Genomic DNA, 287,540 nt, shown 5'->3' on the forward strand with positions numbered 1-287,540 from the left:
TCAAACTGTCTTTTTTAGAACATAGCATTTTGTTAAAAAATTACTGCCTTCACCAAGAGCTCATACCAACGTCAGTTTTTCTTGTTTCCAATCCCCCATTCATTTGATTCTTGTTATAACCACAGCCATGCGAGGCCCACATTGTCCAATTTGAGAAAGTTGCCACTACCGCACTGACTCACAAATAAATCTCTTTAATTTCTTTTCACTATTTTTGCCATCTCCAAATTTGAGGTACATAATGAAATGTTCAGTTGCTAATCTTATTCATGATTTAACCTTGGAGTCCTTTATGCCATTGGCACGTATGAAATAGGATTTTATCAAAAGTGTGTTAAGATCTGTGACAGAATGTAATCTTTATCTCTATATTACAAATGATTTGTAAATCAGAAAAATATAATCCTGCCACAGCTTCCCTTCATCAGAAGATACTTTAATGTTCCATTTTTTTACGTAAAAAGAAAATGTACATAAAAAAAATGGACCATTGTTTTGAAAGTTTAAGCTCATTTAATGCATTTCTATAAAATATATATATATTTTAAATGCCATTTGGATTACATAAAAAATAGATATTATCACTTTGGCTGCTGCAGGTTCATTCACCTCAGTAGATCTACAAACAAAAACAAAAATATGAAAAATGATTCACACTGACATTTAGCATCAGCGTTGAAATGAAAACGTATTATATTTTTTAGAACTGTATTGGTAGCATTTGTATGCATTTTAATGTAGGCCAATAGATAAAACAGGCCATGTGGAGATGTTCATATTGAGTTAAGTTCCTAACTTGTTTGATATGATTAGTACAAATTTGGTCAGGGGACCTCAAATGGGCCCCTGTCCCAAGTTTGGGAACCACTGTCCGAACTTCTGTCTCCTCTGCGTGCTTTGGAGCCTGCCTCTGCGTCACTACTGTCTCTCTTAGTAAAGCAAAGTTAGAGCGTAATTTTGCACCTGCTGAGGTCAGCTCCGTTTAACCTTAGCTTCTTACTTCATCCTTCCAAGTGGCTAATACTAGCCAGAGTCCTTCAAAGTTACTGCAATCGAAGTCTCTGCCGGCAGATAGCAACTTGACGGATAGTGCCTTCAGAAAGTATTCACACCCTTATATTTTCCACATTTTGGTGTTACTATACTTTATTTTGTCATTTTTTAAACCTAGTTGTCCTATGTAGTCATGGCCATACTTGGCATCCCCTTTGGATATGTACTGTAGTGAAGGGTTTAGGAACTCAACTTTAGGTTCCCCCGAACATTTTACGGCCCACAATATTTGCAGTAGGTGAACTCCATCGGTGTCCTTATCTAGCAGCTCACAATCACATGCTGAGCGTGTCAATAACCTACCATCAGAACATTCCACCCGTTGTCTTGGGCCCGCATATCAGGAAATGTACTCCGGAGTCTCGATGTTCCCGTCAGTTGTGTTTTGTTTACTACTGCATCAAGGTTATGCCATGCAGGTCTTTACTGGATGTGTTTATTTATAACCGTTATTTTGTAAGATGCAGCATAGCCTGGTGATGACCCAATAACAAAATACTTCCTGGACACAATGAATCGACACCTAATGAAACATGAATTTTGACAATTAGGCTTTTATTGTTTTACTATGCTTACAGTACACTGCAACCCACCCCCCCCACCCCAAAAAAAATCAACATACAATAGCATTTACACCCACACGCACTCACACCCAACATCAACATACACGCTTTCACACACACGTACACTCTTCAATGTAAACAATGCAGGCTGAGAGAGTGATTAAAAAAGCAAAGTAGTCAGCCATCCACTGTTCCTCCCTCTTCAGCACAGGGCTCGGTCAACCATTTACTTTTCTCTCCCTCTCAGTGCACAGCGGGGAGACCGAAGAGGAACAGAAACTGTAAATCTTTAGGGATCAATGGAAAAACTGCTGTCCTGTCGGGCCATTTGACCAACCATCTCACACACACTGCAGGTGTTGGGAGGTCAGGATACCCATTCATCCAATCCTCAGTCATAGCAACAACACCCTCAACGTCCTTAAAATGTACTGTCTGAAATGTTATATTCTTTGAAGTTATGCGATAGGAAGAGGGGGTAGAGAGAGAAGTAGAGGGAGAGAAGTTAGTGTGAGAGAAGAAAGAAACGCCAAGAATTAGTGTGACATGTTATTTTCCCCTGATCCTCTGCGGTAGAGGAATAAGACCTTGTTTCACTTCCCTTGTATGGGTCAGGATGGAAAATTGATCGTCCGTTACTTAGCAACACTTTCTGGCATCATTCACGACCCTGTCCGTCGTTACATTACCTCTTAGCGCGTACAAAGTACAAGGCGTTGGTTTTAGGGTAGTACTTCACGTTCTGCTTCTTGTCCATCAAGCCCCCGAAAATGATGAGCTCACCCCTCCCTTGGACCACTGTGTGGAGGCTCGTCTCGGGGGGACCCGTGACGGCGGCGGGGGTTCCGTTACCGTAAACCCTCCAGGAGACAAGACCGTCCCCTTTGGCTCGGGACACATCCAGTACATACATCTGCATGGGCTTGCAGTTGAGCGACTGGTACAGGGGCTTGCCCACGTTCAGGCTCTGGGGCGGGTGATGGCCAAGCCGCCGTGCGATGGGCGGGATGGTGTGTCCGTCAGCGGCAACCTGTGGTGGGCTGGAGGATGAGGGGGAGGTTCCCGCTGAAGCCCCGCTTCCACTTACTCCTGTAGCAGCCCCTTGAGACAATGGATTTGAGGACGATGGCATGGATGAAGAGGATGGGTTTTTGACAGCCTCCAGGCCCCGTCTCAGGGCAGCAGGGGACACCGCCCCCGGTGGAGTGAGTGGGGAGCCAGGAGCAGGGGGAGGTGTGTGCACTCCATTAGTGCTGAGTACCTCAGCAGAAAGGGGGTGTGTGGCAGAAAGGGTAGATTCCCAGCCGTAGTCCGACGAGACAGGGGGGTGAGAGGGCGGGGAGGCAGCCTGGGCAGGGCTGGTCCTGGGAGAGGGGGACGAGCTGTCGAGTAGTGGATGGAGGGATGGAAGAGGCGGGCTGTCAGGACCCTGGGAGGGGGATGGCTGCTGAGAGGAGCCGGGGCTACCCTCTCTGGCACCCCCTCTGGCCGAGGGACGGGGTCTCAGTGTGCCCCAGCGGCCGTTCACACAGGGGGCTTCCTCAGCGGCCCCCAGGACGACCCCGGCGGCTCCACTCCTCACAGGGGAATAGGAGCGCAGGGAAGGGGGCTCCGTGCCCAAGGGAGCGGGAGAGGCACTGATGGGTGAGGGCCGAGAGTTCAGGCTGGGGCTGAGGGGCGCACGGCCAGAAGGAGCCTGGGAGAACACCACCACACACTGCCCAACCTGGAGAGAGATAGAAAACAATGAAAGGAGGTTGAGTTGAAAGAAGAAATCCCATACACAACATCCCAACAGTGTTCACTGTTGTGAGACCAAGGCAGGATCCGACATTTACGATGGCCCGGGGCCAGTATGTGTCAGGCCAGTGGATCTCATCAGTCATTGGCTGGACCGGGTTAGTAATTTCTCAGCGGATTTTGGTGTTCCATTTCGACATTTACCTGCTACGTCACAGTCTTCCATTGAAGACCACATGTGAAAAAGTGCATCCATTTTTATGAGCAATATGATAGCCCGTTCATTCAACCACACTCCCGAGAGCCAGAACTTCTTGTGGAGTACAAGAGTTGATGCATTCACACTGCACACAGAGTTGAGCAGTCCAAAGTGAAAAGAAGCACTCGTCAATCCGCTCGCTGAGCTTATTTCTTTTAGGGAGAGTGATTACAAACCAGCAACAGGCTGGTTAGTGGCTACTGTTGACAGTCTGCAAGAAGAATGCTACAAAAAGACAAGTATCATTCCTCTTGGCTAGCCTAGAGCAATGTCTCTATTGAAAAGTAGTTGTCTAATGGGTAACCTTCCATTTTTAGATGCAAAACTCTTCTTAATACTTTAGGAAGAAAATGCACTATGCATAAGTCGCGCCGCCATTTCCTGGTTGTTAAAATTATAATAGTTTGCTTAATTTCAGTTTATGTGACAAAACAAGCAAGTACAGTGGAAAGCAGTGGTCACCAACCAGTTGATCGTGACCGACTGGTCGATCTCCTAGGCATTCCTAGTCGATCTCCAAATATTTCTGTAAAAAAGCAACGATAAAGCCTTGGGTTCCTCATTTTTTTTTTTTTGGCTCGTGCTGTTGGCGGTAGGTGCACCTGATTTAACTGCCCTGCGCGCCGGGTCGTCGACGTGTTCCCATTTAGAACCATAGCATATTTCTAATAAGTACAACCTCTGCCTTCCAGATGGGCCCGGGGGAAGCAAATCAAGTGCACTATAGGCCTACCACTGGCCAATCGGATGGCTCAGATTACAGTGCTGTAGTAACGTAGCAGGCGTAAAAGAAAGTTGATACTGTGAGATTTCAGATCTTTTAAAACCACGACTAGAGTGTCAACGAATACAGCAAAGAGCTGCTGTTTTTATGAGCGAGTTCATGTTTAAGGTTTTACTCAGCACTGTCAACACTTTCTATTCAACACTTTTATAAGCCATAAAATGAATGTTCTCCCAACTTCCACCCGCGCTACAACCAGCACTGCAGCTGCAATGAATTAGTAGGAAAGTGTATTGATAGGCTTGCATTGTTATTATTAGCGGCTTGGATCTTTTTATTTATTTTTTATATCGAGGAATATTTCACTTTCTCTGGTCATAGGTGTAACAACATGAATTTGTGCACGAGGCAGAAATAATGCAATGCGAGTTTCACCATCAGCCGGTGTCCCTTTTTGGTCAGTGTCAGAAAGGGAGAGCTGGGGGACGTTGAGAGGCGGACCCAGTCTGCTGCCCTCTCCCTCCGCTGAGACTGACCATCAGATGCAGGCTTCCTCAGCCTGGTAAAAAACTAAGCAAATGATTTCAATGTATGCTCACTCAGCTGTACCTCACAAGTAATACAACAACTGATCTATTACCGGTGTGATCATATAGCCTCGCTCAAATGTTGAAATATAAAAATAAATACAAATGAAATGGTCTGAGAAGAACAACAATGCATTGGAGGGGTGATAATGTTTTGGGCTTATAACCTACGCACAAATCTCATTACTACAGTAATGATTTTAATAGGTGACTGTTGCATAAGCTTATGTTTAAGTCATGTCCCAAAATATTTTTACGGTTGATCTCGGCTTACATTTTGACTCAAAAATTAAAGGTTGGTGACCACTGGTGTAGAAAATCATTGTACCATCAAAACCGCTGTAAAATATATTTACCATAACCAAAAATATTGTATTTTCAGCTGTTAGAAACTCGTGTACAAAACCGAAAGTAAAAGACACAAAATGAAACTTAGACTTGCTTTCAACGACAGACCTATAACCACACATTTCTATGCGAATTTGGTTGGTAGCCCATAAAGTTACAAATTGCAGATTTAAAAGGAAAATACCACTCAAAACCTATCTTTTGGTATTTGTTTCATTTGTCCACTGTTGATATAATTCCAAAATGTTTTGCATGTCAGCAATCAAGTTTTGAAGAACTCTATTTTGAATGTTTTATATCTTGAAAACTTGATTGCTAACATGCAAAACATTTTGGGATTTCAAAGAAGAGAATAATGTCCCACATTGCTAAATTATATTCCACAGCCTTTTAATATATACCATAATGTAGCATTTTAGTAGCTGAAAATATAGAAAGAAAGCATGTCAACCCAGGCCCTGGAGTACCATAATATATTTATAAACTACCCCATATCTGGGACAGTATAAATTCTATTCGGGCCAGTACATTTCTGACCAACATTTTTTTTTAAAAGAACATCAACAAACAAAACAGAAAACATCATACAATGTTATACATGCAGCTCCAGCCCATAAAAACTAAATTCCCAAATAAAAACACAGGTAATGTCAAGATTTGGTCAAGCCTCCCACCCATCCCGTAACCAACTTCTCAAATAGCAGAGGCAGTCATAAAGAAACACCAAAGGGTGAAGGAAAGAGAAAAGTTAGGTCACCCCACCAGTTGGTCCCTTACGGCTTAAGATTCCCTGCCAAAGCCTGCACTGTGGATGGCCTCGCCCTATTACATTTTACTGTTGTGGATTCCAAAGTAACAATATTCTGGAAAACATTCATCCAGTAAAATTCAAGAGCCAGCCCTGATTCCATCATAACTGCAAAAAACTAAGCATTTGCCTTAAGTGTCAAAGATGAGTCGTCATTCAACAGGTGCAGGCAAGGATCTGGGATAAAGTTTACCCTCATCAATCTTGACAGCGACAAGCATATAGCACTTCATAAATCTGTGTATAAAAAGGGGTAGGGAACGTATTGAGAGCCACACATACCCTGCAGGCGGGGTGGCACCACAGCTCTGGGGCTCCATGGTCATCGTTCTCAACCCTCAACTGCTGCCACGTCCAGGGTGGGGCACCCATGTGGAGGAGCCAGGCATCCTTCAGCAGCTAGCAGGGACATGAGAAAGAGAGGGGGGGGGGGGGGCAAAGTCACAACCAGCAAAACATCCACAGAAACAGTTCAACTAGCATAACACCGGTAGGCAGAGTTGCCTGTCCACGGAAAATAGTGCAGACTCCCATTCGAGAACACAGGCACTCACCGCATTAGGGCCTCCACAGCCTCCAAGAATAAGTAGAGTCTCGTTGCCAACCACAATCTGTGAAAGAGGAGAATATACATTTAAAACAGAGAACCACTGACACAAGCCACAAAAAATGTGACTGGTATTCTCTATTAAAAAAAAAATACAGATATTTACAAAAGAATCCGAAATACTGCATGATGGAGGTACAGAAGGGAGAAGGTGGGCGGTGAAAGTGTCATCCTGACCTGAGACTGGCCTCCTCGTGGGTGGGGGGACGGGCCAGAGATGGTTGGCTTGGACCAGGACCACTGCTCCAGATCCAGAACCCACACCTCGTTACTCCTGATCAGGGACCAGTGGAGAGCAGGGGGACACGGTGAGAGAAAACACACAGTGACAGATTCACACACACACAACTTTCAACACTGCAAAACAACTAAACCAGACGGTTTATTAAATTAGATGATTTCCTTTCAAGACATTCACACTACAACCTTCCTACATTGTTTCCTAACACCGCAACGGTTTTAATTCCAAGTGTTTGAACTGATGTGTGTCAGGTTGTGCAATTGTAGCGTCCGGTTTGGCACAGTATGGTAAAAATTAGCAGAAAACTCCAGGTAAAAGCTCCTCAAAGTAGTGACATACATTTGGCGTGCCCCTAGTGACCCTCCAAACACCACCATGGTGCTCCCTATGACAGAGGAAGAGTGACCGGCCATGGGCGGGGGACCGTGGGTCGTCACGATGCAGTTCCACCTGAGAGGGTATAGAAGAGTACGGGGTTAGTTAGATAGGAGGGGGAAAGTGGTAAAACACCAAGCACTGATGGCGAGGTAAGGCTACAGATATAGATATGGGAATAATGGGCCTTAAGACCTTCTACACAGACAGACTTCTCATGCGTAATAACACACTGACTATCCACCTGTATTGAGAGAATGAATTGTAGACAACGTGATAAAGCCACTCATTGGCTTCAAAGGGGCTAATTCATCTACCGTGTCTAGGTTCGCCTCTTCCTCTCACCAGTTTTTGGAAGGGGAGTATGTATGGATCTCATCAAAGAATCTCTCTGGCTGATGCAGTGGGTAGGGGCTGGGGCGAGTCCATCCACCAAACAGCACCAGCAGGTCTTTGTACATCACCAGGGTAGCCCCCGCTTTAGGAGACGGATAGGAGCCTGTGTGGGCAAAAGGAGAAATGAAAGAGCCATACATTCATACATGTTCTATGTCATACATACATGGGTTAGAAGTCCAGTTAAAAATGAGGGGAGGATTTTTTTTTTTTATCACAAAAAAAACAAAACATTTTAGATTAGTTTGTTCGATCATGTGTAAAACACACTGACATCAAAAAAACATTTTTTCCCCTCCTTCACTTCCCTTGTAATAAATAGATACAACAGGCAGCATCCACCCCAGGTGCTTAGGAGTGCTTACCTGAGGTCAAATCAAATCACATTTTATTTGACACTTGCTTCATAAACAACAGGTTTAGACTAACAGTGAAATGCTTACTTACGGGTCCTTACCCCAACAATTAAGAGAGGAAAATACTGACAAATAATAACACGAGGAATAAATACACAATGAGTCACGATAACTTGGCTATATACACAGTTTGTCCGTACCGAGTCGAGGTAATTGAGGTTGATATGTACAGTGGGGCGAAAAAGTATTTAGTCAGCCACCAATTGTGCAAGTTCTCCCACTTAAAAAGATGAGGCCTGTAATTTTCATCATAGGTAGTACACTTCAACAATGACAGACAAAATGAGGGGGAAAAAATCCAGAAAATCATATTGTAGGATTTGTAATGAATTTATTTGCAAATTATGGAGGAAATTATGGTGGAAAATAAGTATTTGGTCACCTACAAACAAGATTTCTGGCTCTCACAGACCTGTAACAACTTCTTTAAGAGGCTTCTCTCCACTTGTTACCTGTATTAATGGCACCTGTTTGAACTTGTTATCAGTATAAAAGACATCTGTCCACACCCTCAAACAGTCACACTCCAAACTCCACTATGGCCAAGACCAAAGAGCTGTCAAAGGACACCAGAAACAAAATTATAGACCTGCACCAAGCTGGGAAGACTGAATCTGCAATAGGTAAGCAGCTTGGTTTGAAGAAATCAACTGTGGGAGCAATTATTAGGAAATGGAAGACATACAAGACCTCTGATAATCTCCCTCGATCTGGGGCTCCGCGCAAGATCTCACCCCGTGGGGTCAAAATGATCACAAGAACGGTGAGCAAAAATCCCAGAACCACACAGGGGGACCTAGTGAATGACCTGCAGAGAGCTGGGACCAAAGTAACAAAGCCTACCATCAGTAAGACACTACGCCGCCAGGGACTCAAATCCTGCAGTGCCAGACGTGTCCCCCTGCTTAAGCCAGTACATGTCCAGGCCCGTCTGAAGTTTGCTAGAGAGCATTTGGATGATCCAGAAGAAGATTGGGAGAATGTCATATGGTCAGATCAAACCAAAATATAACTTTTTGGTAAAAACTCAACTCGTCGTGTTTGGAGGACAAAGAATGCTGAGTTGCATCCAAAGAACACCATACCTACTGTGAAGCATGGGGGTGGAAACATCATGCTTTGGGGCTGTTTTTCTGCAAAGTGACCAGGACGACTGATCCGTGTAAAGGAAAGAATGAATGGGGCCATGTATCGTGAGATTGAGTGAAAACCTCCTTCCATCAGCAAGGGCATTGAAGATGAAACATAGCTGGGTCTTTCAGCATGACAATGATCCCAAACACACCGCCCGGGCAACGAAGGAGTGGCTTCGTATGAAGCATTTCAAGGTCCGGGAGTGGCCTAGCCAGTCTCCAGATCTCAACCCCATAGAAAATCTTTGGAGGGAGTTGAAAGTATGTGTTGCCCAACAACAGCCCCAAAACATCACTGCTCTAGAGGATCTGCATGAAGGAATGGGACAAAATACCAGCAACAGTGTGTGAAAACCTTGTGAAGACTTACAGAAAACATTTGACCTCTGTCATTGCCAACAAAGGATATATAACAAAGTATTGAGATGAACTTTTGTTATTGACCAAATACTTATTGTGCACCATAATTTGCAAATAAATTCATTAAAAATGTGATTTTCTGGATTTTTTTCCTCATTTTGTCTGTCATAGTGTACCTATGATGAAAATTACAGGCCTCTCTCATCTTTTTAAGTGGGAGAACTTGCACAATTGGTGGCTGACTAAATACTTTTTTGCCCCACTGTATATATAGTGTATTTGGAAAGTATTCAGACCCCTTGACTTTTTCCACATTTTGTTACGTTACAGCCTTATTCTAAAATGGATTAAATCAATCTAAACACAATAACCCATAATGACGAAGCAAAAACCGGGCTCTGGCTGGGCCACTTATAGACATTCCGAGACTTGTCCCGAAGCCACTCCTGCCAATCCTATTGGAAGGTGAACCTTCGTCCCTGTCTGAGGTCCTGAGCAGGTTTTCATCAAGAATATCTGTACTTTTCTCCATTCATCTTTCCCTCAATTCTGACTAGTCTCCCAGTCCCTGTTGCTGAAAAACATCCCCACAGCATGATGCTGCCACCACCATGCTTCACTGTAGGGATGGTGCCAGGTTTCCTCCAGACGTGATGCTTGGCATTCAGGCCAAAGGGTTCAATCGTGCTTTCATCAGACCAGAGAATCGTGTTTCTCATTGTCAGAGTCCTTTAGGTGCCTTTTGGCAAACTCCAAGCAGGCTGTCATGTGCCTTTTACTGAGGAGTGGCTTCCGTCTGGCTATGCTACCATAAAGGCCAGATTGGTGGAGTGCTGCAGAAACAGTTGTCCTTCTGGAAGGTTCTCCACTTGAAACTTCACTTGGGGCGGCAGGGTAGCCTAGTGGTTAGAGTGTTGGAATAGTAACCGGAAGGTTGCAAGTTCAACCCCCCCCCCCCCAGCTGTACAAATCTGTTGTTCTGCCCCTGAACAGGCAGTTAACCCACTGTTCCTAGGCCGTCATTGAAAATAAGATTTTTTTATTAACTGACTTGCCTAGATAAATAAAGGTTAAAAAAATTTGAAGGTATTACAGACTGGGTCAGGGAGAGGCATAAAGCATAAATACCAACAGATACAGCAACAGACATAGTGAGCTGAAAAGGACGTTGAGTGTGTACCTGAGGCTAAAGGGCGGATCCACTCCTTACTGTTGAGGTCAAGTCTCCACAGGTCATTGAAGGCAGCATTGCAGCTACTCTGAGTGCAGCCCCCAAACACATACATGGACTGGTTGGAGTCATAGTAGCATGCACCTGCAACACAAACATACATGGTTTGAGTAAGAACTAGTTACACCTTCAACACCATGTCCCTGATACTTATTTTTGAAAAAGCACAGCCTAGTTGATTATCCAGCTTATACCATGGCCATTCAACTAAATTCCACAAAGCCGTGGTGTATACTGACTGTGTGAGAAGCGTTGAGTGATGGGTGTTCCAGGATATGGGTATGTACGACTCTCCCATTGGATGTAGCCATCCTGGACGGCCCGCAGAAAACCATGGTAACACTGATATGCAACACCTGGGGGGGGGGGGGGTTGGAGATGAAGTGAGTGACTCCTACGGTTTTCTATGAACTCATAACCACAATAAAAGCAACATAATAGGTAACACGTTAGTATCTTGTAACTTGTTGTTTTGGGTTGACTCCCAACTGAAAATGGGTCAAAGGTTACTGAAAATGGGATAAAGGTTACTTGCCCTTTTATAAGGTAATAACCACTAGGGTGTCTCAAAATGTAGCATCATGGCATGCTATTGCCTACTTTGGTTTAGTGTGGTTGTGGTGTCGTCAGAAGAGAGATATACCTTTGATGAGGCGGTACCACTGTTTACACACCAGTGCAGCGGTCTTGTGCTCTTGGTAAGGTGAAAGGAAGGACAGGATGTATTCTAGGACTTCCTCTGGTAGCTCCACCATTGTCCTCTCGCCCTCAACTAAGCCCTCTAGGTCCCTCTCTCTTCTGTTGGTCCCCATCTTCTCTTCTTCCTCCTGTGCCAATCCAACAGGCCTTGATCCATCTTCCTCTGTATCCATGGCAACAAAGTATCCATCCTCACTGTCTGAGGAGCGGGACATTCTTTCTTTCTGTAGACAAAGATGGGAGAAGTCACTAAAAAGGTGAGCCCAAAGACTCAAACAAGAATTGTAACTTCCATCAATTCCAACACGTCACGTGTTTTCAGGGTAGCATTCATCAATGACAACAAGGTGCAAATACACATGGCTAATTTAGCTAGCCACTATACAAGGCAAAACAGAGTAAGTTAACTATCTAACTAACTATATAATGTTTTGAGCAGCGAACGTAACGGTAACTGGTCTAGATAGCTAACGGTAGCTAACAAACATTCTTGGATAATTGATAGCTAATTTCTAGCTAGGAGTTCAGCTGGTCGTAGAAAATTAAACACATTTCATTGCCAGGTAGTGCTATGCTAAATTCATGTAACTTGTTTGCGTGATAATTTGTTCACCAAAGTGGTACGGTAGGTGGCACAATACAGTTAGCTGCATCATGTTAGCGTTCACCGATGTGCGCATCCATCCTGGCCCGCCCTTGATAATTAGAATTCCAGTCTATGGTAGGGCATCACATCTGTTAAAACTATGTGGCAAATCATGGACATTTTGCTACCAATCCGTGGGGAACTATGGTAGTTACACATTTCCTGAATCTCGAGATAGTTGGCTAGCTAGTGGGTTACGTTACTAGCTAGCTATATAGCTAGCTAATGTTTGCAGTCAGAAACGAGTGTTTTCTGCCCTATTTCGGTCAGGTTTTCAGGGGCAATATTTCCCTTCCAACCATAACCCCAACAGCTATATTCACCGTAATTCTGCAAGAATTATTTTGCTGGTTTTCTATCTTTTGACGTCTCTCTTCTCATTCCCTTTATCAGCTTCTGCAGTAAATCGCCATACTCCAAGCATTCGCCATCTTCCTCAGTGGCAGCGTCCTTCGCAATGCTGGAGCGCGCACGTAAATCGTGAACGGAGGAAGTAGAAACAAAAGCGGTGGTGAAGAGAATTGTAAAAAAATAGGTATAGGCCCATTGTACTAAAATACCATGACAACCAAACAAAACATATAAATTAAAATGCCTTTATTGTATTGATACCAATGTATTGATCTACACCAAGCTATTATACAACAATCTGATTGTGGACTACAGGAAATGGGGGGCAGCCGGTATCCCATCGACAGGGCTGCAGTGGAGAGGGTCGAGATCTTCAAGTTCATCTGTGTCCACATCACTAAGGACTTAACAACACACCAGCACAGTTTGTGAAGAGGGCTCAACAGCGCCTTTTCTCCCTCAGGAGGCTGAAGAGATTTGTCATATTCCCTCAGATCCTCAAGAACTTCTACAGATGCACCATTGAGAGTGGTGTCTGAGGAAGGCCCGGAAAATTGCCAAAGACCATGCCACCCCAGACATGGACTGTTCTCTCCACTACCGTCTGGCAAGCGGTACCAGAACATCAGGTCTCAGACCAACAGGCTCCGAGACAGTTTCTATCTCCAAGCAGTAAGACTGCTGAACAGCTATTTCCATGGCTGCCCACCCTCACCAACGGACTATCTACACTAACTCTATGCACACTCACAGGTCTCTATCCACATACTCACACACACTTACTTTGACACTCTCCTACACATACACCCCCCCCCCCCCACACACACACACACTATCACACATGCACACACAAATTCACCATATACACTGCTGCTACTATTTATTACTTTCCTGCTGCCTAGTCACTTTTATCCTGCTGCCCAGTCACTTTTACCCCTGCCTATACTTACATAGCTATCTCAACTACCACCATATCCCTGGCACATTGCTATGGTACTTAAGTACTGACCTTGTATATAGTGTAAAATCTTGTTTTACTTATTGTGTTTTTATTATATCTGACCTGGTATTGATTACATGCTCGTTTGAAGATTATATTATGGATGTTTCTATTTCTTTACTTTTAATATGGAACACTGCATTGTTGAGGAAGAATAGCTTGTAAAGTAAAGCATTTCGCTGTACTGTTTACACCAAGTTGGCATACCTAAACTAAAGGTCACTTACAATAACAAAGTTGGGACAAACTAAGTCATATGGAGAGATACGACCTGTAAACGTATAGCTACAATAACCTGTACAACATATAGGTCATCCAATACTCAAATCATTCAACATTGAAGTAGACCACACTTCCAGGTCAGGAATCAATGCGCGTTCCCGATGAACATGTGCAATGTCGATACAGTAGAGGTCGCTGTTGATTCTGTATTTTTTTGTTTTTGACTGCTTGGTTTTCGATTTCGCATCGGCGCAGACATCCAGCTAGCTACAGCGTGTGTTTGTATCGTGAACACTGAGCTCGTGTGTGGGTCTTGGACGCTGTAATATGGAAGATGAAGAGGTTTGCGAAAGCTGGGAGGAAGCTGCAGACAGCGGGGTGAGGAAGAAATGCGATGGAACTTTTGTTTTTAGGACATGAACTGTGTTCAATAGTCAGTGTGTGTGGTTGGCCTGTCAAACATTCAATGCCTTATGAGGGAACTGAAGCGAACAGCCTGTCGCCATGTCGGAGCCTCCGCTAGCTTAGGTTGGATATAGGCCCAAATTGAGCCATTCCAGGGTATCGTAAGTTGCAAAGGCCTGGCCGGGACTACAGATAACGATATGGTTTATTTTTTTTGTATCAGGCGGAAGTGGTAACGTCGTTAACTAGCGGCAAGTTATTGTTATGTAACTAACGTTATTTGGCTAGACGGGTCGTGGAAAGTGTCGCTAGTTAGCTAGCAGTTGTCATTCGGCTAGCAGCTAACGTTAGCTAGGCAACGAAATAATTATTAACGAACCATTTCGACAAACTGGATTGGCTATGTTTAAGCCAGTTAGGTAGTTAACTTAATAACTACACCATTTTGCAACTGTTGTGAAAATGCTTAACACTCAACTCAAATTTCAGCACTGGAATTAAATGTAGATAACTACCAAACGTTAGATCGGCTAGCTAGTGTGCTAAGTCGAATCTTGTTATGCCGAGTCTCCTTTCTTTTAACACATTTTCTCACCAGTGACTTATAACGAAAATGTATTAATTCTGAGTATCTATAGATGTAACGTATTCCTACGTTGAATAATTGAATTAAGAATGAAGAGGGTTTTATTTTTATTTGCCTGTTTACAAGGAAATTGAGAGAAGACTCGAAGCAAAGTTGAAGATAAGCCAGAAAACAAAGTGAGCGAAATAAAATCCAACTGAAAATATCCAAGTAAAGCTATAGCTATACAGCACAACTTATTTCTTGTTTAATACAAACTCTGCCCCCTCCCTCAGGAAATCCTCCATCTGCCCAGGTAGCTCCCCTATACGAACTGCCATGGTTATCCAGGATGAATCTCAACCTGCAGCCCCCCCACCTCAAATCCGAATTCTGAAGCGCCCCTCAAGTAACGGTTCCCTAGGGTCAACTAGTTCATCTAACCGCCCCACCCAGCAGCCGAAGTCACTGGCCCAGCGGGAGGCAGAGTATGCTGAGGCCCGCAGGAGGATTTTGGGTAGTGCTAGTTCTGAAGAAACACCTCAGGACAAACCCAGCCAAGACAGGTTAGACACCTACACTCAATGGTATGGGTTATGTAAACAATCTTATTGTGCTGTTTCTCATCCATTTACATTTCATTGTCTTTCCCCATTAGACCAGTGCGAGTGAGTGCCCAGCCACAGCCAGAACCGGTTCGTCCAAACAATCACCTGATCCGCCAACCCACTGGCCCAGACGGCACCACAGGCTTCCGTCACTGCAGATAGAGTGCAGAAGGGAGAGGGGGATCCATCGTCTCCATGGGGGCATGGTGTGCAGGGGATAAAGGGGGAGGTAGCATAGTGCATGAAGAGCAGAGTGGTGGGATGAAATTGAAAAATGTAGATTAGGACAAACAGAATATATTGGCCCACAGAATGAGATGAAGTATCCCTCCCACCCCTTTCTGCTGACTGTTGGTACGCTCATTGCCTTTCGCCCTCTGCCCTGTCTCCAGTCTGCGCAGAGGGTTGCAGGGAGATGGCAGAGAGGAGCTGAGTGTCAAGTCAGATCTCCTCTCTGTCCCACACTGTGACAAGGGCAGTCCCTCAGGATTCCACACACTGTGATATCTCCCATGATGCACCCTGAGCTGCCCCATGCCCCTCTCCACTGTCCCTCTCCTGCTAAGCACCAGGGTCCTCCTAGGTCCCGGGCATACCTGTCCTCCAGGGAAATGACAGACTGGTTCTGTGGAACTGAAAGGTGGCCAGGGGGAAGTGAGGAAGGAACCTTGCTCTGGGTGTGAGTGTAGGGCCATGGATAGAGCAGGGGAGTGACAAGGTGCCACTTCGTGTTAGCATGTTCAAGCAATAATTCCGAAATCAACATGTAAGCCCCGCCTTCTTTAGTTAGACTGCCTGTGCTGTATCTGTTAATATTCGTCTGTTTTGTTTTTAAGTTATTTCAACAACAAACAAACATTTTACTGTAATTTTATTTTTCTTTGTTTTTTTTGTTTAACATCTGGGCAGTAAACTGAATGGTGAATTTGGGAAGGTTGTTAGATTAATGGTGTCTCTTCTGTTATTGCATCTAGTTTTTTGTCTGTTTTCAAAGTGGGAATGATATAGAAGAAAAAAAGACAGAAAATGTTAGTGAAGCTGAATGTTTTATAGCATCTTATACAGGTAGTCATTGAAAGTAGTAGCCATTTTTGAAACAATACTGTAAGTATATGTTGAGATTAGGAAAAAATAGTTTATGGATGGCCAAAAATTAATCCTGTAAAAATGTCCACACTGCGTGACCTTGTTGCTTCATTTGTGAAGAGAGGGGCCACCGATGACGAGCATGAAGAAGGCCATCGCTTTCTTTTGATTCAGGGTTGTTTGAAGAGGAAGCCATTGGCTGGGAGTGTTTTAAGCAGCACCTCTGTTCTGTCCAGTCTTTCATTCTGTCTCTCCAGGGTTGCCTTACTTGGAGAGAGGAGCACTTGTTCTTTTACGATAAAGACATGCTGGATCAAGGAGAATGACAGAATAACAAACTGAGTTAGATGGAGATTGACATAAAGTTTCAATTTTTTGCTTGGTTAGAAGGCAATGTTATTGTTAAAGAGAGTGCCAAAGTTGAAAGGAAGCCCTTTTATCCCCAGCGAAGGAACATGTCATAGCTCTGTCTATCCAATCTATGTAGTTTTGTAAATGAAATGACAAACTACATCTTGGCTGTTTTAAACCATAGTAAATGTGTTGACTCAAACGCCTTAAATTAGCTTTGGTTTCATATTGGACCCCACAGTAACTGGAGGCACCTCAGGTTAATGCTCTTGGATGCTGAGATTTAAACACCCCCCCCCCCCCCCCTCCTTTAAAAAGAAAAATCTCCTCCCTGTAACCTCCCTTTCTCTAATTTCTGTCAATTGGCCCGCCTTAGATCTCAGGAAAGGTGCTTTTGTTGGCCCATCAGGCAGGTTTTAGTGCTGGAGTGGCCAAAAGCAAAGTCTTTGGTCTGCTCACATGTAATCCCAGTGGTGCAGTGACTGGCTGGAATTGTTGCACAGCCTAATATGTAAAGAAAATCACACCCAGTAACCTTATGTGGGTGTGATTTGGTTCTTATTTGGACTATACCTAGAGTATGTTACATCTGGGCCATTGAAGAGTACTCAATCATCCTTTATCCTTTCTAGGGATCACTGAGCAGAGAGGGCTGGACAGGTGAAAGCAATACGGTGGAGAAACCCAGGTGGATTATAGAAACCCCTGGGTGCGGTTTCCATACCGGTCTTGTCTACATGGATCAGAGAAGGGAGGGAGGGAGGGAGGAGGAGACTAGAGTCTAACCCTGGATTAGTATGATCCTCCTGAACAGGGTTAGGCTCAATTCAGTTTAATTCAGGAAGCGAATTGAAATGTAATGCTTGAATAGAAAATAGCTTTTTTATTTCTGAGGATTTATTCCGTTTGTGAAGTGAATTTGAATTCAAAACCGAATTGACCCCAACGATGCGCTTGATAAGCCTGCGCAATTCCAATAACTCAGCCATCGGATATGGGGCGACAATGAAGAGATGACGCTTTTCTCTTCTGTCATGCGAACACAACCAACAAATCAGCCTGTAAAGTTTTTTTAAAATTCCCTTTAATAAAATAATATTGAAAAGTAAAGTTAAACGCAATTGCAAATATTTTTGTTTGGTGTAGAGTTTTATTTTTCTATTTTGTGAAATGGAAAATGTGCACGTACTTTTAGTCAAATATTAGTGGTTTTACAGATACCAAGCATAGCTGAAACCATAACCTTAAATGGCCCTCTGACTACAGGAAGAATTTCAAATGCATTAATATGACAGAATTTTTGAGCAATCATGTGAATATGATATTCTGCACAACCAACATAAATTGCATTTCAGAAATGCTTAATGCAACCATTGTCCATTTTGGTCAATGCCCAATGAGCTCTTTGTGTGCTTTTGAAGTTATACCTATTGTACAATTATTCATTTTTAAAAACTTTCAGTTAGACTAATGCTTGAAATTATTATTCTAACCTAAACCATAGCAGTAAGAACTCCATATATGGCTAACTTTCTCTCATATTTTATTGAGCTGTTGTAGCTTTAAAATGAGTATGGTGCCAGACATTTCAGATTTCCCCTTGATGTTGTGGAGATATTTAATAGTCCTGTTTAAAAAAAAAACTGTCTTAAACCCCGCATTAAGCACCATTGACATGCATCTTGTGTTCTTACTAACCTGATCTAAAAATGTGTGTGAAGTGTCCTAATGTATATCTCCTTGGAACTGTCATATCATTGAACACTTGTGTCCTTTGTTTGTCTAGCCCAACACACTACAACAGTGGTATTCAAAAACTTTCGGGGGACCCCATTTTTTTCACTGATTTTTCTCACGACCCCAAATCAAATGACACAACGTTCAAATCGGTACATTTCTATTTTTACATCAACAAATAGCCTTCAAGTCGTACCATTTTAAAAATAAAACCAAAAAATACATGAGCTCAAAAGTGTTTTTCAATTATCTTTCTTAAACCCGTTTGTATATTGTCCAATACAAGAATCTGTACTCATATTAATACATTTTACGACCCAACTAGGAGTCATGACCGGGACTTTGGATACCACTGCTCTACAATGTGTGTTCAGGATGTGCTGTCTATTTTGTATGAATAAACTGCAGTAATTAGAGAACATATTCTAAAAGCCATTGGCCTTTTTAGACATGGACAAACATTTTTATTTAGGCAAAAAAGTAACATTTTGAGATGCAAATGTCAATAACATTTAAGTTATAGGTCATATCCATTTGTGTGCTATGTGCAGAAAGGTTAGCGTTTTACTGTGGAAAAATGTCCTCCTACAAGTAAGCGTAATGGGGTAAAGTACTTGTAAAAATACTTTAAAGTACAACTTAAGTTGTTTTTTTGGGGGTATCTGTACTTTACTATTTATATTTTTGATAACTTTTACTCCACTACATTTCTTAAGAAAATAATGTATTTTTTACTTAGTACATTTTCCCTGACACTCAAAAGTACTTGTTACATTTTTAAAGTGTCCAATTCACACTCTTATCAAGAGAACATCCCTGGTCATCCCTACTGCCTCTGATCTGACGGACTCACTAATGCTTAGTTTGTAAATGATTATTTAGTGTGCCCTTGGCTATCCATAAATAAAAATAAGAAAATCGTGCCGTCTGGTTTGCTTAAAGAATTTTAAATTATTATTTTACTTTTGACACTTAAGGATATTTAAAAGCAAATATTTTTACACTTACTCAAATAGTATTTTCTATTAAGGTATCTTTACTTTTTTTTAATGACAATTGGGTACTCATTCCACCACAGTGAGAGTTAGATTTTGCCCCAACCGGTAGTCCTTACAAGTGAAGCATTTTCCACCAAAAAGTCAACAATGTGGTTCTCCTCTGTAATTTCCCTGGTGCTGCTTAGAAGACTTGCTGTCCTGAAGCATTTCACACATGAGGCACTTACAGTGCATTCAGAAAGTATTCAGACACCTTCACCTTTTCCACATTTTATGTTTCAGCCTTATTCTAAAATTGATCAAATCGTTTTCCCCCTCATCAATCAGGATACTTTGTGTGTTCTTACCTGATCACTCAATGGAACTTTCAGCTTACTGACTTCCCTGCTTCGGTCCTTTCTTTGCCCGTGTTCTCTTTGATAAGCATGTTTAGCATCTCAGATCTCTCCAGAGATGTTGGATCGGGTTCAAGTTCGGGCTCTGGCTGGGTCACTCAAGGACTTTCAGAGACTTGTCCCGAAGCCACTCCTGCGTTGTCTTGGCTGTGCGCTTAGGGTTGTTGTCCTGTTGGAAAAGTAAACCTTCTGAGGTCTTGAGCGCTCTGGAGCAGGTTTTCATCAAGGATCTCTCTACTTTGCCCTGTTCATCTTTGCCTCAATCCTGACTAGTCTCCCAGTCCCAGTGCCGCTGAAAAACATCCCCACAGCATGATGCTGCCACCACCATGCTTCACCGTAGGATGGTGCCAAGTTTCCTCTAGATGTGACGCTTGGCATTCAGGCCAAAGAGTTCCATCTTGATTTCATCAGACTAGAGAATCTTGTTTCTCTGGCATTCTGGCAAACTCCAAGTGGGCTGTCATGTGCCTTTTATTAGTCACATGGGCCAAATACAACAGAACTTACAGTGAAATGCTTACTTACAAACCAACAGTGCAGTTAAAACAATACTGAAAGATTAGTGGAATCTGTGTGGGTTGCTGGACAGGTAGGATGACTGACAGTGTCGGTGAACAGGTGGTCACGTGTCAGGTGACAGAGGAATGTATGAGACTGAGGCAGGAATTCCTTTAACCATAAAGTGGTATATTTACTGGTAGTCTGTGCTGCATCACAAAGGAAACAAATAACATGTATACAATCAAATTCATAATCAAAGATCAAATCATAGCAGTCATTAACAATTCACATTACACAATATGTTTCAAGCGTGCGCTCCAAGCCGCGCTCCGCGGTGATAACTATAAACAATAACTGAATGGCCCACTCTCCCGATCACCACAGATCATTCTGATGAAAGGTAAGAGTCGGTGGACTTACGTGGATTCATGGACGCACAGAACTTCTGGATCAGATGGATTTAGGGAAGAGAAAGCAGCGAGATCAGGCGATGGCAATTTCCTCCTTTTATAGAGTTGAGATCTGTAGGACATTTCCACCTGACCTAATTAAAGCGCCCCTGGCCCAGCTGAGTAAATGGCAATTAATTAAAGGAGTATTCCACCAACTCCATGGGCCTTTTCTACAGCCACCCCGGAAATTTGTTAATTTCCACATTCCTCAAAAAGGCTCATTGCTCCCCATCCTCTGTCATCTCAGGGAGAGGAATCAGTCGGGCAACTGGCCGGATATATGTCCGGTTCTTCACCTGGATTTCCACTGATCTAACACGACCATCGGTCCCAGGCATGGTCTTAGTTATACGGCCCACCGGCCAGGAGGCTCGAGGCAGCTGAGGGTCCACCATCATTACTACTTGGCCAGTTTCCAGGCTGGCCATTTCTCTCCGCCATTTCCCTCTGTGCTGTAGACTTGGTAGGTAATCCCGAATGAATCGGGCCCAAAAATGGTCAGCTAAGATTTGGCTGTGTCGCCACCGGCGTCTGCCTACGAGGTTGGTATCAGCATACATGGCTTGAGGAAGTGACGCATCTCGACGTCCCATCAAGAGCATATTCGGTGTAACCGGATCGGGGTCAGCGATGTCTGCAGAGAGATATCCCAAGGGTTTGGAGTTCAGAATCCCTTCCACCTCTATCAGGACAGTCCTCAAGACAGTTTCAGTGACAGTTTGGTCCCCTAGTACGACTCGTAAGGCCGTCTTTACAGATTTGATCTCTCGCTCCCATGTTCCTCCAAAATGAGGAGCGCCTGGAGGGTTAAATTTGAATGAGATTTGTTGGTCCATCAGCTGATCCTGGAGGCTGGGTTCCATGGCTTGGAAGGCTTCCTCTAACCTGGCTTCTCCTGCCTTGAAGTTCGTACCTCTGTCAGCCAGGATCTCGTAGGGTTTCCCCGTCGGGAGATAAACCGCCGTAGGGCCATGAGGAAGGCTTCCGTATCCAAACTCTCCAGTAGGTCCAGGTGGACACATCTGGTTGTCATACACTTGAATAGAATGCCCCAGCGCTTTTCCACACGACGACCTAACTTGATCATCAAGGGGCCGAAGCAATCTACTCCTGTTGACCAGAAGGGTGGTTTAAGGAGGCGCAAGCGAGCAGGGGGTAAATCTGCCATTTTGGGCACCGTAGCTCCGGCCCGCCATCTCTGACATTCTACGCAGGCGTATTGGTGCTTACGAATGGCTCCTCGTCCTCCAATTATCCAGTAATTCCGCCTCATCTCCCCATAGACCCTCTCTGGCCCTGGGTGGAGAAGCCGCTCATCATAACTCTTGATGAGGAGCCTGGTAAGAGGGTGTCTGGAGTCGAGGATAATTGGGTGGATAGCATCTGGGTCCAAAACCTCCGCTTGGCGCAGCCTCCCTCCAACTCTGATCACTCCAAGGATTGGATCATATTCTGGGGCAAGAGAGAGAAGACGGCTGCCCTTAGCCACTTCCCTACCGGCTTTCAGAGCTTTTAACTCCTCAGGGCAGCTAACTGCTTGTGCTTGCTGGAGGAGTAGTGTCTCTGCCGCGAGGGAGGTAGGTATAGAAGCCACCCCATCTGAGGTCTGGTTTGTGGCTGTGATCAGATCCGGCAGTGTTTGGGATTGTGTTAGGTCAGGGAGAGCCGTTGTTGGTTCCGTAGAAATGCTGTAGCATTGGGCAGACTTCCTTAACTCATGAGCTTCAGTCGGTCGCGGAGGGGCCCCAGGCCTGGGGGCTGTCGGCCACTCGTTCTCTGGTTGGGACAAGAATGGTGGTCCCAAGCTCCAGCGATGGGGTTTAGCCCATTCCTTAAGGGTTTTACCTCTAGTAATGTCATCAGCAGGATTGTTCATGCTATCAACATACCTCCAGTCCTGGACTTCTGTTAGGTCTTGGATTTCAGCGATGCGAGTTCCGACGAACACCTTATGCCTGCAGGACTCCGACTTGAGCCAGGTCAATACAGTGGTCGAATCACTCCAGTAGATGACCCGTTGGATTGACAAGGTGAGCTCGGCTCGCAAGGTAGAGGCCAACTGGGCTCCGGAAAGGGCAGCACTGAGTTCCAGCCTAGGCATTGACAACTGCTTCTTGGGTGCGACCCTGGACCTGGCCATGACAAAGGAGACATGGGTGTGGCCTGCCTCCATAAGGTTATGAATCTCTCGGTTATGAACTTCTACAAGCTCAGGATTCTTCACCAGGCGTCGCTCTGTTCCACGCAGTAGTGAGAGTACAGCCCGTGTCGTGGTTGCCAGAGGAGGATGGTTGGGCACCCGTAGCAGTGGGGTTGCATACCTGCCAACGCCATCCATTTCAGTGGTGGTGGTGCTCTTCTCCAGGAGGTCTAATGCATAGGAGTCATTTTTCGAGCGAGTGACCTCCTGTAGCTTCCGGTTGGAGAAGGTGTCCATCTTCCATAGCATCTCAACATTCCGAAGGAGGTCAGTGGCTGCATCTGGATTGCTTCTGGTGAAGAGGACTTGCTGTGACTGTACAGCTTGGGTGGAGAGAAGTAGATGGGATGGACCTTGCACAGCCCAACCCAAGGATGTATGGACAGCAATGGGTCCTCCTTCTGGTCCAGCTCGTATAGGCTCAGTCGGGGTGACGAGATGTGGGTGGTCTGACCCAATCAGGATAAGTGGTGCTACTCTGGCCAGGTTAGGAAGAGGCAATCCTCGTAGATGAGGATATTGTTTCTGTAGAACACTTACCGGGCAGGAGTGCTCTGCGAGATTCAAGCCATCTGCCGTGAAGGCATTGGTGATGTTATAGGCCACGTCCCTGTTTCCTGAAGGTGAAATGCTAAAGGTTACAGCAGAGCCTTTCATTTGGATAACATCATGTCGCACCGTTCTGAGATTAAGGGTCTCGGGGTCCCTTCCAGGTTAAGCTGACGGGTGGCCGCTGTGAGAATGATTGTTCTTTCTGACCCATCATCTAGAACGGCGAATGTATCAATGCTTCTCCCTTCACTTTGCAGAGTGACCTTGACCACCTTCAACATGACCCTTGGAGACCGGTTCTGCTGGTCGAGATACAGCTCCTTTGCAGCTCCTACCATGAGCATACTCTGCTCCTTCTTTGCTTGGGGAAATAGATCATGCAACACGGTGAGATGGATTTCTTCACAGCTGTTGCAGGGTTTCCTCAATGTGCAGGTCTCCACCTTATGGCTACGGGCACACTTGTAGCATCGCTCGCCTGAAGTGATCCAGGCCTTCAATTGAGTTTGAGTGAGCTTTTTTACTCTGGGGCATGAGCCAAGGAAGTGCCCCTTACTATTGCAATATGGGAAGTAAGGCTGGAATTTGATGTTCTTGCTCTTGAGAGGGGTCTTCTTCCCGGGTTCCTCCCCGGCCTCACTATTTAAGTACATGGTAGTGGGATTTGGTCTTTTCTGTCCCTGCTGGCGTTCAAACTCCTTCCTTCCCCCTATGGCTATGGCGGAGATTGTGGCCTGGTGAGCGATGCTCTTCGCCTTTGCCTTCACCTCCAACCATGTGGCCAGGTCTCTGAGAGCATAGGTGCTTCTCGAGCCCTCTTTCAGGATGCCCTTATTCAAACAATGTTCAATGAAACTGTCTCTGAGGTACACTGGAAGTTTGCTAAGAAGCCTGTCCACGTGGGAGCCACATTTTAGCTCGTTCCCGTCTTCTCCTTCAACGGATTGGAGCATAGAGGTCAGGGATTGGACAGCCAGGGAGAATTCTTGGAAGGCAGCATGGTCTCCCATTTTAATTGGAGACGTGTTCAGGATGTTGTTTAGTTCATTCTGGACTAGCTGACGTGGCTCACCATATCTCGCCTTCAGGGCCTGGAGAGCTGTTGTGTATGGTGTTGTGGAGTGCATAAAGGATTGGGCCAGCCTGTATGCACTTGGAAACCGCAAATGATCCATTAGTACTTGGTATTTGTAGCGTTCTGACAGATGACTGTGAATACCCAGTAGACTCTCCAATGCCATCTCCAAAAGGACAAATTCACTCTCCTTTCCATTTTCAAAGTATGGCAGTTTGGGTCTGGGAATTCCATAGGCTGAGGCTACTAGAAGTTTCATAATGTTGGCTCCCTCTTCTGGTTGCGTGAAGGATAAACCCGGGACTTCTGATGAGCCCACTGAGGCCTCATTGGGCCGGTCACCTACTGTCCCAGACCCACCATTTGTGGCAGCCGGAATTGGGTGAGAGCCCTCCGACCTGTTGTTTGAGGACTGGCCTGGCCCTGGATGAAAGGAACGATTTGCCTTGGTTGGTAATTGGCGGAAAGGCGAAGGAGTGATGCTTTGTCCAGATGGAGGAATGCTAACTTGTGTCACTGGCGTTGGCGGAGCGGCCCGTCTCCCGTGCTCCGTGTTGGCTGTTGACCCCGGAGCCTCCGAGGACTGTGTGCCATGCTGTACCAGAGGGGCAGATTGGGAAAGAAAGGCAGACAGTTCAGGTCCATGTGGAGGGGTGGTCAGGTCAACTCCCTGTTCGTTCCTCTCCAGGAAGGATGAGACCATCCGTGCCTCCTCTAATTCCCTTCTGGCTTGACGGTGCCGTCGCTGCTGTGCCAGGTCCTTGGCAATGAATTCCCTTTCCTGTAGAGCTCTACGGGCCTGCACATCCAATTGGTGACATCGTTCGTCAGCCTGTCGTTCCTCCTCAATCTGACGCTCAATTTCCTCCAAAGCTAATAGTTTCATCCTCTCTTGTAGGACAGCGTTCTGTGAATTGCTGAGGGCTAGTGAATGGCGGCTGCCATGGCCACTTCCAAAGGGGTATCCACTGGTCGAACTCCCACTCCGTCTAGAGTGCTTCGACGATTTCCCATTAGTTAAGGGGTGAGCGGAGCCTGCCTCTGGAAGCTGGTCGACCTGTGTAGTGGGAGTTACCTCTTCCATAGGTTCCTCACGTAGACCACTTTCCTGCTCCAAAGCAGTTTCCGGTCCTTGGCTCAGAGGGGATGGTTGATGGCTGAAACATATAGTTGATCCATCAACTCTTTGAGCTCTGGTGGGCTTGCCCTTTGATGTCGGAACCTCGACCACATAGTCCTTAAGATAACCAGGTGCTTGCCTAGTTGAGGATGAAGCCTTTGTTGCTTTAGGCTTAGCTCCTGGATATTTCCTTTGTTCCAAGACCTTTCCCTCAGCTGCTCTCTCCTCCTCTCTTCTTCCTTCCAGTGGAGACAATTCTTCCCTCTCCGCCTCCATTTCCTTTTCACCTGTCTTTGGTTCAGTCATCATCCGGCTCAAAGGACCATTGAAAGATTAGTGGAATCTGTGTGGGTTGCTGGACAGGTAGGATGACTGACAGTGTCGGTGAACAGGTGGTCACGTGTCAGGTGACAGAGGAATGTATGAGACTGAGGCAGGAATTCCTTTAACCATAAAGTGGTATATTTACTGGTAGTCTGTGCTGCATCACAAAGGAAACAAATAACATGTATACAATCAAATTCATAATCAAAGATCAAATCATAGCAGTCATTAACAATTCACATTACACAATATGTTTCAAGCGTGCGCTCCAAGCCGCGCTCCGCGGTGATAACTATAAACAATAACTGAATGGCCCACTCTCCCGATCACCACAGATCATTCTGATGAAAGGTAAGAGTCGGTGGACTTACGTGGATTCATGGACGCACAGAACTTCTGGATCAGATGGATTTAGGGAAGAGAAAGCAGCGAGATCAGGCGATGGCAATTTCCTCCTTTTATAGAGTTGAGATCTGTAGGACATTTCCACCTGACCTAATTAAAGCGCCCCTGGCCCAGCTGAGTAAATGGCAATTAATTAAAGGAGTATTCCACCAACTCCATGGGCCTTTTCTACAAATACAAATAAGAATAAGAAATAAAAGGAGCAGGTAATTAAAGAGCAGCAGTAAAATATCAATAGCGAGACTATATACAGGGGGTTCCGGTACAGAGTTAATGTGCGGGGGTACCAGTTAGTCGAGGTAATTGAGGTAATATGTACATGTTGGTAGAGTTATTAAAGTGACTATGCATAGATAATAACAGGAGTAGCAGCAGCGTAAAAAGAGGGGGTGGGGGGTGGTTGGAAAAGCAAATAGTCTGGGTAGCCATGTGATTAAATGTTCAGGAGTCTTATGGCTTGGGGGTAGAAGCTGTTTAGAAGCCTCTTTGACCTAGACTTGGCGCTCTGGTATCGCTTGCCGTGCGGTACCCTTCCCCAGATCTGTGCCTCAACACAATCCTGTCTTTGAGCGCTACACACAATTTCCAACCTCATGGCTTGGTTTTTGCTCTGACATGTGCTGTCAACTGTGGGACCTTACATAGACAGGTGTGTACCTTTCCAAATCATGTCCAATCAATTGAATTTACCTCAGTTGGTTGTAGAAGCATCTCAAGGCTCCCGAGTGGCGCACCAGTCTAAGGCACTGCATCTCAGTACTAGAGTGACTACAGACCCTGGTTTGATCCTAGGCTGTATCACAACCGGCTGTGATCGGGAGTACTATGGGGCGGTGCATAATTGGCCCAGCGTCATTTAGTTTATTAGGGGAGGGTTTGGCCGCGGTAGGCTGTCATTATAAAATAAGAATTTGTTCTTAACTGACATACCTAGTCAAATAAAGGTTAAATGGAAACAAGATTCACCTGAGCACAATTTTGAGACTCATAGCAAAGGGTCTGAATACTGTAAATGTAAATAAGATATTTTTGTTACATATTTTTGGGGTGTAGATTGATGAGGAAAAAAACTATTTCATCTATTTTAGAATAAAGCTGTAACGTAACAAAATGTGGAAAAAGTCAAGGGGTCTGAATACTTTCTGAATGCATTTGAAAAGTCCTTATATAAAGTCATCATATTTCAACCATAAATCAAAGTTAATGTATAGGACTAAATCAAACTTTATTTAAAGTGCATTTTTGGTTGAGATGGAGATGTGAATATCAATTGTTAATTTGTAGACAAATTGTAATTAAAGTCAGTGGCTCAGATGGAGCTATCCAATCAGTAGATACATTTCCTTTTATTGTTGATATTTGGTTGCATTGTTAACTGAACACAATTCAATATTACTTTTGTAATACAGTAACTAGTCTAAAGTTAAATGCGTTACACATAGAATTTCTTCCCCTTTCCCCATAATCTGCGCAGAAGTGATGTTGATCACTTGCACCATGTACTTTACTGTAATCTCAACTGCAACCCAAGTCATTTGGTTCAGCTATTAGATGAAGCACAATGATAACACATTAATCTGTTGTATAAATAAACAACATTTCTGACATCCCATTTGAACTTTGTTATGCTTTTAAATGGTTGAAAGCTCAGTGATAGACATTTAGGTGACACTTAACTCAAAAATCTGTCATTGTTTTTCCATTGGAATTTGGTTGTGCTTTTAGATGGTTGAAAGCATAGTGATAACACATTGGAAATTCAACTAACTTTTGGCTGTCTTTTTGAGTGGGTGAATATAGGTTGTAATCTCATTGATCAACGTCTCAACTAAATATGACCCAATTATCCATGTTGAAATTATGTGGTGTGTGTGCACAGTATGTCTGCTCAGGGGGAAACTGCTTCAGGGATGCGGAGAGTTAATTTATGTGGGTCTGGGGTGATGTAGAGAATAATATCAGGGAAATAGGCTGACATACGATGTACTCAAATGATAAAATATTTAGATACTGGGTTGATCTTGTGGTCCGAGGCGAAGACTTATGCTCAATAACAATCAAATCCATTAGGGAGAGAGCTATACCCAATAAAGTCTCTCTCTCTCACAAACACACACACACGACGCACACAAACGCATGAGAGATTGCAACAAACCTGTTTTATGTAATTTTATCACGGGTTTGAAATACAAGTCCAGTCGCCTTTGTTGACATTTACTCTCTGTTCAGAAAATGCCTTCCTCCACTGCCCCAAATACGGTATAGCGTATCTCAACGCCACTGTTAATTTCTCAGTAATAAACACATTCAATAACTATATTTGACATTTTCATTGAGTAAATGTCGAGCAGTTCAGTTCATATGCTAGCTAACCCGTACAGATGAAAGGGGAATACAAATCTTAGGTTAAACTGGTAATTATATAACTCTGTTGTAGCTAGCTAACTCTCATTGGCAGCAGAGACATTTCCTTACTTTCACCACAGAGGAAAAGGCAAAGCCACTAAACAGACTAGAAAAGGACTTTTTAAATTTCTCTTGCCCAGGGACCCCCACCCAGACCCCCATCATACGTTAGCAGAAAAAAATCACGTATTGTCTTGTCAGGTGAATGATATTGGCAAGTAGAAGTAATTAGCATTTGAAAAATAATCGATTTGGTAGACATAATTTTGACCTTCCAACAGTTCATTGGAAGAGGAAGTGTAAAACTCTAATATAGTCTATTAGCTAGAAAGGTATTTTGGCGGAGTATAGAAAATGTTGCTGTTGAATAGCACATTTTCTGCAATTCTACACATTTTTCCATTGATCTGAGAATTAGCTGTTTTTAATCTCATTACCAATAATTGTGTTCCTCTGCTCAAACGTTATAACAAAATATATGTAAATGTGCCCTGAATGCCTGGTTTGGGAATTTGTCGAGATTTTGTTAGTTCAGTCAAAAGTTTGGGCACACCTACTCATTCAAGGATTTTTCATTTGAACTATTTTATACATTGTAGAATAATAGTGAAGTCATCAAAACTATGAAATAACTGTAACGGTTGTCTTGGGTGGAAGAAGGAGAGGACCAAAGCCCAGCGTGGTTAGTGTTTATTTTTTTCATAAGAAACTGAACACTTCAAAAATACAAAACAACAAAGTGACAACCAGTTCTAAGACACACAAAGACTGGTAACAACCCACAAAACACAAAGGAAAACAGGCTACCTAAATATGGTTCTCAATCAGGGACAGCTGCCTCTGATTGAGAACCATATCAGGCCAAACACAGAAAATATAGAAAAACTAACATAGACTGCCCACCTGCCCTGACCATACTAAATAAAGACAAAACAAAGGAATAAAGGCCAGAAATGGAGGTGACAAAACCTGCCTGGTGCATCTGGGGGCTGCCACGTGGACCCCACTTCACCACAGTTTTTGTCCGCCTCCTCAGCCCCCAGTGGCCTCTGGTGCGTGGACCCTCGGTGGCACCGGATAGACCGGACCATGCAGGCGCACTGGAGCTCTTGAGCACCGAGCCTGCCCAACCTTACCTGGTTGAATGCTCCCCGTAGCCAGGCCAGTGCGGCGAGGTGGAATAGCCCGCACTGGGCTGTGCTGGCGAACCGGGGACACCATGTGTAAGGCTGGTGCCATGTACGCCGGCACGAGGAGACGCACTGGAGAACAGATGCGTAGAGCCGGCTTCATGGCACCTGGCTCGATGCCCACTCCAGCCCGGCCGATACGAGGAGCTGGAATGTACCGCACCAGGCTATGCACACGCACCAGGGACACAATGCGCTCCACAGCATAACATGGTGCCTGCCCCACACTCCCCGTGTGGCCCCCCCAATACATTTTTGGGGCTGCCTCTCAGGCTTCCTTGCCAGCCGTGTTCCCTAAAAGCGCTGGCTCCCTTTAGCTGCTGCCTCCGCTCTCCTGGCTGCCTCCACCTGTTCCCATGGGAGGCGATCCCTTCCAGCCAGGATCTCCTCCCCTGTGTAGCAACCATTGCCGTCCAGAATGTCCTCCCAGTTCCATTCCCCCTTATAGCGCTGCTCCTGCTGCTGCTGCCTGTTACCACGATGCTTGGTCCTTTTTTGGTGGGTGGTTCTGTAACAGTTGTCTTGGGTGGAAGAAGGAGAGGACCAAAGCGCAGCGTGGTTAGTGTTCATCTTTTTAATAAGAAACTGAACACTTCAAAAATACAAAACAACAAAGTGACAACCGAAACAGTTCTATCTGGTACAGACACGCAAAGACTGAAAATAACCACCCACAAAACACAAAGGAAAACAGGCTACCTAAATATGGTTCTCAATCAGGGACAACGATAGACAGCTGCCTCTGATTGAGAACCATATCAGGCCAAACACAGAAATAGAAAATATAGAAAAACTAACATAGACTGCCCACCCCAACTCACGCCCTGACCATACTAAATAAAGACAAAACAAAGGAATAAAGGTCAGAACGTGACAATAACACATACGTAATCATGTTGTAACCAACAAAGTGTTAAACAAATCAAAATATATTTTATATTTGAGATTCTTCAAAGTAGCCACCATTTGCCTTGATGACAGCTTTGCTCACTTTTGGCATTCTTTCAACCAGCTTCACGAGGAATCCAACAGTCTTGAAGGAGTTCCCACATATGCTGAGCACTTGTTGGCTGCTTTTCTTTCCCTCTGCGGTCTAACTCATCCCACACTTTCTCAATGGGGTTGAGATTGGGTCATTATTGAGGCCAGATCATCTGATGCAGCACTCTCCTTCTTGGTCAAATAGCTCTTACCCAGCCTGTGTAAATGCTTTTATTTTGCTCATCGACCAAGGACACAATGCTGTTTATTCTGCAAATACATACACAACACCGTGTACACTTCAGAACAACTGCAAACCCACCATGCAATCTGAGTGACGTGAAACAGAAAGGAGGTGACTTCAGGAGGTGACTATCCTCATTAGCAGAGAAAGTACAATGCGAACATTAGCTATCCTTTAGCTGGCATAACGCAACGTATAAATTTAGTAAATGTCCATCAAATTGTACATTTTTTTATTTCATTTTTATTTCACCTTTATTTAACCAGGTAGGAAAGTTGAGAACAAGTTCTCATTTACAATTGCAACCTGGCCAAGATAAAGCAAAGCAGTTTGACACACAACAACACAGAGTTACACATGGAGTAAAACAGTCAATAAATAATACAATAGAAAAATAAGTCTATATAAAGGGAGGTGGCGAAGTAAATAAAATATAGCAAGTAAAACACTGGAATGGTAGATTTGCAGTGGAAGAATGTGCATAGATGGGCTATGGTGCAGTAATCTGTGAGCTGCTCTGACAGCTGGTGCTTAAAGCTAGTGAGGGAGATAAGTGTTTCCAGTTTCAGAGATGATTATTATTTTTTTGCCCCTTTTTCTCCCCAATTTTGTGGAATCCAATTGTTGTAGTAGCTACTATCTTGTCTCATCGCTACAACTCCCGTACGGGCTCGGGAGAAACGAAGGTTGAAAGTCATGCGTCCTCCGATACACAACCCAACCAAGCCGCACTGCTTCTTAACACAGCGTGCATACAACCCGGAAGCCAGCAGCACCAATATGTCGTAGGAAACACCGTAAACCTGGCTACCTTGGTTAGCGTGCACTGCGCCCGGCCCGCCACAGGAGTCGCTGGTGCGCGATGAGACAAGGACATCCCTACTGACCAAGCCCCTCCCTAACCCGGACGATGCTAGGCCAATTGTGCGTTACGACAGAGCATGAGCGCGAACCCAGGGACTCTGATGGCACAGCTGGCGCTGCAGTACAGCGCCCTTAACCACTACGGTTGGAACTAAAAATCTAAACTTTGGACTCATCAGACCAAAGGACAGATTTCCACTGGTCTAATGTCCATTGCTCGTGTTTCTTGGCCCAAGGAAGTCTCTTTTTATTATTGGTGTCCTTTAGTAGTGGTTTCTTTGCAGCAATTCAACCATGAAGACCTAATTCACACAGTCTCCTCTGAACAGTTGATGTTGAGATGTGTCTCTTACTTGAACTCTGTGAAGCATTTATTTTGGGCTGCAATCTGAGGTGCAGTTAACTCTAATAAACTTATTTTCTGCTGTAGAGGTAACTCTTGGTCTTCCTTTCCTGTGGTGGTCCTCATGAGAGCCAGTTTCATCATAGCGCTTGATGGTTTTTGCGACTGCATTTGAAAAAACTTTCAAAGTTCTTGAAATTTTCCAGATTGACTGTCCTTCATGTTTTAAAAGTAATGATGGACTGTTGTTTCTCTGCTTATTTGAGCTGTTCTTGCCATAATATGGACTGGTATTTTACCAAATAGGGCTATCGTCTGTATACCCCCCCTACCTTGTCACAACACAACGGATTGGCTCAAATGCATTAAGAAGGAAAGAAATCCCACAAACTAACTTTTTACAACGCACACCTGTTAATTTAAATCCATTCCAGGTGCTCCTTCATGAAGCTGATTGAGAGAATACCAAGAGAGTGCAAAGCTGTCATCAAGGCAAAGGATGGCTACTTTGAAGAATCTCAAATCTCAAATCTATGTTTTATTTCATAGTTTTTATGTCTTCACTATTATTCTACAATGTAGAATATATATATATATATATATATTTATAAAAACCCTGGAATGAGTAGGTGTGTCCAAACTTTTGACAGGCACAGTAGTTCAACATGTTTTCTCCATGCTTCCGGTTGAACTGAAACAGGTTTCCAGCCTGAAAATTAGTGTAACAGTATAACTTTAGACCGTCCCCTCGACCATACCCTTGCAGAGCAAGGGGAACCACTACTTCAAGGTCTCAGAGCAAGTGACGTCACCGATTGAAACGCTATTTAGCGTGCACCACCGCTAACTAGCGAGCTATTTCACATCCGTTACATTAGCACTTAGACGTAGAGCCCTGCAAGGGAATTAATTTTTAAGGCTAAGCCCTATGGTCATGTCCTACCCTACATAGGCCCAATTGCTTCTGCCAAATTTAAGGTCTGGCCTGAAACCAGAAATTATTAGCTCTCTGTCTGTCACTTGCTCCTTGCGTGCAGCTCCTCTGCATGCATCAATAGCAACGGCTCAGCTGGGCTGCTCTGCTCAATGAAGGGACACGAGCGAGCATATAGCTGTTAGCTACTTATCATCGCTCTAATTTAAGGTACAGTATTCTGTGAAATAATCCTTCCTGTTTTATATCTGATTATGTTGAAGCACAATGTTCAAACACAATGTTATGATCTCAGCCAGACATGACTGTACTGCACAGCAGAGCACAAGCAAATGGCTCACCTTCAAAATGTAAATTTAGAGATACCCGAGCCCTGCCTGCACCCTAGTTATTGATGGAAGAACAGGCCCTACCCGGCTCTAACCTAATGTAAAATGTCGAGCTCGGGTCGTCGGGTAGCAGAGCTCTACTTAGATGGCCCGCCTATTAATTTTCTATACAGAAAAAACCCTGCAATTAGCTCCAATGACTGTAATTTCCTCAATTTTCAAATGTTAGTTTGAGATTTTGGCAATGTAGCCATTTATCTACTTCCCCAGAGTCAGAAGAACAGGAACAGCTAGCGTACTACCTGTTCCTGTAGACGTCCAGTCATTGCACTAATGCTAGTTAGCATTGGCTCGTGAAACTTCCTTCTTAGTGAAAGCAGAGACGTAAAAATGGCAACCATGATGGTATTCTCTCATGTTATTTAGAGGTGTAACCAGACCTCACCTTCTTGACCTACCCTCACTTATTAATCCAGTTGACTCTCCAATAGGGAAAATATGTTTCTCCTCCGCTCCCTCAAAACAACAGATCTATCTATACGTGCTTTATTTCAAAGGGATATTGTATCCATTCCTTGTGTCACAAGTTACTGGAATACATTGGTCACTAATATCTGTTGGAAATACATCTGGTTATTACCACACAAATACTTGGTTGTTGACAAGGTTTTCTGACAACATACATGCATTTAAGTTGAAGCTGACTTTGTGGGAGATGCAACTGGCAAATGGCAACCCTGCTCATTTCCCCTGTCTGAGAGATGTGTGTGTGACCAGACCTGATGCGGACATGAAACGGTACAAAGACAAAATTGCAGGACTACTGCGGGAGTTTGAGAAACGTTTTCAGGTATTTGGTGAACTTGAGACAGAATTTTCAGTTTTTCGCTCACCTTTCACAGTTAAAGCTTCTGATCTGCCGGTCGAAATAAGATAATAATTGATAAGATAATTGATTTGCAGTGTGATGCAGATTTGAAGGGCAAATTTGCCTCTGTAGGTCTGGACAGATTTTATCAGTATCTACTACCAGGGTACCCCAAATTAACAGCCCTGGCTGCTAAAATTTTGTGCATGTTTGGGACAACCTACCTTTGTGAACAAATTTTCTCAGTGATGAATATCAATAAAACAAAAATGTGTTCAAGGCTCACAAACAAGCACTTAAATGACATTCTGAAAGTGACAGCTAGACAGGACATGACACCTGGTGTTGATGCACTTGTACAGGCCAAAAGATGCCAAGTTTCAGGTACAAATACAAGTCCAGACTAGACTAACACCTTTAAAATGCTGCCTTAGATACTGTTTGCATTGAAAGAATACAGCTCTGTGAAGATGAATCCTTACTGTGGTGATTTAAAAAATATGCACTTTAATGTTAGTCAGCAGCTTCAAAACAAAAGTTGTGTGATGGAATTCTACTGTTCATACAACTCCATAAATTTTCAGTATGTATTGTATGTGTATGTATGTTTCATGTATGAAGTTTACAGATTTACAGGACAGGCGAACACTTTCTTCATTACACATTTAAAATCACTCTCCTTAGTTTGTAAGGTGTACGCAGGGATTACATTTAGATTTTATATGCGTATGTGTAAGTGGTTTAAAAATTCCTTTCTTTAAAAGTCTCATTTAATCTTAAAGTGCATTACTATATTTTTCAGTACCAATTAAAGTTTTGTGCCTTTGTACAATCAGTGGGATCAGTTGCAATGCATATTTGTGAATGATAAAAGTAAATTGCACATTTGTCTAAGGAAATATGAGGTGTTTCATGAAATGTTTTGTAAAAGGATAGTTCATTAAATTTCAATATTTTCCTAATGTTCTTGTGCTTCTTTACACCAAAACAAAGGAAAGACATGATATTTTGGTTATTTATAGCAGAGTATGGTATAATTTTAATGGTCCGGCCCACTTGACATCTCCCTAGGCCGTATGTGGCCCACGATGCGAAATGAGTTTGACACCCCTGCCCTAGCATATGTTATAATTTTCTATTTGTGTACTTATTTTATGTATACAGACCTTTCTACATTGGTAATATATATATATATATATATATATTTATAAATTTTAAAAAGCGAGACAGTTTTGAGGAATTTACGTCTTTGGTCCACACTCCAGTCCAGCTGGTGGCGGTAATGCAACATGTAATGCAAATGTTGGTTGTCAACTGCCATTTTAAAACCACTGAAGAAGAAGAACTTTGGCATTATCTTCCCCTCTTCCCAATTTGCAAAGGATGGTGGAATATTGACTGGACTAGGATTCCCTTCACAATGTTAAAATTACAACAATTTAACACGTTTCTTACCGACCGCCGTTTCTTACCGACCGCTGTGGAAATATATGGGGCATTTAACAAATCGTTAGCAGAGTACCAGGAAGAACTATCCAGTTCAAAGGAGGAGATTGAACGTCTACAAAGGATGCTAGATTTGGTTTTGGAACCCGAGATAAAGAACAGGTTTGTAACTAGGCAGGGAACTAATTTTACCTACATCTCTACCTAGCCATCTAGATTGTCTAGAAGTTTTTCCCAACGCTTGTTGTAAATATGTCAAATTTAGCCACCCAAAGCCACTGCTAAACAAACAGTTATGTTGTTAGTTGGCTGTTAATTATGATCTGTTTTGAGGAATAGAAATTTACATTTACATTTAAGTCATTTAGCAGACGCTCTTATCCAGAGCGACTTACAAATGGGTGCATTCACCTTATGACATCCAGTGGAACAGCCACTTTACAATAGTGCATCTACATATTTTAAGGGGGGTGAGAAGGATTACTTTATCCTATCCTAGGTATTCCTTAAAGAGGTGGGGTTTCAGGTGTCTCCGGAAGGTGGTGATTTATTCCGCTGTCCTGGCGTCGTGAGGGAGTTTGTTCCACCATTGGGGAGCCAGAGCAGCGAACAGTTTTGACTGGGCTGAGCGGGAACTGTACTTCCTCAGTGGTAGGGAGGCGAGCAGGCCAGAGGTGGATGAACGCAGTGCCCTTATTTGGGTGTAGGGCCTGATCAGAGCCTGGAGGTACTGAGGTGCCGTTCCCCTCACAGCTCCGTAGGCAAGCACCATGGTCTTGTAGCGGATGCGAGCTTCAACTGGAAGCCAGTGGAGAGAGTGGAGGAGCGGGGTGACGTGAGAGAACTTGGGAAGGTTGAACACCAGATGGGCTGCGGCGTTCTGGATGAGTTGTAGGGGTTTAATGGCACAGGCAGGGAGCCCAGCCAACAGCGAGTTGCAGTAATCCAGACGGGAGATGACAAGTGCCTGGATTAGGACCTGTGCCGCTTCCTGTGTGAGGCAGGGTCGTACTCTGCGGATGTTGTAGAGCATGAACCTACAGGAACGGGCCACCGCCTTGATGTTAGTTGAGAACGACAGGGTGTTGTCCAGGATCACGCCAAGGTTCTTAGCGCTCTGGGAGGAGGACACAATGGAGTTGTCAACCGTGATGGCGAGATCATGGAACGGGCAGTCCTTCCCGGGAGGAAGAGCAGCTCCGTCTTGCCGAAGTTCAGCTTGAGGTGGTGATCCGTCATCCACACTGATATGTCTGCCAGACATGCAGAGATGCGATTTGCCACCTGGTCATCAGAAGGGGGAAAGGAGAAGATTAATTGTGTGTCGTCTGCATAGCAATGATAGGAGAGACCATGTGAGGTTATGACAGAGCCAAGTGACTTGGTGTATAGCGAGAATAGGAGAGGGCCTAGAACAGAGCCCTGGGGGACACCAGTGGTGAGAGCGCATGGTGAGGAGACAGATTCTCGCCACGCCACCTGGTAGGAGCGACCTGTCAGGTAGGACGCAATCCAAGCGTGGGCCACGCCGGAGATGCCCAACTCGGAGAGGGTGGAGAGGAGGATCTGATGGTTCACAGTATCGAAGGCAGCCGATAGGTCTAGAAGGATGAGAGCAGAGGAGAGAGAGTTAGCTTTAGCGGTGCGGAGCGCCTCCGTGATACAGAGAAGAGCAGTCTCAGTTGAATGACTAGTCTTGAAACCTGACTGATTTGGATCAAGAAGGTCATTCTGAGAGAGATAGCGGGAGAGCTGACCAAGGACGGCACGTTCAAGAGTTTTGGAGAGAAAAGAAAGAAGGGATACTGGTCTGTAGTTGTTGACATCAGAGGGATCGAGTGTAGGTTTTTTCAGAAGGGGTGCAACTCTCGCTCTCTTGAAGATGGAAGGGACGTAGCCAGCGGTCAGGGATAAGTTGATGAGCGAGGTGAGGTAAGGGAGAAGGTCTCCGGAAATGGTCTGGAGAAGAGAGGAGGGGATAGGGTCAAGCGGGCAGGTTGTTGGGCGGCCGGCCGTCACAAGACGCGAGATTTCATCTGGAGAGAGAGGGGAGAAAGAGGTCAGAGCACAGGTTAGGGCACTGTGAGCTAAACCAGCGGTGTCGTTTGACTTAGCAAACGAGGATCGGATGTCGTCGACCTTCTTTTCAAAATGGTTGACGAAGTCATCTGCAGAGAGGGAGGAGGGGGGGAGGGGGAGGAGGATTCAGGAGGGAGGAGAAGGTGGCAAAGAGCTTCCTAGGGTTAGAGGCAGATGCTTGGAATTTAGAGTGGTAGAAAGTGGCTTTAGCAGCAGAGACAGAGGAGGAAAATGTAGAGAGGAGGGAGTGAAAGGATGCCAGGTCCGCAGGGAGGCGAGTTTTCCTCCATTTCCGCTCGGCTGCCCGGAGCCCTGTTCTGTGAGCTCGCAATGAGTCGTCAAGCCACGGAGCGGGAGGGGAGGACCGAGCCGGCCTGGAAGATAGGGGACATAGAGAGTCAAAGGATGCAGAAAGGGAGGAGAGGAGGGTTGAGGAGGCAGAATCAGGAGATAGGTTGGAGAAGGTTTGAGCAGAGGGAAGAGATGATAGGATGGAAGAGGAGAGAGTAGCGGGGGAGAGAGAGCGAAGGTTGGGACGGCGCGATACCATCCGAGTAGGGGCAGTGTGGGAAGTGTTGGATGAGAGCGAGAGGGAAAAGGATACAAGGTAGTGGTCGGAGACTTGGAGGGGAGTTGCAATGAGGTTAGTGGAAAAACAGCATCTAGTAAAGATGAGGTCGAGCGTATTGCCTGCCTTGTGAGTAGGGGGAAGGTGAGAGGGTGAGGTCAAAAGAGGAGAGGAGTGGAAAGAAGGAGGCAGAGAGGAATGAGTCAAAGGTAGACGTGGGGAGGTTAAAGTCGCCCAGAACTGTGAGAGGTGAGCCATCCTCAGGAAAGGAGCTTATCAAGGCATCAAGCTCATTGATGAACTCTCCGAGGGGACCTGGAGGGCGATAAATGATAAGGATGTTAAGCTTGAAAGGGCTGGTAACTGTGACAGCATGAAATTCAAAGGAGGCGATAGACAGATGGGTAAGGGGAGAAAGAGAGAATGACCACTTGGGAGAGATAAGGATCCCGATGCCACCACCCCGCTGACCAGAAGCTCTCGGGGTGTGCGAGAACACGTGGGCGAACGAAGAGAGAGCAGTAGGAGTAGCAGTGTTATCTGTGGTGATCCATGTTTCTGTCAGTGCCAAGAAGTCGAGGGACTGGAGGGAGGCATAGGCTGAGATGAACTCTGCCTTGTTGGCTGCAGATCGGCAGTTCCAGAGGCTACCGGAGACCTGGAACTCCACGTGGGTCGTGCACGCTGGGATCACCAGATTAGGGTGGCAGCGGCCACGCGGTGTGGAGCGTTTGTATGGTCTGTGCAGAGAGGAGAGAACAGGGATAGACAGACACATAGTTGACAGGCTACAGAAGAGGCTACGCTAATGCAAGGAGATTGGAATGACAAGTGGACTACACGTCTCAAATGTTCAGAAAGTTAATCTTACGTAGCAAGAATCTTATTGACTAAAATTATTAAAATGATACAGTACTGCTGAAGTAGGCTAGCTGGCAGTGGCTGCGTTGTTGACTTTGTAGAAATCTTAGCAAAATTATATGAACAAAACTATGATTGAATTTGTAAACACATTGAATGTTTTCTTATATTCTTTCTACAAGAAGTGGTTTCTCCTGTGCAGATTCAGCAAGAGGGGAGCCCCAGTTTGGGCCAAGACCCAGATCCCACACAGATTAAAAATGAACAGGACCCTGAGCCAACAATGATTAAAGAGGAAGAAGACCTCAGGACCAGTCCGAAAGATCACACACAGATTAAAGAGGAGGAGTTCTGGGTCAGTCAGGGCGGAGACCAACTTCAAGGGCTGGAGTCTGATATAAAAGAGTTCATATTCAACCCTCCCTATATTAAAAGTGACTGTGATCAGGACCCATCTCAACCCTCACACATTTACCAAAGTCAAAATGTAAAGAACATACTCTCTACCTACCAACACAACTGAGCAGATGGAAACAGAAGTGAATGAAGAGAACTACATTGTCTCTCAGCCCTTCTCTGCAGTAAATTGTGCTCTGCTGATGAGACTAGAACAAGAGAAAATGCTTGGGTTGAGAAGGGGGAAACATTGTCAGGGTTAAAGCGGAGTTGTGGAGGCAAAAAATATTGTTGCCATATCTGTTGCAAATGCTTCGCACACAATACTAATCTGAGAATCCATATGACTATTCACACAGGGGGAAAAGCCATATAAGTGCAAAGACTGTGACAAATGCTACAGTGCAAAGGCAGACCTTGTAAGGCATATGAGGAATTGTCATTATTCGGCCAGGGCATGTTCTAGGAGGACATTTTAATCAGGAAACCCATCATACTGTGACAAACAAAGATGCTTTATTAATGTGTGATGACAAGGAGTTGCTGGGAAGATACAGACTGGCCACCCCACATATGCTCTCTCTAATTCTCTCTTTCTTTCTCTCGGAGGACCTGAGCCCTAGGACCATGCCCCAGGACCACCTGACATGATGACTCCTTGCTGTCCCCAGTCCACCTGACCGTGCTGCTACTCCAGTTTCAACTGTTCTGCCTTATTATTATACGACCATGCTGGTCATTTTTGAACATTTGAACATCTTGGCCATGTTCTGTTATAATCTCCACCCGGCACAGCCAGAAGAGGACTGGCCACCCCACATAGCCTGGTTCCTCTCTAGGTTTCTTCCTAGGTTTTGGCCTTTCTAGGGAGTTTTTCCTAGCCACCGTGCTTCTACACCTGCATTGCTTGCTGTTTGGGGTTTTAGGCTGGGTTTCTGTACAGCACTTTGAGATAACAGCTGATGTACGAAGGGCTATATAAATAAAAATTGATTTGAACCCCGCTAAACTTTTTTGGAAATGTCAATTTCACTTTCTCATCCATAAACAGTCAAGTGCAAATACGGTTCAGCTGGTTGTTTGGAAGGACGTCTACCATGGATCACTAAAATAATTATGATCAGGCTCTGTGGCGACCCGTAGTTCAGGGCAGGTGGGGCAGAGACCCACATTTTAAAAACCTCTGACTCCCCATGAGGGAGCGTAATCATCGACTGACACTAGTTAGCATAACGCAACGGACATAAATATTCCTAGAAAATATTCCTATTCATGAAAATCACATGTGAAATATAGAGACACAGCTTAGCCTTTTGTTAATCACCCTGTAATCTCAGACTTTCAAAATATGCTTTCCAGCCAAAGCTAGACAAGCATTTGTGTAAGTTTATCGATAGCCTAGCATAGCATTTTGTCCAGCTAGCAGCAGGTAACTTGGTCACGAAAATCAGAAAAGCAATCAAATTAAATCGTTTACCTTTGAGCTTCGGAAGTTTTCACTCACGAGACTCCCAGTTAGATAGCCAATGTTCCTTTTTTCCAAAAATATTATTTTTGTAGGCGAAATAGCTCAGTTTGTTCTTCACGTTTGGCTGAGAAATCGCCCGGAAATTGCAGTCACGAAAATGCAGAAAAATATTCCAAATTAGCACCATAATATCGACAAAAATATGGCAAACATTGTTTATAATCAATCCTCAAGGTGTTTTTCAAATATCTATTTGATATCCACCGGGACAATTGGTTTTTCAGTAGGACCGATTGGAATAATGACTACCTCTGTATTTTACTCGAGAATCACTGGGAGCCATCAGGTGACCAGTTGCGCAATGTAGCCGCTTACGGGTATTCAACATAAATGCGTAAAACTACGTAACAATGCTGTAGACACCTTGGGGAATACGGAGAAAAAGTAATCTGGTTGATAGCCCATTCACTGCTCAATAGGGACGCATTGGAACGCAACGCTTTCAAAACATGAGGCATTTCCGGATTGGATTTTTCCCAGGCTTTCGCATGCAATATCAGTTCTGTTATACTCACAGACAATATTTTTACAGTTTTGGAAACTTTAAAGTGTTTTCTATCCTACGCTGTCAAGTATATGCATATTCTAGCATCTTGCTCTGACAAAATATCCCGTTTACTATGGGAACATTATTTTTCAAAAAATGAAAATACTGCCCCCTAGTCACAAGGTTTTAAGCTAAAAATTAAAACACATTTTTTTGGGGGGGGGTTGCCTGTTTTTAGCTGTGTAGTGCTAGGGCAAAAGCCAAAACTTGCACCCAAAGGGATCCCCGACTCTGGGAAACACTGGTCCAAAGGACTGTACCTGGTTCGGATTTCAAATAAACATGCCCTGTCTCTTTAAGAACAAGTTAAAACTGTTGTGACTTTACTTTCATTAATCTGATGACTGTTATTTATCTAATCAATGAACTATGTTTAATTGTTACCAATTAAATGAATCATGTAACAATTAACTCATTAGGAATTGGGGCACCACGAGAGTGGTTCCTTAAATCTCCTGGATTAAACTAAAGGTTTTAACTTATTACATTCATAAACCGTCAACGTATAATCATAACCTTGTATCATATCATCATTCTGAACAATCATAACCTCCTGCATATGCTAAAACCCCAGCCGTACTTATGATTCAGTACTGCACAAATTGGTTTAATTATTTATGTACCAGCTAACTAAATGGTAACACAAGATAAACATACACACTTAATACATTAGAAACAGGTCCCTAGCGGACTGACACAATATGGCGGCTTGTTACAAAAAGGATGGGGAGGGACAGGGAGAGAAGGACATAGACATAATACTTTGGTACATTTAGAAACTACTCGCCTGTTTGGAGTAAATAATCATGAATGTATTTACGTGTAAATGCCTTGGTTTTTCGTGTAGTCCTGAACAGAACTACAAAGTTGATTTCCCTTCCATTCGCTCCTAAAGTTGCCTCTTTGAAGATAGGCTAGCCAGCCATGTCGATTGTTCCCATTGAGTGATGAGAGTAGCGTACTTCTGTGATTTTGAGAATAGTAGTAGAATGGTCCCACTTAAGTTCATTTTTCTAGACATTTACTTAGGACATCTATGATTTTCGGAGAGGTGAATATCGGCAGTGATTTTATGGGAGATGAGTATCGTCTCTAACTCGTGTTGAGATTTCATTGTTCAAACCACTTTGAATGTGAGCTGCAGCTCAATGCCTCTCTGGTCTGATATGTTAATTCTTAACACACCATTTTATACAGTTCATTCAAAATGGACGGTTTGTGAGGCTGACATGCTCTCTGACCTCACTCGACGAGCAGTGACTACTCACTTGTACAAAGTTATAGAAACAATTACCTCTTAGTTTCTAAGATCACATCCCTCTCGTAACAAAAACACTCATTTGTCACATTTCATACACAACGTAGAGGATGGAGACTTCGTACATGAAGTGTATATACTTTTCAAGTTACAGTATTTCCTTTATAACATGTTTAATGGCATCACAAAATAACAACCAAAATGACATTATTAATCTTTAGATCGCCGCTGACCATTTCACATGTTCTATGTTAGACATATTGTTCCAGTATTCGCTTTAGAACTTGTTAGTTTCAGAGGAAAACGTATGTGAAACAAAGGCACATTCCGTGCATCAACCGTGCATCACTGATCAAAAGATGTACTACGCGAAGTCATCGCAGGGTAGATTAGTGGTTAGAGTGTTGAACTTGCAACCTTTCGGTTACTAGTCTAAATCCCCGAGCTGACAAGGTACAAATCTGCCATTCTGCCCCTGAACAGGCAGTTAACCCACTGTTCCTAGGCCGTCATTGAAAATAAGAATTAGTTCTTAACTGACTTGCCTAGTTAAATAAAGGTAAAATAAAATAAAAAATCCATTGCCAAGCTGATCTGACCTATTTGGATCCTCACAGGATAGTCATGACAAAACTGTGTCAATTGTGGGGGTGCCATCTTTTTGTGGATCAGAAGTGTCCGGTGCAAGAGAGACCGGTTGAGGTTGCCAGAGTAGAACAAAAGGTGTCATTTGGTGAGGCAGTGAAAAGAGTAGAGGATGATGGGTCAAGGTTGAGTAATATGGCCTTGGCGAATATGGAGTAATATGAATTTGTACTTCAGTAAGGTTGTCTTCTTTGCATTCATTGCCATGGTTATCAACTGTATCGCAGAAATGGTATCACAGAAATAAATGTTGTGGTGGCAGCTGCAGAGAAGTACATAGGTGTATGAGATTTTACTGCTGAAGAGTTACAAGGTGGGTTGAACAAAAGAGTCCCATCCTGCCCGTCCGTTGGCCTGATGTAGAATCAGTTAGGGTCAAAGTAGTGGAATGGGGTAATGTTTTTTGTTATGGTTTAGTGGTCAATAGGTGTAGGTCACAGGAGGTTTGTCACACCTTAATTGGGGAGGATGGGCTCGTGGTAAAGGCTGGAGTTGAATAAGGGGAATGGTATCACACATACATCATACATCAAATACATAGTTTCCATGTAGTTGATGCCATTCCATTTGCTCCGTTCCGGTCATTATTATGAGCCGTCCTCCCTTCAGCAGCCTTCTGTGGTGTAGGGGTTGTTGATGGTGGAATTTGTTCATTTCCCTCTTACTTATAACAAAATGTATCATGATCGACAACACTCCTGCACAGTAGGTGGCGGCATGCACAGACAAAATGTACGATCGCCATTATACCAAAGAAGAAGAAAAACAAGTTGCTTGTCACGTGTGCCTATACATTTTAGAAAGTTTGACAGCAGTTTTACAACATCTGCTGCCTGCCAAAATTCAGTCGAATGTAAACCAGAGGTTCGTCCAAGTACAAGATTGTTGCTTTGGGAGAATATACGTTTTCTTCCAGTAAAGGGAACTTAACGAACAAAACTTCTGAAAATCGAACATGGAATTTATTCAGGTGGGTCGGCTGACACGAGCTAGCCAACGTTAGCTATCTACTGTAATGGTGAAGGTGACAAACATTCGTAAATATGTTTTTGCCAGTTAGCTAGCTAGTTTTGCAAACCCAAATAATTTGATCGAAATAATTCCTGACAACCGTCATGATTCAGATGTTTTGTCTTCGTCTTTTTTACAACTTCAGAAACTGCTTTCGGGATTCAGACTTGACCTGGGACCGTTGAAAGAACCTCTGGGATTTATTCGGGTTCTAGAATGGGTAAGATATCCTTAATTAGATATCTTAACCAAAATATGTGGTGCAATCTATTAATATCTCTCTTGTCTTGAAGCTGGCAAACAAGCACTTTTCACTAGCTAGTCATTATTGGTTAATGTTGCTGGCTTTTCAGTTAACGTTAACGAGCTACCTACTTTTAACATTATTCAGTAGTTGAGCAAGTGTAGGCTGTCTTAAAATATAGCTCTCTGCTAGCTAACGTTGGCGAGCTACAATCTCAAACACCAAAGCTTCGTGCGTAGATCTCATCGGGCAACACCCTTTTCAGCGACTGTCTATTTTGGTTAGCTAGGACTCGTAGCAAGTCGCCCCTTCAAGATGATCTTGCACTTGAGTTTTGGGTTGTTATAGTAAACGTTATGTAAGGCATAATCAACGACTCTGTCTAACTATGCGTTCTATGGAAAATAATGAACGACGTGCAAAGTGTGTTTCACGACCCCGCTTGCGGAGTGGAACTAACCTTACATGGAGTTGCATTATTTTCAAGTGAATGCATAGTACCAAGTTGATGAAACCTTTTATACCATCTCTATAAATTAACACATTTGCTGTGTTAAAATGTATTAAACATCCACAAGTTAGCAAGCAAGTGTACTAAATAGGTAGCTAGACTTGTTTCCTTGGTATCCAAACATACTTGCTAGTTTAGCTAACCAAAACATTAGTTAACTTTCTATTATGAAAATCAATGTAATAAATTACTGTTTTAAATTGGACTTTTGCATTCGAAAGCAATTCAAACAAAGTGTAAGAATTAACTGCAGCCATTGAATTTCTCAGTACCGATATACACACATTTCGTGAATTGGTTACAACTGTTGGTTCTAGTACTGATTGGTTGAAACTGCATTTGACAGTTTCTTTTCCACAAGTTACCACCAGATAAATCTATGATTTTAAAATGCCATTTACTTTGTTCCACCTGTCTGCGCAATCCACTGTCTCATCAGCCCAGCCAGTCAATGTATAAACTTGATCTCCACTATAAAAAGTACCTAGACGTTATCTCACATTTCTTTTAGACTAACATTTTAGTTTTCAAAAGCAGAGATTTGTGTAAACTTTGGTGTCTGCCTCTCTGACATTTGCAACATTGTTTCAATCTTCAAATTCGATATCCAGCAGTCCGGTAGTAATAAACGTGTCGAGAGTCGGGAGGAAACAGACATGCAAGCAGCGTTTCTCAGCCAATCGAAGCCATCAATCAGCTGGCATCATTTTCATATATACAAAGAAATGTCAATTGAAAAAAAAGGTCAAACGAAACAAAGTGCAGCTAGTTTAGTATTTTCAGCTTCAGTTTGACGTGATTGTATTAGCTGTGTTGTTGGCTATCTCCTCTGAACAACAGTCTCCTGACTAGTGAACATTTTCTATGCCAGATGAAATCATGCCTCATTAGTTCATTGTTATGGATGTATCCAAATAAATGTCAACAGAAAACAGCTTATGCAGTTACTGTTATTTTGGCTGCACTGTTTAACATGACTAAGTTAGCTGTATTTGGCTAGCTAGCAAGCAAGGGATAAGAACTTTGCCAGCCAGTATGCAATGGAAAGTTTAGAATGAACAACTGGGTCATGTCCATAGATACAGAAAGTCTCTGACCTCCCTAAAGGCTGTCTCGTTGTTGGTGATCAGGCCTACCACTGTTAATTGTCATGAGCAAACTTAATGATGGTGTTTGAGTCATGCCTGGCCACGCAGTCATGGGTGACAGGGTGTACAGGAGGGGACTAAGCATGCACCCGGGAGGGGCCCCAGTGTTGAGGATCAGCGTGGCAGATGTGTTGTTGCCTACCCTCAACACCTGGGGGTGGCCCGTCAGGAAGGCCAAAATAAGTATTAAAAAATAGTGTGGTATAATTTAATGTCTGAGTGTAGACTGATGCTTTACTACCTATGACCTAGCTAGATCTGGCCTTAGAGTGGTATATTGGTATTTCGATGACCGGAACAAAGTTGTTGCAGATAGTGTCAGCATTATTGTGACCACAAACTGAGAGCTAGAAGGCTAATGGATTCCATACGCAGTGCAAACCCAATTTGCAAGTTCCTCGTGCTCATTAGTAACCAGGGCAACTAGGCACCTGACCTAATTTGTTACCGCCATGAGTACAAGGACATGGAAATTCCACTTATGATATACAGGGCAGGTAGCTACTTATTTCCTAACATGGGCTTGCTTTATGAAATAACTGAATGACGGCTTTTTCACAGTGCTGCCTCCTTGAGCTACATTTCTGTAGAGCACTTTAGTGACTTGATGTGAAGTTCAATGACTCTTGAATGTCCATAGTTTGTCACTAGCTGATTTCTCGGTTTGCTTTAGCTGCTTATACAGCAAAGAATCACCTCCAAGTCAGTATAATTCAACCCAAATCAAACAGATCACAAGTTAAGTTAACTCAAATAATGTTTAAATTTGACCCTAAAAAAATATGCAGGAAATGCCCAGCCCAGCACATTGGAAGGCCGACTTACATATACTGCACTGTGTAAGAGGTATTTAGCTAATTAGCTGATAGTGTGCAATTTCGAGCAGGGATGTTATGTGAAGTTACTTTTTAGAGGTGTAGCCGGCTGGCCAAAGTGAATGTCAGCAGCTGCAACAGAAATAGCTTGGATTCATGAACTTTATAACTTGACTGAGTAGCTGGCTCAGGATACAAGGAGGAGGACCTCTGGTTCTGATCCATGGGCATTCGGTTTTCGGGTTTCTGTATAGGTCCTACTGTATACACATGCATATCTGTTCGAGTGTGTACTCTGTACAGTACTGGTATTGTTTTTGTATGCACTACATTCAGACTGCCGTTACTGCGTGCATGTGCCTGTGCGTTAGGCTAACTGTTGACGGCCGTTAATGTACTGTCTGTGTATGCTTAAGGTGTGTGTGTGTGTTTTAGTAGATCGGCCAGTGACAGAGCCCTGTAGGTAATTAAGACAGACGTTATCTTTTAGGTTGGAGTTTGTATCCAATCCAGGACAAAACCTCTAAGCTTTATGTTAACCAGTAACTTTACCCTCACCCTAAATTAATTAGAAAGGGCTTATGTTCTTTGACCATAATTCCACTCTGGTCCATTCTAGCATTAGTGACTACCCCCCCCCCCCCTCTCCCTTCCCTCTGTCCTGTGCCAGCCAGCAACATGCCGCTTTGGCCAGAGAGGGGAGTGGCCAGTTACCAAGAAATGCACTGTAAATCCTGGCCAACGCTGCAACACAACATTCTCAGAGCGTCAGTGCAGAGGGAGTGGAGGCAGGGTTTACTTTATATACACCAGTGATCCTGGTGCAAAACCATGGCCTGCATACTGCTGCATGGTATGAGGGAAGAAGAGTTCAAATAAGGCAACATGTATCCCTGCTATGTTTTGTGGCTGCTTTATATTTTTGTTCAGTACAAATCATAAAGGGAACATGTAAAGTGTTGGTTTCATGAGCTGAAATAAAAGATCCCAGGAGTGTTCCATATGCACAAAAAGCTTATTTTCACTCCAATTTTGTTTTACAAATTAGTTTACATGCCAAATTAGTTTACGTTTCCCTTTTGCCACAATAATCCATTCAACTGACAGGTGTGGCATATCAAGAAGCAGATTAAACAGCATTATCATTACACAGGTGCACCTTGCGCTAGTGACAATAAAAGGCCACTCTAAAATGTACAGTTTTGTTACACAACACAATGCCACAGAAGTGTTGAGGGGGTGTGCATTTGGCATGGTGACTGCAGGAATGTCCACCAGATCAGTTGCCAGATTATTTAATGTTAATTTCTAGTGATGTGACATTTTTGGCCGATACCAATATCCAATATTTTCCTTGCCCCCCAAAAATGATACCGATATTTAAATTTGTGGCCTTTTAAGCATTCTCGTACAGTTAAATAGTTAACACACATGGACGCAGCGGTCTAAGGTACTGCATCTCAGTGCGAGAAGCGTCACTATACTCCCTGGTTTGAATCCAGGCTGTATCACATCTGGCTGTGATTGGGAGTCCCATAGGGCATCGCACAATTGGCCCAGCATCGTCCGGGCCGTCATTTTAAATCAACATTTGTTCTTAACTGACTTGCATAGCTATATAAAGGTTACACACACACACACTGACAAAGGTTATTTTGTTGGCATTTACATCTCCATTACCAGTAAAACATAATCAAAAACCTATTTCTTTCACTTTATGTGCTGTTTCATTGTTCAGTCGCTTCATTCTCAACCAGGATTTCTATGGAAAGCCGGTTGGGTCTTTGTGTGTCAAAAAAAGAGACGGCAAAGAACACTAACGTGTCAAATAATACTATTTGCCGTGTCAAATAAGCTTGTTGACTAATCAGGAATTGAATATGACTTCATGTCACATAAAACATTTTTTTACGTAGGTATTGCACAGGTGTAATCAATCACTTGTATTTCATATGTCACAACGATTCATCGATGTGTATGCTATGATGCTGGTAAAGTTGACTCTCAGTCCTACAGTGCTGGTCATTAAAATAAAAAGCTATCTAGCTCATGGATGCAAACAATGTTCTTCCCCCAAAACAGAAAAACATGTGTTTCAGTAGCTATAGGTAGCTAGGTAACTATATAGCTAGGTGTCGTTTTAAAATTGCTCTAATTTATAAGACTGTTCTTATTTGATTAATTGTCGGACCCATCTATGTGACGCAAGCCACAATAGTGTACTTTTTGAAGGTTAGCCTTCAAAATAAAAGCATGGCATAACTCGACTATTTGTATTAATTTGCATTTACTTGATTTATATACTTTTTATTTTGAAGGCAAACCGCAAATTATACTATTACGCCGAATCCTTATTGTGTCTAGCTTCCCTGCCCAGTCGAGCCTCACTAGCCAGATGAAGCTAGCTGGCTGCCTAATAACGTTAGCTTTGGGCAACAGGGTTAAGTAGCTGGCTAGCTATTTATTTTCTTGAACTAAAGTTCAATTTTAATTGGCGAACAACAAGTGGCAACCTAGCTAATACTTACAAGGATTCCTAAATCATTGCTAAAAATAGTGAAAATGACTGCAGTTTGTACTGGTCATTGTTTTCAGACTGGTTGTATTGGTGCTAGCTAGGTACCAAGCTAAAGCTAGCTACCCCAGAAATTGCGGTCAAACAAGTGATGCTTTATTACCAACAGGGTATTGTAAACGCATCGCTCGTGGCCGGTGTTTGCTTGTTTGCAGACGTTTTTTTGTACAGCTTTGACAGTGCTACTGTATTTTTTTGACACACAAAGATCCAAACGGCGTTCCATAGTATGCATCGCACTTGGTGGTGTGTGCCGGTGCTTGACCAGTTGGCGAAAACCAACATCACCCACGACAGAGAACGGTTGATTGTCAAGGGCAATGCATTCCATTATCTTGGCTTTAATGGATTTCGCCTTTGAGTTGTGGGCTAAGTTATGAATGATGTGTTGCACGTGGAGCGCAAACTTTTACTTGGCGTCATTAAGTCATGTACCTACGTTTTATAGGTAGCTTTGACATCGGATTTTAACGTCGGCGTAAAACTAGACATTTGGCCAATACTGATGTTGGCATTTTTGGCTAATAACGGCAGATTCCAATATGTTAACCGATATATTGTGCATCACTATTCATTTCTCTACCATAAACCGCCTTCAACATCTTTTTAGAGAATTTGGCAGTACGTCCAACCGCAGATGTGTAACCACGCTACCCCCAAAGACCTCCACATCCAGCTGCATCACCTGTGGGATCGTTTAAAAACTAATTCTGGTTGCCTGGGCCTGGCTCCCCAATGGGTAGGCATATGACCTCCAAGAACCACCCATTGGGGAGCCAGGCCCAGCCAACCAGAATTAGTTTTTAAACGATCCCACAGGTGATGCAGCTGGATGTGGAGGTCCTTGGGGGTAGTGTGGTTACACGTCTGCCCAGTCATGTGAAATCCATAGATTAGGGCCCAAAGATTTTATTTAAATTCACTGATTTCCTCCTATGAGCTGTAACTCAGTAAAATCTTAGAAATTGTTGCATGTTGCGTTTTTATATTTTGTTCAGTCTAGTTTTCCTTTTTTATATAATAAACAAAAACCTACATAGACAAAAACAATAACTTAACATTTGCATACATACATTAACACACTTGCTTCCATCTTATCCACACCTAATGTTCTTTGTAAAGCTTGTCGGACTCTGCCCCATATGGCTTCAAAATGTGATATGTTATTTGTCTGCAAGATTTTTTTCTATATTTAAAAAACCCATTTGAATCTTAAATCTTCTTAACGTTGGGGTATCATTTGACTTCCAGTATTTAAGTAATAGCTTATTCAATATGCCATGACAACGATACAAGCCATACTCTTTGAGGCACCAGCTTGTATAACAAAGGCTTGCTAACTTCCCCATATCCCTTAACTCTCATCTAAACAAACTATATGAATGTACTAGCCTGTGTGCTCCCATTCTCAGTCAGGGAGGTTGGGTGTGTTACTTACTCAGGAAACTGCATAGTGGAGGGTTTATTTGGAGGGTGGCTGAGCTGGGGGATTGTTGGAATGGGGTTTGGTGGGGGTGGTGATATGAAAGCTCAGAAATGTTTTACTGTGCCAAACACCTGAAAGATGAAACCAATTCCCACAAAGTTCCATCGTAGTAGTTTATCACTGAAAAGTTTTCTTCCCTGTTTGGCTCTGCCACTGAAATGACCAGTATTTTACACTTCAGGAACTGTTGTCTTGTGTTGATACTCTGTTGGAAAAGACACTGTCCTTGATTGCAAGTCTATATTGTATCTGTTAGTGACTTCAATATGTCACGGTCCCTGAAAACCTCATGGTTTCTGATGCACCGTTGAACTGTTATGTAAATTGTTTCATTGTGATCATGTGGGAACGTGCCTCAGCCAACTTTGGAGTTGGGACTATATTCAGAACGGGCATTATTCTGAAAAGGATGTTGGGACGTGCTACACGGCCCTATCAGATGTTTTCATTGGAGGAGGGATCTGCTTACAAGCACCTATTCGTTGGAACGCTGCCTCAAGCACCTAACAAGGGAATATGGGTAGAGTTAGTTTAAGCTGAACTACTGTGCACCGTTCTAAGGCCCATGATGTGAACGGCAAAAGTGGTGAGGGAGGAGCGCCCTTCACAATTAGAACCGTAACCTGTGTCCCTCGGTCATGTTGTGATATTAAATATACATAAGTATCAAAAGTAAAAATGTAAAACTTTATAAAGTGCTTATATTAAGCAAACCAGACAGCACAATTTTCTTGTATTTTTTTATGGATAGCCAGACATCATTTACAAATAAAGCATTTGTGTTTCGTGAGTCTGCCAGGTCAGAGGTAGTCGGAATGACCAGGGATGTTCTCTTGATAAGTGAATGGGGAAAAACGGGCCTTTTTGCTCACTCGTGTGAAACTGGCCGGTTTCAAAACGAATGCAATCACTTTTCACCTGATACAAACTCCTCCCACCGGGGAAACCTGGGCCAGATAATTGAATCCCCTCATTGATCAAAGTTTGGGCAGCAACATAATTCTACTCTATGTATAGATAGGCACTCGTTTTTTTTATTTATTAGTCTATGCAATCAGCCCACCAGACAGGTTTATTTCTGTAGTTCCAGAAGGTGTGTTATTCCCAAAGTTTTATTTTTACACCTAGGGGAAGAGGAGTAACTTGGAGAGATGGATACAGAGAGCTATATAGTTTATATCCTTTTGTCTATTACTTGTGTTCGCTAACTGTCACTGCGTTAACCATCTTTATAATGACCAATTCGGCTACTTATTCCCACCCATTATCATAGGAATCCCCTCGCTGCACTCAGTAGCCTCGAAGACCTACCTACTGAGCAGCGATGTCAATTCAATGTCTGTTCCACATTGGGTCAATGTCATTTCATCGAAATGGAGTGGGAAGCGACGTTGATTCAACCAGTGAGCACCAGTGGGTAGTGTGTTTGGAGATGGACTACTACATTGCTGTCATACTGTAAAGAATCACTGATCCTCAAGTCACCTTGCATCTCAGATAACTCCTCATTACAGATCAGCGATTCTGCACCTCGCCTTGCTCAACTTGAGCCCTCAATGCACCCCTAGTCAGTCAGATTCTGCTGTTCGGAGCCAGTCAGTGTTAGTCAGTTCGCTCTCTCAGCACTCACTGAGGGAGTTTCCTGTATGACAAGAGGATGCTGTAGGGGAAGCTGATGTGGTGAGCAGAGTGGGAAAAAGGTCAAGCACAGGGAAACTCTTACTCCGGGGGGGAGATAGTGGTGTATGTTTTAGCTTGCGGATGTGTGCGCCATTCTCCCCACCCCTTAATCTCTCCCCACTACTCAGCTATGAGCAGAGGAAGTGGTTACCAGGGTGGTTGAGGTGAGATCCCCATAGTTCTGCCAAGTCAGGTTTTCAGAATGTTGGCTGGTGATGTGGGCAATGTCGGTGGGCCTCTTCCTGTCAGACCTGAACCCAGTGGGGTGTTCTGCTGGAGTTGGTGTTTTTCTTGCTGAGTCACCAATCCCCACGCTTTATGACAGTTTCTCAGGCCTGTTAACTTTGCTGCAGCAGGAACATCTTACCACTTCAAATGGCTCCACGTCCTGCCCGTTGGAACATTGCTCTCCCTCCTCTTGTTGTAAGTTACAGAACCAGAGCTCAGAACAGCTATGATGGAGATGAGCGTGTGGAGTGCGAGTTAAATATAGCTATATACTGTCTTATGTAGGTTATATTAGGATATGTTTGTGAAGGTGTTAATACAACTGAATGACTAAATCAGGGGAGATTTACGATCACTTTATTGGTCAAGTGTCCAACCAGAATTTGACTTTGTCTTTTAACCCATCCCATCTGAAAAACACTCATATGCACTACTGTTCAGAGGAACGGGTCTAAGTGACCCCAAACGATTACAGGCTCAAAATGGCCAGAAACAAGGACATTCTTCTGAAACTCGTCAGTCTATTCTTGTTCTAAGAAATTAAGGCTATTCCATGTGAGAAAATACCAAGAAACTGAAGATCTCGTACAATGCTGTGTACTACTCGCTTCAGAGAACAGTGCAAACTGACTCTAACCAGAATAGAAAGAGGAGTGGGAGGCCCCGGTCCACAACTGAGCAAGAAGACGAGTACATTTGTGTCTAGTTTGAGAAACAGATGCTTGAAAAGTCCTCAACTGGCAGCTTCGTGAAATTGTACCCTCAAAACACCCGTCTCGACGTCAACAGTGAAGAGGCGACTCCTGGATGATGGTCATCTAGGCAGAGTTGCAAAGAAAGCGCCATATCTCAAACTGGACAATAAAAATAAAGGATTATAAGATGGGGGAAAAAACAGACATTGGACAGAGGAACTCTGCCAAGAAGGTCAGCATCCCGGAGTCGCCTCTTCACTCTTGACGTCGACTGGTGTTTTGCGGGTACTATTTAATGAAGCTGCCAGTTGAGGACTTGAGGCGTCTGTTTCTCAAACTAGACACAATAATGTACTTGTCCTCTTGCTGGTGTAGACTGAACAAGAATAGACTGACGAGTTTCAGAAGAAACTTCTTTGTTTCTGGCCATTTTGAGCCTGTCATTGAACCCACAAATGTTGATGCTCCAGATGCTCAACTAGTCCAAGAAGTTTTATTGCTTCTTCAATCAGAACAGTTTTCAGCTGTGCTAACATAATTGCAAAAGGGTTTTCTAATGATCAATTAGCCTTTTGAAATGAGAAACTTGGATTAGCTTACACAAGGTGCCATTGGAACACAGGAGTGATGGTTGCTGATAATAGGCCTATGTAGATATTCCATTAAAGATCAGCTGTTTCCAGCTACAACAGAAATTTCCGACATTAAGAAAGTCTACACTGTATTTATGATTCAATTTGATGTTATTTTAATGGCTTTTCTTTCAAAAACAATAATATTTTTAAGTGACCCCAACTTTTGAACGGTTGTGTATATTTTTGGAAAGGTGTGGGGGCTACCACACTGCACCCGGGGAGCTGTTGTGGGGGGGGGTGTTTAAGTACCTTGCTCAAAGGAACAACAGTAGGCAATGGCATCTAGGTTTTGATACCAGCAAGAGGAATTGTAAAGGACCTGTCATTCCTTGTCTCTTCCACTCTACCTATCTGAAAACACAGCCTAGGCCTCTGACAACAAGTCATCCTTACAGGAAAGATTTTCTTAGCTGCCCACTCGGGTATGAGAATGATGCGCCCTAGATCAGTGCAGGTTAAGGCAAAGGGATGAGGAAAGGAAGCGACAGGCCATTGAGATGCACCCTGACTCTCCTCTCTCTGTGCAGGTGTTCACCATCTTTGCCTTTGCCACCACGGGGGGTTATTCTGGGGTGACCCAAATCCTTGTGAAATGTGCGGGGGAGGAGACCAAGACCGTAAGGGCAGGGTTCAGCTACCCCTTCAGGTAAAACCTGTTATCCCTCACAGATGGAGCTGCAAATTAACAACATTACTGTAATTGTCTTTCTGTTTTTGTGATTTCTTCTTTTATAATGCCTACCTAATGGTCTTCACAATAAGCCTATTCCTGACAAAAGTTGTGTAAAATCTGCTGAAGGGCCGAGAGATGTGTAGCAAGTAATTCCAAATAGCATTTTCTATTTACTCTTAAGCTGGTTGTGATATGCTTGCATTCACACATGGAAAAAAACAAACCAATCTTCCCACCATCATTTTCTTTGTCTCTGACTCTTGACTCATAAGTGTTTTTGTGGTTGAAATGCATTCGTGCCATGCAGTTGATTTTATAGATTTGGTTTTGTTTCTCAACCGCCTCACTACTCTCTAGGTTGTCTAGCTACGGCCCTTACATGGTGCCCGTGTGTAACAGCAGCGCTGCGAATGCGACCTACCTCCAGGGCGACTACTCCTCCTCAGCCGAGTTCTATGTCAGTGTCGGTGTCTTGGGCTTCCTGTACTGCACCGCCACCCTGGTGCTCTACCTGGGCTACCAGCATGTGTACCGCGAGGGCCGCGGACCCACCTTTGTGAGTCTAAATATACCATAATATCTTGTTTACCACTGGTATGTTAGTTACTGTGTAGTAGACTATTATTACTACTGCAGTATTGTTGTAGAATAGCTGGAGAACCATTTTTATAATAGTTAAGGCGTTAGCCTTATCGTTGTAATGATATTTATGATTGGAAAGCTACCTCTGTCCTCTCCAACATGGTAATATAGTGATGATATAGCCCTGTGTTTCTCCCAGGACCTGTTGGTGACTGCTGCCTTTGCCTTCCTGTGGCTGGTGTCCTCCTCTGCCTGGGGTAAGGGCCTGACTGATGTGAAGTGGGCCACCAACCCAGGACACCTGGTTGAGGCCTGCCAGCCCCAGTGCTTACCTGGAGAGTACCCGTCCATGGGAAAACTCAATGCCTCTGTGGTGAGCAATTTGATATTGTAATACATTTCATTCAGAGTGTTCTGCATTTTATAGCTAATTCTCAATGTGAATGTGCAAGTCGAGCGTGAATGACAGGCCTACAGGTATAGGGTAGCATTTGTAATTCCTTTGTGTCCTGTGTTTTGTCTTTGTTTCGTACTTTTCCTCCTCTGTCAAGATTTCCGGGTTTCTGAACCTCATCCTGTGGGCAGGTAACTGTTGGTTCATCTTTAAGGAGACTCCATTCCACAAAGACTTCAACCCAGCAACCACCATGGAGGGTGGAGTCCCCAGCTCTTAATTGGCACACAGAAGCTCCACCTCTACAGTTCAAACCAATTGCCAAGGTGCTTGGGACTGACAGTGTAACCCTATTAGCAAAGAAACTAAAATGTAGAGCAAAATTTATTTTTTTAACCACCAACAGCACAGGCCCCTTTTCAATGACGAATGTTCGGCTCAAGCTGAGGGATAGTAGTTAGTTGCCCATCTCTAACTTTCAACACAGTGAACCCAGGTTGTTGTTTATCTACTTTTCATAGAATTGGTCAGTTAATATGATTGATTTGCTAGCTGCACTCAACACTACCCCAATTTAGAGTGATCACAACTATTTTTTAAACTTTTTTAAATGGAATTTCCCTTCCAAACTAAGTGCCTTTACTGTACATAAAATGTGTTCAGTTACTGTGAACGTGGCTTGAGTTGAATACTGATAGGGATCTGGGTATTTGTGATATCCAACATGTTTGATTTGGTCGGTTCCTCTAGAACAGGTGCTTTCGATCACATAGGCCTACCACAAAACAGGGCTTGCAGACAACCTACTGTAGCTGAACTGTTCCCTATATTTGATTCATATGAGGATGTTCAGTAATGCTGGGTTGACATACAGTAATTGCCTGTCTGGAGGTCTCCTCCTTTCCCATGAATTTGTTAAAGGAGATGTCAAAGGTCATGTTGAAAGCCCCTGTTCTAGGTTGCCTTTCAGGTCTAAATTTGGCCCTTTCAAATAATTAACAATTTAACTACTGGCCTTTAAGTAACTCCCTAATATTCCACTACTACTGCGTGTTTTGAAACGGACCTCATAGATACATTGATGTTGCGTTTCTGTGTCTGAAAGCGTATTGCTTTGGTGCACTTAACTCGTTAGAGCTGTGTTAGCTACTTGATTGCAGTCGTTACTGATGTACAATGCGTTCCTCTTTGACGTGTGGTATGGCTTTTTTGTCATTATTTTGTTAACCATATGAAAAGTGCCTTGGTAATTTACACCAAATATCAGTATCTGGTTAAGAGAGTACTTACTCTCAAAGAGTAACCAAGTTATTTTGGCTACAGTCAAGTTGATGTAACAAGTTTTTAGTAACGGCTGTCTGTTTTAGTTATTCAAATGGTCAGTGCCTATAGTCCTCGACAGTGCTGGTTGGTGTATGTTTGCTCAACAACCTGCAGAGAAGTGGTATTTTTGTGGATATCTTGGAAAATTTAGCCAAACTTTTTTTAAATTTGTGTATTGTGGAGGTGACCATTCAAACAACTACAACACTAAGTTCCCTATGTATTTGACTCTTCTCAAAAATGTTGTTTGAATGGGATAAGGCAACTTTAGAAAAGTCATTATTTATACTTTTATTTTATTTTTTACCTACATTCATTGGTCAATAAAAATTTAAAATTAAAGCTAATTTATGGCTTCTGTGTGTTAAGAAAAATATATTTAATGCAGCTTCTCTACCAGAGTCATTTTTATACAAACACGGGTCCTAGATTTGCTGCTTTTTATTTGGCACCACTGGACAAGCTAGACTTAATCATGGCGCCGCCAAGTAACAAGTGGCAACATGTAGGTGCCAAAATGTGGTGAATCCTGCTGTATTTTTTGAATAATGCTTCTTTTCCCCCCCTCACTTATTTACATTGGTCCTACATTTAATTTCGGCAATGATTGCGTTTGATGGTTATGTGGGGATGACGTGCAAAGTCTGTCCAGCTCTATGTGAAGTGAATGGAACTTGATTTTTTTTTGTTGCTTTGCACTAACATTTGTAATTAATGTCATTGACTTATGAGTTGTGATTTGAGGGAAATGCAGACATTGTGCAATCCACACAGTGCCGTTCATACCGCCTTGGCCTCTGTAGTTATTTACAAAGGGAAGGTTTTAGTAATATCAGTCATCAAAAGACACTGATCTAGATCATTTGTGCCATTTTAATAGAAATAACCTAGCTTTTTAGGGTAGAAGTCAGACTTGTGGGTCTTCTATATTCTCTAATGGGATTTCTGAAATTTTGACACTGTATTTATTTTGTATTTTGTTCCATGTTTGTACAAAATAAACATCTGTACATCCTCTGTATTGACAACACATTAAAGGATAAGAGAGCTGCAACAACCTCTGTACTGATGTTTGTGTTCACTGCCCTGTAACTGTAATGTTACTACCTATGAAGTAAAACTAAAGTGAATTTTTTTTGCCAGAAGATGGAGCTATTGCATTTCATAACTAAGGTTGCAGTTATTTGTTTGCCCACTAGGTTGCACTGTTTTGAAGAGTCATGCCCAACCCCAAATCCTTATCCCTTTATAAACAATGAACAAAAATATAAATCCAACATGTAAATTGTTCGTGTCATGTGTTGAAATAAAATATCCCAGAATTGTTTTCCATATGCACAAAAGTTTATTTCTCAAGTTTGTGTAGAAATCTGTTTACATCTCTGTAGGTGAGCATTTCTCCTTAGCTGAGATAATCCATCCACCTGACAGGTGTGGCATATTAAGAAGCTGATTTAAAAAAAATCATGATCATTACACAGGTGCACCTTGTGCTGGGGCAGAAAGGCCACTAACATGTGCAGTTTTGTCACGCAACACAATGCCACAGATGTCTCAAGTATTGAGGGAGTGTGTAATTGGCATGCTGAGTGAAGTAATGTCCACTAGAGCTGTTGCCAGGTAAATTAGTATTAGTTTCTATACCATAAGCAGTCTCCGTTGTTTTAAAGAATCTAGCACGAGGTTCAACCTGCCTCAACCGCAGACCATGTGTAACCAGGCCAGCCCAGGACCTCCGCACCCGGCTTCTTCACCTGTGGGATTGTCTGAGACCAGCCACCCGGACAGCTGTTGGAACTGGGTTTGCACAAAAAAAGAATTTCTGCACAAACTCAAACCGTCTCAGGGAATCTCACCTGTGTGCTCGTTGTCTTAACCTGACTGCAGTTTGGCGACCTAACCAACTTGAGTGGTAAATGCTCACCTTTGATGGCCGCTGGCAGGCTGGGGAATTTTTATTTATTTTCATTTCACCTTTATTTAACCAGGTAGGCAAGTTGAGAACAAGTTCTCATTTACAATTGCGACCTGGCCAAGATAAAGCAAAGCAGTTCGACAGATACAGAGTTACACATGGAGTAAAACAAACACAGTCAATAATACAGTGTAAACAAGTCTATATACGACGTGAGCAAATGAGGTGAGATAAGGAAGGTAAAGGCAAAAAAAGGCCATGGTGGCAAAATACAATATAGCAAGTAAAACATTGGAATGGTAGATTTGCAATGGAAGAATGTGCAAAGTTGAAATAAAAATAATGGGGTGCAAAGGAGCAAAATTAATTAATTAAATACAGTAGGGAAAGAGGTTGTTTGGGCTAAATTATAGGTGGGCTATGTACAGGTGCTGTGAGCTGCTCTGACAGTTGGTGCTTAAAGCTAGTGAGGGAGATAAGTGTTTCCAGTTTCAGAGATTTGTGTAGTTCGTTCCAGTCATTGGCAGCAGAGAACTGGAAGGAGAGGCGGCCAAAGAAAGAATTGGTTTTGGGGGTGACTAGAGAGATATACGTGCTGGAGCGTGATCTACAGGTGGGAGATGCTATGGTGACCAGCGAGCTGAGATAAGGGGGGACTTTACCTAGCAGGGTCTTGTAGATGACATGGAGCCAGTGGGTTTGGCGACGAGTATGAAGCGAGGGCCAGCCAACGAGAGCGTACAGGTCGCAATTGTGGGTAGTATATGGGGCTTTGGTGACAAAATGGATTGCACTGTGATAGACTGCATCCAATTTGTTGAGTAGGGTATTGGAGGCTATTTTGTAAATGACATCGCCAAAATCGAGGATTGGTAGGATGGTCAGTTTTACAAGGGTATGTTTGGCAGTATGAGTGAAGGATGCTTTGTTGCGAAATAGGAAGCCAATTCTAGATTTAACTTTGATTGGAGATGTTTGATATGGGTCTGGAAGGAGAGTTTACAGTCTATCCAGACACCTAAGTATTTGTAGTTGTCCACGTATTCTAAGTCAGAGCCGTCCAGAGTAGTGATGTTGGACAGGCGGGAAGGTGCAGGTAGCGATCGGTTGAAGAGCATGCATTTAGTTTGACTTGTATTTAAGAGCAATTGGAGTCCACGGAAGGAGAGTTGTATGGCGTTGAAGCTTGCCTGGAGGGTTGTTAACAGTGTCCAAAGAAGGGCCAGAAGTATACAGAATGGGGAAGTGTGCTCTTCACGGATGAATCCCTTTTTCAACTGTACCAGGCACACCGCTTGTATGGTGTTGTGTGGGCGAGCGGTTTGCTGACATCAACATTGTGAACAGAGTGCCCCGTGGTGGAGGTGCGGTTATGGTATGGGCAGGCAATGAACACAGTTGCATTTATCGATGGCAATTTGAATGCACGGAGATACCGTGACGAGATCCTGAGACATATTGCCGACTCATTTATCCCCCGCCATCACGTTTCAGCATGATGTCGCAAGGATCTGTACACTTCCTTGAACCTAAACATTTGCAAGTTCTTCCATGGCCTGTGAACTCACCAGACAATGTCACCCATTGAGCACGTTTGGGATGCTCTGGATTGACGTGTACGACAGCGTGTTCCAGTTCCCGCCAATATCCAGCAACTTCGCACAGCCATTGAAGAGGAGTCAGATACAATCAACAGCCTGATCAACTCTAAACGAAGGAGGTGTGTCGTGCTGCATGAGGCAAATGGTGGTCACACCAGATACTGACTGGTTTTCTGATCCACGACCCTACCTTTTTTTGACCAACAAATGCATATCTGTATTCCCAGTCATGTGAAATCCATAGATTAGGGCCGAATGTATTTATTTCAATGTACTGACTTCTTTATATGAACTGTAACTCAGTAAAATCTTTGAAATCGTTGCATGTTGTGTTTATATTTTTGTTCAGTGTATGTACATCTAAACTTAAGAAAAAGTTGGATAGATGTAAGCAATGTAACTAAATTGCTATCAGAGGTCAAGGAGGATTTTTGCTTCCACCTATCCGAACCTTCCAGTGTTATAAATGCATCAGAGGGTAGGTTGATAAGGGATTAGGCAGCAGTGGTTGTTTTGTATGTCAGGTTAGGTCAATAGTAATTCTCAATTCCTGGGATGTCCTCCACATTCAGTAAGCCATGCAGATCTGTGGCTGTGAAGCTGATCCTTTGGTGTTGACCCATGCACCAACCCCGCCAAAACACCAACCCAGGTTTTCCTGGTCCCAGCCCCAACACCAGCAACAACACTGGACACGGCACCGACCAACCATAACTGCCACCTTCATCCAGCAGCTCAGACCTCACCCCTTCCCCTTCCCTCCCCAACACAAACACACTGTCAACCACTCCACCAGACCAACCATGACTGACTAACTAACAAATTGATGGACTGTGTGGAAATATTGAGACCACAAATATGAATTAATATGCTGTGAACACTACCTAGTAGCAAACCTGCTTGCTCCAATACCTTGTAATTACAGTAAATAATGTGAAATACAAACCCATCCCCTCAATTAATTTCATCCATCCATTCATTCTGATTACACTAATTGTACTGTAATATTAAATAAAGAATTTTACTTTCCATCTAGATTACTGTCAAATTCATGTTAACCCCTTTACAGTGAACATTACAGTGGTTTTCATAGTGGTCTGCTAATGAGGATATTTGTGTGTAGAGTGTGTGTATGAGTAGGTCACAATAGTATTGACTTCCGGGGTTTAACCTCTCAATGGTATTATGGTATTATGTGTAGGCCAAGTACAGGACAGTACAAGTAAAGAAAGCTCTACTCAAAATGGGAAGCCAGTGAACAACTCTGAAAAGAAACACGTGTGGTCAAATTATATTTTTATCCCTCTACCCTTTCCTTAGCACCTATCTTTTGTGTTCACTGATCTGAAAGGACTGGATTTATGTAGGTAATATAGTGATGCCATATTATATATTGTTTCCAGTGCTTTGGGGTCTGTGAAGGGGATAGCATCTGACTGCGTGCTTTCATCTAGGTGTACCAGTGCCTGGTTATGCAGGAAGATACAGTGTTCCATTGGCAGCATCTGAATGGTCTGAACTTCTGAAGTGGTCTCCTCTGTATCATTTCCTTCACCTGTGCTGATGTGGGAAAACTACCTTGTTCTTTTTTTGGTTTCAGTTTCAAGTTTACTACTGCAGCCCAACAGAGATTGAAATAGGACGTTTCCCATCTTGTCCACAGCATAAACACTCAACACCCAATAGACAGTCAAGTCACCTCCTGCTGTTCGCCAGTTGTTCACTGTAGTTCTCCCCCGCAATGTTTTCGACTCGACTGCTACGTGCGGGAGTTTCGTGAACGCGCACGCATGGACTTCCCATCGCTGTGGTGAACGCGGAATATGACGTAAGTCACTTGCGGGGCAGTGATGATGGCGGTGTGTGAACGCGCAGTAAAAGTAATGGCTGCTCTGGAACGGCGGGTGCCTAGTCTCGATGATTTCGTGGGCCAAAGCTGGAGCGCTTGGGCTGAGAGAGCCGGTGTGACTGCGTCGGAAGGTAAGGGAGCACCTTTGGAATCGGTATTGTCAGATATCAAATCGATTGGCCATTCTGTTGAGGTTTATTTTCGTGGAAACGGGCGGCAGCCATAACCATGTTACCCAAACAAAGACCCTGCTGGGTCCTAGCGCTTGCGGGATAACATGTTGCTCTCTCCCAGGTCCTAGCGGTCGGCGTCTTCTGAAAAAAATAAGTGATAATTGTGTCTATTTGATCCTCATTTTGTCTTTTTATGTACACATACACACACCATGTCCACCAGTTGACAGTATGCACTCATTACAGCGTCACACGCCCAAATAGAACTGTGGCCCTACACAGCGGAAGGCGGCTTGCATTAGTTGTAGGGATGGTTGGGCGAGCAACTTCTTGCCATAGCAAGCTTGGCCGTATTAGCAATGAAGATAATACTGCTAACAGGATGATACAGTCTGATGCTGTTGCCACCATATACATGCTAGTCTAGATTGTTATTTCAGGGCGAATTTCGAACTCTTCTCGATTCATGTTCTTGGAAGAACTGTGGATTCGAGACACAATTCTTAATTTTTTATTTTTTAAAGTTTGTTTCAAGACAATACGTGTCTAAACAGTTACATTAGTGTATATGCACGCGCATTCATTTTCTGGCACCTCTCAAAGTGCTACTCTACTCTCTCCCTAACTTTCTTATCAACCAACAATTATCTCTAACATAATGAACACGATTCCAACAGTAAACACACGTATTAGGTCAAAGATTATGCTCATAGCCTAAATCAAGCACAGCAACAGACAGAGGGGCCAAGTTCACCATGCGAAAGGGAGTCACTTATCCAGCTCGCTATTTTTCTTGAAAATGAACATTTCATACTGAAAGGGAATTCCCATCTATATATCCTGTATGCATTACAGCTTCAATATTTTTGTGATCTGTTGTGCAAGTTACCAGTTGTGAGACAGGAAGTGACGATCAGAACCTGTCTAGTTAACACCAACAAGGGGATTCATCTTAATAATCTGATATGGAGTAACTTGACTGGCAAAGGTGTGCGTCTTCCGTGTTGCTTTCACTTGACCTGCCTTTCAGATCATTGCGGATCAAATGAAGAAGAGGTGATGGAGGAACCACCTTGACTATTGAGATGCGCCCAAAGCCTACTATCCATGCGTTTGTATCCTGTATGCCTTATCCCCTCTGATGAAATTCCCTGACCACTGCACCTCAGTCACAGAGTCTCTGTTTTCAGGCTCTGATGGAGATGACTGCAGCAAGAATGGGAAGAACGCAGCCGAGGCAATGTCTCTTAGGAAGGAAGGTAAGTCTTTATTGGAGTGCATGTTGGTTACATCCTTCATACTCCGGTTTAGATTGACATCGAACCTTACTATCCAGTTCCCCTGGCAACAATGGACACAGCTTCTGCACAGAGTGCGTGTCTCCAGATTTGGCTTCTTCTTCCAGTGCTCCCCTGGGTGTCTTGTCTTAAGAGCTGAATGGGGTGTGGGGTTGGGGGGCTGCTCCCTGCTAGGATCTCTCTCGCAACCAAGCCTGGCAGTCTGCAGCAGCTGTCTGACAGACATTACCGTGTGTACTTGTCAGACTGCATGTGTTTCTCAGGGTGACAGACAATGTGATTTGGGTTGTTCCACCTCAAAAACAGACGATTTCGACAGCTACCATTTCATATTGTTCTGAAATCGTTTTTTGTTTCAAACAAGATTAATGGAACATACATACTTTTTGTATTTTACCCCCTTTTTCTTCCCAATTTCGTGATATCCAATTGCGATCTTGTCTTAACACTGCAACTCCTCAACGGGCTAAGGAGAGGCAAAGGTCCAGTCATGCGTCCTCCGAAACATGACTCGCCAAACCGCGCTTCTTAACACCTGCCCGCTTAACCCGGAAGCCAGCCGCACCAATGTGTCGGAAGAACACCTGTCACAAGGAATCGCTAGGACAAGGACATCCCGGCCGGGGTATTTACACAAGATATACTAAGAATATGTACAGCAGTAGATATATTAGTGAGCGATCTCTAGAATCCAGAATATAGATAAATATGTGGTGTGTGTGTATAAACAGTGTAACAAAAATACAATGTACAGTAGGATAAATATTAGAATGAGCTATGGGATACTGGCTTTAAATACAGTGTGAAACATTAAGTGTCTGGTGGTTCAATGTGACTCTAACATGTGACCGCAGCTGGCTTTGAGTGTGTGGACGTTTGTGTGTTTGTGAGTATGAGGTGTGTGTGATGGCTTGTGTTGCTGCCATACCTGGTCCATGTAAGAATGCTTACAGGGTAAGGAAACCAATGTCATTTTGTAATTTGGGTGAACTATCTCTTTAACAATGAGGGGGGGGGGTCTTTAAAAAATTATCACCTAATAGCAGGAACAGCACCATCAATTGGTCAACCTGGGAAGATCTAGGATGAGACAATAACTTCAATGATTCATTTATTTGAACAGGGAGAAAAAACGGCACCAAATTCACTGAGAATACATTAAATAGGATGAAGAAACAATATTCCAAGCCACAGCTCTCTACTACTTGTCAGACTTAGTGAACTGATACTATATATTGGGGTATGGAGGGTCCGTGGTTTACTTTTGGCCACTTTGGATTCATTTTTCAAATCAAATCGGACTCTATGTAAACAGGAAATAAGAGTAACTATCATTATTGAATCCTCCTGTCTTACTCATTGTTAGTAGAAAGTTTGGTCCAAATTGGATATTAGCAACTATCATTATTGAATATTTTACAAGTCCTATAAATTAAAGTGGCCAATTTGGGTGCAATCAATTAGCTTAATTGTTCAGAGGTCTAATTATATTTCAAGAAAATAATGTTTCCGGAATGCTAATCTTATTTGTTTCTAACAGTAACCATTTCAGAACAATCTGAGATGGTGGGAGTCATGACTTGCTGAAATTACATGGAACGACCCATGTGTGTCTATACCCGCTTTCCCGGTATGTGTGATTTCTCACCTGTTTCTCATTTCACTCTCTCCTAACCTCCTTCAGACATGTCGATCTTCGGCCACTACCCGGGCCAAGATGACTTCTACCTGGTGGTGTGTAGCCACTGTGGCCAGGTGGTCAAGCCCCAGGCTTTTGAGAAGCATTGTGAGAGGAGACATAGCCCCCTGAGTAAGCTGTATGCACGCCTCCGCCCCCACCCTCCAGCCTCCCAGCAGCGACCCCGCCACAGCCACTCCCCATCCTCCACTCACGCAACCTCCTCTTCCTCCTGGGAAGGAAGGGGGCAAGGGTCCGGAGCACCACGAGCAGCCCCCCCATCCCCATCCACACCCCCCCAGTTCAGACATACCAAGCCCCCCAAGGATGTAGTACGGTAAGAGGGATGGGATAGATGACGGGGGATTAAGAGGGGGGATTGGAGGATAGGTTTAGTGGTCCTATTATTTTCCTTTTTTATTTAAAAAAAAGGTGAAAACCATGTTATTGGTACGTTATTGGTAACATTTATTCTGATTTCATTTCCATGTTTTAAACATCTGATCATGTTCTCGCTCTGTTTTTTTGTTGTCCCTTCAGCCACTCCCCCCTAGATAAGAGCCCCCATGGCGGTCACTCTGAGTCGGCTGTGTTTAAGCAGCCTCCACCCCTGGAGCCTCCCCTGAGCTCCCCACTCCCCTCCCTCAGAGACCCACCCTGGCCCCATGGAGACACCCCGCCCGGCCGGCCCTCCAACAGTGAGAGGACACATACCCAGAGGAAGGAGGTCACATTGGCCCCTACCCTCCCTGCCCACCTCCGTGGACCAAGACCCTACAACAAAGTGGCCTCCAGTGAGTCTTTATTTCCTTTCATCTTAGTTCATACAAGTTTGGGTCACTGAGATGCAATGTATTTTTTTAACAGAGATGGGCCTTCCCCTCAGAATCTGTTTTGTTGGGTGAAGAGCTTGTTAAATAGAAGAATGCTAAAATGAAGTGACATCTTCTATTACCAGGCTAGTGATCAGAGAGGAAAGCTCACAGAGCTAGGAAGCTAATTCCGACTGAGTCACAGCCGTTGAGTCTGATTGCTATTAAGACACTCTTCTGTTCCTGTCATCTCCAGGGAGAGAGTGTGATCTCGACAAGCACTGCGGAGTACTAGACCCCGAGAGGAAGAAAGTCTGCACTCGTCTCCTGACCTGCAATGTAAGTTCGCACACTCTGCATATGAAATCTCATCCCCCTCCTCTATCCCAGTGTCCTCTCTTCTTGGCCCAGCATTTTCTTCCTTGCCACCTATAGTATTCCATCCCTCTTCACACCCCCCTTTTCTCTCCTCTCTTTTCCTTCCTCTCCCTGCGTATTCTGTAGCCGGGTGACTGAAGCTTTGGGAAAATCACTTCTGTCCTTACTGCTTTTGACCCAATTATGTTCACTCAACAACAAGAGTCCGTACAGGATGTGAAGTTTGGAGGATTGTGACTTTTCCCATTGTTCCAACTGATTGATTTGTTTGAGGAACTTATCTACATGCGCTGGCTCCTCTATTGTGGGTCCAACTGGCAAGAGATGAAAATTCTTTCCCAATAGAAAGACGGTCAGTGATATGCCAAGAGTAATAACTTGGGTGTTTTCTTTTATCTGTGATTCGGCGACCATAAGAAATGGGAACTGTCGGACACAGATAAGAGACATGTCTAGGTTATTACTCTCCTGTGTTAATTGGAGGAGCTCCAATGATGGCGGTCTCCTTCAAAACTATGAACCCATAGATGACAATATTAATTGCTTTTACATTCATGACGTCACATCAGGCATGTATTTCAAACAAAGGCACTTTAAATGAAAGGGGTGACATGACGTGTAGGCTTAATTGGGCCCTTTTCGTATGATGAGGATGAGTCATTTCTCTCCATTTTGACACTCTTGGTCCTCCTCATGTCTCTCCTATAGTTTACACTTCAGCTATTCATTGCTATGGCAGCATAGTACATTAGTCGTCTAAATATCATGTTTCGTGATTGAGGTGTTGCCATAGTATTTGAAAAAGGAAGGGGTATTTTGTGCATGGTATTGAGGACATTGTGGTATTAAAAATGTCCCCTAGCCCCAGTGGAGTTACAGTGGTGGAGACAAACCTTCCTCCTTATCAAAATCTCTGCTCTGACATGACTAGGGAGGTGAAGGCGAAGTAGTGGAAACCTTTCATCCACCTATGTATTTTTTATGAAATCCAGGCTCTTTTTAAATGCTTTCTACATATCTCTCACATTCTGGTTAAGGCTCTACTTCTGATGCTTTTCTTTCTTTCAAATCACTCCTCTCCTCATAGTTTGTCACTCCTTTCAACAGATTTGCTCAGGCGTATGTTGACTGTATGTGATTTAGGTCATCTCTAGCAGATCCGTTCAAATGCTAATGAATCCCACCTCGTCTCAGACCCATCTGTGGATGTGAGAAGATGGTGATGTGAGAGAACACATTTACCCTAGAATTAGTGAACTAGATTGAAAACGATCGCTACAGACAGTCAGTGGTTATCAGGACTTGGCAGTCATAGGGGACTATAAATTTGATTTGATTTTTAGGGGCTGGGCGCTATAGTGTTTCCTCCAAAACACAAAGGAAAGTTGGACAGCATCTCCCTATATTCACCGCACGAGGACTATTTTTATCATGTCTATTCGCATGGAAAGTATAGGCTTTGAGTCACTTTTGTGTGTAAGAAACTGACGTTTTTAGACAAACGCATAATTGTGTTTAATTGTTTTCCTCCCTGGTCTGTTTCTTTCTCCTGTCCTTAGATTCACTCCATCCACCAGCGGCGGAAGGTTCCTGGTCGGAGTAAAAACTTTGACCAGCTGGTGGCCGAGCTGAAGACTGGGGCCCGGATCCGTGAGCGGGGGTGTCAGACCCAGGATGGGAGCGGCTCGGGTCGGTCCCCCAGCCCAGAGGCCCACGAGGACCCCCCAGAACCCCCCCACTGCAGGAGACCCCTCACCAACAACCCTGCCTTTAGGTAGGGGACTTATGTTATCAGATGTGTTAAAGTAATAGTAAAGGTACTCGTGGTAGATGTGGACAAAATATTAACACTTGTGTGTTCAGTCGGTCCAGGGCGTCTTCAGAAAGCGCTCCAAAGGAGGACAAACCTTGTCAGGAGGAGGGTAGCGCCCCATCACCCCTCACCCAAGGGTGCATCTCAAGCGACGAGAGCGAGGGAGAGGGGCCTGAGGAGCCGTACGAATACCCTTCCTCCTCCTGGCACCCCAAACCAGCCGCGGTAATATTACAGGGTGTCATCAACTACTCCTAGTGGTATTATCAGATGTACACTGGGTGTTCTTTTTGTTTTTTTGTACACCTGTTCTGTCCATGACAGACTGACCAGGTGAACGCTATGATCCATTATTGATGTCACTTGTTAAATCCACTTCAATCAGTGTAGATGAAGGGGAGGAGACCGGTTCAAGAAGGATTTTTAAAGCTGCACTATGCAGAAATCACTCTGCCATTTCCCGACTGCTAAAATTCTAATAGTTCTCTTCATTTCAGTTTGTGACAAAACAGGCGGGTATAGTCTAGAGCAGTGTTTCCCAAATTAGGTCTTGCCCCTCCCTAACCCCCAATAACCAGCTCATCATCAAGTTTTGATTATTTGAATCAGCTGTGTAGGGCTAGGGCAAAAAAACTAAACATGCACCCCGAGGGGGGTCCTGGTGTGGTGAATCATTGCAATGTCTACACCTCTGTGGAATACACTTTCATAACCAAAAATATAGTATTTTCAGCTGTTTGAAGCTGGTGTACAAATCTGAACGTAAAAGACGCCAAAACGAAACAACGGGAAACGTAGAAATTGCGCAAATAAAACCGATCTACTGCTTCTTAGACTGCTTTCAATGAGACTGACGGAGACAAAAGATTTGAAGTCCCTTTGAACAAGGTATGGTAGTGCCAGGTGCACCAGTTTGAGTCTGTTAAGAACTGCGACGCTGCTGGGTTTGTTGCGCTTAACAGTTCCCCGTGTGTATCAAGAATGGTCCTCCACCCAAAGGACATCCCAGCCAACTTGACACAACTGTGGGAAACATTTGAGTCAACATGGGCCAGCATCCCTGTGGAACGCTTTCAACACCTTGTAGAGTCCATACCCCGACGAATTGTGGCTGTTCTGAGGACAAAAGAGGGTGCAATGCAATGGGTGTTCCTAATGTTTGGTATACTCAGTGTATATCACTGGAGTATGGTGACCTTTTCACAGCTGTAAAATACAGAGATGTTGCCAGCACTGACTGTATCAACAGTCCCCTAACCCACCATGTGCTCTGTCTCCTCTCCCTAGGTGTGCTCGTTTGGCAGTCATGAGATGGGTCGTGGTGTGTACACCTTTGACCGACGGCTCCACCACCTGCGGTCAGCACTCAACGCCATGGTGGAGCAGCACATCAGGTCCCACCTCTGGAAGTAAGATTCTTTGTGATGTGTGGCCCTGTGGTAACTTAACAAGGTTTACTGGTGCAGAGGTTTGTCATAAGAGCTACATAGTGCTGTTCGAGCACCATTTTCCTGATTGTTTCCCCTCTGGACAAAGTGTTGCATTGTAGTTTTCTCTATCTAATTGAGGTATTTTCTCTGCAGGAAAATACCTCAAGCTTCAGACCTCCAGTCCCAGAGTCCCTCTGCAAAGAACAACCCCTCTTCCTCCTCCTCGTCCTCTTCCTCCCTGCATTCTAAAGTCAGGACAGGAAGCCACAGCACCCCTTCTCTCAGGCCCCCCTCTTCTTCCTCCCACGAACCAGGAAGGGAGACACGCCTACAAATCCCCTCCCACTCCACAGCCATTAACCAATCAGCAAACTCCAGTGCTAGTGGCAGCCAAATTGTAGCCCCAGCACCCCCTCTTGTCCGTCAGACAGGCCCAGGGCGGCCACCAGGGCCCAGAAGGCCCAAGAACCCAGTAGGGCGACCCAGCAAGCAGCAGCTGAGACTCAGAGAGGAGGCTGCTGCTGCCGCAGCCCTCCATAAGCGCAAAGCCCCGTCACAGGAAGGTGAGCACTGCGGCCCAGACAGGAACTCTATCATCCTCCAGGACCGGGGACGGCCCCCCTCCACTTCCTCTAAGACCACCCCGCCCACTCCTCACAGCCAGACCAATGGTACTCTCTCCCCCAGCAGCAAACCCCGCCCCCAGCCATCCCCCTCGGAGCCCCATTCGCCAGCGGCAGCCTGGGCGTTTAAACGGACACATCCAACCTCTGGACACTCTTCCTCCCCACCCGACCCTCACAGCCGAGGTGGGGACTCAGGACTACACGCGAGGGGGGCGGCGGGGTACGAGCACAGGGGGCTGGGGAAGAAACGCAAGGGGGGCAGCAGTGAACCCTCGCCCCCCTCTAAACTGCACCGCCTTCCCTCCTCCCCTCGCTCCAATTTCTACCCCTGGAAGGACAGTAAGGGGGGGGTGCTGCCTGGTGGGTTGGAGAAGAAAATGGGCACACAGAAGGTGGGTTACTACTTAAGATTATATTAGGAATACGTTATGTGCATTCAGGAAAGTATTCCTTCACTTTTTCTACATTTTGTTACATTATAGCCTTATTCTAAAATGTATTATATATATATATATATATATATATATATATATATATTTTTTTTTTTACCTCCATCTCCACACTACCCCATAATGACAAAGTAAAAACATAATGACAAAAAAAAAGAAATCGCATTTATATAAGTATTAAAATCAAATTGTATTTGTCACATGCCCCGAATACAACAATTGTAGACCTTACAGTGAAAGGCTTACTTACAAGCCCTTAACCAACAATGCACAGCTAAGAAAAATACCTTAAAGAACTGAAATAAAAGTAACAAATAATTAAAGAGCAGTAGTAAAATTAGAAGAGCAAAGCTATATACAGGGGGTACCAGTACAGAGTCAATGTGCGGGGGCACCGGTTAATCATTTACATTTACATTTACATTTAAGTCATTTAGCAGACGCTCTTATCCAGAGCGACTTACAAATTGGTGCATTCACCTTATGACATCCAGTGGAACAGCCACTTTACAATAGTGCATCTACATATTTTAAGGGGGGGGGGGGGTGAGAAGGATTACTTTATCCTATCCTAGGTATTCCTTAAAGAGGTGGGGTTTCAGGTGTCTCCGGAAGGTGGTGATTGACTCCGCTGTCCTGGCGTCGTGAGGGAGTTTGTTCCACCATTGGGGAGCCAGAGCAGCGAACAGTTTTGACTGGGCTGAGCGGGAACTGTACTTCCTCAGTGGTAGGGAGGCGAGCAGGCCAGAGGTGGATGAACGCAGTGCCCTTATTTGGGTGTAGGGCCTGATCAGAGCCTGGAGGTACTGAGGTGCCGTTCCCCTCACAGCTCCGTAGGCAAGCACCATGGTCTTGTAGCGGATGCGAGCTTCAACTGGAAGCCAGTGGAGAGAGCGGAGGAGCGGGGTGACGTTAGAGAACTTGGGAAGGTTGAACACTAGACGGGCTGCAGCGTTCTGGATGAGTTGTAGGGGTTTAATGGCACAGGCAGGGAGCCCAGCCAACAGCGAGTTGCAGTAATCCAGACGGGAGATGACAAGTGCCTGGATTAGGACCTGCGCCGCTTCCTGTGTGAGGCAGGGTCGTACTCTGCGGATGTTGTAGAGCATGAACCTACAGGAACGGGCCACCGCCTTGATGTTAGTTGAGAACGACAGGGTGTTGTCCAGGATCACGCCAAGGTTCTTAGCGCTCTGGGAGGAGGACACAATGGAGTTGTCAACCGTGATGGCGAGATCGAAGTAATATGTACATGTAGGTACGTACAGACCCTTTACTCAGTACTTTGTTGAAGCACCTTTGGCAGCAATTACAGCAGCGATTCTTCTTGGGTGTTATGCTACAAGCTTGGCACACCTGTATTTGGGGAGTTTCTCCCATTTCGTCTTCACAGATCCTCTCAAGCTCTGTCAGGTTGGATGGGGAGCACCACTGCACAGCTATTTTCAGGTCTCTCCAGAGATATTAGATTGGGTTCAAGTCCGGGCTCTGGCTGGGCCACTCAAGGACATTCCAAGACTTGTCCCGAAGCCACTCATGCATTGAGGAGCTCTGTCTGAGAGACTATCGTGTTCCTGGTCACCTCCCTGAGCAAGGCCCTTCTCCCAGGATTGCTCAGATTGGCTGTGCGTCCAGCTCTCGGAAGAGTCTTGGTGGTTCCAAACATCTGCCATTTAAGAATGGAGGCCACTGTGTTCAATGCTACACTGTGTTCAATGCTACAAAAATGTCAATTCCTTCTAACTCATGGCTTGGTTTTTGCTCTGACATGTACTGTTACCTATGGGACGTTATATAGACCGGTTTGTGCCTTTCCAAATCATGTCCAATCAATTGAATTTACCACAGGTGGACTCCACTCAAGTTGTAGAAACATCTCAAGGATGATCAATAGAAACTGGATGCACCTGAGCTAAATTGAGTCTAAGCAAAGGTTCTGAATACTTGTGTAATTAAGGTATTAATGTTATTTTTATACATTTGCAAAAATTTCTAAACCTGTTTTTGCTTTGTCATTATTGGGTGTTGTGTGTAGATTGATCAGGAAACAAATGATTTAATCCATTTTAGAGTAAGGCTGTAACGTAACCAAATGTGTCAAGGGGTCTGAATACTTTCCAGGTGCACTATTTGGTACAAATGATATTAAATTTGTTGTCCCAAGTATTTGTGACTATAAAGCAGCCATTTGACTGTGGTCTTCCTCCTTTCTCCACAGCCAAAACTGCACCATTAAGAGTGCTTGCCTTACAAGCCACTATGAGGGAGACATCACAGGACTTGAGATGTGTGTGTGACTGGATGTTCAAGCCAATGTCGATGTATGCAGGTGGATATGTCTATTGAAGCCTATATGGGAATGAGTATACAGGTGTATGTGGGAGAGAGAGTGCTTAAGACAAATACAGTATGAGCTACGTGTTGTTCAGTTCCTGAGTCGGATGGGCGTGTGTGTGTCTTTGTGAGTATCTTTGTGAGTTTGCAGATGTTGGTGAGTGTGTGCAGGACAAAAGGGACACGTGAATTTCTGTGTGTGAATTTATAAATACCTCAAGACCTTCTGGTTATGCTGCTAAATTAATATGTTGGTTTATAAAAATGGTTTAAAAATATCTTTTACACTTGAAGTTGTGGCTTTTCTTTTGAGGCTGGTTGGTATAGGAAGAAGGGGTCACCAGATATAATTTTTTGCAGCCTTGACATACCAGATCATATACAACCATGTTAGTCTGAGAAATGATATTACTGTTGTATGATGCCAGTATAGAAGTGACATAACAGTAGCCTTCACACCTTTGCATCAAGGTGGGAGAGGGAGCGCTGAGTTAGCCAATTATTGCTCAAAGGACTGCATTCCATGACGCCATGTTCATGAAATTGGAGCAACTCTTTAAAAAAACAACTGGAGTAATAAGTGTTTTGTACAGGGGTTGGATAGAAAAATGTAATGTATTATGAAGGCTATTCATGCGTGTGTCAAATTAGTGCAATATGAGCTCTTGATTCCCTAGCGCCCGTTCCTCGTTGGATAGCAGCTCGTGCTGCTGGGGATATCGCCATTAGATGACTCACTGATTTGACAGCTGACTGGCTCCTCTGTCAGTGACGTTGCTGTTTTTTTTTCCCCCGAAGCCTCTCTAAAATGGGGGGGTTCGATTAATCTCGCCCGTGTAGTCGTGTTTGCACCGTCTGAAAATTCGCATTCCATCTAGAACCGCTCCCGGACGTGAGCTAGGTGCCCCGCGCTGTCAGACGGCTCAAAACAAAAGTGAAATAATTTAGCGGGGCGGCAGGTAGCCTAGTGGTTAGAGCGATCGGTTTGTAACCGAAATGTTGCAAGATCGATTCCCTGAGTTGTCAATGTCGTTCTGCCCCTGAACAAGGCAAGGCCGTCATTGAAAATAAGAATTTGTTCTTCAAATCTAATATATTTATATAGCCCTTTGTACATCAGCTGATATCTTAACTGACTTGCCTAGTTAAGTAACTGTTTTTAAAAAGCACGTGTCGTAACATTCTGTGTTTTCCTATGTTGAAGTGATAGTTTTCATTGTGAAGACTAAAACATTTATTTTATGGAAAATATATAAATTTCTGGCCTATGACCGAGCGGCGCAATTACTGTTCGTCTGTGAGGGCGCTCCTCCCTCACCCTCTTCACATGATTCAACCCGGGCAAGTGTAAAATAACTCCCCCATGTCTCATCCACCAAGAGATTCTATCCAGGAAGTGGAATTGGAGAACCCACCTGATCGACTTGAACCAGTGGTAGTAGGCCTACAGTAAATATTCCAGGTGCGCTGGACAAAAAGTATCAGCTGGTCATTATCTGCGGGATGTTTTGGAACGAAACCTGCCGGCCTGGAATTTGATTTAGTCTACGTAGGTGCGTAACAGTAAAATGCTGCCGTTTTATAATCTCTGTAACAGGAGGGGATTTACTAGCTACAGACTAATCCGTTGAGACCGCACATCCATCGTGTCGTTTTCCTGTGATGTGTTGGTCAACATAGTTTGTGATACGTTTATGAATGTGATGCAATTTGATACATCCTTGCTGCGCAAGAGTCCCGAGCGCGGTCACGGATAGACTGGCGCCAACGGTTCAAGAACATTAACTGGCCCGATTTATATCCAACTGATCTCCATGTATCTGCCACGACGCTCAGCGAACACAGACCATCGATTTATCATTGTACAGTTAGCCCGCACGCTCTCCATTTAGCCGGCCGCGGAGAGATGCGCGCAGATGTGGAGTACAGCCCGGTCGGCGAGGGGCTGGGGATGAGCGAGTTCTGGCTATATGTGTGGATGCGAAGGGTCGCAGTGATCGCTGCGCATGTCATAGCTGTGGGTCTCACTGTACTGATTTCAGTACTATCCCGCCCGGGAACAAGTAAGTTGCCTTCATCTTGTTGACCTGTAAACTATTGACAATGATTTTGGCAATGAGTCCCTTTATCTACTTCCCCAGAGTCAGATGAACTCCTGAATATTATTTTTCATGTCTCTGTAACCAGGTTTTCATTCAACCTTTTTATGCGAGTAAAGTAGCCTACTGTCGGATAAAAAATGTCACGCACGACGGGCCTGATAGAAACAGTACATTTCTAAGACACAATTCAAAATGTCGACAAAAAATACGCAAGACAAGGTGGGATCTTTTTGTGTGTGTAAAATGAATTATGCGAGAAATGGCGGTGGAAACGCTTTTATGCACAAATATTGCTATAATAATCATCATATTGAAGTAACTTGGAGTCACGCGATGACGTGTGGTCCCCCACAAAATATACATTTTTTTTTAGGCCAGGGTTCCCAAACTTTTTCGCTCAGGCCCCCCTTCCAAAATTGGGGAACATCCCCTGCACAATCCAATTGTATTTCTATGGGCACAAGCACTGTTCACACCCCTCTTGTTGGCGGAGAGAACAATTAGCAGGTTTAAAGCTTATTTCCTGCAATTCTACACATATTTGTCATGGGGTGCAGATATTATTTTGCAGTTTTAAAGCAGATTTTGCACGTCTATACATTTTGCTATGTCCAATGTGTATTCATGTGATATGAGTGACTCGAACATTTCTACAAAATCTTTGGACTAAAAAGAACCAAGCTAAAACACGTTATCTGACATGGACTAGTTCATCTCAACATTTCTGAGCAGTTATAAATAGCTATATGGTATGCAATGACTGACATGACAAGAGGCAAACTGATGACACACTACCCAATTTCGAAATTGCACGTTTTGCATTCTGCTACTCCAACTTTCAAGAGTAAATTTAAAGTCTGACTGAGTTGCCCCCCCCCCCCCCCCCCGAAAAAAAACTTTAATTGTACAGATGAAATCAATTATGATGAACTTCACAGAGTGGTGAAAGTGCAATGTGATGAGCTTGATGCTCCTTTCCAATAAATATTGAGGGTATTTATTCAGGTGACATAATTGATGTTTGGTTTGTCGGCCGTTTGACAAATACAAATAATCTCGCTCTTTTGTCTATAATAATCTCATCATGTAGGCCAGTGGTTTTGTTGCCAAAGTACAATCAGGATGTTTTTTTATGCTATATTGATAGTACATGTACCAATTCTATGACAAGGAAACAACAGTCCCACCTTTCCCAATGTCAGTAATTCAATTTTGCCCATATTCTTGATGAAGAATGTTAAACTCACTGGTTTGAGACTACAAAAATCAGCCAAATCCACTAAACAGCGCTGTTAATTACACTACATTGAAAATACTGTGACAGAAGAAAAAGTTCAGATGTTAAATTATGATTAAATATGGGTTCATTATCATTTCTACACACTTTATACCTAGTTGTAGTCATTTAAATTAAAACGGGAGCATTTTTCATTAAAGAAAATACTACTTTTTTACTCAGATACTCATGGCCCATTCAAAACCCACCAGTTGAGAATCGCTGATGTAGGCTATACCTGTATCTGCGACATGTTGGCTAGAGTGCACATGCCAATATCAGAATGGGCACATTAGCTATATAATGCAACATTTTTGGTGACAAAACCATCAGTAGAGATGAAAATGCGACGTAAACCCATTTAACTTGTATTTACAATTCGGTACATGGGGATTTAACTGCAAAGTTATTGTGAAATGCTCTTTATCATCACCCACAGCATTTTATCCACAACAAGTCTGTAGAAAAGGCCCATGGAGTTGGTGGAATACTCCTTTAATTCATTGCCATTTACTCAGCTGGGCCAGGGGCGCTTTAATTAGGTCAGGTGGAAATGTCCTACAGATCTCAACTCCATAAAAGGAGGAAATTGCCATCGCCTGATCTCGCTGCTTTCTCTTCCCACCACACTGCTCCGGTTCATTTGGCGAGATATGGAACGAGATGCAGAGCCCACAATCTATGAATGGCAGGTACTCCCATTTGGCACCACCTGCAGTCCTTGCTGTGCCATATACGCTCTGCAGAGACACGCACGGGAGCATCCAGACAGTGACCCAGAAGTATTGGATTCAGTGGAAAATGCCTTCTATGTGGGTAACTGCTTACAGAGCATCCCATCCACGGCTGAAGCGAAATCACTCCTTGATAAAGTACGGAATCTCCTGTCCAAAGGGGGATTTGAGGTCCAACAGTGGGCTAGTAACAGAGCGGAGGTTATCCAGCACCTCCCGCCACAAGCTAGGTCCAGTAGCAGTGAACTATGGCTAACGCAGTCTGGTGCTAACCCAGAAGAGCCCACTCTAGGACTGAGGTGGAGCTGCATACCGGATACTCTGGGGTATAAGCACCTCATCCCCGAGTACCGAAACCCCCACTCTGCGCACCATCTATCGGACCCTGGCCAGTCAATACGATCCCCTTGGGTATATCCTGCCATACACAACACGGGCCAAAGTCTTAGTCCAGGACCTGTGGCAGACCAAGAGGGACTGGGATGAACCAATCCAGCCGGCTGACCTAGTGGAACGATGGATCTGTTGGGAAACTGAGTTAACGGAGCTCTCTGATGTCCAAATGCCACGATGTTATGTACCATCCTGTGTTGACCAACTGGGATCATGCCTGGAACTGCATGTGTTCTGTGACGCTTCGGAGCGAGCCTATGGGGCGGTTTCCTATCTTAGAGTGGAGGATAAGGCAGGCCACACCCATGTCTCCTTTGTCATGGCCAGGTCCAGGGTCGCACCCAAGAAGCAGTTGTCAATGCCTAGGCTGGAACTCAGTGCTGCCCTTTCCGGAGCCCAGTTGGCCTCTACCTTGCGAGCCGAGCTCACCTTGCCAATCCAAAGGGTCATCTACTGGAGTGATTCGACCACTGTATTGACATGGCTCAAGTCGGAGTCCTGCAGGTATAAGGTGTCTGTCGGGACTCACATTGCGGAAATCCAAGACCTAACAGAAGTCCAGGACTGGAGGTATGTTGATAGCATAAACAATCCTGCTGATGACATTACTAGAGGTAAAACCTCTAACTTAAGGAATTGGCTAAACCCCATCGCTGGAGCTTGGGACCACCATTCTTGTCCCAACCAGAGAACGAGTGGCCGACAGCCCCCAGGCGTGCGGCCCCTCCGCAACCAACTGAAGCTCATGAGTTAAGGAAGTCCGCCCAATGCTACAGCATTTCTACGGAACCAACAGCGGCTCTCCCTGACCTAACACAATCCCAAACACTGCCGGATCTGATCACAGCCACAAACCAGACCTCAGATGGGGTGGCTTCTATACCTACCTCCCTCGCGGCAGAGACACTACTCCTCCAGCAAGCACAAGCAGTTAGCTTCCCTGAGGAGTTAAAAGCTCTGAAAGCCGGTAGGGAAGTGGCTAAGGGCAGCCGTCTTCTCTCTCTTGCCCCAGAATATGATCCAATCCTTGGAGTGATCAGAGTCGGAGGGAGGCTGCGCCAAGCGGAGGTTTTGGACCCAGATGCTATCCACCCAATTATCCTTGACTCCAGACACCCTCTTACCAGGCTCCTCATCAAGAGTTATGATGAGCGGCTTCTCCACCCAGGGCCAGAGAGGGTCGATGGGGAGATGAGGCGGAAGTACTGGATAATTGGAGGACGAGGAGCCATTCGTAAGCACCAATACGCCTGCGTAGAATGTCAGAGATGGCGGGCCGGAGCTACGGTGCCCAAAATGGCAGATTTACCCCCTGCTCGCTTGCGCCTCCTTAAACCACCCTTCTGGTCAACAGGAGTAGATTGCTTTGGCCCCTTGATGATCAAGTTAGGTCGTCGTGTGGAAAAGCGCTGGGGCATTCTATTCAAGTGTTTGACAACCAGATGTGTCCACCTGGACCTACTGGAGAGTTTGGATACGGAAGCCTTCCTCATGGCCCTACGGCGGTTTATCTCCCGACAGGGGAAACCCTACGAGATCCTGGCTGACAGAGGTACGAACTTCAAGGCAGGAGAAGCCAGGTTGGAGGAAGCCTTCCAAGCCATGGAACCCAGCCTCCAGGATCAGCTGATGGACCAACAAATCTCATTCAAATTTAACCCTCCAGGCGCTCCTCATTTTGGAGGAACATGGGAGCGAGAGATCAAATCTGTAAAGACGGCCTTACGAGTCGTGCCCCTGAAAACAGGGGAGAAATAATCACGAGAGTGATACGGTGTTGTATTCTCAAGTCAACATTTAGTTCAATCATTTCACAAAAGTAACACATTACATAACAGAAAACCCATTATACAAATAACACAGCAAAATATCTTATTAACAACACGCATGTTCATTCACAATCGACATAAAATGGCAGCTACTCTCAGTACGACGCTATCCTTCACTTCAACCGAGCAGGGCTAATATTACTCTCTTCAACCTTAACTCTAACTTCCTCAAGACGTTACTAAAACACACCTTAAACACTCTTGACATGTTCGCTAGTTATAACATTTAAATTACTATTTGTATCATCAATAAAGTACCTGAAAACAGGGGAGAAATAATCACGAGAGTGATACGGTGTTGTATTCTCAAGTCAACATTTAGTTCAATGAGAAAAGACCGCGAATTTCCCCAGGAATATGCGTGGAGACCAGAGCAATCGATCTCCGGCTCATAGATTAAGAGCATTTCGTAGATCACAGATTAACACTTTTAGGCACCACAAAATAAAGTAATCAATATAACGTTTACACATTACTCTCACAATTCGTACCCTTTGACAGATTTGAACTTTAACACAATTATATGAATGTTATCAATCTCTATCAACTAATACTGAATGCATCTTTTTAACCTTAGATGTTTTAAGATCCTCACATACTATGAACTTACTAATACTTTTCAACGTATAACAGGCTATGAATATGTCCTTTAACCTGTCACACTCTCCCCGACAAAATAAATGTTGTCCCAACATTACCAACATTGTCTTCTTCAACAGTTCGTATGCACTGGACCTAGAAAATCCTCTTCTGTAAGGTAGTACTTGAGCAGAAGTCACGGGTCACAGTTCAAATATAACTAACAAGTTATATTCACAGTCCATATCTGTTGACCAGCTATATAACATAAGCAGCATTTTCTCATACTATTGATCAACAGTCCATCAATTTGAATGATCTATATGCAGTCTGTAAATTGTCTCTTTTGACAGTCTGTGAAATCTGACAGTAGTCCATGGTCAAACATGTCAACTCTGTAGCCTCATGTTTGCTGAAGCCCATGCATGTAAGGTGGCTGAAAGTAACATTGCTGTAGTGATGGCAGCCATGGAACCAGTCCTGGTGCAGAGTAGACAGGGAACAACTGTGGCTGTATACTGTAGCAGGAAGGGATACCAAGCTGATCATAGGTGATACGTCTTGGAGGGTGTCTCTCTCTTTGTGGCAGCTGGTAGGCTGGTTCCTCAGGTTCAGAAGCATCAGTATATGAAGGAAAGGCACTTGGTGGACGATCATCAGGCAAATTTTCAGCAGGCAGGTCTTTAACTGTTGTTGTCTCCTCCAGCCGCTTTTCAACAAGAGGCTGTGCTGGTAGCGTATCAGGGACTGGCACTGCAACTGTCTGTTTCACTGTTGAGGGCCTGTGTTCCCACTCTCTCGCTGGTTCAGCATTCCTCTCCTCAGGTACTGTAGGAGGTGTGGGAACCTGTAGCGGCTCATGATGAAGGTCATATTCATCCCCACTATCTTCATCAGAATCTAGAGTCTGTGATGCAGGCTGGTGTCTCCTCGTTTTCTGACTTTTGTCCACTTTGGTCATTTCTGGTTGTGTCTCAAAAGGTAAGTGGTCACAAGACATGAGCAGATTTCTGTGCAGGACCCTGGAGCGTCCCCTACCCTTTTCTGATCTCAATTCATAAATCGGCAGGTCCGAACCCATTTGTCTTACCACTGTGTGAATTTTATCTTCCCAATAGTTACGGAGTTTTCCTGGTCCTCCTCTTGGTGTCAGGTTTTTAATCAGAACTCGCTCGCCAGGCTGTAGTACTGAACTCCTAACTTTAGTGTCATAGTACTTCTTACTTCTTTCAGCGGCTTTCTGAGCATTTTCATTTGCAATGGCGTAGGCTTCTTCCATCCCTCGTTTCCAGTTCTCCACGTATTCTCGCTGGTTACTGGAACCTGCCTCTGTGCACAATCCAAAGAGCATATCAACTGGAAGCCTGGGTGATCTCCCAAACAGAAGATAAAATGGTGAATAGCCAGTCACTTCGCAACGGGTGCAGTTATAGGCATAAACCAGTTTGTTCAGAGACTCCTTCCAGTTTGACTTTTGTGTCTCGGTTAGTGTCTTTAACATTTGCAACAATGTTCTGTTCATGCGTTCCGCTTGACCGTTTCCCATCGGGTGATAGGGTGTTGTCCTGGACCCCGCCATGCCACTGAGTTTCTTTAACTGATGGAACAACTGATTTTCAAATTCTCCCCCTTGGTCATGGTGGATGCGGGACGGGAACCCAAACTTCAGGGCAAAATCATTGAAGATGAGATTTGCAGCAGTTTTACCTGACTTTGATGTGGTGGCGTAGGCTTGAGTGAAACGTGTAAAATGATCAACAATCACAAGGATGTACTCATATCCCCCTTTGCATCTGTCGAGATGAAGGAAGTCTATACATACCAGTTCAAATGGCTGTGTTGTCATAATGTTTGTCAGAGGAGCTCTTGTTGCATGGGCTGGCTTTTTCTGCTTGACACAGCTACACCTTTTAGTCACATAGTGCTCGATGTCAGACTGCATATATGGCCAGAAGAAGCGGTCACGTACTAGTGATACAGTGCGGTCAGTACCTTGGTGTCCCATGTTATTGTGCAACTCTTCCATCACTTTACCTTTGTACTGCTCTGGTAGAACTAACTGCTTGCGGGCTGTAGTGATTCTGTACAAAATGCCATCACTGTCTATTGTCAATTTGTCCCATTCTCTGAATAGGCATTTTGTCTTTGGACTGAATTTCTTTTGCTCTTTAACTGGCGGTTTGGAACCCGACAGTTTGAAATTGAGCACAGGACGGATGACTGGATCAGATTCTTGTGCTTCTCTAATCCCATCTTTTGGGATCGAGCTGGTTGTTGCAGTGGTTGTCTCACCTTCAGCTGATACTGACATAGATGCAGCTGAAAATGACCAAGGTACAACAGCCTCTTTCTGTACCTCCACTGCTTGTATCGTGGCGGCGATGGTGTTTGGTGGAAGCTCCTCAGAACATTCTCTCATCAGTGACTCTACATCCAGTGGCATCCTTGACAAAGCATCTGCATCACCGTTCTCTCTGCCTGGCCTGTACTTTATTGTAAAGTGGAAATCAGCCAAGTCTGCAAACCACCTGGAAGTGGTTGCGTTCAGTTTTGCAGTAGACAGAATGTAGCAGAGCGGGTTGTTATCGCTGTATACAGTGAAGGTGGGAGCATAGTACAAATAGTCATGGAACTTATCAGTGATTGCCCATTTTAGAGCTAGAAATTCTAGCTTGCTCGAGTGGTAGTGATAGTTCTTCTCAGCTGCTGTTAAAGTTCGAGAGCCATAAGCAATGACCCTAAGCTTCCCCTCTTGCTTTTGATAAAGAACTGCTCCCAAGCCTTGGTGTGACGCATCAGTGTGTACAACAAATGGCTGAGTGAAATCAGGGAAACCTAAAACTGGTGGGTGAAGCAAACACTCAATCAGCTGTTCAAGTGCCTGTTGATGCTGGTCAGTCCACAGGATTGGCTTGTTTGAGGGCACCACATGACTTACTTTCTTTGTTTTTGTTTTCCGTGGGTGGTCAGGTAATTTCTCTGAATCTGCTTTCAGGAGGTCATACAGGCAGCTGGCACTCCTAGAAAAGTCTTTGATGTACTGTCTGTAGTACGTGAGTAAACCAAGCATTTTTCTGAGCTGGCCCACAGTCTCTGGTCTGATTTCTTTCAATGCTCTTACTGCTTCAAAATCGGCTGGGTCAACTCGGCTGCCCTCTGCAGACACTATTCTGCCCAAATAACGGACCTGGGGTTTAAAGAGATCACACTTACTTGGTTTGAGTTTAATGCCATACTCTCTGAGACGCTGCAAAACTTTTCGCACATCATTCACATGGCTGTTGAATGTTTTACTGAAGACTAGCGTGTCGTCCAGATAAGGAATGCAGATGTTATCCCGGAGCCCTTCCAAACACTCCTCCATACACCGCTGAAAAGCTGCAGGAGCGTTCATGAGGCCGAATGGCATACGTATCCACTCATAGAGTCCCCACGGTGTCACAAATGCTGTCAGTGGTCTGCTTTCTTCAGAGATGAACCCCTGGTGATACGCTTTCCCCTGATCCAGGAATTACCACCTAAACTGTCCATGATGTCTTGGACCCGAGGGATGGGCTGGCGGTCGGGATGTGTCTTTCTGTTCAGATCTCTGTAATCTATACACAACCGGAGGGTCCCGTCCTTCTTACGAACGCACACGACAGGTGAGGAATATGAAGAGTTTGACTTCCTAACCCAGCCCTGGACTATGAGGTCATAAATGTAACCCTTCATCTCCTGATACAGTGGCCTGGGCACTGACATGCATGTGCGCTTTACTGGTTCAGAGTCCTTTAGAGAAATAGTCATTTTCAATCGTTCAATGCAGCCAATGTCATTGTCTGATCTGGAGAAGGAGTGACACTCTTCTCTAAGCATTTGCCTAACAACCTCTCTCTGTTCTTCGGTTAGGTGAGTTAAATCTACTGGTGGATCCCACTGTTCAGTAGCAGTACATGGGGTTCGAACGCTGGTGTGATTCACTGTGGCTGATGTGACAGTTTTTTTCAAAGACTTGGGCAGGTAACACAGTCATAATGGTTTGTACTGTACTGATTATTGTGCGTCCTAGCGGGGCAATGTCGTGGTCAGTGGGGTTAGAGACATCAAGCAGGATAACTGGAAAAACACCTTTACTGACTCTGACTAGTGTGTCAAAGAACTCAAGGTCATCTGGCCACTGCGGGTTCAGGTCTGGCTGGAAAAGCATTGTCATGTCATCTTTGAAAGGCTGGGAAGCTACACGGCACTCAATCTGAATGCTACTGTGTTTTGGTACAGCAACCTTCTCTTTCTTGGTTTTCACTGCGTATTCATCTGTCTGTTCTGCGCTAACAGCCTGTATAAAAGCTCTCACCTTGTTTCTTTTGAGGCTTGGGAAAGCTGTTTTTACTGTACTGTATCGTTTAGTCTTTTCGGTCATTGTCAGGATGTGCTCGATAACATTGAAACCTATGATGGGATGAGATAGGTGACAGCCTTTCATTACCAGCACTGGGATGATCAGTTCCTTTGTTTGGTCAATTTCAGAGGATAGACGAAAAGTTGTTTCAATCCATCCCAGGTACGGCATTTCAGTCCCATTTGCTGCAGTCAACCTTAGATCATCAGCTGAGTCCAGGATTTCTGAAACATCTCTCAGCCTTGCGTTTGGGAGAGATTCCTCTTTCCATCGTTCATCAATGACCGATACCTGAGATCCTGTGTCCCATAGAGCTTGGAGGTGGTGGCGATTCAGGTGACACTCAATAAGGCACTGTCTGCCGACTAGCGAGGTGACCTTACGGGGGTGGTAACCTTGAGCTAGGGATGGTAAGGAGTGGGCATTTTTCTCTGTGCAGGAAAACCTTTCACTGGTAGAGTCAATTTGCAGGTGAGTGCATTTTTTTCTTATGTTTAGTCCAATGTTGGTTTTGACATACTTTGGAACAGTACAGTGTCTCTTTACACGATGAACATTGTTTCAGGTTCTCAAATGACTCTTCTCTGGCACAATTTGCACATTTCTGGGACTTTTTGGTAGCTACGGTTAACACTCGTCCCTCAGCGGTAACCCGTTTCCGTTTAAAGGGGCCTCCCCTGATGGTCTGGCTCCCCAGATTTTACATCCAGCTTAAAAATGTTCTCCACTCCCACATATCGGAAGCAGTGTGTGCAGCGTGCATCTGTTCTGGCCTGCTGGCAGACAAAACACCTCCTTGGAGCTTGAGCAGAGTGGTTGGTATACCGCACATATGTCAGAGTCAAGGCCCGCGGGCCACATCCGGCCCGCGAGAAGGTTTTTTACGGCCCCTGGGATGATCTTGATTTATTATTAGAACCGGCCCGCAGACCGCAGCAAGCCGGCAGCCCGCAGATCTTTTACACGCACCAATACTACATTTCCCACAATGCAACGGTGACGCACCGAGCAGTAGGCTGCTTCATTTCAATATTTATTGGCACAGCAGTTGTCAGCATCACAGTAAAATTAACTTTCAGATACCCATCAAAAATGGCAAAACGGAAGGTGGACACTGAGAACCGGGGGTTTCAAACAAGGTGGGAGTCGGAGTATTTGTTCACGGAGGTAGCTGGAAAACCTGTGTGTCTTCTGTGTGGAGAAAGTGTGGCGGTACTGAAAGAGTATAATCTGAGACGACATTATGAAACGAAACACGCGGACAAAAACAAGAATATGGACATGGAACAAAGGCTACAAAAGGCAGAGGAATTAAAACGAGGCCTCAAATCTCGACAGGCTCTGTTCAAAAAAGCCAAATCACAAGGCCAGGCTGCTGTCAAGGCCAGTTTTATTTTGGCAGAAGAGATCGCTAAATCAGCCCGGCCATTTACGGAGGGGGATTTCATCAAAAACTGCATGATTAAAGTTTGTGACGAAGTTTGCCCAGAAAAAGGCAACTCTTTTTAAATGTGAGTCTGAGCAGAAACACCATTGCCGAGAGAGTAGACCAGTTGTCCATCAATCTAAAAGAGCAGCTTGTGAAAAAGGGAAAAGATTTCATTGCATATTCCTTGGCTGTGGATGAGAGCACCGACATTTCTGACATTGCCCAGTTGTCAATTTTCATCCGCGGAGTGGACTCCAGCCTAAGCGTGACAGAGGAGTTTTTGGCTTTACGTCCTATGCATGGCACAACTACGGGGCATGATTTGTATGAAGAGGTGTCAAGATGTGTAAATGAGATGGAGCTGCCTTGGGAAAAACTCGTGGGTTTGACAACCGACGGAGCACCTGCGATGTGTGGACACAGGAGCGGACTGGTGGGGAAGATACGGGAAAAGATGCAAGAGGAAAACGCGACAGGTGAGCTGACAGCTTATCATTGTATCATACACCAGGAAGCGTTGTGCGGTAAAGCCTTGAAAATGGAGCATGTAATGAGCATCATCACGCGCACAGTTAACTTTATCAGAGCCAAAGGTTTGAATCACCGCCAGTTCAAGGCATTTCTGACGGAGTTAGAAACGGAGCATGGTGATTTGCCTTATCACACAGAGGTGCGATGGCTAAGCCAGGGAAAGGTGCTTCAAAGATGTTTCGAGCTTCGTGAGGAGATTTGTCTGTTCTTGGACAGCAAAGGGAAAGACACAACACAACTCTGAGACGAAATGTTTCTGTGTGAAATGGCTTTTCTGTGTGACATTACGAGTCATCTGAATGCAATGAACTTGCAGCTGCAGGGTCGGGATCGTGTCATCTCTGATATGTACAGTACAGTGAAGGCATTTAAAACCAAACTGACTCTGTGGGAGACGCAGATGCGGAAAGAAAATTTGAGCCACTTTCCCAGCTGCCAGACCATGAAAGAGAAGCTCTCTACCAGTGCGTTCCCGAGCGCACAGTGGGCTGATAAAATAGGTATGCTTGCCGCTGACTTTCGACGCCGATTTGCTGACTTTGAAGCACAAAAAAGCAGGTTGGAACTGCTCGGTAACCCATTTGCTGTTGACGTGGAAAGCTCACCACCAAACCTCCAAATGGAGTTGATTGACCTCCAATGCAATGATGCACTGAGGGCAAAATATGCGGCAGTGGGTGCTGCGGAGTTCGCCCGTTTCCTCCCCGACACAATGCCCCAGCTGCGCATCCAGGCTGCTCAAACGTTGTCTATGTTTGGCAGCACATACCTGTGTGAACAACTGTTTTCTTTGATGAACTTGAACAAAACATCACACAGAAGTTGACTTACTGCTGAACACCTCCACTCAATTCTGAGGATTTCCTCAGCTCAGAGCCTTACCCCGAACATTGATGAACTTGTGGAAAAGATGGGACAACACCAAGTATCACCCTCAACCTCAAACAAGTGAACATTACTGTGCAATCACATATTTAGAGTTTTTACTCAGTTCAAGTTTAAAAGTTAAAGTTTAATATTTGTTTTCACTGCATGTTACTTCTCCTTAAACAAAGTGTTGTTTTTGATTAATAGATTTTTGCACTTTATTTTATTGTATTTCAATCCAATTATATTTTAAAAATATTTCAGTTGAGTGGATGATAGAAAATTGCTATTATTGTTTTTTTCTTTGAAGTAAATTTAGCCCACTTTTGCTAAAATAGAAAATATAGGCTACTGATGGTGCCTTGAATACCGGTTTCTTTCATTTAATGTTCATGTTATGGGGATTTTTATATAAAGGAAATTTGTCTTTTGTGTCTGTTGAAAATTAAAGATTACTGACAGAGCCATAAGAAAATATTGCTTTATTTATCTGATCATATTGGAATATATTTGTTAGGTTTTCAGTAGGTTCAATTAGGTTCACTAGACTATATGCGTCATTTAAAAATTTTTCAATGAACATTCGAACAGTCCGGCCCTCGGCTTGTAGCTAAATTTTTTATTTGGCCCTCCGTCCATTTGACTTTGACACCCCTGGTATACCGGTTAGGTGCATATTGATGCTGTGCAGGGTCAAGTGCTTGGGACCGACTGTAGTTGCTGTAATACTGCTGCTGGGAAACAGGTGGCTGGGGGTCCCTATCTGGCCTCCTAACTGGGGGTGGGGCATAGGCACAAGGCTGTGACTGAAACAGGCTGCTGTAATGTCTCCTTAATCTGAGCAATCTCTGCACTGAGACCTTTTAGAGAAGCTACACCTGTCTTAAAGTCAGCTAACTCTGTTAACAGTTCTGCGGGTATCGTAGCTTTGGCTTCCTTCACAGGACACTTTGCAGATGGCATATCCTCTAACTGGACTACACTTACAGTTGTAGCAGGCTGTGGGGCATTAAACCGCTTTTTGTTTCGTCTTTCTCTCTCATTAGCACAAGCAATGTTAAGCTTCTCTAGCAAAACCTCATCTGATGTTTCGCTCTCGAGCAGGAGAGGCTGCATGTCTATCCTGATACTGTCACTCTGGAGACCCGTAAGGACTGTGTGTAAACACATGCTCTGGACTAGAGCAGGGTCATACTTAAGCCCTGATTCTGACTCCTGGGATGCAAACAGTACTTTTTGCCTCAAATCTAAAACGTGCATCAGGAAGCTTTGAGGGGTCTCCTTGCTATGCTGTGCTTCTGAAGCTAGCTGTTTGTAAAGCTCTGTTGCACTCTTCTCTTGGATGTGGGAACGCAGGATACATCTAAGTGTGGGAAGAGTTAGCTGGGGTTTTACCTTCCAAGTAGCTGCGTAGCTGTGAGCCTGGAGAAATAGCCCTGACTACTGCGTCTACTATTTCTACCTCAGGATATCCTCTGTTAAGTCCATTTTCAATCTGATGGGCAAGGCTGGAAAAAATCAGTTTTTCTTTTTGGCCCGGTTCACCTATCTGACCAGAAATTTTAAACTCTTTGCGCCAGTATGAGCTGGGCTGTGCATTGGGTGAGAGCGGCACGCTCCCCTGAAGATTGGCATGGTGTTGGGGCTGACGCAGAGAATCACTGACTTTGGCTGCAGTAATCTGCTCAGTTCCCGCCCCTTGTTGTGGGGTTACAGTTCTCAGTTCCTCTATTCTGTGATGTGTTCCGGCTGGTTCAATATCATGGTCAACTTGCCCTGTTTTGTTATCTCTGCCACTGATCATCTCCGTCATTTCGTCTCTAAGTAGCAACAATTCCGACATGCCGCCATCTTCTAAATCTGTGACTTCCTCTCTCTCAAGGAACATCATAATGCGAGTCATTAATGCTATGCGGGATTTGTCTTTAACATCTCTTCTCTGTTCGCCTGATATTTCAAGGAAATCACATATCTCTAGTAATTTGTCTTTAGTCAGGGTGTGTAATTCTCCTACTACCTCTTCCTGTAGTTCTTCCAAGGCGCTTGTCATGTTGACAGAACAGGAGGAACTTTTACTGTGCAGGAGTTGACTCTGAATTAGATGGTCCTTACTGTCTCTGATGGTCGATCAATGGCATCAGTTGACACGTACTTAACCACTAACTTCCAACTTCCCCCAAACAGCAACACTTTCCTCACTGCAGCCTGCCTGAGTTGTTATGTGGAGATTTAGCTGGCTCGGAATTCAGCGACCAGGGTGTGGAAACTGGACATCTGAGCAGCAATCTCAGCGGAGCCTCCAAAAATGTTACGCCCCTGAAAACAGGGGAGAAATAATCACGAGAGTGATACGGTGTTGTATTCTCAAGTCAACATTTAGTTCAATCATTTCACAAAAGTAACACATTACATAACAGAAAACCCATTATACAAATAACACAGCAAAATATCTTATTAACAACACGCATGTTCATTCACAATCGACATAAAATGGCAGCTACTCTCAGTACGACGCTATCCTTCACTTCAACCGAGCAGGGCTAATATTACTCTTCAACCTTAACTCTAACTTCCTCAAGACGTTACTAAAACACACCTTAAACACTCTTGACATGTTCGCTAGTTATAACATTTAAATTACTATTTTTATCATCAATAAAGTACCTGAAAACAGGGGAGAAATAATCACGAGAGTGATACGGTGTTGTACAGACATCGCTGACCCCGATCCGGTTACACCGAATATGCTCTTGATGGGACGCCGAGATGCGTCACTTCCTCAAGCCATGTATGCTGATACCAACCTCGTAGGCAGACGCCGGTGGCGACACAGCCAAATCTTAGCTGACCATTTTTGGGCCCGATTCATTCGGGATTACCTACCAAGTCTACAGCACAGAGGGAAATGGAGGAGAGAAATGGCCAGCCTGGAAACTGGCCAAGTAATAATGATGGTGGACCCTCAGCTGCCTCGAGCCTCCTGGCCGGTGGGCCGTATAACTAAGACCATGCCTGGGATCGATGGTCGTGTTAGATCAGTGGAGATCCAAGTGAAGAACCGGACATATATCCGGCCAGTTGCCCGACTGATTCCTCTCCCTGAGATGACAGAGGACGGGGAGCAATGAGCCTTTTTTGAGGAGTGTGGAATTTAACAAATTTCCGGGGTGGCTGTAGAAAAGGCCAATGGAGTTGGTGGAATACTCCTTTAATTCATTGCCATTTACTCAGCTGGGCCAGGGGCGCTTTAATTAGGTCAGGTGGAAATGTCCGACAGATCTCAACTCCATAAAAGGAGGAAATTGCCATCGCCTGATCTCACTGCTTTCTCTTCCTTAACTCCATCTCATCCAGAAGTTCTGTGCGTCCATGAATCCACCACAGACTACCCAGTAAATATACCACTTTATGGTTAAAGGAATTCCTGCCTCAGTCTCATACATTCCTCTGTCACCTGACACGTGACCACCTGTTCACCTTCACTGTCAGTCATCCTACCAGTCCAGCAACCCACACAGATTCCACTAATCTTTCAAGTCAATATGATGGAAACACATCTCTGGTGGGAAAATGTGCATATTGTTTTCATACAGATCTTTGAGGATCGCATGAAAATCTGTCGCCAATCGGATGGAAACCTAGCTTCTCTCCAGTATGAAGGAGGTTGGAGGTAGTTTTGCGAGCCATTGCTAACTAGCATTAGCACAATGACTGGAAGTGATAACCATAGATTTACAGTCATTGCACTACCGCTGGTTTGCATTGTCTCGCTTCATACTGGACACAGAGACATAAAATGGTATCAGACTGGGGAAGTAGATAAAGAGCCTCATTGCCTAAATCCTGAAGTATACTTTTAAGCACAAAACCTGCAGGCCTGGTGAACTGGTGGGTGCATGGTTTTGTTCCAGACCAGCACCTAAGCACCGCAAGCATTGACCAAGTATCAGTTGATCAATTATCAGGTGTCTAATACTGGGCTAGAGCAAAAACCAGCACTGATCCCAAGGACTTGATGACTGCATTAGTAACTTTCAATTGGAATGTTTTGTCCAGTGTGGGCAATCACACAATGTGTCTGTGTTTCAGGTCTATTTTCCTGGCATCCTGTGTGTATGTCTATCGCAGTAAGTTATCCTGATAACATGACACACACACCACAAAATACCATAATATACACAGAACAAAAATATATAAGCAACATGCAAAGTGTTGGTCCCAGTATTTTTCCACACTTGCAAAAAGCTTATTTCTCTTAAATTTTGTGCACAAATGTGTTTAAATCCCTGTTAACATTTCTCATTTGCCAAGATAATCCATCCACCTGACAGGTGTGTCATATAAATGATCTTATTAAACACCATGATCATGACACAGGCACACCTTGTGCTGGGGACAATAAAAGGCCACTCTAAAATGTGCATTTTTGTCACACAACACAATGCTACAGATATCTCAAGTTGGCATGCAGATTGCAGGAATGTCCACCAGAGCTGTTGCCAGAGAATTGAATGTTAATTTATCTACCATAAGCCACCTCCAACGTAGTTTTAGAGAATTTGGCAGTACATCCAACTGCCCTCACAACCATAGACCACATGTATGGCGTCGCGTGGGGGGAGCGGTTTGCCGACACAATTGCATTTTATCGATGGCAATTTGAATGCACAAAAATACCATGACGAGATACTGAGGCCCAATTACAGTGCCTTGCGAAAGTATTCGGCCCCCTTGAACTTTGCGACCTTTTGCCACATTTCAGGCTTCAAACATAAAGATATAAAACTGTATTTTTTTGTGAAGAATCAACAACAAGTGGGACACAATCATGAAGTGGAACGACATTTATTGGATATTTCAAACTTTTTTAACAAATCAAAAACTGAAAAATTGGGCGTGCAAAATTATTCAGCCCCATTTACATTTACATTTACATTACATTTAAGTCATTTAGCAGACGCTCTTATCCAGAGCGACTTACAAATTGGTGCATTCACCTTATGACATCCAGTGGGACAGTCACTTAACAATAGTGCATCTAAAACTTAGGGGGGGTGGGGTGAGAGGGATTACTTAACCTATCCTAGGTATTCCTTAAAGAGGTGGGGTTTCAGGTGTCTCCGGAAGGTGGTGATTGACTCCGCTGTCCTGGCGTCGTGAGGGAGTTTGTTCCACCATTGGGGGGGCCAGGGCAGCGAACAGTTTTGACTGGGCTGAGCGGGAGCTGTACTTCCTCAGTGGTAGGGAGGCGAGCAGGCCAGAGGTGGATGAACGCAGTGCCCTTGTTTGGGTGTAGGGCCTGATCAGAGCCTGGAGGTACTGAGGTGCCGTTCCCCTCACAGCTCCGTAGGCAAGCACCATGGTCTTGTAGCGGATGCGAGCTTCAACTGGAAGCCAGTGGAGTGAACGGAGGAGCGGGGTGACGTGAGAGAACTTGGGAAGGTTGAACACCAGACGGGCTGCGGCGTTCTGGATGAGTTGAAGGGGTTTAATGGCACAGGCAGGGAGCCCAGCCAACAGCGAGTTGCAGTAATCCAGACGGGAGATGACAAGTGCCTGGATTAGGACCTGCGCCGCTTCCTGTGTGAGGCAGGGTCGTACTCTGCGGATGTTGTAGAGCATGAACCTACAGGAACGGGCCACCGCCTTGATGTTAGTAGAGAACGACAGGGTGTTGTCCAGGATCACGCCAAGGTTCTTGGCGCTCTGGGAGGAGGACACAATGGAGTTGTCGACCGTGATGGCGAGATCATGGAACGGGCAGTCCTTCCCCGGGAGGAAGAGCAGCTCCGTCTTGCCGAGGTTCAGCTTGAGGTGGTGATCCGTCATCCACACTGATATGTCTGCCAGACATGCAGAGATGCGATTCGCCACCTGGTCATCAGAAGGGGGAAAGGAGAAGATTAATTGTGTGTCGTCTGCATAGCAATGATAAGAGAGACCATGTGAGGTTATGACAGAGCCAAGTGACTTGGTGTATAGCGAGAATAGGAGAGGGCCAAGAACAGAGCCCTGGGGACACCAGTGGTGAGAGCGCGTGGTGAGGAGACAGATTCTCGCCACGCCACCTGGTAGGAGCGACCTGTCAGGTAGGACGCAATCCAAGCGTGGGCCGCGCCGGAGATGCCCAACTCGGAGAGGGTGGAGAGGAGGATCTGATGGTTCACAGTATCGAAGGCAGCCGATAGATCTAGAAGGATGAGAGCAGAGGAGAGAGAGTTAGCTTTAGCAGTGCGGAGCGCTCCGTGATACAGAGGAGAGCAGTCTCAGTTGAATGACTAGTCTTGAAACCTGACTGATTTGGATCAAGAAGGTCATTCAGAGAGAGATAGCGGGAGAGCTGGCCAAGGACGGCACGTTCAAGAGTTTTGGAGAGAAAAGAAAGAAGGGATACTGGTCTGTAATTGTTGACATCGGAGGGATCGAGTGTAGGTTTTTTCAGAAGGGGTGCAACTCTCGCTCTCTTGAAGACGGAAGGGACGTAGCCAACGGTCAGGGATGAGTTGATGAGCGAGGTGAGGTAAGGGAGAAGGTCTCCGGAAATGGTCTGGAGAAGAGAGGAGGGGATAGGGTCAAGCGGGCAGGTTGTTGGGCGGCCGGCCGTCACAAGACGCGAGATTTCATCTGGAGAGAGAGGGGAGAAAGAGGTCAGAGCACAGGGTAGGGCAGTGTGAGCAGAACCAGCGGTGTCGTTTGACTTAGCAAACGAGGATCGGATGTCGTCGACCTTCTTTTCAAAATGGTTGACGAAGTCATCTGCAGAGAGGGAGGAGGGGGGGGAGGGGGCGGAGGATTCAGGAGGGAGGAGAAGGTGGCAAAGAGCTTCCTAGGGTTAGAGGCAGATGCTTGGAATTTAGCGTGGTAGAAAGTGGCTTTAGCAGCAGAGACAGAGGAGGAAAATGTAGAGAGGAGGGAGTGAAAGGATGCCAGGTCCGCAGGGAGGCGAGTTTTCCTCCATTTCCGCTCGGCTGCCCGGAGCCCTGTTCTGTGAGCTCGCAATGAGTCATCGAGCCACGGAGCGGGAGGGGAGGACCGAGCCGGCCTGGAGGATAGGGGACATAGAGAGTCAAGGGATGCAGAGAGGGAGGAGATGAGGGTTGAGGAGGCAGAATCAGGAGATAGGTGGGAGAAGGTTTGAGCGGAGGGAAGAGATGATAGGATGGAAGAGGAGAGAGTAGCGGGGGAGAGAGAGCGAAGGTTGGGACGGCGCGATACCATCCGAGTAGGGGCAGTGTGGGAGGTGTTGGATGAGAGCGAGAGGGAAAAGGATACAAGGCAGTGGTCGGAGACTTGGAGGGGAGTTGCAGTGAGGTTAGTGGAAGAACAGCATCTAGTAAAGATGAGGTCGAGCGTATTGCCTGCCTTGTGAGTAGGGGGGAAGGTGAGAGGGTGAGGTCAAAAGAGGAGAGGAGTGGAAAGAAGGAGGCAGAGAGGAAAGAGTCAAAGGTAGACGTGGGGAGGTTAAAGTCGCCCAGAACTGTGAGAGGTGAGCCGTCCTCAGGAAAGGAGCTTATCAAGGCATCAAGCTCATTGATGAACTCTCCGAGGGAACCTGGAGGGCGATAAATGATAAGGATGTTAAGCTTGAAAGGGCTAGTAACTGTGACAGCATGGAATTCAAAGGAGGCGATAGACAGATGGGTAAGGGGAGAAAGAGAGAATGACCACTTGGGAGAGATGAGGATCCCGGTGCCACCACCCCGCTGACCAGACGCTCTCGGGGTGTGCGAGAACACGTGGGCGGACGAAGAGAGAGCAGTAGGAGTAGCAGTGTTGTCTGTGGTGATCCATGTTTCCGTCAGTGCCAAGAAGTCGAGGGACTGGAGGGAGGCATAGGCTGAGATGAACTCTGCCTTGTTGACCGCAGATTGGCAGTTCCAGAGGCTACCGGAGACCTGGAACTCCACGTGGGTCGTGCGCGCTGGGACGACCAGAGTAGGGTGGCCGCGGCCACGTGGTGTGGAGCGTTTGTATGGTCTGTGCAGAGAGGAGAGAACAGGGATAAACAGACACATAGTTGACAGGCTACAGAAGAGGCTACGCTAATGCAAAGGAGATTGAATGACAAGTGGACTAAACGTCTCGAATGTTCAGAAAGTTAAGCTACATAGCAAGAATCTTATTGACTAAAATGATTAAAATGATACAGTACTGCTGAAGTAGGCCAGCTGGCAGTGGGTGCGTTGTTGACACTACACTAATCAAGTCGTTCCGTTGAGTGTAATAGTTTCAGCAGTGTTGCTATTCGGGGGCTAGCAGGCTAGCTAGCAGTGTTGTTTACGTTACGTTGCGTTAAAAGAACGACAATAGATGGCTAGCGAACCTAGAAAATCGCTCTAGACTACACAATTATCTTTGATACAAAGACGGCTATGTAGCTAGCTAAGTAGCTAGCTACGATCAAACAAATCAAACCGTTGTACTGTAATGAAATGAAGTGAAAAAGTGATACAACCTGTGAATGCGACCGGGTAGTTGAGTTCTATACAGAAGACGTTGGCTAGCGTTGGCTAGCTGTTGGCTAGCTAGCAGAGTTGGCTAGCTAGCAGAGTCACCTACGTTAAGGACGACAAATAGCTGGCTAGCTAACCTCGGTAAATTAAGATAATCACTCTAAGACTACACACTCTAAACCTAAACAACACAATTATATTGGATACGATGATACGAAGACAGCAAAGACAGCTATGTAGGTAGCTGACACTAAACTAATCAAGTCGTTCAGTTGAGTGTAATAGTAATAGTTTCTCAGTGCAGCTAATCAGTGGACGTTAGCTAGCTGGCTAGTGAAGACTACGTTAGGACGGCGAAATACGATAATTACGCAATTATCTTTGATACAAAGACGGCTATGTAGCTAGCTGAGAAGAAATTGCTAAGATAAGACAAATCAAACCGTTGTGATATAATGAAATATAATGAAAAAGTTATACTACCCGTTGGAGCGACGTGCAGATGCGACCACTCGCTCCAACCGGAACCGGATCCTCTCGGATCTCTTCCTCCAGCCCCCTTAAGTTAATACTTTGTAGCGCCACCTTTTGCTGTGATTACAGCTGTAAGTCTCTTGGGGTATGTCTCTATCAGTTTTGCACATCGAGAGACTGAAATTTTTTCCCATTCCTCCTTGCAAAACAGCTCGAGCTCAGTGAGGTTGGATGGAGAGCATTTGTGAACAGCAGTTTTCAGTTCTTTCCACAGATTCTCGATTGGATTCAGGTCTGGACTTTGACTTGGCCATTCTAACACCTGGATATGTTTATTTTTGAACCATTCCATTGTAGATTTTGCTTTATGTTTTGGATCATTGTCTTGTTGGAAGACAAATCTCTGTCCCAGTCTCAGGACTTTTGCAGACTCCATCAGGTTTTCTTCCAGAATGGTCCTGTATTTACATTTACATTACATTTAAGTCATTTAGCAGACGCTCTTATCCAGAGCGACTTACAAATTGGTGCATTCACCTTATGACATCCAGTGGAACAGTCACTTTACAATAGTGCATCTAAATCTTAAAGGGGGGGGGTGAGAGGGATTACTTATCCTATCCTAGGTATTCCTTAAAGAGGTGGGGTTTCAGGTGTCTCCGGAAGGTGGTGATTGACTCCGCTGTCCTGGCGTCGTGAGGGAGTTTGTTCCACCATTGGGGGCCAGAGCAGCGAACAGTTTTGACTGGGCTTTTTAAACAAGCTCCTTATAAACTGCACAAGCACCAGAAACACTGTTGTTTTGACAAATAGCAATAAATCACTGATATCGGTTAGGTGGGAAATTAGGTTGTACGTGCTGTTGAAACTGACACAAAAAAACACATGGAAATGGGAGATATATTTTACCTCCCTGGTTAGAGGACAACCTGCAGAAGAGGCAGCTACATTTGGGAGTGATGCATTAAATTTAGGGGTCGCGAAACAAGGGAATGCAACACTTATTTGTCATCACTCATCGACATCATGCTAAAGAAAATTGCGAGAGAGGAGAGAGATGAGGTTGCACGTCCTGTTAAAAGCTCAAAAACCACACGGAATCTGGGAGTACATCCCTGGGAGTACATCCCTGGTTAGAGGACAATTTGTAGAAAACAGCACGCCACATTTTGAAGTGTTGCATTTTGATTCAAGTGGGTCACCAACGTGGTAAGTGTAACACAACTCCTAATTGTCCCTAGACTTTCTAAGCAAACAGCTGGAGGCAGGGCTTTCTCCTGTAGATCTCCATTTGAATGGAATGGTCTTCCTATCCATGTGAGAGACGCAGACTCGGTCTCAACCTTTAAGTCTTTACTGAAGACTCATCTCTTCAGTAGGTCATATGATTGAGTGTAGTCTGGCCCAGGAGTGTGAAGGTAAACGGAAAGGCTCTGGAGCAACGAACCGTCCTTGCTGTCTCTGCCTGGCCGGTTCCCCTCTCCCCACTGGGAATCTCTGCCTCTAACCCTATTACAGGGGCTGAGTCACTGGCAAACCGGTGCTCTTTCATGCCGTCCCTAGGAGGGGTGCATCACTTGAGTGGGTTGAGTCACTGACGTGATCTTCCTGTCTGGGTTGGCGCTCCCCCTCTTGGGTTGTGCCGTGGCGGAGATCTTTGTGGGCTTTACTCGGCCTTGTCTCAGGATGGTAAGTTGGTGGTTGAAGATATCCCTCTAGCGGTGTGGGGGCTGTGCTTTGGCAAAGTGGGTGGGGTTATATCCTTCCTGTTTGGCCCCGTCCGGGGTTATCATCGGATGGGGCCACAGTGTCTCCTGACCCCTCCTGTCTCAGCCTCCAGTATTTATGCTGCAGTAGTTTATGTGTCGGGGGGGCTAGGGTCAGTGGCTCCATCCATCTTCCCATCAATTTTAACCATCATGTTTGACAGTGGGGATGGTGTGTTCAGGGTGATGAGCTGTGTTGCTTTTACGTCAAACATAACGTTTTGCATTGTTGCCAAAAAGTTCAATTTTGGTTTCATCTGACCAGAGCACCTTCTTCCACATGTTTGGTGTGTCTCCCAGGTGGCTTGTGGCAAACTTTAAACGACACTTTTTATGGATATCTTTAAGAAATGGCTTTCTTCTTGCCACTCTTCCATAAAGGCCAGATTTGTGCAATATACGACTGATTGTTGTCCTATGGACAGTCTCCCACCTCAGCTGTAGATCTCTGCAGTTCACCCAGAGTGATCATGGGCCTCTTGGCTGCATCTCTGATCAGTCTTCTCCTTGTATGAGCTGAAAGTTTAGAGGGACGGCCAGGTCTTGGTAGATTTGCAGTGGTCTGATACTCCTTCCATTTCAATATTATCGCGTGCACAGTGCTCTTTGGGATGTTTAAAGCTTGGGAAATCTTTTTGTATCCAAATCCGGCTTTAAACTAATTCACAACAGTATCTCGGACCTGCCTGGTGTGTTCCTTGTTCTTCATGATGCTCTCTGCGCTTTTAACGGACCTCTGAGACTATCACAGTGCAGGTGCATTTATACAGAGACTTGATTACACACAGGTGGATTGTATTTATCATCATTAGTCATTTAGGTCAACATTGGATCATTCAGAGATCCTCACTGAACTTCTGGAGAGAGTTTGCTGCACTGAAAGTAAAGGGGCTGAATAATTTTGCATGCCCAATTTTTCAGTTTTTGATTTGTTAAAAAAGTTTAAAATATCCAATAAATGTCGTTCCACTTCATGATTGTGTCCCACTTGTTGTTGATTCTTCACAAAAAAATACAGTTTTATATCTTTATGTTTGAAGCCTGAAATGTGGCAAAAGGTCGCAAAGTTCAAGGGGGCCGAATACTTTCGCAAGGCACTGTATATTTAAGGTATCTGTGACCAACAGCTGCATATCTGTATTCCCAGTCATGTGAAATCCATAGATTAGGGCCTAATGCATTTATTTCCTCATATGAACTGTAACTCAGTAAAATCAATGAACATGTTGCGTTTATAGTTTTGTTCAGTATACTTCTAGTCTTAGGTAAGGTACTGTCACATGCGAGAGATTAAGCTCTACAACCATCTTACCTCTTGCACTACATGTGGGCCCTGCCTTGCCCGCGGCACGCTGTCGGAAAAGGAGAAGCTGCAAATAAATTATACATCCACCCCTCTCTCTCTCTCGCCTCTCCCCCTCTGTTTCTTTAATAATGGGTCAAAGTGTGGAACAGAGATGTGACAGGCAGGTAGCCCTGGGCTGATGACGTAACCAGGTAACTTGACCCAGAGGACTGACTGACTGGAGGAATGTTATAGAGCCGTCTCCAAAAACAGCTTGGAGGTCCTTTGTTGTTGTTTAGTGGGACAATGCTGAGTATAGGTTGCAGATGAGATGCACTGGGCAGAACTGACCCAGCTTTCTAATTCGGCGCAGAAACAATATTTCCCCCACCACAAGAGATTCCTTCTTTCGCTCACTCCCCCCCCCCATTGTGTCTCTGCATTAAAGTCTCATCTTTGCATTATCCTCAGACAGAGTAAACCCTCTGATTGTCCTCTGTCTTCCACCTCTCCTCTTGCGTCTATCAGTACATCCTGTGCCTGACCGAGGGGATCCTCCTCTTCTCTCCCGAGGGGACTCCGTTCTGCTTCAAGGCACGGAAGGGTAAAGTCCGTCTGCACTGGTTCATCCAGGCCCTGGTCATATTGGCTGCAGCCACCGGAGTTGGATTCATGGTTGCCAGCAAGAACGTGTCAGAGCGCCCCCACCTGGCCACCTGGCACAGCCTGCTGGGGGTGGGCACCCTGGCTGCCACCGTCCTCCAGGCCGCCTGCGGTATCTGCCTCCTCTTCCCTAAGCTGCTCAAGCTGTCGCCTCCACGGCTCAAGCTCTACCATGCCACCTGTGGCCTCGTGGTGTACCTGCTGGCGACTGTGACCGTGGTGTCGGCCATGTTTTCTGACTGGTTCCAGGCCACGGTGAAGGGGGTGGTGTGGTACGCCTTCCTGCTGCTGCCGCTGTTCCCAGCCCTGGTGATCATGAACCAAATCACTAACGCCTACCTGCCACGCAAGAAGATCACCACCTGAGACTAAGTTATAGGTTTTCACAGTACAGTAGATTATAGATCATTGTCTCCCAAACCTCTCATGAGTACCCCCAGCCAGTCCACGTATTTGATGTATTCGACAACTAGCACAGCTGATTTAACTAACGAGGGGCTTGATTTATTAGGTGATAATTTCAATCAGCTGTGTTAGTTCTGGAAACCGTCAAATAAGTCGACTGTCTGTGGGTACTCATGAGAGGTTGGGGAAACTGCTATATATACAGATATACGTATCTTGAAAGACTACCACCAGGAACTCAGTCTTACACAAATACAAACATATACTAAGTACTAGTGACGGGATTTAGTTGCATACACACACACATCTAAAAGAAGACCTGGGTGTGACCGTTGAATCCTGATAAACATGTATGGGACCTGCCCTGAAAGGCTACTGAAAGCTGACCTCTGCTGGGACAGAGTGGATGTAACCCTGAAGTCGTCTCCATTCTGTCATCTGTTTCTCCAGAGGCTACTCTGGAGAAGCCTCAATAAGTCTGAGATACTGTATCTGGATGATTTCAGGCAGGGCTGGCCAACCCTGTTCCTGGAGAGCTACAGTCCTGTAGGTGTTCACTCCAACCCTAATCTAGCGCACCTGATTCTAATAATTAGCTGGTTGATAAGCTGAATCCAGTTGGTTACAACTGGGGCTGGAGTGAATTTATAGGAGGGTAGCTCTCCAGGAACAGGGTTGGACAGCCCTGGTTTAAGGGAATCCAGTACCATTGTGTATCAACCTGAGTGTGGTTGTGAGCAGAGCAGCTATGTGAGTGTGTTTTACCAACCCTTTATACGTTTTGTTTTGTGATTCTTTTGTCTTCAGTCAGCCTATATGTTACTGTACATTAGCCATTAACAACACGTTTTTAAAAAGGCTTTTTTTTTTTACCAGTGTTTGATGTCTTGTCCGGAGAAGTGTGTCATTGTCATTGTCACTGTCACTGGAAAATATGAGCTTTCTCTGAATGAAGGTATTCGCTAGAAACCCCTGGCGCACAAAGGCCTATTGGATGTACCAGCACAATGCCTAAACTTCTCCCAGTCTTATTCAGTAGGTAAAAACACTTGAAAGAAATTGTGACCAAATACCAGCATGTTGTTGGGCCATATTTATACTTGATAAAGGGCAAATAAGTCAAACAAAAAGGGAATAATATAGTAAGAGACCATAAAGATTTTTTTGATCTATTAAGTCTTCATATGTATTGCCTGCTGTGGCAGCCACAGGAGTAAGGGAGTTGGTTCCTAATTTTGTTTTATATATAAAATATATATATATGCCATTTAGCAGACGCTTTTATTTTCAGAGCATACCTAGAACTCTATTTTCCTGCTATGCTATAGGTCAAGTTTACCAGCAGCGGCTAAAGTAACTTGGTGTCGGACTAATAAAATGGCCTTTGGTGCCCATGTTGTAAAACACAGTTCCTTGAACTACTCATCTCTTCTCTGCTTCACTTGCTTGTAAAACCATTCCAACGCCCTCCTGTTTTAATAACATCTCTCCTCATTTTAACTAATGCAAGGTTTGTGTTTACTGACTACAATGAGTGACTGAATTGAGTTTCTAAGGTGGTCTTTTTAGTGTGACTATATGCTCTAATAGTTGTCGTTTGAGTTCCGGGAACTGGGCGAATGGACTCACACTGTGTACTTGCAGTTGGAAAATTTCACCTAGTTTTCACTTCTGCGCACCTGTGTTGAGAAGTTGATTTCTTCATTGTTTGTTACGAGCACCTAATAAATGTAACCTATCCTACTAAGGGCTATGACCTTCAAACTCTGTGCTCATTAGAGTAAGAAGTGGCCCCTAACCACTGATACAGGAGAAAATATTTTCTCATCCCCCTATAGGTTAGCATTGATATGGGGTGTAGGGAAATCTGATCCTAGATCTGTGTTTGAGGCAACTTCTACCTTGTGTGTTCATTGGCTGAGCTGAGTATTTTATTAGTGGTCAGTAGTCTAGGATTGTTTTAAAGAGGAACATGCAAGAGATTGTAACTCCTAACAATGTTATTTCCCATTTTATGCTTACTGGACATGACCAAGAACTGTAAAGTTGCAGTGAACCTGCTGATGTGTTGTCTAAATAAAAACCTTGAATCCCATGATTTGTTTGAGGAATCATTATACTTTAGGTAAAGATTATGGATTCTAAAAAGACACCAATCCTGAGGGTTTAGAGGTTACACTTCGTTGCTTAATGTATCAACGTACACACTTTCACATCTCAATATTTACAAATCAAACAGGACACAAAACCAGTGTCCCTTGGTGTAGCATAAGTTAATTTTATTCATACCAAGCTGCCCAATGTTGCTAGGACAGTTCATACTTCACCAGGAAGTAGAAACTAGAGGTTAGGGGTCACTGGCCCTCCCCACAAATGAAAGTGACTGTTCCGTTCAACAAATCCTCCATGCTGACCGCCATCACCTCAGTGCTGGAGTGACCGTCCTCCGTGTCTCCCAGGGCAACATACACCTGCTGGGATTGGTCCACAGATATCACTTGTCCCGCCACGCCAGCGGGGTCCTCCTCTGTCTCAATCACCTGATAGGAGGTATGACATGTCAATCACATTTCACTAACATGCCATAGTTACATTGTATGAGATAAGAGACTAAATACAGGAGCCTAGAGCCCAAAACCACCTGTCATCCAACCCCTACTCCCTTTTTGAGATTGAATAGGTGTAAGTAATATGGTTAAATTACACAAGGGCTCTATTCAATGAGGAGTTAGAGATTCCTCAATAGAAATGGAAAGGACATTTCCGATTGAGCCGACTTAAGCAGTGTTTCCCTTGAATGCAGTCTGCTAAAGCAGGAACATTGCCTTTGAATTTCAATCACGCTGTAAAGCTGAACTTCCGTGATGCAGATTGAATAAAGCCCTTGGTTTATTAGTGATGTAGCGGTCTAAGGCCTTGAACTGCCTTGCCTGGTTAAATAAATCAGAGGACAAGATGGAGTCATTACACATATTCACTGAGTGTAGGGAAGTGATTGGATAAGGTGTAGGGGTTGACTTAGGCCGCAGGCTTACCATCTGAGAGGTGGAGGCCTGCTCCTGCTCCTCTATTGTCCCTATGTGGCAGGAAAGGAAGTGCTCCTGGAGCTGAAGCTGGGAGGGGCAGACCAGCGGGCAGAGAGAACAGCCGAACGCTGCCCCCTCTTGGCTGAAATGCTCAGTGCTGGCGTGCTCCTGCATCTCAGCCTCACTGGGGAACAGGCCAGGACAGTACAGGCACTTCACCACTGACAAGTCTGGGTATGGGAGAATACAGGAGGGGAGAGGAGATAGAAAAAAACGGATTGTTATGTACAGTACCAGTCAAAAGTTTGGACACTCATTCAAGGGTTTTTCTTTATTTTTAAAAACTATTGTCTACATTGTAGAATAACAGTGAAGATGTCAAAACTATGAAATAACATATGGAATCATCTAGTAACCAAAAAAAGTGTTAAACAAATCTAAATATTTTAGATTCTTCAAAATAGCCACCCTCTGCCTTGACAGCTTTGCATAATCTTGGCATTCTCTCAACCAGTTTAATGACGTAGTCACATGGAATGCTTTTCCAACAGTCTTGAATGAGTTTCCACATTTGCAGAGCACTTGTTGGCTGCTTTTTGTTCACTATGCGGTCCAACTTGAGGTTGGGTGATTGTGGAGGCCAGGTGCAGCATTCCATCAATCTCCTTCTTGGTCAAATAGCTCTTACACAGCCTGGAGGTGTGTTTTGGGTCATTGTCCTGTTGAAAAACTAATGATAGTCCCATAGATGGGATGGCGTATCGCTGCAGAATGCTGTGGTAGCCATGCTGGTTAAGTGTACCTTGAATTCTAAATAAATCACTGATAGTGTCACCAGCAAAGCACCCCCACACTTTCTCCTCCGTGCTTCACGTGGGAACCACACATAGATAATCTGTTCACCTACTCTGCGTCTTACAAAGACACGGCGGTTGGAATCAAAAATTTCAAATTTGGACTCATCAGACTAAAAGACAGATTTCCACCGGTCTAATGTCCATTGCTCGTGTTTCTTGTTCCAAGCAAGTCTCTTTTTATTGGTGTCCTTTAGTAGCGGATTCTTTGCAGCAATTTGACCATGAAGGCCTGATTCACGCAGCCTCCTTTGAACAGTTGAATTTCATTTATTTTGGGCCACAGACATATACAACAAAATGTACAACGTGGACCCAGAGGATATCACTTGAAAGTATTAATTAAAATGCTTGTTTCCAAAGTGGTCCTCGATGGTAAAAACAATAACACATATAATGATTAAAAGACAAGTCAAAATTACAAACAACCATAAATACATTAATTTATATTGACATCCTAAAAAAGTGGCACTATTCCCCGCCCTTCTCCCTAACCTTAAAAATCAACCATATTCATTTCACATTAAAACAATCTATTAATTGCACATCATACCTATCATTCAAATAAATACACCAGACCAGCAGTAGGGGGCACAAGGTGCAGTGGAGTGGTTTCTCTTAGACAACCTTGTCCAAATGAAAAACTTTGCCTGTTTTTTAAAGCTACTTCTACTTTTAATTTGCTTGATCTCCAAGGGAAGGCTATTCCTTAGACAAATGACTGTATGAAAAAATGTGCTCCTCGCGGTACTGTTTACTCTTGGAATTTTACAAGACATAACACTAACTCTGGTATTGTGACTGTGTTGGTTGTAGACCATATCAATGTGTTTTTTTACTGTAATTAAGTTTAAATTGGTCCATTCTGGACTCCAAAGGCAACAAGCCCACCTCCCGGAACTCTCCTCCCTATGTGGGTCCTAGGGGAACATTCCGCATATACCTGCTAACATTATTTTGCATGACCTGCATTCTCTTTTTCAGCTTTTTTGACAGCCCACTATACCAAGCAGAGCAGGCATAATCAAAATGACACCGAATCAAGGTTGAGACAAGCAGTTTCTTAACTTTCATGTTAAAATATCTAGTGTTACGATATAAAAATGTCAATTTGTTTGCCATTTTAGAAAGAATTTGAGCAGCAATCAGGTCTTCAGAAAGGGATTGAAGATACTTGTTTTAGATTCAATCTCCTTGACTACACAGGTTACCATTATCTTGTCAGCCCTAAGCAATCTATGTTTTGTTCCAAACAAATATGATTCAGTTTTTCCCAAATATAGTGACAATTTGTTGTCAGACAACCAATCTCTAACAAAATGCAATTCCTTACTCAGGGTCTCCTCCATGTAAACTGTATCCTTCCCTGATACTAGTATGTCTGAATCATCAGCATAAAGCAAGAGTTTGCACTTTACTGTATCTGGCACATCATTAACGTATATAAGAAATAAGAGAGGCCCTAAAATGGATCCCTGCGGTACTCCACGGGATATTTCTTTGACCTCTGACAGAACATTACATACTTGAGTACTGTTGGTCAGATAAGACCTAAACCAATTTACTGCTACATAATTTAGACCCATGCATTTGAGTTTCATCAGGAGAATATCATGGTCCACAGTGTCAAAAGCTTTCAGCAAATCTAACATGACCCTACCTGTATAGCTCTCCTTCTCACTTTCCTGCTTAATGTGGTCAAAAAGGTGGATACGGCAAGTATAAGTGGAATGAGCTGTTCTAAAGCCAGATTGTAGTTCATAAAGAAGTTTGTGAAGGTATCCCATAAAGAAGGTATATAAGGTGCTGAGGTTTGACACAGGCCTGTATTTTCCTACATTTGTTTTACTGCTCTTCTTGTGGAGTGGAACCACCTGGGCTGTTTTGAGATCCTTGGGAAATGTACCACTACTAATAGAAAGGTTTACAATATGCGTTATCATTTTTAGCAGTGGCACAAGCACTATCCTTTATGAATCTGCAGGAAGGTTATCCAGCCCAGTTGCTTTGATTGTGCTCATTAAGCATAGTAGATTGGAAAGGTAACTTTGGGCCTTTCTTTCCTGTGGCAGTCCTCACGAGAGCCAGTTTCGTCACAGCGTTCGATGGTTTTTGTGACTGCACTAGAATATTTTCCGCATTGACTTACCTTCATGTCTTAAAGTAATGATGGACTGTTGTTTCTCTTTGCTTATTTGTGTTGTTCTTGCCATAAAATGGACTTGGTCTCTTACGAAATAGAGCTATCTCTGTATACTAAACCTACCTTGTCACAACACAACTGACTGGCTCAAACGCATTAAGCAGGAAGAAATTCCACAAATTAACAAGGCACACCTGTTAATTAAAATTCAATCGAGGTGACTACCTCATGAAGTGGGTTGAGAGAATGCCAAGACTGTGCAAAGCTGTCATCAAGGGAAAGGGTGGCTACTTTGAAGAATCTGAAATATATTTTGATTTGTTTAACACTGTTTTGGTTACTACATGATTCTATATGTGTTATTTCATAGTTTTGATGACTTCACTATTATTCTACAATGTAGAAAATAGTACAAATAAAGCAAAACCCTGGAATGAGTAGGTGTGTCCAAACTTTTGACTGGTACTGTACATTAGGAGTGCTATGGTATGTAAAAATATAACATTAGCGCAGCTCTTACCTGATTGCAGGTCTGGATTCCCCACCAGAAGCCCGTCAGAATCAAACATGCCTTTAGGAGACACAAAATAAAAATATATTATTTAAAATGAAAACAAGAACAGTATATTCCTTACAACAAAGATGCACAACACTAATCTGAGAATAACAAAAAAATTAAAACATTTTGCGATTATGGCAACCCAAGCAAGGGGGGGGGGCAGGATAGGCCTGGAAGCCAGGACATTTTTTGGGTCTCTCCCTGGCCGTCCTCACCTGTGTGCTCTGTCTTCTGGTGCTTAGCCAGGCTACTGGCACTGTGGAGGAACTTGCAGCACACGCTGCACTGCAGCAGAGACTTGAGCTGCCGGTGGGTCTGACCAGCAAACACTTCCGGGTGGTTGGTACGGTTATGATACCACAGTCCCGACATTTGCTGTGGACGGAGAGATATGGTAAGTAATATACACTGAGTACAAAACATTAACAACTTCCTAACATTGAGTTGCACCCCCCTACACTTTTGCCATCAGAACAGCCTCAATTCGTCAGGGCATGGACTCTACAAGGTGTCGAAAGCGTTCCACAGGGATGCTGGCCCATGTTGACTTCAATGCTTCCCACAGTCGTATCAAGGTGGCTGGATGTCCTTTGGGTGGTGAACCATTCTTGATACACACGGGAAACTGTTGAGTGTGAAAAACCCAGTAGCGTTGCAGTTCTTGATGCAAACCGGTGCACCCGGCACCTACTACCATACTCCGTTCAAAGGCACTTAAATATTTTGTCTTGCCCATTCACCCTTTGAATGGCACACGTACACAACCCATGTCTCAATTGTCTCCATGCTTAAAAATCCATCTTGAACCAGTCTCCTCCCCTTCATCTACACTGATTGAAGTGAATTTAACAAGTGACATCAATAAGGGAACATGGCTTTCACCTGGTCAGTCTGTCAAGGTTAAGACACAATTCCTAATGTCTTGTACACTCAGTGAATAATATAATACGCGCCATTTAGCATGCATATATTTTACGCATGGGTGGTCCTGGAAATCGAACCCACTATCCTAGCGTTGCAAGCGCCAAGACCCACCAACTCGTCCTTCAATAGTAAAAGATGAATATAAAGGTGTGTACGCTATAGGCTTATTAGTCTTTCAGAGCGATCAAGTTCAAAGAAATGTTTGACCCTGTTATCATAGACCAGAAACTCCCTTTTACAGGGATACTCGCTCTCTCACCTGGTAGGACTTCTGGCAGAGCTTGCAGCTGAATGGTTTGCCCCCAGCGTGGACAGCTATGTGTTTCTCCAGCAGGGAGGGGTTGGTGAACATCTTGTTGCACTCAGGACACCGGTGGTACTCCTTCGGGTGACACTCCTGGATGTGCTTCCTGTGGTCCTCCAGTGTGGAGAAACTGAGACGACACTTCTGACAGTCATGAGGCTCAGAGATGTCTGGAGAGGGGCGGAGGAGTGGAGGAAATGGAAAGAGAGGGAGCGAGTGCGAGCAGGGTGAAAGCCAGGCGAGATTGAGAGACATTTCTAAAATGTCCTCGGTGTCGTGTCTACTCACTTTGAAATATAGATATATATTTTTTCGGAGCATAAGCAGGAGTATCCTACTCACTGTGAGAGGTCTGTAGGTGAGCAGAGAGCCCGTTGGCCTGGCTGAAGCCTTTGCCACACTCCCTGCATACGTAGGGCTTGTCTCCGGTGTGTGTGCGCACGTGACGCGTCAGCTCAATGGACTGGGCAAACAGAGCCTCGCAGTACTGACATGAATACATTTTACCTAAAAACAAACCCCACAAACACATGTGTATTTAGTTTTTTGGAGAATTGGCATTGTTTTGTGAATCCTGAGATGTGAGATCTGTCAATCTGGTGCTAGTGTGTGACCTTCAGAGTGTGTGTGTGTGTGTGTCCTACCCTCGGAGTGTTTCTTCTTGGTGTGGTAGGCCAGAGCGGCAGCCACACTAAAGCTCATGTCACAGTTTTTGCAGTGGTAAGGCTTCTCTCCAGTATGCAGTCGCATGTGGTTCTTCAGAGACGAGTTGGCCCCAAACTTGGCCCCGCACTCCTCACATGCAAATGGCTTCTCCTCAAAGTGCTCTGTGCGTTTGTGGTACAGCATACCTGTCGCAAAACAAACACAGTCAATTAAACTGGAGACACATAACACACCAGATGCTCCTGCAGAATGGTTAAGGCCCGGTAGGCCTGCTATACATTAGTAGTGGGTAAGATAGTGAGCTCCTTCCCTTTCAATGCAAAGAATTTTACTACGCAGGTCCTCTACACTAACACAATCCGTTCCCAGTCCTGATCAGGCAAACTCACCTGAGGGGTGAGCGAAGGTCCTGCCACACATATCACAGGACACCTGCGGCCGTTTCTTTTTGGCGGCTTTGGACTCTGGGTGGGCCTTGTTGCGGTGGAGCTGTAGTGCCCGCGATGTGGGCAGCTCCTCTGGGCACTCAGGGCACTGCAGCCTAGCTTCCTTGGACATGGTGCAGCGCTTGGTGTGGGCCACCATACGACACTTAAAACCAAAGGCCTTACTGCACCAGCGACACAAGTACGGACGAGAGGGGGAGGAGCGCTTAGCCCTGGATCTAGTCTTCCTCTCCCCTTCTCCTTCTTTCTCACCGTCCTCCTCTTCAATCTCCTCCTCTTCTTCTTCCTCCTCGGCGGTGTCTGCGTCTGCAGTAGTGGGCGACTGGGGCTGCTCCTCCGGCTCTTCAGCCTCGGAGCCTGGGGATCGATGCAACAAATCATTGAGTAGGCTAATTGATTGACCATTTGATAATAAATCGGTTGCAATGAAGTCTAAAACAACAGAAGAGCGATGGATGGATCCCACTCACACACTGTAGTCAACTTAATTGTTGTTGTGTTGCCAAACATGTTGGCTAAAGCTTGAAACCATGCTGGTGTCCTTATTTCCCCTACTCTGTACCTGTAGCTCCCTGGCTGGTGTCCTCTCCTTGCTGAGTGTGCTCATGCAGCTGGGTTGCCAGATTGGGGTGAAACTCCTTAAGCAGACCCATCAGTGTGAGTAGTGTCTGGGCTGAGAGACTCCTCTGCTCCTTCACTCTGCTCTGGAGCCTCTGAAACACAGCAGGACCCCCTGGATCCCCCTCACTGCAGGACAGTATCACCTGAGATAGATAAGGGTCTATACATGAGAGAATAATTCTGTAAACGTAGTAGAGGAAGACTTTTTCACCGTTTTAAGGAATGGAGTGTTGCACTGAATTGTGTGTTCTGTCATAGCAGAGACCACCCACTGGGGACAAACTGGTTGAATCAAAATTATTATAATAATAATAGTTTGTCCACATATTGTGCCTTGGAATCTACGTGGAAAATACATTGGATATGAAAATAGTCATCAACATAAACTGTTATTTTAAAGGTTAAATATCAACCACAGGATTATGTACCTATGGTAACCAAATTTCAACATAGACAAACTTTGTACCTTTAAACCAAGGTCAGATCTACAATGTTATATCCACTATCAGAAGAAAAAAACAGGCTGGGCAGCACCTCCTACTGGAGTTTGGATTTTTCTACTGCTACTCTTTGGTCTCCCATCCAGGGTTTTAACAAAGCCCTGCTGGTGATAACACATTAATCTGTTGTATAAATAAACTAAATATCTGGCATTGTATTCCCATTTGAACTTTGCTGTGCTTTTAAAATGGTTAAAAGCACAGTGATAGACATTTGGGTGATAACTAAACCAAACATCTGACATTATTTTTCCATTGGAATTTGGTTGTGCTTTTTAGATGGTTGAAAGCATAGTGATAACACATTGGAAATTAAACTGACTTTTGGCTGTCTTTTTGAGTGTGTGAATATAGTTGTAATCCCATTAATCAATCTCTCGACCAAATATTACCCAATTATCCACATTGAAATGATGTAGTGCGCCCAGTGGGCACTGTCTTCCATCCAAAGTCTCACCTGTCTCTCCTCGGTGGAGATACCGTCCCAGGTCTGCAGTGCTCTGAGCCACTGCCGCACATCCACCACCTCTGTATCCATCTTGACTCCTCCCTGGGACATGGGGTCCACGTCAGCTGCAACCAGGAAATACTATCTTAGTTGACATGTCACCTCACTCACAGAAGCATCATAACAGAATTAATCAAAATAAATCAGGACATGACAGTAACAAAACGGAACATCGCAATGAGCCCATTTGAATTCAAACCCACCTGTGCTCTCTGGAAGTTGAAGGTGAGCTCTTTTAGATGGTGGCCCATCCTTCTCTTTCCTCTCCTCTTTCACATTCACTGGCTCGCTCTGTGTGGCTGCTGTGGTCACTTCACTCTCCAAACCTGCCTCTTCCACCTTTTCCTTCCCCTGGGCTCCAGAGGGGCCAATCTTCATACCATCCTCTCCCATGCTAGGTACAGCTGTCTCTGGGGAAGCTGTGTGCTCGGCCTCCTGGCTCTGGAGCTGTGGTTCGGTGGTGATGGCGGGTGGTGGGGTAGGTGAGGCTGGTTGTGTAGTGTGTGTGGTGGTCGTCGACTGATTCATCAGGTTGGTGAGAATGTTCTTGCAGCCCACAGCTACGTCAAACATCTGCAGGCTGTCTGCGGCGGCAATGATGCGGGTGAAGTTGTGTTTCCCTGGGGGAAGCTTTCCGGTGTACACCATGTCCAGCAGGCAGGAGAACTCCTGGGACGACACCACAGCCGTGTCGATGGAGATGCTGTCCGAGCCCTCCAGCAGGGACCTGAGACAGAACAGAGGGAAGTTGTGGGTGTATGTAGGCTACGCAATGTTTATAAATCACAATGTGTGTACTGTAGGCTAGGAACTTTTCATAAATGAGGACAGTGCCATTTAATTGGACAGTATAAGCGACAAAGCTGTTTGATTGAAATGAATGATTCCTTGAACAACCTAAAGAGCAGACTGGAGGCAGCCAGCACCAGTTTGTGGGCACGATGGGGTGTGTCCCCCACCAGAATAGAGCAGTCACAGAACTGACTCTCCTTCCTCAGGGCGCGGAGCTGCTGCATCAGCTGCCTGCTGTAGTTGGGCAGCTCCATCACAACCAGTCTATCTGCACAGGTATGGGGAATGAGGAAACATGGTAATGGCGACTGGCAATCTTGGTTACATTTGAGTCATTTAGAGATTTAGAGTGGTGAAATATATTTTTTACCCATGTTTTATGAAACAACCACACAGTATGATTATTGCAAATAAAGCCTTAAGAAATAACATTCACGCTGTACTGGTCATAGCTCTGGTGTGTGTGTGTGTGGCAGGGAGGGTGAGTCTGTTCTTGTTTTTAAACCCATGTTGCAGAAGGCACATGAAATTATGCATCAAATTATCAGCTCCAGTGGAATTTTTTTGATGTGTAGAGGAAAACACTAAGGAGTTTTGCTGATGTAATCAGCAATAAAAAAGTATGTACATTGTGTTATGCAACGAGGGAGATGGCAAATGACCTTGCTATCTGGATAGCCTATAACCTCTAATAGGTAACGTAACTAGATAAAGTTACCTACTCGTTCAGAGTAATCTGATGTGAAAATATTGCAGACAAACAGAAAAGTAGCTAACTAACATTAGCTCACCAACATTTGTTTTTTACTCTGATGTAGACCATGCTACAACCTGAACCTAGCCCTGCTAGCATCAAAAGCTAGCTTTGAGGACAGTGGAATTAGGTCACGAAATGTCAGAAGGAAACGATAAGCAACTACTAAATAAACTGACCAGAAAACAACTCCTCGTTCTCTTTACCTTGACTGTTATTCAAATAATCCGGCTCTTTATTTAAACTCCGTCGATGAACAAACTAAACAGCGCAATAAAGCTTCGGTATTTTGAAATGGCGATTGCTCGCAAGTATGTATAGAGAAAATAGGAGATAGGAATCCCATTGGGCAATGAATGGAACGAATAAAGCGTCACACAGCAGACTGTCGACCAATCGAGTTCACGTTGTCATGCTGCGTCACGCAATCCTGTCTCCAAGTCAGGGTATGAGTCGAGGTGAGTGTTTTGGAGAGTATTAAAAACAATGTTCTCCCTCCTACAATGAGTCAGGGGTTAATAACACTGATACCTAAAGTCTAAAAAACAAGTGCTGCTCATCGATAACTGGCGTCGAATTTGTCTTCCTAATAATGACTATAAGATATTAGCCTTACTACTTGCAAAAATCATTAAAGAAGTCCTGGATGCAATCATTGATGAAACACAATTTGGCTTCATGAGGAACAGACATATTTCTAACAATGTCAGACTAGTATTAGACATACTTGACTACTCAGACCTAATAACCGGATAGCTTCATATTATTTTAATATTTTTATAAAGCATTTGACACAGTAGAGCATCAGTTTCTCTTCCACTCTCTTGGGAGACTTGGCTTTCTGTAAGGCTATTAAGACTCTCTATGCAAATGGTAACAGCTCTATCAAATTGAAATATGGCACCTCACCTAGATTTGAGTTAAAGAGAGGAATTAGGCAAGGTTGTCCTATCTCTCCGTACCACCCAACTTCTTGCAAATTCTTGAAATAATAGTCCTGTACAAGGTATTTCCATTGCTGGTAAAGAAATTATTACAAGCCAGCTGGCTGATGATACTACAATTTTTCTGAAAGACGCTAACCAAATTCCCATATCGATCAATATAATAAAATCCTTCCCAAAGCGTCTGGTCTATATCTTAACATTAATACATGTGAACTCGTGTGACACATTCATATTATGGTATTCCAGTAAAAGAAGAACTTACATATTTAGGCATAACAATTACAAAGGATCAAAAGTCTAGAGGCGTACAAAATTTTAACACTCTTATTTTAAAAAACCCAGAAGAAGCTAAATCAATGGCTACAGAGGGACTTATCTTTAAAAGGTAGAGTCCTAATAACCAAGGCTGAAGGTATCTCTAGACGGCGCTCTATCTTTATATCTTGACGGTAAAATAAGCAAGGAGATAGACCAGATGCTTTTCAACTTTCTTTGGAGAAACCGTACCCATTACATTAGAACAACTGTTGAAATGAACACTTATGAGAATGGTGGACTGAATTTTCTGGACTTTACTACTTTAAACAATACTTTTAAGATCAATTGGATAAAACAATTCCTAAGAAGACCCACTTCTATCTGGAATTTTATTCCTCATCATGTCCTCTCTACTTTTGGTGGCCTTAACTTTATGTTGTTTTGCAATTATAATATTGACAAAATTCCAGTGAAACTTTCTGCTTTTCATCAGTAGGTTTTCTTGTCATGGTCCTTAATTTATAAACACAATTTTTCTCCACACAGATATTATATATGGAATAATCGGGATATATTGTATAAAAATACTTCTTTGTTTTTAGAATATTGGTTCTGAAATAATATCCTATTGGTGAGAAACGGCATGAGAGAATACACACAGGGGAGAAGCCCTACCCCTGCTCACAGTGTGGAAAGAGTGTTAACTCTATTGGACACCGGAACCAACACGAGAGAGTAAATGGCACCTGGTAAATGCAGGTAAATGCATCTGGTAAATGCAGAGGGTCTTTTACTCAGTTATAAGGAATTCTTATCACTTTACAAGGTCTTTGTAACACCTAAAGATTTTGCAATTGTTTTAGACACCATTCCCTCAGGTGTTGCTCTGTTATTCAGGAACATGTCAAGACCTGACCCTCAGAGCCTACCTTCTATTGACCCTGTTGACTTATCAGTAGGAAAGATTGGTTTCTCTTTTGGTCCATTCAACAACAGAGCGATACGAACTTTGTTTCAGCAGGATGTTGTATCTATACCTTATGTCATGCCTTATTGGAATGGATTTATTGATAATAACTGTTGGAAAAAGTTTGGATGTTGCCACACACATACCTACTTGTTAACAAAATTAAGGAATTTCCTTTAAAATTATTCATAAATATTATCCTGCTCCTTTGGTAATGACCACCCAGAAACAGTGTTGTATATTTTTTGGCATTGTATTCATGTAAGACAACTGTAGCAAGACATCAGTAGATTTATAATTGAACACATTTATGAAGATTCTACACTATTGTGGAGAGATGTACTGCTTGGATTCTTTACATATGATAGAAATAAGCTGAAACATTTTTATGTAATTAATTGCATTATTCTTTTGGCCAAATTTCATAGACACAAATGTAAATTTACAAACAAAAAAACACATCACATTCTTACCTTACAAAAATAAATTGAACTGTATTTTATGACAGTTAAATACTCTACTAAAAAAAAGCTGTTGGAATTATGTATGTATGTATGTATGTATGTATGTATGTATGTATGTATGTATGTATGTCCCTAGCTCGATTGTCCATTGTTTATAATCTATATATACTTGTGTTCCCTTATGAACTTTCTGTATTGATTTGTTGTTAATAAAAAATATTTAAAAAAAATAAAGTTAGGAGTCGAGGAACCTGCCCATTTTCCTCGAAAGTATGTAATGTCACGATTTACAAAGCTTTACGATATTATAGAGATAAATTAATTATATCACATCTTTGAAAATGCTTCTTATGTACTTCTTGTCGACGAAATTCATGCTTATGTTGGGTTTTTGAGCTAGCGCCCAATTGACTCCCATACACTCATCAAAGGAGAGCTCCCCTTGTCCCAGCATCGCCCAGAACACATCGCGCAGTCCATTGACGACGCATGGGAAAATGCGATTCCAATGCCGTTTCCTATCTCCTCAAAGGTATCTATGGTATGGGTAACTGCATATGTGGAGTGTCTGAAAGTGGGCATGTCAACATAAGTAGGAGGCTCAACAGCGCTCTGTAATTATTTTATTTAACCAGGCAAGTCAGTTATGAACTAATTCTAATTTACAATAACGGGTTACACTGTCCAAACCCAGACGACGCATGGCCAATTGTGCGCCACCCTATGGTACTCCTAATCACGGCTGGTTGTGATACAACCTGGATTCGAAACAGGGTGTCTATAGTGACACCTCTAGCACTGAAATGCAGTGCATTAGACTGCTACGCCACTTCTCTTGGTTTCGACGGTTTTGATTGTTAATTCTGTCGTTTCTTAACCTCGTAATGTAGACGTCTGCTTCCTTACTCGTGGCAATCTAATTATAATACAAAGATCCCCATAAAAATCGGTCAATTTAAAATAGATATATTTTTTTTGCATTGGATGCGTCTCAATCCACCCCATCCGTCTACGCAACACTTACGTACCTGCGCTGAAAGGTGACAAGAGCAAGAGCGGTGTTTGTCAGACCATGAGACATCCCAAAAATCGGTCTTCTCACAAAATCGACTGTAGCGTTGGCCTACAAACTATAATGACCCCTCTACGGAAAGAGTATTATTGGTCAACTGTGGGAAGCATTGGAGTCCACATGGGCCAGCATCCCTGTGGAACACTTTCGACACCTTGTAGAGTCCATGACCCAACAAATTGAGGCTGTTCTGAGAAGGGAGGTGCCACTCAATATTAGGAAGGTGTTTCTTCATCTGTGATTTGATGGGCTATGTATGATAGGGACACCTGGCATGTTTGTTGTTGAATGTACTTTGTATTGTTACTGTATGCAGCAGTTGTGTCCAAGACAAATTTCCACTTATGAACAATAAAGTAAATCTTGAATTACCATTGGAAACACATTGGTCGGTCCTGAATGATAGGCCTACATGTTATTCTGATACATAGCCTATTCATCTTGGCATCTGTTTGTACATGATATGTTTATACTGCATGTTCACCTGCCCTGGGACTGCAGATCTAAATTTATTGTCATCCAAATCTGGTGCAATGGATCACTTCTCATATTCTGAGACTTATATTTTTGTACATTGCCCCAGCCAAACTAATGTATACATATGACCTATTCAGCTCAAGCTAACAATCCTGAACCACAGATTTTAAATCTGTGGTTCATATAGATGGACTCTCAAAATTACACAAACATATAGCCTGGGATGTTTCCCATGAGTACAGCATCCAAACTTGTCACGCAGAAGGACATTTTGAAAAAGCGCATTGATGTGTGCGTTGTGTTTGGGTCCACAAATGGGAAAACATTACCTCTAAACATGAAGGATATTAAATAAGAGAACGGTGACTAAAATCTGGGTTTATAATTGCAATTCAACTTTGCCATGGTTTGCTGAGCTAGACATAGGTAACGTTAGCCTATTGCCCCTGAAAGGCCAACATCTAATTTCAGGGAAAAGTCCACAATGAAACTGACATTGAATGTGGAGAATGGCATAATAACAAATAAGGTTACAACAAGATGCTGAGTTATAGGCTATTTATTAAATCCATTTTCCAGCTCCAGGTAGGCTACACAAGTGGCACAAATTGACTTGCAATGGCTCCAGTGATATCATCATTTCAATATGTTTATTGTATCAAATGGTAGGGTACAGTAACCCGCTATGGCATACCAATTAATAGCCTACTTAATTGCCAACAGATGCAAATGTAGCCTATCATTCTCCACATTTAATGCCATTTGAATCAGCTTTCCATACACTTCTGTTGACACACCCACTGCTCGAGCTACAAACTGTGCATTCTCCAAAAGGCATTTTGTTAAATCATTACATTAAAAAGACACCAATCTGGGATCAGTTTACCCTCTTTGTCAACAAATACTTCAAGATCAGTGCTTAGGGAGAACTCAACTGTGCTCAATGTTTATTCACTTATGAGAAATTTAAATTAGAGTGAAATAATTTTCTTCAATTGCAAAAGAGAATTATGCAAATAGTAGTACTAAAACTACAAACACCAACCATCCACTCTTGTAGTTGCAGTACAATACATCCAGACTTGGTTTACTGTGTATATTAGAGAATGAATTACAAAATGTGAGTATATACTTACTTAATCCAATATCAGTGGTCAGAGGGGCGGTTTCCAGGACAAAGGATTAGGCTTAATGTGTGTCGGGGAAACCGCCCATTGTATTTTCCTACAGTGCACAAACAAGTCCAAAACAATGTGTGAGAATCTGTACATTCAAATTAGAAGAAAACATAACTTTATTGCCCATATGAAATAGAGAAAAGAACAGCTCACACCAAGGCCTGCATCGGTTTCTGACTGCAGCACAATCTAATCTAAATTTCCTATGTTTTTTTTAACTCATTTAAGAAATATACATATTTTCTTCTCCTAAATGTCACAAGGGAGTATTTTGTTAACTTTGTTGAGGTTGTTTAACCACCGAACAGTTACAATTTTCAATATTTAACATTTGCATTCTTTAAATATGTATTATGCATTCTTTAAATATGACCACAAGCTTCCATTGAACAAAAGAATTTCTCTTGTAAAATTCAAGGAAAATTTTGTCCTACAATCGAAATAAAAATGGGCACCTTCTACGACTGGGCCTATCCTCTCAGAAGCCTACGGAAGCAGACAGAAGAGAGAAGTTTGGGCTCCATATTGGAAGATGCCACTCAACTAATGACCCGTTTCTACTCACAGTCCGGGCAAAGAGAGTGTGACCACATAGTCCCAGAGAATGCATAAACGTCTTTAAATATTAAAAGCCAGCCGCTACTTTTGTGATAAAGAAAGGGTTTGCAACATAGTCACAGTTTAAAAAAGAAAAAAATTAAAGCACTTTTTCCCCCATTCATGGACACTATTTCAAGCATTTTATTCTTGTTGTCCAGCTTCAGTCCGCTTCGAGGGCAGCGACTTGTGTTCTCTTCAGTGGCCAAGAAGCCCAGTCCCTAAATGGATACATACGCATGTTTTACCAACATTGACATACAATCAATAAATCTGGTCAAATTTAACATAGCTCCACATACTGCAGGCCAATGTAAACATTGACCATGTCTGAATACCCATACCAGCGTACCACATACTTAAACTGCATACTATGTACTCATCGTCGCATACTATTTAGCACATACCGTTTAGTAAAAAGTATGCCACGGCCGCAACGCAGTAGCGCCTCCTGACTGGCTGAGCAGGTGGGGCGGGGCCGAGTGCAGGTGGATTTTTCCAAATTCAACAGATATGTATCGCATTAACCAGCCTGATAATAGCCCATTTCCAATTAGATTAATTTCTCCAAACTCTGAATAGAATAAGGTGTAATAGTCTACCTATAACCAACCTGAGAAGGATTATCACATTTGACCTATACCGTAGCCCATATAGCCAATCTATCCGATTGTAAAAAGGACTGAAGACAGAAACAGATCATTTGGTTCCATTTCAACATATTTATTAGTGAAACCAAAGTGCTGTAACATATACACACACACACACACATTATATGAAATAAAATAGCCTAGTACATACAAACGTTTCAAATCAAAAGGCTATTGCACAGAAGGAAACCAATGTGGGGTCTGGTGAATCGCAAATTCAGAACTACTGGACAGCAACATTGTAAACGAAAGCCCTGATCATTGGGAACAAGTTAAGAATGACTGCTAAGTAGCCTAGTTGTGTTGTTTGGCTACTTGAAATGAACTTAGGGCCAATGATAAGCCGTCTATCACCTGCAGCCCACCTCTTCCAATGAATCGTGGAAAAGTGTGCATCAAATTCTACTAGGTGAAAAGCCGAAATGAGAACATCCAGGCATTTAAAACACTATTTTCAACAATGTACATACTAAAATGTTCTATTTTCGCATACTGAGAATGCGTTGTGCGCAATTACTGTTTCGGGTTATTGGTGAATTTTGGTAGCACACCCCCATACCTGATTATCAGCTTTTGTCAAAGCCAAAATTAGTATGACATCCGGGCATTTAAAGTACTCTCGAAAAGCCACATACTACTCAAACGGACTAGGACGCAAGTATGGGTACTCAGTCACGACCATTGTCTAAGCATAATAGTGATCAGAAAATATCCTTACCTTTGAATCCTTCTTCAGGCATACACACTGAGAAGAGAGCACAGAAACAGTTGTTTGAAAATAGGATCTTTCTATACATAGGCAAATGCAAAAAAGGAATTTCTGGGTGTACGAAAGAACAAAAGGGAGAAAAACAAATTATGGAAAGAGACAAAAATAAACATACCCTGATAAACATCATCCATTGCTGCAAAATCTGCTATGGGTTCATCAGCCTGAAAGAAAAAGACAACACAGATTCAGGTATGAGTAACTGCATTCGCTGATCGTCTCCAGTAATCACGTGACGACGTGTTCACTTTCCCATTAGATACCCATCTGTCTGCGCATTGTTCAACAAAAAGTCAACAATCTAAAATGGGGAGTGTTCGTACCTTCAGACAGATGACGCTCTCTGGGATGACTCCTAGGCTGCCAAGGGTGGCAGAATCGTCCGTAAGACACCGGCCGTCGATCGACAGGTTCTGATCAAACGGGGCCACGGAGAAGGCGTGCATGATCTGAGGGAGGACCATTACAACACACCAGAGTTAGGATCAGGAATGAATAGATCCAGAGTGGTGCAAAGGCAAGGAGGATATATTATGAATCCCTCGCCTGTATTTTCAACTCCTTGAGCGTCTGATTGGCTGAGACGATGAGTGCTTTCTCTCCCCGGAGCTTCCTGTGCCTCGTGCTCCTCCTGATCCCCGATTTGCCACCACTGGCCATGGGGGTGGGACTTGCGGCAGCACTGACAGGGGTGGGACTTGCGGCAGCACTGACGGTGCCGTCACTCAGCTTCTGACGCTTTGCCCCGTCCTCTGACTGGACAGAGGGTCATGTGACCAGAAAGCAAGGGCAACATTGGGTAATATTCCATGTCAATCATCCTCTAAAGGGCTTCTCACTTTTACATTATTGGTAAAGAGCTTAGAGTTTCCACAAAACTACTCAAACATTCGATTCTTAAGAGACTTATGAGCCATAAAAATTGTAACTGAGGCGAGCGGTTTGTATCCTACCTGGCTGAAATCAGGGTCTCGCTCTCCATCCACCTTAGCAACAGGCTCCTCCCTCTCATCCTCTGCCTCCGACCCGCTCACATTCATCTCAGGAGCTGCATCCTTCAACTACAGAGGAAGACACAAGTTGTATTCTTCTCTGGAGATTCATACAATTTACATATTACACTGACAAGAACCATTTACTACAGAGAGAAAGAGGGAGAAGGGAGAGCGAGAAAAAGACTCACCCTCTTGTCGTCTATGACCTTGCGTACGTAGACTGTGGCTTGTGCATACTCTCTCATGTCCCTCTGCTGCTGGAAAATGAAGCCTTCTCTGCAGTCCCTACACAACTCTGGACACACACATGCACAGTCAACTCTCACACAACACCGTCAAACAGTTCCTCTGCAGATCTCAAAGAATCAAATCACCAACAGTCACGCAGTCGAGGGGAAATCACGTGGGCTCAAATCTCACCAGGCTGGGTGGTGTACTCCACACTGGAGCCGTTGGGTGTGGCCCCGCTGATCCGGCAGATGGAGATTGGCTGATCAACCAGGAAGTGTCTGCTGATCACCTCCCATTCGTCGGGCCAGAGAAGAGCTATACTGTGCAGAGGGAACACCACACAACATGAGACCAGGAGGGATGGATGATAAAGACCAAAGAAGTGCTGTATAAAACACAACAACTTGAGTCAAGAGGGGTCAGAGGTCAGTGAAGTCACTCACTGTTGGGCGTCTCCCTTTAACATGGAGTCGAAGGTGAACATGAAGCCTCTATGTGGACATAGGAGCAAACTGTTCCCTACGCTTGACACTGGGGTGGTCTTAGTGGGCCTCCTATAGACAGACACAGAAAGACAGAGTCAGAGACATTCATGCCATCTTTGACTTTTTTTGGACTGCTTCACCATCCAAACTGTTGGATTTGGAAAGGACTTACCTGATGAACCTTCTCCACTCGTCTACAAAGAACAGAGGAACTATGTAGAGAATATCTGTCTCCTAAAACAAAGATGGGGTTGATCAGTATGTCAACAACATATATTCAGTTTATCCAATAGTATATACTCTAAGAATTGAAGGAAGGAATTGTTAGCCGTTTTACTACCAGGGTCCCAGCAGTCGTTAGCCATTTTATTACCAGCGTCCCAGCAGTCGTTAGCCATTTTATTACTAGCGTCCCAGCAGTCGTTAGCCATTTTACACCAGCGCCCCAGCAGTTGTTAGCCATTTTATTACCACCGCCCCAGCAGTCGTTAGCCATTTTATTACCAGCGTCCCAGCAGTCGTTAGCCATTTTATTACCAGTGTCCCAGCAGTCGTTAGCCATTTTATTACCAGTGTACTAGCAGTTATTACCTGTTATTAGCCATGTACTACCTATTGTTATTACCTGTGGCCACTTGGTGAGTGTGGGCCTGTTCTTCTCCTGGAAGAGGTTGAGTAAGGAGCTCTTCTGTTCCGACGCCATCATCCTGTTCAGAGCCTCATTCTCCTTCCCCTCTCGCTCCAGCCTCTACAAGAAAACACAGGGGTATCACACAGTTAACACATTTAAATTTTAGTCATTTAGCAGACACTGTTATCCAGAGTGACTTAGGAGTAATTATGGTTAAGTGCCTTGCTCAAGGGCACATCTGAATTTCCGCCTAGACGGCTCGAACCAGCGAACTTACAGTTAGTGACAATGCTCTTAACCGCTAGGCTATCTGCCACCCATTAATCATTGTATTTTTTTCGTCACAAGGCTAGAAGACAAGTAGGGAGAGACATTTTATTTTACAGTATCTCTAATCCCTCCCACCACATCCGTCCGTCAGTCCCTTCTTACCAAGCAATGCTGACAGGGCTCCTGTAGCTGGGTGAACTGGGGGGCTTTGGGGAAGTACACCCTCAGTTTGGACCACACCTCCTCAGTCACCAGCCGCCGCTCGCTCTCCAGGATACTCAGACCGCCATGCCGACAGAGGATGTCCTCGTTGAAGGTCTTCATTTCCTCCTCGTCTCCGTCCAGGTTCTCCGGGCCATACTCTGGAAAGAGACAGCAATAGTCAAACAGTGAGCAATGCTTTGATAAAGACAAGAATCAGACAGCAATAATCCTCATGATCTCTGCACAAAGAGGGGAATGCATGTTATTTCTCACCTGACTAATGATAATAGTGGAGTTCACAAATCGTACAACTTGGAAAACGACCAGTTATCACGATGACTGAAGGTGGAGTAGAGATCTCTGCTGGTTTGTGTACCTTTAGTAGCAGTGATCTCTGGTCCCTCTCCGTTGGTTTTGCCGTTGCTGTGTTTGGTCTCCTCCTCATCCTCCTCCAGCTGCTCCAAGGCCAACTGTCTCCAGCTCCGCAGAGACGTCTTGCCCGCCCAGTACCCCTCATCACTGTAGGACAGGGGTGAGACGTAAGAACACACACTTGCACAGGATACAATTACTAAATGCAGTATTAAAACTGTATTACTATTATTTTTTTTAAATAAGTGCATTCCGCTTACTTACAAAGTTATGGTTATTTTGACCAACCGTTTTACGGACACAAAATGTTGCCATGAATCTGAGGGAGTCAGCGGTTACCTTTTGGGCGGGCACTTGACAAGGTTGGTGACTTCTTTGTAATCCTCGGCCAGCTGGTTCTTTAGCCGCAGCACCCTGCATCTCTGCCCTACACATTCTTCACAGAGAGTTGAGCCTGTACACACAGGGTCACACAGAAGAGGTCAGAGGTTGCAGAGAGGAGCTGAGAATATCCACTGCACATCAGCCATTGCAATGGCTCTTACCATCTAGCCTGGGTCCTCCTCCATATTTGTCGAAGAGAAGCTCTGCAGCTTTGACGGAGATCCTCTTGGCCTCCCCCACCTTGTCTGGGTGAAGTTTACCGTGAGAACACAGGAAGTTGCCGTTGTCGATTTCTTTGGTGACCGTCGAGTCATCCAGCCATTTCTTCAGCCACTCCAGAGGCACAAACTCATACTCTTGGCCTGGAAGAAAAAAAAACAGCAACATGCAGGGTCCGACATTAACAACGGGCCGCAGGCCCAGGGCCAGTAAAAACATGTTAGGCTGGTGGATTTCGTCATTCACTGGCCCGACCGGACCAGTAACTTCTCAACGCATTTTGCGTTCCAGTTTGACATCAAATAAAAATTTGGTCACATGCACAACATATTTAGCAGATGTTACTTAAGCAATAAGGCCAGAGGAAGTGTGGTATATGGCTAATATACCATAGCTAAGGGCTATTCTTAGGCAGGACACAGCCCTTAGCCGTGGTATATTGGCCATATATCACAAACCCCCCCGAGGTGCCTTATTGCTATAATCAACTGTTTACAAACATCATTAGAGCAGAAAAAAAAAATGTTTTGTCATACCCATGGTATACCATGGCTGTCAGCCAATCAGTATTCAGGGCTCAAACCACCCGGTTTATAATGCGTTTTTTTGCGACATGTACTGATCAGTCACAGTCTGCCATTGAAAACCATTGAAGACAACACACGGAAAAGTCATGTTATTTGTATTTGAGCAATATGATTGGTCGTCAAAGGCCCACCACGCTCCCTGCATGTCACAACTTTTCATTCTCAAGAAGTACATACGTTGATGCACTGCATACGGGAGCTGTGCAGGTTGAAGAGCAAAAAGAAGAGCTCGTCAATCCACTCACTGAGCTTATTTATTTCAGGGAAAGTGATTTACAAAAGTAAACCTTAAATAGTGACAGCAACATGCTGGCTACTTGATAACATGCAAAAAATGTAATTTAAATTAAAACTAGCATTCATATTTTTATTTTATTTTATTTATTTATTTTTTCACCTTTATTTAACCAGGTAGGCTAGTTGAGAACAGGTTCTCATTTGCAACTGCGACCTGGCCAAGATAAAGCATAGCAGTGTGAACAAACACAGGGTTACACATGGAGTAAACAATTAACAAGTCAATAACACAGTAGAGAAAAAAGGGGAGTCTATATACAATGTGTGCAAAAGGCATGAGGAGGTAGGCGAATAATTACAATATTGCAGATTAATACTGGAGTGATAAATGATCAGATGATCATGTACAGGTAGAGATATTGGTGTGCAAAAGAGCAGAAAAGTAAATAAATAAAAACTGTGGGGATGAGGTAGGTGAAAATGGGTGTGCTATTTACCAATAGATTATGTACAGCTGCAGCGATCGGTTAGCTGCTCAGATAGCTGATGTTTGAAGTTGGTGAGGGAGATAAAAGTCTCCAACTTCAGCGATTTTTGCAATTCGTTCCAGTCACAGGCAGCAGAGTACTGGAACGAAAGGCGGCCGAATGAGGTGTTGGCTTTAGGGATGATCAATGAGATACACCTGCTGGAGCGCGTGCTACGGATGGGTGTTGCCATCGTGACCAGTGAGCTGAGGTAAGGCAGAGCTTTGCCTAGCATGGACTTGTAGATGACCTGGAGCCAGTGGGTGTGGCGACGAATATGTAGCGAGGGCCAGCCGACTAGAGCATACAAGTCGCAGTGGTGGGTAGTTTAAGGTGCTTTAGTGACAAAACGGATGGCACTGTGATAAACTGCATCCAGTTTGCTGAGAAGAGTGTTGGAAGCAATTTTGTAGATGACATCGCCGAAGTCGAGGATCGGTAGGATAGTCAGTTTTACTAGGGTAAGTTTGGCAGCGTGAGTGAAGGCTTTGTTGCGGAATAGAAAGCCGTCTCTTGATTTTCGATTGGAGATCTTTGATATGGGTCTGGAAGGAGAGTTTGCAGTCTAGCCAGACACCTAGGTACTTATAGGTGTCCACATATCACATATTCAATGTCGGAACCATCCAGTGTGGTGATGCTAGTCGGGCAAGCGGGTGCAGGCAGCGATCGGTTGAAAAGCATGCATTTGGTTTTACTAGCGTTTAAGAGCAGTTGGAGGCCACGGAAGGAGTGTTGTATGGCATTGAAGCTCGATTGGAGGTTAGATAGCACAGTGTCCAATGACGGGCCGAAAGTGTATAGAATGGTGTCGTCTGCGTAGAGGTGGATCAGGGAATTGCCCGCAGCAAGAGCAACATCATTGATATACACAGAGAAAAGAGTCGGCCCGAGAATTGAACCCTGTTGAAAGACTGCCAGAGGACCGGACAACATGCCCTCCGATTTGACACACTGAACTCTGTCTGCAAAGTAATTGGTGAACCAGGCAAGGCAGTCATCCGAAAAACCGAGGCTACTGAGTCTGCCGATAAGAATATGGTGATTGACAGAGTCGAAAGCCTTGGCAAGGTCGATGAAGACGGCTGCACAGTACTGTCTTTTATTGATGGCGGTTATGATGTCGTTTAGTACCTTGAGTGTGGCTGAGGTGCACCCGTGACCGGCTCGGAAACCAGATTGCATAGCGGAGAAGGTACGTGGGATTCGAGATGGTCAGTGACCTGTTTGTTGACTTGGCTTTCGAAGACCTTAGATAGGCAGGGCAGAATGGATATAGGTCTGTAACAGTTTGGGTCCAGGGTGTCTCCCCCTTTGAAGAGGGGGATGACTGCGGCAGCTTTCCAATCCTTGGGGATCTCAGACGATATGAAAGAGAGGTTGAACAGGCTGGTAATAGGGGTTGCGACAATGGCGGCGGATAGTTTCAGAAATAGAGGGTCCAGATTGTCAAGCCCAGCTGATTTATACGGGTCCAGGTTTTGCAGCTCTTTCAGAACATCTGCCATCTGGATTTGGGTAAAGGAGAACCTGGAGAGGCTTGGGCGAGGAGCTGCGGGGGGGCCGGAGCTGTTGGCCGAGGTAAGAGTAGCCAGGCGGAAGGCATGGCCAGCCGTTGAGAAATGCTTGTTGAAGTTTTCGATAATCATGGATTTGTCGGTGGTGACCGTGTTCCCTAGCCTCAGTGCAGTGGGCAGCTGGGAGGTGGTGCTCTTGTTCTCCATGGACTTCACAGTGTCCCAGAACTTTTTGGAGTTGGAGCTACAGGATGCAAACTTCTGCCTGAAGAAGCTGGCCTTAGCTTTCCTGACTGACTGCGTGTATTGGTTCCTGACTTCCCTGAACAGTTGCATATCGTGGGGACTGTTCGATGCTATTGCAGTCCGCCACAGGATGTTTTTGTGCTGGTCGAGGGCCGTCAGGTCTGGAGTGAACCAAGGACTGTAAGATAAGCCTACTGCAGTGGAGTGCTGGAGTAGTGAACTACATGTAGTACAACTAGTAATTTAACTACATGTTGCAGTAGCTTGGTGTTAGTTGAACTAAAGTCAAATCTAGGTAGTGTTTTCAGTAGTTAAATACTTTTTTTTGCCATGTAGCTAACTAATGGAACTACACTACTTTTCTGCTAAAACAAAAGATGGGCGAAGTAGGCAAGAATTTCCTTTATTTTTTTCATCAGACCTACCGAATTCTCACTTGAAACAATTTTACATTCTGTAAACATATGAACCCTGTCCTTGCAATGTGTAGTCTGATTTACAATTTTGTCCGAGGCAGTTTGGATATAGTAAACTACTTTTTAAAAGTAACTTTATTAAGTAAACTATATGTTTCTTAAGGGGTAGCTTAACTTGTTACAGTGTAAAGTAATTGGTAAACTATATTTTCAGAGTAGCTTCCCCCAACTGGTGTGCCGAGAACAAACCTTTCCTAATTGTGATAAATTAGTTTAACACTCACTTATAAAACATGACCTGTGGAATGCACATGGAATTTTGACTTGGGAGCACCAGCACAGGAAAGATAATACATTGAATTACAGGCACGTTTTACATCTGGATCGTTGTTTCGTGTCCAGTTCGCTCAAGCTGTTACAGTATCATTTGAGGGGCGTTCATCACAAGCAAAGTCATTTGTAATCATTTTACTTCACCTGTGAGAACCATTAGCACAGGCAAGTCTGATTAGGCGTAGCTGTACCACACAGCCTCTGCCACAGAAACAAACGCATGGCTTCGTGTCCGTGGTTGCACCTTCACTATTAAGCAAACCACTTGTCTGTAGCTCAAACCGTTAAAAACGGTGGAAACGTCTAGGAGCCAACAACGGCACAGCCGTGACGTGGTAGACCATGCAAGCTCATAGAACAGAACCACTGAGTGCTGAAGCGCGTAAAAATAGTCTGTCCTCGGTTGCAACACTTACTACCGAGTTCCAAACTGCCTCTGGAAGCAACGTCAGCACAAGAACTGTTCGTCGGGAGCTTCATGAAATGGGTTTCCATGGCCGAGCAGCACACAAGCCTAAAATGACCGTGCACAATGCCAAGCTTCAGCTGGAGTGGTGTAAATCTCGTTGCCATTGGACTCTGGAGCAGTGGAAACACATTCTCTTGGGTGATGAATCACGCTTCACCATCTGGCAGTCCGAAAGACGAATCTCGGGGTTTGGCAGATACCAGGAGAATGATACCTGCCCCAATGCATTGTGCCAACCTTAAAGTTTGGTGGAGGAGGAATAATGGTCTGGGGCTGTTTTTCATGGCTCAGGCTAGGCCCCTTAGTTCCAGTGAAGGGAAATCTTAACGTTACAGCATAAAATGACATTCTGTGCTTCCAACTGTGGCAACAGTTTGAGGAAGGCCTTTTCCTGTTTCAGCATGACAATGACCCCGTGCACAAAGCGAGATCCATACAGAAATGGTTTGTCGAGATCGGTGTGGAAGAACTTCACTGGCCTGCACAGAGCCAACTCATATTTACTGGTTGGTGGCGCTGTCTGCTAAAACAGTTGGCTCATAATTCAATGGTTGTGTGTTCTAATCTCACATGGGCCGGAATTATTTACTTTTGAGCCTTTATTTACAGTATTTTAGCCCAAGCCGACACACTTCTAAAAGTGAAAAAATACCTGTGAGAGGGGTCGCCCTTGTAGTAGTTGTAGGTTTTTAATAGAGTACCCAAGACTAATTTGTGAGTTAATTTGAACATTGGAAAAAGAGTGACTGCGTAAATACCGCAATGGGGGTTGGATTGAGCCCCTAATCTTCATTTCAATGTGATGATTGCACTTCTCTCCTCAACACAATACAGCAATAAATGCAAGCCCACATTTCAACTAGTTTTTCTGCACCCCATGGGGGATTCGAATGTACACTGCAAGTGTAAGATCTCGCAAGTGTACCGGGGTAGCTTGCCCCCCTGGGTATGAAAATGTTTGCACAAATTTAGATGGCCTCCAGAACATTCAAAAGCCTTGATTCCAACCCGAAATACAAAACAACATTATCAAATTTATCTTCCAGATTGGAAACATTTGTTGTAGTATTGTGTTTAGAGAGTCATGACTTTACAATTTAAATTAGGGCAGGGCGATATGGCCAAAAGCTCCTATCCCAATATAAGTAATTTCATATCCCGATAACTGTACATATCACAATATCGCACATTTTCAGTGAATTCAATTAATAAATAGTTTATCTAAAATGACCACGTAAAGGCCTATTTCTTATTACATTTTAAATTATACTCAACAAATAAAAAATTTGTTTATTTAGAACCTTTGTGCAAATGTTCAATTAAGCATGTAACAAACATATTAAATGTAAACAATCTAAAAAGGTAAAAAGAAAACACCAACTATAGTTGAAAAGACAAATAAGCCTAACATAAATATTTTTTAAATGGTGGTGGTGGGGGGGGGGGGGTGCTTGCCTGTTTTGCATGTTATTTTGGCATTAATACGTGTTACATATCAATTTGCATTTGGCACCTTGGGTCAAGTGTTAGCACCAACTCACGAAACCCCCGTTTCTCGACCGTGTAAATTGAGGCCCAGATTTAAGTTGTAACAGCAGCTGTTCTCGTTCCATCTTCGTGATTCTTTGCCATATGGTGTGCCGCGGGAAAAAGCTTCTTGCAACGTCTGAGTCAGGGGTTTGTTTTGAGCACTCGACTGTACTTTTTTGGGTCTCCTCTGTAGACTCTCCGTACTGTTTCACATGTTCCTTGCGTAGGTGGTAAAAGAGGTTAGTGGTGTTTGAGCCTGTTGTCAGGACTGGCCTGCGGCATATTATACAGAGGACGTTTTTTTGGTCCGTGTCAGACTTTTCATACCCAAACCACGTCCATGTGACCAAAGTAGCCCCTCTTTTAGGTACGAGCTCCGTGTCACGTTCATTCTCCTCCATGTGTGTTTGTTTTGCAAATTTCCTTCCACACCGCACGCAAAACGTCGTCCAATTGACGAAAAGATATTGCCGTAAAGAGTGTGATTTGCGACAACGAAATAAACGATAGAGCATAATATGAAACGATAAACGTTTTTCTATCGTCACACGATATATATCGTCATATCGCCCAGCCCCAATTTAAATTACTGAAAATGTATGAATTCGGTGTAATGTTAGTCGTTTCGGAAATCGTCTAGGCCTAGATGATCTGGACTGTTTTCGAAGTAAAAACATTAAACCCATCTTCGAGACTAAAGTCTGCCCACATTATCTTGAAAAATAAATCAAACATAGCTGCTATATGAAACGCAACAGAAAATAAAAGAATGTGCCAAAAAACAATAAGGCTAAGTGGATTTGTACTCATTTGTTACCACTTAAGTCCGCATGCTTCCCATCCAAAACGGTTTGAGCATATATTATGATGACATTGTGTGACTTTTGTTTGTTTTGGTCTTCGGCAAGGGATTTGTCAGCTGTTCGTGCACACTACACTTTGGTAGCCGAAGTCTACGGCCTTTCGTCGATGATCAACAGTAGGGATTCCTCAATTAAGTGTCTGTTGTCATTCAACGAGAAATCGTTTTCATGTGAATTTTCTCACTTGAGAAATACTACACCAAACATCCAAGTTACAAGTAAAAGTGTGTGACTAAAATGTAGACCACACCGCTTGGAGACGCATGCCCTGCAAAATACATTTACACATACATGTTATTCAATCATGGCACCCACACTGCTCACGAGCGTCTGCGTAGCCAGGCATTAAAATAGAACTTGGTTCTATTGTGAAGCTTAATGCACTGCAAGTCCCGCCTCCTCATTAGTTTATAGAAGCATATACCCACGTGGGTGATTGAAAGATGAACTAAGGTCCACACTCCAGTCCAGTTGGTAGTGGAAATGCACCTTAAAGTTGGTTGCCACCGCCATACAAAGTCCAAAGAAGAAGACGAAGAAGCCTGAAGGAGGACAGATTACTAGAAATTAACTCTGTTTACCCTTTTATCTGTGGATTAATTGTCGGAATAGAGGACCTTGTGCATTTCAGTTAAAATAACAACCCAATGTTTAAATCCCAGGACAAATTAGCTAGCAACAGCAAGCTAGCTAGCTAGCTAAATGTCCCCAAATTAATATAGTTGGTTCAGAGTTCATTTTGATATTTCAACCTGCGTGTCCTGATCGCGCCTTGTGTGGGTGGACAAAATCAACATGCGCACGAGTGGTCTGGTAAGCATGTAAGACCTCCTCGGCAAAACCGCCAGAATGTATTACAGATTTCTTGGGTTATGTTAGACTAATTGAGACTATTTTGAGGAAGTGGCTACGGTTTCTCAAGAGACAAAGAGTACTATTGCGCTTTTTTCAAGTGAAGGTCTTTTAGATTGACGCACGGTTGGATTTTAAGTAATATAAATACAAAAATCCCCATTAAAATCTGTCAGTTTAAGCTAGAGATATAAGGTGTTTAGCATGGGCTGAGTCTCAATCCAACGCATCCACCTACGTTGACCATCTGCATCTGTGGTGGAAGGTAGCCGAGCAACAGAGGTGTGTCTTCAGACAAAGATACATCCCGAAAATCGGTCTTCTCATGAAAACATTTGTAGCGTTTTGTTCTAGAACCCCCACAAGTGCCACGGGAATCGTACAAAGTCGGCAATGCTGATGTGCCAACTTTGTTTGTAGCGTCCAAACCGTTTGAGCTACAAACTAATATGACCCCATTATGGAAAAGAGTGACTCAAGAACACCATGGTGTTCTCCGATTTACTCTACAAACATCCACCACAGGACTTGTCTGAAAGTAACCCATACAAATAAATGGAAGTATGGAGAGAGGTAATTGTGCCAACAAAAATAAGGGGTGAAATGTGTAAAAAAAATTGCTTTCTTCCATCTCCTAGATATTAAAAATATATATTTTTAATTTTACCTTTATTTAACTAGGCAAGTCAGTTAAGAACAAATTCTTATTTTCAATGACGGCCTAGGAACAGTGGGTTAACTGCCTGTTCAGGGCAGAACGACAGATTTGTACCTTGTCAGCTCGAGGATTTGAACATGAAACCTTTCGGTTACTAGTCCAGCGCTCTAACCAGTAGGCTACTCTGCAGCCCCAATATGACAGACACTTCAAAACCTTATTCTTTACGATTCATTTTTGTACTGTCTTTTTTAATTATTATTATTTTTTTAACCATTTCTGAATGTGTTATTAAATGCATTTATTTTTCAAAAGTAGCCTTTCTTTAACTAGGCAAGTCAGTTAAGAGCAAATTCTTATTTACAATGACGGCCTACCCCGGCCAAACCTGGTCGACGCTGGACCAATTGCGCGCTGCCCTATGGGACTCCCAATCATGGCCAGATGTGATACAGATGTGATATGCTATAGTAGTAAAGGACAAATTCAATGTTTTATCAAATCAATTCAAAATAGCTAAAAGATCCATGGTATATCCATCTAAAAACAATTCCATATGTATTTTTGTCTATAAAATCACAACTCACACTTGTTCATACTTTTTCAGTTCGGACATGTATTTTTAGGCACATAGGCGATTAAAATGGTCACCCTGTAGTCTTGAAATTCACTCACAGAGATGATGAAGGAGCAACATTCTCCCCCCTCCTCAGTGTAAAGAAATTAGACTGGAGCACATCCACAGCACACACAAATCAAATTGAAAATTGAAAAATAGCGTAATTAATTTAAGTGGAAAAAGTTGTGGGCTGAAAATTAGTCGGTTTAGCCGACAGCCAGCGCTAGTGGAAAACACTGGCATTAAACATGAACATATAACTACTTCCATATTGCAATATTGTGACATGTCTGGGGTAATGTTTTTACCAACCGTCTTCCGCAGGTAAAAGCTCGTAGAGTTCCTTCACCTCTTCGTGCTTGGCCTTGCCCTTGTCGACGCTCTGCTTGCGCATGTCGGCCATTTCCAGGCACCACTCTTCAAACTTCCTGTTGTCCCGGTCCACCAGCCTCCCCAGAAAGCCTGGCACAGATAGAGGGCTCCCACTGACATCACAGCTCCCATCGCTGGGTTCAAAGGTCATACAACCACAACATTCTAACCAGGCCTCTGCAGCAACAGGTAGTGTACCATGCACATTTAGCCAATTTTACAATAGCAGGGAATATCGAACTACACAGTTCACCTGGGAATAACCTTACTAGAGAATAGCTTTTACCACCTTTTACATTTATTCTTAACTATTTTTATCTGGGGTGTTGACTTGTTGACTATTTGAATCAAGTATGTCAAAGGTACACACTGCAGCCCTTTAGCTAGCTCAATTCTTACCTTGCACATAATGTATTGTACAACAGTAATCACCAGGTGCAGTACAGTAGTTCGATCCTCACCTGGCACCTCAATGTTGGTCTCCATGGGGTCTGTGTCCTCCTCTCTCTGGCATTTGTACACCAGCATGTAGGCATTTCTGGAGCAGTGATATCCTTTACTGCACTTGGGCTTACGGGTCTGGGACTTCACCGTCTCGGCTGGAGAAAAACCAGAAGAACAGCAGCGAATGCATATAAGAGAAAAAGTGATCAAGAGTGGAAAGGGTAGGACTTTTACCACCAAACAACTGTCCATTTTTAACCAAGATGTATTACAAAACAATACTGCTACAATTCAGGGAAGTGAAGGGAAAGAAAAGTGAGGAGAGGTGAAGGGGGTATATATGGACTCAGGGAGGCTCACCGATGTCCTCCTCGATGCCCAGCTGTAGCTTTTTGCCTTCCATCTTCTCAATCTCCTCGTCATTGAACTTGTACCAGTCGCTGGTGCGGGCGTCTCGCACGTGGGCGATATAGTGACCCGAGTAGGCGCTGACCCCGCGGTGGATCAGGACCGCACTCAGCTCGTACACACACTTCTCATCTTCTGGGGACGTCACCCAAAGAGGCCCAAAAAACAAACAAACACACACACACACACAGACTAACCAACTTTCCACAGCATGGATTATGTGTCTGCAGCCTTTACACCATGGGTCTTTACATTTGATTTCATTCACTTTTTGACCCCACCCTACCATGAGACATCCATGTCTTCATAACTGGAAAAGATAAATGGTGGAGTTTGATATATTTTTTAAAAAACTTACAGAACAGGGTTGTCAAACTATTGTATAATTACAATACAAATTACATCTAAAAATGCATAAAATCTGTTGTACCGTTTTCACATATGTAGCTTATTTGACATCTGAGGCGTTTGTGTTGTGCCCGTCATCAGTTGAGGGCACAACACAGTTGTGCCCGTCATCAGCCTACTCTTGAATTCAGGATGGGTGTCATTTCAAATCATAGAAATATCATTGATAGAATGGAGATAACCCTTCAGACCATTGCAATTTAGCTAGTAAATTAAGTAGTACCACAAAGATGGCTGCCGTTCCACCCACCATTGAATGTAGACCTAAATGGTCATGTCTATTCGATTATCTATATTTTTATGATTTCAATAGTTTTCCTATGGCAGATTGACAGTGTAATTTTAAACAAATTATATTCCCATTCAAGTCAGGATCTCTGAAGTGTGGACCTCCAACCATCTTTGTGTTACCATTTGAAAGTTGAACATTTGAATTGTATTCCCATTTTAGTACATTTATCAGCCAAAACATGACACCCACCCTGTATTCAAGAACATGCTGTGTCTCAACCGATAGCGGGCACAACACACTTCAGATTATGTAAAATAGGATCCAAGTAACATATGCAAAAATGAAAAACAAAACTGATTTTACACAAACACTTTGTGAAAGGTAAACAAATGACTTTATATTAAATAATAATAATAAATAAATAATCAAATTGACAATGTCAATCGTTTATTTTTTTTCAGTGATGACGACATGGATGTCTCAAGGTATGGTGCGGTATGCAAAATGGGTCTAAAAAGTTTTTAAAATCTAAGTTACTTTTAGACCATTTGTACCATGGGCAAATATGCATAGACATTTTCATTCAAATCAAAAGGGGTGCAGTAAAAAGTGATTTAAATCAAATGGAACAACCCTCACACCATTGTCAAAAATACTTTCTCACAGAACTTCAGTCATGTAGCGCAACATGGGCTATTCTCGGTCGACATTTAAGGGCAATCAAAGAAAATGAACAAAACAAATACGCTCTTCACTGCATAACTGATTGTTTAGCTGGTGTCCTATAAATAACACTGTGCCAAGTGACAATTCTCTGTCATGGTATTTTCTTACTGTATTAACATGTGACACGTGGTCTCTAGCAGCGGTCTCCAGTTTTCTATTTTATTAATTAAATGTGTTCCTGGTTACAATTGCGAATTGAACTGACTTTGAGAGTGTCAGCTTCCGATATTAGTTCAATACTGCTATCTACTGGTCATTTTTAAAGGTAAAATATGTCTGTCTCCTGCACCATAAATGGCATTTAAACAAGAGAGAATCAATCAAATGGAAATCATTTGTAATACAACAAAGTAATGCCTTTCATTTGTATAGGTTTAATGTGTCAACATTTATTGATCTTGAATCGCAATGTCTGCAATATGATTCCAAATCAGCCAGGAAATAAACTTATTTTCTCATTCAGCTAAAGGTCTCCATCTACCAGCAGGAAAACACATTTCTTCATTTGATCCTAGTTGGCTTTTGTATGTATGGGTGTCACAGCAAATAAATAAACAAATGCTAGCCTCCATGACCTAAATCGAGAGAAATTTTCAAAGAAGTGATGAGCCGGTCGTAGCTAGAATAATTAAAGAATGTAAACAGTACATTTGGTCACATGTAGGAAGTAAGGCCGTCTTTATATATCGCCAAATATGCACATAGTCATGAAATGTTGTATTTGTACTCTTGAATGTGTTACAATGTACGATACCTACATTTTTTTGCCAGATGGCTTTAAATCGTCACGAGGAAAGAGGGGGAAATAGGTCACGGGTAGGTGTGTCCGAGCGTAGAAGATGACGCGCTATCCATCTTTATCATTAATTATTTGGTCACATGTATAAATTGAGGACAGCGTGTTTTGCCATTGAGAGGCTGGCAATACCTTTTTCCTCCAGAAACGGGCCCATGTCCAGCTGCTCTGGGAAACTGATGAAGGTGTTGAGCTTCTTCTTGTGACCCGTTTGTCTGGAAACCAGAGGAGGAAAGACCACATTCAGCAACGCCACTACTCAGGGTAGGTAGTGAAGAGTGGTAGACTAGAGACTACAAAACTACAGATGGAATGAATGAATCAAACTGACCTGTCGAAAACGAAACGCATGAGCTGCAGGTTGAGTACCCGTGGGAGGCTGTGCAGTTTGATGCGTCGAGCGGCGTTCTGTTTACTCTGGCAGCTTTCACAGAAGTAGCGGTTGTCACCATCCAACTTCTCCTCCTGCAGAGAGAATTCACAGGATAATATTTTTTTTAAATAACTTAAATCAACAACTCATGAATGTTTGTTTTTTTTAACTGTAAGATGCTGTTGAAACATGCTGAATAGATTTCTATGAAATGCCAGAAGAGCGCTTTACTTAGTTGTCAGGTCCTTGCTTATTTTGAGAGCCGTGAGAGCTAGCAAATGTTGTGATATCTTGTTAAGGGAATTTTCACCTAAAATGACTAATTATGTATACATTTCAATCAGGCCTAACGAGTCAGAATACTATTATGTTACTGTATATGTACTAATCAGAATACTATGTTACTGTACATGTATGAATTTTCTTTCTTGATCCCAGTACTGAATATAATGTGGTGAATGTGGTCAAGAGTTTAGAACAATGACGGTCTGTTCCTTGGTACAAATGAATGAACTATATCTCCAGACTGACTAGAATGCTTATCTACACTGGCTGACATTGCCTCCAGGCGAGGAGGGAAGGCTTGAGAACTATAGAGCCTTTCTACCAGTGTAAAGAAGAGACGGAACATTTAGAAAACGCTGATGTCATTTTCAGTTTATAACTTGTGGTAAAATGTGTAAGTACTCAGTACTCTCTTGAATAAACTCTGCTGTGTGACTTTAAGACTGGGCTCTGTCTATCATTATAGAATAAGGGAATTACAAATCCTTATGAATTGACAGTGTTTAATTTTAATTGGATATTAAAACAGAGTAATTTAATTACTTTAACATATCTTTAGTGTGTCTAGCAGGTAAGAGCAATTACAGCGCTTGTTGGCTAAATACAGCTGGCAAAATGTCTTATATTAACAGAGAAAATCCATGTCCATGGTTGAAACATATTTACTAGTTTCGTGGTTCATCTGGGTCTGTGAAGGTAAACATGTTGGTTGAGCTGATGCAAGGACGAACGCCAAACACACAAATAGTTCTGGGCGCCAGCGTGCAAAAGAAGTAACCATGATGAAACATAGCAACGTCGGAGCACATGTGCTGTGATATGCATTGCTAAATATCATACCTTTTAGGGCCTCCCGTGTGGCGCAGCGTTCTAAGGCATCATTACAGAACCGGGTTTGATCCCGGCCTGTGTCGCGACCGGGATACCCATGAGGCAGCGGACTATCATCCCAGCGCCGTTAGGGGAAGGTTTGGCCGGCCGGGATGTCCTTGTCCCATCTCGCTCTAGCAACTCCTGTGGCGGGCCGGGCACATGCACGCTGACATGGTCGCCAATTGGACAGTGTTTCCTCCGACACATTGGTGCGGTTGGCTTCCGGGTCAAGCGAGCTATGTGTCAAGAAGCATTACGGCTTGGCAGGGTCGTGTTTCGGAGGACGCATGGCTCTCGACATTCGCCTCTCCCGAGTACGTACCGGAGTTGCAGCGATGGGACAAGACTAACCACCAATTGGATATCACGAAATAGGGGAGAAAAAAAAAGTAAAAAGTAAAGAAAAAATATGTACAGACTTTTTTATGTATTATGTTCTACATTGTAGAATAGTGAAGACATCAAAACTATGAAATAACATATGTAGTAACCAAAAAAGTGTTATATATAAGATTCTTCAAAGTAGCCACCCTTTACCTTGATGACAGCTTTGCACACTTGACATTCTCTCAACCAGCTTCATGAGGTAGTCACCTGGAATGCATTTCAATTAACAGGTGTGCTTTCCTAAAAGTACATTTTTGCAATTTCTTTCCTTCTTAATGCATTTGAGCCAATCAGTTGTTTTGTGACCAGGTAGGGTTGGGATACAGAAGATATCCCTATTTGGTAAAAGACCAAGTCCATATTAATGACAAGAACAGCTCAAATACGCCTAGAGAAACAAGAGTCCATCAATACTTGAAGACATGAAGGTCAGTCAATTCGGAAAATTTAAAGAACTTTCTTCAAGTGCAGTCGCAAAAATAATCTAGCGCTATGATGAAACTGGCTCTCATGAAGACCACCACAGGAAAGGAAGACCCAGAGTTACCTCTGCTGCAGAGGATAAGTTCATTCAAGTTACCAGCCCAAATAAATGCAGCCCAAATAAATGCTTCAGAGTTCAAGTAACAGACATATCTCAACATCAACTGTTCAGAGGAGACTGAGAGGCCTTCATGGTAGAATTGCTGCAAAGAAACCACTACTAAAGAGCACCAATAAGAAGAAGAGACTTGCTTAGGCCAAGAAACACAAACAATGGACATTAGACCGGTGGAAATCTGTCCTTTGGTCTGAGGAGTCCAAATTTGAGATTTTTGGTTCCAACAGCCGTGTCTTTGTGAGACGCAGAGTAGGTGAACGGCTGATCTCTGCATGTGTGGTTCCCACCGTGAAGCATGGAGATGGGGTGATGGTGCTTTGCTGGTGACACTGTCAATGATTTATTTAGAATTCAAGGCATATTTAACCAGCATGGCTACCACAGCATTCTGCAGCGATACACCATCCCATCTGGTTTGCGCTTAGTGGGAACATAATTTGTTTTTCAACAGTGACCCAAAACACACCTCCAGGCTGTGTAAGAACTATTTGACCAAGAAGGAGAGTGATGGAGTGCTGCATCGGATGACCTGTCCTCCACAATCACTCAACCTCAAACCAATTGAAATGCTTTGGGATGAGTTGGACTGCAGAGTGAAGGAAAAGCAGCCAACAAGTGCTCAGCATATGTGGGAACTCCTTCAAGACTGTTGGAAAAGCATTCCAGGTGAAGCTGGTTGAGAGAATGCCAAGACTGTGCAAAGCTGTCATCAAGGCAAAGGGTGGCGACTTTGAAGAATCTCAAATATATTTTGATTTGTTTAACACTTTTTTGGTTACTACATGATTCCATATGTTATTTCATAGTTTTGATGTCTTCACTACTATTCTACAATGTAGAAAATAGTCAAAATTAAGAAAAAACCTCGAATGAGTAGGTGTGTCCTAACCTTTGACTGGTATATATATCATAACTTTGATTAAATAATAATGGGCAAATTTGACATGTTTTGAATCGCACAGTATTCATGTTCATAACATTATCTACATGGTGTAGCTGAAATTTTGCAATTCCGTTTTCTGGGTCACGGAACAACACATTTTTGGTTGGTGGCTCTTGGCCTATACTGGGCCCCATCTTTATGTAGCTCCGCTATTACCAGGGGATATAACCCTGATGTCACAATTAATTGTTACTTGCGGAACGCTGATGTCAAAATGCATTAATACCTTGGGGAACACTGATGTCATTATACAATGTTTCAAGTTTCAATGTCACGTGCACAGTGAAAAGCCTTTCTTGCAAGTTCTAATCCCAGCAATGCAGTAATCAATATAAATGTACTACTAAAAATAACACAGTAGAACAAAAACACAAATAAAAATAAGACATAAAAAGACATGACTAGTGAGTAAGCTATATACAGGGTGAGTTCCAATACCATATTTACAATGTGCAGGGATACTGGAGCGATAGAGGTAGATATGTATAGGGGAAAGGTGACTAGGCATCAGGATATTTGATAAACAAAGTAGCAACAGCGTATATGATGATTGTATGCGACTGTGTATCTGGAGTCAGTATAAATGTGTGTGCGAGCAAATGGAGTGTGTGTGTTGAAGTGTCAGTGTGCATGAGTGTGAAGTGTCAGTGTGCATGAGTGTGTAGAGTCCTGTGAGTGTGCATAGAGACCGTTTAAAAATAAATGTAATCAGAGGGTCAACTCAGATAATATGTGTAGACATTTTGTTAACTATTTAGCAGTCTTACGGCTTCATTGTTACCTTGGGGAACTGATGTCATAATGCATGGTTACCTTGAGGAACTCTGTAACACATTCTGTAAGGTTCTTGTGGCCCTGGATGTTGAGCTCCAGTTCGTAGAATCGGGACGGCAGAGGAGAAGCACGACCACACTGGTTACACCTGTGTTGTAAAGCCAGACAGAGAAACACTCAGGGACAGATTTACTCAGTGTCTGTACCAGTGCAAAGTCTGCACCTGTTATTTTTTGCAGAGGGTTGAAATGTATTGTGTAGAAGTCTGGATTGATTTAAGGCAACAAAAAAACAAGGTAGTGCAATGACGTTTTGATCTTGATCCAAAAATCATACATGGCAAAAGCGTGGCCCGGATAAAAGGATAACCTTTGCAGCCACAAAGCCAGAACCTCTAGTTAAAAACCCTAGTGTCCGGTCTGACATGGACTGTCCAGTTAACCTGACACAGCACTTTTCCAACTGCCTTTATGATGCTAATAAAAGACTGTTAAATCCTGTTGCATTTCTGACTGGCACCACCACTGATATCAAAGTACAAAATAGTCAGACGCTTGACTTTATAAAACCCAGCAATAAAGCAAGAAAGTACAAGGACATCTCTCATGGCAACCTGAAGATTCCAAATTCTAACAAATAAAACTACAACTAGGTTGTTAGAATGTTATTTAAGTCTGATTAAAGTTGACGGCTGAATGTAGTCCTGGCTTACACAGTGACGTAAGACATCTGGCCACAGAACTGCTGCTGGATGACATTATGCAGGTTTGGGTTCTTCTGTTTGGATAAGGTGTCCTCCAATAGCGAGAGGAAGAGCTTGGAAAACTCTTGAGCGTCCTGAAAGCGAAAGAAGACGGGCAGGAGAAAGAAAGAGTTAAATAAAAACACAGTTTCAACTTTAACATTTTATTATTTGTTTTCCTCCTATAGCCACTATCAAAACAAATAAGCTTCTTCCAAACATTGTGAACTCTTCACACAGACTTTCCTGTACACGTATAAAAAATATATATATATATATATTTTTAAAGATAATTGGGCTCTACCTGCTGTTGTCCTGTGTCCAGCCCCAGAGCCTTGACCAGCCCTGAGGGGTCTATGTACCTTCTGTTGCTGTTCTGTAGCAGTGCAAACAGGTACTGCAGGTGTTCACATATGCTGCGAGGCTCGTAGTCTGAGAAAGGGAAAATTGTGTTTCAACTCTACAATTTGGTTTACCTGAGGTCACCTATACAGTTGGCCTGATCTCTGAGGGCTTGCACACCTGAGTCCATGTTGTGCTCCTCTGCCCTGGCGTTCTGACACAGGTACAGGGTCCTACGCAGCTCCAGGTTGTGAAACCACACCTGCAGAAAGGTGTTGACGTAACATGTGGCGCCCAGGTTTGTCAGACCCACAAACGTGTTCTAAGAGGGAGAAAGAAAGCGATGGACAAGTACAAACAAACTTGTCTCTTACTCATCCAGTGTTTCCACATCACTGCAGATCAAAAGGCAGACATTTTAACTTGAAGTGGAACTAAGTAATGTGGATTCACAAACAGGCAGGAGCACATCCTTGCAGATGTGTTCATTGTGAATGTTGTCGAAGTATGCCTACCTTGTCCCGGCGCTCCGAGTTAGGATCGTCAATGTTGTGGAAGGTGTTCTCGTCAATCTCTCCCAACCAGGCATGTTCCCCAATACCGACAAGACAATTTGGGTTCCCCTTGCAATTCCTCCTGCAAGGTCAGAGGGAGAGACGTCAATAGCCTAACAACAACTTCTTTCATTTACATTTACATTTAAGTCATTTAGCAGACGCTCTTATCCAGAGCGACTTACACACATTATTAACTTGAACGCAATTGGGAGACAGTCTTCTGGGTGGGGCGTTAAAAGTTCCTTCATTCATTCATTCATTGGATTCCTATCTCCTTTCTATAATATCATCTCTGGCAACGGCACCATGCAATACACCCTGGACTAAAGAGGCAGACAAAATAGGAAAAATGTGCTAGACCCTCAGATAAATTACATATTTCTCATGGTAGGAATATTGCAAAAAATATATTCAATGGCTATATGATCAATGGCTCATTCGAGAGAAGATATCCTCCCGAGTTATGACATCAACTAGTATTGAAATCTGTGATACAGCCTGGGTTCAAACCAGGGACTGTAGTGACACCTCTAGCACTGAAATGCAGTGCCTTAGACCGCTGCGTCCATGTGGTAACTATTTAACTGTACTAGAATGCTCAAAGGGCTGCTAAAATTTGATATATTAGTATCAGGTTTTTTGGCAAGGAAAATATTGGATATCATATTGGCCAAAAATGTCATATCGGTGCATCAATATTATTTTTATTTGTCAAACTGCAGCCGAGAGCCGATGATCATGTCACCAGAATAAGACCCTTGATATTTATTAGAAAGGAGCGTCAAGCTCATCGCCTTGCATTTTTAACAACCTGTGAAGTTCATATTTAATCTCTAGCTTAATAAACTGCATGCTTTCCCGATGAGTCATAGTGGGAGGACCACACAACATGTCAATATGTGACAACGTTTACTTCGGTATGATGTTATATCAATAATTGCACAGAAAAGCATTTACACTGACATTTTTTGCTTAATTGTCTTGTTTCCATCAGGCCTGTCATTAACAGTTACATTTTTTATCCAACATCCACTTTACTCATGTAAAAAGGTTGGATGGAAACCTGGTTAATGATGTCAACATTTGTCTCGTGATGCACTTGACATGATAGCCGTGTCAGAGTTTGGAACGACCCCCCCCCCTTTTGTTCCATGCTAGCTGAAGACCAAGCTAGCTAGTAACTAGCAAACACCAGAAAAAGATGAAAGGGTAAACAAGTATCTTTGCCATAGACGAAGTGTAAACCTTTAATTATATTTGCTGACAACCTATAGTCAAATTTTGGCACCAGTAGAGTAGCTATATAAACCCCACACCCCTCTGCAAACACCTTCTCCTATGTTGGTTACAAGGGGGTACTTATTTAAATTAGGTAAGAGAATATCATGTTACCATTGGTGTATTAAAATTAGCATTAGGGGGGGTCACTTTATCCCCTTGTAGCCTATGTATACACATGATATTCAACCGACTAGTTAACTACAAAATAATAAAATAGCAGACAAAAGGTAGTTGTGAAACACAATCAATTAACCCTTAATGTTATCGCAACATTATAGCAGTTTAATATGACATAAAGGACACGTTTAGACATTGGGAATTGAAGAAATTAGCTAGGGGAAAAAAATAAGTAGTTAAAGTTGCACATTTACCTGCATGCTCCCCTCTTGCACGCCGGTACACAGATTCGGTAAGCTATCTCAATATGTTCCCGTTGTATGTCCTCTGGTCTCACCGACTCGACCCAGCGCCAGGCTGCTTTCTCAAGCTGTACGCGAGGCGCCATTCTGCAAGAAAACAGAGCCTACCATGGGTAGTGAGGTGCCGAGGATGCTGCGGCCTAACTCGCGCTGCTACTGGCACAGCTGCAGTCACTCAACTCAGTTAGCTAGCTAACGTTAGCCAGTTGGCTAATGTAGGTATCTCGTCGTAGGCGAAAAAAAGGCCTAACAAATACTGTAGCTACAACGTTAATCACATCAGGCAAGCAGTTCAAATGACATAAGACTTGAATTACACAATCTAAACATTCTTCCAACATACACAGGCTAACACTAGAATCATGTCAGCTGATGCATTGTCGTAGCTAACTAGCTACCAATCATAATGTTAGCTAGCTTGTCAGATATTCCCCACTGCAAATAACTGCGTAGCTAGCTAGCTAGATCTAAAGCTAACGTTAGCTAGCTAGCTACACCATCATTTCTTGTTAGCGGATAATATAAATATATATTTTATTTTTTTAATTAAATGTACATTCGAACCTTTCGTGCGTGTATCACAAACTTCTGATTGTGCAGCTGCATATATTTTCATATTTTATTCAGTTTGTTTTAGATTTAGCGCCCTTGCGTCAGTTTTTAAATAAATAATTTCCTCCTTCAGTTTTAGGCGCAAGTACTAACGCATGACATGCGATTGATGTCGACGCAGCTACGTAGCCACTTTCAAAGAAAATGCGGGGGACTCCATAAAAATAGAGAGGAAGAGACGAAGCGAGAGGTTTTACCACAGATAGAACAATGAGACAGATATTTCACCGGATGTATAAATGTGAAGCATCCGCTTGTCGTTTCTACTCATTACCAAATATGACAGTGAGAAGCCCACTTGCTGGGAGTGGGAGAAGATGGAGCGAGATGGATTTTGTCTGACATTCTGCAAATGTTCTCATCGATTAATCATTTAACATCAACACAGTGCTCCCAAAACTATAATATGTTATGGACATAGTGAATTAAAGTTTAGTAGACTTTACCCTTTGTAAAAGTTTTTAAAATCGCGTTGTTTAGGAGTGCAAACGCTTATTGAGTTATTGCACAGGCGCACTTCACAGAGGAGGCGTTCCCCAACGGAAATATGCAGACACAGGCGAGAAGGCGCCAATAGGATCTCGCGAGCTCGGGCTTGGCTCTGCCCATCACCTTGCTTGTTCTACCCACGATGACTCTTTCTTCCCATTGGAAACGATAGGGTGTGGTCAATCTTGGTTTAGTTATAAAAAAAATCTTTGGTTTTACTCTGCCCACGAAAATATGCCCACGAAGTGAATATTTTTTTTGTATGGAGGGCAATAAGAGACTGCCATATTGGCACTCCACTCCATTCCATGTTTTAAGGACAAAATTAGATGTATTTAAGTAATTTTCTTGTTGTCGTGAGGACAGCAACATTAGTAATGTTTTTAGATATTTTTTATTTTTATGCTTTGCTCACATACTATAATTTTAAAGTATACATTAAGGTATCTGCAATAGAATAAATGTGTCAAACGAATGTAGAAATTAATAAATACATTTCTATAGCTTCCAAAATATTTTTTTCAGAACGTGGGGGAGTGCCAAGATGGAGGCATGGTGGCTTCAACTCAGTACCCCTATATAATATATAATATATAATAAGTGGCATGGCATTTTGGCAACTTTGAAAAAAAAACTTTATAGAATTTGTGCCTGTTGTCATAGAGATAGATAGAGGACTCATTATGGATATTGTTTTCTTATTTTTTCTTTTTTTAACAGGCAAGTCAGTTAAGAACAAATTATTATTTTCAATGATGGCCTGGGAACAGTGGGTTAACTTGTCAGCTGGGGGGTTTGAACTCACAACCTTCCGGTTACTAGTCCAACACTCTAACCACTAGGCTACCCTGCTGCCCCGATATTGTTTCAGCTTGGACATTTGTCATTGAGGGCTTCCACCATTTAAAGGTAGTCAACTGGGTAGGGATTGCTATGAATTGGGAGCTATCAGCCAATGAAGAAGAAAATTGACTACTTTAAAATGGCGATTGTCCATGGCATCACAGACAATATAATGGCACAGATACAAAAATGAGTCCTCTATCTATCTCTATTGCCTGTTGTGTATCTGCCCTCTCATTGGCTAGAATGATCCCACCTGATCTTGCCTCCTGCCTGTCTTCCATCTGAGGCGGTGTATTTGCAATGTTAGAGTGGTCACTTGACTATCTTATCAATATAATAGAGTACCACAGTATGTCATAATATCCATAAAACCTAGCTGTCAAACAAAGAAATGGTTCCAATTGTTTTTCCACCATTATTTTTTTCCATGGGGATTTTATAAATACTTCAAATAAGGGCTGTGTTTCGTGTAGGCTTACCCTGGCGTGATGTTTTGAGAACCGTGTAAATCTCTCTCGGACCCGGTCACTTTTATCAGTATATTTGCCTGTATTTACCCCACAAAAAAATTATATGCTAATTAGCTGCTAATGTGAACTACAAATGCCAGGATGATCTGGATGAGACTACCCAATCGAGCCAAAGGTAAGAATCTCTGGATGAACTATCTAATGTTAGCTAAATGTTGTAATAAATAAATTGGCTACATATCTTTAAATGGACAATTCTGTGAACTGTCTTGTGCAAGTTTTAAATTGACACATTACCTGTTAGCAGAGGTGTCAGATAGAGATGATGTTCAGGAGCTTGCAGGGATTTGTAGTCTTGCATGATGTCTACTTTGATGCTAATTAGCATTTTAGAATCTGAGAGTAAATAAAGCCAAATATATTGATAAAAGTCACCTTGTCTGAGAGAATTTTACATGGTTATCAAAACGTCTCGTCAGGGTAAGCCTACACGAAACATAGCCTTTATTTAGAGTTTCTAAAATTCCCTAAGGGAAAAAATGAATGGTGGAAAAGCGATTGGAACCTTTTCCCTGTTTGACCTCTAGGTTTTATGGGTATTAAGACACCTCCAAAGTGGGCTCTATGCTAAAATCCTGCCACTTTGATACAGCTACAGCCGAAGTGACTTGTCGGAGGTTAGGAGGATCGTCACTAGTTATTACAGCCACAAAGTCATAATTATGGCTAAACCCCTCCAATTTATACAGTTTATCTTCTTCAAATCTGATAATAAACATATCCACACTGCTAACATTATGCCTAACCAAAAAGCTAATTGTTGTTTTCATGAATTTGTATGATAGAGCCAATTTTGTGACAACAGGTTAGAGAGCATTTTCCCTAACCCATTTCCTACTTTATTTATTTGATTTAACCTTTATTTAACTATGCAAGCCACTTAAGAACAAATTCTTATTTAAAATGACGGCCTACACCGGCCTAATTCTCCTAGCCTACTACATTCATTCTCATAATCTGTTATGGAAAAGTAATGTCCAGTCCAGCTGTATCTAAGTTTTTAGGGAATCTCAAATGCAAGCGGCTGAGGTTTTTCTCCTCGATTTATTGGAGGTTGTGACTAGATGGAGTACAGCTACGACTGGAAGTGTATTTTGGTAGCAGATTAGGAGAGCAATTTAACTAACCCGAACTCGTTTCCTAACCTTAACCTCCTTCTCCTAACCTGCAATGTTAATAATCCTGACCTGCCGCGTAAATTCTCCTAACCTACTACGGAAAAGTAACTTCCGCTCGTAACTGTATTCCACCTAGTCAGAAACATTATTGGACGCATTCGTCCATGATTGAATTAAACCTTGATTAGTGCTATCCGGAATCCTTGGGACTTCCTTACCCTTACCCTAACCGTAACCATAATCCTTACATAACCCCAACCTTAAAGGTAGACTCAGCTAAATATAGCACCACATATATTGAGATGAGCAAGATGCAAGACTTCGCTCTCACGCAGCCACACACAGTATCTATCTGCGCATGTTTAATATAACACACATACATTAAATAATTCGTTTCGGTTGCCTATCCTGATGTGAAGTTTGTTCTACAGAAAGTATTTGACTGTGATGTGTGCCACAGAAAGTATTTGACTCTAGCGACACAATTAAGGAAATTAGAAGTAGGGGTAGAATTTCGGCAGGCAAGACAGTTGTCTTGCCGAAATCCCCCCCCAAATACTTTCTATAGAACAAACTTCACGTCAGGTAACCGAAATTAATAATTAATGTATGTGTGTTATATTAAACATAGAGGGAGTAAAATGTAGGCAAGCAATAAACATTTTAGAACAACTACTAGTCGAATAAGACATGGGAGACATGACGAATGTTGTCAAAGAGATTTATTTATGGACTAATACACTTGAAACAAATAGCCAACCCGAAAACTGCAGACATTGTGCCTTACTAGATCAAACCGACATTTAAAAAAATATAATAAAACGCATCCTAACGTGATCAGAAATCTCAACTAGCAAGCAAGTCGTAGCAATGAACAATTGAGTGCGTGTGCATTCACGCGAGAGTATGGGGGGGGGGGGGGGTTTCTGGTATGGGTGAGCTTTTCGGCACAGCCCCGGGGACATCCCAAGTTTAGACTTAGAATACAATAGAATGCTTTTCTTATTTCATTAGCTGTAAACTTCATATGCGTTTCCAACGGAGGAAAATATACTGTACTGTATAACTCCACTGTTACAACCTGGGAAATACCATGCAGCAGTTGTAGGATAACAGCGGTGATATAGGCTATAGTTCAAATCAAGTTGTATTGGTCACACACATGGTTAGCATATGTTATAGCGAGTGTAGCGAAATGCTTGTGCTTCTAGTTCTGACAGTGGAGACATATTTAACAAGTAATCGAACAATTCTACAACTACCTAATACACACACATCTAAGTAAAGGAATGGAATAAGAATATATACATATAAATATATGGATGAGCAATGAACGAGCGGCATAGGCAAGATGCAATATATGGTATAAAATACAGTATATACATATGAGATGAGTAATGCAAGATATGTAAACATTATTAAAGTGACTAGTGATCCACTTATTAAAGTGGCCAATGGTTTCAAGTCTGTATGTAGGCAGCAACCTCTCTGTGTTAGTGATGTCTGTTTAACAGTCTGATGGCCTTAAAATGTTGTTTTTCAGTCTCTCGGTCTCAGCTTTGATGCACCTGTACTGACCTCACCTTCTGGATGGTAGCGGGGTGAACAGGCAGTGGCTCGGGTGGCTGTTGTCCTTGATGATCTTTTTGGCTTTCCTGTGACATCGGGGCTATAGGTGTTCTGGAGGGCAGGTAATTTTGCCCCCGGCGATGCGTTGTGCAGACCGCACCACCCTCTGGAGAGCCCTGTGGTTGTGGGCGGTACAATTGCCGTACCAGACTGTGTGATACAGCCCGACAGGATGCTCTTAATTGTGGATCTGTAAAAGTTAACTTAATTATTGATTAATTTCTTCTGAAAATAACAGGTGCTCAGATTTACACTCTCAGTAAATAATTAATTCAGTACGAGTGTCACTCCAGGGTTCTCTTGTGAATCTCTTTTATGAGCCACCACCCATCCTTGACCTTGAAGTGGTGTCAGTTAGATGGCTAATTGTCACTGTAAGGCCATGGACGAAATTGGCTCCCTACCCTGTAAGCAGTTTATGGACAAGGTATGACCGCAATCCACGCTTTGGTTTATTTTCCCTGGCACTGCGATTTGTGCCACAAATGTTAAAACGTTAGCATGTGGAAACGGTGCCAGAGACCTAAACCAACGCATGAATTGCTGTCATACCATGTCCGTAGACAGTTTACAGAGTAAGGAAGCAATGTCGTTTGGGTAAACTATCCATTTAAGCAAAACAACACATCTCAGCAGTTGTGTGCATTTAACAATTAGGAAAGTAAGAAAAACGTATTTAATTAGCATGTCTAAGTGCACCAATCCCTTAAACTAAATCAAGTCTTTCAAGTGCAAGTGAAACTACCGACGTAAATCTTTTCGAAAGGGAGACAGATGGAGAGGCCGTCGGTCTCGCTGAATGCGCCTAACTTGAGTGTTGGTGAAAGGGTGCGGATAGAGGGGCCCGCTCCCCTCCCACTTTGAAAAAATATATTGGGTCTGTTGTCATGGAAATCGAAGGACACTTAGATGGATTCGACAAAGATGGGGGTTCAAAGGAACAAAAGCCAAAGTGTAATTTTCCTAAAGGCGTCAGAAACAATTAAAGGGAATATTCATCGTGAGTCCCTCATTTGAAGACCGCGCTTCTCTTGGCACACCAGCAACCGAATATCCACAAAGTGCATTTTTTCAAAATGGTTACTTTCCGTGAAGAACATAATTTTACACCGAAACAGACACACACACATGCAACACATTTGAGGAGTTGTGCGGCTTGGGATACGCAGTCCTGAGTGCGCACCAGAGTGGAACAACAGCCTTTGCGCTTGGGAGTAGGCTACCTACCGAGATGGCCAACAAGGGGACTCAACTTCAGAGCCTGTCAAAAGTGTTTGTTCTGCTCAGCATAATGACAGTCAAGACCAATCCACTTGAGACGGGTAAGGAGATGGAAGGTCAATTTCAGATGTATTCCGTTACGGATTCAGACACGTTTTTCCATTACAGTGACACACTGCCTTGTGCGCGAATTTATTTGTTGCTCCTGGCTCTCTCATTGTGCCACTGGGCTTTTGTAAATGAAAACAGTTTGTCACTGTAATGAAGCATCAGTATTATATTAGTTACCTAAATAACTGTTGATTTGAAGTCTGTTTTCTGAAACAAATTGCCATTCAAACAACCAGAAACCATTGGATGACCAAGGAGCCAGGGATTACGCCCGCAGCTGAACGATACTTTGTCATGTGACAATTCTTAATTTGTGAAATAATAGTTTACACAGGGGTTTGAAGTAGTTTTAATTCAACTTGAATTCGTGAAATATTTATTCATATTTTTGTTCACCTGTATTCCACAGAAATAGCCTACATACTTTTGACATTAAACTTAATGAACGTGTCATACATCTATGCTTTTATCATGATCAACAACAGATAATCATTGAGAAAGAAACATTCCGGAGTTGCGCCGTGTCACCTTAGTTGTCTTTTCCTTACTGTACTTCATGCCAGTGAGAACTTACAGTAGTACCAGAGCTGTTTATGTCTTACCTGTAAAACGCTTTATTAGGGACTCAAGGATATACTGTTGTCCATGTAATTGGACAGTGCTTCTCTTGCGGGCAATGTGTTTATTTGGGTAGTGTTGTGAGACTGCTGATTTCCCACCAGCGGTGGCTTCCCAGTCCCCTTTCTTGGGGCACTCTGGTAGGTCAGCGCAGGAGGATCCAGTGGTTGCCTAGGGAAACATAGCTTATAAACCCAGGAAGGGGTTGTAAATCTTCCTATTATCTGGCTCACTGTCCAGAGTGGGTGTGTGGAGTAGCATCAGTTGGCCCCCAGCCTTAGACCCTCACTGTGACTTCCATGTATGTTTTTTGAAATTTTGAAAAGAAGGTCGACGACATCCGATCCTCGTTTGCTAAGTCAAACGACACTGCTGGTTCTGCTCACACTGCCCTACCCTGTGCTCTGACCTCTTTCTCCCCTCTCTCTCCAGATGAAATCTCGCGTCTTGTGACGGCCGGCCGCCCAACAACCTGCCCGCTCGACCCTATCCCCTCCTCTCTTCTCCAGACCATTTCCGGAGACCTTCTCCCTTACCTCACCTCGCTCATCAACTTATCCCTGACCACTGGCTACGTCCCTTCCGTCTTCAAGAGAGCGAGAGTTGCACCCCTTCTGAAAAAACCTACACTCGATCCCTCCGATGTCAACAACTACAGACCAGTATCCCTTCTTTCTTTTCTCTCCAAAACTCTTGAACGTGCCGTCCTTGGTCAGCTCTCCCGCTATCTCTCTCAGAATGACCTTCTTGATCCAAATCAGTCAGGTTTCAAGACTAGTCATTCAACTGAGACTGCTCTTCTCTGTATCACGGAGGCGCTCCGCACCGCTAAAGCTAACTCTCTCTCCTCTGCTCTCATCCTTCTAGACCTATCGGCTGCCTTCGATACTGTGAACCATCAGATCCTCCTCTCCACCCTCTCCGAGTTGGGCATCTCTGGCGCGGCCCACGCTTGGATTGCGTCCTACCTGACAGGTCGCTCCTACCAGGTGGCGTGGCGAGAATCTGTCTCCTCACCACGCGCTCTCACCACTGGTGTCCCCCAGGGCTCTGTTCTAGGCCCTCTCCTATTCTCGCTATACACCAAGTCACTTGGCTCTGTCATAACCTCACATGGTCTCTCCTATCATTGTTATGCAGACGACACACAATTAATCTTCTCCTTTCCCCCTTCTGATGACCAGGTGGCGAATCGCATCTCTGCATGTCTGGCAGACATATCAGTGTGGATGACGGATCACCATCTCAAGCTGAACTTCGGCAAGACGGAGCTGCTCTTCCTCCCGGGAAGGACTGCCCGTTCCATGATCTCGCCATCACGGTTGACAACTCCATTGTGTCCTCCTCCCAGAGCGCTAAGAACCTTGGCGTGATCCTGGACAACACCCTGTCGTTCTCAACTAACATCAAGGCGGTGGCCCGTTCCTGTAGGTTCATGCTCTACAACATCCGCAGAGTACGACCCTGCCTCACACAGGAAGCGGAGCAGGTCCTAATCCAGGCACTTGTCATCTCCCGTCTGGATTACTGCAACTCGCTGTTGGCTGGGCTCCCTGCCTGTGCCATTAAACCCCTACAACTCATCCAGAACGCCGCAGCCCGTCTAGTGTTCAACCTTCCCAAGTTCTCTCACGTCACCCCGCTCCTCCGCTCTCTCCACTGGCTTCCAGTTGAAGCTCGCATCCGCTACAAGACCATGGTGCTTGCCTACGGAGCTGTGAGGGGAACGGCACCTCAGTACCTCCAGGCTCTGATCAGGCCCTACACCCAAATAAGGGCACTGCGTTCATCCACCTCTGGCCTGCTCATCTCCCTACCACTGAGGAAGTACAGTTCCCGCTCAGCCCAGTCAAAACTGTTCGCTGCTCTGGCTCCCCAATGGTGGAACAAACTCCCTCACGACGCCAGGACAGCGGAGTCAATCACCACCTTCCGGAGACACCTGAAACCCCACCTCTTTAAGGAATACTTAGGATAGGATAAAGTAATCCTTCTCACCCCCCCCCCCCTTAAAATATTTAGATGCACTATTGTAAAGTGGCTGTTCCACTGGATGTCATAAGGTGAATGCACCAATTTGTAAGTCGCTCTGGATAAGAGCGTCTGCTAAATGACTTAAATGTAAAATGTAAATGTAAATGTATGTAAATGTATTACCACCATAGCCAAGAGGTCTGGATTTATACATGGCACAGTGGTAGTGCACTTGACCTGTAACTGCAGGGTTGCTGGTTCAGGTCCTGTTCTGGCTATTTGTTTCTTCTAATCACCTGTAACAAACTCAGTTGTGTTTTAGTTTGTCATAGTTTTTAATATTATGCTCATAAATCAGTATCGACCAGGGACTCAATGGGACAGTGGAGAAACAGAGACAAAGTAGATTTTTGTTTACACATCACATCCTCACAGTAGTTTGCTCCTTTATTCTACTTACATGTATACATCTGTGGGTTTTCCTCCAGTCAACGTGGTGGACTTCTGTGGCCAGAACATCCAGGGCGATGGGATGATCGTCAACTCACACCAGGAGTCCAAGAAGTATTACTTTGTCACCATGGGAACGGACTGCCACCTCACCATGCAGGCCGCCTCCCCCAAGGACAAGGTGCCCACCACGAGCCACACCCCCTCCCTTTTGTGCTCACCATACACATATATGCCCAATATCCCAAGTCAACTCCTGGCCCTTGTATAGATCTGGATAGGTATATGCAATATGATAATATTTCACCTTCACTTCTTACAGCTATCCACTCCTCTCAGTTCCAAGGCAAGGGTTAGGGGTGATAATACCAATATGTTTAACTTTATATTCCTTGCAATGTCTGTCAGCTAAACATTCCCCCACTCCTCCTCTCCCCCTGAAGGTCCAGTTCCACTTCCGCTTCTTCCTGGTCTACAGCCTGCTTCGTTTAGCTCCCCAAAGTCCATCCCCCCTCTTCCCTGAGTCCCCTGAGTCGACTCCAGTGGTGGAGCAAGGGGACCCATGTCATGCGGGATCATACATTCAGTTCTATGACGGGCGGGACAAGAACTCGCCTCCTATTGGACCAACGCTGTGTGGGAAGAGCCCACCTCGCCCGGTGCTGTCCACAGGGAATCACCTGACCCTGCGTCTGGTGACCCAAGGTACCCTGCCTCGAGTGGATTTCGTGGGGGACTTCACCTCCTTCAGACTGGGTGAGACATGACGCCAGCCACCCAATCAGATTGAGCCCCCAAAAAATAAAACACTGTTCCAAAATGGGACATTATTTGTCTTTTTACCTAAACATGCAAACACCATCAGATAGAATTCATAGCAAGCAGGGAACTGGTATGACATTCAGAGTAACTGGAATGACATTCACTCTCATGGGAAAGGTGGCCAAAAATGACTAACTGAAACCCCAATAAGCGAAGAATATGACTGCATTGAGGCATGTCACTGTGCTTCTATGGCTATATACACCATGCCACTGCCTACTTCATTTGTTAATTTAGCAAACAAGACAGCTCATAATCTTGTGCCTTTATCACAGTCAACACAACTATATTTTAGCTTTAATTAGCTTTAAAAATGCATCATTTTCCTCTCTGCCCAATGACAAAATGTGTAGAATTGCAGAAAGTTAGCTATAAAACAGCAAAAATGTATCTCCGCCTCATGGCAAAATGTGTAGAATAGCATGGGATTAGCTATACAACTGCAATTTTTTTCTCTTTGCACATGGCAAACTGTGGAATTGCAGGAAGGCCACAACAAAATTGTAGCCTACTCACGAGCTGTAGTTTGTGCAGTTCGTAACAAATCAAATGTACCATCTTGCTCTATGCATTTTCAGGTTTTAACCAATCAGCGTGCAGCAGTGAGCCTTACTTCCCATGTCGGAATGGGAAGTGTATCCCCATGAGTCTGGTGTGTGATGAAAAGGGCATTGATAACTGTGGGGACGGGAGTGACTTGGAGGATCACCTGCCCTCAGGGTGCAAAGGTCACTCAGGTATCACACCTGTGCAGCTACCTGTTCAACAGGCCTTTAAAGGTGGTCTATGTGGCCCCTAACAAACTTCAGACTAAGTCTCGTTATTATTACACTATTACACAGTTTATACACTTTTAAAGGAGTGGGGCAGTCCCTCTCCTCACATATTTGTTTATTTGTTAGGTCACAAGTAGAGAGGAAACAGGAGCTTGTGCTGAAAAAGGGGTAGGCCGGATCCGAACCCATACTGCAGCAGTAGACAGTATGTGCACCAGAAGCAGCAGCTTAGATCACTAGACCACCTTAAGCCACCCAATTTGTATTATTCTACCGTTCTTCTGAACTGTACTTTTTGTTACTGTTAATTGGAATGTGTTTCATTCACCTAACTTAGTAAAGAAAAGGTAAATATAACACCTGTGTGATCTCCTCAGCAGGTCAGCTGGCCCCAGCCCAAGCCCCTCCCCCAGCAGTGACCCCACCCTCCCCTGTCTTAAAAGCGCCCACTTTGCCCATGTCCACCAATAGGGACTGTGGCACTCCGGACGGCGTACCCCATCACGACTCAGTGACAGGTGTGTGACAACTGGTACAATGCAGGTTATTGTTTTCCTTTTTACCAACTAGGAGGTTGTTATTATAAAATGATCAGTTCCCGATGTCTTACCTGGTATGGTAAAGGTTTATAGAATAAATAGCTCAACTCAAACTGCTTTACTTGTACAACTGTATATAGTGCATTCAGAAAGTATTCAGACCCCTTGACTTTTTCCACATTTAGTTATGTTAGAGCCTTATTCTAAAATGGATTAAATCGTTTTTTTTCCCCTCATCAATCTACACATAATACCCCATAATGACAAAGCAGTAACTGTTGGAAAAAAAAACTAAATATCACATTTACAGTACCAGTCAAGTTTGGACACATCTACTCATTCAAGGGTTTTTCTTTATTTTGACTATTTTCGACATAGAATAAGACAAAACTATGAAATAACACATGGAATCATGTAGTAACCAAAAAAGGGTTAAACAAATCAAAATATATTTCAGATTCTGCAAAATATTCTCTCAACTAGCTTTACCTGGAGTGCTTTTCCAACAGTCTTGAAGGAGTTCCCACATATGCTGAGCACTTGTTGGCTGCTGTTCCTTCACTGCGGTCTAACTAATCCAAAATCATCTCAATTGGATTGAGGTTGGGTGATTGTGGAGGCCAAGGTCATCTGTTGCAGCACTCCATCACTCTCCTTCCTGGTCAAATAGCCCTTACAGTCTGCAGGTGCTCAAATCAGATGGGATGGCGTATCGCTGCAGAATGCTGTGGTAGCCATGCTGGTTAAGTGTGCCTTGAATTCAAAATAAATCACTGATAGTGTCACCAGCAAGCACCATCACACCACCTCCTCTGTGCTTTACGGTGGGAACCACACATGTGGAGATCCTCCGTTCACCTACTCTGCGTCTCACAAAGACACGGCGGTTGAACCAAAAATATTGAATATATATATATATGTGTGTGTGAATTAGATGAATTAGATCATGAAGGCCTGATTCACGCAGTCTCCTCTGAACAGTTGATGTTGAGATGTCTGTTACTTGATCTTTGTGAAGCATGTTAACTCTAATGAACTTATCCTCTGCAGCAGAGGTAACTACGGGTCTTCCTTTCCTGTGGCAGTCCTTGTGAGAGACAGATTCATCATAGCTCTTGATGGTTTTTGCGACTGCACTTGAAGAAAGTTGACTGACCTTCATGTCTTAAAGTAATAATGGGCTGTCATTTCTCTTTGCTTATTTTAGGTGTTCTTGCCATAATATGGACTTGGCCTTTTACCAAATAGGGCTATCGTCTGTATACCACCCCGACCTTGTCACAACACAACTGATTGGCTCAAACTAATTAAGAATCTAATAAAGTCCACAAATTAAGTCAACAAGGCACACCTGTTAATTGAAATGCATTCCAGGTGACTACCTCATGAAGCTGGTTGAGAGAATGCCAAGATTGTGCAAGAATCTACAATATGTGTTGATTTGTTTATCACCCTTTTGGTTACTAAATGATTCCATATGTGTTATTTCATAGTTGTTATGTCTTTACTATTATTCTATAATGTAGAAAATAGTAAAAATAAAAAACTTTTGAATTAGTAGGTGTGTCAATGTTTGACTGGTACTGTACATAAGTATTCAGACCCTTTACTCAGTACTTTGTTGAAGCATCTTGGCAGCAATTACAGCCTGAAGTCTTCTTGGGTGTTATGCTACAAGCTTGGCACACCTGTATTTGGGGACTTTCTCTCATTCTTCTCTACAGATCCTCTCAAGCTCTGTCAGGTTGGATGGGGAGCGTTGCTGCACAGCTTGGGTTCAAGTCTGGGCTCTAGTTGGGCCACTCATGGACATTCAGAGACTTGTCCTTAAGCCACTCATGCATTGCATGCTTAGGGTTGTTGTCCTGTTGGAAGTCGCTCTGGATAAGAGCGTCTGCTAAATGACTTAAATGTAAAAATGTAAAAAGAAATGACTTAAATGTAAATGTAAATGAACCTTCACCCCAATCTGAGGTCTTGAGTGCTCTGGAGCAGGTTTTCGTCAAGAATCTCTCTCTGTACTTTGCTCCGTTCATTTTTCCCTCGATCCTGACTAGCCTCTCAGTCCCTTCCACTGACAAAAATCCACACAGCATGATGCTGCCACCACCATGCTTCACCGTAGGGATGGTGCAAGGATTCCTCCAGACGTGACGCTTGGCATTCAGAGCAAATATTTTAATCTTGGTTTCATCAGACCAGAGAATCTTGTTTCTCACGGTCTGATAGTCCTTTAGGTGCCTTTTGGCAAATTCCAAGTGTGCTGTCATGTGCTTTTTACTGAGGAGTGGCTTCCATCTGGCCACTCTATCATAAAAGCCTGATTGGTGGAGTGCTGCAGAGATGGTTGTCATTCTGGAAGGTTCTACCATCTCCACAGAGGAACTATGGAACTTTGTCAGAATGACCATCGGGTTCTTGGTCACCTCCCTGACCAAGGCCTTTCTCACCCGATTGCTCAGTTTGGCTGGGCGGCCAGCTCTCGGAAGAGTCTTGGTGGTTCCAAACTTCTTCCATTTAAGAATGATGGAGGCCAATGTGTTCTTGGGGACCTTCAATGCTGCAGAAATGTATTGGTGCCCTTCCCCATATCGGTGCCTCGACACAATCCTGTCTCAGAGCTCTACGGATAATTAATTCAACCTCATGGTTTGGTTTTTGCTCTGACATGCACTGTCAACTGTGGGACCTTTATATAGGCAGGTGAGTGTGCCTTTCCAAATCATGTCCAATCAATTTAATTTACCATAGGTGGACTCCAAGTTGTACAAACATCTCAAGGATGATCAATGGAAACAGGATGCACCTGAGCTCAATTTTGAGTCTTATAGCAAAGCGTCTGAATACTTATGTAAGTAAGGTTTTTGCTAAAATTTTGCGAAAAACCTGTTTTCGCTTTGTCATTATTATCAGGAATCAAGGTAAGACCCAGATGCAGACTGTCGAAGTAACAATGTTTATAGCAACGGGCAGGCAACGACAGGTCAAGTCAGGCACGGGTTGATAATCCAGAGTATAGGGGCAAAGGTACAAGACGGCAGGCAGGGTCAGGTCAGGCAGAGTAGTTGGGCAGGCAGGCTCAGAGACAGGACAGGCAAGGGTCAAAACCAGGGGTCGAGAAAAGGATAGACTGGGGGGGGGGGGAAGCAGGAGCTGAGAAAAACGCTGGCTGACTCAACAAACAAGATGAACTGGCAGCAGACAAACAGAACTCAAGTATAAATACAATGGGGATAATGGAGAAGATGGGCGACACCTGGAGGGGTGTGGAGACGATCACAAGGACAGGTGAAATAGATCAGGGTGTGACAGTTCTGGGCTATTGTGTGTAGATTGATGAGACATTTTTATTTCATCCATTTTAGAATAAGGCTGTAATGTAACAAAAGGTGGAAAAAGGGAAGGGGTGTGAATACTTTCCCGAATGCACTGTATCTCAGTGGCTTTTTTTCAAAGATCCCTTATTTCTTAACTGCTGAGTAAGCCACAAAACTTGTGTAGGGGATGGGGTACTGTTTGTGTCTGTAAACTCTATTTCAGCACAAAGTAACAGGAACCTAATTGGAATGCAAAGCACATCAATGACAGGGGACATAAAACTAATTGGGATGCCCATAGCTCTTAATTTCCGCCTTACCGGTTGTAAACCAATAAACTGTGATGGATTCTCAGTGGTGAATATGACCCCTTTGAGTTCCCAGTCCCCATTGTTCCTTTTCTAATGACACTGGTGCAAATAGATACTGAGGCTAGATGGCCTTTTTGTCTTTGCCAAGCCACCAGATGTCCAGCCAAGACCACAACCATTATTTTATTAATTCCAAGTCGTCTGGCGAAGGAGAGAAAAAAAATTGGCTGTGGAAATTACCAGACATTTGTCTTGAATTGAAGGATGATTTGATCATCAACGAATACAACGAAAAGTATTTACTGTGATTTGAAAACAAAGTATTCGGATGGTTTTACTTTTACAAGCAAGCAGACCCCATTGTTAACTGTACTCTACTCTCATCTCTCCACACTCCTCCAGATTCTCCTCCCTACCTGTCCCTTTTGGCTCTCTACATCGCATTGGGTGTGATAGCTGGTGTGGTCCTGCTGTGCTGGTGCTGCTGGTCTCCAGGCTGGTTCCTCTGGAGGATCAGCATCTGCCGCTTCTTACCATGCTGTAACTCAGCCTGTGCCTCCTGCCAGCTCTGTGCCCGTAGCTGTGCCCAGAACAAGGAGCACCGACCAGCTAAGGTCTCACCACAAGGACAGGTCCCAACCAACGGTGTTGCCTTGTCCACCCTCACCACATCCACGGCTAACGCCACCACTCTCGCTGTGTAGGGGGGGGGGGCAATGCAGTCGCTATGTAGCACAGGACTGTTGTTGATATGAAGCATAACTGCTATGATGGCTAACAGTGAGACAAATGGACTCACGGACATGATGACACAGACTTCCTGTTTTAGACTGATGGATTGAGATGATACTTGTCTTTTTACTGGGTTACAAGGACTGTTAATGTCATGGAAGAAGGAGTGCTGCAAAGCTGAGACCGTTCTTAAAATGGGGAAAGGCTTTACATTATATTGTTTTAGTCACCGTAGGTTCTTGTTTTCTGGTGCTTTTCATACTGAATGACTGATGCTTCCTTCTTCGGACTGTTTTGTATTTAAAAGTGTATTCGATTGGATTCAACAGAGGGTTCTTCTCTGAGTGTATAAGTAACCCCGGTTCACCTATTCAATTCTATCTACAGTTGAAGTCGGAAGTTTACATACTTAGGTTGGAGTCATTAAAACTCGTTTTTCAACCACTCCACAAATTTCTTGTTAACAAACTACAGTTTTGGCAAGTTGGTTAGGACATCTACTTTGTTCATGACACAATTTTTCCAACAATTGTTTTCAGACAGATTATTTCAATTATAATTCACTGTATCACAATTCCAGTGGGTCAGAAGTTTACATACACTAAGTTGACTGTGCCTTTAAACAGCTTGGAAAATTCCAGAAAATTATGTCATGGCTTTAGAAGCTTCTGATAGGCTAATTGACATCATTTGAGTCAATTGGAGGTGTACCTGTGGATGTATTTCAAGGCCTACCTTCAAACTCAGTGTCTCTTTGCTTGACATCATGGGAAAATCCAAAGAAATCAGCCAAGACCTCAGAAAACAAATTGTAGACCTCCACAAATCTGGTTCATCCTTGGGAGTAATTTACAAATGCCTGAAGGTACCACATTCATCTGTACAAACAATAGTATGCAAGTATAAACACCATGGGACCACGCAGCCGTCATACTGCTCAAGAAGGAAACGCGTTCTGTCTCCTAGAGATGTAGTTTCAATCCCAGAACAACAGCAAAGGACTGTACAAAAGTATCTATATCCATAGTAAAACATAGTAAAATATCAACAAAACCTGAAAGGCCGCTCAGCAAGGAAGAAGCCACTGCTCCAAAACCGCCATAAAAAAAGCCAGACTACGGTTTGCAACTGCACATGGGGACAAAGATCATACTTTTTGGAGAAATGTCCTCTGGTCTGATGAAACAAAAATAGAACTGTTTGGCCATAATGACCATCGTCATGTTTGGAGGAAAAAGGGGGAGGCTTGTAAGCCGAAGAACACCATCCCAACCGTGAAGCAGGGGGGTGGCAGCATCATGTTGTGGCGGTGATTTGTTGCAGGATGGACTGGTGCACTTCACAAAATGGATGGCTGCATGAGGAAGGAAACTTATGTGGATATATTAAAGCAACATCTCAAGACATCAGTCAGGAAGTTAAAGCTTGGTCACAAATGGGTATTCCAAATGGACAATGACCCCAAGTATACTTCCCAAGGTGTGGCAAAATGGCTTAAGGACAACCAAGTCAAGGTATTGGATTGGCCATCACAAAGCCCTGTCCTCAATCCTATAGAACATTTGTTGGCAGAACTGAAAAAGTGTGTGCGAGGAAGGAGGCCTAAAACCTGACTCCATTACACCGACTCTGTCAGGAGGAATGGGACAAAATTCACCCAACTTATTGTGGGAAGCTTGTGGAGGGCTACCCGAAACATTTGGCCCAAGTTAAACAATTTAAAGGCAGTGCTACCAAATACTAATTGAGTGTATGTAAACTTCTGACCCACTGGGAATGTGATGAAAGAAATGAAAGCTGAAATAAATAATTATCTCTACTATTATTCTGACATTTCACATTCTTAAGATAAAGTGGTGATCCTAACTGACCTAAGACAGGGAATTTTTACTAGGATTAAATGTCAGGAATTGTGAAAAACTCAGTTGTTCAATGTATTTGGCTAAGGTGTATGTAAACTTCCAACTTCAACTGTAAATTGCCATAAGATTCCTAGTTACAAAAGTATGAGAAATCTCACTCAGCCTGCTCCCACTGAAATGTTCACTTCCCACACATGTATGCCCCTTACCCAACAGGGACTATATTTTTGTTAATAAAATAAATCCCACAGTTTTTTAGGTACTTTATGTCCCATGTTGGGGGCAACCACATGAATGTTGGTGCTCATGTATGCCATGTAAACGGACCCTGCCTCGAGTAAACACATAACCTTTCTTAATTTACCCTCTGTGCTTGTTGTGTAACTACACTACAGTTCAACAGTTTGGGGTCACTTAGAAATGTTCTTGTGTTCCATGAAAACATATATGAAATTAGTTGCAAAATTAATAGGAAATATAGTCAAGATGTTGACAAGATTATAAATAATGCTTTTGAATTGAAATAATAATTGTGTCCTTCAAAATTAGCTTTCATCAAAGAATCCTCCATTTTCAGCAATTACAACCTTGCAGACCTTTGGCATTTTAGTTGTCAATTTGTTGAGGGAATCTGAAGAGATTTCACCCCATGCTTCCTGAAGCACCTCCCACAAGTTGGATTGGCTTGATGGGCACTTCTTACTTACCATAAAGTCAAGCTGCTCCCACAACAGCTCAATAGGGTTGAGATCCGGTGTCTGTGCTGGCCACTCCATTATAGAAAGAATACCAGCTGACTGTTTCTTTCCTAAATAGTTATTGCATAGTTTGAAGCTTTGCTTTGGGTCATTGTCCTGTTGTAGGAGGAAATTGGCTCCAATTAAGGGTATGGCATGGCGTTGCAAAATGGAGTGATAGCCTTCATTCTCCAAGATCCCTTTTACCCTGTACAAATCTCCCACTTTACCACCACCAAAGCACCCCCAGACCATAACATTGCCTCCACCATGCTTGACAGATGGTGTCAAGCATTCCTCCAGCATCTTTAAAAAAAAATCTGCTTCTCACAAATGTTCTTTGTGATCCGAACACCTCAAACTTAGATTTGTCTGTCCATAACACTTTTTTTCAATCTCCGTCTGTCCAGTGTCTGTTTTCTTTTTTCCATCTTAATCTTTTCTTTTTATTGACCAGTCTGAGATATGGCTTTTTCTTTGCAACTCTGCCTAGAAGGCCAGCATCCCGGAGTCTCCTCTTCACTGTTGACATTGAGACTGGTGTTTTGTGGGTACTATTTTATTAAGCTGTCAGTTGAGGACTTGTGATGTGTCTGTTTCTCAAACTAGACATTTATGTACTTGTCCTCTTGCTCAGTTGTGCACCTGGGCCTCTCACTCCTCTTCCTATTCTGGTTAGCGCCAGTTTGCACTGTTCTGTGAAGGGAGTAGTACACAGCGTTGCAAAAGATCCTCAGTTTCTTGACAATTTCTCGCATGGAATAGCCTTCATTTCTCAGAACAAGAATAGACTGACAAGTTTCAAAAGAAACTTCTTTGTTTCTGGCCATTTTGATCCTGTAATCAAACCCACAAATGCTGATGCTCCAGATACTCAACTAGTCTAAAGAAGGCCAGTTTAATTGCTTCTTTAATCAGGACAACAGTTTTCAGATGTGCTACCATAATTGCAAAAGGGTTTTCTAATGATAAATTAGACTTTTAAAATGATAAACTTGGATTAGCTAACACAACTTGGAACACAGACGTAATGGTTGCTGATAATGAATGTCTGTACGCCTATGTAGATATTCCATTAAAAATCTGTTGTTTCCAGCTACAATTGTCATTTACAACATTAACAATGTCTACACTGTATTTCTGATCAATTTGATGTTATTTTAATGGACAAAAAAATGTGTTTTTATTTCAAAAGCAAGGACATTTCTAAGTGACCCCAAACCTTTTGAACGGTAGTGTATATTATACTGTTCCCCCACCTCTGTCTTTTGAATTATTTTGAGAGGTGCTCTCGGGGCTTCGTAAGGGTGACACAAGCTTGACTAAATGCTGTTTCTCTACTCTGAGTTGCCAAGCGACAATTGAAGGTATGCTCCCCCAACCACTCAACCTCTCTCTCTCTCTCTCTCTCTCTCTCTCTCTCTCTCTCTCTCTCTCTCTCTCTCTCGCTCTCTTTGCTCTTTCTCAGAGACTTAACGCATATGGATATATATCTGTGACTTTCCTCACGAGGTCATGGACTGAGCTGAAAGAGATGATAATGAATAATGAATGAAGTGCATTAGTATACCTTTCTACACTAGGGCTTCTGCCTAACTTTCAGACATGATACCAACAACATGTGTTGTCAACATCACAAATAAGAAGACATGGGTCTCTGGTTCTGTCTCATTGACCAAAATTATTTGTGTCCCTAGAACTACTATTGTGTAAATACATTATTTCTCATATGTTTCAGATGTTGTTTTTTAAAAACTTATGGTTTGTTTTTATTCAGAAGGCTAAATAGATTTTCTACCACTGCCTTTGTTCTGTTGACACATTCTCCATATTCAAAAGCAAATTGTGTGTTTTTTTTAAAGCTTATGTTTGTTTGCCTGAAGTGTCATTCATCATCAGAATATGGGTTCATAATGTGTATTTGAGTAGCTGGTATTTAAAATCCTTTAAAATATTTTTAAATAATTTATACAGCACAAAACAAGTAAAATAGTATTTCAATTGTTATTTGAAAAAACAAATAGTCTACCAAATTGTATTTTCAAATACTTCTTTAAAATACCATGTTCAAATACCTGAGTTAAATGCATGGAAGTGTATTTGAGTCAGTGTATTTGAGTATTTTCAAATACTTTCCAAGTATGTACTATATGTATACATATTAAACAACTTTTCTTTTCAAATATAAGATATTTGAATACTTACTTCTAAATGTTATGTGTAGGTAATTGAGGTATTTGAACCCAGGTCTGGTTGACATTATCTATGTAAACTTAATCACTCCATGGCATTTGATCCACTAACAACAAGGAAATTGTTTTTGTATTCACCACTGTCTGATATGTAAATATATGTTTGACATTATTAAACTTAGAACATTAAAGATCGATTCGACATTGCCTCATGTTGTAGGGTAAATCCATTTGAATTCAATCACTTTTTGATAGCAGCCCTTTTATTTGAACAAAACCTTCCATACATATTTGCCCATTGTAGAATTACTCAGAAAGTGACTTTTTTGGACCTGAATGTCAAAACATTTATGAGATAAAGGTGCTCAAAGTTGACCTATTTTGCATACCCCGCCATACCATGTCTTCATCACTAGAAAATATAAATGGTTGAGATTGATATAATTTAAAAGCTTACAAGCAGGGTTGTCAAAATATTTTTGAATATATTGAATAAATATATATCCTTAAATGTCAATTATCAAAACATGCGTGAACTCCAGTATTTTTTGTTGTTGTAGTTTAGACCGTAGTTTACATAATCAGATTTTTTTTTGTAGTACCTGCCATTGGTTGAGACACAACTTGCTCTTTAATACTTTGAGCACCTTTATCTCCCGAATGTTTTGACATTCAGGTCCAAAAAGTCACGTTGTGATCATTTCTTCCATGGGCAGACATTTATGGAAAGTTGTGTTTAAATCAAAAGGGATGCTGTCAAAAAAGTGATTGAATTCAAATGGATTTACCTTATAACCGTTTAAATAGTCTGATATTTTGCAGAATAACACATTGAACTTAGACTGGTCTGTCTCTCTCTCCCGACTCTGCCTCTGCTGCTGTCTTCCCTGTCTCTTTCTCCATCTCATTGTCTATCTCTGCTTCTGTTTATATTATAAAATGAGGGTAGGTAGGGTATTCATCTGGAGCTGGATATAATTGCTGCCTAGTTGGTTGTTCATCCTCTGAGAGCCTTGTTGACAATGGTAAGCTCTTGGCAAGGTCTCACAAGTCTCAAACTGTGGCTGTTGTCGCTGTAACTACTGGTAACCTTTTCAGGACAAATCCCTCTCCTTCCACAAAGAGAACCCTCTGCGGTTTGAATGGTGCTTAATCCCTACCCCTGTATGCACTACAGCCTGACATTGATTCTGGGTTTATTGTTGCCTTGGTGAAACATGACTTCTCGATTAGTCTATTTTTTTTCCAAGGTGCGTATTCAGTTGTTTGAGTGTTCTCAAGCAAATATACCCAAACATGTTTTGCTGCTCAGGGACCTTTCTACAGTATCTCTCTCGATTCAGGGCACTTCCATCTAGTAATGTGTCATGTCTGTCTTTGGATAGCCAAACATTATTAGACACATTTACAGAGGAGGAAGACGCATTTCGCTCTGTTCAGCTCAACCCAGTTTCTGGTGTGAATTACATACATGTGATTATCTTTGAGCTAAAGCTGCCACATTGTTTGTTCGGTATCTCAGTCGGCCAAGCCACAAGGAGCGTCATCTATGATGCACACCCACAGCGTGTCAGCCTCATGACCCTGTTAAACTAGGCTGGGCTTCAATGGACATTGACTTTATGGGGGAAAAGGTCAACACACTGAACCCAATGACACAAAACTATTTCTTCCTGTTGCAGGGGAGACTAGAATCTAGAGCCCAGACCCTGATAGAGTGATGATTGCCGGCACACAATGGAAATAACAGAGGCCATTTATGAAGCACTTTACACTATAAGGGGAGGGCAGGCGTGACCTCATCTAAAGCCAATGTGTAGAACCAACCTGGATGATTCACAGCAGACATGAAACACAGATATTGTGAAATGGAGTTGTTTCACCCAAATTCCTATCCGTCTCATGCTGCAAAGTGCATGAAATCCATTGAATCGTGGATTTCTAGATTAGCTCATTCCAGTCTTAATGGCAAATGGAGTCTTCCTCCTCTGTAAATGTGTCTAACCACTCAACACCAGCAGTTACCGTTTTACTCAAAGAGCAAGCAAAGTTCAATGAACACGTCTAGGTCAATGATTGGTCTAAAGGCGTGGAAATAGCGGGAAGGAAGACTGGCAATAGGGATCGTAATTATAAACTACATTTGGGGACCTCTGCTTACCCAGCATGAAGGCGCCCTCTAGTGGTTAAGGCAAAAGAGACACTATTGAAAGGTATATTAGTATCATACTCATTTTTGTATTACAAAATTGATCGTGGAAGTGTTCATAGTTGGGTGCTTATATATAATACATCCCTCTACGGAAAAAACACAAATCAGACATTGTGAATACAAATAATTTATTGAGTAGCAAAACATTAATATATTTACAGCACTTTTAAAAGTCTCATCCCAAAAGTTACATTTTTGTAACATGGATGGAACCGGGCAGCTTGAGATATGCCATTGCCTGCACAGCAGCGGCCCTGCGAGCTCTCATTAGCCGACAGTGAGTCTGACAGCGGATCTTTCGCCTTCCTTCCACCCGGGACTCACACTTAAGCTTGTGGGATTCCACCTGACCCGTCAACGTGGGCTACCCAAAGCAGCGAAGCGCAGTTAAACCCAGTCAGACAACTTTTCTGTTGACTGCTTGAGGTTGCCATTCATTCGTCTTGTGTAGCTATTTCGAGTGCGTATGTAGCGCACCGTATTTGGCGTGGGAAGGACTAATACAGTTCCTTTTAAATATGTAACAGTGTTTTTGGCTCTGGCCCTTGAACGCTCATTTACGCGGCGTGTAGTCGGTTGACAGCACCAGCGCATCTCTGAACCCCCGTAGCCTGTTGCAGCTTCTTGGGAATGGTGATCTGCTCGGTGGCTGAAACTTTTGTTACCTCCTCCGGTCTCCTTTCCTCCTCCAGTGTCTTCTGCTCCCGGGCTATCAGCAGAGCCAGCTCGGCGTCCAGCGGCTCCCCAGAGGAGAAGGGCTGGCAGATTGTTTCCACCAGGCCCAGAACCGTTCCCAAGAAGGCAATCACGGAGCCCACCAAGTACACCTTCAACATGCGCCGGCTGGGCTTCTGCGCCAGCATTTCCTTAGCGAAGGGGATGATTTCGTACATTGTGTCCATTTCGGATGTTTTGTTGTCTGATTTTGACTGGGGAGGGAAGAGAGTTTTAGTCACAGGTGTTACCTTTTACGCATGCAGTTGTAAATTGTCACAAATAATCACTTTTAATGATCACAACGTCAATGCGAGGACAATCACGTGCAATGGTGGGCTTACTTACTTTATTAAAGTAGGGTGCTCTTGTCTTATTGTATTTATTAGCCCAGGGCGTCCTGTGTAGCTTGAGCACTAATCAATGGCAGCTTCTCGTTTATAAAGACCTGTTTTTTTTTAAAATCCACGCCCACTCGGTGACGCGTTATGACAATTCTTTGAGCTCAATCTTCTGCCCAAACAGGAGCATGGCTCCAGCTGAACGTGAGCTACGTGTTACAATAGTGTCGCAAACTCCTCTCAAGCGCTCTCACCCACGCTGTAAAGTACGGCTTATTTATGTGTGTAGCCTGTATGTGTCTCTGTGCCTTTTGTAGCAGCATGTACCAAATTATGCCAAGGGCGAATCTATGTGATTCATCGAATCAATAAGCTAACTATTTTCATCGGTTATTATTAGGATACTGTTTAATTATCATCTTCAATACCTGGTCGTTTATCCGCTATAACATAAAGTACTAACCCTGACTAATCTTTTTTAGAGCAGAATTAAAATATGTACAACAACATTCAGCAAAATATTGTACACGCTAAAATGCTTAATTGTTATGTATAAAATTGTTAAGCTTGACACGTGGGCCAGTTTCAATTAAGTCAAAGGCCATATAAACCCAGTCACTGTACTGGCACGTCCATCACGTCTGCATACACTGTGAACTCTGTTTGTACTGACACACACACACACACGATTTGCTGAGCAAACTATGACTAATTTGGGACAGCTGACCAATGATATTATTGCATGAGTTTGACTGGACCAGTCATACATAATCCCCTATGAATTTGAGCAATGAGTGAATTTTGGGAACCAGAAATGTGGAAAACGAGAGGACTCTTTGCCAGTGTTAAGCATGTGAATTTTTTTTTTCTTGCTCCACCATGAGGGGTTTAATGAAGACCTTGTATTAGTGGCCACTTACACTTGTCATTTATTTCCAAAACACTACATCTACCATTTTTTTAATACATTTGTGTTTTTTCACCAGAACTAATTGCTTATGGGTACCTTCAAGTGTGTGTACAATATTACTGTTCTCAGATTTTTTTATCAATAGATTTTAGATGTGTATGGAAAACGCTTTATGTCCATTGTTTAGCTGGAATAGAATGTTCATATCCTGTATATTTGACTGTGATATGTGGTTGTCTCGCCTAGCTATATTAAGATGAATGCACTTACTCTAAGTCGCTCTGGATAAGAGCGTCTGCTAAATGACTAAAATGTAAATGTTTTACATACAGATCTCATATTACCGTACATAATTTTGTAAAATATGTTTTATATATTAATGTCGCAAATGCATAATTTGTACATTTCTTTCATAAAACATTTCCATTATTTGTTACATTTGACTGTGTAAAACCTAGCAGTACTACCTATTTCTCTGAGAGTGAGGCGGATATATAGCATTTGGCAAAAAAATACATGATTATTTGTCTGTCTGAAACGATCAAGTGATTTTAAACAAATACATGTCTGTCATTGAACAACCCCATGCCATTATTAGATAGTGAAAAACACACCAATCTCTTTCAGAATTTTTTAAACAATACAATCTAATTTAACAACATTTATACATAGCAATTTGGAATGAAACTCTGCAGTTTGTTCGTTTGTTTTGAACCGTGAGACCTGGGCCATTTGGCAATTCTGACCTGTTCTCCCATTGCAAGGAGTTGGTGACTTCTGATGTGCTTTGGTATAATATACAGTATATAGTCATTTGAGATGAGTAGTAGTTTTTGTTACGCACAGTAACACCCTACTGCTGTTTGTGTGTATATAATCAGAAGGACACACTGTCTCTCATTATTCAGACCTTTACAGCATATTGTCTCACCACAGATAGAGCAAGGCACAGGGCACATTAAACAGAGACAAGTATATGCAAGTATAATATATACCGTACTGCATTCACTGGACTAAGGCAGTGCTAGACTGAGACTACTACTATGTGCTTTAAAAGTGGCTATAGCTTTGCTTGTGATAAAACTGCACCTCTAGGCTATTGTAATCTTTCCAGGGTGAAATCTGCTTTGTAAACACAACATTTGACGTGTCCTGACTACGTTGCCAATTTTATGTTGAGTCGTGGGGTGGGGGAAGGTGGGCTAGGACCGTCACGGTCTGTGGTCTTTAGTCATTAGAACCCCCCCACCCCTCTAAAAACATTATACCCTGTTGTTGCCACGGATACCTTACCTCAAGGATATGTGGAAGCTACGGGTGCGGCTGTGGCCGTCTGGCAGTTGTGTGTGTGTGTGCGCGTGCGTGCGTGAGACGGAGGTGAGCCACAGAACACACCCTGGTCTGGGGATGTTTGTCAGTGGCTATGGAGAAAATCAGTGTGTGTATCCAGCAGCCTTGAGTATAGGTTTGATTACACACAGGTGGTGTTCAACATATACCGCCACACGCCAAAACCCACGGAATGCCAGGGTTACCACACAATGGTGCCAATCCGTTTTACTGCCTGCAGAATATACATTTAGAGGTGTGTATGTGTGTGGAGACACTGATTCAGATGGGCATGTCAAAGATAACAATACGGGTAATGGCTTTATTTACAATGGTTTTCAACAAACAGATGAGCAGAGTTTTTGTCGCATGTTGTATCTTAAACAATCGCTGCATACCTAGGCTAATCTCCTTGCTGAGACAAGCTGCTGACCCAACCACTGATCCCACAACCATATTTTACCACATCGCTACAGAGAACTGTTTATGTTCTTCAGGGTGGTTGATCGCTCCACTGTTTAGTTTTGGATGAGCCTCCCTTTTTTGAAGAATATGTTGTTGATAGATGTCCGACGTGAACTTCTATCTCGTGTGTGTATGTTTTCCACAGGAGGCTGCTGAGGGGAGGGCGGCTCATAATAATGGCCAGAACAGAGCGAATGGAATGGCATCAAAACACACGGAAACCATGTGTTTGATGTATTTGATACCATTCCACTTATTCCACTCCAGCAATTAGCACATACAGGTCCTCCCCAATTAAGGTGTGATGTATTCATCCCAGCAGGTTGCGGAGGGGAGGCGTGTGTCTGCCAGCTACCTTTCTGACACACTGTATCGTGAGGCCCAGGTGAGACAGTGTTTGTAAGGATTCTGAGCAGCACTCACACACCCGTGTCTACGTACATACACCTACAACTGGTGAGTCCTCACCTCCATGGATTAACAATTCACTTTCACTGGTTATTTGATTTTTTATTTTCAATGTCTTTCAAAATGTTTTGTGTTCATGTAGCCATCTACTGTATTGGTAATTTCTCCCAATTATTCAGTCAACCTAGTCTTTGTTGTGAATGTCTGACATTTGACATTTTTTTTGCTGTATTGTTGGCTGTATTGTTTATTGACCTTTTTGTCTTTAGAAGAATTTCTCATAGTAGGAACCAAAGATGTGGATTTTATTCCTCTTAGCAGGTATGTGCCCACCATATTTGTGTTAGCACTTCATTGATTTCTAATTGAAAATGATCAATGAGTTGTTCAGTTATATCAAATATTTTTGGATTTAGTCTTAACATTCAGATTGTGGCGATAGTTTCGTGTAGGATGTGAGGAAATATGTCATTGGGTTGACACTTTTATCTGTGATGATAATGATGAATTGATCTCCTCCCCCAGCCCTGACAGCAGTGGCTGTGACCCAGAGGGACTGTTCTCGGGGGGCCTGTTACCCCCCTATGGGAGACCTTCTCCTCGGTAGGGAACATCAGCTTCATGCCTCCTCCACCTGCGGCCTTGCCGGCCCTGAGGTGTTTTGCACCTACTTTGGACAGGTAAGACCCTTCTCTTATTGCTATGAAAGACACCGGAGGCACTGTAAGAGAGGGGAGAAAAGTGGGGTAATAGCTGTTAATTGTTATGAGTTGTTCACCAGGGTTTTAATGTGTAACATTTCAAGTTTGTAGGGCAGCTATAACTTTATGGAGTCAAACATGAGAGACAGACAAGACAGAGACAGACAAGACAGAGACAGACAAGACAGAGACAGACAGACAGACAGACAGACAGACAGACAGACAGACAGACAGACAGACAGACAGACAGACAGACAGACAGACAGACAGACAGACAGACAGACAGACAGACAGACAGACAGACAGACAGACAGACAGACAGACAGACAGACAGACAGACAGACAGACAGACAGACAGACAGACAGACAGACAGACAGACAAGACAGAGACAGACAGACAAGAGACAGACAAGAGACAGACAAGAGACAGACAAGAGACGGACGGACGGACGGACGGACGGACGGACGGACGGACAGACTTGAATGTATAAAGACAGAAGACCGAGAGACAGACAAAAAATACAGGCAGACACAAATGCAAGCACACACACGCACACAATGTCCAATTTGTAAGTCGCTCTGGATAAGAGCGTCTGCTAAATGACTTAAATGTAAAATGTAAATGTCCAGATTGGAGGTGCATGACTGTTGCTCTCTTTGTGCTGACCATGCACAGTAGGAGACCAGGGCAGAGGGTGCACGGATGGTATGGGGAGAGGGAGAGGGTGGATGGATAGAGGGCCAGGGGAGAACTGGTTGGTGTAATTTGTGAAATTGTCTGGATCTGGTGCCAGAAACACACAGATGCCAGATGTTGCAACTACATTTGACCGCAGTCTTGGTTGCTAAGTTCCTGAAGAGAAAAACATTGGATGGGGATTTATTTGTTTGATTTGAAAACAAAGAAAATCAAATGTAATGTGTTGACAGGGAGCACATTTCTTTTCTCAGAATACTTTAGTTATTGAATTACTGTAGGTGTATTTTTGTAGGTTTATTTGTGGGACAAGTTTGAAACATCCTTTTGTTCATGACAAACTAGGAGGTAAAACATTTACATTACATTTAAGTCATTTAGCAGACGCTCTTATCCAGAGCGACTTACAAATTGGAAGCAGGTAAAAGGACAATAATCTGTGTTGCTGCCTGTTTGATTTACAGTCGAGCCTTTCATCTGAGCCACACCCTCTGGTGTTGCTGGGCAGGGCAGGTATCAGTCACTCTGCTCTTAATACTCACAATTACAAGTATGTATCTGCAGGCACACATAGGCACACACAGGCACACAGACACACACACACACACACACACACACACACACACACACACACACACACACACACACACACACACACACACACACACACACACCAGACTGTAGATATTTTTTTGCTGTCTGCTGGTTGTGGGTACTGCCTTGAATTTTTGAAACTTCACCAGTTTTGTGTTTCGATATTTACTCAAAGTGATTGTGCTTCACTGGATGATTGTGCCGATCACACAAACATGAAAGATGTTTTAATGTTGGGCGTGTGGAGAGAGGTGCCCCAGGCCATAGAACCTTGTCTAGACTGTGGATCTACTGTAACTGTATGACTGTGTGTGTTGAATCATGTCCGAAGGGTGTGGTTGTGCATCGACTATCTCTCTGACACGCTCTGTATAACTCAGTACAGGGGAGATAGCGTAGGCTAGGGATGGACATCTCTGATGGAGTGGGGGCCACAAAACATCTGAACTCATCATGAGGGGCCGCAGTTGCTCTCAGGTTTTCTTTGGGGGGGGGGGGATTTATCTGAAGGTCTTCAAAAGGGGAGTGGCCCTGGTGATGTGATCTGTGGAATGTCCTGACTGAAGATGAGCTAAGTCGCAGACAGAGGGGGAGTTGGGCAGTACAGTTTGCCAGGGCTTTATCACTCGGTGTCAAGGGAGTGGCACTTATGCCAGTGACCCTTTAATGGCTGGGCTGGGTGTCCGTCGTGCCCCCACAGAGGGTACTGGAGGACAGAGAGAGAGGGGAACAGAAGAGAGGGAGGGAGAGGGATAGAAGAGAGGGAGAAAGTATCAGACCTCAGGAAAACCCAGATGCAGACAGTTCGAAGTAACAAAAGTTTATTACAAAAACAGGGGGCAGGCAAACGACAGTTAAAGGGCATGCAGAGGTCAGTAATCCAGAGCAGAGTCCAATTGGTATAGAATGGCTCAGGGTCAGGGCAGGCAGAATGGTCAAAACCAGGAAAACTAGAAAACAGGGACAAGAGAGAGAAACAGGAGTACGGGGAAAACGATGGTAGGCTTTACAAGACGAGTTCGCTGGACTCTACCCGGAGGGGCACATCCCGAGTAGACAGCCATACCCTCTGTCCAAGACGATAGCGGGGAGCCGGGTCCGCAGCCCGTCTGTCGACAATTCCTGGAGGTGTTCTTGAGAAGAGCGGGCCAAATTCTCTTCCAGGTACACCGACAGTGGTGGACGAACATCTGGGCAGAGGATATGTTGACCTCTTCCTCTTGCTCCGGGAGGAGCGGGGTCTGATAACCCATGGAGCACTCGAAGGGCGAGAGCCCAGTGGCCGAGCAGGGAAAGGTGTTCTGGGCATACTCCACCCACACGAGTTGCTGGCTCCAGGTGGTGGGGTTGACCGAGACGAGGCACCGAAGAGTCTACTCCAGGTCCTGATTGGCACGCTCCGACTGCCCGATGGATTGTGGATGAAACCTGGAGGACAGGCCTGCCGATGACCCAATGAGTGTGCAAAACGCCTTGGAGAACTGGGACGAGAACTGAGGACCACGGTCGGAAACCATATCCAGCGGAAGTCCATGGATCCGGAAGATGTGCTGTATGATGAGCTGGGCTGTCTCCTTGGCCGAAGGTAGCTTGGGGAGGGGAATGAAATCAGCGGCTTTGGAAAACCTGTCCACCACTGTGAGGATAGTGGTATTGCCATCAGACGGAGGGAGACCAGTGATGAAGTCCAGGGAAATATTTGACCAGGAAAAGTGAGGGACAGGAAGAGGTTGAAAGGAGGGCAGCCGGAGCTTGCCGAGGAGTCTTGTTCTGAGCACAGACAGTGCAGACAGCGACGAACATGGAGGCGTCTGAAACCATGGTGGGCCACCAAAAGCTTTGTTGCACAAAGGCCAGGGTATGACGGGAGCCAGGGTGGCAGGCAAGGCTGGAGGAATGAGCCCATTCCAGGACCGGGGAGCGGACAGCATCGTGTACACACATCCGGTTAGCAGGCCCCCCCCGGTTCTCTATACCCCAAACGAGAGTAGCCGCCAGGTACGAGGTAGGAAGAATGGTCTCGGGGTCTGAGGGTGTAGAAGCGGGGCAATTGCGGCATGAAAGTGCGTCCGGCTTAACATTCTTAAATCCCAACTGGTAGGAGGTGGTGAAGTTGAACCGGGTGACGAACAGAGCCCATCGACCTTGCCTGGAGTTGAGACACTTGGCAGTACGGAGATATTTCAGGGTCTTGTGATCCATTCACACTATGAATGGAAGCTCCCAAGTTCTCGATTCCCCACATCATAATTCCTCTCCGTGGTGTTAAGGCGATGGGAGAAGGCGGCGCAGGGATGCAGCTTAAGGTACAGAGCAGATCGCAGGGAAAGGACCACCCCCACTCCAACATCTGAAGCATCTACCTCCACCACGAACTGACGGGACGGGTCCGGATGGATCAATATGGGAGCGGTGGTGAATTGGTGCTTAAGGTCCAGGAATGCCCAGTCAGCAGCTGGGGACCACGTGAACGGGACCTTGGGAGAGGTGAGTGCTGACAGGGAGGAAGTCAGGGTGCTGTAACTCCGGATAAATCGGCAATAGAAATAGGAAAATCATAAGAAACGTTGCAGCTGCACTCTGGATGTGGGTTGGAGCCAATCCACCACTGCTCTCACCTTTTCCGGATCTGCACATTCCCAGCAGTGATGATGTATCCAAGGAAGGAGATGTTGGAGCGATGGAACTCGCATTTTTTGGCTTTGACAAACAGCTGGTTCTCCAGGAGGCAGAAGGACGGATACCCCCTGCAGCCAGGCAGTCCTCGATGTACGTCTTCATAGCCTTGGTCTCCGGACCCGACAGTGAATACAGCCGTCCCCGGGGTGGTGTAGTGCCCGGGAGAATATTGATCCTGCAGTCATAGGGGTGATTCGGAGGAAGCAAAGTGGCCCAGGTCATGCTGAAAACCTCCCAGAGATCCTAGTACTCCACAGGAATGGCAGAGAGGTTCGAGGCTTCTTCTGAGCCCACAGGAAGATGCCCTGGGGCAGGCTGCGCAGACTTCAAGCAATGGGCGTGGCAGAACTGGTTCCAGCCCACAATAGTACCAGCAGTCCAGTTGATAAGGGGATTGTGGCGCTGGAGTCAAGAAAAGTCCAAAACCACGGGAACCTGACGAGACTTGATGAGCATAAACTGTATAGACTCACTGTGGTTCCGGACACACGCAAGTGGATAGGAGTAGTATTGTGGGTAACCCTGGCTATAGAGCGACCATCCAGTGCTCTAACGCTCAGAGGAGTGGAGAGGGGCTGAGTGGGGATGCCCAGCTCAGACACCAGGGTGGCGTCCATGAAACTCTAGTCGGCCCCAGAGTCAATGAGAACCCAGAGAGATATAGACTGGTCGCCCCGCAGCAGGATGGTAATGGAGATGGGTGCGAGTAAGGGCAGAAGAAAAACTATCTGTATGGCCCACCAGTCTACTCATACATACTGATGAGCCTGGTCTCTTTAAAAGACCGGATGACACATAATGACCGGCAGTTCCGCAATACAGACAACTCTGGGTGTTAAAGTCTGCGTAAGCATTCGGCTGGAGACAGCCTAGCTCTGCCGAGTTGCATCTGCTCCGAAAAATGCGAGTCGGCAAACCTCGGAAACTCTCGGGGGAACTCGGGTAAGCTCGGACATTAGCGTTATGAGTGGAAGGACGAGGGCTACAGTTCTAAGTAACAAAAGTTCATTACAAAAACAGGGGGCAGGCAAGCAACAGGTCAGGGGCAGGCAGAGGTCGGTAAACCCAGAACATATTCCGAAAGGTACAGAACGGCAGGTAGGCTCAGGGTCAGGGCATTTAGAGGTCAGTAATCCAGGGCAGTGTCACAAGGTACAGAACGGCAGGCAGGCTCGGGGTCAGGGCGGGCAGTGTGGTCAAAACCGGGAAAACTATGAAACAGGGACTAGAGAGAAAAACAAGAGTACTGGAAAAACTCTGGCAGGCTTGACGAGACAAGACAGACTGGCAACAGACAAACAGAAAACACAGGTATAAATGCACAGGGAAAATGGGCGACGCCAGGAGGGGGTTGGAGACAAGCACAAGACCGGTGAAACAGATTAGGGTGTGACAGAAAGAGGTATAGAACAGAGGGATAGAGAGAGGGGGTAGAAACAAGGATACAGTAGGTGATAGAGAGAGTGGATAGGAGGCTTGGCCTTCCTGTCCACTGCTGACAGATCTATTCTGGATTGTATTTCTGGATTTGGTTTGGCACAGTGAGACTGCGAGACTCCTGTCTCTTGCCCAACACTCTCCTCTACCCTTGACACGCCCTTGGCACTGGCAGTTGCCAGAGAGTTGCCGATAGCAACAAGCCAACATGGCTCAAAGTGATTTTCCTTCAGGGTTTGGTATGAACTAATCAGAGATGAGAAAGGCAAGGCTGGTCCCATTTTCCTCAGGGAGGGGATCTTAGCCAATAGTTGGATTCGAGACCAGGTCGAGCCTACCAACCATATCAGGTTCCAATCTGTGACCTAATTTCAGACTATGATTTTTACTCATATATTTTTACTCATATATTTACTCATATATTTTCTGTTTACATTTTTTTCTTTATTTATAGAATTATCCATTGTTCCCTGTGTAGTACCTTTCCACAGTTCTCATTTTTGAGAGATATACAGCACAGGAGGTTAGTGGCACCTTAATTGTGGAGAACTGGCTCTTGTTAATGACTGAAGCAGAATAGGTGGAATTGCATCAAATGCATCAAACACGTGGTCTCCAGGTGTTTGATACCATTCGCTCCGTTCCGGACATTATTATGAGCTCCTCAGCAGCCTCCTACAGTGAGTGTAATGCAGACATTTAAAATGGGGAATCAAATATTGCCACCGGTCCACCCACCATGGAAATCTGATTCAATTGTGATGGCTTTATAATAAATTTTTAAAAAGTACCAATAAGGGGCTTATTATTAACCTTTATTTATTTAACTAGGCAAGTCAGTTAAAGAACAAATTCTTATTTTCAATGATGGCCTAGGAACAGTGGGCTAACTACCTGTTCAGGGGCAGAACAACAGATTTGTACCTTGTCAGTTTGGAGATTTGAACTTGCAACGTTTCGGTTACTAGTCCAACGCTCTAACCACTAGGCTACCCTGCCACCCAGAAGGGGGGGCAACATGAGTGGCCCAGGCCAGAACTCTCTCCCCATGGTACCATGGTCCATGCCTCTGTGGCGTTAGTGTCTGTCCTCTGGTCCAAAAAGCCAGCCAGCTGGCCATACAAACACACTTTGATACAGGCTGCTACATTGGCAGACTAATCTCTTCTGGTCAGATTCCAGTGGTCTGGCAGAGTTTCTCCATATTATCCTTAGCAGAATGCAGCCTAAGGGGCACTGATTGGCTGGACACTGACCAGGTCCAGGAAGTCTTGTGTCTGAAGCAGACGATACCAAACTGTATTTTTTTAAAAGGCTGTGTTTACACAGGTAACCCAATTGTTTGTTTCTCTAACTAATTCGGTTTTTGAGCAATCGGATCAGGTCTTTTGCCAATAATTGGGCAAAATATCAGAAATGGGCTGCCTTTGTAAGCTATAACACTTAGAAGCCTAAGCTAGAAGGATGCATGCATTTATCTTAATTCTCCAATATGTGGGATTCTTATTTTTATTATTTTACAATAATTATAATTTGTGTTCCATCTGATGCTGCTGGTTGTGTTCTGACGAATTGGGAAGTTGTTTCTGTAATTAATGAATAGCTAGAATGCTGTTCACTAGCAACGATACATTCACTCAGAGTCTTAGAAAGCCACTCAAACAAGGAACAGTGTAGTCCTTTCAGCATCTCTGTCTTGTGGTCAATCTCTGAGTACTGACCACTGGTCCAGAAATAGACACACTGACAGACCAGGGTCAGGGCTGATGCCAGAGCATATGGGTTGTTCCACAAAATGAGGCCCTTTGATATTTGAATTAGAAATGATGTACCGATATTTGAAAAGCCTATCATATTCAATGAAGTGCTCTTTAATATAGACCACATGGAGAATTCAATCATTCAGATTTGTGATATGAATAAAGACTGGCTCAAGTGACAGAATTCTGTGTTTTGACATGTCCCTCTGCGCACCCTCTGTGACTGACAGGAAGATTTGAACCCATTTAACCCCAACATTTCTCCACATTTTCACCATGACTATAAAGCCCTGGTTATTTTCTTGCTTTGACTAAGTCTTTTCTGAGGATTGTTAATTTATTTAACATGATTAGTGATTCATTTGAAACTTTTAAAAAACAACCTGTCCCTAATTTTAAGGTCAACCCTGTTATGTGAACTGAACTCTAGTTTTTATATGGTGAAACTATCAATGTTTCAAAAGAAGCGTTGAACATCTAATAGTAAAATCATAGTGTAAAAGCTGGTGAGCTGGTTCTAATCATTTTGGCCATTTTCTGGTGTTTTGTGGTGGGAAACGGAGTGGGTTGAAAATAACACGTCAACCCTGTGACACATAGATAGACAGGCTAGAATTGTTTGAAGCTTGCATGCAATATCCCCTCCCTGTTGCACACAACAAACCTACATTTCCCGTCACAAGGGGATTTATGGCTGATTTCAAATTAAATCGTCAACCCTGTTAGTTTTAAAACTTCTTGAGATGGGAAAACACTTTTTTTTATTAAGCTGAACATGTGCTCTTTATGACAAAATGTTCAAATGAGGTGAAATCAAACGTTTTTTTTTCCCCCTCCACCAAGTCACACATCTCAAAAGGGTTTAGATAACACAGTGATTCTGATGGCCGGAGTTGGTTTGAAAGTGGATTTGTTTTTTTGCATGGGATATACAGTGCAATGGCCATCTCAGTCTCCGTCCTTCAACCAGAGGATGTGAATGAATGAAGTATGTGAGCGGAGTTGAGCGAGCAAAAATCCTGCTCATCAGTGCTTGCACAGCACTCCTGTAAATTTTTAAAATGTAACCTTTATTTAACTAGTCAGGTCAGTTAAAAACAAATTCTTATTTACAATGACAGCCTACCACGGCCAAACCCGGACGACTCTGGGCCAATTGTGCGCCACCCTGTGGGACTCACGGCTGGATGTGATACAGCCTGGAATCAAACCAGGGACTGTAGTGATGCAGTACCTTAGACCACTGCGCCACTCGGAAGCCCTGTGCTCCAAGTCTTTTCCATTCGCTTCATTCATTAAAATTCCAATTTAACCAACACCCATCCATTTTATGTGACCTGGACCTACCATTTGGTTTTGAAGTATTTAAACCAAATCATATGATTTAAATGAAAAGCATTATAATAAACATGAAAAGGTGAATGTTAGAAGCACTCATAATTTCACATAGGCTCCATGTCATATTGAACTGCATATAAACACTCTAAATAGGTCAGAAGGAACTGAAATGAATTATTTATGTTACATTATTTCTATTATTTCAAGGCTGCAGCCACAAAGAAATACATTGTGAAGCACTTGCGAGTGTGACATGCTAGGCTGGTATGGAGTCAGGGAAATTAAGTGTTTAAACAACATTTCATTGTATTATATTAACCCTGTGGAAATCTAATTAACATAACACAAAAGTCCCATCAAAATCCAACACATCCGCCAATATTACCCTTCCCTCTTCCACATCTGTGGTGAAAGGTGACAGAGCTAGAGAGGTGTTTGTCAGACCATTTCATTTGTATTTATATTTAACCTTTATTTAAGTAGGCAAATCAGTTAAGAACAAATTCCTATTTACAATGACGGCCTACCCCGGCCAAACCCAGACGATACTGGGCCAATTGTGAGCCGCCCAATGGGACAACCAATCACTGCCGGATGTGATTGGGAGTCCCATAGGATACAATATAGATGAGTATTTGAATTACTTATTGTATACAGCCATTTTTGCTCATCTTTATTTAAGGGTGTCAATTCCCGACCCACTGTTGAATTCTGAACTTTTCAATTGTGTCAGGACATGCATCTCCCCATACAGGAGAATATATTTCCCTCTTTACCACGCCATTGGTTAGGGAACAATTCACAGGGACTTTACCAGAAGACAATAATAATATCACATCATTACCATCCAATCGACATTACAGTCTAAAGTTGTTATACAACATGGACTATAAAAGTGTATTAATAATGTGTTTGTACACTGAAACTGCAGTAAGTGTGTGTGTGTGTGTGTGTGTGTGTGTGTGTGTGTGTGTGTGTGTGTGTGTGTGTGTGTGTGTGTGTGTGTGTGTGTGTGTGTGTGTGTGTGTGTGTGTGTGTGTGTGTGTGTGTGTGTGTGTGTGTGTGTGTGTGTGTGCGCATGTGTGCAGACGTGTGTGGGCGCATGTTTGCAGGCAGATTTTCGTTTGTTTGACGAAATCAGCAGCTTGCCTGTTGACTTTTGAAATCGTGGTTCAGAGGGATTGGGCGGGGGTGGGGTCGGCAGAAGTAGAGAGAAAGAGAGTGAGTAAGCAAACGAGAGAGAAAGAGAGAGAGAGAGAGAGAGTGTGAGAGAGAGAGAAAGATAATGTTCCGACAAAGACAATGTTCTGATACGTTAAGGAGTCTTAAAATTCAAAATCAAATAGCTAAGTAGTCCTTGGAATGACCATCTTAAAACAATGCCATATGTTAACTTTTAATCATTTTAGTCTATAAATTGCGCATATGGGCTGTGACTTATAATTAAATACAAATGAAATGAAAAAATGCCTTATTAGCTTCAGTCTACAGTGCCTTTGAATACATTTTTAGAAACTCCAGTTTGGCCAGAGTCTGTGGCTACAGGCTCATGCGATGGTGCCTGGAGAGGGGAAACGAGAGTAGTAAAAAGAGAACGAGCAAGCTGGATAGATTGACAGTGGCCATAACTGGTGTTGAAATATCCAGTGTAACCTTTCACCCGGTGGGGTACAAAGCCATGGCCTCTGTGACAGACTAGAGAGGCCAGCCAGCCTGACTCAGGCCAAGTAACTGCTCCAACCCCAGTCCCAACCCGCTCCGACCAGGGCAAGCTGAGGTGGAGGTGGAGGTGTAGGGTAGTGGAGACGGGGGGGTTGGAGGGGAGGGTCATTGGAGGTATTGGTAGTGATTTTTTTTTATTGCAAGGGGTGGTAGAATGATGTTGGCGGTCAGGGAACCCACTACAGTACAACAGTTAACTATAGAATACTACAATACTTACTATAGCATTCTATAGTAAACAGAAGTATACTGCAGAATACTATATTACACACTGTAGTATCCCTGGGTCGTGTGTAGTACTTATTATAAAACATTGTAATATACTGTAAAATACTATAGTAAATACGAAAGTATTATAAAATAAATAGAAATAATCCACAAATACACTACAGTTTGCAAAAACACAACCTTTTTTTTTTACTATAGTAAATTCTACAGTACCTTATTTTCAAATACCCTGCCCATTACCCTCTCCAATATCTCAATATGGGACAGACGTTAGTGGGAACCCTACAGGTTATAGAAACGAAGCGAAGCGCTGAATTAGCGGTTCAGACCCCAGTCCTACATACCTACAGGTTATGGAACATTTGCTCTTTTAGTATTTTTCCAGTAGCATTCCTGAAGGAGAAAACCTCCACTTCCATGTCAAAGATAATAAAACAAAAACACTACAGTAAATATTACAGTATACTACAGTCTGCAAAAACACTACATGATTTACTATAGTATATGCTAGTTTTCTTTTACTACAATATTTATACCATAGTTAACTGTAAATACTACAGTATACTACAGTAAATACTACACTATCCACTGTAGTGTTTTTGCAGACTTTAGTCCTGTGTGTGGAGCAAGTAATCTTGGGTCACATAATGCATGTAGAAAAACCACTTCACTAGTGTTATGCAAGAGCTTTCCCATCAGCGTTGTATTGATTTGAGATATCATGGCTTTACCTCAGTGTTATCTGTGGTGTCTGTGGGAAGATCCACATGAACATTTAGTTGCACATTGGTCTTTGTGAGTGGTTCCATTGTGTTGGAGGAGGAACTGATACCTTGTTCTGTCTTGTTGCTGTGTGATTGCTCTCGCGTTCCCTCAGTCCACATTTGTCTGATAAATTAGGATTTTAGTGAAGGCATTTAAACCTCCCACGAATAGTGTTCTGTTTGAATGTGTGCTGACCAATAACTCACATTCTCTACAAAGAGGTCAGGGGACACATGTACGCATGCATGCATTCCCAAACACAAAGACACACTGTGTGTGTACTGTTACAGTTCTGAGTTATATTGCATAAGACAAAGGGCAGAGCACAGCTTGAGCACAACCATTAGAACACAACCATTAACGTTAATGATAAACCAATCTAATCTGGTTTAGATGTATTTAAATATCTTTAGATTTATTTATATATATTTTTAATCCCCCTTACATTCTAAAAATCAAACATACTTTGTTTGCATGAACTTATATATAGTAAATGATGCTAAGTAGTATCTTTCTCTCTCTCAGTGGAGGATGAAGTGCTGTACCTGTGACACCAGGAACCCATCCAGTCAGTTGGCTCACACCATCCAGAACGTTCTATCCACCGCTGGACACAACAGGTGGTGGCAGGCCAGGAAAGGTGAGGGGATTACAGAGCTACAGGACACATGTTGTGAGTGACCCATCCTAAAACCTTCTTATCGTGACCCACCAAAATAAAGTAAACCAATGTTTCTTTAGACGTGAGTCCGGTCACCCTACAGTTGGACCTACAGAACCTGTTTCAGCTGGACACCATCATTCTGACCTTCAAGGTAAGACCCAGCTGCCAGAGCAGCATGGTCAGGGCTTTTCCAATGTGCAAGGGCAGAATAGTCTTTTTTTGAAATGCTGTACAATCTTATGGACTGATTTTACGGTTGCCTCTATATACAGGGTCCCCGCCCTAGTGCGCTGGTGGTGGAGAGGACGTTGGATAATGGTCAAACCTGGCAACCGTCACTCTACATGGCCTCAGACTGTCGCTCGGCCTTCCCTGGCATTGCCATGACTATGCCACGCTCTCTGGACCAGACCTACTGCTACACCCTACCCCCCGTTAACTCTTACCAGGACCAGACCGTAAGGGTGTAGTCTCCCTAGGCAGACAGTTGCCTCCCACAATGTAGGACCGGGTTTATGAGATAACGGGGTAACAACGTTGGAAACTGGAGGAAATTCCCATGATAATTTGTGTTAGCCAGAGATTAAATGTTCTGCTGTTCCCCTTTTTGATTTTCCTCATTGCATTACACAGATTCAGTTCAGCCCCTTGCACCAGTTCTCTAGCATCAGCGTCCCCAATGGGCAGAAGATTCAAGGTAAGATAAACATGATCAACCATATTCACTTACCCATCCATGACACTCACCCACTGTTACTATGGACAATGTAATGTCCTTATGCATTATATTTGAGCCATTTTGCAAGTGCTCTCCTCCAGAGCCACATACACCTTTCATGATTGAACATTCCTGATTCAATGAGATGCTTTGCCCAGTGATTGACAGCTCTCTCTCGGTCCCCAGAGGTGTCAGGATTGACAGGCCTGCGGGTGAAGTTGACTGAGCTGGGTGCTGTGCCCCGCTTGCCCGGCCGCAACCCCTCTCTGTTTTATGCCCTCGGAGAGATGAGAGTGATGGGCACCTGCCTCTGCCACGGCCATGCCAACCACTGTCTGCAGGATACTACTGCCAACCAGATGCCTAGCACACAGGTATGATACTACTGCCAACCAGATGCCTAGCACACAGGTATGATACTACTGCCAACCAGATGCCTAGCACACAGGTATGATACTACTGCCAACCAGATGCCTAGCACACAGGTATGATACTACTGCCAACCAGATGCCTAGCACACAGGTATGATACTACTGCCAACCAGATGCCTAGCACACAGGTATGATACTACTGCCAACCAGATGCCTAAGCACACAGGTATGATACTACTGCCAACCAGATGCCTAGCACACAGGTATGATACCACTGCCAACAACCTAACACACAGTTATAGTATACCTAACGCATACAACACACATCTACAGGCCAACTGCTGTCTGCCTAAGACATTACCAACCACCTATATCCAACCAGAGTATGTGGGCGGAGCGAAGCGAGAAGCGTGCCCAATTTGACTGGAGCGTGGAGCGAGATTCCCAAAGGATGGAGCATCGGTCTTCTCGCCCACTCCAATAGCGCTCACTTCATGTGCTCACGTCATGCCCAGCCCAGCGTGCATTTGTAGTCTACTTGTGTGCTGCTATGGACACTTGCTTTAGCTAGTCATGGAGTTGAAAAGACACCTATCCCAAAAGCCTGATGGTGTACTTACTACATGCACATGTTACAAGACAGGAACAAGGTGGGTAGCTAATGAAGTGTGTCATTGTAGCAAAGTATTTATAAACGCAAAATCAGATCCCTTAAAAGTTTCCTTCATTTTTGTTCTATCATCATCTATACAATAAGCCATTATTGATTTTGGCCCAATAGGCCTGGCATATTCCAACTTCTAAGGAGCTTTCCGTTTTGAATGGGTTATTTTGCCTAAAAACCTTTTAGACCTATCTATAGAAGAAGAAAACTCTGCATCCCTGTCCAGCCTGGCAAGAGTGGACAAAAGGGTATTTATAGCATCCCTAGTTGTTCTGCAAGCATGGAGAGGATATTCTTCGCTACTGACCTGCTCTCAAGACACCATCACATGAGCCAGAAACCACAGACTCTGGCTAAACCGGTGTTTCTAAAAATGAATTCAAAGGCACTGTAGACTGAGCCTAATAAGACATTTTTTGTTTAATTTTATATTTAATTCTAAGTAGGTCACAACCTATAAGGACCATTTATAGATTAAAATTATTTTATACAACAAAATGTTTAAATGGTGAGCGCTTAATGTCCCTGACTCCCAACCAGCATAGTGTGTCGCACTCACAAATGCTTCACAATGTATTTCTTTGTAGGCTAGAGCCTTGAAATAATTGAAATAATATAGCCTAAATAATTCATTTCTGTTCCATTTTCCATTCCTGACCTATTTAGTGTTTATATACTGTTTGTATTTATATTTATTTATATTTATTATGGATCCCCTTGGCAGCAGCTACTCCTCCTGGGGTCCAGGAGGCAGTAATTTACATTGTAATATACATTCTAAACATTAAAATACATTTTCCAACAGATTTCACAATACATTAAGTGTGTGCCCTCAGGCCACTACTCTACTACTACACACAATCCAGGTGTACGTGTGTATGTTATGTGTGTTTGTACCTGTGTTTGTGACTCTTCACAGTCCTCGTTGTTCCACAAGGTGTATTTTTATCTGTATTTTAAAAAAATCAGATTTTACTGCTTGCGTGTTACTTGATGTGGAATAGAGAGAGCCATGGCTACATGGCTGTATGTAGTACTGTGCGCCTGTCATAGTCCGTTCTGGACTTGAGAACTGTGACGAGACCTCTGGTGGCATGTCTTGTGGGTATGCATGGGTGTCCGAGCTATGTGCGAGTAGTTTAGACAGACACCTCTGTTCATTCAACAAGTCAATACTTCTTACAAAAGCAAGCAGTGATGAAGTCAATCTCTCCTCTACTTTGAGCCATGAGAAATTGACATACATATTATATGTTAGCTCTTCATGTACATTTAAGGGCCAGCCGTGCTGCCATGTTCTGGGCCAGTTGTAATTTTCCCAAGTCCCTCTAGGGCCTGTAGGTCCTGCCTTGAGGATATTGTTGTTAAGAAGGTAGAGCAGCACTTTAATATGGACAGGCTTCTCCTCATCTTAGCTACTGTTGCACCAATATGTTTTCACCATAACAGTTTTACAATCCAGGGTTACTCCAAGCAGTTTAGTCTCCTCAACTTGCACAATTTCCACATTGTTCATTACAAGATTTAGTTGAGGTTTAGGGTTTAGTGAATGATTTGTCTCAATATAATGCTTTTAGTTGGAAATATGTGGGACTAAACTATTTATTGCCACCTAATCTGAAACTGACTGCAGCTCTTTGTTAAGTGTTGCAGTGATTTCACTCACTGTAGTAGCTGACGTGTATAGTGTTGAGTCATCCGCATACATAGACACACAGGCTTTACTCAGAACCAGTGGCAGGTCATTAGTAAAGATTTTTAAAAGTAAAGGGCCTAGACAGCTACCCTGGGGAATGCCTGATTCTACCTGGATTATGTTGGAGAGGCTACTATTAAAGAACACCCTCTGTGTTCTGTTAGACGGGTAACTCTCAATCCACAGTGTAAAGGGGTATAAAGCCATAACATATACATTTTTATAGCAGTATACTATGATCGATAATGTCAAAAGCCGCACTGAAGTCTAACAAAACAGCTCCCACTATCTTTTATTATCAATTTCTCTCAGCGAATCATCAGTCATTTGTGTAAGTTGAATGTGCATGTTTGAATGCACGTCTCTATAAGCGTGCTGAACGTCTGTTGTTAATTTATTTCCTGTAAACTAGCATTGTATCTGGTCAAACACAATTTTTTCCTAAAGTTTATTAAGCCTTGGTAACAGGCTGATTGGTCAGTTATTTGAGCCAGTAAATGGGGCTTTACTGTTGTTGGTAGTGGAATGACTTTTGCTTCCCTTCAGGCCTGAGGGCACACACTTTTTTGTAAGCTTAGATAGAAGAGATTGCAATATACTCCGCTATCATCCTTAGTCATTTTCCGTCCAAATTGTCAAGACCCAGGTGGCTTGTCATTTTTGATAGACAACAATCATGTTTTCACCTCTTCCTGTTATGCCGGTGAATGAGGACCCAAAAGCGACTTAACGAAAACAGAGTCTTTATTCCAGTAAATGACAAAAGTAATAATCCTGGATAAATCAAGGAGAAAACAAAACAGGAAAAAACTTAAATCCACTCGTAGTAACGAGGACTGACTGGAGACTCGACCATAGACTGCAGGTTGCTTCGGGAAGGCACCGACCGTAGCAGACTAAGACACCTGCTCACACGCAGCATCTGAAGAAGACAAAACACGACAGGGCGAGACAAGGACACAGAACAGCGAACATCATACAAGGATCCGACAAGGACAGAAGCGGAAAACAAGGGGAGAAATAGGGGCTCTAATCAGAGGGCAAAATAGGGGACAGGTGTGAAAAGAGTAAATGAGTGAGTTAGGAGAATGAGGAACAGCTGGGAGCAGGAACGGAACGATAGAGAGAGAGAGAGAGAGAGAGGGAGGGGGAGAGAGAGGGATAGAAAGAGGGAACGAACCTAATAAGACCAGCAGGGGGAAACGAACAGAAGGGAAAGCACAAGGACAAGACAATACACTTCCACATTCACTTTACTGAATTCAAAACACTTGTCTTTCATAACTTGATCAGTTATACTTGGATGTGTTGGTTCTGCGTTTGTTGCTGTCATGTCTAAATTTGCTAATCTTGCCAATTAAAAAAATCAATGAAGTTGGCAATATCAGTGGGTTTTGTGATGAATGAGCCATCTCATTCAATGAATAAATGATTGAGCTGAGTATGCCTTTTTGCCCAAAATGTGATTTAAGGTGCTCCAAAGCGTTTTACTATAATTCTTTGTATAATTTATCTTTGTTTCATAGTAGAATTATTTTTGTTCTGTTCAGTCACATGATTTCTCAATTTGCAGTAGGTTTGCCAATCGGTTATGCAGCAAGACTTATTTGCCATTCCTTTTGCCTCTTCCCTCTCAACCATAACATTTTTCAATTCCTCATCAATTACTGGGATTTAACAGTTTTTACAGTAATTTTCTTAATGGGTGCATGCTTATTAGTAACTGGAGTAACTAATTTCATAAATGTGTCAAGTGCAGTGTCTGGTTGCTTCTCACTGGGGCGGCAGGGTAGCCTAGTGGTTAGAGCGTTGGACTAGTAAACGAAAGGTTTCATGTTCAAATTCCTGAGCTGACAAGGTACAAATCTGTCGTTCTGCCCCTGAACAGGCAGTTAACCCACTGTTCCTAGGCCACCATTGAAAATAAGAATTGGTTCATAACTGACATGCCTAGTTAAATAAAGGTATAATGTAAAAAATACACACCACAGACCAGCAAATATTCTTTACATCAACATAGGAATCACTACAAAACTTCTTGTAGGACCTTTTTATACACAATATTAGGTCCAGCCTTTGGATCTCTGGTTTTCCTAGATATGGCTACCATATTGTCATCACTACATCTGATGGATTTGGATACAGCTTTACAGCAGATTTCTGCAGCGTTACTAAAGATGTGATCAATACATGTGGATGTGGATTTCATCCCTGGGCTGTTTGTAAATACTCTGGTAGGTTGACTGATAACCTGAACCAGGGTTGCAGGCACTGGTTACAGTTTTAAGCTTTTTCTTGAGTGGGCAGCTTGACAAAAGCTAGTCAATATTTAGGTCACCCAGAAAATATACTTTTCTGTTGATATCACATACATTATCAAGCATTTCACACATATTATCCAGATACTGACTGTTAGCGAGGTCTATAGCAACATCCTACAAGATTGGGCTTTATAGGTATTGCTACCGTTATACCAAAGGTATTATCTAAGTGAGTTTCTGAGATGGTCAGTAAATTAATTTTCTAGATTTCATGAACCTTATTTATTAGGCTACATATGTTAATGTGGGCTATTTTTAGCACTTTTCTGGGATGCTTGATTGTTTTCATTGCTTTACTGGGAAGCTTATCAGAACTAGACATGACAGTGATATTGGACCAGAGATAATTGGAGGCTTTTCAGAGCCTTTTAGGGTGTTGATCGGCTCAATAAAATCCTGTTTCATTAGCTCTGATTATCCCTTTTTTAATGTAATTTGATCCCACGTGCACTACGACAGCAGCAGCTCTTGGCACCCCGGAGGCCTGATGTGCGAGGTAGCCCGGGAGGCCTGATGTGCGAGGTAGCCCGGGAGGCCTGATGTGCGAGGTAGCCCGGGAGGCCTGATGTGCGAGGTAGCCCGGGAGTCCTGATGTGCGAGGTAGCCCGGGAGGCCTGATGTGCGAGGTAGCCCGGGAGGCCTGATGTGCGAGGTAGCCCGGGAGGCCTGATGTGCGAGGTAGCCCAGGATGCCTGATGTGCGAGGTAGCCCAGGAGGCCTGATGTGCGAGGGAGCCCAGGAGGCCTGATGTGCGAGGCCTGTGGTAGAGACCTTCTGAGCTGTACCCTCAGGAGATAGGGTAGAGGATGAAGGAGCAGGAATCTCTGGCAGGTGGGAGAAACTGTTGCGTCAGCAGGATGGGATCCCCCAAAGCCATTTCAGCCCCATTCATCAAAAGACAGCTGCCTTGCGCTGGGCTTGGGGTGTGTGACATGCCTCCACTGGGATGCAGGATCGATAACCGTGGCATCTGCCAGGTTTATTCTCCAAGGGGGGTGGGGAGGGGCGGCCGGGATGGGAGGTCGGGGTAGGATAGGAGGAGTGGGTGAGATGCGAGGGGAGAGGTGACTTCACTAGGGAGGGGTCTTTGCAGGGCAGCCCAGTCCGTCAGAGAGTGGCAACACGGTGGAGAGGCAGTGGCACGACGACCAGGCTGAGGAGTAGAAAAGGAAAAGGTGGGACCTATCCAGGATACACTGCAGTGTCTCAATTTGTTACTCTTGACATTCAGCTGAGACAATATTCTGACAGTTTCCACATTGGAAATTTGTCCGGCCAATATTATCCCGGGAACTGTGCAAAATAGTTGCAGCTCCTACATAGGAATAAACGTTCACCGTAGTTTCTAAAAGTGGTTGCTGCCAGTCTGGTAAAAGTCAGTTCCCCTGATGGGGGAAAGTGGTAGATGCCATTTTGAAAAAAAATGCAGTTAAAATCCATGCAAATAAAATGGGTTGTCGAGGAATCAAATAAAAGTCAATCAATCCACACAATGTGACAGTTAGATGAAATCAGCACAGTTATAGGCAGCAAGCCAGAAGCCAACCACAGACTAGAAATCAGCCACCACTAGGACCCACAATAGATAAAACCAAGAGGCACAAAACTTGACAGCATAACAGGAGCAAGGAGAGAACTATGACTTACTCAAGGCGATTAAATGCTGGGGACCATCAAAACAGCAACGCAACAGAGGTCATACCTGTATGATAGCCAGGAGAGAAACACCTTGGAGTAGTTTTCAGTACAGGCTGGTAGAAGCTGGGAGGGTGGCAAGCGCTATAGTCCATAAACATCCAAGGCACATTGACTCTGTATGCAATATTGTACTATTGTCCAGTGTGTTTACAGCCAGATGAACCATAGGTAGATGGAGACCAATTCAAAATCTGTACAAATCTTTTCAGCGACAAACTGATGGGACCCAGGACATGCTTGCTGCCATCTTAAAAAGTGGGTGTGGCTTCAGTTTAATATGACATGTAGCCTATTTGAAATGACGAGTGCTTCTCACGTTCACCTTTTCATGTTTATTAAAATACTTTTCATTCAAATCATATGGTTTGGTTTCAGTACTTCAAAACCAAATGGTAGGTCCAGGTCACAACAACAGACTGGTGTTGGTTATATTGTGATTTTAATGAATGGAGCGAATTTGGAGCGGCAGTTCCCCCCCTGTGAGGACAACTATGCTCACATACTCTGTACCGAAAACACATAGGCACATACACTGAGTGTACAAAACATTAGGAACACCTTCCTAGTATTCAGTTGCACCCCATTTTGCCCTGAGAACAGCCTCAATTCGTCGGGGCATGGACTCTACAAGGTGTCGAAAGCGTTTCACAGAGATGCTGCCCATGTTGACTCCAATGTTTCCTACTGTTGTGTCATGTTGGCTGGATGTCCTTTGGGTGGTGGACCATTGTTTATACACAAGGGAAACATGACACCTACTACTACCCCGTTCAAAGCATTGAAATATTTTGTCTTGCACATTCACCCTCTGAATGTGTCTCACTCTCCCTGTGTGTTGCAGGTTAGTGCTCAGTGTGAGTGTCAGCACAACACAGCAGGTGTAAACTGTGAGCAATGTGCTGATCTCTACAACGACCTGCCCTGGAAATCTGCAGAGGAGGGAAACACACACACCTGCAAACGTACGCACCCACTGACTGTACACTGACTGCATCTTTTTATTTATTTGCATGTGTGCAGGAGTAGGAGGACTTTACTAAAGTAGCGCATAATCAGCAAATATAAGTCATCTTCTTATGGAGACTGAACACCCTCAGTACAGTTGCGAGTGAGTGGACGGAACACATGCAGCCACAGATGCGTTGATATGTTGAATATTTCCTCTGTTGCTGCCCCCTGTAGGTTGTGAGTGTAACAACCACGCCCAGCGGTGCCGTTTCGACCCATCTGTGTATGAGGCGAGTGGATGGAGGAGTGGGGGAGTGTGTGAGGGCTGTCTGCACCACACAACCGGGCCCAAATGTGACCGCTGTGCCCCTGGATACCAACTCAACCACCGGAGCAGCATAGACCAGCCTGATGCCTGCATACGTGAGTGATCTTAAGACCGGGTTTAATAATATGTATTCATCAAATACTACTGCCTTTATTCCTCGTTCTCTCCTACTATAGGTTTAATCAGCACCACAATATGCTGCAGTGTTCTAATATCTTTGTTGTGTTTCTGTTTTGTTCCCTGTGTTTTGTACAGGCTGCCATTGCAGTGCAGAGGGGGCGGAGAATGGGGGTCGGTGTGATGATGTCACAGGGTCGTGTCGCTGCAAGATGGGATACTATGGCCTGACTGCCTCCAACTCTCTGGGCTGCACGAGTGAGTCGCCTTTCACCCATTACATTTACATTTACATTTAAGTCATTTAGCAGACGCTCTTATCCAGAGCGACTTACAAATTGGTGCATTCACCTTATGACATCCAGTGGGACAGTCACTTAACAATAGTGCATCTAAAACTTAGGGGGGGTGGGGTGAGAGGGATTACTTATCCTATCCTAGGTATTCCTTAAAGAGGTGGGGTTTCAGGTGTCTCCGGAAGGTGGTGATTGACTCCGCTGTCCTGGCGTCGTGAGGGAGTTTGTTCCACCATTGGGGGGCCAGGGCAGCGAACAGTTTTGACTGGGCTGAGCGGGAGCTGTACTTCCTCAGTGGTAGGGAGGCGAGCAGGCCAGAGGTGGATGAACGCAGTGCCCTTGTTTGGGTGTAGGGCCTGATCAGAGCCTGGAGGTACTGAGGTGCCGTTCCCTCACAGCTCCGTAGGCAAGCACCATGGTCTTGTAGCGGATGCGAGCTTCAACTGGAAGCCAGTGGAGAGAGCGGAGGAGCGGGGTGACGTGAGAGAACTTGGGAAGGTTGAACACCAGACGGGCTGCGGCGTTCTGGATGAGTTGAAGGGGTTTAATGGCACAGGCAGGGAGCCCAGCCAACAGCGAGTTGCAGTAATCCAGACGGGAGATGACAAGTGCCTGGATGAGGACCTGCGCCGCTTCCTGTGTGAGGCAGGGTCGTACTCTGCGGATGTTGTAGAGCATGAACCTACAGGAACGGGCCACCGCCTTGATGTTGGTTGAGAACGACAGGGTGTTGTCCAGGATCACGCCAAGGTTCTTGGCGCTCTGGGAGGAGGACACAATGGAGTTGTCAACCGTGATGGCGAGATCATGGAACGGGCAGTCCTTCCCGGGAGGAAGAGCAGCTCCGTCTTGCCGAGGTTCAGCTTGAGGTGGTGATCCGTCATCCACACTGATATGTCTGCCAGACATGCAGAGATGCGATTCGCCACCTGGTCATCAGAAGGGGGAAAGGAGAAGATTAATTGTGTGTCGTCTGCATAGCAATGATAAGAGAGACCATGTGAGGTTATGACAGAGCCAAGTGACTTGGTGTATAGCGAGAATAGGAGAGGGCCAAGAACAGAGCCCTGGGGGACACCAGTGGTGAGAGCGCGTAGTGAGGAGACAGATTCTCGCCACGCCACCTGGTAGGAGCGACCTGTCAGGTAGGACGCAATCCAAGCGTGGGCCGCGCCGGAGATGCCCAACTCGGAGAGGGTGGAGAGGAGGATCTGATGGTTCACAGTATCGAAGGCAGCCGATAGATCTAGAAGGATGAGAGCAGAGGAGAGAGAGTTAGCTTTAGCAGTGCGGAGCGCCTCCGTGATACAGAGGAGAGCAGTCTCAGTTGAATGACTAGTCTTGAAACCTGACTGATTTGGATCAAGAAGGTCATTCAGAGAGAGATAGCGGGAGAGCTGGCCAAGGACGGCACGTTCAAGAGTTTTGGAGAGAAAAGAAAGAAGGGATACTGGTCTGTAATTGTTGACATCGGAGGGATCGAGTGTAGGTTTTTTCAGAAGGGGTGCAACTCTCGCTCTCTTGAAGACGGAAGGGACGTAGCCAGCGGTCAGGGATGAGTTGATGAGCGAGGTGAGGTAAGGGAGAAGGTCTCCGGAAATGGTCTGGAGAAGAGAGGAGGGGATAGGGTCAAGCGGGCAGGTTGTTGGGCGGCCGGCCGTCACAAGACGCGAGATTTCATCTGGAGAGAGAGGGGAGAAAGAGGTCAGAGCACAGGGTAGGGCAGTGTGAGCAGAACCAGCGGTGTCGTTTGACTTAGCAAACGAGGATCGGATGTCGTCGACCTTCTTTTCAAAATGGTTGACGAAGTCATCTGCAGAGAGGGAGGAGGGGGGAGGGGGCGGAGGATTCAGGAGGGAGGAGAAGGTGGCAAAGAGCTTCCTAGGGTTAGAGGCAGATGCTTGGAATTTAGCGTGGTAGAAAGTGGCTTTAGCAGCAGAGACAGAGGAGGAAAATGTAGAGAGGAGGGAGTGAAAGGATGCCAGGTCCGCAGGGGCGCGAGTTTTCCTCCATTTCCGCTCGGCTGCCCGGAGCCCTGTTCTGTGAGCTCGCAATGAGTCATCGAGCCACGGAGCGGGAGGGGAGGACCGAGCCGGCCTGGAGGATAGGGGACATAGAGAGTCAAGGGATGCAGAGAGGGAGGAGAGGAGGGTTGAGGAGGCAGAATCAGGAGATAGGTGGGAGAAGGTTTGAGCGGAGGGAAGAGATGATAGGATGGAAGAGGAGAGAGTAGCGGGGGAGAGAGAGCGAAGGTTGGGACGGCGCGATACCATCCGAGTAGGGGCAGTGTGGGAGGTGTTGGATGAGAGCGAGAGGGAAAAGGATACAAGGCAGTGGTCGGAGACTTGGAGGGGAGTTGCAATGAGGTTAGTGGAAGAACAGCATCTAGTAAAGATGAGGTCGAGCGTATTGCCTGCCTTGTGAGTAGGGGGGGAAGGTGAGAGGGTGAGGTCAAAAGAGGAGAGGAGTGGAAGGAAGGAGGTAGAGAGGAAAGAGTCAAAGGTAGACGTGGGGAGGTTAAAGTCGCCCAGAACTGTGAGAGGTGAGCCGTCCTCAGGAAAGGAGCTTATCAAGGCATCAAGCTCATTGATGAACTCTCCGAGGGAACCTGGAGGGCGATAAATGATAAGGATGTTAAGCTTGAAAGGGCTAGTAACTGTGACAGCATGGAATTCAAAGGAGGCGATAGACAGATGGGTAAGGGGAGAAAGAGAGAATGACCACTTGGGAGAGATGAGGATCCCGGTGCCACCACCCCGCTGACCAGACGCTCTCGGGGTGTGCGAGAACACGTGGGCGGACGAAGAGAGAGCAGTAGGAGTAGCAGTGTTGTCTGTGGTGATCCATGTTTCCGTCAGTGCCAAGAAGTCGAGGGACTGGAGGGAGGCATAGGCTGAGATGAACTCTGCCTTGTTGACCGCAGATTGGCAGTTCCAGAGGCTACCGGAGACCTGGAACTCCACGTGGGTCGTGCGCGCTGGGACCACCAGAGTAGGATGGCCGCGGCCACGCGGTGAGGAGCGTTTGTATGGTCTGTGCAGAGAGGAGAGAACAGGGATAAACAGACACATAGTTGACAGGCTACAGAAGAGGCTACGCTAATGCAAAGGAGATTGGAATGACAAGTGGACTACACGTCTCGAATGTTCAGAAAGTTAAGCTACGTAGCAAGAATCATATTGACTAAAATGATTAAAATGATACAGTACTGCTGAAGTAGGCCAGCTGGCAGTGGGTGCGTTGTTGCGTTGTTGACACTACACTAATCAAGTCGTTCCGTTGAGTGTAATAGTTTCTGCAGTGTTGCTATATCCCTGAACCCGTTCATAAACTCTCCCTGTGTTATGATTACTTACAACTGTATTCGCCATACTGTGGTGGTGTCCAGAGTGTATGTGTATGTCTATCCCCATCTGACTGTATGTCTTCTCCAGAGTGCTTCTGCAGTGCAGAGGGCTCCCTGTCCAGTGTGTGTGACCCTGTGAGCGGTCAGTGTCCCTGTCGACCTTACTACCAGGGGCTGACTTGTGAACTCTGTTCCCGTGGTTACTGGAACCCCTCCTCCCCCCACGGCTGTGAGCCCTGTCGCTGTGACCCCACCAACTCCCATGGTGACACCTGCGACCGGAGTACGGGTCAGTGTCAGTGCAGGTCAGGGTTCGGAGGTCGTACCTGTACAGAATGTCCTGACAACACTTATGGAGACCCCCTCATTGGCTGCAGACGTAAGTGACCGGTCGTGTTCTGTCATAGAAAGGTTCAAAGGTTCTTAGACATGCTTTGTTCAATGCTTTGATCAATTCAGTCCAAATGGACAACTAAGTCAAACAATTTCTTTCCTCTTCATGTCGCCCTCCCTTTCTCCGGTTTCCCTCTCTCTCCACCTCCACCCTCTCTCCCTCTCTCTGCAGTGTGTCAGTGTGCTGCTGGAGGCATGGTACCAGGAGGCTGTGATAAGCGTACAGGGGCCTGCCGGTGCCGTATTGGTGTCATAGGTACTCGTTGCGATGCCTGTAGCCGTGGCCATGTTTACTCCTTTCCCGACTGTGAAGTCTGCCCCTCCTGCTTCTTCTCTCTGGACTCCTACATCCAGAACCTCACCCTGGGCCTAGAGAGACTCTCCTTCAGAATCCCCTCCCGTCCTGGCGGCTCGTTGCCCACCGGTCTGGGTCTCCGCATCCAGGCCTTGGAGGCCACTCTCATCCAGATACGTGACTCTCTCCCACTCCCAACTCCCTCTATGAGACACGTCAACGACGCCCTCTTTCAGCTACGCAGACTAAGGTAGGGAGATGTTCGGATGTCCCTGGGAAAACGTAGAATGTCCAAATAAAAGTGGGCATCAGATTCCATAACCTGCAATACTTTGCTTTCAAAATTAGATATTTTCGTTGTCCAAATGTAAACACCCCTAGATCTGAAGGCCACTGTCCTTCATTACCTAGCTCACTATCCCTCATCCCCATTGTAATCGTCCAGGGACCAGTTAGATCAGGTGGATGGGGATCTGTCACCCCAAGGCAGAGGCCTCGAGCTGGGCTCACAGCTGGACGAGTTGCAGGCTCTCCTGGGCGGTCTGGGTCTGCTGTACAACTCCAAGAGAGATGCTCTAAGGAACCCTATCAACGCCAACAATGCAGGTGAGAGAGATACGCCACCGCAGAACTGTGAGCACCATCCGTGTGTGACCACAAAAAGGCTCAGTGAGGAATTTAGAATCCAAAAATCAAAATTAGAACCATATCGACAAGCCACACCCACTTTTTAAGATGGCAGCAAGCATGTCCTGGGTCCCATCAGTTTGTAGCTGAAAACATTTGTACAGATTTTTGTTGGTCTCCATCTACCTATGGTTCATCTGGCTGTAAACACACTGGACAATAGTACAATATTGCATACAGAGTCAATGTGCCTTGGATGTTTGTGGACTATAGCGCTTGCCACCCTAGCCTTGAGACCTGTCTGGTTTTGTTTTAGCTCATTTATGGCTGCTAACACAGCTGTTTGTCTGTCATCTTGGTTTGTTCTCTCTCAGGGGCCTTCTCTTCTATAAAGAACGCCTATGATGAGTCCACGGATGCGGCGAAGAGTGTGGATGCTAGTGGGAAGACTGTAGATCAATCTTCGGCGGTCAGAGAGGACGCTCTTGACCTCCAGAACCAGGTTCAACCAGAAAACACCAGAGACCTGGAGAAACTCAACCAGCAGCTGAACACCAAACCTGACCTCTCACCCACTGCCAAGCAGGTAAGCTTAACCCTAGAATTAACCCTAGCCTTAACCCTTAACCCTAGACTTAGCCCTAGCCTTAACCAAAGACCTAGCCATAACCCTAGCTTTAACCCATAACCCTAAACCCTAGACCTAGCCTTAACCCTAGCTTTAACCCTTAACCCTAAACCCTAAACCCTAGACCTAGCCTTAACCCCAAGCTTTAACCCTTAACCCTAGACCTAGCCCTAGCCTTAACCCTAGACCTTGCCCTACCCTTAACCCTAACTCCACCTTAACGTGACTGTGTATTTTTATTCCCTGTCTCTCAGGTGTGTGGCAGTGTGCGCTCTGCCCCTTGTACCCCTGCCCAGTGTGATGGTGAACTGTGCCCTGTGGAGGGGGCACCACCCTGTGGTCGTGGCGAGAGTTGCGTTGGGGCTCTGCCTCTGGGGACCCGAGCTGTGAGGGATGCTGAGGAGGTAAAGGACAGACTGCAGCAGCTCAATGGGAAGATCACACAGGCTGCTGCACAGGTAGGAGGTGACACTTGTTTGTTTACTGTATGTTATAACCTATATAACTGTTTATTGGGTTTGAATACTGACATGTAGTATATGTCCTTCAGTCAATTAAGTGGTTTGTTTCATCATATGGCGTTCAATGCTTTGCTCCTTTCTCCATTCAATGCACAGATCCAGAAAACACAGGACACGGTCAATCTGGTCAGACAGTCCACGGACGATCTGGTCAATCAGATGAGGCGGGCCAGGGATGACATGGAGGCAGATCTGCAGGAGACAAGATACTTTGTTAAAGAGCTGAAGGACTTCCTGTCAGGTGACATATCGACGGTTATGTTCCTGTACCTTCAATAACCCATTTACACTGTTTTATTAGTAGTAAAGGTATTGAAGTAGTAATATTGCATCTTTGTGAGTGTTTGGTTCACTGACATTCCCCTCGTCTCTCCCTTCCCCTCTCTAACACTCTCTCATCCTCCCTCCTGCAATCCTCTTCTCTCTCTCCCTCCTTGACTCCAGACCCGTCGTCAGACCCGACAGACATCAGCACTGTGAGTGAGTGGATCTTGAACGCCAAGCTGCCTCTCAGTCTGGCAGCTCTGAAGAGGAAGCTTCAGGAGATCAGAGCCCTGGCGGCAGGACTCCCAGACAGCAAAGCAGTCCTGGACCAGGCTGGACCACAGCTTGACACCGCCCGGCGCCTGCTACAGGAGGCCCAGGACGCCAGGTATAACACCTTATGACCTCTTATGTCACTCTTAGGACAGGGCTATGTACTGGAAGCCACCATGGTTTAAGTAAAGTGTTAGTTGTAATTGATGTCATGTATGAAAATGCTGTGTGGTTTCAGAAGTCCCTTTAACATTACTGAGACTGCTGTGAACGTTGCCGTAAGGTTGCTGTAACATTGTCCTAACTTTGTTGTGTGCTGTGTGACAGGGACGCTGGGCTGGGTGTGAAGGATGATGTTGGCGGGCTGCTGGAGGGCTTCACCGCTGTGGAGGGCTCCCTCTCTGGCCTGAACGACAAAGTGCAGGACAGTCTGGACATAGTGGAAGACATAAGCAACAGTCTCGCACAGGTGAGCGAGAGATGAACGAGTCCATTTGAGCTAATGTGCTCCAATAAGTACAATTACGCTTTCAAACTAGTCTGACACTGATTGTTTTGCCTCCATTTTTCCAAATCCTTCACAGCTTCTTACCTTACTATTCCTCTCTCATTTTGATCCCCTCTTCCCTCCAGACCAAGGCCCAGTTGACTCCCGCAGTGAAGGCTCTAGGGGAGGTGTCTGCCCTGGCTGAGGGAATGAAACCTCAGCTGGAGGGGCTCAAGGCGCTGGTGCGCTCTGGAGGTCTGCTGGCCCAGAATGCTGAGGGAGAGGCCAATAAAGCTAACAAGGAGGCAGATGCTGCGACCAGGGTGAGTGTGTGTTAAGGTATATGTGTGTGTGTGGTACTGTTCATGCATGCCTACTGTTTATACGTGTGTGTATGTGTACGTGTATGTCAGTGGAGGCTGCTGGCGGGAGGGCGGCTCATAATAATGACTGGAACGGAGCATGTTTGATGTATATGATACCATTCCACTCATTCGGCTCCAGACATTACTGCGAGCCCGTCCTCCCCAATTAAGGTGCCACCAACCTCCTGTGGTGTGTGTGTATGTGTGTCTGTGTGTGTCCATGTGTTTGCCCATGTGTGTGTGTGTGTGTGTGTGCTAAACTGCCTGTCTCTTTGTTTATAGGACCTGGCGTCCCTGGAGAAGCAGCTGGAGCAGCTGCGTGCTGCAGAGAGGACCAGTGGTCATGGCGATGGGACGGGGACGACAGGTGAGCGTCTCCGGAAGCTGCAGGAGGAGGCTGGTTCTCTGGCCCAGGACACTGGAGACATGATGAAGGCACTAGCAGGTACGGAGGAGGATAGCGAGGGGATACAAACACACCTGTCAAATTTGATTTGATTTGACTGTTTGCACAGCCCATCCAGTATGCAGGCATAATGCGTTTGTGGAACATTGGCTCGATTCATTCTATATTGCTTGAAGTTCAGCGTTATGGCGAGATTGAAATGATTTAATGGTAATTTCCGATTGAGCCGACATATGCTAGTCTGGCTAACACCTAACTCTCAACGTCCTCCTGACTTCATAGTCTGAAATGGCTCTTTGATATTTTCAGCACAATGTGTCGATGATGAAGGGGGCTGTGCTTTTACTGGTTGGCTCTCCTCTTTCTCACTTAAAACCCCCCACACGCAAAGCGACACACAGCCGCAGAGCGCCGCCCGCTTCCATTTCAATGGTTGGATTTTCTAATCCAAACAACGAGAGGTTTCAACCCCTGAGGAAAATTTCTTTTTGAGAGAACCAATCAAACTGAGTGACTATTGCATTAACAAACGGCCTCCTTTCCAGACCAGTGTGGTCACAGGGCTCCCTGCACTGTGAGTCATGTGGGTCGCGTCAGCCGGGCTGGACATGTACACCGTTTACTGTGAATGCAGTCTCCCCTAACGTGGGAACATTGCCTTTAAATGTCAATAGCCGCTACAACGCTGATCTTCAGAACTACGGATTGAATCGAGCACTAAAGGCACTGATTGCTGAAATGATGTGATGATGAGGATCACGCCCCTCTCTGGCTTTTTTATATATTTGACATGTGATGAATTTGAGCTGTATATAGCCTCACTACTGTTATTTTACTGCTGCTCTATCTATTTTTTACTTTACACTTACTTAAAACTGCATAGTTGGTTAATTAAGGGCTTGTAAGTAAGCATTTAACTGTAAGGTCTACTACACCTGTTGTATTCAGAGCATGTTACAAATCAAATTTGATTTGATATACAGTGGGGCAAAAAAGCATTTAGTCAGCCACCAATTGTGCAAGTTCTCCCACTTAAAAAGATGAGGTCTGTAATTTATCATAGGTACACTTAAACTATGACAGACAAAATGAGAAATAAATATCCAGAAAATCACATTGTAGGATTTTTAATGAATTTATTTGCGAATTATGGTGGAAAATAAGTAATTTGGTCACCTACAAACAAGCAAGATTTCTGGCTCTCACAGACCTGTAACTTCTTTAAGAGGCTCCTCTGTCCTCCACTCGTTATCTATATTAATGGCACCTGTTTGAACTTGTTATCAGTATAAAAGACACCTGTCCACAACCTCAAACAGTCACACTCCAAACTCCACTATGGCCAAGACCAAAGAGCTGTCAAAGGACACCAGAAACAAAATTGCAGACCTGCACCAGGCTGGGAAGACTGAATCTGCAATATGTAAGCAGCTTGGTTTGAAGAAAATTAACTGTGGGAGCAATTATTAGGAAATGGAAGACATACAAAACCACTGATAATCTCCCTTAATCTGGGGCTCCACGCAAGATCTCACCCCGTGGGGTCAAAATGATCACAAGAAAGGTGAGCAAAAATCCCAGAACCACACGTGGGGACCTCATGAATGACCTGCAGAGAGCGGTGACCAAAGTAACAAAGCCTACCTGTCAGGACCCGGTTACGAACCCGGGTCTCCGGAGTGAGAAACAGTCACTTAACCAACTGAGCCACGAATAGTCGGCAGAATCCAGAAGATGAGGCAGACACAGCAGTACTTGAGACGGTGTATTTAATGAAGTAAAAAGTGAAGTTCTTCAGGAAAACATGTAACTCCACAACCTCAAAAGGAATCCTACAAGAACAAAGGCAATCCTCCAAGACAAAAAAGGTAAATCCACAAGGTGGAAGGTAAAGCACAAAAAGCCTCAAAAGATACTCAAAAAACAAACAAACAAGAACAAAAAACAGAATTCCACAAGAGAATCCACCGGGATCAACAAGAGTTCTCAGAGTACTAGGGCTGGGTGCTAACATACAAACACAGAGCAAAGAACAGAGGAAAACAAAGGGTTTATATATAATCAGGGGAAACGAGGCACAGGTGCAAATAATAATGGGGATCAAGGGAAAAGAAAAGGTCAAAAGGCACAATGGGGGCATCTAGTGACCAAAAACCGGAACAACCCTGGCCAAATCCTGACACTACCATCAGTAACACACTATGTCGCCAGGGACTCTAATCCTGCAGTGCCAGACGTGCCCTCCTGCTTAAGCCAGTACATGTCCAGGCCCGTCTGAAGTTTGCTAGAGAGCATTTGGATGATCCAGAAGAAGATTGGGAGAATGTCATATGGTCAGATGAACCCAAAATAGAACTTTTTGGTAAAAACTCAACTCGTCGTGTTTGGAGGACAAAGAATGCTAGATTGCATCCAAAGAACACCATACCTACTGTGAAGCATGGGGGTGGAAACATCATGCTTTGAGGGTGTTTTTCTGTAAAGGGACCAGGACGACTGATCCGTGTAAAGGAAAGAATGAATGGGGCCATGTATCGTGAGATTTTGAGTGAAAACTTCCTTCCATCAGCAAGGGCATTGAAGATGAAACGTGGCTGGGTCTTTCAGCATGACAATGATCCCAAACACACCGCCCGGGCAACGAAGGAGTGGCTTCATAAGAAGCATTTCAAGGGCCTGGAGTGGCCTAGCCAGTCTCCAGATCTCAACCCCATAGAAAATCTTTGGAGGGAGTTGAAAGTCCATGTTGTCCGGCAACAGCCCCAAAACATCACTGCTCTAGAGGAGATCTGCATGGAGGAATGGGCCAAAATACCAGCAACAGTGTGTGAAAACCTTGTGAAGACTTACAGAAAACGTTTGACCTCTGTCATTGCCAACAAAGGGTATATAACAAAGTATTGAGATGAACTTTTGTTATTGACCAAATACTTATTTTCCACCATAATTTGCAAATAAAATCATTAAAAATCCTAAAATGTGATTTCTGGATTTCTTTTTTCATTTTGTCTGTCATAGTTGAAGTGTACCTATGATGAAAATTACAGGCCTCTCTCATCTTTTTAAGTGGGAGAACTTGCACAATTGGTGGCTGACTAAATACTTTTTTGCCCCACTGTATATATATATATATGTAAATAAAAAAACATTCCCCTCTTCCTGTTCCTGCTCTCCTCCCCCTCTCTCTCCTCTCTCCCCCTCTATGTTCAGGTAAAGCAGACTCTCTGCGTAGACTACAGGATGAGGTCCTACTGAAGTCCCAGAGGCTGACCGGTCTGGACGGCAAACTGCGGGACCTCCTGGCTGACATGAGACAGAAGGTCAAGATCCTCTCCACCTGCCAGGGCTGAGAGGTAAAAGGGCAGAGGTCATCCTCAAATAGCCTCTTCATTGAGATAGAGGAGCGATGTTATTTATTTTGTCCCATTTTGTAGAATAAATGTCCCAATAAATATATTTTTTCATGACGTGCGGTTTTTAACTTTATCCTATGACATCCCAGTGACATCATTAGGCCTTCGATTTCTGGGGCTGCAGCCCTGAATGTTTTTGGTCCAGCCCCAAACCTTTTGATGAATATAGAAATTGCAGACTGTATGTCTGATATGAGTTCCCATACTGGCCTATCACTTACACGCTAGGCAGTATGCCATAGAGACTGTTACAGAGTCTAGTTGACAAGGCTATTGAACCAGACATTGGTGTCTGTCTTTATTCCTTTATCCAACATATCATACTGAAACAGAGACTGTCATGATTTTAGCATTACTTTGCTGAAAACTGTGTGTCACTCGCCCAAACCGTTCAAAAGATGTGATCCATTTTAACGGAGATATGTTGTTGTTTTTTACTATCGTGAATTCGCTGGAAGCATAAAGATAAACCGTGTCCCTGCCGCTTCAAAACCAGGCTACTTGGAGATCGCTAATTAGATGATTTGTTGAATAACAAACAAGCTTGTTCAGTCAAGATACCTTATTAGCTAACAACCTGGTAACTGGACAGGCACACATTTGGTTTAAGATGGCACACGGAGAAAGAGAGAGTGTACGTTTTATCCTAGTGGGGGGAGGGGGAACAAATAAATAGATGTCATTAGGGTAGGGTGTAGTCTTGGGTAGATTTGGACTTTGCCATGTTTTCTTCAGGAGATTTTCTGTTTCATTTCTTTCCTTCACATTAGCTGATGTAAGATAGTGGAACAATACCTATTCCTTATGATGTGCTATCCTATTATAGGATAATGACTGTGTTTGTCAGCAAGAACAGTACTGCTATTATTACACTTCTTCCCAATTTTGCTGGTGTAACTACTTATTTGAAATCTAATTTGCCTAAATTAGAAGAGACTTTCCATGTGGGTATATACGCTATGTCATGGTCATGTGGGTATATACACTATGTCATGGTCATGTTGATTGTAAGTCATAAAAACAAGAATAGCCCATATTGAAATGCCTGTTACATCAATTATTCTATGTATTTTAGTAGTGTACACACTACTAAATTACACTACTAGTAATGGTAAGTGGACTCTCAATAGCTCATAAACACAAACGATCTTGTCCATGCAATGTAAGATGACAAGAGTTGGCAACTAGTCAGCCCCACCACCTATAGATTTTTCTTGATTGTGGGGTGACTTGAAGAAATTAATTGTTATAGCATAAACATTTTCAAACCCCCTGCACTTGGGAAACGTACCCCCCGCAGGAATTTCTTTCTTCAAGCTGTGTTTTAAAGGGATAGTTCACCCACTTTGTAGAAATGGCTCTCATTTGCAATATATTTTTTAGGGAACTTTTCCCTTTAATTGCACTTTTTTTTGTTAACTTTGCCTTTAACCATAGACCCTTCTGAGCCATCACAATGTATGTTAATATAGGCTTTTGGGCACTGGATACCTCTATACATCTCTATGCTTTTTATTGTTTGGATTTGTGTGTGTTTTGTATTGTTGGTATTCCTACACTGCTAGAGCTAGATATCTGCGATAACATCTGCAAAATATGTGTACACGGTCAATAACATTTGATTTGATTTTGCTCTGAGCGCACCTGCAACCAATTCCCTTATTAAATACCTGAGTTCCCTTTGTCTTTAGTTCAGTACAAAAGATCCCATGCCTCTTGAAAATACTCTCCAGCGTTTATCCCTTTTCGTTTCTATTATCTGTGCATCCAATACCCAACGTGAGTAACCCGCAATATTGTTTCCATTTTACTTTCTTGTTTCATGTGTGAATGTATGAGCATTTAATGATGCGCTGTCGTATCAGTAGTGGTAGACTGTTGAGTTGTTGCAGCATGTTGCATATGGACATGAATAATTAAGATATTTTGTATATCCTTCAAAGATTGATGATACTGACATGGAAATAATGGGTATGATAATTATGTTCATGTTTATTCTTTATATGAAATTTCCTAACGCAAATGTTTAGCTTCCTATGTTGTGTTTATTATTTTTAGCACACAAGTCAATAATGAATTATGATTTATTGGAGAAAATAAACGGGAGCTGCAGCTCTCTAAACCGAAACCCCACGTCTCTCCCCCCATCCTTGTCCTCTAACCGGGACACCTGTATCAGCTCCTTACAGTTAAGTCATTTAGCAGACGCTCTTATCCAGATTGATTTACAGGAGCAATTAGGGTTCAGTGACTTAATCAAGGGCACATCAACAGTTCAAGGCTTCTTCGCTCACCCATGTCAACAACCGACATCAGAATAGGCAAACCTGCCTTTAACATTGTTTTTATTACATTTTTGGAACAATTCTTTCATCACTCAATGTTCAGATTGATGCATTTAGCTGTTGAAATTCAAAATGTTGTTCCTGGGAATGGATCCCCCCTTATAGCTCAATGGGCTAAGCCTACAATGTCCTCGAATCCTAGAAACGCCCATGCTGCGATCTACATTCCACCAATAGCTGTGGAGTAGCCTCGTTTGACCATCCTGATATCCGGAGCTGACACTCTGTCACAAGGATTGAGTGATGCTAATGCTTTTACGTTTGTTTTGTGCAAAGCCCCTCAGCTACAATAGTTCAATCATAGGAGGCCCAGACTGGTGGAGGGGAAATGAAATGAGAGCTCAGTGGTCAGGATGGTGGATTAGGCTAGCCGAATAGGAGAGATTTGTGAGGGTAGGAAACTATAGAAGAGGACGATTTACATTTAAGTTTTTTATTTAGAAACAAAACAAAGAAGCAAAGTATAGTGCTTGTGGTTTATAAGATAGCATCTCCAGTCAAACAGTTACAATGGCATCGACACTACAAGAGGAACTCTACAGCAGTTTATGGCATAAAAGTGGCACATGTGATCATCTCTGTACGTAAAGTGGTGTTATTATTACACAGGACCACTTTAAGTAGAGTAATAACCATCTTCTCTGACAGGGAATAATGTCAACCCTCCTCAACCCCAAAGTTATTGTTATGACATGAGCGTTAGGATTCAAACAATGGGTCAACGTCATTCAAACCTGTGGGCAAAATTTAAAAGTCAAAATCCTTACATTTAGGATTATAAAAGAAACAAATAATTCACACAATAGAAAAGCACATGGCGTCGATTTAACGCTTGACATCAATGACATCGCAAAGCACTTCCCCTTGAATAACTGTCATGCAGTATTCATAAACTCTACAATGAAATCATTATTTGACCAGGTTTTTATCCATACATTTTCTCCAGATCCACAGGAATCTGGTTTCTCCAGAACCATTAGTAGGAACAGATGTGAGTGAAAGAAGAACAGTTTAATTTAGTTCAGACAGCAACACAAAGTAGCCAAAGCCAATTAATGAGTTACAATCTAGCCGTCACAGCTATCATATCAGAAACAAATATTCAAAGAAATTACATTGTTTTCCATAGGTCAATAAACATTCATAGGTAATTATACATTGCAAATACAGTACGTCTTTGAATACTTCAAATGTACATTTTCTGTTGAGATATAAGTACAGAATGTACACTCTTCTAAACATCGACAGTGGCTTGGGTCAAAGAAATTAAAAGTTTACATTTGTGCGAGTGTAAATGTACTACGTTGTAGTTGGGTAGGAATCTCAGGTCTTCCTGTGTTCTCTGGATAAGGTTCGGGCCCTGGCCCTTTGCTACGGGCCTCTGGGCATCTCAGAGGAGTACTACAGAGTACTACTCCTGAACCAGCAGGAGGCAGCTGACACCTGTAGAGTGGCTCAAACTTCTTGACTGCAACACTGCAGAAACACTGGAGGAGCGTGGGGAGTGTAAATCCACATGAAGATTCATATAATTCATGTGAGAGTTTTCCTATCAACACTCCGTTGATTGAGTACATGAGTGTATGCAAGCACATGTGCATTGTGTATTTGAGACCTATTTACCTTTAAGCCAATGAATTGATCCTTAGGTCAATCAATCACATAACAGAACACACCCCAGTCTGCATGGTGTGCCCATTCCTATTGGTCGCCCTGTCAATGGCATCACAGCTGAAACAGACAGCAAAAAGCAAAGCCTTAAGAACCACAGATTTTACACTTTGGACATAACTCAACCCCCCCCCCCCCCAGAATGACATATATTCCCCTCCCCTCAGTCCACTTGAACTCACCTCTTAGCTGCCTCGAATGAGGAGCAATTCTCTGCGTTACATGTCTCCATAACGACCGGCGTGTGCCTGGGCTCGCTGTGACTGGCTCTCAGACCCCGGCACTGCACCTCCGGAGGGGTCACTGGGATTGGGGGGTTGCCGTTGGTGTCCTTGGCGGTGATGTTGTTGACGCCCTGCTGAGTATTCTGGGAGTTGCAGGGGATAGGTGGGAGAGTGGCATCAGGGTCGGCGTGGGCCAACTGCAGCTTCTTCATGTGGTTGATGGCTGCCGTGGCGTTAAAGGCTTGCTGTAACAAACACACAGGAAGATTAGGATTTATATATTTTTTTATGAATAATCATGTTTTGATGATAATAATAATAGTAACGTAAGTATGATAGCATATTGTATGTAGCCCTATGACATGTTGCTCACCCTCCATTTGGACTTGGCAAAGTTCTTCTGGATCTGTATGCTGACTGATTCATAGAGGTCCTGATCCCTCGCTGTCTTCCCAATGATCCTGCAACAGGAAATGACATTGTTAGAGCCACCAGGAACAAAGAATAAACAAGAAATAGTGGGATCCCAGACACTGATCTTAGATCGGTTTTCTATTTTCCCCCTGAGGGGAGGGTGGACTGATCCTGGATCTGTGTGTGACTCACCAGGGGTGTCTGAGGGCCTGTTCTGTGCTGAAGCGTTTCTTAGGGTGCTTCTGCATCATGTTCCGGATGAAGTCCTTCGCTATGGAAACGGAGACAGACAAACGTCAACAACTGACAGGGAACTTTCAGCATATATGTAGTAAAAAGAAGTATTCTAGCACTGAGAGGACTTATGAATAACTTTACTATGTAGTTATGTTACTCGTTCTGTGTTAATACCCTTGTCGTAGGGGTGGTGGTATGTCTTACCTGACTCTGAGATGTTATCCCAGAAGGGCGAGTGGAAAGCGTAGTCGGCCCTCATGATCTTAGAGAACAGACGTGTCTCGTTGTCCTCAAAGAACGGAGGGTAGCCGCACAGCCTGTTAAACGCAGAGGGAACACTGTTATCACAGAGTTATCACAAACACTTTCCCCAAACGTTATATAGAAATACCATCTCACAATGCAGTCATCCTAATACTATGAAGAGGTTGAGAAGAGGTGCTGGCAGATATAGATCTAGAAGTCCTAGATAGGTACTCACAGGATGTATGTGATGACTCCTATGGACCAGCAGTCCACTGCCTTGCTGTAAGGTTTCTGAGCCAGAACTTCAGGGGCTGTAGAAGTTAAAATATGCACAGGATTAGATACCATGCTAGTCTTTTCTATCTGTGCAATAAAGCTTTACACTATTTCAATGACCAAACAACTAACACACGGTTGGCGCACGCACACACACACCAACATATCCTGGCGTGCCGCAGGCCGTGGACATCACTCCGTGGTCGGACATCTTGGACAGGCCGAAGTCACTGATCATGATCTTGGAGTTCTCATCTGAGTTGAAGTATAGTAGGTTCTCTGGCTGCACACACAGAGGGAAAGAGAATCAAAAAGCGTCAGAGAAACTATTCTCCCAACATAGTATATAATAGTGTTGTGTGTGTGTAAAATATGTCTGGAATATTGTATTTGTTTCAATGTATTTTATTTAACCTTCATTTAACTAGGCAAGTCAGTTAAGAACAAAATTTTATTTACAATGACAGCCTACACCGGCCAAACCCAAACCAGGACGACGCTGGGCCAATTGTGCGCCGCCCTATGGGACTCCCAATCACAGCCGGATGTGATACAGCCTGGATATTACACGTGTGTGTGTGTTTACATTGACTGTGTGTGTGTGTGTAACATACCTTGAGGTCCCTGTGCACTATGCTGTTCTCATGAAGGTAGTTGACAGCCTCCAGCACTTGGTGAACCAGACAGCTGGCATCCTTCTCTGTGTACACTCCCCGATCTATGATACGGTCAAACAGCTCCCCACCAGACACCCTAGGAAAGAAACACACACACACACACACACACACACACACACACACACACACACACACACACACACACACACACACACACACACACACACACACACACACACACACACACACACACACACACACACACACACACACACACACACACACACACACACACACATCAGAATCTTCATTAGACTCTCCTAATACAGCAGGTTTTGTAAAACAGCAACATTTCTCTGTATGTTTATAAATGCATTTAGTATATGTAGAGATAACGGTGCCCACTCACAGCTGCATGACAAGGTAGTAGTGTGTCCGAGTTTCATAGAAGTCTTCCAATCCAACCACATTGTCATGCCTTATCCTGAGAGGAAGCGGAAGAGATTTGTGATGTTGTTCATTCAGGTGTGAGTGAGAGTGTGTGTATGTGTGTACTTACTTCTTCAGCACAGTGATCTCGTTCTCTAGCTTACTACAGCTGAGGTGTTTTTTCTTCAGACACTTCAGGGCATAGAGGTTTCCAGTCTTCTTTTCTCTCACCAGATACACCTCGGAGAACGAACCCCTACGCACACAGACAGAGAAACGGTTATAAGGCTATGTCCACTATCCAACCCATATGGGTTTGAGCTCTATCGTCAATGAACCTCTTCGGGTTCCATAAACTTGCAGATTTCTGAGCTTAACTACAGTTAACAATTCTAGTCTCTAATCCAGGGGTGTCAAACTCCTTCAGCGGGGGGCTGAGTGTCTGCTGGTTTTTGCTATTCTGTTCAATGTGTGTCCAATTAAGACCTAGAACAGGTGAGGGGAGTTCCTAACTAATTTCATGACCATAAGTGCAAAGGAGGAGCGAAAACCCGCAGACACACAGACACTCGAAGGAAAGAGTTAGACACCTGTGCTCTAATCAAATGAAATATCGCTCAAATTAAACCAATAAGCTCTGAGGACGAAGTTGAACAGCTCGAAAACAACCCTGAAAAATGAACCTCATTCCACAGATATTTGGATAAGATGGTGGAAGCGCTCATACACTCTTTGGAAAGCTACAGTGCTGTAGGTGGAGTCACCACCACCAAGCCTCACTCTCCTGGCTCATAGCTGCACACGGCTAGGAACAAGACGAATGAGTGAGAAAAAAAACATCAGAATTAGGCTGCCGGTCTAAACAGGGCTATAGAAGCTTCAGGTATGGCCTGTGCTCCTGGGGCCTGTGAATAGCAGCAGGGCAATACAGGAGGATGAGTACTCATTACCCAGCCTGAAGCTCAGGACAGGTGGCCCAGAGAAGAGACCCCTGAGATGATTGATTGATTACTTGATTTAATTGATTGGATAATTAAAAGTAGTAGCCTGCTCCAGCTGCAGACAACGTTACATACCACAGAAATTCTCAAGAACTAAAACACAATGAATCCCGGAGGCTTCTTTCCATCGTCCATTGTGTCTGCTTGTCTCTGTCCGATCTTGCACAGAGTCAACCCTGGATGAACCCTGAGAAGACCGTGGGGGGGGGGGGGGGGGGGGGGGGCAAGTGTTCATGTGTGGGAGGGAGCCAAGATTATCCTAAACCTCATAAAATGGATCCGATCTCCCATCTGCTGACTGCCTTGTTTGAGGGAGACCACGGTGTGGGTAATCCTCTTGTTTGGCAGACAACCATATTCCAACACCTATGATACTGATGCAATAAGTGCGCCCTGTGCCCAAAGACATCACTGTCTGGTAGAGACAGACATACAGATGGAGACACAATGTCCACCAGGCCTGGGTTCCAATACAGCAGTATTTGTTTTCTTTCAAATACTTTGATTGTGCTTCCCACTTCGCTTCCTCCCTCTCATCTGGCACTCCTGGCAGACTCGGTCAAACACTCAAAGTATTTTGAAAGAAAAGCATACTATTTGAACCCAGGTCTGATGAACACACACATATACAGATACTCAATGTAGCACACAAACTCACGCACCCCAGCAGGCACACAGTCGCATATATTCCCTCACACCTCACCTCGTGCAAATGCACACTGTCAACACACAATGCCAGGCCCTTAATCCTTTAATTGAGCAGTGAGATAGGCTGTGCCCGCTCTGTAATGACATCATTGCTCACCTGCCTGGCTCACACTTTTCTCAACCTCAGCCTCTCTCATGTATTATGCTGTAAGCTGCTTGAGGAGAGGGTTGAGGAGGTGAGAAGGAGGCTCAGACAACAGGTAGGCCAGGGACAACAGACAGACCCCTCTCATTCTGCAGATATCAGCGTTGTGTGGGCAGTAAAACATTTCTTTTGGATTTCACAAAGAACAACTCCTTTCATAAAGCTCTCATATACTGTGCATAGACCTACTGTGCATAGACCCACTGTGCATAGATCCACTGTGCATAGACCCACTGTGCATAGACCCACTGTGCATAGACCCACTGTGCATAAACCCACTGTGCATAGACCTACTGTGCATAGACCCACTGTGCATAGACCCACTGTGCATAGACCCACTGTGCATAGACCCACTGTGCATTGACCCACTGTGCATAGACCCACTGTGCATTGACCTACAAAACACACATACACCCACACATGCACACAACCACACTCTAGCACACATGTGCTCAGACCCACATGCTCACACTCTCAGGCTCACACGCACATGACCATAAATGTACGTACACATGAACACACATATACACATTGGTCAACCAATTTTCCAAAATGTGCCATGTCCTGTCCCCTTTTGGATACTGTTGCTACTTCGTTTAAACTCAAAACTTTCCAAGAAAGGTTCAATCTTTAAGGTGAGAGAGACTGTATTGTGTGAGCGCCAAGTGTTCCCTTGATAAACATGACCTGCCCTGACCTGGGTCCTGATAATCTGATAATCTGGGTAGAACATTCCAGGATTATAGTGCCAAACTAGGATCCTTCTCTAGGCACAGGTAAAGTAGATATCCTGGAGATGCACTTAATCCTGTAATAATGGCTCTTTAGTCGGAGATAAGAAGCTGACAAGAGCTGCTACTCAGCAACAAAGGCCCAGTGAAAACAACCAAGCACAAAATGGCTGCCATCGGATGAAGCAAGTTATCTTCAAAAGTAAAAGTGCTTTGAATTACACCTCCAGTCAGTCATTTAAACGGACAAAGTACTTACGATCCCAACGCTTTTTTGAATTCGAACACATCTCTGATATTGTTGATGACTTTCTTCCAACTGCAGGTTATTTCTTTGCGACCCATGGTGGCTCTGTCGTCACAGCCGGCACCTGGAACAGCGACAGACAAGTAGTTTTACTCTGCAGAACACTGGACTGTCTTACATGTATGTACATTCCTTTTCAACCCTCACCACACATAAAGAAGCCCAACATGACCAAACACTTTGGGACAGAGTTTCTCATATGGTGGGTGGGGACCAACCCACAGCCATTTCCTCTTGGGTCATGTTTTAGGACTAATATGGCTAGACACATAATTTGGATACAGGAACGTTTGAAAGGTTTCAAGTAGCTCACAAAGCAACAACAACAACAAAATTGGGGGACCACAGCTTTGGTGGAGATCTCGGTTAACTACTGCCATCTTGTAAGCTCCCCATTTTACTTATATAAAAGCTTGCATGTTCAGTATGAGGTCATTAATTATTGGCCTAAGCTCGTTTGTACCCATCACTTACAGAAGGCCCAAAGAGGTGTAGGATTAGTGCTGTAATGCCTATTGATGGTTACTCTTTCCACCCTCTCCCTCCCCTCGCTCTCTCCTTCCTGTGCCAATTCAGCATGCAGATTACTGCTGATTCCCTGACAAACCCCCAAAACTGGGTTGATTTATTATACTGACCTTCACAAGAGGCCATTGTTGTGCCTCAAAACTCTCTCCAAGTTGGTTCTGCTTCTTTTTTTAAACCAATCAGCATCTGAATTTTAAAAAGAAGTACCCCAAACCCCCCTGAGTGATCTCACAATGTCATTGATAGAGCATAGAATATAATTAAGCAATAGGACAAGAGGGGGTGTTGTAAATGGCCAATATACCATGGCTAAGGGCTGTCTTATGCACAACACAACGTGACGCAGATACAGACATTAGCCGTGGTATATTGGCCATATACCACAAACACCCGAGGTGCCTTATGGCTATTATCAACTGGTTACCAACGTAATTAGAATCAGTATTTTTTGGGTCATACTTGTGGTAATCGATCTGATGTACCATGGCTTTCAGCTATTCAGCATTCAGGGCTCGAACCACCCGGTTTATAACGATGATTATAAACTGGATGGTTCGAGCCCTGAAAGCTGATTGGCTGACAGCCATGGTATGTCAGACCATATACCACAGGGATGACAAAACATTTATTTTTACTGCTCTAATTACATTGGTAACCAGTTTATTATAGCAATAAGGCACGTCGGGGGGTTTGTGGTATATGGCCAATATACCATTTCTAAGGGCTGCTTCCAGGTACTCTGCATTGCGTCGTGCGTAAGAACAGTGCATAAGAACTCTTATCCATGGTATATTGTCCATATACCACACCCCTCCATGGCTTATTGCTAAATTAAATACTAATGTCAGTGAATACCCCAGCCAAAATACATAAAACGTGTTGATAGAATATGGTAGACTTCCATTTGGGGTAATGCATACATTGTGTTGTCATGTGTCCATTCAATGAGGATTTATTGTAAGCTTTGTCCAGTTTAAAATGATTGAATCGATAAAACAACGTATTTTCCAGGTCATTCCTAACGTCCAGTAGCACCGTGGGAAAAATCCGGGTGATTCATCCGATAGCACACATGATTCAAACGGTCCTCAGAACTGTGCGTAAAATGTTCCCGACTGCCTTTGACGCATGGATAGTTTAGGTGGAAATGTCGAAGATCATGACCATATTAAACTACAGTCAATTGTTCATTACTTGAAGCAAGAGATGGCGCAGCATTTCAAGTATATAACATGCTCTATTTTTTAAGAAATTGAAAAAAAACACATTTTCTCTTTTAATAATGTAGCTTAAACTCAGCACAGAAAAACACTGACACAGTACACACTTAGATCTAAATAACTAAATAGAAACGTGAATGGGCATTTTTTTTCTTACCTTATCTACAGAGAAGGAGCAAGAGTGCACTTGTTAAGGTACACCATATAGACCTACTAGTTTCTTCACTGCAGACATGGAGACCGCGGAGCGTCCAGGGGCGTGGTCTGCCCTCCCCATCATTAATCAGACTAGCAAAAGCAAAAGAGTCCCACTTTTAATATTGTAAAAAATATTTATGACTTTGTATTATTATTATGATTTAGAACACTATTTTCTTACATCATTTAAGCTAGAAACGTCAATCAAACTTTAAAACGTGCAGACTGGTCAGGAATAGTGTGCTTTTATTCAACTTTTAATACAATTACTACCTTTTTGAACTATTAAGCTTTTTAATCTCCTGAAAAAACGCTCAACCATTTTCATGGGACTTCTTCAACATTCTAAAAGGTCCCATTGTTAAGCCGATGTTACACTGGAGGCAATTTATGGGTTGCTCAGTGTGTCACCACCCAGAAATAGCCTGCAACTTAGTTGCATTGCATCGCAAGAGATAGAAATCAATCCTATTTCACAGAATTGACTGTATGCAATGTCCAATCAGTAAGCAGAAAAAAGTTTACATGACTCGACATCAGTGGAGGCTTCTTAGGGGAGGATGGCTCATAATAATGTTTGTGACAGAGCGAATGGAATGGCATCAAACTATGTGTTTGCTACCATTCCACCCATTCCGGTCTAGCCATTACCATGAGCCTGTCATCCCCAATTAAGGTGTCACCAACCCCCTGTGCTCGTCATATAGTTCTGTTCAGAACTCCAACACAGTTGTCATGGTTAATGTACATGGTCTGGCAGTCAATAAATATGATTTTAAAAGTAAACCCAGACCTTTCTGTGTCTCAACTGAAATTGTCCAACATGAACTGCACTAGCTAGCTAGCTTAGCTCGTTGCTACCGTGGTAAATCCTGGTTGGCAAATAGGCAACCCAGGCCTTTCTCTGTCTAGTTTCAACTGAAATTGTCCAACATGAACTGCACTAGCTAGCTAAGCTTGTCACTAGCTTGGTAAAACATGGTTGGAAACTAGGCAACATTTTGGCTAGCTAGCGAAAATGTACAGCCAACATTTATATTATGTCTATATTGATGCTATTACAATTACTAAACATTTGGATAAACATTTCATTTCTGAAACCATGATATGATGTATGACATGATTGGGTGTTGCATGCAATTTCAATAGTGTTTGCATTGCTTCTTGTAATAGCAAAGTTGCTTGAGATGATGTGACTTGTATCTGCAACAGACATTGAGTCAAAATTGCTTCATGTGACACAGGCTTAAAAAACTCTCATGACTTCCAACATTCGATTCACCGTAAACAAAGTAACGTTTGACACATCAGCTACTCTGATCACTTTCCCAACAAGTCAGACAATAACTCGGAGCGTATGAAATCTTTACTTCTCTGCTTTTCTGATCTAAAATTAGAACACTTCTTTACACGACCACAAAATCATTTTAAAGAGCTCAAGCAAGTCCCACAATATTTCTTCATGGAAAATTACCATCTATAGGTGTCACTTGCTTTCAATGTCCCTCACATCCTGCACAGTTTATTAGCAACAGTGCAGTGCCAGCGGACTGCAGCGTTTACTGTATAGGAAAACAAACCCACAGCTGCAAGGTTCACATGCTTTGCTTTGTTTTTAGATGGCCTCATTGGGAACCTATGGCAAGACTATTTCACTCATTGAACAACTACATCATTGCAGAGATGTCTGTGATTTCACATAAAGCCTGCAATGCATTACTTTAAACAAGTATATATGAGTGCTGCTTGTAAATGTTCTATCATCTATTTACAGTATTTTACACTCAATGGTTGATAATATCTAATCTTTCTGATATACGTTTATATGTCAATTATTGCCATGCAGAATGCATTAAACCTGTCCTGGGGGCTTTCAATGCATCAAACTGTTTCATAATATATGTACCCAACTGCAGGTGCACAATTTTTGCTGGGTATATAATCTACAGCCTAAGCATGATGCCATCAAGCCAACAGGACACATGATTAGGCAACCTACGGCTGAATATCACTCTGTAGGCTATTCATAAATAAATCCAACCCTGTCTCCTCCCTCTGATATGAAAGCTGTACTTGTCCTGGTTCACACCCAGCTGCAAGCATTCACTGTTATGTAGCATTGGCCACAGTGTGTGTGTGTGTGGCAGTCTGGAGGGGGTTTGTGTGCCACCTTTCACTCAATGCATTACAACATACTGTGAGCGATTATCCAGTGTTATGTGATGGTTGGTTGTGTCTACAAACCTAATTCTGTAGTATTCTAATTCTAGAACATACATGTTTTATAAGGCTCACACTTATAAAACACTGGACACAGTAAACTAAAGCCTGATGAAGAAGAGCTTAGGAGCAGTGCAGCCCTGTAACTGATGAATAGAGGGTGCTAGTACTTTCACTATTATCTCAACATCCACTGCTGCTGTGTACCTTGTATACGGTTAGTTACTTCTGCAGTGGGAGCGGTCACATCCTCTCCATATGAGACATATGATTATCTCTACCTTTGTATACCATACTAGGTGCATGTAGACTTGTGCCTAACATATTTCTCATGTACATACATTCAATCAATGTGAATTTCCTCACCACGATGATGACTGTAAGGACAGACGCTGGGAGACGAGAAGCAAGTGCAGGGAGTGAATATTTAATGAATAAACAAACAAGAAACAAAAAACAAACAGCGTTTGGACAAGGAACACATAACAACATTAATGCTGACTTGGGAAAGAAACAGAGGAAGTGACAGATATAGGGGAGGTAATTAATAACGTGATGGAGTGCAGGTTAGTCCGACGAAGCGTTGATGTGCGTAACGATGGTGACAGGTGTGCGTAATGTTGAGCGGCCTGGCGGCCTCGTGCACCAGAGGCAAAACGGGAGCAGATGTGACAGTACCCCCCCCTCTAGGGGCGCCACCTAGCGTCCTACCTGGGCGAGCCGGCTCGAGGCGCGGGAGCCCAACGAGCCGACCGAGGCGCGGGCTCCGGGCTCCCGATTATAGGGGAGGTAAATAATAACGTGATGGAGTCCAGGTGAGTCCGATTAAGCACTGATGCGCGTAATGATGGTGACAGGTGTGCATAATGATGAGCAGCCTGGCGGCCTCGAGCGCCAGAGAGGGGGAGCGGGGGCAGACATGACAATGACAGACAAAGGGCATCAAAGGAGGGGTATTAATTTGGTACAGGACATATGCATGCATAGTGTGACTGCAACTGCATTCTCTAACATGTTTCATCCATGACACATACATCTACACTAGGTTCAGGGTTCAAATTGGGAGATTGCGGGGCTGCTGGCCACTCCCATTTGCATTTCAAATACCAACGTGTGCAGCACTAATAGGGCGTGAAAATATTAAAGTCATCCCAACCCACTATTCTTAGGGCAATGGTCAAAACAGGATATGGTTAGGCACAAAAAGTCAATGTTAAATTATAGAAGTCAGCTTTGGATATAGTTCAATTGAGGTTTTAGCAGCCTCAGAATGTCCCTGCTCTTCCGGAAAGAAGGCGGTGCTAGGTTAGTCTTAGATGCCAACTGACTTAATTTAGCCTAATTTCAGCAGCAGTGGCTGGATGCACCGGATACAGCACTGGACCTTTTGTCATTCAATGGCTGCCAGGATATTGATAGCCACACTTAGCAGATTAGCGACACAGCCAACCAGCTAATGCAGTAAGTGATGCGCTCACCATGGTGCTATTAGCAGGGATCGTATCATTGTTAGATTTCCTGCTTTACTGCATAAAGACCATGAGCTGCAGTGCCAGAACCAACATGATCTTACGAACTCACTGTAGTGGACATAACATTTTCAGGAGACGGTGGTTATGTGTGCAGGGGTTGGGTGAGAGAGCACGCATAGCGTCTTCTGTAACTAATATTCTATATATGTATGCATGTCAGTCATTGTGGCTGAGAGAGGTGGTGGGGTTTCAGAGGATACGGCTCATGGTCCAGTAATCATATATATTAGATATGTGATCCTATATTATCTCCATATAGGGAGTGGTTAACAAGGAGGGTTAAGGGAGGGTTGAAGAGGTTTGGTTTGTGTGGCGATGAGAATTGTCTGCTCTTAACGGTCCTATATGTTCGTTATGGAAAAAACAAGTCCATACAGTGCCTAGTGAAAGTCTACACACCCCTTGCAGTTTTCACATGTTGCTGCCTTATTATTAAATGTAAAATGGGATTCAATTTGATTTGTATTCACACCTATCTGCACAACCTGCTCTACATTCTCAAAGTGAAAGAACAATGATAGACACTTGTATTAATAAAAACATTTTATGAAGATGTCTTAATGTTGTGAAACACTCTGTATTTTCAAGTACATACTAATATAAGGGTGAAACATTATGTATGTATAACAGTACCAGTCAAAAGTTGACACACCTACTCATTCAAGCGTTTTTCTTTATACAGTGTAGAATAATACTGAGACGTCAAAACTATGAAAACTTCCTCATTTAAATTAAAGTAACATTCCAACAGTTTTCCCTCCAATCAGTGAATGGGAAATAGATCAAGTTGTGTATGTGATTTTAGAGTGTGGGTCAGAACATTCTCCTGGTGAAACTTTTGTCACGGAATCATGTAGTAACCAAAAAAAGTGTTAAACAAAAAAAAACATATTTTAGATTCTTCAAAGTAGCCACCTTTTGCCTTGATGACAGCTTTGCACACTCTTGGCATTCTCTCAACCAGCTTCATGAGGTAGTCACCTGGAATGCTTTTCCAACAGTCTTGAAGGAGTTCCCACATATGCTGAGGACTATGCATGATGCTTTTCCCTCACTCTGCGGTCCAACTCATCCCAAACCATGTCAATTGGGTTGAGGTCAGATGATTGTGGAGGCCAGGTCATCTGATGCAGCACTCCATCACTCTCCTCCTTGGTCAAATAGCCCTTACACAGCCTGGAGGTGTGTTTTGGGTCATTGTCCTATTGAAAAACAAATGATAGGCCCACTAAGCACTAACGAGATGGGATGGCATATCACTGCAGAATTCTGTGGTAGCCATGCTGGTAAAGTGTGCCTTGAAATTCTAAATAAATCACAGGCAGTGTCACCAGCAAAGCAGCCCCACACCTCCTCCTCCATGCTTCACTGTGGGAACCACACATGCAGAGATCATCCGTTCACCTACTCTGCGTCTCACAAAGACACAGCGGTTGGAACCAAAAATCTCTAATTTGGATTCATCAGACCAAAGGACAGATTTCCACCGGTCTAATGTCCATTGCTCGTGTTTCTTGGCCCAAGCAAGTCTCTTCATCTTATTGGTGTCCTTTAGTAGTGATTTCTTTGCAGCATTTTCACCATTAAGGCCTGATTCACACAGTCTCCTCTGAACAGTTGATGTTGAGATGTGTTTGTTACTTGAATTCTGTGAAGCATTTATTTGGGCTGCAATCAGAGGTGCAGTTCATTGCAGATTTCTGAGGCTGGTAACTAATGAACTTCTCCTCTGCAGCAGAGGTAACTCTGGGTCTTCCTTTCCTGTGGCGGTCCTCATGAGATCCAGTTTCATCATAGTGCTTGATGGTGTTTGCGATTGCACTTGAAGAAACTTTAAAAGATCTTGAAATTTTCCGGCTTGACTGACCATGTCTTAAAGTAATGATAGATTGTCCTTTCTCTTTGCTTATTTGAGCTGTTTATGCCATAATATGGACTTGGTCTTTTACCAAATAGGGATATCTTCTGTATACCAACCCTACCTTGTCACAAAACAACTGATTGGCTCAAATGCATTAAGGAAAGAAATTCCACAAATTAAACTTTTAACAAGGCACACCTGTTAATTGAAATGATTTCCAGGTGACTATATCATGAAGCTGTTTGAGAGAATACCTGGCGTGTGCAAAGCTGTCATCATTCCTACTAATTAGCGATAATAGCCAGGGTCAACCAGCATGAAGCTTTGTCTATCTCTGACGGTCATCTGACTAACATGAGCATCTGGACTGAGTATTCCAGTGTCATTTGAGAGAGAAAACAGGACCCTTAACAATGTGCGCACTGCTTTAATATTCAGACACTGATTTGGAACGTGGGAAACATAATAAGCAAAAGACAGAGTTTTCATTCACTCATCCCTGTCGCACCGGCTGGTGCATATTGCAGAAACAAAGGCTCTGCACTTTTGTCTGGCCATATTTTCCAACATGCCCCAGCTCTGCTGATGGTGCCTTGGGCCCACCCCAAAGACAAATATAGAGTTTGATACGAGCTTGACCGTTTGAGTCTGGACAGCACAGGACGTGCCAAGTTCCTCAGTATCCACATCACTAAGGATCTATCGTGATCCAAAGACACCAACACAGTCGTGAAGAGGGCACAACACCTCTTCCCCCTCAGGAGGCTGAAAAGAATTGGCATGGCCCTTCAGATCCTCAAAAAGCTCTACAGCTGCACCATCGCGAGCATTTTTGACCGGCTGCATCACCGCTTGGTATGGCAACTGCTTGGCACCCGACCGCAAGGTGTTACAGAAGGAAGTGTGTACGGGCCATTACATAACTGGGGACGAGCTCCCTGCCATCCAGGACATCTAGACCAGGCGGTGGCAGAAGATGGCCCTAAAAACTGTCAAAGACTCCGGCCAGCCAAGTCATAGATTGTTCTCTCTGCTACTGCACAGCAAGCAGTATCGATGCACCAAGTCTGGATCCAACTGGACCCTGAACAGCTTCTACCTCCAAGCCATAAGACTGCTAAATAGTTCAATAGTTAACCAAATAGCTACCCAGACTATCTGCATTAACCCTTTTTGCACTCACTTTGACACATCACATACGCTTCTGCTACTGTTCACTATCTGTCACTGTATTCCTACTTACATGTACATATTACATCATTTACCTTGTACACCTGCACATCGACTCGTTACTGGTACCCTTGTATATAGCCAAGTTATCGTATCTATTGTATGTATTATTTCCTGCTTGGCTTGTCTATTATTTCTCTATTTCCTTTCTCTCTTCATTGTTGGGAAGGACCTGTAAGTAAGCATTTCACTGTAAGTCCACATCTGCTGTTTACAAAGCATGTGACGAATACAATTTGATTTGGATTTTAAACACAGATACAAAAATCCATTTTGTTCATTTCATGTAATTTGTCATGCACAGCTGACAACACAAATAATATGCACAGATATCATAGAACATATTACATCCATCATATTACAGGTAGAGTGCAAGCAATTTGTTCAACATATTATCGCAGGTAGTGTGGGCCCAGTCCATGGAGGCGGTGGGTAGCTCAGAACCGTGGTACAGAAGTCATATCTTAGAACACAGATTGTGGAACCCAGAACTCTGTGGTGTCGAGCTGAGACAGTGCTGCAGAAGTGAGATGTCAGAAGCTAGGGCTGTGGTGAGGAACCCTCAGGCCCCAGAGTAGGAACCCCAGCAAGATGAAGAAAGAGAGAGCCAAGAGGAGCAGTACCACCAGGACACAGAGACAGTAAGACAGCCAGGAAGCTTGGGGATTCTGCTCTGACAGAACCACTCGCCTGGAGAAAAATGAGCAGATTCAAATCATGACCTCAGTCAATGTACATGCTATGGCCAGATGTATGTCTACCTCATCATTGTCCCACAGTTGCATGTTTGTTTACAGGGCACCCCTGGCTGTGTCCCTATTGCCTTCAGTGTACACACTTTCTAGTATGGCTCGATAATGACGACGATCTGCTATATCAGATTATGAATATGAAGTTGCAAGTAATCATAGTACATTTTAGTACGATTTAATAGCAACTTAATAACGTTAAGTCATCTTAATACTCACGGCTCTGAGGTGAATACCGATTCGGCCATAGAGAGCTCACTGGGCTCGGCTGTGCCAACTATTGACCCTGCTCTTGACCCCGTTGCTGACTCCACCCCTGACCCCTCAGCTTCGGCCTCACGCTCCAGGACGGCAGACCTCCGCCTGTGACGCAGCGTCATCTGCAGGGAACTGACACACACGGACACAGACACAGGCAGCCACAAAGCCCTGCATCAGCCACACCTGACCCTTGCTCAGGTCCTAACTCCAATCTCAGTGAGACAATGGTGAACCAGTTGATGAGGTAGGGGCTACCTGGTATGAGGGGCTCTCTCGCACTCGTCCTCCAGGCTCTGGGTGCTCTGTGTGGAGCTCTGTCTAATGAGGATGGTGGAGTGGGGGGATGGGATTGCCACGGGGGACATCATCTCAGGGGGTCTTTAAATGGAGGGAAACCGTTACATTTCCACTTCCATCATTTAGATCCAGATTTACTTTGTGTTTAAGAAGACTAAAGTCCTCACAAGGTAATGGAATGTAATACACAAGAAACAATGCTGCCGTTGCAGAGGGCAACATAGTTCTGATGCTGTGAACACAAGGCGCAGAACATTGACAATCCACAAGATCAGCAGACACCATGCACACGCAATGTGTTCCCTACAGCAGTTATTAGTTATCAGCAGTTAGTCGTCATGGGTTTATACTGCAGTCCGTGCACTTGCGTCTAAGCCTGTGTGGTGCACATGCTTATGAAAGCCAAGGCTCGCCTCCACTTTGACTAGTGACTAGCATGGCCATCTAGTGACGACCGACTGTGCAGATGACGGTCATGACAGGGCAGGTTTTACTGTACCTGCTGGCTTGGTTCACACTGCCTACTTCTGGCCCCTGGCTGTCAGTGTCAGCACCAGCCCTGCAGCCCTCCTGGAACTTGGTTTCTAGGTCGCTGAGCTAAGGTAGGGAAAACGAGGGGGGGAAGTGGAGATGAGAGGAGTTGGAAGAGGAGGAAGAAAAGAGAGGACAGCACAGAATAAGAGTTGGTCACAGGGAGACAATGGGAGTAAGTCTTATAGTGTCACCGTTTCTAACCTGGGACCCCGTTGGGATTAGTGTTACGCTGACTCGTCGCCGAGTGAGGGTCTAAGAAAGACGGGGAAAGAAGGAGAGAAAAATGAGTGAAACATTTGAAAAACTTCTATTTTCGTTAATTTAACTGAGATATTTGAGGGCAGAAAATGAGAAGACAGGACAGAACAAGACATTGATGTGAAGTGTCGGTTACCTGTAGGGAGTCTCGTCTGACAAACCGATTCCTGACGTCTCCTTCCTCTGTATTGAGAAAGCCATCAGTCAGAACACAGCCTTTCCATGTGTGAACTATCTTGTTATACACTGAACAGTTATGAAACTGTTCCCTATTATGATAATCATATACGAAGAATCAATACTTCATATAATAGATTGATTCAGAAAAGAGTGCAGTGTGCTTAAATGTACTTTCACAAGTCCACCACAAAGTAACCCCCAACCCCCCAAATCAATTTCCTGTTGCTTGTGTCATAGTTCCTCCGTGCCACAGAGGGGCAGCACTTGCCTGAGTCACTGTGAATCCTGCCCCGGCTGCGGTGGAGCCGCTTTCTGGTCTCCAGCAGCTCAGCGCTCTCCACAGCATGTTGACGCTTCAGGTGTTCCACATGAACCTCCATAATTTCCACAGAACAACAAACTCGTGCTTCCTGACCCAGCAGAGACATTGATAAATCAACCAACCAAAGAATCAATCACTTAACCAATCAATCAATCCAAGTATTTGTATAACACTTTTATGCAAAGTTTTTTTCACAGAGCACTAACCAAAACCTGGATTTATACCCCAAAAGAGCAAGCCTTGGGAGCCAGACAGTGTCGCTGTCGTGGTGACATCACTGCCTCACCTGGTGCACGACCCCCAGCATCTCAGCAGCAGCGATGATGTCACTCACGCCGTCCAGCACTGTGCCTAGACTGGCCTCGATACAACTCAGCATCTCTGACCGCTCAGCGTCTACACACCTACCTCTCAGAGACTGGGAGAGAGGTAGGGAAAGAGGGATGAAGGAGAGGAGTGACGGAGGAGAGGAAGGGAAGGGAGGATTAAAGGAGAATGAGAGAGGTAGTAAGGTTTAAAGCAGATGTTTATCAGACCTTCAACTATTGTACAAGAGTCAAGCAGCCAGGTCAAACACGAGTGCACACATTTACAGACTTGGGAAATAATTTGTGCTTATGGTACTGCAGCACCCCCTGAAAAATCAGAAGAAAAAAAACATGAATACAAATATATACAGTACCAGTCAAAAGTTTGGACACACCTACTCATTCAAAAGTTTTTCTTTATATTTACTATTTTCTACATAGTAGAATAACGGCGAAGACATCAAAACTATCAAATAACACATATGGAATCATGTAGTTTGCCTTGATGACAGCTTTGCACTCACTTGACATTCTAACAACTAGCTTCATGAGGTAGTCACCTGGAATGCATTTCAATTAACAGGTGCGCCTTGTTAAAAGTTCCTTTGTGGAATTTCTTTCCTTCTTAATGCGTTTGAGCCAATCAGTTGTGTTGTGACAAGGTTGGGGTGGCATACAGAAGATGGTCTTTTACCAAATAGGGCTAAGACCATATTATGGCAAAAAGAGCTCAAATAAGCAAAGAGAAATGACAGTCCATTATTACTTTAAGACATGAAGGGCAATCAAATCTGGAAAATGTTAAGAACGCGAAAACCAGTAAGCGCTATGATGAAACTAGCTCTCATGGGAACCCCCACAGGAAAGGAAGACCCAAAGTTACCTCTGCTGCAAAGGATAAGTTCACTAGAGTTACCAGCCTCAGAAATTGCAGCCAAAATAAATGCTTCAGAGTTCAAGTAACAGACACATCTCAACATCAATTGTTCAGTGGTCCTTCTGTAGCTCAGTTGGTAGAGCATGGCGCTTGTAATGCCAGGGTAGTGGGTTCGATCCCCGGGACCACCCATACGTAGAATGTATGCACACATGACTGTAAGTCGCTTTGGATAAAAGCGTCTGCTAAATGGCATATAGTAGTATAGTAGTTCAGAAGAGTCTGCGTGAATCAGGCCTTAATGGTCAATTTGCTGCAAAGAAACCACTACTAAAGAACACCAATAATAATAAGAAGAGACTTGCTTGGGTCAAGAAACACGGACATTAGACAGGTGGAAATCTGTCCTATGGCCTGATGAGTCGAAATTAGAGATTTTTGGTTCCAACCGCTGTGTCTTTGTGAGACGCAGAGTAGGTGAACGGATTATCTCCACATGTGTGGTTCCCACCGTGAAGCCTGGAGGAGGAGTGATGGTGTGGGGGTGCTTTGCTGGTGACAATGTCTGATTTATTTACAATTCAAGGCACACTTAACCAGCATGGCTACCACAGCATTTTGCTGCGATACGCCATCCCATCTGGTTTGTGCTTAGTGGGACTATCGTTTGTTTTTCAACAGGACAATGACCCAATATACCTTCAGGCTGTGTAAGGGCTATTTGACAAAGAAGGAGAGTGATGGAGTGCTGCATCAGATGACCTGGCCTCCACAATCACCCGACCTCAACCCACTTGAGATGGTTTGGGATGAGTTGGACCGCAGAGTGAAGGAAAAGCAGCATGCATAGTCTTCAGGATATGTGGGAACTCCTTCAAGACTGTTGGAAAAGCATTCCAGGTGAATCTGGTTGAGAGAATGCCAAGAGTGTACAAAGCTGTCATCAAGGCAAAGGGTGGCTACTTTGAAGAATCTAAAATATGAAATATATTTTGATTTGTTTAACACTTTTTTGGTTACTACATGATTCCGTATGTGTTATTTCATAGTTTTGATGTCTTCACTATTATTCTACATGTAGAAAATAGTAAAAATAAAGAAAAACCCTTGAATGAGTAAGTGTGTCCAAAATCTTGACTGGTTGTGTATATATTTTTAAATCTTATACTAGCGGACCGATGTAGATGTCTGTAGCGAGGGCCAACATTTTTTGCAGCATCATAGCTTTGGCAAAAAAGGTAGTTGTATAATTAAGAACAGTATCTTGCAGCGTTCAATACAGTGACAAGAAAAAGTATGTGAACCCTTTGGAAATACCTGGATTTCTGCATAAATTGGTCGTAAAATTTGATCTGATCTTCATCTAGATCACAACAATAGACAAACACAGTCTGCTTAAAATAATTACACACAAACAACTATGTTTTCATGTCTTTATTGAACACACCATGTAAACATTCACAGTGCAGGGTGGGAAAAGTATGTGAACCCTTGGATTTAATAACTGGTTGTCCCTCCTTTCGCAGCAATAACCTCAACCAAACGTTTTCTGTAGTTGCGGGCCAGACCTGCACAACGGTCAGGAGGAATTTTGGACCATTCCTTTTCACAAAACTTTCAGTTCAGCAATATTCTTGGGATGTCAACTGCTCTCGAGGTCATGCCACAGCATCTCAATCGGGTTGAGGTCATGACTGACTGGGTCATGCCACAGCATCTCAATCGGGTTGAGGTCATGACTGACTGGGCCATTCCAGAAGGCGTATTTTCTTCTGTTGTTGATTTACTTGTTTTGGGTCGTTGTCCTGTTGCATCACCCAACTTCTGTTGAGCTTCAATTGGCGGACAGACATTTTGCAGAACGTTAGGCTGTCTTGATATACTTGGGAATTAACTTTTACATCGATGATAGCAAGCTGTCCAGGCCATGAGGCAGCAAAGCATCCCCAAACCATGATGCTCCCTCCACCATACTTTACAGTTGGGATGAGGTTTGATATTGGTGTGCTGTACCTTTTTCTTCTCCACACATAGTGTTGCGTGTTCCTTCCAAACAACTCAACTGTAGTTTCATCTGTCCACAGAATATTTTGCCAGTAGCGCTGTGAAACATCCAGGTGCACTTTTGCAAACTTCAGACGTGCAGCAATGTATTGTTTGGACAGCAGTGGCTTCTTCCGTGGTGTCCTTCCATGAACACCTTTCTTGTTTAGTGTTTTACGAATCGTAGACTCGTCAACAGAGATGTTAGAATGTTCCAGAGATTTCTGTAAGTCTTTAGCTGACACTTCTTACCCTCATTGAGCATTCTGCGCTGTGCTCTTGCAGTCATCTTTGCAGGATGGCCACTCCTAGTGAGAGTAGCAACAGTACTGAACTATCTCCATTTACAGACAATTTGTCTTACCGTGGATTGATGAACATCAAGGCTTTTAGAAATACTTTTGTAAGACTTTCCAGCTTTATGCAAGTCAACAGTTCTTAATCTTAGGTCTTCTGAGATCTCTTTTGTTGAGGCATGGTTCACATCAGGCAATGTTTCTTGTGAATAGCAAACTTGAATTTTGGGAGTGTTTTTTATAAGACAGATCTAACCAACATCTCCAATCTCATCGATTGGACTCCAGGGTAGCTGACTCCAATTAGCTTTTGGAGAAGTGATTAACCTAGGTGTTGACATACTTTTTCCAACCTACACAATGAATGTTTTAATGATGTATTACATTTATTATGATTATTTTTTAAATAAAATAATTTGTGTTATTAGTTTATGCTCACTATGTGTGTCTATTGTTCTGAACTAGATGAAGGTCAGATCAAATTGTATGACCAACATACAATTCAAACTACAGTGGCAAGAAAAAGTAAGAGTTGTTGCCCTGTCCCTTTCTCTGCAATCCTCATTCTAATGGAATCCAGAAAGAACAAAACTTTGTCCTCAAACATTTACATAAAAAGGTGCAAAGTTATGGGAAAAGACCTCAAACATCAAATATATATTTTTCTTCTTGATCAAATAACATGGAATACAACCACTTTTTGTACAGTATTAATTTACCATCTTTACAAACCACTTTGTACATAGGCTGGTCATCTAGTTTATACCTGTAGACTTTCCATCACCTTGAAGAAGAACAATTGACAATACAGTAATTGAGTACATGGAGACATCAAGTGGTTTGTGATGGTGTGGCTGAGTTGGTAAAGCATGGCACTTGCAAAGCTAGGGTTGCGGGTTTGATCCCATAGGGGACCAATACCAAAAAGTCTGAAAATGTATGCGCTCACTACTGTAAGTTGTAAGTTGGTGCAACACCCCCCAACCCCAAAACTACTTTCCGTGGCTATGCACACATACCTACCCGCAGAGTGCCTCTGGCACTCTCCAGTTCCAGGTTGAGGTTCGCCTGGGCCACGGTTCTGTCGTGTTCCTCAGCCTGCAGTCTCTGGGCCAGGGTGTACTGGTTACAACGGAACGCCAGAGCCAGCTGGGTAAATGCACTCTATAGGGGACAGAACAGTGTGTGTGGTGTGTATGTCACAAATAGTGCACTAATCACAAATAATTCTCACCTCTACCTCCTCTTCAGTCATCTCTGTACCACTAAGGGCAGGAAAGCACGGGAGAGAGATGGGATTGAGGAAATGGAAAGAAAGGGGGAAGATAATGGTGAGGTTGTGAATATCGAAAGTGTTAAAAGTGTGTCTGAGTATAAACTGACATGCTGAGGCCCAGTCTTTCCAGGATAGGAAGGTTCTCCCAGGAGGCAGCCAGCTGGTCCTCTGGACTGGGCTCTGAGGAGAAGAGAGGACAGGGTGTTCACAGCTTTGCTAGCATAGAACAGAGAGAGAAAATGGAAGAGCAGCCACGTCCTGTTGCCGGTAACACTGCAGCTCAGGCAGCCAATCGGATTCCTTACCATGGTCAGACTCCGAGCTGTCCCCTAGTATGCCAGCATACTCACAGGGAGTGGCCTCCTTAGCAGGGGGCTGGGAGAGGGACAACACACAAATTCGTCAACAAGCTCTTAGCCAGGCTGTTGTTATTGATGAGAACAAGTTCTCAAAAGACTTGCCTGGTTAAAGCCCCAATGGAGTCTTTGTAATGTTATTTTTAAATCATCACTACATGTCTAATAGATCACTGTGTGTTTATTTAATAACAATAACTCAAAAATATATGTTTAATAATTTATTTCCCTGAACCTCCTTTGGCCCTTTGAAATGCTCAGTCTGATGATGCGAGCTTTAGGAAACACATTTGAATATATTTACATATACAGCCCTGATTGGCTGATAGGATGTTCAAGAGCCCACCCCATTACCCATATGAACAGTTAGTATAAATCAGATCACATTGTGACTTCATGATGTGGGCCAAAAGTTCCATCTCACATAAACAGGCTGAAATTCCAGCCATTTTCTTCAAACAGTTCTTACACAAAGCGGTCATTGTCATCAATTTCCACAATTTCAGACTGTTATTTTGATGTCATAGTGTGGAAATATCATTAAACAAAACAGAAAATCAAGTTTCTAACTGCAATCCCCCTTTAAAGAATTATCAAATAAAGAGAGAAGTTATCCTTCTTACCTGTGCACTCATGGTCCCAGTGTTGGGCAGAGTGGTATGGAGGGTGAGTACAGTACCAGCCCTACGGAAAATACAACTTCCCACCTTCCTCACTGCTGAGAGAGAGTGAGAGAGAGAGAGAATCAAGTATATTAAGATGGCAGACATCCCATTTTCAAGGAAAGGATCACCTGCAATTCATTCTCACCATGTCCACAGGGATACTAACACTGACCCTGAACCAGGTCACAGTTTAACATTGAATTCTAAAATGAGAGGCCTCACTCGTCTCACAGGAAGCGGTGACAAAGCACAGTACCAGGGGTGAAACAGGGACACAGAGGTACATAATGGAGGAGGACAGAGAAAGATATATACACTAGCTATAAACAAATATATGCTGGAGTTAAGGAGTGTCTGAACACAGAGGAGGAGAGGAGAGAAAATGGATCTCGGGGCCTACTAAACTGCCAAAACAGTTGCACAGCCATTTTAAATGATAATGTAGCGACCCTGGTTTATAGCCACGGATATCAACTCTGCCACATGAGCATGCTTCTGGCCAGAAGGTTGAGGGTTTGAGCCGCACTCACTGCCTGTTTCATTACTTTCCAACATCCTCCTTTCAAAGAGCGAGTCCTCGCTAGGTTGCCTAGCCAGTGAGCTCTGTAATAGGCTATTGTACATGTTTTAAGTGTTTTTTTGTTGCTCTAGAGCAGGGGTGGGCAACTCCAGTCCTTGAGGGCCAGACTGGAGTCACACTTTTTCTCCATCCCTAGCAAACACAGCTGATTAATCAAATTGCATTCTAAACTAAAGATCATGATTAGGTGATTATTGGAGTCAGATGTGTTAGCTGGGGCTGATCAGGCCCTTGAGGACTGGAATTGCCCACCTCTGCTCTAGGGTTTGATCACTATACTATGTGATCCACTGCCAAAATGTGGTGGCTTTTCATGAGCTTTTCAGCAGCCGTGGCATCACGGTGGGTGCTATACTGAACAAATATATAAACGCAACCTGTAAAGTGTTGGTCCCATTTTTCATGAGCTGAAATAAAAGATCCCAGAAAATGTCCATATGCACAAAAAGCTTATTTCGCTCAAATGTTGTGCACAAACTTGCTTACATCCGTGTTAGTGAGCATTTCTCTTTGCCAAAATAATCCATCCACCTGGACAGGTGTGGCATATCAAGAAGCTGAGTAAACAGCATGACCATTACACATGTGCACCTCGTCTCAAGTTGAGGGGGTGTGCTATTTGCATGCTGACTGCAGAAATGTCCAACAGAGCTGTTGCCAGAGAACCAAATGTTAATTTATCTACTGTAAGCCACATCCAACGCCATTTTAGAGACTTTGGCAGAACATCCAGCCAGCCTCAACTGCAGCCCAGGACCTCCACATCCGGCTTCTTCACCTGCAGGGTTGTCTGAAGAGGCATGAGTTAAAGTGTAACTCAATTAAATCGTTGAAATTGTTGCGTTTATATTTTTGTAAAGTATACATTCCTGGCAACGGAGGACCAGACAAGCGGCTCCAATGGAGTGACTGACGATTCAGAGAAACCGGTGTGGTGGGCTGTTGAAGAGCTCGGGGCCTGCTTTATCTGACTGTCGTTTATCTCTTCTTGGCGTTCCCATCGATGCCCCCGCCACGATAACTACACTGCCTTTCCAGCCCAAACTGCCCCAACTTTATCCCAAACCGACTGAGACTGTCTCCATCGTTTACATTGTTTTGTTTAACTTTTTATGCGCTTTGAGATCCTTTGAAAAGCGCTATAAAATATATATTTTTAAATGTAACCTGTGTATGTATGTAGGCTATACCAGAGACGAGGGACTGTTTATATTGCAACCACACAATTCAAACACCGGTTCACCAGTATTAACGAAATCGTAAACAGCTTGTTTTGTTCAAGGCAAGCCCTCACGAAATATTGTTTGCTAAAGATAATCTGTTTGCATCTGACAATTTATTGGATGTCCGGTATCCAGACAACCTGTCCCCAGAGTTCCCTATAGCCTACAGTTAAACTCTTTCCGCAACGTGTGAAGGCCGACGAGAGGCTCAATGAAATATGTTACAGAATGTCTGTATCTGAAGTACCGCTCCCTTCCCAGTTTCCCTGATGTTACGACAATGAAGCCGTTTTTACCATCCCTGAAACTGTCGCTTCTGCGGAGATCGTTTTCTAAACTAAAATAACATCAGAAACAGTAGGCTCTTGGCGTGATATCCGCTTTTGACCGCCAGAGTAAACTCCACTAATTGCACTGGCGCGGTCGTAGACCGTGGCATTCACTGATAACCCCGTATACTGTCATAGAGTCATATTCCTAAAGCCCATATGGAAATGCAAAAGGTTTATTATTTTTGGCGGATTAATTTAAAAATGACAGTCAAGCTTTAAATTCATAGTATGTCACTAACAAACTTCCAAACATCCCCCCTCCTTTGCTCACCCCAGGTTGTAATGTCAGGGTGGTCCGTAAGGATTTTTTCTGGCCTTCACACGCCAAATCCGAATCAATTTGAATGCCTTTAGCCACTTGTACAGGTGAATAGGTATAAACTACGGCTAATTTAACCAAGAGGTTCAGCGATAATGGTGGGGCTATAGCCAATCATTTTAGAGCTCCATGGAATGCTAGAGGTAGACAGGATGACAAAAGTCTTAGTTCTTACCCCGATTCTGCTCTCCTGCTCCGAGCAGAGGAAACGTAATCTGATTAAGTGTCATGGCGGCTTTCTGTGCCCTTCGGTGGAGGTGACAGCCAGGGCACGCAACAGGCAGGGTGGTCAACAGGAGACTGCTTCTATTTATATAACACGTGCATTGTATAGTTGTACACATTTTTGCTCTGACTACACTGTGCCAGGGGTCATTTTTATCTGACCCTTGCTTAACATTGACAACCCCACTAAACTCTGGAAAATTATGCTATCAACTTCAAACTCAAATGAATCACTTTGAGGACAAATACCAGCCTGCATTAGTTGTCAATTTTAACAAGCACCCAAGTGGTGTACACTGCTAGCCCCATGCAAGTAAACCCAGTTTTGACAAGCAAATGTCAGACTTCAAATTATGGTTAGAATTTAGATTCAAAATAACATGTTATGAGCATTGGGTAAAAGGTTGACTTGACCCAAACACAACCTTCTGACATTAGCTGCATCCCACCTAGACATGACCACTAACCCCCCTTCACATTTGTGCCATAGACTGGCCACTCCCTGGTGCAGACAGTATGTGTAAACACTAAACCAGTACCTCATCTTAATTTAGCCCAGTTTAGAAGCGGTTTACAGCAAACCACCTTGACATTTAAATATCAATGGTTAAAATCTTCAGGCATTGTGCATTACTTCCAAAAACTGGCTAGTGAATATTTCAGGTTTTAAGATCACATCTTATGATCCCTTGCATAGAGGGATCCCCAGCACTACAAAGATATCTGGCACAACAAGAACACAAAGGGAAGATATGTGATTTGTCCTTTTATTGGTAGTTAAAGCATTTGTCCTCTAGTAGAGGCGCTGGGGTTTTCCCATGGTGCTCTTTACATAGAGGGCACGGACGTTCTGCCAGTTCTTCTTCAGCAGAGACACCAGGAAGTTAACCGCCAGGTGGATGTTGTACACCAGCTCTTCCTCAGACATCTTCACGTGACCCACTGCCACCGCCAGACACAGCACCTGGAAGAGGACATGGTCACAATGAACCCAGACAGGTTGACAAAAAAAGGAAGAAATCAGAGCAGCTTTGGATTTACAGACAAGTAACAAAGTAGCCCATGAACAAGGCCCCCACCAACAGTTCCTAAAGTTGTCTACACATAACATGCCTTCCAAGTCTGAATGCACGCATCATGTACAATCTGAAATGCAACTACATGTACTGTATCTGGCACCAAACTGAGCCGTACCTTCTTCATCTGAAACTTGATGGTGGACTTAACCTCATCAACCTTGATGTTGAGGTTCTCGTTGTGGGTGAGGAGAGAGGGGAACTTGCCAGCCTTGTTGAGCCCAGGCCCCAGGATACGAGGGATCTGTTTGATCAGAGACTCAGAGGCCAGGAAGGCATCGTACTTCTTTGCTGATGGGGGAAGACAAATGGGAGTCAGAATTACCAAGAGACAGACTAGAACACGAGACTTGGACCCAGTTCTTCAGGACAGAGAATCTAAACCCGATGTATATGTGGAAAAACAAGTGCAAGACCTAGATGGATCATAAGATGAAAACCCAGTGACTCAAAGCACCACTCACCCAGCTTCTTCACCATTTTCTTGTTCTTGTTGAGCTTTTTGAGGGCCTCAATGTCCATGTGTGGCAGCTCTGCAGCCTTTGCCTCATCACAATGCTGCTGGTCTCCCAGGATGCACACAGAGAACTTGGGCCTGGGGGTGGTCTTCAGTCTACAGGGGTGATTCATTAAAGTTCAAACATATGGCACACCAGTAACGCTCACAAACCACATTGGGTCTCACCATCTGGCCGTGCGAGAATGGATGACTTCTAACTAGAGCAAACCCCTAAACCCACCTTTAAACATAAATCCTTACACCACTAGCTTATGCACCGTGTGATCAGTACAGGCAAGTTACTTTCACCCTTTCCAACATGGCCATCCAGTAACTCTCCAAACAGGACCCGATCCAAACCCAGAGGGAGGACTCATACAAGAGAAGAGCACTCTTTAAGTCTTACCAGGACCACACCGACTGGCTTCTCTTCTGGACTCCACCAGCAACACCATTAACTAAAATGGTCGGCTCAAGGGGGGCACGAAGTCCCCCCCGTCTGCCTCCCCTCACGTTTTAAGACCCAGGGTAGGGGTCCGCCCGCTGGTTCCCTCTCCCTAGGGAGGGGTTCAGTCAGACTACCCAAACACTTCTGCACTGCCTGTCCCACACCAGTCCTGCTAGTGGAATTTAGTTTGTGTGCAAGTGTGAGAGGTCTGCTGTTAGTGTTTGAGAGATTATACTTGACTGCATACGTGTCTTGCATGTGCATTAAAGGGACTGGGAATGAGCAAGTGAGTTTCAAATGTTCAGATCAAACAGGCCAATTCACACAGGACTAAGAGGGGCAGACAGGCAGAAGGATGGGTGATATGGGAAAGGTGCCGAACCTGACGGTGCCAGAGAAACGCTTGTCCTTCTGGGGATCGTAGTTCTTCAAGCTGATCTGGAGTTCTACAGATTCCGTGAACCTTTAGGACGTGAAAGGATGTGGTAAACATCACAGGTCCAGGAACAAAGCAATCGAGATCCGTGTGAGTATTATACCAATATGCAGTATTATACCAAATTCGAAAGACCAATGTGCAATAACATGTCTTTAAAAGTCAAAGGATCTTACTTGCGTGGCTTGGCCAGAGATCCGGCCTGGACCTCTTTGACCACCTCATAGAGCATATCCCTGGATACCTTGCTGTAATCAACCAAAATGTTTCAGTGTCAATAACAGTGTACCACATTAGACAGATCTTTGAAAACTCATGAATGTGTATCCTGTCCCACATTCTGCTTGCGGATTTAACAGACTTGAAACCGTAGCAAGTTCACGCCAGCAATTGATATTACAAACTGGTAACGAGTCAGCTTATAAAAAGCCAGTAAAAAAGGACAATTCACAAAACTATTGCAATATTAACAAGTCCCAGTTAGGTCCGGCACTATTTAGCTCAGTTCGGAACGAAAATGATTACGATTTAATGCTAGATGGATGTGGATGTGAGTCTAGGTCACATTCTAGCGTTAGCATGCAAGCTAGTAGCACTGCGATAGAAGAGGAGAATTCACAAAATACTCGTAAATACGAGGTTGAAAGGGAACCCAGTTACACGGCAGAGCTATAGAAGGCATTTAACTAACGATAATATAACATCTGACTTGTTATTCTTTATTTGAAGTCATTTTCGCTCACCTCATTTTGACGGTATTGCTCGCACGCGACAGAGCACTGAAAAGAAGGAAGAAGAGCAGTCCGTCGCTGTTTATAGACGTGGTTCGGTGACGTAAATTCAGCGCTGCCGCTCTGGCCACATTTGTAGTTTTTCCCCTGTGAATAATCTCTAGCCTATTTTCTGGATTGAATATGTGGATTTAGACATTTATATAACTGGCATTGGTAACACCAATATGCTAGTGTAAGCATGTGAAAACTTCACACAAAAGCCCTATAAATAGTATTGGTTCTTGCAGTCTCAAAGACCAAAATGAACAAGTCCTCGGGCATGATGTGGCATTGGAGGTACAGTGAGACATTTTATTTATTTATTTATTTTTTATTGAACCTTTATTTAACTAGGCAAGTAAGGTAAGAACAAATTATTATTTACAATGACGGCATACCAAAATGCAAAAGGCCTCCTGCAGGGACGGGCCCGGGATTAAAATGAATAAATAAATACAATATAAATATAGGACAAAACACACATCACCACAAGAGAGACAACACAACACTACATAAAGAGAGACCTAAAACAACAACATAGCAAGGCAGCAACACATGACAATACAGCATGGTAGCAACACATCAAAACAACAACATGGTAACACAACATGGTAGCAGCATAAAACGTGGTACAAACATTATTGGGCACAAACAACAGCACAAAGGGCAAGAAGGTAGAGACAGCAATACATCACACAAAACAGCCGCAACTCTCAGTAAGAGTGTCCATGATTGAGTCTTTGAATGAAGAGATTGAGATAAAACTGTCCAGTTTGAGTGTTTGTTGCAGCTCGTTCTAGTTGCTAGCTGTAGCGAACTGAAAAGAGGAGCGACCCAGGGATGTGTGTGCTTTGGGGACCTTTAACAGAATGTGACTGGCAGAATGGGTGTTGTATGTGGAGGATGAGGGCTGCAGTAGATATCTCAGAAAGGGGGGAGTGAGGCCTCAAGAGGGTTTTATAAATAAGCATCGACCAGTAGGTCATGCGACGGGTATACAGAGATGACCAGTTTACAGATGAGTATAGAGTACAGAGATGTGTCCTATAAGGAGCATTGGTGGCAAATCTGATGGCCGAATGGTAAAGAACATCTAGCCGCTCGAGAGCACCCTTACCTACCAATCTATAAATTATGTCTCCATAATCTAGCATGGGTAGGATGGTCATCTGAATCAGGGTTAGTTTGGCAACTGGGGTGAAAGAGGAGCAATTACGATAGAGGAAACCAAGTCTATATTTAATTTTAGCCTGCAGATTTGATATGTGCTGAGAACAGGACAGTGTACTGTCTAGCCATACCCCAAGTACTTGTATGAGGTGACTACCTCAAGCTCTAAACCCTCAGAGGTAGTAATAACACCTGTGGGACGAGGGGCATTCTTCTTACCAAACCACATGACCTTTGTTTTGGAGGTGTTCAGAACAAGGTTAAGGGCAGAGAAAGCTTGTTGGACACTATGAAAGCTTTGTTGCAGAGCATTTAACAAAAAAATCCTAGGATCACCTAGGATTGAGCCTTGGGGTACTCCCTTGGTGACAGGCAGTGGCTGAGACAGCAGCTTTTCTGACTTTACACACTGCACTCCTTAGAGAGAGGTAGTTAGCAAACCAGCCCAAAGACCTCTCAGAGACACCAATACTCCTTAGCCGGCCCACAAGAATGGAATGTTCTTCCATATCAAAAGTTTTGGCCAAATCCTGAATTCATGCTGAACACTGACCTGCCTTGCCCAAGTGATATGTTATAAAATCCAAGGTCCATTTATAATACAAAGTAGAGATAAGGGGCTGCTACTCTGGTAATACTGATGCCCTTGCACTATAGCGACAAGGGAATTGAGGTATCCTGTGCGGACGGCAGGTAGCATTGGGCCAAGGTTGCTGAAAGGTTGCTGGATCTGACAAGGTAAAAATCTGTCATTCTGCCCCTGAACAAGGCAGTCATTGTAAATAAGAATTTGTTCTTCACTGACTTGCCTAGTTAAATAAAGGTTCAATAAAAAATTGACGAGAGACTTGAGTTAACACATAAGACAAAAATCAATCATAAATAATTGTCACAATGCCTGTAAACTAAGTGCTTATCTGCTAGCTTTTACAGTCTCACAATCCTATCCCCATTCAAACACAGTGGGGGGTAACAGTCCGAGTTCCAAACAAATGTCAGGTTAGGCTTCCCAGGGAATTGGGAGGGTTTGGCTGGAGCAAGGAGTCTGGGTAGACAGGCAACCCTCGGTGGGCTCCACTCTGCATGTAGGCTGGATACCCTGGCCTGAGCCTAGCCTGTCCTTGAAAAATAATAGCTGGAGGGTCAGTGAGGTCTCTGGAGTGTCATTGTTCAGACACATCTGCTGAACGCATTCATCTGGCACAGCTCATTGGGTTCACATGCAGTTCACACAGGCACGCACACACTCACACCTCAACAAAGAAAACACTCTCAGGAAGGAAGCCAGTGATGACAGTCGGTATACAGACCTGACACACACACACACACACACACACACACACACACACACACACACACACACACACACACACACACACACACACACACACACACACACACACACACACACACACACACACACACACACACACACACACACACACACTTACATTTGTAAACAGATAGACACATGCACTCTGTCTCCTTTGAACAAATATTATTTCTCTCCCCCTCCTTTCTCTCTCACACACACACACATTAACTGAGAGTTTGCGACTAGGCTATTTCCAATGATGCATAAAGACAAAATAAATAACAGAACTCATCATGAGGGCCCCCACTAACTCTAAATTGAGACCCGACTGAGTTCCCCCCCCACCCAATGTTTAATTTTTTTATCCATGGGCCCACCAAACGGGGGCCATGGGCCACCAGTTGCCCACCCCTGATATATAGTATAATATGCGAAGCATTCTAAGCTGCGGGAGGATGTCCACCTCCAAATTTGCCCTGTCCTCTTACATTCAGCTGGTGACCACTTTATATCCACTGAGTTTTGTATATATTTTTTTTACCAGTAATGCTCATTGACTTGACATTCCAAATTACCCCACGATGACGTCACTCCCGTCCCCCCAGCCCTATAAAAGGGACCCCCATCTAAAAGTAATTCATAGACTTATCTATCAATCATCTACCAGGCGCCGTGGCCCCAGGGTGTCCCGTTGTCACAGGAGAGAAGCATTAGAGAGGCAGGGTAACCTACCTGACCTAACCACCCCTCCCGACCTACAATCATTTATTGATTCAACGGCTGGATTCCAACCATTATAAACAACATAAACATTTACATCTAAGCCTATAACATTGCACAACATCGACAGACAACTAAAGCTAACTCTCTCTCCTCTGCTCTCATCCTTCTAGACCTATCGGCTGCCTTCGACATTTACATCTAAGCCTATAACATTGCACAACATCGACAGACAACTAAAGAAGATGATCGGATGGACACGGGAATATCAATTAATAGGTTATTAGCTTAAAAGCATAACGTTTATAGGATAATTTCAATATCAAACCATTGATAAACGGTAAATCATCTATATTATAGTACAGTAACCATAAGCCTCTCAGTCGTTCAGTCGTGGGAGGGTCTACTCCTACAATTTTGCGCCTATTTTCTGAATTTTAAGATAAAAAGAGCGTTTATCCTCTTACATGCCACCTTATATTTAGCTATGTTTTGTTTTTGCAATGGCACGGTTACTATGGGAGATTCACCTGGCATAATGCAAATGATGTAAGCATTTGTAGGCCAATTTTGAATCTGTAGAATGACTACATTAACCGCAAGGCGACACTCTGGCCGCGTTCTGACGTCACAACGCGGGTCGGATAGGTGGATGCTGAGGACTAATTAAGCAGCGCGTGATGCTAGTGAAGATATGTTAATGCATGCACCACAGCCTGAAGTAAATGTTTTCTGCCACTGAAGATACCGTGTGTTAAAAATGTGGATTTTGTGGCGTTCATTGCAACAGTTGTAAACTGTACGTACGGCTCAAGGCTCAAATAAGTCCAATAAACTGGACATTTGTGGCTGTTGCAGAATCGTTTTTGGTGCTTTTGCATCTGAAGACTTGCGAGGTGTACTGACCCCGGAAAACGTCCCGCCCTCCCAGGCTTCACTCTGTTTATTTGATTACATTTTTTGGTAATTTGTTACGTTGGGGGGGGGGGGGGGGTCCTGTTTCCATCCCGCACAGTAGGTCGCAGGATGCACATTTTAAAGTGCAACAAAATTATTTTTCTGTGCCTGGTCGCACAGACTTTCATGGTCACACAGACTTTTGTGTTCACACAAGGTGCCACCAGTGGATTTAAAATGAGTAGCATAATTATTTACATGGCCCCAGTTGCATCTTCCAAACTATTTTTTACACCCAGTCTCAGGGATGGCTAACTGGAAATTACTTTGGTCTCAACCGAGTTAAGTAAATCAGTTGTGGAAAAAAATCTTCAACATGTTCTTACATTTGAGTTTTTTGTGCTTCTGTCTAGGTCAATTCAAAAATCTGATTTACAACTTTGTTAATTTTACTTTCTGCTTGCATTTTGTATTTATATTTTCTTTAATTCTGGGCTCATCTGTAAAAGAGACGTAAGGGCTCACTCCCTGATAAAATAGTGATAAAAATAGAGTGACAGTGAACATATGACTGAGCAGTGAGTAAAATAACCATATATGGGAAGTTGACAATAGCTTATTAATTGGTATAAATAAATAATATTTCTATGGTTGCAGTCCTCAAAATAAATAAATTGCATGGCATCAAATTAATCAGATCCAATGATGATACCTGTAGAGTGATGCTAGTGAGATTTAATCCAATAATTGAAAACAAGAACATCACATGTAGTCAAGCAAGTAAGAGACACATCAAAAGTATTACCGAATGTTTAATTCAACCATTTGTAGGAAGTTCTATACATAAGGTAGAAATCGTATTATTTCCATCAGTTAACACCAGGTGTTTACACAGAAGTTAAATGGGAGGAAATGCACACTATGCAGTTGTAGACAGTAGAATATTTCAGACCTTTTGCTAGCTGTGTTCATACATTTGTATGGGGAAATAAATTAATCAGTCAACCATTGAGATTCTTATATTTTTTGTTCTTTAGCTTTTTGCTCTTGGAAAATATATTGTGCAGCAGTAATACTTTACTGACATTTCATTGTAACAGGTTCTATTTCAGTAACTGAAACGCAATAAGGAAAAGGGTTTTTATTGACAACTTCTTTAGTTAAGCAATAGTGCTGCTAGTTAAGGGAATTCAGAGGGGGCGGCGTAGTCATTTGTCTGCAAGCAGTCAGAGACAAGAGCATGGACAGCAACTTAGAACAGTTCAGCACCAAACCATATCTATAGATATTTACTGACACAAAGAGTGTCAATAAAAGTTGAATAATAACCACAGGTGGTCTGTGACAATGACATATCCAGGGGCATCAGACAAAAAGCAGAAAATAAAAAAATATTCCTACTGAGAGAAAGGAAGACGGTTAGAGGAAGAAAAAAAGGTGCTCAGGGGGAGAAACTACACCCCAGGGTAGACTGGCTCCAAGTGGATACAGCATACTGTAACCAGAACAGGTGGTTGAACACATCACTTTATTATCATCATCATCGTTTCAACTTGGCAATAGAACATTGCCAATGCAACCTTGTGAGAACATTTATGCTGTAGGTAGTCAGCATCAGATCAGTGAGTTGTGCTTGAGCAACTTCCTGTGAGCTAAAATAGACATATCTTTTGAATAAGTGCTTCAACTGTAACAATTTGGCAACCCATCTCCTCTATGGGCAAGGAGTCACATACACTAAGTACCATTCAAAAGTTTGGACACAGCTACTCATTCAAGGGTTTTTTACTTTATTTTTCCTATTTTCGTAATTGTAGAATAATAGTGAAGACATCAAAACTATGAAATAACACATACTGAATCATGTAGTAACCAACAAAAGTGTTAGAATCTCAAATATATATTTTGATTTGTTTAAGTAGCCACCTTTTGCCTTGATGACAGCGTAGCACACTCTTGGCATTCTCTCAACCAGCTTCTTGAGTTCCCACATATGCTGAAGACTATGCTTGCTGCTTTTCCTTCACTCTGCGGTCCAACTCATCCCAAACCATCTCAATTGGGTTGAGGTCAGGGAATTGTGGAGGTCAGGTCATCTGATGCAGCATTCCATCACTCTCCTTGGTCAAATATCCCTGACACAGCCTGGAGTTGTTTTGGGTCACTGTCCTGTTGAAACACAAATGATAGTCCCACTAAGGGCAACCCTGATGGGTTGTGTATCGCTGCAGAATGCTGTGGTAGCTATGCTGGTTAAGTGTGCCTTGAATTCTAAATTAATCATAGACAGTGTCACCAGTAAAGCCCCCCCTCCTCCTCCATGCTTCACGGTGGGAACCACACATGCAGAGATAATCCGTTCACCTACTCTGCGTCTCGGTGGTTGGAAACAAAAATCTCAAATTTGAACTCATCTGACCAAAGGACAGATTTACAGCGGTCTAATGTCCCTTGCTCGTGTTTCTTGGCCCAAGCAAGTATCTTCCTCTTATGGGTATCCTTTAGTAGTGGTTTCTTTGCAGCAATTTGACCACGAAGGCCTGATTTACAGTCTCTGAACAGTTAATGTTGAGATGTGTCTGTTACTTGGGCTGCAATCTGAGGTGCAGTTAACTCTAATTAACTTATCCTCTGCAGCAGAGGTAACTCTGGTTCTTCCTTTCCTGTGGTAGTTCCCATGAGAGCCAGTTTCATCATAGCACTTGATGGTTTTTGCAACTGCACTTGAAGAAACTTTAAAAGTTCTTGAAATAAAAGTAATGGACTGTCATTTCTCTTTGCTCATTTGACCTTTTCTTGCCAGAATATGGACTTGGTCTCTTACCAAATAGGGGTATCTTCTGTATACCACCCCTACCCTGTCACAACACAACTGATTGGCTCTAATGCATTAAAGAAATTCCACAAATTAAATTGAAATGCATTCCAGGTGACTACCTCATGAAGCTGGTTGAGAGAATGCCAAGTGCTAAATCTGACAAGGCAAAGTGTGGCTACTTTGAAGAATCTCAAATATATTTTGGTTACTACATGTTTCCATATGTGTTATTTCATAGTTTGTCGTCATTATTATTCTACAATGTAGAAAAAAGTAAAAAGAAACTCTGGAATTAGTAGATGTGTCCAAACTTTTGACAGGTACTGTAATAATATAATTACTGCAAAAACTAAAATAAATTGTATGTCACAATATAGAACATAATAAAAATAGATTTACATATCATTGAAATAATTTCTATGTAGGACATGCAGTATTTCGTCAGTTACCATGATTGGTTGACCTAAAGAATGGAGGATAAACCAATTTCCTCTCATGGCAAAATAGATTGGTCCCCCTGCAACTAAGAATTCCAACAGCTTCAGTATTATGATGGGTTTGTCCAGAGCAATAGAACAAGTCAATATGTTTCTAGCAGTGATGTCTTAACTGTTGGCATGCATTTCAACCCCCTTCAGTTGATCACTGAAAAAAGGAAGGGATAGGTCAAGTCTATGGTGGAATTCCCACAGAACTCTTCTCTGTATTGCTTTCATGTGATCAGGCCTTTCAGACCAGTGACTTGAAGTGAAAGATGGAAAGGAGGAGGGGAGCAATTAAAGGAGGAGGATCCATTTCTCTCGAAGTATTATAAAAATGGTCTTTAGTTAGACTGTGCGACTGACCGACAGCTGGCCAAATTTTTCACACCCTACTCAGTGGAAGAATGAGAAGAGGGGGGAAAGAACGAGTGGGAAGCTCATCATATGAGATTTTTACTGTTAAGGCATCCGCCGCATACATAGGTTTCGGTTTGCTCCCAGTAGAACTCGGCTAGGCGAAGCGAATGTTTGTGCTTGCGTACTCCCTTAAAACCTTCTCTTGAAAAACAAAAAAAGTGGCAATATTACTGTTATTTATCCCTCTTCAGCCAACACTTCCTCCAAAAAAATTGACGTTTTCACCGAGGAGGTCTTCGATGTTTGATGCAGTACATCAAGTGAAATAATGTGCATGAAAACTAGTGGTGCAGTGCAGACAGTAGGGCCTGGCTGCTGCTGCACTTTCTCGTTGAATGACAGCATATACTTCTTTGAACAATCCAGTTCATAGTTCCCACCCCTACTGTTGACCTATCACCGACTAAGGGGCGTAGGCGTCGGCTACTGAACTTACGCTTGCCTCAAGAAAAGAAAAAAACGTGTGCGTGAACAGCTGGAAAGAACCCTGCCGAACAACAAAACAAAAACGTCACATGTTGTTGTCGTAATATATGCGTGAACTGTTTTGACTGGGAAGCACGAGACCTGCTTCAGAGTTTGGCTTATCGACAGTGCTCAGGTTACAGAACACCGCCTGGCTGAAAAAATACATACAAATAATACTTCAATTATGCATAAGTAATCTAGCGTAAACATAAGTAAAATCATACATGGAAACATCTTACACAGACCCCAGGGTCAGGTTAACCTTCACAGTATGACAACACAGAATTGTCCCATGGTTTTAGACCCAACAGTTGTACACAAAATAAAACAAAAGGTATTGAGGTTAGGAGGTTGTAAGAATCTATAAATGTATATATGTGTGTCCATTGAGAAGTGAGACTGACTGAGTATGTCCATGTACTTCCTGGTCTAACAGGAGGGGAGGGGGCTCAGTGGCATGGAGGGAATTAAACTTTGAATGTACAAATATTATATAAATATTAACTCCTACTATCATACTAACTCCTACTATCAAATATTAACTCCTACTATCAGACAGTGTCTGGGGTAATGACACGAATGGGGGGGGGGGGTGTGAGTTATCAATCAAAACCGTTCTATGATTGGCAGATAAATTGGGAGGTTGACGGGTGTGAATTTGTACTGAAGGTATCCATATGAGGAAAGGAGTTAAGGGGGTTTGGTGATAGCTGATCCCAGGGTAAGGGCCTTCGGAATGGGAAAGGGGACGCCCATGGTTGCCGACGACCCTCTTATTTCTACAGGCAAGCAGAACCATCCCTTTTCTGAATATCAGCATCACAACCTCTTTAGAGAGTTTGTAGCACAAACAAAATGGCAGAACAGTCTGATGATAACCCTGAACTACAGGGTTAAGAATGGGTTGACTGTTGTAAAAAAAAACACTCCTCAGGAGAGACTACAAAAATCTGTTGTATAAAAATAGCAATGCTGATCATCGGTCGAAAAATAGAAGCGGGGAAATAAAAGTAGTCTTGGTTTCGTTGTGGCGTTGGTTGGGGAGCTGTTTGCTATTCTCCTGGAATACCTCTGCACCTTCACCACATTGAGAGCAGGAGACTACAAGCAGTCAACTGTATCAGTCCTGTCCAACCACAGTTAAAAGCCTGCTATACAACAGCATCAATTATGTCTTGAAACAGCTCAAATTAGGTTTTATCATTTCCATATATATATATATATTTGGGACACCCAACCACTTCCACGCATGTTTAATATGTGGTAGGGTGTGTATTACTTTGTATTAGTCCATTGCTCCATTCCCAATCAGAATGTCATTCCGTCCAGTCCAGACAGTCAAGAGACCCTGATGAAGGCAGTTTGCTGCCCAAACTATGGTGATTCTTTAGAAATCAATTGCATCGGAAACAAGTGTGCAGCTATATTCATAGTCATAACTCCCACCAGTCAGCACATTGCCATTTCAGGTATCCGTTTTCCTCAGGCTTTTATTTAAAAAAACATGAGAATAAAAACGCTGACACACCTGACTCAACTGATCAAGGTCGTGATTGATTGGCTGAGGAGTTGAACCGGGTGTGTTAGTGCTGGAACAAAAAACATGCACCCCCTGTGACTCCCACTCACAGGAAACAGGAGTGAGTGAACAGCACCGCTGTTGTAGAAAGCTAAAACCAGTTCAGTCCAGTCAGTACATGTCCTTGTAGATCTCCTGCAGCAGCGGGTGCAGTGAGGTCTCTGACTCAGTCTTCTTAATCTTTTGGACCAGCATGGCGTTCTCTGTGACCAGCTGGCGCAGGTCGGCCATCTTGTTGAGCAGCTTGGGGAAGAGGTAATGTGAGTCAGCGTGGTTGCCCAGCAGGTGCTGGTCTAGGGCCTGCAAGATGCTGTCCTGAATCTCCTCCACCTGCTTGATGTTCATCAGCCCCGGACGGTCTGGAAGAGAGAGAGTGGAGGTGGAGGGAGAGAGGAGGAGTGGTTTAGTATGCTGTATCTCAACTGGTAGAAAACAAACTTGTACACGATTTCAGCACTAAGCTCAGCTTGGCTAGGCTTATTATGACAGTGCATAGTACTGAATTAAGTACAGAACCAGCACGTACCTCCACAGAGGATGATGGCGGCCACAAACAGGGCCAGGTCACTGTCGTCCAGCTCCAGGGCGTTGAACTTAACGGCAAACTCAAACTTGGGCTCCATGATCTCGCTAAAGGGCCGCCGCAGACTGCGCAGGAACTCCCGGGTCACAAAGCCCTTCCCGTTGGCCACCAGCAGCCCATCCTTGTTCATGAGCGAGGGAAGCATGGCGAAGATGGCCTCGTGCACGCCGTACTTCAACAGCGTCACCTGTTGGGGGGGGGGAGGGAGAACAGCAGCCTGAATATCACTAGTCCAACATCAATTTTTTTTATTTATTTTTTTTTACTGGGTTTTTGCCCAGCATGTATACATATTTTATGTTATATAGCCAACTATAGATGACATTCCTGGCTGTACAATGACTCACCCAACAAAACTATGGATTGATGATTTGATTGAATGTTGCTTTACTGTACCTGGTCTTGATTGATAATTGGTGTGTTCTTGTATATACCTGGTCGTTGAGGAAGAGGTCTACAAAGCCGGGGATGCTCTTGGCGAACTCCGTGAGCTCCCTGACCGTTTCCACCGTGGTGCACTGGCAGCGGTAGAACACGTGAACCCCTATCTCCTTGTTGGGCGGCGTCCCGTTGATCAGCTGGTTCCACACCAGCCCGTTCTCAGCCTGGTGCAACGAGTCCATGTCGTGGATCACGAAGGGCTACGGGAGGAGGGGGGGGGGGGGTTATTTAGTTAAGTAATAGCAGTATGACAACACTAAACAGACCTTTCACTTGAAATTGCATTCTGTAAGGCCATTCTGCCTGGGCCTAGTTTAGGAGGACAGTGTTTGCAGACAAGTCCCGTGTGGCTCAGTTGGTAGAGCATGAGGCTTGCAACACCAGGGTTGTTGGTTCGATTCCCATGGGGGACTAGTATGGGGAAGAAAAAACAAAAAATGTAAAAATGTTACTAATGTAAGTAAGTTGCTCCGGATAAGAGTGTCTGCTAAATGACTAAAATGTAAATAAGCACACTGCCAACCTGTAAATCAACTCATGAAAAAGAGTAGGCTGTTCTGAGTGACACCGACATTTGGCCCATTGCCCTGTCCTCCACGATCTCAGACACAACAGTGATAAGGCATCAAGGCAAGCAGGGTTTTTACAACGCACTCATACACAGCAGCTAGGTTGCAACCAACGCTACTGGAGAGCCAGGCAGTGTGAGCAGAGATGAAGTCAGTATAGCCTATGCTCCTTGGTGCTAAAGTGCCCTTCTGGAGTGTAGGCGACATTCTAGTCACTTCGATTAGTGGTGGATTGAAATGACAGAATCAAAAATGGCCATGGAGACAATTTAAGTGCATGGAAATTACTTCAAGGCCCAATGCAGCAGCTACATTATCAAATAATTTCTGGGTAACAATTACAATGCCTTCAGAAAGTCTTCACATCCTGAATTTTTAAATGGATTAAAATGTAGATGTGTCACTGGCACAATACCCCATAATGTCAAAGTATAATGATGTTTTTAAACATTATTACGAATTCATTAAAAAAAATATAAAAAAATAATGTCTTTAGTCAATAAGTTTTCAACACCCTTGTTATCACTGGTATCTCTGTACTCCACACATACAGATAACTGTAAGGTCCCTCAGCCGAGCAGTGAATTTCAAAACAGATTCAAACACAAAGACCAGGGAGGTTTTCTAATAGTTCTCAAAGAAGAGCACCTATTGGTATATGGGTAAAAAAATAATTGAAAAGCAGACATTGAAAATCCCTTTGAGCTCAGGGATGCCACCATGAAGCCAAATGTGACTTTAAAACAGAGTTTAATGGCCAATAACAGACATTGATTAAAGAAGCCCCCCCGCACCCCTCCGATGGGTTAAATGCGGAAGACACATTTTGGTTGAATGCATTCAGTTGTGAAACTGACTAGGTATCCCCTTTCCCTAATTGACAGAGTGAAAAGGAAGCCTGGACAGATTTTTTTTAAAGACGATATTCCAAAACATGCATCCTGTTTGCAACAAGGCCCTAAAGTAATACTTAAAATGTGGCAAAGCAATTTACTTTTTGTCCTGAATACAAAGTGTTATGTTTGTGGCAAATCAAATACAACACATTACAGAGTACCAGTATGCTTATAACCGTTAAGGTCTGGATAAAACGGACCCAGAATGGAGCTAAGCACAGGCAAAATCCCAGAGGAAAACCCGGTTCAGTCTGCTTTCCACCAGACACTGGGAGATTAATTCACCTTTCAGCAGGACAATAACCTAAAAACACAAGGCCGCATCTACACTGGAGTCGCTTACCAAGAAGACAGTGAATGTTCCTGAGTGTCCGTTTGGACTTACATCTGCATGAAATATATGGCAAGACCTGAAAATGGTTGTCCAGCAATAATCAACAACCAATTTGACAGAGCTTGAAGAATTTTGAAAATAATCAAATGGGCAAAAATTGTACAATCCAGGCATGCAAAGCTGTTAGCAACTTACCCAGAAAGACTCACAGCTGTAATCACTGCCAAATGTGATTCTAACATGAAGTGCCTCAGAGGTGTGAATACTTACTTAAATGAGATATTTCTATATTTACATTTTAAAAACACTTGCAAACATTCCTAAAAACAGGTTTTCACTTTGCCATTATGGGGTGTGTCGATCGTGAGAGAAAAAAAAGAAGAAGATTTAATCAATTTTGAATTCAGGCTGTGATAACAAAATGTTGAATAAGTCAAGGGGTGTGAATACTTTATGAAGGGACTGTATGCATAATATTGACATATGTATATTGTATTGAGCTGACCTGGTGTTAATGCATTATATGTATCATTTTTACATATGGATACAGTACTGAGCTGGTGTTAAAAGTATTATATTTCATTTACATATGGATACGCTACCGGGCTGGAGCTATTCTTGCCGGTGAGGATGCTGCGAGCTTTCTTCTTGGTCATGTTGAGGTTCTTCAGGTAGGCGTTGTTGACCCGCTTGGCCAGGGATTTGAGGTCCGAGCCGTTGGGGTTGGTGGTCGGGGCCGTATCTCCCGCCAGAAGGCCCGCCACCAGCTTCCTCTTCTCCGCCTCCGGCATGCGGCCGTACCGGATCGCTGGGAACAACCAGGAAAACCCCTATCAGTGTACATCCATAAATTGGGTATGCTCACAGGGTACACATCTTTGACTTTGTCTAAAGTGAAAATGAGGGAACGGAAAGGTGATCAGTGTGTGTGTGTGTGTGTGTGTGTGTGTGTGTGTGTGTGTGTGTGTCTCACCGTCGTGGGACATGCCCAGCAGCAGGCACTTCTGGAAGCGGCAGTACTGGCACTTGTTCCTGCTCTTCTTCTGGATCTTACAGCTGCGCTCACAGCGCTCGTACTCCAGCTTCATACGGATGGTCCGGCGGAAAAAGCCCTGAGAGAAAGGGTAAGCAAAGGGGTGAATAAAATAAAAAAGCTAAATGTATATTAGATAGACATTTTTAAATGATTAGATATAAAGAGCAGCAGATTTGATTGTAAAAGTTTATTTATGAATTATGCAATGGGCGACTCCAAAACACTGACATCCTGGGAGTCTCCTGGGATGTCCTCATGCCTTCCCTCTCGGCTTCCTCACCTTGCAGCCTTCACAAGCGTGTACTCCGTAGTGGAACCCCGAGGCTTTGTCTCCACAGATCCGACATTCCACGTTGATCCCGGCCCCCGTCCCTTCCTCTCGACCCAGGAAGAGCTGGTCCGACAGCGATGGAGACGACGTCTGGGACAGATCTGGAGACGGAGGTTCTGTTATTACATGGTCCTTTCTGAGTTGAACTAGGGACCGGAGTTTGTCCTGATCACATGACCAGACAAGGAACATCTCATATAAAATGTATTATATTTTGGACTAGTGAAAAGGTCCAATTACTCATATTTCACAATCCACATAAAACATGTGTAATATGAAAGTATTGAATTAATTTCTCTGTAATACTGGAACGACCGTACAGAGCTCAACGTAAGACAATGACGAGACTAGAGTCAAGACTACAAACTAAAAAGTTATTGTTGGTGACACCAGTCTGGACAGTTAGTATGGTATTTATTTGGCTCTGAGTATGACTGGGCTATGTGTCAATTTACTAACGCTACCTCAAGATGTTATGTATATGTGCAATGTGAGCTGTGTGTGCTCATGTCCATGTTTCTATATGTGCAAGTGTGTCAGGAATCTGCTGGTGTGTTCCAGCCAGTTCCTCCCTGGGGTTTGATCTCTGCTGCTGCCTGCCAAAGAGTTCTCCCAGTGGAGCCCAGGAGGTATGCCAAGAATGCTAATGGTTTGTAGACCCCATGGAATTACACTGGCTAGGAGGGACAATCAGATCTCAAGTTACATTCCATTTCAGAATATAGAACCATGCAAGTTTTATTATGTTCTAACCATGAGTTCTGTTGCATCTGTTCTGTTTCTAGGGGGATGTCGCAACACCCTATTTAGAAGTAGAATGGCAAGCAGGGACATTACGTTTTAAGGCCACGTTCCATTTCAGAAATTGGAACCCGAGTGCGTTCTGTTCTATCCACTCTGTTACACTCCACAGAACTAGAGTAGGTAGGACGGACAATACACCTCAATGTAACCATGTTAGAACCATGTTACGGGTGTTCTATTCTATCCATTCTAATTCTAGGATAAAAACCTGAGGGCTGCGCTGCTAGGCCAGGATGAAAGCGTGGGAAACCCAGCACAGTTGGAGCAGGCAGGTTGGGCGACGTCGGGCCACAACAGGAGAGACAGGGGGTCTGAGTTCCTCTGTGTGTGGGAGGAGAGGCCTAGGCGCCTGAGGAATTTATCACGAGGAGAAGTAACACCGCAAGAGCAGACTGACCAAGACCAGCATGGGTGGTGCTCCATGCCTCCTCCATGACCACTTTCCTCTGAGGCTTTTTCCTCAATTCATCTTTCCTCCATTCCTCACATCTCTCCTTGACTCCTTCCCAAAATCCATTGGAGGAGAAGGTCAGAAGGGAGGCACCTTGGATTTTCTCCAAAACAGCTTAGGAGGAGGCGAGGACAGAGGATGCAAAGAATGAGCCATAGTGCGCATGCGTGACAGTCAGTCCAAAAAGAGGGTTTTAATGACAGGGGAATTCAGTCAACTTGCTTTTCTATTTGTATAACCTAGATTCTGCTTAACAGCATTAAACATGAAGCCCCTGATTGCTGCCTTTGAGGTTGTTTTTTTCCTCTCCAAAAGTCACATGCAGGACACACACTGTGTAGCTCTGGTGTGGTTTTCCATCTCTGGTCCCCCCATGGTCATCACTTAAAGGAGCCATCAGCAGTTGCTACATATATTTTTTTTAAACCACACACACACACACACACACTCACTCTCTCTCTATTGATTCCCAAAGAATATTATTAATGAACGCCTCAGGAATTGTCATACCCCATCAGAACCCTAAAATATAAGCTTGTTTTACACCAACGTTTCTAAACACAAGGTAAATGTAAATAAGTACTGTCACAAAACATGGTTAAAACTATCATTTTGATTTCATGGAGGGTCAGTCTTTGCATCCATAGCTCGGTCTATAAATTTGAGAGTGGTTACATTTTACCAGCCCCATCCTTCAGCTTTTCACCAAAACAGGGGTGGGTAAACACTTATTGTTTCTATACTGCTGATTGCAGCTTTAAGAATGATGGTTGCCTGTTGCTCACCACCTGAGAAGAGTGTTATTATAGTCAGTGACAGAGCCTGTTGCCGTGGTGTGACAGAGCCTGTTGCCGTTTCGAGATTAACACTAGATGTTGCTTGTCTGCAGCAATACGGTTTACCTGAAGCCCAGGTACAGTGTGTAATACACGTTGATCTTGAGAAACCAAAAAGCCTAATAGAGCGGAGTGTAGTCACTCATTCTCAATTGTTTAAGGAAAAAAAACCTTAACCGAAAGAGCTCAACTGGTCTGACCTCCGTACTAGACCACAGCCTATCCACACTCCGGTTCTTTTCCGAATTTGCCATCTCCCACCTGCCAAGGCCAACACAAGCATAGCTTTACTGGCCAGAGATGAAAATGTAGGTTGGCAGAGCTGGGAGAGGTGGCCAAATCTGACCGGAATGTAGGAAATAGAAACGTATCCTATAAAGAAGAGTAAAGTAAATCATTTCTGGACCAGAGTTTCCCAAACTCAGGGGCCACTGGTGGAGGAAAGTGGGTACAGTAGCTGGCTGGTGGTTGGTATGATGGCTCAGAGGGAGAGCAGCTCAACGTTAAAAACACCAACTCAGAGCCCTATACCAGGACACACTAAACTGCTCCATGTACTGAGGATGTGTGTGGTTAAGTGTGCATGTGTGCGTATATGTGGATTGTGGATTAGAGATAACAATCTCTCGGCCGTTAAACAAAAACAAACAGCGCTCCGTATCAAAAGGGTATCTGTATCTGGAGGAGAAGTCAGTGGCCCCTCACAAGGACACATGGCTGGCCATTCTAAAAAAACGTTTGTTGGCGAGATCTATTCCTGCAGATTTAAGTTAAGGCTACAGGCCGACCGTTTGTTTATAAGGTAGGCTATGTCAAGGTTGTGAAGGAGTATTGTAAAGCATATTGTGATACAAAACGTTTAAATAAAGTATGATTTGTTATTTTTCTAACCCTGTTTAAGCCATCACAGCTGGGTATGAAACATGTACGCCCAACTCAAATCGGTGTCAAGGGAAACCAGATTTTAACACTGGGGAGTCTTTTCTGAGTAGCTCCATGACGCTTCAAAAATAGATCAAGTGTGTTACGTGAGAAGACATTGTTGCAGTCTTTGGACCTCCTGTGAGGATTTCATCATGTCCCAGCAAAGTGACTTCTTCTCACCACAATCTCAATGGACAATTCATTGTTGCAATGTAATAGTCAAATAAAGCGCTCTCATTACAAGCATGGTCACGTCGGCCCGTCGCACTGTAGGTTGTCCTCCATGGGCCTTACTCAGATATATACAATTTGCAGTTGAAGTATAATGGACCCCGATTCCGACCTGAGTTAAGAACATAATTCCCTTTTTATACACATCTCTTTAAACGTATTCTAACCCCAAACTTAAGAATGAGAATAGCATGCTATTCACCCGCTATTCCGTTTGGGGTGGAGATCTGAGAAATGAAGGTGTGGCGGAGCTGTGTCTACGGATAAGCCGTATTCTGACCTTGACTTAATTCCACCACCTTTATGCACAAGGAGACTATGAATATGGTCGAGGGAACCTGTCGGTTCAAAGTGGAAAAAGCATGCATTTGTCCCCGATATAAATAACAGCATTCTCCATGCAGAGTAATTTCTAAATGGAGAAGAGCTATTGATAAGAGCTAGGTAAACGAGTAGTCCATTTCGAGAAGGGGATTGTAAGTGTACATAGCAATCGTTTTAGACGATTTTTTCCTTATGATCCCTGGAGACATATGAAACCAGCAAACTGAAAAATCATTCAAATGACATGCATTGCGGACCCTTTTCCACAGAGAAATGGGCTATAACAGCTGCGCCGTTATTCCGAATAATAATTGTATGTCCTCATTTACGCGGAAGACATTTGGACACCCAAGCGATGGGGAATAAAACAGCAGTTAATTCATGCGCTTTAGAATGGTTCAATTATAGCCTGTGTTGTGGGCTTCTCTCAGTTTTACTTAAATGTCTAATCATGTTCAATTTGCCACTGTCAGGAGCCACCGTCAGTAATACCCACATACATTTATAAACCGTCACTTTAGTGTTAGTTGTTTAAAAATGTACAGTTTATATTTTGGATCATTCCGTTGACCTTTCCTGTGTCACGTCTGTAAGTTGTTCCTGAGTGTCGCAAGCTTTAGTGGATCATATTAGGCTAACGCTGTGCAATAATGTTGGGACATGTAGCCTATTTGAATCATTATGGAATCCAGATCACACATAGGAGACTAAACTCTGAGCACGATTCACGACGACTGGACCCGTTGTCATACAGTTCCATGATCATAGAGAAATAGGGTAGATTTATAGAGCTATAGTTCAAACCCCATTGTACCATTTCCCCCCCTACCTTCCAATATTTCATGGCTATGACAACTTTCAGGATGAATCAAACCACTAGTTTTTATTTGTCAATATATTTTGACCGTAAAGGCTCTCCAAACCTGTTTTTTTAAATTCATACTTACTTTCCTAAACCTAAAATGTACCTAAAATAATCTACAAAAGTATTTTTAAATCTACTAGTTGGTGCTGAAACAGAAACAACGATGGATAGATGGCAGTCTTTAATTGATCCCTATTTTCTGAACCCGTTCAATAGACTGTCGACAAAATTCTAATTTAAAAAAAAGGTACACCGCATTGAAAAGGGACAGCCTAAGATACATTTTTAATCTGTTGAATTGATTCAGTGCGCACAAGGGAATATCGCCTGCAAAGCATGTTACGTGACTGAATAAGAGAAGTCTGAATACCAAATACTGAGAAGTACATAGGAAAGGCGTAAATTCTTAATTCAGATTCTGCCCCTAAGTCTTTTTGCTGGAAAACATTGATAGGCTACGGAGCACAATTTCTCTCTCAGAGAGTATAAACACAGACAAAATGGAGGTAAAGGCCGACTTTACAGTCAAAATAGTTCTAGATTGCAGATTTTTTTTCTAGATCAGCACACAGTTTTAAAATCAGCACAGCAAGTTCTAGATCAAAATCAAATCTCATTTTCCACATGCTTCGCCAACCGGTGTAAACGAACAGTGAAATGCTTACTACCAAGTCATTTTCCAACAACGCAGAGTTAAAGATAAATGTAATTTTAAAAATTATAATATTGACATAAGGAATACATACACAGTGAATAACAAATAACAATAATGAGTAAAAATAACATGGCTATATACAGGGAGTACCAGTACCGAGTTGATGTGCAGGCATACGAGGTAATTTGAGGTAGCCATTTAAAAAAAAAAACTTTTATTTAACCAGTCAGTTAAGAACAAATTATTATTTTCAATGACGGCCTAGGAACAGTTGGTTAACTGCCGGTTCAGGGGCAGAACGACAGATTTGTACCTTGTCAGCTCGGGGGTTTGAACTTGCAACCTTCCGGTTACTAGTCCAACGCTCTAACCACTAGGCTACCCTGCCGCCCCTATGTACATAGAGGTCGACCGATTAAATCGTAATGGCCGATTAATTCGGGCCAATTTCAGGTTCATAACAATCGGAAATGGTTATTTTTGGATGGTGATGTGCAGACTTAAAAATAAATTTTTTTTTTTTTATACCTTTATTTAACTAGGCAAGTCGGTTAAAAACACATTCTTCTTTTCAATGACGGCCTAGGAACGGTGGGTTAACTGCCTCGTTCAGGGGCAGAACGACAGATTTTCACCTTGTCAGCTCGGGGGATTCAATCTTGCAACCTTACAGTTAACAAGTCCAACGCAATAATGACCTGCCTCTCTCGTTGCACTCCACAAGGAGACTGCCTGTTACGCGAATGCAGTAAGCCAAGTTAAGTTTAATGCTAGCTAGCAACTTAACATATAAAAAACAAAATCATAATCGCTAGTTAACTACACATGGTTGATGATATTACTAGATATTATCTAGTGTGTCCTGCGTTGCATATAATCTGACTAAGCATACAAGTATCTGACTGAATGGTGGTAGGCAGAAGCAGGTGAGTAAACATTCATTCAAACAGCACTTTCGTGCGGTTTGCCAGCAGCTCTTCGTTGTGCGTCAAGCATTGAGCGGTTTATGACTTCCGAGATGAGGCTGGTGTAACCGAAGTGAAATGGCTAGGTAGTTAGCACGCGCTAGTAGAGTTTCAAACGTCACTTGCTCTGAGCGTTCTAGTAGTTGTTCCCCTTGCTCTGCATGGGTAACGCTGCTTCGATGGTGGCTGTTGTCGTTGTGTGGTGGCTGTTGTCGTTGTGTTGCTGGTTTGAGCCCAGGGAGGAGCGAGGAGAGGGACGGAAGCTATACTGTTACACTGGAAGTATTAAAGTGCCTATAAGAACATCCAATTGTCAAAAGGTTAATGAAATAGAAATGGTGTAGAGGGAAATAGTCCTATAACTACAACCTAAAACTTCTTACCTGGGACTATTGAACACTCATGTTGAAAGGAACCACCAGCTTTCATATGTTCCCATGTTCTGAGCAAGAACTGAAACGTTAGCTTTCTTACATAGCACTTTTACTTTGTTTTTGCATTATTTAAACCAAATTGAACATGTTTCATTATTTACTTGAGGCTAAATTGATTTGATGTATTATATTAAGTTAAAATAAGTGTTCATTCAGTATCGTTGTAATTTGTAATATTACAAATAAAGAAATTAAATAATTTTAAAATAAAAATCGTCTGATTAATCGGTATCGGCTTTTTTGGTCCTCCAATAAATCGGTATTGGCGTTGAAAAATCATAATCGGTCGACCTCTAGTACATATACACTGAGTATACAAAATCATTATGATCTTTCCGTGACAGTCTGACCGGGTGAAAGTTATGATCCCTTATTGATGTCAAATCAGTGTAGATGAAGGGGAGGAGACCGGTTAAAGGAGGATCTTAAGCCTTGAGAATATTGAGACATTGATTGTGTTTGTACACTACCGTTGACAAGTTTGGGGTCACTTAGAAATGTCCTTGTTTTTGAAAGAAAAGCAAATGTTTTGTCCATTAAAATAAAATAAAATTGATCAGAAATACAGTGAAGACATTGTTTATGTTGTAAACTACTATTGGAGCTGGAAACAGCAGATTTTCTATGGAATATCTACATACATTTACATTTAGCAGACGCTCTTATCCAGAGCGACTTACAAATTGGTGCATTCACCTTATGACATCCAGTGGAACAGTCACTTTACAATAGTGCATCTAAATCTTAAAGGGGGGTGTGAGAGGGATTACTTATCCTATCCTAGGTATTCCTTAAAGAGGTGGGGTTTCAGGTGTCTCCGGAAGGTGGTGATTGACTCCGCATACAAGGGAAACCGCTAGACTGCGATAGAGAAATACAGAGTTTGATGACTAAGCATAGGCATAGAGAGGCATACAGAGGCCCATTATCAGCAACCATCACTCCTGTGTTCCAATGGCACGTTGTGTTAGCAAATCCAAGTTTTATCATTTCTAATTGGTCATTAGAAAACCCTTTTGCAATTATGTTAGCACAGCTGGAAAATGTTGTGCTGATTAAAGAAGCAATAAAACTGGCCTTCCATAGACTAGTTGAGTATCGGGAGCATTGGAATTTGTGAGTTTGATTACAGGCTCACAATGGCCAGAAACAAAGACTTTCTTCTGAAACTCATCAGTCTATTCTTGTTCTGAGAAACGAAGGCTATTCAATGCGAGAAATTGACAGAAACTCGTACAACGCTGTGTACTACTCCCTTCACAGAACAGCACAAAATTCCTCTAACCAGAATAGAAAGAGTGGGAGGCCCTGGGGCACAACTGAGCAAGAGGACAAGTAAATTAGAGTGTCTAGTTTGAGAAACAGAAGCCTCACAAGTGCTCAACTGGCAGCTTCATTAAATAGTACCCGCAAAACACCAGTCTCAACGTCAACAGTGAAGAGGCGACTCCGGGATTCTCTGGCCTTCTAGGCAGAGTTGCAAAGAAAAAGACACATCTCAGACGTGCCAACAAAAAGCAAAGATTAAGATGGGAAAAAGAACAGACACTGGACCAAGGAAGATTGGAAAAAAGTGTTATGGACAGACAAAACTAAGTTTGAGGTGTTCGCATCACAAAGAAGAATATTCGTGAAACACAAAAACATGAAGATGTTAAGCATGGTGGAGGCAATGTGATGGTCTGGGGGTGCTTTGGTGGTGGTAAAGGGAGATTTGTACAGGGTAAAAGGGACCTTGAGAAGTGATTGGAATTGAGCGATAGCCTTCCTATCACTACAATTCCCATCCTACAAAAGGACAATGACCCAGAGCACAGCTCCAAACTATGCAATAACTATTTAGGAAAGAAGCAGTCAGCTGGTATTCTGTCTATAATGGAGTGGCCAGCACAGTCACCAGATCCCAACCCTATTGTAGTGTATTGAGGACTGCACAACCCATCACCGGGGGCAAACTACCTGCCCTCCAGGACACCTACACCACCCGTTGTTACAGGAAGGCCATAAAGATCATCAAGGACATCAACCACCCGAACCACTGCCTGTTCTAGTCCCTCGACTTCTTGGCACTGACAGAAACATGGATCACCACAGATAACACTGCTACTCCTACTGCTCTCTCTTCGTCCGCCCACGTGTTCTCGCACACCCGAGAGCTTCTGGTCAGCGGGGTGGTGGCATCGGGATCCTTATCTCTCCCAAGTGGTCATTCTCTCTTTCTCCCCTTACCCATCTGTCTATCGCCTCCTTTGAATTTCATGCTGTCACAGTTACCAGCCCTTTCAAGCTTAACATCCTTATCATTTATCGCCCTCCAGGTCCCCTCGGAGAGTTCATCAATGAGCTTGATGCCTTGATAAGCTCCTTTCCTGAGGACGGCTCACCTCTCACAGTTCTGGGCGACTTTAACCTCCCCACGTCTACCTTTGACTCATTCCTCTCTGCCTCCTTCTTTCCACTCCTCTCCTCTTTTGACCTCACCCTCTCACCTTCCCCCCTACTCACAAGGCAGGCAATACGCTCGACCTCATCTTTACTAGATGCTGTTTTTCCACTAACCTCATTGCAACTCCCCTCCAAGTCTCCGACCACTACCTTGTATCCTTTTCCCTCTCGCTCTCATCCAACACTTCCCACACTGCCCCTACTCGGATGGTATCGCGCCGTCCCAACCTTCGCTCTCTCTCCCCCGCTACTCTCTCCTCTTCCATCCTATCATCTCTTCCCTCTGCTCAAACCTTCTCCAACCTATCTCCTGATTCTGCCTCCTCAACCCTCCTCTCCTCCCTTTCTGCATCCTTTGACTCTCTATGTCCCCTATCTTCCAGGCCGGCTCGGTCCTCCCCTCCCGCTCCGTGGCTTGACGACTCATTGCGAGCTCACAGAACAGGGCTCCGGGCAGCCGAGCGGAAATGGAGGAAAACTCGCCTCCCTGCGGACCTGGCATCCTTTCACTCCCTCCTCTCTACATTTTCCTCCTCTGTCTCTGCTGCTAAAGCCACTTTCTACCACTCTAAATTCCAAGCATCTGCCTCTAACCCTAGGAAGCTCTTTGCCACCTTCTCCTCCCTCCTGAATCCTCCTCCCCCACCCCCCCCCCTCCCTCTCTGCAGATGACTTCGTCAACCATTTTGAAAAGAAGGTCGACGACATCCGATCCTCGTTTGCTAAGTCAAACGACACCGCTGGTTCTGCTCACAGTGCCCTACCCTGTGCTCTGACCTCTTTCTCCCCTCTCTCTCCAGATGAAATCTCGCGTCTTGTGACGGCCGGCCGCCCAACAACCTGCCCGCTTGACCCTATCCCCTCCTCTCTTCTCCAGACCATTTCCGGAGACCTTCTCCCTTACCTCACCTCGCTCATCAACTTATCCCTGACCGCTGGCTACGTCCCTTCCGTCTTCAAGAGAGCGAGAGTTGCACCCCTTCTGAAAAAACCTACACTCGATCCCTCCGATGTCAACAACTACAGACCAGTATCCCTTCTTTCTTTTCTCTCCAAAACTCTTGAACGTGCCGTCCTTGGTCAGCTCTCCCGCTATCTCTCTCAGAATGACCTTCTTGATCCAAATCAGTCAGGTTTCAAGACTAGTCATTCAACTGAGACTGCTCTTCTCTGTATCACGGAGGCGCTCCGCACCGCTAAAGCTAACTCTCTCTCCTCTGCTCTCATCCTTCTAGACCTATCGGCTGCCTTCGATACTGTGAACCATCAGATCCTCCTCTCCACCCTCTCCGAGTTGGGCATCTCCGGCGTGGCCCACGCTTGGATTGCGTCCTACCTGACAGGTCGCTCCTACCAGGTGGCGTGGCGAGAATCTGTCTCCTCACCATGCGCTCTCACCACTGGTGTCCCCCAGGGCTCTGTTCTAGGCCCTCTCCTATTCTCGCTATACACCAAGTCACTTGGCTCTGTCATAACCTCACATGGTCTCTCCTATCATTGCTATGCAGACGACACACAATTAATCTTCTCCTTTCCCCCTTCTGATGACCAGGTGGCGAATCGCATCTCTGCATGTCTGGCAGACATATCAGTGTGGATGACGGATCACCACCTCAAGCTGAACTTCGGCAAGACGGAGCTGCTCTTCCTCCCTGGGAAGGACTGCCCGTTCCATGATCTCGCCATCACGGTTGACAACTCCATTGTGTCCTCCTCCCAGAGCGCTAAGAACCTTGGCGTGATCCTGGACAACACCCTGTCGTTCTCAACTAACATCAAGGCGGTGGCCCGTTCCTGTAGGTTCATGCTCTACAACATCCGCAGAGTACGACCCTGCCTCACACAGGAAGCGGTGCAGGTCCTAATCCAGGCACTTGTCATCTCCCGTCTGGATTACTGCAACTCGCTGTTGGCTGGGCTCCCTGCCTGTGCCATTAAACCCCTACAACTCATCCAGAACGCCGCAGCCCGTCTAGTGTTCAACCTTCCCAAGTTCTCTCACGTCACCCCGCTCCTCCGCTCTCTCCACTGGCTTCCAGTTGAAGCTCGCATCCGCTACAAGACCATGGTGCTTGCCTACGGAGCTGTGAGGGGAACGGCACCTCAGTACCTCCAGGCTCTGATCAGGCCCTACACCCAAACAAGGGCACTGCGTTCATCCACCTCTGGCCTGCTCGCCTCCCTACCACTGAGGAAGTACAGTTCCCGCTCAGCCCAGTCAAAACTGTTCGCTGCTCTGGCTCCCCAATGGTGGAACAAACTCCCTCACGACGCCAGGACAGCGGAGTCAATCACCACCTTCCGGAGACACCTGAAACCCCACCTCTTTAAGGAATACCTAGGATAGGATAAAGTAATCCTTCTCACCCCCCCCCCTTAAAATATGTAGATGCACTATTGTAAAGTGGCTGTTCCACTGGATGTCATAAGGTGAATGCACCAATTTGTAAGTCGCTCTGGATAAGAGCGTCTGCTAAATGACTTAAATGTAATGTAATGTAATGTTCACCCCGCTATCATCCAGAAGGCGAGGTCAGTACAGGTGCATCAAAGCTGGGACCGAGAGACTGAAAAACAGCTTCTATCTCAAGGCCATCAGACTGTTAAACAGCCACCACTAACATTGAGTGGCTGCTGCCAACACACTGTCATTGACACTGACCCAACTCCAGCCATTTTAATAATGGGAATTGATGGGAAATGATGTAAATATATCACTAGCCACTTTAAACAATGCTACCTTATATAATGTTACTTACCCTACATTATTCATCTCATATGCATATGTATATACTGTACTCTACATCATCGACTGCATCCTTATGTAACACATGTATCACTAGCCACTTTAACTATGCCACTTTGTTTACTTTGTCTACACACTCATCTCATATGTATATACTGTACTCTATACCATCTACTGTATGCTGCTCTGTACCATCACTCATTCATATATCCTTATGTACATGTTCCTTATCCCCTTACACTGTGTATAAGACAGTAGTTTTGGAATTGTTAGTTAGATTACTTGTTGGTTATCACTGCATTGTCGGAACTAGAAGCACAAGCATTTCGCTACACTCGCATTAACATCTGCTAACCATGTGTATGTGACAAATAAAAATTTGATTTGATTTGATTTATTGAGCTGTTGTGGGAGCAGCTTGAACATATGTTATGTAAGAAGTGCCAATTTTTCCAAATCCCCTGACTCTTATTTTGGTGATGGTTGGTTCTCAGATTATAATAAATAAATAAATAAATAAATATATATATATATATATATATATTTGGATCGCATTTAGAATCTTGGGATGCATATCGTATCGGCACGTAATTATCATGACAACAGAGATTTTTCTGTCACAGAAACCCTAAAAAAAAAAATATATATATATATATATGCGATCCAAACATATTTCTCATGTATGCTGCAGCGGGACAAGAGACCGCCATTAGTCATGGAAATAGGTGCTGAACACAAATTGGCTCCTTATTTTTTTTAAATGTAGAAATAAACTATGAATGAAAAATACTGGAGTTTGTGCAGGTACAGCAAACTAGACCAAAAATGATATTGCTATATCGTCAAAAATAATATCCCAATACGTAACTGTATTGATTGCCCCCATAGGCACTAAGTTCTAGATCAGAACAGTGCTACACTGAACAAAAATAAAACACAACATGCAACAATTTCAAAGATTTTACTGAGTTACAGTTCATATAAGGAAATCAGTCATTTTAAATAAATAAATTAGGCCCTAATCTATGGATTTCACATGACTGGGAATTGGACACGGATAACTTTTTAAAAAGAAAGTAGGGGTGTTGATCAGAAAACAAGTCAGTATCTGGTGTGATCATCATTTGCCTCATGCAGCGATCAGGCTGTTGATTGTGGCCTGTGGAATGACTGTGCAAAGTTGCTGGATATTGGCAGGAACTGGAACACTGTCATATAGCTCGATCCAGAGCATCCCAAACATGCTCAATGTGTGACATGTCTGCTGAGTATGCAGACCATAGAAGAACTGGTATATTTTCAGCTTCCAGGAATTGTGTACAGATCCTTGCGACATGGGGCTGAGCATTATCATGCTGAAACATGAGGTGATTGTGGACGATGAATGACATGACAATGGGCCTCAGGATTCAAATTGCCATTGATAAAATTCCATTTTAGTCGACGTACATAGCATATGCCTGCCCATAACAGAACCGCACTGGCACCATGGGGCACTCTGTACACAACGTTGGCATCAGCAAACCGCTCGCTCACATGGCACCATACACACCGTCTGCCCGGTATAGTTGAAACCGAGAATGATTCGTGAAGAACACACTTCTTCAGCGTGCCAGTGGCCATAAAAGGGTGAGCATTTTCCCACTGAAGTCAGTTACAACACCAAACTGCAGTCAGGTCAAGACCCTGGTGAGGACGACAAGCATGCAGATGGGCTTCCCTGAGACAATTTCTGACAGTTCGTGCAGAATTGTTTTGCTTGTGCAAACCCAGTTTCATCAGCTGCCTGGGTGCTTGTTCCAGACGATCCTGCAGGTGAAGAAGCGGGATGTGGAGGTCTTGGACTGGCGTGGTTACACGTGGTCTGTGGTTGTAAGGCTGGTTGGACGTACTAACAAATTCTCTAAAACGACATTGGAGGCGGCTTATGGTAGAGAAATTAACATTCAATTCTCTGGCAACAGCTCTGGTGGACATTCCTACCATCAGTTGCACTACAATTGCACGCTCCCTCAAAACATCAGACATTTGTGTGACAAAATTGCATGTTTTAGAGTTGTCTTTATTGCATGGAAGTAAACAAACATGTGCACTAAATTTGAGAGAAATAAGCTTTTTATGCATATGGAATATTTCTAGGATCTTTTATTTCAGCTCACGAAACTTGGGACCAGCACTTTACATGTTGTGTTTATATTTTTGTTCAATATAGATCAGAATACTGAGTTTTAGATTGGAACATGGTTTTTTAAAGTCAAGTTAACGAGGGGACTCGTTATAGGAGCCATGTCTAAAAGTAAACGTCAAAGGGAATTTACTGTGTGAGGAGTGAAAGGTGATGCTGTGTGTTCATGCTATAAAGAACAGCCCTGTCACTGACTGATCAACACAGACGTAGCACACACATTTCACTAATAATCTTCAACTAGTACAAAGCTATCGAAGTTATGATTCTGTCCAGTTGAGATTCCAGTTGTGTGAGTGTGAGGGAGTGTGTGCGTCTCTCTCACCTGTGCAGCTGCTGGAGGGGGCAGGGCTATCCGTATTGGAGGTGCTCTGGCTGTTACTACTCCCCTTCTGTTTCCCCTCCTCTATCTCCTGATCCTGAGAGCCCATTTCCCAGGAGCAAAGGACGTCCTCCCCCTCAGGCGACACCTCCGCTCCTCTCTTCCCCTCAGTATCCCATTTGCCCAGCCCCTTTGGTTTCAGTTCCTTCAAGGCTGACTCCGGCTCCTTCTCTCCGTCCGAGGTGTACTCCCCATGTGGGGAGGCTGTCCTGTTCTGGCAGACACCCCCCTTCCTTACAGAACCCCCGACACGCCGCTTCCGATCCCGCCGAGCATCGTCGCTCCTGACCGGCGCCAAGATGGTGGCCCTGGTGCCCTCCATGCCGCTGTGTGGCTTCCCCTGACTCTCAGCCACCCTCGATCATGGTGTCACCATTCCCGCCCTGTTGGTGAGGAGTGGAACAGCCAGTTAGTACAGATCTGTTACAGATTGGTAACAGGAATGGTTTATTCCAAATTGGTGGTGGTTCAGGAGGATACATTGGTGTGTTGCAACCAATCGGAGCGGTTCTCACAGAATACAGTTCAATCGGAATGCCCTTTACAAATCGAGACATCCAATTAGATCCATGAAACACTTCTCAACGTTGTTTTAACTGGAGAGATAATGAAAGGCGTCCATGTAAGTGTAACGGGCACAGTCTCTTCTGGAAACACTTGTCATAAGAAGCTTTGACCTGGTCCCATTCAACAGAACCCTCCACAGCTGAGACAGCCTCACCCAGTGCACCTCCAAACCAGAAAGACAGAAAGAGCCTCCCCATAGACACAGCATATGGGCCAGGTTAGAGGTCTCCGATGCAGGCCTGGAGTTGGCTCGCTGCAGATGAGCACCAGCTGTTAAACTCTAAACAACTGTAATTGATCCAGCTAACCACTAACAGAGGGAGTGGAAAAAAATGGGGGGGGGATAGAGAAGTAAGCAAAAAAATAAAATGATGCACCGACACACGCAGTGTAAATTCTGCGTCATTGTGTGCCAGAAAGGGAGGAGAGTGGGTGTATGCATGAGAAAAATACACACACACACACACACACACACACACACACACACACACACACACACACACACACACACACACACACACACACACACACACACACACACACACACACACACACACGAGTAGGCTAGCCTCCAGGTCACAGCACGTGTGGGCCATGGGGCAGGCAAGGCTGTTTTTCTTCTACAGACACCTGTTGTTGGGAGGGAGAGCCCAAGGTCTGAGTGTCTGGTGTTGTCTGAGCTAAAGACGCTCTGCGTGCTGTGTGTGTGTGTAGGGACGATCTGCTCTTAGGATCAGCCAGAGCCACTGACCTTTCCCCACATTCCCCACTTTCTGCTGAACAGCCATGCACTTTCCCCCACTGGCCTTGGGTGGCTGTTTGTGTGTGTGCATGTCTGCCAAGTAGAAATCGGGTTCAAGGGAACAGAGACTGTAGGGCTGATTTCATTGGGGATCACCAAGTTTATCAGTCTGGTGCGTTTAGAAGAGGGAAGAGAGAATACCCTAAAGACATGGAATTTAAAACGCCTCCGCTTTGTACAACATACACACTCCAGAACTGCCTGAGGTACTGATTTGACAAGGTGTCAGAAATGGCCGATGCTTCAGATGGTATCAAGGGACCTAACGTTTGCCAGGAGAACACTCCCCACACCAGCAGCCTGTATCAGGCCGGCTGGGTCCATGGACTCGTGATGCTTAAAGCAAATCCTGACTCTGCCATTAGCATGACACAACAGAAACCAGGATTCATAAAACCAGGTGATATTTTTCCACTTCTCAATTGTTCAGTGACCGTGCGCCCGCTGGAGCCGCTTCTTGTTTTTAGTTGATAGGAGTGGAACCCGGTGTGGTTGTCTGCTGCAATAGCCCATCTGGGGCGGCAGGTAGCCTAGTGGTTAGAGCGTTGGGCCAGTAACCAAAATGTTGCAGGATCGAATCCACGAGCTGACAAGGAAAAGGAGTTGTTCTGCCCCTGAACAAGGCAGTTAAACCCACTGTTCCACGGTAGGCCGTCATTGTAAATAAGAATGTGTTCTTAACTGTGTTGCCTAGTTAAATAAAGGTTAAATACAAATACAATCTGTGACAAGGATCGACAAGTTCTGCGTTCCGAGATGCCATTCTGCGCCATTATTTGTCTGTTTGTGGCTCGCCTGTTAGCTTGCACGATTCCTGCCATTCTCCTTCGACCTTTCCCATCAGAGAGCTGTTTTTGCCCACAGGACGGCTGCTAACTGGTGCAATAAATAAAAACATCCATTCTTGGTAAAACCCTAGACAATGTTGTGTGTGAAAAGCCCAAGAGGGCAGATGTTTTTGAGATTCTGGATCTGGAGCGGCTGGAACCGATGATCATACCACGCTCAAAGTTACTTAGGCCCACTAACGTTCAATCGAACAGTAACCAAATGCCTGTCTGCCGGTTTTATATAGCAAGCCCCAGCCATATGACTCACTTGCTGTAGGAGCAAACCATGTTCTTGAATGGGGTGATGTACCAAATAAACAGGACACTGTATATTCACTCAAAAAAGCAAGCGCCAATTAAGATTAATTTATTGAAGGCATAATATCAACTGGTTCTATTATATCGTGGAACACAAGCTTTAAAACGCAGTAACCTCTGCAGTGGCACTTGCTTGTAGAAGCCAATGGCTGTGCAATGGCATATCCTCGTTTTGTTTATTTGACAGATGCTCTTATTTCTCTAGCCATAACAGACACCTATTTTATAGTTAAAATAAATAAACTTACAGAATAAAATATATATTTTTCCAAATGAAAAAAAAGTTGCCAGCGAGTGGTGATGCACATTTCGTGCCTCAGTTATTATCCAAGAGTAATAATTTGAAACGGGGTTAAATTTTGCGAGTTGAAAGACAATTCTTTCAGGGTTACAAACCACAAATCGGTTATCTTTTCAATATACAAAATATTGGATTTGATTTTTTCTGCCTGTTCTTCGTAATTTTCAAAATGGATGAATAATTCCATATTGAATAGTGCATGGTGATTCATTCCGACAGCCGTTTGGTGAGTAGGCATATGCTTAATGATTCTGATGAAAATACACTGTCTATATCACGTTTTTGCATATTTTCAGGGTGGAACCTGTATGTTTAGGGGGGGTTATAGCCCAGTCTAACCAATTCTAAAAGGCACTAGCAGTTCACAAGGTAGCTTAATCGAAAAATAGACTGGACGCAATTGTTCGAAAACTGCAGCTCATTGTTGAAAAACATATTGACCTACTTCAAAATCAACCAGTCCATTTTGAATTTGTGATAAAAACTCATCATTTGGCAAGGAATGTAGCTTGTATATCCTATCCCATTTTATAGGCATTTATTTCGGTAGGCCTAAATGGAGCTTGTGTGCACACTCAGCATGTGTTGTGTGAAGGGAGCCGTCGGAACGCAATTGAGTGAACGGGACACGGAGGGGAAAGAGAATTTATGGAAAAGAACTGTGTGATGCTTGGCTTGGTTTCTTTTTTGTTGTGCCCCGCAATGCACATGTACAAATTAAACATTAGAGTGAAAGCAAATTATGTTGCCAAGACAAAATTTCACTTGCCTGTTCGGGCAACCATAATAGCCTATTTTTTTTTATTTAACCTTTATTTAACCAGGTAGGCAAGTTGAGAACAAGTACTCATTTACAATTGCGACCTGGCCATGATAAAGCAAAGCAGTTCGACACATACAGAGTTACACATGGAGTAAAAACAAACATACAGTCAATAATACAGTAGAAAAATAAGTCTATATACAATGTGAGCAAATGAGGTGAGATAAGGGAGGTAAAGGCAAAAAAAAAGGCCATAGTGGCGAAGTAAATACAATATAGCAAGTAAAACACTGGAAGGGTTGATTTGCAGTGGAAGAATGTGCAAAGTAGAAATATAAATAATGGGGTGCAAAGGAGAAAAATAAATAAATAAATACAGTAGGGAAAGAGGTAATTGTTTGGGCTAAATTATAGATAGGCTATGTACAGGTGCAGTAATCTGTGAGCTGCTCTGACAGCTGGTGCTTAAAGCTAGTGAGGGAGATAAGCGTTTCCAGTTTCAGAGAAGTTTGTAGTTCGTTCCAGTCACTGGCAGCAGAGAACTGGAAGGAGAGGCGGCCAAAGGAAGAATTGGTTTTGGGGGTGACCAGAGAGAAAAACCTGCTGGAGCATGTGCTACAGGTGGGTGTTGCTATGGTGACCAGGGAGCTGAGATAAGGGGGGACTTTACCTAGCAGGGTCTTGTAGATGACCTGGAGCCAGTGGGTTTGGCGACGAGTATGAAGCGAGGGCCAGCCAAAGAGAGTGTACAGGTCGCAGTGGTGGATAATATATGGGGCTTTGGTGACAAAACGGATGGCACTGTGATAGACTGCATCCAATTTATTGAGTAGAGTGTTGGAGGCTATTTTGTAAAATGACAATCGCCGAAGTCGAGGATTGGTAGGATGGTCAGTTTTACAAGGGTATGTTTGTCAGCATGAGTGAAGGATGCTTTGTTATGAAATAGGAAGCCAAGTCTAGATTTAACTTTGGATTGGAGATGTTTGATGTGAGTCTGGAAGGAGAGTTTACAGTCTAACCAGACACCTAGGTATGTGTAGTTGTCCACATATTCTAAGTCAGAGCCATCCAGAGTAGTGTTGTTGGACAGGTGGGCAGGTGCAGGCAGCGATCAGTTGAAGAGCATGCATTTAGTTTTACTTGTATTTAAGAGCAATTGGAGGCCACGGAAGGAGAGTTGTATGGCATTGAAGCTCGCCTGGAGGGTTGTTAACACAATGTCCAACTAAGGGCCAGAAGTATACAGAATGGTGTCGTCTGCGTAGAGATGGATCCGAGACTCACCAGCAGCAAGAGTGACATCATTGATGTATACAGAGAAGAAAGTCGGTTCAAGAATTGAACCCTGTGAAACCCCCATAGAGACTGCCAGAAGCCCAGACAACAGACCCTCCGATTTGACACACTGAAATCTGTCAGAGAAGTAGTTGGTGAACCAGGCGAGGAAATCATTTGAGAAACCAAGGCTGTCGAGTCTGCCGATGAGAATGTGGTGATTGACAGAGTCGAAAGCCTTGGCCAGGTCAATGAATACGGCTGCACAGTATTGTTTCTTATCGATGGCGGTTAAGATATCGTTTAGGACCTTGAGCGTGGCTGAGGTACACCCATGACCGGCTCTGAAACCAGACTGCATAGCGGAGAAGGTAAGGTGGGATTCGAAATGGTCAGTAATCTGTTTGTTGATTTGGCTTTCGAAGATCTTAGAAAGGCAGGGTAGGATAGATATAGGTCTGCGTGCCCCCCCCCCCCCTTTGAAGAGGGGGATGACTGCAGCTGCTTTCCAGCCTATAGGCCAATATGCACAAAGATGTCTGCAAATTCTCTGAAAAGCCTAAAATAAATTCTAGATCCTATAACTCTAGATCCTAGTTTGACAGGTTGCACATTAAAATATCAATTCCCTGGATATGTTATATGAAATAGCTTACTTTTTTAAATCATATGCTACCATCTCCGTTGTCTTACTTGGCACTGGAAATTAATTGTCTGCTGCTAATGTAAAATAACAATAAATGCAGAATTTTATTTTTAATGAACTGTTATTCAGCAAAATATTTACCTATATCCCAGCAATAATCGCCCAGCTCTAGCAACTCCCCCCCCAAAATGTATCGTAATTTATGGCTAAAGTCTTTAAATCAGATTATTTGAATTGTGATGGGTGATGTGGAGAAAAATCCATATCACCCAGCTCTACAACATAACCCGGTACTAAATAGGGCTGGGACGATATCAGTATCGCGATACTTATTAGTATCGTGGCAAGGAAACAAAACACAAAGAGGATAGAACTTCCTTTATGCACCAATTTGTAAGTCGCTCTGGATAAGAGCGTCTGCTAAATGACTTAAATGTTAAATGTAAATGTAGGAAAACAGCCCTAATGTTTGAAACAAATATGCCACCCAGAGTCACATTTATTTATTTTCCAAGCTACAGCACACCATATGTTACATACAGCAGGTCTTTAAAAAGGATCAAAGTGTTCGGTCTGCTTTGTATTTTCCTTTTTGCCATTAAAAATAATAAGAATAATATATACAGTGGGGAGTATTTGATACACTTCCGAATTTGCAGGTTTTCCTACTTACAAAGCATGTAGACGTCTGTAATTTTTTATCATAGGTACACTTCAACTGTGAGAGACGGAATCTAAAACAAATCCAGAAAATCACATTGTATGATTTTTAAGAAATTAAATTAGCATTTTATTGCATGACATAAGTACTTGATCACCTACCAACCAGTAAGAATTCCGGCTCTCACAGACCTGTTCGTTTTTCTTTAAGAAGCCCTCCTGTTCTCCACTCATTACCTGTATTAACTGCACCTATTTGAACTCATTACCTGTATAAAAGACACCTGTCCACACACTCAAACAGACTCCAACCTCTCCACAATGGCAAAGACCAGAGAGCTGTGTAAGAATATCAGGGATAAAATTGTAGACCTGCATAAGGCTGGGATGGGCGACAGGATAATAGGCAAGCAGCTTGGTGAGAAGACAACTGTTGGCGCAATTATTAGAAAATGGAAGAAGTTCAAGATGACGGTCAATCACCCTCACCCTCGGTCTGGGGCTCCATGCAATACCTCACCTTGTGGGGCATCATGAGGAAGGTGAGGGATCAGCCGAGAACTACACGGCAGGACCTGGTCAATGACCTGAAGAGAGCTGGGACCACAGTCTCAAAGAAAACCATTAGTAACACACTACACCGCCATGGATTAAATTCCTGCAGCGCACGCAAGGTCCCCCTGCTCAAGCCAGCGCATGTCCAGGCCCATCTGAAGTTTGCCAATGACCATCTGGATGATCCAGAGGAGGAATGGGAGAAGGTCATGTGGTTTGATGAGACAAAAATAGAGCTTTTTGGTCTAAACGCCACTCGCAGTGTTTGGAGGAACCCCAAACTATACTACAACCCTAAGAACACCATCTCAACCGTGAAGCATGGAGGTGGAAAAAAATCATTCTTTGGGGATGCTTTTCGGCAAAGGGGACATCACGACAGCACCGTATTGAGGGGAGGATGGATGGGGCCATGTATCGCGAGATCTTGGCCAACAACCTCCTTCCCTCAGTAAGAGCATTGAAGATGTGTCGTGGCTGGGTCTTCCAGCATGACAACGACCCAAAACACAAGGAGTGGCCCCGTAAGAAGCATCTCAAGGTCCTGGAGTGGCCTAGCCAGTCTCCAGACCTGAACCCAATAGAAGATCTTTGGAGGGTGCTGAAAGTCCGTATTGCCCAGCAACAGCCCCGAAACCTGAAGGATCTGGAGAAGGTCTGTATGGAGGAGTGGGCCAAAATCCCTGCTGCAGTGTGTGCAAACCTGGTCAAGAACTACAGGAAACATATGATCTCTAATTGTAAACAAAAGGTTTCTGTACCAAATATTAAGTTCTGCTTTTTTGATGTATCAAATACTTATGTCATGCAATAAAATGCAAATTAACTACTTAAATCATAAAATGTGATTTTCTGGATTTTTGTTTTAGATTCCATCTCTCACAGTTGAAGTGCACCTATGATTGAAAAAAAATGACAGACCTCTACATGCTTTGTAAGTAGGAAAACCTGCAAAATCGGCAGTGTATCAAATACTTGTTCTCCCCACTGTATATAGAGATACTGATATTGTCCCGGCCCTAGTACTAGCTACGCTACAAATAAACATCCAGACGATACACAGAACCAACAGCTAAAAGGATTTCGATCCAGGAGGCGAGCAGCTAGATGGCGGAAGGTGAGAGGAAGCACTGAAGGCTTATGTCGTTGCACTGTCAGGGGTCTTGTGGGGTCTTCACTATGATTTCAGGTGATCAGTTGTGGTTTGCTGATGATATCACACAGTCACCACTGGTAGCATCCACTCCGTCAAAAATAAATGTTATAGTGGAAGGGGAGTCGGGAGAAACCTTAGTCAAACTATGCCCTGTAACGTTACTGCCTATTCACTCAATCTGCTGCCTGACAGGCTAATGGCGATACAGGTTTTTTAATGTCATCTGGATCTTCATAACTATCAGCTAGCTATGTGTGAATCATAATAATCTAGCTAGTTTAACAGGCAAAAACAACCTTAAACTAATGTTATGCCAGGTAAATTATTAGCTGTCAATTCATTGTGGCTAGCTAGCCATTTAGCCTTATTGACTTACTATGGGCTTGCAATATATGCCCACTACACTGGGTATTGTAAGGCAGGTAAACATGCCACAATTAACAATGTATTTATTAATGTATCAAAATAAAATATTGTAGTCAGGCAAACATTGGAGATGCGAATGGATAACATTTCATCCAAAGTCAGAGTTCTCCTAATAACAGTATTTCACAAGTATTATGTGTGCATGAGTCAAACAACCCATTCTGCATTCAAACTAGTTACGTCATCAAATCTCAATTTCTGAACACTAAGCAAAACAAAGCCCATTGGCTGAACACTGATACATAACAGTGACAAGATCAAAGAGAACCCATTCTCTGATGAATCAATGACTGACTAGATGAGCCACACCGCCCGGAGCCCTTGGCAGTGGCTCATAATGCTAAACTTCTCAAATCTTTCCCAACAGTCCCCAGCTTTGGTGAGATTAAGACAAAGCAAAGAACACATTCATTTCCCAGTGTTAAATAAGAGCAGCTTAGTCAGGAATGATTGAGGCTGGCTGCGTCATAGTTAATCTACAAGCTGGATTTAAAGAGCCAAAAAACTGACAGGAGAGGGGGAAGGAAGGATGGAGAGGGAAGTAGATGGATGTGTCCCAATGCTTTTAAACAGGTTCCTTCTCACCTTCCCTTCACAAGACAGCGAATCCTTCCTTTCTTATAATCAGTAACTGATGATCTGATGTGACCGGATTGGTGAAGGAAGTTGTGTTCAATCATTAGCTCAGGAAGGAGGGATGCATTTCATAAGTATTCAAACAAGCCTTAGGCCTTAGTTTATCATCATGTTTTATGTTATTTTAGACCAGTGATCATGAAGGAAAGGACATAAGAAAAGGAAGGACAGGTGATGAGGAGAAGAAGCCAGTGGATTAGACATAATTGGGACCTGCTGGCAACAGCCTTTTAAACAATATAGCCAATCAAGGTCAAAGTTTCCTCGTAGTTAGTCTTGTTCCTTAAAACAAACTATCATATGAGTGCCCCCCCCTCCCCTCTCCACCTAGCTCTTGTATGCACCTCCCACTTCTCCAGTGAAAACAGACCAGATGAACTGGTGCTCCTCCCTCTGTGCCCACTAAAGCTCACTGAATGGGACGACCATTCACCTCCGACCCACATTGTGAAAGACCAGAGGGATTATTTTAAAATGAGGGGAATATGCCCTAGGTGGACTCTATGGAGCTCTTCATCAACTATAAGCATTTCAAATGGGCAGCGACTTTGAATGGTTGGGGATTAGCCTACTATAGGCCTAGATGGTTAAATTTGGCAAGTTCTTACTTGCGTCTCTTACCCTAAAGATATAAATGCCACCACAATGGTATAAATCAGTCAAGTCTACACATTCTATATTCGTGGGTTAATTTGCGATCTAGGTTATGGGTTTCTGTTATACAAAGTATGAATAGACTGGTTTACATTGATACTCTGTCATAAGAGACAAAATTATCACTTTCAAAAATGTTTATACTAGGGAAATCTGAAAACTAGTTTGACAGGTTGTGGGTGGGGGACAAGTCTAAATGCTCTTGATTTCTTTGGGAAAAGTCACCGGAGTGGAAACTTAAGCTTAAGTCACCAGTCTCTGAAGGCAGCCGATACGGAGTTTTTTTGGTGTGTTGCTTAAGAAAGAATCAACCAGGCTTAGTGTCCATATAGACAGATACATATATCTCTCTCAGAATGACCTTCTTGATCCAAATCAGTCAGGTTTCAAGACTAGTCATTCAACTGAGACTGCTCTTCTCTGTATCACGGAGGCGCTCCGCACCGCTAAAGCTAACTCTTTCTCCTCTGCTCTCATCCTTCTAGATCTATCGGCTGCCTTCGATACTGTGAACCATCAGATCCTCCTCTCCACCCTCTCAGAGTTGGGCATCTCCGGCGCGGCCCACGCTTGGATTGCGTCCTACCTGACAGGTCGCTCCTACCAGGTGGCGTGGCGAGAATCTGTCTCCTCACCACGCGCTCTCACCACTGGTGTCCCCCAGGGCTCTGTTCTAGGCCCTCTCCTATTCTCTCTATACACCAAGTCACTTGGCTCTGTCATAACCTCACATGGTCTCTCCTATCATTGCTATGCAGACGACACACAATTAATCTTCTCCTTTCCCCCTTCTGATGACCAGGTGGCGAATCGCATCTCTGCATGTCTGGCAGACATATCAGTGTGGATGACGGATCACCACCTCAAGCTGAACTTCGGCAAGGCGGAGCTGCTCTTCCTCCCGGGGAAGGACTGCCCGTTCCATGATCTCGCCATCACGGTTGACAACTCCATTGTGTCCTCCTCCCAGAGCGCTAAGAACCTTGGCGTGATCCTGGACAACACCCTGTCGTTCTCAACTAACATCAAGGCGGTGGCCCGTTCCTGTAGGTTCATGCTCTACAACATCCGCAGAGTACGACCCTGCCTCACACAGGAAGCGGCGCAGGTCCTAATCCAGGCACTTGTCATCTCCCGTCTGGATTACTGCAACTCGCTGTTGGCTGGGCTCCCTGCCTGTGCCATTAAACCCCTACAACTCATCCAGAACGCCGCAGCCCGTCTAGTGTTCAACCTTCCCAAGTTCTCTCACGTCACCCCGCTCCTCCGCTCTCTCCACTGGCTTCCAGTTGAAGCTCGCATCCGCTAAAAGACCATGGTGCTTGCCTACGGAGCTGTGAGGGGAACGGCACCTCAGTACCTCCAGGCTCTGATCAGGCCCTACACCCAAATAAGGGCACTGCGTTCATCCACCTCTGGCCTGCTCGCCTCCCTACCACTGAGGAAGTACAGTTCCCGCTCAGCCCAGTCAAAACTGTTCGCTGCTCTGGCTCCCCAATGGTGGAACAAACTCCCTCACGACGCCAGGACAGCGGAGTCAATCACCACCTTCCGGAGACACCTGAAACCCCACCTCTTTAAGGAATACTTAGGATAGGATAAAGTAATCCTTCTCACCCCCCTTAAAATATTTAGATGCACTATTGTAAAGTGGCTGTTCCACTATGTCATAAGGTGAATGCACCAATTTGTAAGTCGCTCTGGATAAGAGCGTCTGCTAAATGACTTAAATGTAAATGTAAAATGTAATACATCTTTGTACTCCCAAAACACTGAAGTTCTAGAAATTAGGGCAACATCCTTGCAAAATACAAGCCCATCAACTTCAACTAGGCCTTGTGTAGCCTAAATCTTACTCCACACATGACATTTGAAGAAAAAAATATAGCCCAAAGCCACAATTGTAAAGTATTGAAAACAAAAGAGTTGGAAGCAATGCGGACAGACCCTAGCACTGACATATCCTGCTTTAAGTTTACACACACTTAGCATCCGTAGATCTATGCACGTGCGTGAGCTGATGGACTTTGCTCTAAAACGTGACCATCTTTCGGTAACATGATACCTCACTGATCCAGACTCGCAAATAACAATATTCACAAGGGGGTGACAGAAGTTCTCTTGTGGTCTTCTCATTTGATGTGAATGCAAAATAAGAGTCTCATCTGATCTTCCCTTGCTAGCAAGTTGGCTAAACACTGCAAGCTAGCTAACCTTTAAGCTTCCTACATCACCATGTGTAATAATAGGATTTATAATTAATATGCCCAGGCAAATATTATACTTGCCGGTGTAACATATCAAATTGAGATAATGTTGTATGTTGCTTCCCATATCAGCTAAAAATAGAAGTAATCATTTAAAAGTAATTGCTTGTAAGTCAGCTGAAAATTAAATTAAAACCAGTAGTCATGAGTGCAAAAGACTTTGTGGAAATTTAAGTTATACGTTTAAAGTCATTTGCGTTAGAGTTTACATTATAGGAAAAAGGCTGTGTTACTGAGTCCTCCATATTACATCACATATGCGCACCGGAACCGAGCCATAACGGAAACTGGGTATCTACCACCCCATTATCAGATAAGGAGGGCAATGTTGGCTTTTTGTCCCCCAATTGTGAACTGAAGTTGAAATTTCACAATGAAATTTAGGAGCACAATTTCTAAAGCTAGAATCCTTCGTTTTTTTAGGCACACTAGTGAACTTAAATTAAATTTCCAGGTCACACAGAAAACTAGTTATGTGCATATGCAAGTAAAATTGTCACACTGTAGAGTCCTGTGTATATACAGTGCATTCAGAAAGTATTAAGATCCCTTGACTTTTTCCACATTCTGTTACGTTACAGCCTTATTGTAATACGGTTGTATTTATAATTTTTCCTCATCAATCCACACACAATACCCCATAATGACAAAGTGAAAGCAGGGTTATAGAAATGTTTTCATATTTAAAAATAAAACAGAAATAGGTAGGGTAGCCTAGTGGTTAGAGCGTTGGACTAGTAACTGAAAGGTTGCAAGTTCATATCCCCGAGCTGACAAGGTACAAATCTGTCGTTCTGCCCCTGTACAGGCAGTTAACCCACTGTTCCTAGGCCATCATTGAAAATAAGAATTTGTTCTTAACTGACTTGCCTAAGGTAAAATAAAAAATACCATTCAGACCCTTTGCTATGAGACTCGAAATTGAGCTCAGGTGCATCCTGTCTCCATTGATCAGCCTTGAGATGTTTCTGAATTGAGTTCACGTGTGGCAAATTCAATTGATTGGACCTGATTTGGAAATGCACACTCAGCTGTCTATATAAGGTCCCACAGTTTACAGTGCATGTTAGAGCCAAAACCAAGTCATGAGGTCGAAGGAATTGGCCGTAGAGCTCCAAGACAGGATTGTGTCGAGGCACAGATCTGAGGAAGGGTACCAAAACATTTCTGCATCATTGAAGATGCCCAAGAATACAGTGGCCTCCATCATTCTTAAATTGAAGAAATTTGGAACCACCAAGACTTTTCCTAGAGCTGGATGCCCGGCCAAACTGAGCAATCTGGGGAAAAGAGATCTCGGTCAGGGAGGTGACCAACAACCTGGTGGTCACTTCGACAGAGCTCCAGAGTTCTTCTGTGGAGATGAGAGAACCTTCCAGAAGGACAACCATCTCCACCAATCAGGCTTTTATGGTAGAGTGGCCAGATGGAAGCCACTCCTCAGTAAAAGGCACATGAAATGAGAAACAAGACCATGAGAAACAAGATTCTCTGGTCTGATGAAAACAAGCTTGAACTTGTTTGCCTGAATGCCAAGTGCCACATCTGGAGGAAACCTGGCACCATCATGCTGTGGGGATGTTTTTCAGCGGCAGGGACTGGGAGACTACTCAGGATTGAGGGAAAGATGAACGGAGTAAAGTACAGAGAGATCCTTAATGAAAACCTGCTCCAGAGTGTTCAGGACCTCAGACTGGGGCCAAGGTTCACCTTCCAAGAAGACAATGACCCTAAGCACACAGTCAAGACAAAGAAGGAGTGGCTTCGGGACAAGTCTCTGAATGTCCTTGATTGGCCCAGCCAGAGCCTGGACTTCAACCTGATCAAACATATCTGGAGAGATCTGAAATTAGCTGTGCAGCAACGCTCACCATCCAACCTGACAGAGCTTGAGAGGATCTGCAGAGAATTGGAAACTTCCCAAATACAGGTGTGCCAAGCTTGTAGCGTCATATCCAAGAACTGAGGCTGTAATCACTGCCAAAGCTGCTTCAACAAAGTATTGAGCAAAGGGTCTGAATACTTATGTAAATGTTATTTCATTTATTTATTTTTTAAAATAAATTTCTCTTTCAATCCTAAAAACGAGTTTTTGCTTTGTCATTATGAGGTATTGTGTGTAGATTGATGAGGGGGAAAAAATATTTAAGGCTGTAACGTTACAATATGTAAAAAGTCAATGAGAGTGAATATAAATATCAACACTTATACACCTGAACATTCTGCCTCCTGAATATCTGGCCTGAAGACCGCATCTCTACATTACTTATTTCACAGACTCTACAAGGTGTTGAAAGCGTTCCACAGGGATGCTGGCCCATGTTGGCTTCCCACAGTTGTGTCAAGTTGGCTGCATGTCCTTTGGGTGGTGGACCATTCTTGATTACACACAGGAAACCGCTGAGCATGAAAAACCCAATAAAAATACAAACTCAATCTACTTTAAAATGACTAAAACCAAATCAAAACTGTGTAGAAATGATAATGGACCTATATTCGTACAGTTTCTTGACTGTCTAGTTCGCTAACAATCACTAGACTGTCAAATTCCAAAAACAATGGATAGAGGACTATTTCTTGCTAATTTTGACAGCAAGAATATATACATTTTCAGCGGGGCCCTCTGGACATCGTTGAAATCCGAATGCTGCCTCCGGGGCAAAATTAGTTCGACACCCCTGGTTTAGACCATTTGGAAGGTTATTTTTCTCCTGCTTTGACCGTGCAGTGCGGTAGAAGCAATTGTTGTGCTCATTATGAAATTATCAACTTTCCCCAGTACATCTAAAAAATTACCATATACACTGATTGTTTAAAGCAAAACAACCTAAACTATTGCTTATGAACCTGATCGAAATAAAATGTAACGTAGCCTAAGCCCCGATCAGCAGGTAGGCTATATAGCCAGATGAGAGTCCTGTCTCAGGCAGTTAGTTAGGCTACTTTATTCCAGTAAACACAAATTTCAACAGCGCATTTGATAGTAACCTAGCAACTTACATTGGTTGTCACTCAACTAACAAAGCCTAATATTGCGCAGGCCATTTTACAAACACTTGAACGCTGAAGGTGATGCGCAGCCTACGTGCGAAGCAGCGCACAGTTTGAATAGGCTACTGATATTGCCTGGGTTGTTCGACATGCAAAATGACTTGTTGATCAATGACTGTCAACACAGTTACATGCTTAGTCTGACACAGAAGGCGAGAGGCAGAGGGAGAAACAGAGGATGTCCAGGCTCAGAATGTTTCAACACTCTTGGTTTGACCACCAGACAACAGAAAGAAAGAAAGCATTATGGCAGTGGAAGGGAGAACAGTAGCAGGTGACCCGACTGTGGTTTGTGACTATTATGATATCCAATTGTAGCCAAATCAGTTGCAGTAATTCCGTTACAGAATTGTTTTGGAAACCCTGTTACCAATTTGGTAACGGAATTAAGAGTTTAATTACTTAAAGGGATATGCTAGCAGATACCCATACACTTCCAGGCCCAGACGGCATCCCCAGCCGCACCCTCAGAGCATGCGCAGACCAGCTGGCTGGTGTGTTTACGGACATATTCAATCAATCCCTATTCCAGTCTGCTGTTCCCACATGCTTCAACAGGGCCACCATTGTTCCTGTTCCCAAGAAAGCTAAGGTAACTGAGCTAAACGACTACCACCCCGCAGCACTCACTTCCGTTATCATGAAGTGCTTTGAGAGACTAGTCAAGGACCATATCACCTCCACCCTACCTGACACCCTAGACCCACTCCAATTTGCTTTACCGCCCAAATAGGTCCACAGACGATGCAATCTCAACCACACTGCACACTGCCCTAACCCATCTGGACAAGAGGAATACCTATGTGAGAATGCTGTTCATCGACTACAGCTCGGCATTTAACACCATAGTACCCTCCAAACTCGCCATCAAGCTCGAGACCCTGGGTCTCGACCCCGCTCTGTGCAACTGGGTACTGGAGTTCCTGACGGGCCGCCCCCAGGTGGTGAGGGTAGGTAACAACATCTCCACCCCGCTGATCCTCAACACTGGGGCCCCACAAGGGTGCGTTCTGAGCCCTCTCCTGTACTCCCTGTTCACCCACGACTGCGTGGCCACGCACACCTCCAACACAATCATCAAGTTTGCGGACGACACAACAGTGGTAGGCTTGATTACCAACAACGACGAGACGGCCTACAGGGAGGAGGTGAGAGCCCTCAGAGTGTCGTGTCAGGAAAATAACCTCACACTCAACGTCAACAAAACTAAGGAGATGATTGTGGACTTCAGGAGAGCAGCAGAGGGAACACCCCCCTATCCACCTCGGCGTACACACCACAGACAAACTGAATTAGTCCACCCACCCAGACAGCATTGTGAAAGTAGGCGCAGTGGCGCCTCTTCAACCTCAGGAGGCTGAAGAAATTCGGCTTGTCACCAAAAGCACTCACAAACTTCTACAGAGGCACAATCGAGAGCATCCTGTCGGGCTGTATCACCACCTGGTACGGCAACTGCTCCGCCCACAACCGTAAGGCTCTCCAGAGGGTAGTGAGGTCTGCACAACGCATCACCGGGGGCAAACTACATGCCCTCCAGGATACCTACACCACCTGATGTCACAGGAAGGCCATAAAGATCATCAAGGACAACAACCACCCGAGCCACTGCCTGTTCACCCCACTATCATCCAGAAGACGAGGTCAGTACAGGTGCATCAAAGCTGGGACCGAGAGAATGAAAAACAGCTTCTATCTCAAGGCCATCAGACTGTTAAACAGCCACCACTAACATTGAGTGGCTGCTGCCAACACACTGACTCAACTCCAGCCACTTTAATAACGGGAATTGATATAAAATATATCACTAGCCACTTTAAACAATGCTACTTAATATAATGTTTACATACCCTACATTATTTCTCATATGTATATGTATATACTGTACTCTATATCATCTACTGCATCTTTATGTAATACATGTATCACTAGCCACTTTAAACTATGCCACTTTTTTTTACATACTCATCTCATATGTATATACTGTACTCGATACCATCTACTGCATCTTGCCTATGCCGCTCTGTCCCATCACTCATTCATATATCTTTATGTACATATTCTTTATCCCTTTACACTTGTGTCTATAAGGTAGTAGTTCTGGAATTGTTAGGTAGATTACTCGTTGGTTATTACTGCATTGTCGGAACTAGAAGCAAAAGCATTTCGCTACACTCGCATTAACACCTGCTAACCATGTGTATGTGACAAATAACATTTGATTTGATTTCCAGTCATTGCGCTAATGCTAGTTAACATTGGCTCGCCAAAATACCGCCAAATTCCTTCATACTGGACAGAGACAAAAATGTTATCCATGAGTTCATCGGACTCTAGGGAAGTAGATAAAAAGGTTCTCATTGCCAAAATCCTGATGTATCACTTTAATAATTTATAAACAAAATTGATATCAGTAAAATCATTATAACTAATTGGTAGGTCTAGTATTACTTGTTACTCCTGTGAACTTTCAAGATTCTCCTTCATGAGGGAGAGACATTTTAAAATATCTTTAAGATATGTGGGTTTTTGGTAAAAGGTTAAAAAAAAGTGAACAATTTCTCCAAAATGATATTTTAGTGTTGATATTAGTTGGCAGGGGTCATTACTTCAACATTGCGTTTTGATCTATTTCTGATACTTTTAAGGACTTTCTGGTAGATGTCTTAGAACTATTTTCCAGCTGTTAATACAGAAATCAAAGCCTCCACTTATGCCACATTTTTAAGATGGAAAATGGTTGAAAGACTTACCAAAAATAGACTCAGCTTTCATTTGACACCCAATATGCTCCCGTCTAGTTTTAATTCTGGTAGTTGTAAGTTCTCAAAAATGATCTTACTTAAAAATATTTCGCTCCATTATAATTTATTTTATACTTTATATCTGGTTTTAGTCTAAGTTTAAACTGAATTGTTTTTAACCAATTATACTGAACAAAAATATAAACGCAACATGGAACAATTTAAAAGACTTTACTGAGTTACAGTTCATAAGGAAAATCAATTCACTTGAAATAAATGCATTATTGCCTAATCTATGGATTTCACATGACTGGGATTACAGATATGCATTTGTTGGTCAAAGATAACTTTAAAGAAAGAAACTTTAAAGCCCTAGGACCATGCCTCAGGACTACCTGGCATGATGACTCCTTGCTGTCCCCAGTCCACCTGGCCCTGCTGCTGCTGCTCCAGTTTAAACTATTCTGCCTGCGGTTATGGAACCCTGACCTGTTCACCGGACGTGCTACCTGTCCCAGACCTGCTCTTTTCAACTCTCTAGAGACAGCAGGAGCGGTAGAGATACTCTGAATGATCGGCTGTGAAAAGCCAACTGACATTTACTCCCGAGGTGCTGATCTGTTGCACCCTCGACAACCACTGATTATTATTATTTGACCCTGCTGGTCAACTATGAACATTTGAACACCGTGGCCATGTTCTGTTATAATCTCCACCCGGCACAGCCAGAAGAGGACTGGCCACCCCTCATAGCCTGGTTCCTCTCTAGGTTTCTTCCTACGTTCTTGCCTTTCTAGGGAGTTTTTCCTAGCCACCATGGTTCTACACCTGCATTGCTTGCTGTTTGGGGTTTTAGCCTGGGTTTCTGTACAGCACTTTGTGACATCAGCTGATGTAAGAATGGCTTTATAAATCACTTTGATTGATTGAAGAACAGAGACATGTTCAGCATCCAGGAATTGTGCACAGACTCTTGCGACATGGGGCTGTGCATATCATGCTGAAACATGAGGTGATGGTGGACAATGAATGGCACGACAATGGGCACCAGGATTCAAAGTGTCATTGTTAAAATGCAATTGTATTCATTGTCTGTAGCTTATGCTTGCCCATAACCCTAACACCACCATGGGGCATTTAGTTAACAACGACATCAGCAAACCAGTGCCCACAGGACACCATGAAACATTGGACCAAGACTTTACTTGTTGAGTTTATATTTTTGTTTAGTGTATATATATATATATATTTTTTTTTTTACATCAAAGTTTTGGGAGTGATGGCCACATTTTAGCGGCAGCGGCCCATCGCTGCTAAATGAATATAGGGAAAACACTGCAAGTGCCTGCTGCACCTCCCACTGCAGCATGAATAAGTAAACATCAGCAGACATGCCCATGCCAACCCAGAAGCCCATGTCCTTTCACACAGTGGTTACTGCCTAGTCAGAATGATGAGGTGTGAAACCACACAATGTGTACTCACAGCTCTAGTCAGTGTGTGTGTGTGTGTGTGTGTGTGTGTGTGTGTGTGTGTGTGCCACTGCAACTAAACTGCACTCCCCAATGAGCAATGAATATGAAATATTAACAATGACTACTCAAATGCCAAAGACATGACCAAATGACAGGCTGAGGATAACTTTTGCTTATAGAAAAAAAACAGACCAAGTCAACAACTCTAGCATTGTATCCTGCTTCCACGAAAAGCCTGACAAGATGCTTATAGCAATACTAACCTCTACAGTCCCGATTAACTAAGGACCCTTATCACCGAGATCCACCCAGATGGTAGCTTACTTTTCTTCACGACCACTAAAGTGAGTGATTGATGCAATTACGCATTTAATTGGAAAGATCAACACACTTTCTGGAGAGAGTACTACTCACAAACCCCTTAAATCCTTATCTTATAAAAAACAATCAATCATAATCACTAGTTAACTACACATTGTGGATGATATTACTAGATATTATCTAGCGTGTCCTGCGTTGCATATAATCTGACTGAGCATACAAGTAACTAAGCATCTGACCGAGCGGTGGTAGGCAGAAGCAGGCGCGTAAATATTCATTCAAACAGCACTTTTGTGCATTTTGCCAGCAGCTCTTCGCTGTGCCAAGCACTGCACTGTTTATGACTTCAGGCCTATCAACTCCCAAGATGAGGCTGGTGTAACCGAAGTGAAATGGCTAGCTAGTTAGCGCGCGCTAATAGAGTTTCAAATGTCACTCGCTCTCAGCTTTCTAGTAGTTGTTCCCCTTGCTCTGCATGGGTAACGCTGCTTCGATGGTGGCTGTTGTGTTGCTGGTTTGAGCCCAGGGAGGAGCGTGGAGAAGGACGGAAGCTATACTGTTACACTGGCAATACTAAAGTGACTATAAGAACATCCAATAGTCAAAAGTTAATTAAATACAAATGGTATAGAGGGAAATAGTCCTATAATTCCTATAATAACTACAACCTAAAACTTCTTACATGGGAATATTGAAGACTCATGTTAAAAGGAACCACCAGCTTTCATATGTTCTCATGTTCTAAGCAAGGAACTGAAACGTTAGCTTTCTTACTTATTGCACTTTTACTTTCTTCTCCAACACTTTGTTTTTGCATTATTTAAACCAAATTGAACATGTTTCATTATTTACTTGAGGCTAAATTGAATTTATTGATGTATTAAGTTAAAATAAGTGTTAATTCAGTATTGTTATAATTGTCATTATTACAAATAAATAAATAAAAATCGTCCGATTAATCTGTATCAACACAGGGGCCTCTCAGGGGTGCGTGCGCAGTCCCCTTCTGTACTCCCCTTCACTCATGACTGCATGGCCAGGCACGACTCCAACACCATCATCAAGTTTGCCGATGACACAACAGTGTTAGGCCTGATCACCAACAACGATGAGACAGCCTATAGGGACGAAGACAGAGACCTGGCCGTGTGGTGCCAGGACAACAACCTCTCCTTCTACATGATCAAGACAAAAGGAGATGATTTTGGACAACAGGAAAAGGAGGACCGAGCACACCCTCATTCTCATCAACAGGGCTGCAGTCCACCAGGTTGAGAGCTTCAAGTTCCTTGGTGTCCACATCAACAAACTATCACGGTCCAAACACACAAAGACAGTCGTGACAAGGGCACAACAAAGCCTATTCTCCCTCAGGAGACTGAAAGGATTTGGCATGGGTACTCCAGATCCTCAAAAAGGTTCTACAGCTGCACCATCGAGAGCAACATGACTGGTTGCATCACTGCCTGGTATGGCAACTGCTCGGCCTCCGACCGCAAGGCACTACAGAGGGTAGTGCATACAGCCCAGTACATCACTAGGGCCAAGCTTCCTGCCATCCAGGACCTCTATACCAGGTGGTGTCAGAGGAAGGCCCTACAAATTGTCAAAGAATCCAGACACCCTAGTCATGGACTGTTCTCTCTGCTACAGCACGGCAAGCGGTACCAGAACTCCAAGTCTAGGTCCAAAAGGCTTCTTAACAGCTTCTACCCCCAAGCCATAAGACTCCTGAACAGCTAATCAAAGGGTTTCCCAGACCCCTCTTTTACTCTCAGTTTATTATCCATGCATAGTCACTTTACCTCTACCTACATGTACATATTACCTCGACTAACCGGTGTCCCCGCACATTGACTCTGTACCGGTACTCCCTGTATATAACCTCGCTATTGTTATTTTACTGCTGCTGTTCAATTTTTTTACTGAACACTTTTTTTTAAGCATTGTTGGTTAATGGCTTGTAAAGTAAGCATTTCACTGTAAGGTCTCCACCTGTTGTATTGGCACATTAATTGATGGTTACCAACGTAATTAGAGCAGTAAAAACGCATGTTTTGTCATACCTGTGGTATACGGTCTGATACAACACGGCTTTTGGTCAATCAGCATTCAGGGCTCAAACCACTCAGTTTATAAGTGACCTTATAAAATGAGTGGTTTGAGCCCTGAATGCTGATTGGCTGACAGCTGTGGTATATCAGACCGTATGACAAAATATGTATTTATACTGCTCCAATTACATTGGTAACCAGTTTATAAAAGTAATAAGGCACCTCGGGGGTTGTGGTAAAAGGCCAATATACCACAGCTAAGGGCTGTGTCCAGGCACTCTGCAGTACGTCGCGCATAAGAACAGCCCTGAGCCGTGGTATGTTAGCCATGTACCACACCCCCTCGTGCCTTATAGCTTAATTATAACACAAGCACCATGCATTGTGGCCTTCGCAACCGTTAATGTGTTGAGTGTCAAAATCTAGGCCTGCCTCCCAGCTAGTCTAAAAAGACCCCCGCAGCCAGGTGTGTGTGAGTAAGTGTATTAAGTGTGTGTGTGAGTAACAGCACACCCCCAGGAGAGCTGAGAGGGAGACAGCGCAAGCGTGAGGGCACGGAGTACAAGGAAAAAAGGAAACTCAATTCTCCACCAGACAGACAGTGT

At 43.8% G+C, this 287,540-nt stretch overlaps 14 protein-coding genes across 30 annotated transcripts in view; 6 read left to right on the forward strand and 8 right to left on the reverse strand.

The window, feature by feature from the left end:
- Positions 1-1,658: 1,658 nt before the first annotated feature.
- On the reverse strand, positions 1,659-12,664 carry fbxo42 (F-box protein 42). The gene is made up of 10 exons (XM_046312537.1): positions 12,510-12,664; positions 11,485-11,764; positions 11,081-11,197; positions 10,791-10,925; positions 7,651-7,804; positions 7,270-7,380; positions 6,867-6,963; positions 6,637-6,693; positions 6,365-6,481; positions 1,659-3,342 (listed from the first exon to the last, which is right to left on the reverse strand). The coding sequence occupies exons 2-10, from the start codon at positions 11,753-11,755 to the stop codon at positions 2,302-2,304; spliced, it is 2,100 nt and encodes a 699-aa protein (XP_046168493.1). The 5' UTR covers positions 11,756-11,764; positions 12,510-12,664; the 3' UTR covers positions 1,659-2,301.
- Positions 12,665-13,989: 1,325 nt separating this feature from the next.
- On the forward strand, positions 13,990-18,738 carry LOC124003282 (SUZ domain-containing protein 1-like). Its single transcript, XM_046311402.1, has 4 exons — positions 13,990-14,137; positions 14,877-14,926; positions 15,026-15,295; positions 15,388-18,738. The coding sequence occupies exons 1-4, from the start codon at positions 14,087-14,089 to the stop codon at positions 15,497-15,499; spliced, it is 483 nt and encodes a 160-aa protein (XP_046167358.1). The 5' UTR covers positions 13,990-14,086; the 3' UTR covers positions 15,500-18,738.
- Positions 18,739-44,793: 26,055 nt separating this feature from the next.
- On the forward strand, positions 44,794-59,080 carry sypl2a (synaptophysin-like 2a). Its single transcript, XM_046311705.1, has 6 exons — positions 44,794-44,993; positions 45,180-45,254; positions 55,579-55,697; positions 56,082-56,280; positions 56,506-56,679; positions 56,858-59,080. Exons 1-6 carry the CDS (start codon positions 44,979-44,981, stop codon positions 56,978-56,980), a joined length of 705 nt encoding a protein of 234 aa, XP_046167661.1. The 5' UTR covers positions 44,794-44,978; the 3' UTR covers positions 56,981-59,080.
- A 4,275-nt stretch (positions 59,081-63,355) lies between these two features.
- On the forward strand, positions 63,356-74,659 carry atxn7l2a (ataxin 7-like 2a). Of its 4 annotated transcripts, XM_046312864.1 has the most exons (11): positions 63,396-63,519; positions 64,592-64,672; positions 64,752-64,820; positions 66,544-66,874; positions 67,078-67,331; positions 67,606-67,688; positions 69,287-69,501; positions 69,591-69,765; positions 70,828-70,949; positions 71,124-71,988; positions 74,264-74,659. In XM_046312864.1, exons 2-11 carry the CDS (start codon positions 64,669-64,671, stop codon positions 74,279-74,281), a joined length of 2,136 nt encoding a protein of 711 aa, XP_046168820.1. In that variant the 5' UTR covers positions 63,396-63,519; positions 64,592-64,668; the 3' UTR covers positions 74,282-74,659. The 4 variants fall into 4 exon arrangements, with proteins under 4 accessions (XP_046168817.1, XP_046168820.1, XP_046168818.1 ...); XM_046312861.1 differs by lacking the exon at positions 64,592-64,672 and having other exon boundaries at positions 63,356-63,519; XM_046312862.1 differs by having other exon boundaries at positions 64,592-64,820.
- Positions 74,660-75,717: 1,058 nt separating this feature from the next.
- On the forward strand, positions 75,718-103,641 carry LOC124004082 (probable transmembrane reductase CYB561D1). The gene is made up of 3 exons (XM_046312865.1): positions 75,718-76,442; positions 92,590-92,627; positions 101,007-103,641. Exons 1-3 carry the CDS (start codon positions 76,286-76,288, stop codon positions 101,505-101,507), a joined length of 696 nt encoding a protein of 231 aa, XP_046168821.1. The 5' UTR covers positions 75,718-76,285; the 3' UTR covers positions 101,508-103,641.
- On the reverse strand, positions 102,629-113,959 carry zbtb40 (zinc finger and BTB domain containing 40). Of its 2 annotated transcripts, none has more exons than XM_046312860.1 (13): positions 113,823-113,891; positions 112,995-113,157; positions 112,301-112,824; positions 112,047-112,162; positions 111,031-111,232; positions 110,412-110,825; positions 110,001-110,207; positions 109,699-109,863; positions 109,312-109,526; positions 108,344-108,503; positions 108,090-108,140; positions 104,582-104,802; positions 102,629-104,086 (listed from the first exon to the last, which is right to left on the reverse strand). In XM_046312860.1, the coding sequence occupies exons 2-13, from the start codon at positions 113,141-113,143 to the stop codon at positions 103,901-103,903; spliced, it is 2,610 nt and encodes an 869-aa protein (XP_046168816.1). In that variant the 5' UTR covers positions 113,144-113,157; positions 113,823-113,891; the 3' UTR covers positions 102,629-103,900. The 2 variants fall into 2 exon arrangements, with proteins under 2 accessions (XP_046168816.1, XP_046168815.1); XM_046312859.1 differs by having other exon boundaries at positions 102,631-104,086; positions 113,850-113,959.
- A 4,504-nt stretch (positions 113,960-118,463) lies between these two features.
- On the reverse strand, positions 118,464-145,443 carry usp48 (ubiquitin specific peptidase 48). Of its 3 annotated transcripts, none has more exons than XM_046311067.1 (27): positions 145,195-145,443; positions 144,583-144,717; positions 142,889-143,009; positions 142,554-142,695; positions 142,336-142,463; positions 142,002-142,126; positions 141,329-141,437; positions 137,385-137,518; positions 137,186-137,268; positions 134,844-135,023; positions 134,501-134,638; positions 133,980-134,129; positions 124,756-124,956; positions 124,550-124,664; positions 124,215-124,357; positions 123,797-123,996; positions 123,359-123,481; positions 122,906-122,967; positions 122,692-122,802; positions 122,438-122,568; positions 122,206-122,312; positions 121,976-122,083; positions 121,569-121,778; positions 121,346-121,471; positions 121,138-121,186; positions 120,972-120,998; positions 118,464-119,824 (listed from the first exon to the last, which is right to left on the reverse strand). In XM_046311067.1, the coding sequence occupies exons 2-27, from the start codon at positions 144,714-144,716 to the stop codon at positions 119,802-119,804; spliced, it is 3,180 nt and encodes a 1,059-aa protein (XP_046167023.1). In that variant the 5' UTR covers position 144,717; positions 145,195-145,443; the 3' UTR covers positions 118,464-119,801. The 3 variants fall into 3 exon arrangements, with proteins under 3 accessions (XP_046167023.1, XP_046167021.1, XP_046167022.1); XM_046311065.1 differs by having other exon boundaries at positions 134,844-135,026; XM_046311066.1 differs by lacking the exon at positions 145,195-145,443 and having other exon boundaries at positions 134,844-135,026; positions 144,583-145,184.
- Positions 145,444-150,621: 5,178 nt separating this feature from the next.
- ldlrad2 (low density lipoprotein receptor class A domain containing 2) lies at positions 150,622-161,214 on the forward strand. 2 transcript variants are annotated; one of them, XM_046312661.1, is made up of 6 exons: positions 150,622-151,176; positions 154,267-154,409; positions 154,672-154,984; positions 155,629-155,787; positions 156,204-156,344; positions 160,396-161,214. In XM_046312661.1, the coding sequence occupies exons 1-6, from the start codon at positions 151,086-151,088 to the stop codon at positions 160,695-160,697; spliced, it is 1,149 nt and encodes a 382-aa protein (XP_046168617.1). In that variant the 5' UTR covers positions 150,622-151,085; the 3' UTR covers positions 160,698-161,214. The 2 variants fall into 2 exon arrangements, with proteins under 2 accessions (XP_046168617.1, XP_046168618.1); XM_046312662.1 differs by having other exon boundaries at positions 156,207-156,344.
- Positions 161,215-167,839: 6,625 nt separating this feature from the next.
- LOC124003705 (G0/G1 switch protein 2-like) lies at positions 167,840-168,947 on the reverse strand. Its single transcript, XM_046312239.1, has 2 exons — positions 168,791-168,947; positions 167,840-168,657 (listed from the first exon to the last, which is right to left on the reverse strand). Exon 2 carries the CDS (start codon positions 168,628-168,630, stop codon positions 168,286-168,288), a length of 345 nt encoding a protein of 114 aa, XP_046168195.1. The 5' UTR covers positions 168,631-168,657; positions 168,791-168,947; the 3' UTR covers positions 167,840-168,285.
- Positions 168,948-171,853: 2,906 nt separating this feature from the next.
- Positions 171,854-206,783, forward strand: LOC124002352 (laminin subunit beta-3-like). 2 transcript variants are annotated; one of them, XM_046309724.1, is made up of 22 exons: positions 171,854-171,943; positions 172,165-172,216; positions 172,421-172,575; positions 184,342-184,456; positions 184,558-184,631; positions 184,753-184,938; positions 185,114-185,177; positions 185,385-185,572; positions 192,790-192,910; positions 193,131-193,319; positions 193,480-193,599; positions 197,072-197,362; positions 197,549-197,921; positions 198,117-198,277; positions 198,673-198,884; positions 199,181-199,384; positions 199,544-199,688; positions 199,892-200,099; positions 200,312-200,453; positions 200,618-200,794; positions 201,119-201,281; positions 204,453-206,783. In XM_046309724.1, exons 2-22 carry the CDS (start codon positions 172,192-172,194, stop codon positions 204,590-204,592), a joined length of 3,453 nt encoding a protein of 1,150 aa, XP_046165680.1. In that variant the 5' UTR covers positions 171,854-171,943; positions 172,165-172,191; the 3' UTR covers positions 204,593-206,783. The 2 variants fall into 2 exon arrangements, with proteins under 2 accessions (XP_046165680.1, XP_046165681.1); XM_046309725.1 differs by having other exon boundaries at positions 171,866-171,943; positions 172,168-172,216.
- A 634-nt stretch (positions 206,784-207,417) lies between these two features.
- On the reverse strand, positions 207,418-216,028 carry LOC124002422 (calcium/calmodulin-dependent protein kinase type 1D-like). 3 transcript variants are annotated; one of them, XM_046309792.1, is made up of 14 exons: positions 215,912-216,023; positions 214,645-214,720; positions 213,959-214,070; positions 211,245-211,370; positions 211,095-211,169; positions 210,683-210,821; positions 210,228-210,351; positions 210,028-210,103; positions 209,751-209,863; positions 209,502-209,580; positions 209,269-209,356; positions 208,854-209,140; positions 208,624-208,731; positions 207,418-208,487 (listed from the first exon to the last, which is right to left on the reverse strand). In XM_046309792.1, exons 2-13 carry the CDS (start codon positions 214,658-214,660, stop codon positions 208,659-208,661), a joined length of 1,308 nt encoding a protein of 435 aa, XP_046165748.1. In that variant the 5' UTR covers positions 214,661-214,720; positions 215,912-216,023; the 3' UTR covers positions 207,418-208,487; positions 208,624-208,658. The 3 variants fall into 3 exon arrangements, with proteins under 3 accessions (XP_046165748.1, XP_046165747.1, XP_046165749.1); XM_046309791.1 differs by having other exon boundaries at positions 207,418-208,731; XM_046309793.1 differs by lacking the exon at positions 214,645-214,720 and having other exon boundaries at positions 207,418-208,731; positions 215,912-216,028.
- A 5,948-nt stretch (positions 216,029-221,976) lies between these two features.
- On the reverse strand, positions 221,977-234,665 carry LOC124002893. 6 transcript variants are annotated; one of them, XM_046310711.1, is made up of 14 exons: positions 233,847-234,665; positions 231,176-231,267; positions 230,502-230,571; positions 230,304-230,376; positions 230,155-230,185; positions 229,944-230,084; positions 225,683-225,814; positions 225,343-225,484; positions 225,031-225,077; positions 224,838-224,888; positions 224,602-224,699; positions 224,061-224,183; positions 223,764-223,934; positions 221,977-223,485 (listed from the first exon to the last, which is right to left on the reverse strand). In XM_046310711.1, exons 1-14 carry the CDS (start codon positions 234,013-234,015, stop codon positions 223,329-223,331), a joined length of 1,497 nt encoding a protein of 498 aa, XP_046166667.1. In that variant the 5' UTR covers positions 234,016-234,665; the 3' UTR covers positions 221,977-223,328. The 6 variants fall into 6 exon arrangements, with proteins under 6 accessions (XP_046166667.1, XP_046166668.1, XP_046166666.1 ...); XM_046310712.1 differs by having other exon boundaries at positions 229,944-230,042; positions 231,176-231,270; XM_046310710.1 differs by having other exon boundaries at positions 231,176-231,270.
- Positions 234,650-237,187, reverse strand: LOC124002894 (60S ribosomal protein L10a). The gene is made up of 6 exons (XM_046310716.1): positions 237,099-237,187; positions 236,532-236,603; positions 236,302-236,382; positions 235,437-235,585; positions 235,091-235,263; positions 234,650-234,860 (listed from the first exon to the last, which is right to left on the reverse strand). Exons 1-6 carry the CDS (start codon positions 237,101-237,103, stop codon positions 234,690-234,692), a joined length of 651 nt encoding a protein of 216 aa, XP_046166672.1. The 5' UTR covers positions 237,104-237,187; the 3' UTR covers positions 234,650-234,689.
- Positions 237,188-246,887: 9,700 nt separating this feature from the next.
- The window catches only part of LOC124002591 (peroxisome proliferator-activated receptor delta-like), a 43,605-nt gene continuing 2,952 nt past the window's right edge, over positions 246,888-287,540 (reverse strand). Inside the window, exons 2-8 of one of the 2 annotated variants that reach the window (XM_046310127.1) lie at positions 265,375-265,814; positions 251,134-251,285; positions 250,791-250,929; positions 250,420-250,625; positions 248,012-248,218; positions 247,521-247,764; positions 246,888-247,353 (exon numbers count right to left, since the gene is read on the reverse strand). In XM_046310127.1, coding sequence (XP_046166083.1) covers positions 247,106-247,353; positions 247,521-247,764; positions 248,012-248,218; positions 250,420-250,625; positions 250,791-250,929; positions 251,134-251,285; positions 265,375-265,753 — 1,575 coding nt within the window. In that variant the 5' untranslated portion in view covers positions 265,754-265,814 and the 3' untranslated portion in view covers positions 246,888-247,105. Of the gene's footprint in view, positions 247,354-247,520; positions 247,765-248,011; positions 248,219-250,404; positions 250,626-250,790; positions 250,930-251,133; positions 251,286-265,374; positions 265,815-287,540 lie in introns of both variants that reach the window. The other variant, XM_046310126.1, reaches the window with a different exon arrangement.

Source organism: Oncorhynchus gorbuscha, linkage group LG18 (assembly GCF_021184085.1).
Source record: "Oncorhynchus gorbuscha isolate QuinsamMale2020 ecotype Even-year linkage group LG18, OgorEven_v1.0, whole genome shotgun sequence".
NCBI lineage: Eukaryota > Metazoa > Chordata > Actinopteri > Salmoniformes > Salmonidae > Oncorhynchus > Oncorhynchus gorbuscha.

Bases quoted from the DNA above. Each gene is read 5' to 3' on its own strand.
- fbxo42 (XM_046312537.1), bottom strand. From the start codon at position 11,755: ATGTCCCGCTCCTCAGACAGTGAGGATGGATACTTTGTTGCCATGGAT. The intron at 6,964-7,269 runs GTATGTCACTAC...GTCCCTGATCAG, and splicing joins TCACTAGGGGCACGCCAAAT to GAGTAACGAGGTGTGGGTTC. The intron at 6,482-6,636 runs GTGAGTGCCTGT...TGTCCCTGCTAG, and splicing joins GCTGTGGAGGCCCTAATGCG to CTGCTGAAGGATGCCTGGCT.
- LOC124002352 (XM_046309724.1), top strand. From the start codon at position 172,192: ATGTGGATTTTATTCCTCTTAGCAG. The intron at 193,600-197,071 runs GTGAGTCGCCTT...TGTCTTCTCCAG, and splicing joins CAACTCTCTGGGCTGCACGA to AGTGCTTCTGCAGTGCAGAG. The intron at 200,100-200,311 runs GTATAACACCTT...GCTGTGTGACAG, and splicing joins CAGGAGGCCCAGGACGCCAG to GGACGCTGGGCTGGGTGTGA.
- zbtb40 (XM_046312860.1), bottom strand. From the start codon at position 113,143: ATGGAGCTGCCCAACTACAGCAGGCAGCTGATGCAGCAGCTCCGCGCC. The intron at 110,826-111,030 runs GTACAGAGTAGG...ATCGATCCCCAG, and splicing joins CACCAGCCAGGGAGCTACAG to GCTCCGAGGCTGAAGAGCCG. The intron at 109,864-110,000 runs GTAGGACACACA...GTTTGTTTTTAG, and splicing joins CAAGAAGAAACACTCCGAGG to GTAAAATGTATTCATGTCAG.
- atxn7l2a (XM_046312861.1), top strand. From the start codon at position 63,390: ATGATGGCGGTGTGTGAACGCGCAGTAAAAGTAATGGCTGCTCTGGAA. The intron at 64,821-66,543 runs GTAAGTCTTTAT...AACCTCCTTCAG, and splicing joins AATGTCTCTTAGGAAGGAAG to ACATGTCGATCTTCGGCCAC. The intron at 66,875-67,077 runs GTAAGAGGGATG...TTGTCCCTTCAG, and splicing joins CCCCCCAAGGATGTAGTACG to CCACTCCCCCCTAGATAAGA.
- LOC124002894 (XM_046310716.1), bottom strand. The intron at 235,586-236,301 runs GTTCGGCACCTT...TCACCCCTGTAG, and splicing joins CGTTTCTCTGGCACCGTCAG to ACTGAAGACCACCCCCAGGC. The intron at 235,264-235,436 runs GTGAGTGGTGCT...TTCCCCCATCAG, and splicing joins GAAAATGGTGAAGAAGCTGG to CAAAGAAGTACGATGCCTTC.
- ldlrad2 (XM_046312661.1), top strand. From the start codon at position 151,086: ATGGCCAACAAGGGGACTCAACTTCAGAGCCTGTCAAAAGTGTTTGTT. The intron at 155,788-156,203 runs GTATCACACCTG...TGATCTCCTCAG, and splicing joins AGGGTGCAAAGGTCACTCAG to CAGGTCAGCTGGCCCCAGCC. The intron at 156,345-160,395 runs GTGTGTGACAAC...ACACTCCTCCAG, and splicing joins CCATCACGACTCAGTGACAG to ATTCTCCTCCCTACCTGTCC.
- LOC124003705 (XM_046312239.1), bottom strand. From the start codon at position 168,630: ATGGACACAATGTACGAAATCATCCCCTTCGCTAAGGAAATGCTGGCG.
- sypl2a (XM_046311705.1), top strand. The intron at 56,281-56,505 runs GTGAGTCTAAAT...TGTTTCTCCCAG, and splicing joins AGGGCCGCGGACCCACCTTT to GACCTGTTGGTGACTGCTGC. The intron at 56,680-56,857 runs GTGAGCAATTTG...TCCTCTGTCAAG, and splicing joins GAAAACTCAATGCCTCTGTG to ATTTCCGGGTTTCTGAACCT.
- LOC124003282 (XM_046311402.1), top strand. From the start codon at position 14,087: ATGGAAGATGAAGAGGTTTGCGAAAGCTGGGAGGAAGCTGCAGACAGC. The intron at 14,927-15,025 runs GTGAGCGAAATA...CCCCTCCCTCAG, and splicing joins AAGATAAGCCAGAAAACAAA to GAAATCCTCCATCTGCCCAG. The intron at 15,296-15,387 runs GTTAGACACCTA...TTTCCCCATTAG, and splicing joins GACAAACCCAGCCAAGACAG to ACCAGTGCGAGTGAGTGCCC.
- usp48 (XM_046311065.1), bottom strand. From the start codon at position 144,716: ATGGCGCCTCGCGTACAGCTTGAGAAAGCAGCCTGGCGCTGGGTCGAG. The intron at 137,519-141,328 runs GTAACCATGCAT...TTCTCTCTGCAG, and splicing joins GTGTTACAGAGTTCCTCAAG to GAGGAGAAGTTGGATGGTGA. The intron at 122,803-122,905 runs GTAAGTCCTTTC...GTCTGTCTATAG, and splicing joins GAGTGGAGAAGGTTCATCAG to GAGGCCCACTAAGACCACCC.
- LOC124002893 (XM_046310710.1), bottom strand. From the start codon at position 234,015: ATGTGTACAACTATACAATGCACGTGTTATATAAATAGAAGCAGTCTC. The intron at 230,377-230,501 runs GTAAGGAATCCG...TCTTCTCCTCAG, and splicing joins CAGCTCGGAGTCTGACCATG to AGCCCAGTCCAGAGGACCAG. The intron at 230,186-230,303 runs GTCAGTTTATAC...TCCTGCCCTTAG, and splicing joins GAAAGACTGGGCCTCAGCAT to TGGTACAGAGATGACTGAAG.
- LOC124004082 (XM_046312865.1), top strand. From the start codon at position 76,286: ATGCGCGCAGATGTGGAGTACAGCCCGGTCGGCGAGGGGCTGGGGATG. The intron at 76,443-92,589 runs GTAAGTTGCCTT...TCTGTGTTTCAG, and splicing joins ACTATCCCGCCCGGGAACAA to GTCTATTTTCCTGGCATCCT. The intron at 92,628-101,006 runs GTAAGTTATCCT...TGCGTCTATCAG, and splicing joins CTGTGTGTATGTCTATCGCA to TACATCCTGTGCCTGACCGA.
- LOC124002422 (XM_046309792.1), bottom strand. The intron at 209,864-210,027 runs GTGAGTACCTAT...TGCGTTTAACAG, and splicing joins GGAGTCATCACATACATCCT to GCTGTGCGGCTACCCTCCGT. The intron at 208,732-208,853 runs GTGAGTTCAAGT...TGTCTGTTTCAG, and splicing joins TCATTCGAGGCAGCTAAGAG to CTGTGATGCCATTGACAGGG.